At 41.1% G+C, this 288358-nt stretch overlaps 17 protein-coding genes and 1 long non-coding RNA gene across 20 annotated transcripts in view; 6 read left to right on the top strand and 12 right to left on the bottom strand.

Moving 5' to 3' along the window:
- The window catches only part of LOC146504466 (coatomer subunit beta'-like), a 13216-nt gene extending 4910 nt beyond the window's left edge, over positions 1-8306 (top strand). The window contains exons 9-22 of the mRNA XM_085131084.1: positions 1-70; positions 323-433; positions 1589-1677; positions 1780-1886; positions 1993-2136; positions 2266-2396; positions 2583-2790; positions 3117-3227; positions 3598-3812; positions 3925-4017; positions 5440-5620; positions 5778-5849; positions 6335-7312; positions 7392-8306. The exon at positions 1-70 is cut by the window's left edge and continues 130 nt beyond it. Coding sequence (XP_084987210.1) covers positions 1-70; positions 323-433; positions 1589-1677; positions 1780-1886; positions 1993-2136; positions 2266-2396; positions 2583-2790; positions 3117-3227; positions 3598-3812; positions 3925-4017; positions 5440-5620; positions 5778-5849; positions 6335-7312; positions 7392-7475 — 2594 coding nt within the window. The 3' untranslated portion in view covers positions 7476-8306. The remainder of the gene's footprint in view (positions 71-322; positions 434-1588; positions 1678-1779; positions 1887-1992; positions 2137-2265; positions 2397-2582; positions 2791-3116; positions 3228-3597; positions 3813-3924; positions 4018-5439; positions 5621-5777; positions 5850-6334; positions 7313-7391) is intronic.
- A 72-nt stretch (positions 8307-8378) lies between these two features.
- On the bottom strand, positions 8379-14242 carry mrps22 (mitochondrial ribosomal protein S22). Its single transcript, XM_085131086.1, has 8 exons — positions 14092-14242; positions 13580-13737; positions 13308-13472; positions 11778-11921; positions 9874-9957; positions 9502-9647; positions 9280-9388; positions 8379-8755 (listed from the first exon to the last, which is right to left on the bottom strand). The coding sequence occupies exons 1-8, from the start codon at positions 14216-14218 to the stop codon at positions 8663-8665; spliced, it is 1026 nt and encodes a 341-aa protein (XP_084987212.1). The 5' UTR covers positions 14219-14242; the 3' UTR covers positions 8379-8662.
- Positions 14243-55971: 41729 nt separating this feature from the next.
- Positions 55972-90757, bottom strand: LOC146504463 (uncharacterized). Of its 2 annotated transcripts, XR_014868652.1 has the most exons (3): positions 89377-90740; positions 77260-77377; positions 55972-74388 (listed from the first exon to the last, which is right to left on the bottom strand). It is a non-coding gene; the product is annotated as an uncharacterized LOC146504463 (long non-coding RNA). The 2 variants fall into 2 exon arrangements; XR_014868651.1 differs by having other exon boundaries at positions 55972-77377; positions 89377-90757.
- Positions 83659-85745, top strand: foxl2a (forkhead box L2a). The gene has a single exon (XM_085131325.1). The coding sequence runs from the start codon at positions 84076-84078 to the stop codon at positions 84985-84987; it is 912 nt and encodes a 303-aa protein (XP_084987451.1). The 5' UTR covers positions 83659-84075; the 3' UTR covers positions 84988-85745.
- A 6197-nt stretch (positions 90758-96954) lies between the features above and the next one.
- On the top strand, positions 96955-145102 carry pik3cb (phosphatidylinositol-4,5-bisphosphate 3-kinase, catalytic subunit beta). Its single transcript, XM_085130364.1, has 24 exons — positions 96955-97244; positions 107916-107992; positions 119661-119856; positions 121694-121922; positions 123784-124013; positions 126462-126641; positions 127846-128013; positions 131970-132059; positions 132264-132518; positions 132600-132696; positions 132784-132914; positions 133247-133294; positions 134188-134376; positions 135519-135640; positions 135870-136013; positions 136188-136287; positions 136904-137100; positions 137191-137300; positions 137465-137543; positions 139065-139232; positions 139317-139440; positions 139547-139692; positions 143078-143210; positions 143757-145102. The coding sequence occupies exons 3-24, from the start codon at positions 119698-119700 to the stop codon at positions 143892-143894; spliced, it is 3237 nt and encodes a 1078-aa protein (XP_084986490.1). The 5' UTR covers positions 96955-97244; positions 107916-107992; positions 119661-119697; the 3' UTR covers positions 143895-145102.
- A 6751-nt stretch (positions 145103-151853) lies between these two features.
- Positions 151854-167980, top strand: LOC146504461 (period circadian protein homolog 2-like). The gene is made up of 22 exons (XM_085130510.1): positions 151854-152028; positions 155817-156367; positions 157989-158081; positions 158289-158443; positions 158573-158694; positions 159071-159272; positions 160059-160110; positions 160728-160870; positions 161463-161541; positions 161643-161749; positions 161843-161996; positions 162107-162215; positions 162292-162571; positions 162724-162871; positions 162992-163128; positions 163209-163415; positions 163511-163756; positions 164062-165131; positions 165289-165508; positions 165603-165834; positions 165948-166098; positions 166459-167980. Exons 2-22 carry the CDS (start codon positions 155925-155927, stop codon positions 166612-166614), a joined length of 4506 nt encoding a protein of 1501 aa, XP_084986636.1. The 5' UTR covers positions 151854-152028; positions 155817-155924; the 3' UTR covers positions 166615-167980.
- Positions 167981-172344: 4364 nt separating this feature from the next.
- On the bottom strand, positions 172345-175673 carry her13 (hairy-related 13). The gene is made up of 4 exons (XM_085130429.1): positions 175274-175673; positions 174917-175003; positions 174725-174806; positions 172345-174137 (listed from the first exon to the last, which is right to left on the bottom strand). The coding sequence occupies exons 1-4, from the start codon at positions 175361-175363 to the stop codon at positions 173683-173685; spliced, it is 714 nt and encodes a 237-aa protein (XP_084986555.1). The 5' UTR covers positions 175364-175673; the 3' UTR covers positions 172345-173682.
- Positions 175674-179714: 4041 nt separating this feature from the next.
- On the bottom strand, positions 179715-182062 carry her8.2 (hairy-related 8.2). Its single transcript, XM_085130430.1, has 4 exons — positions 181210-182062; positions 180998-181093; positions 180840-180918; positions 179715-180419 (listed from the first exon to the last, which is right to left on the bottom strand). Exons 1-4 carry the CDS (start codon positions 181270-181272, stop codon positions 180085-180087), a joined length of 573 nt encoding a protein of 190 aa, XP_084986556.1. The 5' UTR covers positions 181273-182062; the 3' UTR covers positions 179715-180084.
- Positions 182063-184474: 2412 nt separating this feature from the next.
- cab39 (calcium binding protein 39) lies at positions 184475-199680 on the top strand. The gene is made up of 9 exons (XM_085130426.1): positions 184475-184690; positions 187353-187508; positions 187658-187822; positions 190192-190310; positions 192665-192833; positions 193964-194023; positions 194458-194523; positions 194934-195077; positions 197446-199680. The coding sequence occupies exons 2-9, from the start codon at positions 187395-187397 to the stop codon at positions 197632-197634; spliced, it is 1026 nt and encodes a 341-aa protein (XP_084986552.1). The 5' UTR covers positions 184475-184690; positions 187353-187394; the 3' UTR covers positions 197635-199680.
- A 1764-nt stretch (positions 199681-201444) lies between these two features.
- On the top strand, positions 201445-206951 carry itm2ca (integral membrane protein 2Ca). Its single transcript, XM_085130428.1, has 6 exons — positions 201445-201708; positions 203407-203550; positions 203766-203954; positions 204954-205064; positions 205564-205714; positions 205877-206951. The coding sequence occupies exons 1-6, from the start codon at positions 201616-201618 to the stop codon at positions 205966-205968; spliced, it is 780 nt and encodes a 259-aa protein (XP_084986554.1). The 5' UTR covers positions 201445-201615; the 3' UTR covers positions 205969-206951.
- Positions 206660-214151, bottom strand: LOC146504456 (lysophosphatidic acid receptor 6-like). The gene has a single exon (XM_085130427.1). The coding sequence runs from the start codon at positions 211096-211098 to the stop codon at positions 210250-210252; it is 849 nt and encodes a 282-aa protein (XP_084986553.1). The 5' UTR covers positions 211099-214151; the 3' UTR covers positions 206660-210249.
- Positions 214152-227784: 13633 nt separating this feature from the next.
- Positions 227785-234224, bottom strand: LOC146504455 (lysophosphatidic acid receptor 6-like). Of its 2 annotated transcripts, XM_085131469.1 has the most exons (3): positions 233909-234224; positions 233698-233851; positions 227785-233494 (listed from the first exon to the last, which is right to left on the bottom strand). In XM_085131469.1, the coding sequence occupies exon 3, from the start codon at positions 231356-231358 to the stop codon at positions 230510-230512; it is 849 nt and encodes a 282-aa protein (XP_084987595.1). In that variant the 5' UTR covers positions 231359-233494; positions 233698-233851; positions 233909-234224; the 3' UTR covers positions 227785-230509. The 2 variants fall into 2 exon arrangements, with proteins under 2 accessions (XP_084987595.1, XP_084987594.1); XM_085131468.1 differs by having other exon boundaries at positions 227785-233851.
- A 952-nt stretch (positions 234225-235176) lies between these two features.
- Positions 235177-239967, bottom strand: LOC146504454 (lysophosphatidic acid receptor 6-like). The gene has a single exon (XM_085131019.1). The coding sequence runs from the start codon at positions 239520-239522 to the stop codon at positions 238674-238676; it is 849 nt and encodes a 282-aa protein (XP_084987145.1). The 5' UTR covers positions 239523-239967; the 3' UTR covers positions 235177-238673.
- A 628-nt stretch (positions 239968-240595) lies between these two features.
- LOC146504453 (lysophosphatidic acid receptor 6-like) lies at positions 240596-251411 on the bottom strand. Its single transcript, XM_085131018.1, has 2 exons — positions 250989-251411; positions 240596-243608 (listed from the first exon to the last, which is right to left on the bottom strand). Exon 2 carries the CDS (start codon positions 243527-243529, stop codon positions 242672-242674), a length of 858 nt encoding a protein of 285 aa, XP_084987144.1. The 5' UTR covers positions 243530-243608; positions 250989-251411; the 3' UTR covers positions 240596-242671.
- Positions 251412-274945: 23534 nt separating this feature from the next.
- Positions 274946-277411, bottom strand: LOC146504452 (lysophosphatidic acid receptor 6-like). Its single transcript, XM_085130668.1, has one exon. It carries the CDS (start codon positions 276785-276787, stop codon positions 275861-275863), a length of 927 nt encoding a protein of 308 aa, XP_084986794.1. The 5' UTR covers positions 276788-277411; the 3' UTR covers positions 274946-275860.
- Positions 277412-277470: 59 nt separating this feature from the next.
- Positions 277471-279379, bottom strand: LOC146504451 (lysophosphatidic acid receptor 6-like). Its single transcript, XM_085130665.1, has 2 exons — positions 279122-279379; positions 277471-278471 (listed from the first exon to the last, which is right to left on the bottom strand). Exon 2 carries the CDS (start codon positions 278398-278400, stop codon positions 277552-277554), a length of 849 nt encoding a protein of 282 aa, XP_084986791.1. The 5' UTR covers positions 278401-278471; positions 279122-279379; the 3' UTR covers positions 277471-277551.
- Positions 279380-279440: 61 nt separating this feature from the next.
- LOC146504450 (lysophosphatidic acid receptor 6-like) lies at positions 279441-282085 on the bottom strand. The gene is made up of 2 exons (XM_085130666.1): positions 281559-282085; positions 279441-280928 (listed from the first exon to the last, which is right to left on the bottom strand). Exon 2 carries the CDS (start codon positions 280855-280857, stop codon positions 280009-280011), a length of 849 nt encoding a protein of 282 aa, XP_084986792.1. The 5' UTR covers positions 280858-280928; positions 281559-282085; the 3' UTR covers positions 279441-280008.
- A 35-nt stretch (positions 282086-282120) lies between these two features.
- LOC146504449 (lysophosphatidic acid receptor 6-like) lies at positions 282121-284273 on the bottom strand. The gene has a single exon (XM_085130667.1). The coding sequence runs from the start codon at positions 283289-283291 to the stop codon at positions 282446-282448; it is 846 nt and encodes a 281-aa protein (XP_084986793.1). The 5' UTR covers positions 283292-284273; the 3' UTR covers positions 282121-282445.
- Positions 284274-288358: the final 4085 nt, after the last annotated feature.

Here is a 288358-nt window from a genome sequence, read left to right as displayed (position 1 = left end):
CTCTGAGTGTGAAAGACCTGGGAAGCTGTGAGATTTACCCCCAGATAATCAGACACAGCCCTAATGGGAGGTAAAGCGCCAGGCTTTGGGTGGAAACAGCATGAGGTTCTGACTAATCTTTCTTTTTCCTCTAACCAAAATATGACCGTTATTAAAGTGTAAATTAGACTTGAACTAGATTTATGTCTAACTGCAGTGTAATTGTGTAATGCCTATGATTGTTTCAGTGCAGGTAAGATAGTGGCAGCCTGTCTTTGGGGTAAAAATCTTAAGGTATAATTTGATAATCGTGTGTGTAATTTGTATATTTGCACACTGACAGATTTGTAGTGGTGTGTGGGGATGGGGAGTATATCATCTATACTGCCATGGCTTTGAGGAACAAGAGCTTCGGCTCTGCTCTGGAGTTTATCTGGGCACACGACTCTTCACAGTAAGTCTTTACCTTTACATTAAGGCTCAGCATTTTAGAAAATATACTTTGTGCTGACTTAGATAAGAAAACCAATATCACACGTATGCTAAATATGAAGAGGCTGATTAGCTCAGAGTAAATACTGGAAACAGTAAACACTGTAAAAAGTTGCAGTTTTATAGGGTGAATGGTACAGCCCAATTTCCAAAAAAGGTCTGAGGACTGAGTTCCTTTTTAGGGAAGACCTAGCTTATTTCAGCAATGCAAAACCAAATCAAATTCTTAATCTATTTACAGAAGTGTTGCTCGATAGTAAAAGAGTCTAGGTGTGTAAATGGGCCTGTTTGCAAGATAGAACTATCGCCCATTAAAACCATTTGGCTCATTTTGAAATAAGAAATATGAAAAAGGAGGCTCTGTTGAGCAGCTAAATATCTATATTTTACATCAAGAATTGAAATATATTTGGCTTTCAAAAATCTACATCATCAGTTCCCCCCCCCCAAAAAAATCACAGAATATTCTTAATGTGATGTAACTCAGGGGTAATAGTAACATCAAATGAATTTAACCTTAAGATAAAATCAGACTTCCTTTATTCAAACTCTGATATGTTGTCTTTGTACTTTTTGCAAATGAACATAGCATTCATAGTGTTGTGTTCTTGCTCTCTTTTTATTTTTTACATTTTACACATCGTCCAATTTCAAATCAGTTCAATTTAGTTTTATTTGCTAAATCGCAGTAGCCTTAAGGCTCTTTTGTTATTGTAAGGCCCTACAGCAATACAGCAAAAAGTCCAGTTATCAGACAACCCCCCAGTGAGTAAAGCACTTGGCAACAATCGTAAGGAAAAACTCCCTTTTAACAGGAAGAAACCCGGACAACCAGGGAGCGGCAGCCATCTGCTCAGACTGTTTGGGGATAAAGAGAGAGAGAGAGGACAAAAACATGCTGTGAAGAAGAGCCAGAGATTAATAATAACTAATGATTAAATGGAGAGTGATTTTTTTAAAAACAGGATTTCAACTTGCTCATCGAACTGTCAACATAAACCCAAAATATGTACTCCTGAAAATGGTCAAAGGGCTGATTAGCCTTACTGTAAGTCCCCTGTGGTCTGGTACATTATTATTATTATTATTATTGTTATTATTATAAATATTGTTATAGGTATGCAGTCAGAGAAGGCAACAGTGTGGTCAAAATATTTAAGAACTTCAAAGAGAAGAAGACATTCAAACCTGAATTTGGAGCTGAAGGTGAGTTTCATGTCACGTTTTTGTTTGAATTTGTTGAATATATTTTTGAGAGCATATGTGTGAGTATCTGTGCCTATGTATTACTATCCTGCATCCCTACAGGCATCTTTGGTGGCTTCCTACTAGGAGTGAGGTCAAACAGCGGCCTGGCCTTTTATGACTGGGAGAGCTCTGAATTGATCCGGCGTATTGAGATCCAGCCTAAACATGTCAGCTGTAATCCAATGAGCACTTTATCAGCTTAAATCGATACTAAATTTACTACTGTGGCTTTCTGATAGGAGTTGTTTTTTTTTTTTTAAATTGTGTCTTTAGGTCTTGTGGTCTGACTCTGGGGAGCTCATCTGTATCGCTACAGATGAGTCTTTTTTTGTGCTGCGCTACCTACCAGAGCGAGTGGCCACAGCCCAGGAGTCTAAAGAAGGGGTGACAGAAGATGGGATAGAGGCTGCCTTTGAGGTCAGAGACTCACATGGTTAATTGTTTAGACTATTTAAGTAAAAATTTGACGTCTTAGAAGAATTCTGTTACTTTTTTAGATCATTTTTCAATCTCTTTTCTGTCTGTCCTCTTTTTCCTGCTGGTCAGGTGCTGGGGGAGGTCCAAGAGGTGGTAAAGACAGGGGTTTGGGTGGGAGACTGCTTCATCTACACCAGCTCTGTTAACAGACTCAGCTATTATGTAGGAGGAGAGATAATCACCATTGCTCACATGGACAAGTAAACTCACAAATATGTATCTGCAAATCCATTTAGTTGTTTTTTCCTTGGCATACTCATAAATGTTCCTGTAATGCTGCAAAATCTGTTGTATGGCTATGAATCCATTTAGTGTCTTATTTCACGTTTTATTTCCACTTGCTATCCAGTAAATTCAAAACTACAGACAGTCTTTCTTTGGTGTAGGACGATGTATCTGCTGGGCTACATCCCGAAGGATGACCGTCTCTACCTCGGAGACAAGGAGCTGAACGTTATCAGCTATTCGCTGCTGCTTTCTGTGCTAGAATATCAGACAGCTGTCATGAGGAAGGACTTCAGCACTGCTGACAAGGTTCTACCCACGATTCCAAAGGAGCAGCAGACCCGTGTAGCCCGTTTCTTGGAGAAACAGGTATGTTTGCATGCCAGCTTTTACCTCGAAAATCCATCTTTGTGCTTCTCTTGCTCCTTTGGCTGAGTAAAAATTCAGGACTTGGACGAATGCATAATTTACAGAACATGAGGCAGCCAGATGGTGTGATACCTCTGGGCAGAATTTCTGTGTGTTTCTTATAAAACATATTTATCATGCAAGGGCTTTGGCTTCTCACGCAGTCACTTTTCCCCTATTCATATTGCTTCATATATCTAGCCTCTACTGCTGGCCATCACAACAAGTGAGAAAGGATAATATACAGAATATAGACTGATATGAGAATGTTATTTTGTGCTGTGTAGGGCTTTAGGCAGCAGGCCCTCGCTGTGTCCAATGACCCAGAGCATAAGTTTGAACTTGCTCTGCAGCTGGGAGAGCTCAAGACAGCCTATCAACTGGCCCTGAAAGCAGAGGTGAGAGCCTGGACAATTTCTATAGCTACTAAATGTTAGCGGCTAGATGTCTTTAGACACTGTGCTACTCTGAGCTAAATGCTAAAGTTAGCTAAAGCTACAGAGTGGAATAGTTGTGTGGTGTATATTCACATAAATAAATCAATGATTATTGGTTTTGTTTTTTAATCAACAGCTGTGTAATTTGATGCATAATGTGCGCAGAATCAGTTATTTCCCCTATACAAGCCTGACAGTGTGAGTCACAGACCTGGTGTCCCTTATTTAGTAACCGCTTTACAGTGTTTTGTTGTCGAGGTTCATGCCTTTCGTCCTGAGATAATCCGCTCTCCTGTCTCTTTGGCACCTCTGCTCGCGGGGGCCGAGTCAGTCAGAACAAAAATGGAAGCAGCTGGCAGAGCTTGCAACTACAAAGTGCCAGTTTAGCTTGGCTCAGGAGTGTCTCCACCAAGCTCAGGATTATGGGGGATTATTGCTTCTGGCCACCACTTCAGGCAACGTTGACATGGTGGGCCAAGTGGCTGAGGGGGCAGAGAGAGATGGGAAGACCAACGTGGCCTTCCTCACCTACTTCCTGCAGGGGAGGTTAGTGCATCAGGGGTAAAGAGCACAAAGGAGGTTTTTAAACTGACTTATGAGTTTAAACTTTATTCTTTTTTTCTGTCACCACCATCTTTGTTTTTTTGTATTTGCTCAGAGTGGACAAATGTCTGGACCTTTTGATCAAAACAGATCGACTGCCAGAAGCTGCATTCCTGGCAAGAACATATGTGCCCAGCCATGTCTCAAGGTAATGCTGCTTCTAATGAATACCTAACGTCCAAGTGTAACACTCTTTGCCTGTGGGCTTACATTAGCCCAGACCTTCCCAAAGTGTGGGGCCCGCCCCCTAGGGGGGGCGCAGAGCCATTGCAGGGAGGGCGCGGCATGAAAAGGGGAAAAAAAAACAAAAAACCATGGGGCTCCCACACAAACGCAAAGCAGGAGATGAAGCGTCGCTGAATATGTTTCCAAACCAACTTCATTCTAAGCCAAAGACTAGAAAATCTGGTGAAGCATATCTGCCCTTTGGTTTCACCTGCACAAGTGCCGAGGTAGGTCTTCCCTGCAGAATTGGTTTTGCCTTCGTCGGGAGCAGCGCTGGGCTCTTCAAATCACGGACAAACAGTATCATACATTCTTGATCTTTAGTTCACAAACACTTGTTGTAATGACTAACTACTCCTGACATGTTGGAGATGTTAGCTCTTTATACAGTAAAGTTACAGTGGGATACAAATAATATCAGGCTGATCCTGCCACGATTTGTTCCCCCTGTCTAAATCACGGACAAACAGCCCAAACAACAACAAACAACCCATTTTGCACAGAGAGGCATTTTTTTTTTTGAAAAATGTATTGATAGCAATGTTGAATATTATTACACAGGAAAAAAACAACTATATGTAAAATAATTATACCATGACACCTCTGCCTTTGTAAATAGAGGGACAGAAACTGCGTGTTTATATGTAAGCACGTAAAACCTGAAGATAGAGACAAAATACTGTTAATCTGACTATCTGCCATTCTGCAATTCATCTCATGTAAACAATAATGTGGCGCACAGCTGACGTGAAAAAAGGCACATACCTTTGATGTTGAGTGACAAACTCTGTATTACTCATCCACACGTAAACGCAAAAAATGAGTTTTAAAAAATCTCAGCTTTCGGTGATTCGAAACGCCGTTTACATGTGGACGAAACAGCTGCGTTTTCAAAAATACCCGTGTAGGTGCGGACGTAGCGTAAAAGAGTTAGTAGTTTATTTGCTTACTACCTGTAATTTATTGCAGATTACTTGTATTTGCTTAATTGTTTACTAAATGTTTGAGGTGTGAAATAAACCGCAATTGAGCAAAATATGGGTGTGTGTGGTTGGAGGATGTGTGCGTGTGTGTGCGCGCGCGAGGGGTGGGGGGGCGCGAACATTTTTCTGTAAAACAAAGGGGGGCGCAGCGAAAAAAGTTTGGGAACCACTGCATTCGCCTATCTGTGTGTGTCCTGAAGAACCTCTGCATGTATCACTTGGTGTGCCTGTTTTCCTCACAGCTGTTGAAATAATTACTAGTCTGAATCAGAGTTTTTAGAAAAATGTTCTTTCTTATTAATTAGAATTTCTATAATATATTATGCATCACTGTGGCGATGCGTGTGCCTCTCTTCCTTCAGGGTGGTGAAACTCTGGAAGGAGAGTCTTTCCAAGGTCAACCAGAAGGCAGCAGATGCTCTGGCTGACCCCAGCCAGTACACCAACCTGTTCCCTGGGTTCCAGCAAGCCCTGCTGGCTGAGCAGTACCTGAAGGAGACTCATGTCGGGGTCAGACCTGCTTCAGAATACCCTCTCATTACGGTCAGTGCGAGAGTCAGTCAAACTGTATTTTCAAAGTTAAATCAGCATCTACGATTTTTTGCATTTTCTGCAAAGCTTGTTGGACTATAGCTGTTCATACTTTGAACATAAGTTAAGAGTCTGAGATCCCACTTTTCCCATTTCTTTGGTTCTTTAGCCAAATGAAGAGCGCAGTCTTCTGGAGGAATCAGCAGGTTTTACACCTAAAGGAGAAATCACTGACTCGGAGGTGAGAGCACAGTCTTCAACTCTACACATGCTCATTCAGTCAGTGCAGTCAAACAGGCTGCTCTTGTGTGTCAATAAGTGCCTAAGCTACTATAAATGTCACAGCAGCATACCAGTCTTTTTTAATTTCCTTCCATGGTATCTTGACTACAGTGTAATATCCTAACCTAATATGTGTTTTTAGGGTAACAATATAAGCTAATGGATGATAACAAAAATGAAAAAGATTTGTAAAGATTTGTAATGGTTCACTGTGAGAAGCGAAAAAAAAAAAAAAACATTCAAATTTACCACTGATTCAGCTCCTTTCACACTTGACTGTTCTCTTTCATGCACCATGTCTGGCACATGGTGCATGAAGGAGAACAGTGTTGCTCCTTCTGTAAAACTTAAACAGTTATAACTTAAACAGATGATTAAAGCCAGCGGTTGAGCAAACACTGCAACTCCTTTTCTGAGTTTGATCGTTCTGTGTTTTCTTTAAAGCAAGGAGCGGAGAGCATTAGTGAGGCCACCATTGTGCCAGCAGTAACAGAAAGTGAATATTCAAAAGTTGCAGTAGTGGAGGAGGACACTTCAGTAAAACAAGAGTCGACTGATCCCGTTTCAGCAAGTGAAGAAGAATCTGTCCTGAGAGGAGCAGACCCTTTTCCTACTGCTGCTACAGAAGAACAAGCAGTGTCAGAATCAGGCGAGTTTAAAGCAGCGAAGGTGGGCACTAAAGCAGACACTCTAGTCTCTGTGGAGGAAATCACCAGGATGCCTGATGAGGAGGCTGAGATGGTACAGCTCAGTCCTGTGGAAGATGTCAGGTCATGCGTGAAGAAAGACGTTCAGGAATTATCTCCAGAAACTGAAGCTCCACCTGCTGTCTGTGCTTTGGAAACAGAAACCACTCTAACAACACAAGAAGCACCAAATGAGGCTTTAGCAGCTGGGGATGTCCTGGTTAGCGCTGGTCTGACGGTCGATAATGAAGTTACGTCCGAGCCTATAGCACCTGGGGAAATGATCATTCATCAAGATCTGGAAAAAGATGGGATCGCCTCAGAAGTTCCAGGTTCAATGGGTGGAGCAGCAGAAACAGAAGAGACTCCTGTTACGTGCGAACTTGTTGCAGAAACAGCACCTTCACACACGGCAGTGGAGGAGCTCATCTCTTTTGAAACCGCAGATGTTCCAGCGCTGGACGCAGCTGTCCAGATTTTACCGGAGCTGACCCTGGATCCTCTGCTAGACTTGCTTGAAGATGCAGTGCCAGTACTGAAGCCAGTCCCAGCACAAGAACGAGAACAAGAGAAACAAACTGGAGAACTTCCAGTAAAGCCTCCTGTTATTCACAAGGCTGAGCCAGAGGTTTTAGCCCTCATTGTAGCTCATGCAGAAGGCCATGCAGCAGAAGAGGAAGAGGAAGGTCCTGAAAGACCTGAAGTACTGCCAGAGGACCTCGAGGCGAATGATGAGGTAAACAAAGGTTTATAAGCCTGTTACACTAATATTGCTATGATTGTTAAATCCAGAATTGTTTGCCTTACACCTGTAGGCCCTGGATGATCTGGACAACTTTGACCTGGAGGATATTGACACCACAGATGTCAACCTAGATGAAGAGTTCCTGGGTGAATAGAAACTAGCCTTTCACAAGCCATTTTTTTCTGTTCAGTGATGCGAGTTTCATAAATCAAAACAATTAAGACTGAAGTGAATATTATAAGGCGTTTGCATTCTTAGTTCTGGCCTAAACCCTTATCCAAACACGACAAAAACCAGCCTCCCAACGGCCCAGATCCCAGACTAATCAAACACAATGGAATAAGCCCAACCCACCTACCTTGCAGCCCACAAATCCCAAAGTATCTGCTCTCGAGGCATGATGCCAGACCCCGTGAAAACCCTTAGGAAGCCTGTCCATGCCTCAGTGGGACAGAGCTGTTTTGCTGGTTTCCAGCCACGACTCTGATGAGACCAGGCTGTATTTTAATACTATCTGCATATGCAGTGTATTAAAGCCAAAAATGTACTGACAGATAGGCATTTCTTCATTGTTGCTAGCGTGCCTTTATGATTTTATTTTAAATGGTTCGTATCTTTAAAGAAATGCTTTGGGGTTTGCTGTGTCTCAAATCTAAGTGCTTCACGCTTTACTTGCTGACAGAAACATAGCCTTCATAGGAAAGAATCGCAATACCTCTCCTACAAGCATCACAGCATTTTATCAGACTCCAAATGACCATTTCACCGGTTCAATGTGAGTTAAATGTTCCGCATGCCATTCCACTTTATGTATACACCATGTCATGCAAACCCTCCATTTGGTTCTTCTCATTGTCTTAAATGATAAAGTCCTAATTTTATTTTTAAGCTTATTAAATGATCAAAAACATACAGTATGTTGCTGTTGCTGTGTGTTTAACATGGTTTTCTGCTTCCTTTGTTTGAAATAAAAACTGCATGCTACTGTGACTGTTTTCTTGGCGAGTAAATTAAAGGAGCTTCCACAGTCTCTAATATAATTCCAATAACATGACACTCAAGTACAAAGGCTGTATTTATTTTATGTACATGATATAAGCAGACATGAAGCTCGATTCAAAGAACTACACTGACAATTTCTTCGCATAAGAAATAAACATCTTAAAGTATCTCACAAGACGTTGCAGCCGACTCTTCAAATTGTTGGTTGTGATGTGAAAAGGTGAGAAGCATATTTTACTCTTGGCCCAACACAAAAACAACAAACTGTCATATTTTATACACGAGAGGCAGGATTTCCAGACGTTCTGTATAGCATTTCTCTATTGAGGTATAGACCAATCATGAAGCAGAGCCCTCAACAGCAGACTGTTCATAGGCCTGCAGAGCCAGCTCGATGTAGCCCGACCTTTGGGAGTCCCTCTGGGCATAGATCTGCAGGGGCACACGTGAGTAAATGGAAAAAGAAAAGAGATCAATTACACTAAAGTGCAGTCAAAGTTCAATCACAGTATTAATAGCATTATTACTGGACGTAGTAAACACAGCTAAGATTGGGTTTCGAAATCAACTGTGACTAAATGAGAGGCCTTGAATGTAGAAGACAGACACACACCCACACCTCCTGCCGCTAACCTTTCACATTAAATGGTTGTCATTCTCAGTGTCTCTCCCCCTTACTTCAATGCTGAAGGCCTGTGAGAACAAATAAGACCTGATGTATCCTGGACCTGGTCCCTCTATTCCCACTTTAGAGTAAAAACCCAAACGTCTAATGCAGGAAACAGCCTAGATTTGACCTCTTAACAGCTATACTGACTCCTGATTTGCCTCGAACATCCAGGAATACCATTTATGTAAACTAGCTCAAATAGCAATACGTTAAACAGACTTCAAATGAACTCAAGTGCCAAACAGAGATACAAATTGGCACATACTGTTTGTCACAGTTCAACTACCTTAAGCAGGTCGGTGCCTGTGGCCTGTTGGCTGGCAGCTTCCCCGGCTGACTCACTGTGGGGGTGGACCATGTGGAACAGAGACACGAGGCTTACAGCATCCTGGAGCCTGGAAACACCAACACACACACTGAAGGCTCAGATCAGAGCTTTTGCCAGCAGGTACAGCGTACTCAATGTAACTCAATTCTAAAATAATGCAAATGCTTAAAAAAAACTCACAGCTCTCTTTTTAGCATGTCCACTATGAGCCCATCCACCCTGCGAACACTGACTAAGTACCAGGCCATGCCTCCGAAGTGTCTGGTGGACCGCAGCAGATCGTATTTGCCATGCTTGTCCAAGTCCTCATATGTGGTCGTGTGTACCTAGACACAAAACACATTAAATGAATACAGACCTTGATGATTTAGCTCATTTGTAATTAATCAGCACAACACTCATTATGCACCTTTTTTCACTTCATACCAAATGAAGCAGAGAACATATAAAAAGACAGAAAATTTCACAGCATAACAAGTTCTAGGTAGAGTTTCCAGATCTCAGTGCAGCCAACGATGAGGTCAAAATACCACAAGGTCACTGGTATTTTACCTTGATGTATTCTGAAGAGTCTGGTTCAAACTGGACGAGGCACAAGTCCAACACATCCTCATGGCGGTCCTGGGAAAACACCAACTAATGAAGAGAAAGAGGTTTAAGTGGGTAACAGTGTACTGAGGAAAACCCTCCAGACACAATGACAATGAACAACATGAGGTGATGATCAGTTGTCAGTCATGGTTAATAGCAGTTTTTTTTAAAATGGACAGAATAATGTGTAGATTATGATATTATCACAACACGTCACTCGTGATATTTTATTGTGATTTTAAACATTTTGTGATATGCTGAGTTCTGCAATAACATATACTGCAATTTATCTGCAAATTATGGCCTCTGTTTTAATTATCTTATTAATTAAAACAAATGTTGACACGGTTTTCAGTCTCTTCCACTTGAATGACTTTTATTGTTAGGCACACAGGTGGACCGACATTGTCATTAAAACCTGTCGTAAATGCAGCACCCACCTGTCAAACTGTTTGTATCACATTCTAGTCAAACAACTGAATGCAAATGTGTGAACTGCTGTACCATTACATACATTTAGAATATGAGACAGCAGTCACCGGTCCTCTGAGACAAAATGAGCCATATTAATCACATATGAATCCACAGCCTGCGAGTTAATGTAACCCTTTGTGTTCTACACTAACTTTCCTCGGCCTTACAGTTCACTCCTCTGTACAGCCTAGACAGGGCTGTGTCTGTGATAAAACACTGACAGTGTCACATATCTCATTCCAGTGGCTTCAGCATGTACCCTATTCTCTTAGCTCACCGTTAACTGTGAGGTAGGTTTCTCATTTCATTCCGGGCCAACTTTCGGGGTGAATAAAGTTTTATTGAACTGAATCGAATCATGATAAGTAGGTCAAGTGTTAGTTGTTTTTTTGACTGATCTGATTTAACATGAGGTATTTCAGGATAGCGGTGCATGAGACAACTCCTCACGTTTGTGACATTCTCAGAGTATTTCACTTGCATACTGCACCTTTATCCCGGGCTTGTTACAAAAGGAAAAAACAAACATATTTTTCATCTTAATGCAGATGGTGCTTTTCTCATTTCTTTCTCTGATGCCCATTTGTTTAATGAACGTTCCTCCTGCATGCTGACAATCATCATAGCTGACCTGGCTAGGAAAACACCACAGCGCCCTCTGGTGGACTACAAAAGGAACTGATTTTAATATTCTGGTACTTAAAAGTTTAATTTGTATCTGCAATTTAAATAATAAACTAAAATTTGGTGCCCATGTATGGATACAATGTATCCACGGCAATGCTATACAAGCAGCAATATTCTGAAATACATGAAGTTTGGAAAATTGGGTCCAAACAAGAGTTTTCCCTTGTTAGCCCTGTTAATAGAACATCAGTGTAAACAAGGATTATGCTGACTATGTGTAAATAAAAAAACAATTTTAAAAAGTAGAGTAGATTACATCAACACATTTTATATCAGAGCAAACATGAGCTACATACTGGAGAAAAAAAAAACTCACAGATCCAACAAATCACAATAATGGCTAATAGTGTTCAGCAAACTGTGACGATGAGCCCAGCAAGCAGAATAAAACGACGCTGGAACAGGCAGACATAAATGGAAGGCAACCATTATTAAACGTATTAACTACAGCAGTTCAAGGCCAAGTATCTGCTGTTGGCCAGCACCACACTCTAGTGTAACACTTTCAGCACATGATGTTTTCACTGCGACCAATAAAAAATAAAAGGGAACAACTCATGGGCACAAAATGAAGCCTTTATCTGCAGAAGGCTGGTGCCGCTTATAAAACCTGAGCTCTGTAAAAGATGCATCGAAGGAGTTTTATGGAATATCATTTAAAAAGAAGAAGAAGAAAGAGAGGTAGGAGAATTCTTAGGTCCTACCTTGAGGTTCTCCTCTTTGAACAGAAGTGGTGCAGTGAGCTTGCGTCCCTCCTTAGGGAAGTAGACCTGGATAAGTCGGTCTCTCTCTTCCCAAGTGGCCTTCCTAAGGATTCCATTAGGTTCCCGTACAACTATAAATCTCTCCTGTTGAAAAGACATACAGAATATATATATATATATATATATGGTATATTTTATTAACATTCTTGAATCCAAAGCTATATCAAATTGGTGAGTTTTAGGCAATTAGGGGTAGGGCTGGGCCATATCATAGCATTCACGGTAATACTGGTATAATGTTGGGCAACGATAAGAAAATGAAGTATCGCGATAGAATATGGGTAAAACGCGCATGCGCAGTGCCTTTGTTTTCATACGCACGTGGCGGAAAAAGCATGGCTGCGACAGAGAATAAGAAGGGCAAAAGCGGGTTGTTGAATGAAACGGATGAACCCGAATTGGTTTGTAAAAATGCAGCAACTTCAGTGGTGTGGAACTGGTTTAGCTTTCGTCCGTCAGATACACAACAAAGCACTATTTTTGGTAGCGCATGCTAGCGGGCCGTCGTTATTACCGTGTTGTTTGGAAAATACGGCACACTTAAAACCAATCCTTTGATTTTTCTGAAAGTCGACAGTGCCCCTTATAATCCCGTGTGCCTTATGTATGAACTCTGGTTGTGTTTACTGACCTCGAAACGATTTTATGTCGTATACGGCGCTCGAAAATCTGTCGAATGTTTTAGTACGACTTTGCTAAGCTACGAAGCCGCACCGTTGGATGGATTGTCAGACCATTACGGCTATCGTAGGCAGGAGCCTCGCGGAGTGATACGTACTGTGCTTCAACATAATATTACCGTATTGTGTGTGTATAACCTCTTTTTACGTTTTGTGGATATTATACATGGTTATGCTGAGGATATGTCGGCCAATTTCCACTGGAAATGCCTTTTGGTTAAACTGTCAGCAAGGAATTTGCATTTGCACTGTTAAACTTTAATGCACATAAAAAACAGCTGCTTGTTTTAGTGAAAATACATTGATGTTTTTTTTATTTGCACTAATAAAGTTGTGGAGTTGTAAAGTATTTTGTCTAGTGTCAATTATATCGTCAGTTATGTCGTTATTGCACATTTTCAAATGTATATTGTGATAAATACTTTTGGTCATATCGCCCTGCTCTAATTAGGGGCATAGAAATGTATATATTATGGAAGCTCACGTCAGTCAGGACCCCTATAATAAAAAGTCTGTATTTCATATATGGCAGTCTGGCACAGAGCAGGTACCAATAAAAGCAATAAAATGAAAAGATGAGCTGGGGTGGAAGTGGATTGCAAAGTCACTTGCAGATATGACGCAAATGTAGCTTAAAGCAAATAAAACGGAGCATCCTATACAAGAGCCGCGCGTTGGATATGTGGAAGGGTAACTACTGCTCTGCCAGGACTGCGGCTGATCGACTTGTGGAAGCCAACTAATACCCACTTAAACACACACACACACACAGAAAGCAAGATGTGTGTACCCTGTGTGGAATATTATAGGTGATGTCTGTAAAGGCGTATTTAGCTGTGTCCATGCCGTCCAGGATCTTATCCTCACAGAGCACATCGCTGATGGGCTTCCTCTCTTGCAACACAAGGGGCATCTGCAGCAGCTTTTTAGCTTGCTCTTTGGCTAACTCGACTGCCTAGAATCACAAAAAAAGAATTGGATGAAACAAAAGCAACACCAACATATGTAAGAATGTATGCGATCAAAAGGGGTGGACTCTGTAACACTTCATCAACAGGGCACCTGTTCCAGCTGTTCATCTGTCATGAGTTTATACGTGGGTGGCTTCAGCTCCTGCTTAATTGGTCGGTACACTTTCTGCAGGTCCAGGCCTGTAATCCTGGTGAGGATGTCCTGTACAGCTGAATCGGTGAATTGGGGCTTTGCATGGTCTGTGGCAGCTGCAGAGAAAGACATACTAGTTAATGAGCTAAATAATTTACAAAGTCTGGCTTGGTGACAGTTATGTTTAACTGTAGATTGTTTACTTTCCAGACGAACTTAGCTTGTATAGCATCATTCATTGGGATTAGCAAGCATCGACTATATCGGCCAACACCTCCAAATACAGCGGCTTGTAAAAGAAGCTAAGCCTTTACATGCTGCACATAGGTGCCGAAAGGCAGAGCGACAATAAAGCGTCAGTGATCGTTTGTCACCGGCACCCCAACTGCTGAGCCCAACGAGCTACAAGGTCAGCGTTACAGCGAAGAAAAAGCCTGAGCTGCAGTCATGTTACCAGCAATAAAACGCACCTTTATCTTCTGTTTCACTACAAAAAGTCCTCGCGCAAGACCTCATCAGTATCTGTTTGCTCCTTTGCACAGTTTTCACCCCAGAGCAGCTCCGCAACAAGCACCGTGCTGTACCGAGGGCCGCCATCTTTGTTATTACCTCATCTGTGCGACAGGACCTTTCAACCCCCGCCCCCAAGTGATCATGGGATATGTAGTATGTTTACACAACGCTACGAAAAATAAAATAAAATCACCTTTATTTGTTTGTTGCTTTCTCATAGCTTGCGCAGTTTAAATGAATAATAATTAAGCAATTTAAAACTATTTTTTCTTTCGAGTGTTAAACTGTGGCTGTTTAAAAAAAAAAGCTTTTTTAATTTGTTGTTTTTGGGTACTTCATTTTTTTTGGTAATGTATTGATATTTAGAACTTGTCTACAATAAAACGTCATTGTAGAACAGCGGTCCCCAACCCCCGGGCCTCGGACCGGTACCGGTCCGTGAGTCGTTTGGAACTGGGCCGCGAGAGTTGAGGCTCAGGTGTGAAATGTATAGTTTTCAGGGTTTTTATCGGTTTTCAGCGTTATTTTGTTATCGTTTTTATCGTTTACTCGGTTTTCCTTGGTCTTTTCACGTGTGTTATGAATAAAAAAAAAATTCGGTACCGGTACTAGTTTTATTTTGTTGTATTTATCCGTGACACCTTAAAGGCCGGTCCATGAAAATATTGTCGGGCATAAACCGGTCCGTGGCGCAAAAAAGGTTGGGGACCGCTGTTGTAGAATATTAAAAAAGTTAATTCTATTAAAAGATAATCTCAGTGAAAATATCCACTAGGTGGCACTGTGCTACCACATGCGGTTAGCCCCACTAGTAAAGCGTTCACTTGTGACCTTAGTGTGGGCACTGGAAAATAATTCATTTTCAAAAATGTCATACCATTGTATCAGATTTTCAAAGACCTTTTTTTTCTTATTTGTTTGTTCCTCTTGTGCGGCTTAACTTTGGGTAGCCCACACACATTCCTAACTTGCCATTACAGGGTGTTCTTGAATTGTCTGATAACTGGATAATCTGTCTGGATGATAAATTACACACTATTCTTCCAGCGAAAAACATATGCTACATTTTTTTCTATGTAAAGATAGGTCTGTCTCAAAAATACCCATTGGTTGTTTTGAACTTTGTCCTATTTAACACCAAGTTTGTGCAGTGTGGGACTAAAAGAATCAAGTGTAGCTATAAGACGCTAGACGGTCAAGACTGTGTTTTTTTCTCTTTCCCACTTTTTGAAACTTTTTGAAAGAATATAAAAGTTTTAAGAAATTCTGTTATTTTAACAGACTTTAACAGTGGAAAAAATAGTGTAATATGTTTAAACAAAAAAAAAGTTGTCGATGACTTTATAGCTTCAAGAAAATGCATGCTTTCAAATATTTGCAATATTAGGAACGAACAAAAACTGTACAGTGGTGTTTTACACTTTTTTCTGACTTCAGATTAACTGAGACAGTGTGGGGAAAATGTGGGAAAGTGTTGCGAGTAAAAAGGATGAAAGTTTTGCTTAATGCGGTTGAAAATGCCCTTGAACGGTGGAGCATTTTAGTCACTTGCCCTCTCGAGTCTGAGAGGGCAATTAAGGGCAAGTGAGTCAGTTGCTGACACACAAAAAAAATCGAACCACATGTTATCAGCGCTGTATAGACGCTCCAGCCTTGACTTAAAAATAAGCAGTGTCTATTGGTCAAACGGAAAAATTAAAAGAAAATATTTTTTAAAAAGAAAAACTATTATTAAAAACCACTATTATTAAATATATAATAGATAGTAAAAACTAACAAATAATTAAAAAAAAAAATGAACACCTCTGAATTATCTTGGGGGGTGCAATTAACGTCTAGTGCTGATTTGAACTAGTTCAGCAGGCCTACCACAAGCTTTCTTTTAATGTTTTTATATATGTTTTTAATGTAATGCATGGTAAAATAGGATTAAAGGGTAATTCTGGCACGGTTTTTTATACTGTAATATAGTTCTCAGACTGACACTCAATTGTTTCCAAGCTTAAAAAAACTTTAAAAAAAAACCCCCTAAAAGTATTTCTTTTTTTAAAAAAAAGCAAAAGCAAAACTTTATTTTTAGAAAATGTCACTAGAGTATGAGGGAGCACTATTATTCCACATTTGGTGCTCTATATTAAAGCCATTAATACCAGAGTAATAGCATTCGATAGTGATAATTCAACAGGGAACGTGAGATCCAGTCCAGTATTTAACCATCAGTGTGACTCTGTGGCACAGAGGAAAAGGATAAATTAGACTTTGTCTACACAGGCGATACATATGCACAAAGACAGGCATTGAAAAGAAAGCTGTCATGCAGCTGACCTTCACTATGTGAAGACCAGAAACTTTAGAAATAAGTCTTTTCTAGATTTTATATGATGGCATTTCTCACAGTTTCTCTCTTTCTCTATTTGTCCTTCAACACTCGTGTGCACAAACGACAGTAGCCACAAGCCCCCCACATGCTACCACAATCCGCAAACCCAAAATGCAGCCGCTTTACCCTCCACCCGAACACCACCACCATCACCACCGCCACCACATAGCCATGGGGATCATTAATATAACTTCATGCGCCATGCACAAACTCTTCCGCCAGGATCTTAGTTGCCTTCTCCCCCTCGACCCCCTTCCTCCTCCTCCGGGCCCCGGCTCCCCCACTAATCTGCAGTGGGATTTAGATATTAGACGGACAGATGGAGGTGTGGCTCAGTTGGTAATGAGGTGAGCAGTGGCAGTGAATCCGGAGGCCCAGACACCGGCGAAACGACGTGTGGATTGAGATGTAAGAGGCCCCTACGCAACCAGATGTACACAGCTGTCACACTGCTGACAGAAAGTAATCCTGCCACCGAAGCACAGAGCCAGAGAGAGACAGAGACAGAATTAGCGTCTATCCCGTGGAGGTTTAAATGACCGCAAGTACTTTTACTTCCAATGCAATTCATCTATCTATCTATCTATCTATCTATCTATCTATCTATCTATCTATCTATCTATCTATCTATCTATCTATCTATCAAAATTCTTACTGTTGAGTCATAGTACACGTGCAACACTCACACACACAAATTTAAGGGTTTTACTGTAAGATTCTGACATATCTTTGAAAAACTCCAGAAAAATCACGCTGAAATGATTTAACTCCTAGATGCATGATCATCTTTGAAAATATGATGGATAATATTAAATAAAAAGGCCATATAGCCATTAAAACAATCTCATCCTCCAGCAGCTGTAACAAATACTATTTGTTCATTCATTCATAACTATAAAAATATGATAGAATAAACTTCGAATTTAAGTGATTTTAAAAAAAATATATTTTAAATATATTTTGCTGCCAATCTCTGCTTTTTCTTACATGAAAGTGTCATTTCATCATGAGCCTTTATCTATAGTGGAAGACTTCTTAATAAAGGTTTGCTACTTCTGCTCTATTAATGAAAAGGACTTTTCTACTGCTGCTCCGGCTACAGTGAATAGGTTGAGTGTAAGAGTGTGTGTCAGCGTGACTGGGAGCAGCAGGAAGCTGAGAGGTGAAACCTGAGTGTAGAAGAGAGGCTGGATGTGGAGGGGGGTGGATGGGATGAATCGGGGAGAGGGGATGCAGGGTTGAGGAGTGCGGTGAGCCGGTGGGTGGGTGGGTGAGTGGTGATGGTGGTAGGGGCACTCTGGGAATGACTTGCCGCACATGTTTATTTAGCTTTCTGCACGGTCAACGGAGAACGAGTTCAGAGCGAGGTGAAACGGAAAGGTGTGTGGGGGTGTGTGTGTGTGTGTGTGTGTGTGTGTGTGTGTGTGGAAAGAGAGAGAGAATGTGAAGAGGATGTCTGTGCTCAAACAACTGGAGTGTAAAAAACGCAGGGCTGTGAGAGGAGATGCTGGAACAAATAAGTTCAACTTTTTCAGCTCGCCATTGTCAGTTTGGCCCCGATACAGTCTGCCCCCCCTCGCCCACACACACACACACACACACACACACACACACACACACACACACACACACACACACACACACTCACACACACACACACACACACTACCATCTGTGTGTGACACTTTTAAGAAAGAGTTCAATGTTGAAAATGATGTGCAGTTATATGGCATTATCATTTTTTATGTTGTTGATTTTTTCATGTAAAAATGCAAAGATAGATACAAAAGCTGTTATTTCCCCCTCTTTTTAACCTTTATTTAACCATGAAAAAAATTAGCTCTTGAGATCAAAAATCTCTTTTACAAGAGTGTCCTGGCCAAAGAAGGACAGCAGTGTCAGGTGTTCACTCTCCTCTGTCACTTTGTGCTTCTTTATCGTGCTTCTTTTCATTGTTGTCATATTGTGACTGTGCCAGAGTGCAGAAATGATTCTGAATGAATGTTTTCACACCACAGTGTGAGTACGTCAAATGACAGCATATTTCATCATTTTTATTATTGCACAAAGGTAATTGCTGAATGCTAAATATCAAAGAATTGGGCAACATCTACATTATTAACATTATTAACCTTTATTAACAACCTTTATTACTTTTTTTCCCACTATGAGATGAAGAAACAATTCGAGATTAGAAAAAATATTTATAATGTGAACATGTGTACTTGTGGCTTCTATTAGCCATGACGTTTTGTATCCTACTGCTGTGCGCTGTATACTGCATGAGCCTTGTGCCTTGTGAGTTTTACTTTGACTGCTTCTTCTATTCTGAGCAGCTTTCTTATAAAAGAGGTATTTTATCTCCAGAGGCTTCCTGTTGAAAGATAAAGGCCATGTATGAATGATTTACTTTTAAATTGATTCATGTAAGTTAAAAATATGAAGAATGTTGCTCTGTGTGTGTGTGTGTGTGTGTGTGTGTGTGTGTGTGTGTGTGTGTGTGTGTGTGTGTGTGTGTGTGTGTGTGTGTGTGTGTGTGTGTGATATGCACCTGTGCATGAGTGCATGAGCTGTTGTGGCTTGGCAGTGGGCACTCAAGGCCAGTGTTATTCTCCTCTGCCTCCTCCATCCCGTCTTTGAAGAGGAATGTGGATGGGAGAAAGAGGGCAGATGGAAGGTCAGAGGAGACGTAGTGATAGCAGGAGTGAGAGGGAGAGAAGGAAAAGATTCGGGTGGGGGTATCACAGTGACACTGGCTTCAGCAGCCTCCCTCTCAAACTCTGTAATCCAAAGGCCGAGACAAAAAAAATTACTTCTATAGACATTATTGTTGATTTATTTGACTTTTTTAAAAAAAAAATTAAATTGAGCAGCAAGGTATGTGTTTAGTGTTTTTAATCTAATACCGTAAAAGACAATTTTTGCAATTTTGCCTCTGTACACCACCACAGTGGGTTTAAAAAAAAATCAAACAATCACTAATTGGTTCTATTCTCCTATCATTTATTGCAAATAATTTTCATCCAAGTATTTAAAACAATCCTTGTATATAAATTATGTTCGTTTTTCCAGTTACATTTGAGCCTCTGAAAATAAGGTATAAATAAAAATTACTGTAATCCCTAAAACTTCATAAATTCAAGCTGAAAATCTGCACTTTGATCTTGATTGCCCCGTCCATTCACTCCTTTTCTTAACCACTTATATAATCCAAACTGGGTGGGGGAGCTGAAGTGAAGCGGTGCCCCTTGGACAGGTCTCCTGTCTCTCACAGGCTAACACGCAGACACAGACAACCATTAATGCCCACATCCACAGCTACACCCAGTTTAGAAACCCCAGTTTACCAGTTTAACCAGCATGACATTGGACGCCGGAGCGAAGAACTTCCTGCTGTGAGGGTAAGAGTTCCAACCGCAACTTGACTGTTTGATTTAAAACTTACTGTAGTGGTGTACAAGGAGACAAAATTACACACCTGTGTCACTTTCCAGGCTAAAGCAGTATCTTGTCCCAGCAACTTTGTGCATTCCAAACTAGACTGGGAGGTGTCTGGTATCGCCGAAGGCAACACTTCAAGGGCACACAACCATAATATTGCTATCTCACGGGAGTTAAGAGATGCAGTTCTGCAAGAGCAAAGATACAGACCGGGAACTAGGAGAGGTACCTCATTAAAACCAGTTTAAAGACACTTCTGCTAATTCTTATTTGCAGGAACAGTTTCCTACAAGTGGAATCATTTTTAATAGACAACAACAAAAAAGGCTTCTGACTTTGCCGACATTTACCGCCGTTTGAGAGAAGAGAAGCTGGAGGAGAGGGTCATATGGAGTTTGGCGTGTGTGCTTTAGAAAGTGGGGGCTGTGAGAAGGGTCAAAATAGGGGAATGTAGAAGGTATGAACAGTAATGGCAGCGCAGTTCACCTGCCCCTCATGACCTTCACTAACCTCCATCCATCTGTTTATATTCACTGATTCGTGCCTCCCAGAGAAGACCACCGCACACTCACAAGCACATATGGATACACGCATGCCTTACAGAAAATTTATTCATGTATATTTTTAGTAGGTTTAAAAATAAAATCTTTAGACTTACATTTATGTTACTTAGAATTTGACACTATGACATGTTATAGTCAGATAAGGAAACATATAAACGCAGGAAATAGTACTGTCTTCAGAAACTGGAGTGAATCAGGGATATTCTGATCAGTAGCGGGTTTAACATGGTACTTATCAAGTCAAGTGTTGAGAGAAGGGAATAGCATTAAACAATGTCAGGATAAAATTCCTAACCAGTTGTAAGTAACACATAAGACTGGGACTGGTAACCAGTGTGCAGTAATACAGCATGTAGTTTCGCTGTTGCATTAACTCTAGGGAAGACTTTAAAAGAGTTTAGAAGGATGGTAATGGAGGAAAAGAAGACTTTTCCTTGTGTTGTTTTAATGAATCCTACATTACTAACAGCCATGTACAAAAACAAGTAGAAAGTGTATTTATACTTTTTTTTCAACCAAACCAAGTTACGCTTTGGTGCCATTTAACAATCAGCCCATATTTTAACAGGTTATGTAACATTACTAGCAGAAGTTGGGGTATTTCCCGTGGAAGAAAATTGTGGCGGACATAATCGTGGCCAATCATTGGTGACTCATTGGCTTTTACATCAGTGGTTCCATTATCGTGTCCAACAATTTTGTGATTTCATTTCATTTCTTCTCACTTCTCTCTCTTTTCACTCACCATGTGTTTACACCCTATGAATTAAAGTATTAGTTATTACTGATCTTTGACTCTCTTCTGGAGTGTCTCTTTTTCGTCCTGTCTTCCTCCCCAGCTGTTTTCCTTCTGTTAAATGGGAGTTCTTTCTTCCCACCATTGGCAAATGCTTGCAAATAGGAGGTCTTATGATTTGGGGGGTTTTCTCACCATTATTGTAGGGTCTTTACCTTACAATAAAAAACACCTTGAGCTAATTGCTGTTGTAAATTGGTGCTATAGAAATCAAATTGAATTTAACCAAACCAAAGCTTTTCATATCATCAAAGCAACTTGAAATATCCTGATCAAAGACTGGTTTTCTTGGTTTCAGTGTGAGCTGTTTTCTGCAGCAGTGAAAAATCATGTGCAAAAAAAATGTGCAATTAACATAAATTAGGGCCTTGATGGAACCTTGGGGTATACCACACAAGCCTGGGGTTGAAGAGGATTAAAAACATTAAAATTGTGTTATAGAGACAACTTCAAAGTCTCTTCTTTAATGCCACACACAGCAATCAACTATATCACAAATGGAAAGGATCCAACCAACTGGAAGTTGGTGTCCCCTGTGTAAGGAATTCTTTATGACTAAATGTTGAAAAATGTCATATTTGCCCCAAATAATTTGTGCTTCAAGTTCTGAGGGATCGCAATAGCTTAAGTTTAATAATAGTAATAGATCAGATCATCAAAAAGCTTTCCACTCACAAATGTTCTTTTTCAAATAAAAGCATTCATATGCACACAATAACCTGACTTCGGCCTCACCGTTATTCCCCCGCCTCTAATGCATTTGTTTCCAACTAAACCCACAGTCAGCTTGGTTTACGGGGTTTACATGCAATGTGAGAAGCAACACACACATACTTCTCCATGTTCCCTCCACCTCCTCTTTCGCCCTCACATTGTTATTTTTATAATTCAAGACTGGGGAGGGTAAGAGATGAGGTGACAGGGGGAGCGTGGCACTGATAAGGTAGCTAATACCCAGCTTTTTAAAATGTCAAAGGTCACCTCTGCTTGACTGCTGGTGATTGGGTGTGGGTGTGTGTGTGTGTTTGGGGGTGGGGGGGGGGGGGAGTGAATGGGTATTGTGTGGTATTATTATTCATCACATAATATTCAGGGGTGAAAAATTTCAACCAAAACACTGCAGCAGGAAAATGAAGGTGCTTTGCCTAAGTGACAGCAAGCAGAATCAGTGGCTCAGAGGAACAGGAAATCCACTGGGATCAGTCTTCTGATCTGCCCTAGCACTCAGACAACAAACACACACAGTTTACCACACACACATGCTAGCACTAAATCAGCCTGTTGATTGAGCAGGCCTCTAATTTTAGCCGTCGGCCCCTGGCTCCCAAATAGCAGCTCTTTACGAACAGGCGGAAGAAAAGGTGATTAATAACTGTCATGTCTTTCACGGCAAAGTCGCGCACGAGAGGGGAGGGTCTGCAGCGCTGATGCTGTCGGGGAAATGGAGTTACACGCGAGATGCTAACAGCTGTTGTTGTTATTGTTGTCTAGGGAGGGGGACAGCTGGAGCATATGCACTGTATTTCATTTGTTAGCGCTACGCACAGACTCTTGACTCAGACAGTTTTGTGTGACTTTAAGTGTATAGATTACATTTCATTTAGCCACAAAAAGAAAACAAATGAGGACAAAATAAAAGATTCTGATAATTTTGTGAGGGAACTTTGTCAGTATTTACAGATTCTGAGAATATGATTTTGAATCTGTGTTTTTTTCCAACCAAATAAAATAGAGTGGTGCACATAGCTGAAGGCACATTTGTGAACGTCAGGCACGTTCAGGAGCTGCACGTTCATTTCATTTCTTTCTTTTTTTAAAAAACCTGGATTTATATTTTAGCTACAGGTGTCAGGGATTCACTGCTATGTAATAACCTGCTTGAAAACCTCTGATTTGCAAAATAAGAGTAGGATTTAAATTTGTAGCTGTTTTACCTCGTGGCTCTGCTTTTTATCGTTATTTCATAATTAAGCAAGGACATACATGTGATAGAGGTGTGTGTGCACACTGTTGTCCCTGAATGTCTGCATGCACAGTATCTCAGTGTGTTCTGAGATAGGAGTTATTATTTAATGGAAGATGAACCACTAGAGGGCATCAGGCCAGAGCTCTGTTTGGAATAACTGAACTAACGCTACCTGACTTTCACAGATTTTCCACATGGGTTGAAAAGTATTGCATGGATTATGGTTGTACTATATGGGCTTGCATGGCCTACATGATTTATTTTTATAGCTACATACATAATTCTCTCATGTATCTTACATTATGGCGTGTTGTCACTTTCATTTGGAGCAAATCTTGTTCTTTAACATTTGGGTAGGAAATACGGTGAAATGGATCTGCCTTCTTCCCCTTCTTTGTTGTTGCATATATCATAGCGGATGTCATTTTTTAATGAGAGTTTTTAAAATTTCAGGGGAAAAGGATGAATCAAAGTTGCATCCGAAATAATTAGATGATCTTAGTTGAGTAGAAATTCCGCTGTCGGTCATTATACCATCTTAAATTGAGACTGCAAGCATTTTTTTTTTTTTTTTTTTTTTTGGTGTCATACACAAAATAAAAATTTAGCTCAAGAAAAAATATTAAGATTTTAATCTAGCCAGTGAAATGAAAGCAGAAAAACTGTCAATGGGAATAAACAGACATAAGAAAGAGTGTTTTTAAACTAGGTAGAGAGCGTGCTCGGAGGTTTTAGTTCAAAATAATACATGTTTAATGTTCACCTCGGCTGAAGCTGGATGTTTAAATGTAATGTCACGAGACGTTACACACTTACTTTGTATTACACTTCTCCTATCACTCAGGCACTCTTCACAAATACACCCAGACACCCTACACCCATGTATTATATTGCTTGTCAGTGCCGTGTAGAAGGGTTTAATTTTAATTAGCAGACAACATTAGAGATGTTTAGACGTGTCTGTCAGCACTAATCACTCTGAGCTGTGCTGGCAAATCAGCCACACTTGACTTTGTTCCTCTAACAATTGCCCTTTTAGCACCTGTTCGATCTGCCACAGGTAAATGTTCCTGTCATAGCTGCTTCTTGTATAAAGCGATAGAAGTACGGAAAACGTGCTTCAAAGCTCGATGACACTGCAATAGATACAAGGGACCTCTACTGGTAAGCTGAACCTCAGTGCACAGTGTGCATGCACTGAAGCATGCACGTGGGGGTGTGCGTCCATCTGTGTGAGTGATCTCAGTCTGTCCACCATACTGTATCTCCGGCTCTTCTGACTTTGTACCCTTGAGAGTGGGAGGTTGCAGGCTTTTGATGTGGCTGACAGTCGCCTCCTCTCTCCCTCTGGCTTCAGATCAGTGGCCAGGGCCCTCGTGGGCCAGCCCGGTTAAGATGACCGCAACGGCAATGGTCAGCTGCCAAACCCACTAGTCAGGTTCTCCTCGGTCACATGACCCTGGTCACGTGACTCAGTGGGGGCAGCCAATAGTGCTGCTGCCCTCGCTTCTTCGTGCGGTGGGAAAACATTCCAACAGCTGGCCTCGGACAGTTCCAGAAACATCTGCAACGTCCGCCAGTGGTGAGAATCTCCCCCCTGCAGCTTTAGAACTCAACCTTACGATAATAGAGTTGGTGGATTAAGGATGATATTGAAGGGCCACGCTTGTTCTTTGATATGCACTGCGGTTGTCTCCCATGATACAAAGGTTGTGGGAGAGCAAGTTTTTAGAGCTCCCTTGTCATATCAGTGTGACACACACACACACACACTCACCGTGCACTGCTCTGAAGAGGTGCTGGGGTTATTTCTTATCTTCAAGCAGATCTGTGTGTGCCGGAGAGCGCTCCATAGCCTTTGACATATCTTTAATTTGAAGAATGTTTGAAGTATGATGCAACATCAGCTGCTCTCACTTAGCTCTGAGCCGCTTTCCTCTGAAAAGTCCCCCTTACTTACTCAAATTACCAGAGCGACAGCACAAGTACCACACTGTGTGTCCGTTATGGGGGCGAAAAATGCTTTAAATGCCTCGTTAGTGCACTTTCATTGAGAGTCATATTTATTTTTACGGTGTTCATTTAAAGCATAATGATAAAAAAAAAATGGGGGGGGGGGGGGGGGGGGGGGAAGAGAGATTCCAAATAACCAGATCCAAAATGTGGAATTGATAAGATCCGTATTTGTTTTGGAAATTTGTGCATGGTTAGTGCACCACTGAGACACAGTCTCCAGTTTGGGGGTTGTTATGAATAATATTCGGTTTAGCGCATGGCTTCTTTGTTGTGATGTGGTTGTTAGCATATAAAGAGGGTGGAATTAAACAGTGTTTCCCCAATTTTCCATAATGTGTTTGTGGAAGTGTGCGGCAGAGATCGTTTTGTTTTCCGCTGCGTTTAATTTGTTTCTGTTCTTTTTAACCTGGAGGAAGGCGTTTTCACTAAACCTCTTCATCCTCTTGTCATGATGTCATATGAAAGGTTTTTGTTATCTGGAATTGCAACCAAAGCCCCTCGTGTCCTATTGTTAAGGTGAAGTTATGACATGCCGAGTATCCAGTGCTAGGCAGTCACAGAAAAGTGTTTGTGTGTGTGTGTGTGTGTGCTATAGCTTTGACTTTACCCCTGACTCATGGAAGACTCTGTTTCCTCACTTGCACTCGCTTCCTTTCACATGCTACTTCTTTCATTCTTGCCATCTTCCTTATTGCATGAGCTCATTTCGTTCATTTACCTTTCCAGCTCGGCCACTATCTGTCTACATCGTCCCCGGTGCTTCCTGGTGGTGCTTTGCCAGCTCAGAAGTCTCTATCTTTGGTACTTTACTGTCCATTGGCGTTTTACATGAGCATCACGGTTACTGGAATTTGATAAACAAGGAAAGACAGGATTGGCGGCGCCTAACCTGGCTACAGTTAGTTTCTGCTCAAATTTACATAGTACTTGGCTTTATTTATTGTAAATGCATCAGTTCTGCTTGTGCAGAAGTTATGTGGCACGTGGCTGATCAAGCATTTAAAGTACATATGTATGTAAGGTTAAAGTCATCCTTTCACTCCATAAGCATTAAGTTGCTGCAATCATTACATCCACATACTTTGTAAAAGTATCACGTTTTTTGCTGCTAGTTTTAGTTAATGTGTATAAAAGAATAACTAATATTTTTCATTTTTAAAAGTAAGAATAAAAATAACTAAATAATTGACTTGTGTATCCCAAGCTTATAATGTAGGCCACGGTAATATAATATAATGTGATAAGACACAAAATAATATAATAGAATGTAATCTAATATAATGGTGGGAATCAAACTGGATCTTATTTTGACCCGATGTCAGAAATGTTGTTAAGCACATACGTCATGTACGGAGTTAAAGATTAAAGAGGAAACTGAAAAAATGAAAATGACAGTAAAATAAATAAGACAGCTCTTGATGCTATCTGAAATAATGGATAGCATCAAGTAATTACAAAAGAATAGCAAATGCAAAATGTAATTTCATGACACAGATGGTTTAACTACAGAAAAATACAAATAACCTTTCTGTCCATATTTCCATCCATGTTTAGCAGATGTATTAAATCTTCAACAGACTGGCATCTGTGTAGCATTTTTATCTTACTGTCCACTCACAGCATTTTTGTCTTCGCGACAGTTAAATGAAACAGCGGGTTTCTCACTGGTCCTCTGTATACAAGATGAACAGGGGTTACAATTTGTGATGGTATTGTCTTTGACCTCTCACCTACATGCAGTGACCTCAGTGTCTGACCTCGTCTTTCAACTCCGACTGCAGACACGGGCCCTCTAGTTGCTAGCCCTTGGGTCGACTTGGATAAAAAGCTCTCCATTATAGGAAAAGGAAGCAGCACATGTTGAGTTTGTTTTACATGCAGCTTAATGGATTCCCGCTTATGCGTGCATGTGTGAACGTCCGCTTCCCTTCGCCACTGGCCCGGCGGCACAGAAACGCGTGACCACCACGCACCATGCCTGGGGACAGGATGGGCACCCGCACATATGCCTTTAGTGGTGGGGGCTCAGGAGACGCGATGCAAGGGCAGACAGTTGCCGAGGCGGGCACAGCAGGCACAATAGAAGGATGTGATATATTGTTTTAGCCCATGGGGCAACAGGGCGAGGGCTACCAGGGTGCGAACGTCATGATTTGACACATGTGACAGAGCCGATGACTGATAGTAGTAAGAACTGAACGTGGTACTGCACGTGGTACTGAGCCCAAATCTAAAAGTTGAACTTTTGACTGTGGCCCATATAAAAGCGTGCTATCAGTGACACGAGAAGGTCAGGAATGGAAGGCGAAAAAAAATACTAATACAGAGCAGGTGCTGCCAAAGTAGCTTCAACTGAGGCTATTTGCTAATTATACAGCAAAGCAGCCACAGCTTATTCACCGAAGTCTCCCGAGCTTACATTTAGACCAGATTTAGCACATTTCAGCTTTTTTTTTATCAGCCGCGTATAATTTGATAAGGCGACAGCAGTGTGAATGCAAGTTGGAGTGGGTTACAATGTGGAATGTGCCACAGCCAATCAGGCGTCTCAGTCTCAGGCTGACAGCCAATCAGGTCATGGTACTTCGGGTTCCCAGGAGAGCCCTGAACTCCACGCAGAGGACATTTCTGAGGAGATCATGAACTTTTCACTCCAGGAGATCTCTGCTTCCTTTTCTCTTTGCATAAATTCCTTTTACTCTCTCTGTTAGAGAAGTATGTCTGTCTGGTAATTGTATTTCACTTCATGCCAAAGAAATGTTTCCTCTCTCTCTCTGCCCCTGATCTCTCTGTCATATTCTGTCTCTGTCCATCCCCCCCCCCCCCCCCCCCCCCCCCAAGCCACTGCTTCACTTCAGTGATGGGAAAGGAGCCGGAGCAGGAATTTCTGTGTCTGCAAGTGCTGTTTGGTTAGACAGAGTCATATAACACGGCGATGGTGCGCTCACATGTGCCTGAGCGTAGAGGCAGCAACAGCTATTTACATTAAAGAGCCCAGAGTGGGCAGCGCTGGGGCTCCCAGCCCTCCATGGTTACATTAAGTGAAATAGAATCAGCCTAAACCTCACCACTCAACACTCTCTCTTTCTCTATCCCAACACTTTTGTGTGTCTGCCTGCTTTTCTCACACTCTTTCCATGGTCAGTCACCATCATGCTCTCCAACATCTCTGAGTTAACTTAGTTACTTCTGCACCATTTCCATTCCCTCCCTTTCTACTCCCCCATGCTGTTATTTTTCTTTTCTTTTTTGGGGGGTGCTGGCAATGTTCTCACCCTCAAAACCCAGGCAGCCCAGCAGCATCAAGCCACTACTCAGACTTTTGAGGCCATGCAGAGCAGGCTTTCAAAACAACGGAAGTGTTTTCACATCCACACAGGCAACGTCACATCTGTCACTGGTAAAATCGGCGCTTTGCTCTGGCTCGCTGCCACCCTCCCTCACAGTGTGTGTCCTGTACTGCAACATCTGGCAGGAGTGTGGAGGTGTGCCTCACCTCCACCTTTACCTCTTCACCTCTGCTATCCAGCTGCTTTGGGGAAAAAGTAAAAATGGCCTCCTTTTTACTGTCACTCTCCCAGGCATGTGGAGAAACATGCCTCTTCTGAAATAAACAATTACTATTTATAGGTTTGCATCATATAGAAGGACAAAACAGCTAAGATTGGCTTTGGGTTGTTAATATCATTGTTTTCAGTCATCCTAGGGTACCACAGCTCACAGATAAATTCTCAAAGCTGGAAGCATGCACTCAAAAATACAAAGAACTTTTTTACTTTGCCGTCATAAACATGAAGCAATAATTGTGAGTAAAATGCAAACCAAATATATATAATCAATCTACGAGTGAGAGTAAAGTAAGAGCTCATCACTGTATTGAGTGTCTGTTTCAGCTTCACCTGTCAAACAGTGATCACATCTTCTGTTTCCTTTCAGTTGCCATGACGTTTTGTGTCTCCCTTCTTCAATTGCTAGTTTGTGGTCTCTGAGCCTACACTTGGTTAGAATCCATCTTTACTTTCTGTCTGAAAGTTAAGAGATATTTTGACAGTTCATAATCTCTCTAGGGCCAGATAACATTGTAAATTGCTGTAGTTTTTTATTTCCCGTGTTTCAGATAGATTTCCTTGCATTTGTCTTACTTTGGTTGATGCTGGCTGGTCACATCACCAGCTCACACAAGGGACTATTTTCTGGGCTCAATTCTTTGGTTTGGGTTTATGCTAACTATTCGGTTAAGAGGTGAGGCATTACTCAGTAACTTCAACTCCTCAGCGCTTTGCAGGGCTGAGGTACTTGTTATCCTGGCATTGGGACTGGAAGAGCAAGAAACATATAAGAACAACCATTACTTAAAAGTGAAAACAAAATTATCTTTAAGTGCAGAACTATTGAGGTTTGCTAGACATGGTACTTCAAAGAATCTCTGGCTTCAAAAGTATCTACCCCCTGAAAAACAAACTTGTTAATTGGTTGTACTGAATTCATCATGACTGGTGTTCTTGAGGTAATTTTAAAAAAACAATTCCATGATTAAGAAGACAAACCTGTGTGCAATATGTTTGGTGTGCAACTAGCTTGCTTGATCTGACTGAGTAATTGATAAGCCAAAATGCTCTATCACTAAAATACTGCAGCATGTTTCCAAACCTCACATGGAAGCTTTGAAACTTTTACAGAAGTAAAATAAAATGTGATGACACCTTTGCTCCTTGGTAATTATACATAAATATATGTAACATTGCCACAATGCTCTTTTTTGTATAAAGACCCTACCTAGCCTATGGTACCTATATTAAAGTAGTTCCTGATTGCATTTTTATATTTACACATTTCATATTTATTTGCAGATATTAGAGAGTTATCAATGTTGTTATAAACTTTGAATTTTAGTGTCTCCCCCTCCTGCTGACCCACTCTGGTGTTTTTTTGTTTTATTTTGCGTGTCTTTAGACTTCATCATCTGGAGTACATGGCCCACACACACACACACACACACACACACACACACACACACACACACACACACACACACACACAGAGAGACACACAAACACACTACTACTCCTCACATACCCTTTCTCCTACACATAGAGTTACCATGACTAATAGAGCGCCCCTTGGCAGGCGCAGGCTGAGTTCAAAGGTTAGATCAGTGTCAATAAACAGGGGAGCATGTGATTGGTTAACAGTGACTCAAAGCATTACTGTAGCCTTCTATGACTTCTTTAATCCTGGGCTATCAACTCTGAAATTTTAGGAACTTATATAAATACATATATATATATATATATATATATATATATATATATATGTATATATATATATAGAGAGAGAGAGAGAGAGAGAGAGAGAGAGAGAGAGAGAGAAAGAGAGAGAGAGAAAGAGAGATGTGTTATTTATTCATTGATTCATTTATTTGTTCATTTCAGGCACAACAAAAATGCTACTATACTGTTTAGATTTATGCTAATCTCACTCAATTACTTGGGTGTGTATGACATACCAATGAATAAAAAGACTGATTAAATGAAACCTTGTCTGAAGCAGATAATAACAGTTTCAAGACTGATAAAGATCTGGTTATTTTCTGGCATTATGTGGTTTGGTCCCCTGACGTGAGCTGCTGTGAGTCCTGACTTTGACCCGACTGATATCAAATCCTTTCCTTTTTAACCTGTTGGTGGGTTCCTCCAATAGACTCCTCAAGAAGACAGGTATAGTGTTTCTCCCTGAGCTTTATACTTGCGCTTGACCCCAGCACACAGAAAACATGTTAGATAATGGGCACGGGCCAACTAGTGGGGCCATGTAACAGCGTTTGATGGGAAAATCGCATATGTGGCTGCAATGGACGGAAATCTGATTAGTAACCTTGGTGACAAAGCGATAGGATCCATGAGGCTTTGCTTCAATCAGATGTGACGGGCTGAGTATTTGTCCTCAGCTCCGGCACACAAGGATCACCTCAGACTGGAAGGGCTGAGTTGGAGCATTAGATAAAGTGCTGCAGAGCCTAATTGAATGCATGAGGCGAGAGTGGTAAACAGACATCTGATTGTGCACCGATAACCTGTACCATTTACCTGATTTAACTGTTCCCAGTGTCCTAGGTGCCATGTAACACCTCATTTTTTCCAACAAACTGGATAATTTATGGTATCTACCTAAATATCAAGAATTTTTATAGATTTTTAAAAAATGTTTGTACTCTTTAAACCTTTGCAGGAAGCAGAGCTGAGTCAAAGCAGCGGCCAGGAAAATCAGCAACCTGAAGGGTGAAAGCAGATTCCAGTAGTCAGGAATTTCAAACCATAACAAACATGTCAGACCTATTTAAAAGGCAAAGGCAGGCTGTGTGGAGGAGCCATGCGGTGTATATTGTTTCTGATTAAGCTTTTCTCCCCTCATGTTGCTACATTTTCTAACAATTTACTTTCAATTCATTAAAGCTTCAAACATTATGGTTTGCCATCACTATAAAAAATAAATCAGCCCTGTGAGAGGAGTGAAGCAGAATGATTGATTAGCCACTCTGCTCTGGGATGCTTAGTAACTGCCTCTATTAACTGCACCAGAAATGGATTTTGAAAGCATGCGCGTTAAATTAATTTACAATCTTTTTACTTTTGCCAAAATTATGTGCTCTGTAAGGCATCCATTCAGATTCCTATCTGTTTCTTAACCCTTAAAATTAACCGTCTCCTGGAGTTCTCAATCTACTTCTCTTCCCTAAGGTCGTGGATATTGATATCAAACGGTAACATTTCACACCGAAACACCTCATCCGCTTTCTCTCTCTGCGTCTCCCCAGGGGGACAGTGTACAAAAGGGGTGAAGTGACGCACCAGACATCTGCAAAAAATGTAACCTTTCCGTCGCTCTCATGATGTCAGCGAGCTGTTGTGTTCAGCGGGGGATTGGGCTAAAACACTTGTGGCGGAGCCAAGGTAAACCGTTCCAAATGGAGCACGGCGCGGGAAAAGGGACACCATCGCAACAAAAGGAGTTAGATATGGATCGTTGGGTCTGCGCACCGGCCCCAGCTTGAGCCAATTATTGGTGTCATCTTGATCCAATTTAATCAATCTGAGGGGGGACTCGTGGAGAAGAAGGGGAGAAGTGGACGGGTGCAAACGTTGGTCAAATATCCTGAGCTGAACGTAGTGCTGTCACCCCCCTCCACTAACCACCCAACCTCTAGCACACACACCTCTATTCATCGCAGACATTTCTCCAATGAGCTTTTGATCAATTTCTTACTGCAATTTTCAGTTTGGGCAAATCTTGAGTTTGCAACCTCCTCAACAAATGTTACTCTCAGATCCTCAAAGAGTATTACTGGGAAACACAAACAATGAAGGAACATTTCATAATATTCAAATTTTAGGTAAATGTGTCTGAGCCCATTTTTTTCCCCCTGTGCCAGGACACCTAAACCATTTTTTCCTCTGAAAATGTAATAGAAGATACAGCCAAGCTGTCATTGCCTACAGGCATTGGATCCCACTGCTTAGCAGGGCTTCGAGTTTGGACCTCGATAATGATTTTTTTCCCCTTGTTTTCTAAGGTGGTCCAGCTCCACTGCTGTAACACTCTCCCCCCCCCCCCCTTTTTTTTTTGAACTTTTATTCATCCTAAGTAGAGCATGAGCGTTTAACAGGACTGCTCCACTTTCACAGTTAACACACTATTAGTGTTTCAATATAAAAATATAAGCCCTTCTCACAGCAGGAACCTTCCAGGCAACTAGACACCGTTTCAGGAATTTAAGAACCTCACCTTTGTTTTGACCAGAGGATTCAAGGTTTTTATTTAGTTCCTTTGCCGTAGTTCTTTGTGACTGAAAAGGATTCGCTCTGTTGACTTTTTTGCATTACTGAATAATGATCATCACCACCCAGCAAACATTTTGACCTTGAATGGCCATTGGCTAGCGACCTTTTCTCAACACGTACTCATGACTGAAAATAGTTCCAAAATAAAAGCTGAACTGTCACGGATGTTAGCTTGATCTTTGTGCTATTTTAATTATTGTATACCTATTTCTATATTGTTACTTACTTGTTTGACTTAGGACAATTTTTAAATTCAACAATTATTTTCTACTATGTCTATTGACTGGAATATAGTGGAAAAAACAATTTTTTTTTTTTTAAAACCCTGTCTTCCTAGAATGGAAAAGAAAGGGGGAAAAAAGCAGTCCACCTTAAAAGCCATTACACACCACACGATCCAAAAATATGACACGAAATTCTGAATATTTTGAGTGCAAACTTGTTGTGTAATGTATATACTGTATATACTACATACGCACACATACGTGAATTTGTGAAAAATACCTCCTCAGAAAATGCGCTGTAAAAAAAACCCCAGAAAGTCGACATCAAGCGATGATGATCTGGTTCTGATGTCTGTGAACAACAAAAGGAAGAAACTGAGATTTAGATTTCACCCAATTCTCATAAGAAGGAACCACATCTGAATAGTCAGAGGAATTGTTTCAGAGAGCCGACTGACCCGGAGCAAGTCTATCTGTATGTCTGAGGCAAAAGAGTATTATTTTATGATTTATGTGTGCGTTTTGAGCTACGAGAGGACTTGTTGCCAAATGCAGTCGACTGATTGGTTGATTGGTTAAATGTGGCTGCAGTAAGAATAGGTGAGGTTGAAAAACATTTTTAACACACAAAATATTTGCATGAATTTTATGTTTTTAGTGCGTAAAGGCCTTAAGGGTTACCCTATTTCATTCCTACCATACTGGAAGTCAAGTCCACCACACTGATGCCGATGCTAAAGCTAAATGCAGAGTGGCATTCATTTTTGGTAACACAAAAGGACACTAACATTTTACTTTTCTAAGAAAGCCACTTACCGTTTTATTACTCCATCATGCAATAATATTCCATAATACAATACAATACTTGTAAAATACTGATTTTACAATTCACCTTTCCCAGGACTGCTCATCATCAGTCAAATACACATCTCAAGATTGCTACAGTTCGCTGCTTTGCCATGCAGGAGACTCTTATGGGTTGTCTGTGCAACCATTTGGAAATGTTCCACAGAGTTTTTAAGGCGGGGATATTGTGTCCTATTCCGTTGTTAACTCAGATAGTCAGCCATGACATTTCATATTCATTTTAAATAACTCATTTGCCTCGTGAGCAAAACCAGATTAGCATCTGTGTGAAAAGGCAGCGTGTTTTCCGTGGAATCCTGGCGTCGGTGTTTTTTTTCACAGACTTAGCTTGTATTTGATTTGAATTATTTAATTAATGCTATACACACCACTGGTGTAGTTTTTCACAAAGAGGCAAACAAATCATGAAGCAGGGTCACTCAACAGCCATTAAAAGAGAATATCTGTGTTCAGAAAAAGGCAGTTGTGCAAAGGAGGTGTAGCATGAGTGCGCTTGCAGCACATTAGCAGCAGCGGCTTTAGCAGGACCAAGTGCAAACATCAGAGGTGTACACAGAACCAGTGCTGTAAGAAAAGCACCACTGACTTCAGAAGCAGTACAGCTTGGCTCAGAGATGGACAAATGAAAACTTGCACGTAGCTCAAAACAGCGCTGGACTGTCGCAACATGAAACATGAAAGCTGAACAGGGGGGCCGCCTGTAACAGAAACAGGTTATCTTTAGTTATCTTTAATTCACTCAAAAGACAGTCTGTAGGTTCTATCTTTCAGTGACCTTTTCTCACCTCTGCTCTTCTCCTTTGCATTATTTCAGTTGTTTAAAGAGGAGCATAATGACTCCATGTTTATAACCTCTCATGTGTGAAAACAACAGCTCATATAATACAGGTGGTTTTTTTCTGTTATCTGGCTAATTTGCCTAGCTCGCACAGTTCTTCAGATGTCACTGCAAATGCAAAAGGGAATGAATAAATGGGACTTTTATTTCCTAGGAGCCGCGTTTCCATGGCACCTAGGATATTTGGTTGGAAAAAGAGGGCCTGCAGTGTATGTGCTGACCACTGAGCAGTTCTACTGAAGTGCATCTAGCACATACCTGCGCTCAGACACTCAGCGCATAGCAACTGACATCTAATCAGCGTTTCGATCTCCAGAAGTCTGTTCAAATAATTAAGGCTCTGGAAAAACAATAGACATGACCGGTTATTATTTTTCATCTAAAGCCAGGTCGCGTTCCCAATTACTCTAAAATGTTGTGATGACATGCTCTCTGTTTTCACTGATAATATTTATATTATTCCAGGTAATGGGTCCCTGCAGGGGAAGCGAAGAAGATGGTCACTCTTAAAAGGAGCTGAGTAAAGCTGTGTTGCAGCAGAACATCCGCAGAAAAGTGTTTGGATTCACTCAACTCCCCTTTTATTTTGCTTATACTAAATGTATGTGATCGAATGAGCTTTGAAGGGTTTTTTCTTGTATATTTCCCTTTTCAACCCTGGTTTCATCTCCACACACTGTACACAGTTCACACAAACACGTTTTATGTTTTTTCTACTTGCATTTCTACTACTTTTCATAGTTGTTGCAGTAATTTTTTTAATCTCCCGCCAGCCCTGTGATGTTGTGGCCGTCCTGGAAGCCAGTGTGTGCATCCACAGGATGGTAGCCAATTATTTGGAGCCCACTCCAGTTTTCTAAATTAAAAATGGCCTCCTTCCACTGTTGACCTTGGATCAGCTTTCCATTTCTTATTATTATTAGGTTATTAACGCAAACCCCTGAAAGTATCTTTTTAAAGTCTAAAACAAATTTGATTAGGCCTCTTTACTCGCACCGCTGCAGACATACCTATCGCTGTCTAACTCCTGTCTGCTCTCTATTACCTTCGACACTGAAGTCAGTGAGAGAGGCCGAACCTGAAAGCTTATATCCCTCTGCACGCCGCACGAGGCAGAGGGGGGTGCCGGGTTTGCAGCACATTACCGCTTTATTGAATTAATTACGATAAGGATCATAACTTTAAACGCGGGGTGAGGCGTGGGGCGTTCTCCGGCACAGATTGCTTGGAGCAATTTCTCTTCTGAACGACGGTGGAGGGGTTATTGGATCTGTCAGGCCTGAACTCTGTGGCATGGTAACGAGGTCCATAAGGTAAGTCAAGGTTGGGCACAGTTCGCCGTGTTGATCCCTATATGCCTGCAACACAGGGAAATTTGTACTACATACTGAACAAATAACAAGAGAAGAGAGGGAAAAAGAGGCGACTGGTGGGGCCTTGCTTTTCATGGCGCCTCCGTCCGAAAGCCCGGAGGGTCACGCGGGGTTATCCCCAGGTCTATTTACAGTTCCAGTAGACGCAATGAAGTGTGTCATTATATTATGATGCTGTTTCGATGTTGCAAAAATTCACTTTTTTTCCAGCTGTCCCAACTCTCTCAAAGAACCGTGTGCTTGTGGTTTACAGAAGATCCTTCCGTGGGGTCCAAATAGCCTCAGAACCCAGTAAGTGGCCAATTATGGTGACACTGGCGAGACCACATGACACGACAAAGCTATTTTTGTCTAATGCAGCTGAATTAAGGTTAAAATGAGGTAAAGCACGGGGTTAGGCAGAGTGCTGGCATGCTGTCATGTCAAGCCAAGAGGTTATAGAGGCAATATAAGTCGACAGAATGCTTAACAATGCAAGGATATGCGCGTGCATGTTGGAGTAGAAACGCTGACCTCCTAGTGAGCGTACTTCAAAGACTTGCACGCTCATTGAGAGTCCTTTCTTTTTTCCACCAGCAACACTGAAAGTGGTACTGAGTGGTAGTGAGAAACATTTGTGGATTTCTTTGGGCACTACAAAGGTAAAACTTCAGCCGAGCCGAGGAAGGAAGGAAATCGTCGTGGATTAGTCGGTTTCAGGTTAGCGGCTGCATTGATCAATAGACCTCCCCGGGCTGTTGATGATGTGCAGATATTGTTTTTATTGTTTTGAGCGCCCACCAACATTTTAGCACATTTGACAGCTCTCCAAGGCTCCTCTCTTTGACTTCTCAGACATGTGAGCTGTGTTTTTTTGATGTGCGCGCCGCTACAGGCATGTGTGTGTGAGTACGGCCCGAGAGTTAAATATGTGCAGATGTATCATAATATTTTCACTGTAAGAAAGTGTCTTTGAGGCACAATAACCTGCAGCTGAATCAGCGTGCTGCCCTGCCACGTGAGGGGCTTTCATAGGAGCACTCCAACTATCTGGAGAATGCGAAGGCTCGCTCCGGGTGAACACTCCAGTCCTATTTCTCTTTCTGCTCGTCACTATTGCCGGCTTTATGTCTTTTCACACACACATGTTGTTGTAAAAAAATATCTGCACTGTTCTGCACACATTTTAATTAATAAAAAGTTTTTTTTTTTGGCACAAACATATTCAAGCAATGACAATAATTTGTCATCTTTTATGCAAATCCAAAAACATGCAGAGTTTTATGGTACTGCAGTTTTGCCCCTATTTACTAACAAAGGGGGCAAAAGGCCTGCTAACGGGAACCGCGCTGGGAGATAAGATGCAGTTGCGGGCTTGTACAGCTGGCTCTTGTTTCGGGTGGGTGGGTGGGTGAGGGGGGAGGGGGGGGGGCACTAATTCCCAATGAAAATACATCAGCATCAAAGAGCCTCTAATGAATCTCTGAAGACTGAAGGCAGGATTCACTTTCTAGATGTCTGTGTGGTCTGTAAATGCTTTCATGTTTTCTTGCAGCTATGATTGACAGTGACGTCAGGATGAGTGTGAGTGGAGCGTGTTGTATCTGAAAATACAGCAGCCTGTTTAGCTGTGCTATTTTTGAGGGATGATCTCACTGCTGTTGCAGCACTGCATTGCTAACTCCTTTTTAACCCCTCCATCAGCCCCAGCATCCACCTTTAAACCCTGTTTACATATAAACAATTTCTTTGATTGCCCATTGTTTCATAGCTACCGGACATTTCAGGCTCTGTTGCCTGGGTGAACTGATTTATTTACAGCCCCTCATGTCCCTGGATTTGGTAATTGTTTAAGTTTCTCAGCTCAAAGTTGTCAAAATATAAGGTCACTGCTCACTTAGCATCACTTGAAGGTGCTGAAGGCTGTTTGCTTCTTCGTGTTTCTGTCACACTGGAGAAAACAGTGGTGGGAGACCATGGCCCAGCCAAAGTGATTAGTGTAACTGTGTGATTCTACAAGTTGGCAATTACATGCAATTTTTGTGTGATAATATGGTGATTAACAGTGGAAATCAAAAAGCTGTTGAAGTGACTTGACCTCATGCCAACTGTAAAAATATGGATGGCTCACAAGAGTCTTGTTACTCTCCACCGTCTGTTAGAACTGGTAATTAGAAAAACTGTTATTCACATGTGATGACTTGTGTCAGTGTGCTTTTGAAGAAATTAGATTAACTTGATTAAACAGATTAGCTTGTTAACTTGACTGGCAGATTGATAGATTTTTCACTTAGCTTTGTCAGGGATGACGCAGTTGTCCACATTTTCCAGTGCTCTCCTGGGTCTCCAAAAATGAGGCAATCCTTGTAGAAACAACCAAAAAGTTTGAATTGTGCCTTTAGGGCATTTTAATGGAATTAACTGACAAAAAAATACAGCCTGTTGTGTGTTACAGTTATGGTGAATGACATCTTATTGTTTTGTATTATTTGCATTCTTATAAGTTGTTAACAGAGGGTCGTAAACACACTTTTCATTACTGCAGTTTGGTAATCAAGCCTTAGCTAACCTAGGCTGAATTTTCAGCAGGCCACCTTCTGACCTTCTGAAGAAGAAAAAACAATCACAGTGTCCACTAAACACAGAGGCTCCAATTTGTGGAAACCTGTGCATGATGCCATGCTGCAATCCATATCCAAATATTGCACACTGTAAACACCAATATGTATATATGACAAAAATGTAAATGTGGGCTAAGGGATATGATTTAACCTCCTAGGACCTGGCGTCCACATATGTGGACATCACGTTTTGGGATCTAGACCAAAATAATAAGTTTTGCTCCACAAGGGCCTGATATCCACTCACGAGGACTTTATGCCACCACTGTTCTATTGAAATTTAAAACCAATGTCATCATATGTGGATCTCATTTTTCTCTGAAACAAAAATCAAGTACATGCCCAACATGCCCAAATATCAAAGAGAAATTAAAAACGCGTGCCGTGGAGGAGTTCACGTCTTAGGAGGTTAAACACTATTAAACACAAACAAGCTGTTGGTCCACCCAGCCCTCATTCCCTCCCTCGTTTGATGCTATTTGCATCAAAGAAATTGCACTTCTGCTGAAGTGTGGACTCTCTTGAAATGAAAGTCTGTCTGAACTCCACAGAAAAGCCTCTTTCTTTCACACTCTGGGCCTTATTGGCTCTGCTATCTCTTCATCTCTGGCCTGGCTTCACCTCTCCATTTTTCTGGCCTGCTCTCTATCTTCATATCTCTGTCTCCTTGCCTCTCTCAGTCATCCATCGGCATGTTTTATTTAATCCTCATCCATCCATCCTCTAATTTTTCCCCCCACTCATTTTATCATCTTTTCTTTCATTTCTCTTTTAGCCAAAACACTTTTTTTGGTGACTTATTTTACTTAAGATGATCTCTTTATTTCTGGCTTTATGTCACTCCCCCCACCGCCCACCCTCCTCCTTTCCTTTCCTCTCTTTATCCATGTGAGTCCACAGCAGTGGTAGTTTTGTTTTTCTCACTTGTCACCTAGTTATTTGTTGTGCCACGGTACAGTAAATGTTTCTGATAGAGATAGGAGCTGCTCCAGGAGCGCTCCTTCAATTGTTTTATGTTTGTTTTGTTATCCTTCCCTCACTCTTTTTCTCTTCATCTCTGCGATGCGAGCGGGACAGAGTCTTTATCTGGTAGCCAAGTTTACAAACTGGAATGAGAGCGAGGCTTAAAAGAAAAAAACAGCTTTGCTACTCTTTAACGTAAACACCAGCACGTTAACTAGACCAAATATTTACCTTTCGCCCCTCTTCATCCCTCTATTCAGCTTGCCTTTCACCTGGCAGTGCCACACGCCGGCAGATGGCTATCACGTACCGGCTATATCAATAAGTTGGTTGAATATAAGGAGCCCACAGTGTTTTGGATTGCGCTTTAATGGGTGTGTGTGCGTGAGTGAATAGCTGTCTACAGGTGTCTCACACTTAAAATACACAAAAGACACACTCATGAACACCTATCTTGTTTTCATATTAATTTTCAAAATAATAAAGCCGACACACACACACCATCTCACACACACACTTGCACCTTGCACACAAAAGCATTTTAGAGCTTTTTACTCACATTCAAGTGCACACACTCACACACACGCACACATATGTGCACACACATTTTGAACGCAGGAGGAAGGATATGCTTTGGTTTAAATAGCCACAGATTTACACTTAAAGCCAGCTGCTGATAAGCCGGCTGTATACAGAACTACTTATAGTGTTTTTACGTGTGTGTGTGTGTGTGTGTGTGTGTGGTGTGTGTGTGTGTGTGTGGTGTGTGTGTGTGTGTGTGTTTGTGTGTGTGGTGTGTGTGTGTGTATTGAGCTCTCTCAGTGCTCATTGTGTTTGCGTGTTTGTCTAGGGGCACAGCTTTTGTTTGTGCCTATCAGTCACCTCGTCATTCTCTTCCTGCGCCGTGTGCGTAATGTTTGCGTGTGTGTGTGCGTGTGCATGTGCAAGTCCTGGGATTTGTGTGAATGACTGTGATTTTTTCCTTTCTTGTCTGGGTCAATAAATGTGTGCAATTTTTGTCAGTGACCAGATTTGAGCAGTTCCAACATGTAGTGACGCAGCAGTGACGCATTTTTGTGCGAGTCAACAAAATGCTCAGCAGATCAGTTTAATTGTTTAATGATTCTTTGCCTCTGTGCTTTCTTTGCTGTATGAGTTTGGTCATTGAGAACATGCAGAGGTTTCGGAATATTCTGCTTGCGTGTGTACTGTTGACGAACAGCTGCAAGTAACAGCAGTTAAGTTGGGACTATTAGTAGTTAGTGTCATTTCACACTTTAGCTCTGAGCCAAAGTCTGCTCAGACATTCTCCCTCCTGGCGCTACGGGCACCTGCTCATTCACACAAACACACACAAACACACACACACATACACACACACACACACACACACACACACACACATGTAGTAGTGTGTAGTGACAACTAGTCTAGAGAGGGAACTCTTCACCATCGTCAGTACTACAAAAAGCATCTTAGTATAAAGAAATTATGTATTGTTTAAGATATTTAAGTAAGATATTCAGTACATGTTTGAAAGAAAATAGGGAAAAATAAGGAAGGAAGACAAAAGGAACTGTTAATAATTAATTTCACCTGGATGATCAGCTAATCCTGTGGATATTGGACTTTTTGACCAACAGGACTCAGAAAGTTCAGGTCAATAACTCTCTTTCCGGTCTCCGTTCCACCTCCACTTGCTCCCCCCAGGGTTGTGTGCTCTCCCCCCTGCTCTTCATTCTCTACACCGATGACTGCACAGCCCAACTGTCACCTGGTGAAATATGCTGACGACGCAGTTCTCCTGTCACTGCTGTCAGGCCCCTCACAACACCACGGCCCGCTCTGCAAGAGTTTGCAGACTGGTGTGACAGCTCCAAACTTGAACTGAACGTGAGCAAAACCAAAGAGATGGTGGTGACCTTCTCCAGTAGGCAGAGGGATCTGGCTGCTTCAGTCACCACCACCATCCATGGGAAGCCAGTGGTGGTAGTTGAGGAGTACAAATACTTGGGAACCATCTTTGACAACCACCTGAAATTCTCTGCCAACACAGAGGAGATTCTCATGAGGTGCCACCAACGGCTATGCCTCCTTAGGAAACTCAACTCCTTTGGAGTCAGCACACCGATCATGATGACTTTTTGCTTTAAGGAGGGCATAGCCGGACATATGAAACAGGAAAAGGCCACCGTGTAATCCCTTTATTTCAACAAAGTAACTGTATTCTGAATACCACCCTTTTAAACGGTAACTGTAACGGAATACAGTTACTCATATTTTGTATTTTAAATACGTAACAGCGGTACATGTATTCCGTTACTCCCCAACACTGATCATCAATGACCCCTCTCACATTCTTCACCCTGCATTTCAATGTCTCCCCTCTGGGCGACACCTCTGCTGCATTTCCTGCAGGAGTGAGAGGAGGAGAGCCACCTTTGTCCCCAAAGCCACTTTGCTTTTTAAGACCATTTCCCACACCCATAAACATAAACTATTCTACACTCTTTTCATACTGCCGACACTTTATTCACTTTTACTCACTTTTATTATCTCAGTCTTATTGCCTGTTTATGCCCTGTCCTTATCTTCAACGTCATGCTGCTCTGTTGTATCTAAATTGCCCCTTGTGGAGAAATAAAGTCTTTCTGATTCTGATTCTAATTCTGATTAATATGCACTTTAACTGGAGCTCTGCAAAAATACAACCACCCCCTCTTTACCTTTTTGTAACTTTGCCATACATCATAGGCTTTGTTAGTTGGGGCTCAATTCAGTTCAGTTCACTTCAGTTTTGTTTATATATCAAAGCAAGAATAATTCAAATAATGGGGAAAAAAAAATCTACCTATACTTACTTACTTTCCTTTTACTTACATCTACTTCTCATTTATTTATCTTGACTTTGTATTTACTCATACTTACATGGTATTTACTTATACTTACTGTGTATTTACTCTGGATGAAATAAAATAGGGAACAAGTTCCAACAGGTTTCTCTTGTTAACCGTCACTTGATGCGCTGGGTACCTTCCACCCTCCATAATTTCATGCATGATGTTCAGCAAAGAATTATGCCATGAGAGGATGTGCATTGTTAGTTTGAATAATGTCGTTTTTAACTCTTCCTCTCAGAAATCAGCATCAGTTGAGCAGAAAGGGGCACTAGTGTTTCCAATGACTTTTAAAATCATACAGTATCTTTAGATATTTAGTCGAGGATTTGAGAACTCAGATTTATGCACATTTAAAAACAACAGAAGTGAGAAATGCCATGTTCTGCTCTTGATGCATGTAAAGGTAATATTCTTGGATTGTTTTGCACCACCGTTCTTCATTTATGCTTAGAGATAAGTACCAGGATTTGGGCAACCTCCCCACCTCTACCCTACCATCTCCTTCCTCCAATCCCGCCCTGGTATTTGGGAGCCTCTCACGAATACCAGCATGGATGAACATGTCCTACCACTGAACCCCGTCCCACCTCCCTGACAACACACACACACACACACACACATATGCACAGACACACAGATGCACCACCCTTATCGCCAGCATCGCAGTTCACAAGACTTTGCTTCCTGCTTTGCTCAGACACATATACGTACTACTGTATGTACTTGCAGACCGAGTGTGCACAGAACTTCCACAACGCAGTTTTCTCACAAACATCATTATCGTAGCACCAACCTTATCTCATTTGCCCAGATTCAATCACACATAACTTTATGTGTACCCACACAATCTAACACACATGCCTCAGACAGAGGCATACACTCACTTGCTCTGTGGTATTTGATGGTGGTGGTGCTCTGTGTGTGGGTCCTGTCTCAGATTTTGGGGAGATGCCTATCTGGACTCTTTGGGACAAGTTCAGCAGACAGCAGATGGGAGTGGGGGTAGAGAGACAAACATGGGCACTGAGGTGTTTTATCATCCGCTTCCAATTTTACCTGCTTATCATGCCGACGTGGTGACAAAACACAGAAGACAACAAAAACAGGGCTTCAACTTACAGAGTTACATAACAAGATGTAATTAAAGAACCTTTCATTTGAGTAAGATTTCTTTTCGGTCATTTTTATATAGCCCCCTATTTTATGTTTACTCCTCCTACCATTATGACCACTGGCCTAGATGTCATAATAATAAGAAACATTTACCTTTTAAAAGAAAACCAACTGTTATAGCAAAACCCTGTTCACTTTTGAAGCCAAGTGAATAATTAGAAGATATGAGTGGGGTTCTGGTGGAGGATCACCAGCAGCTGTTAGGCTCATAGAGAGTAAGCAAATTGCAGACATAAGCAGGAGCCAGAGCATTCATTGCTTTAAAAACAAGCAGGAAAATCTTAAAAATCAGTTCTTAAACTCATAGGATACCTGGGAGTTTTACCTGGATAAAACAGAGTAAAGTGTACCGCAACCATCTGGAAGATACAAAAACATTCAAAAACTTAAAAAAAAAATGACCTGAGCTTGCTTAACTTGTTTGTTTGTGTCATTTGGGCCAAGCAGGATTATATCATTTTAGTTAGCTCAAAGGAGAATTTTAAGTCAGTAATGTCTAAGTCACTAATTTCTTTTACAAATATTATTAGGTGGAGCACACTGACTGGAGACTGGAAAAATGGCCCTTGTGCTTAGGGCTGTGCGATATGACCAAAATCTCATATCCCGATATTAAGACATCTATCGTCCGATAACGATATAAATCACAAAAATGTAACATTTTCTGTAAATTCTGTGAATCTTGGGCAGCTCGACTTGCGTGAAGTGTTTCCAGCTGGGCGTCATGTAGCTGGAGTCCAGTGTTTTAACTGATGCATGAAACAATACATTTTTAGACATAGGTCGTAACGGCCGCCGTTTTCTTTGTGAGTATTTATTACACGGCGTGCTGCGGGGAAAAAGCCTGTTCTAACGTTTGAGTCTTATTTTTTAGCACCTGACGGCTCTTTTTGCTTCTCATCCGTAAATACTCTGCATCTTTCGCGTGATTCTGTTTATTTTGAAAAGTATCAACAGGATCTTGAGCTTTATTGTGAAAGGCTTATGTGGATAAACAAGCAGACACGCGTGGTTTTACCATAGTTGTTGCTAACGACAACGCATAAAAACAAGCGCTTGATGTCTGTAGTGTGGTTATATTAAATATAAGAGAAAGTGAGAACTTTAAGAAATTAATATAGTCACTACAGTGACCATCAAAATAATGAAAAAATATTGCCGTAAACAGCTTATTTTGCGACACCACAAAACAAACGATAGACGTTTTTATATCGTCATCCGATATATATCATTATATCGAACAGCCCTACTTGTGCTAAGGCCACAGGTGTTGTCATGATAACCATATAGTTTTTATTTATTTTTTAAAAATTATTAAGCCAAATTCACACTGCACACTGTTAAAAAATATTCCGTAGAAAAACGGAAAATGTCCTGGTAATTTTCTGCCAGTACATTTTCTGTTTTTTTACGGAAGTTTGACGGCCTTTTCTGTAAATGATAAAACGGAAAATTCTGTAGATTTACAGTATACTCTCTGTATTATTTACGGACATTTCCTTCAGCTATAAAACGGAAAATTCCGTTTATTCACAGTATATTTTCTGTATCATTAACTGATATTTTCCGTTAATAGAAAAATTGAAATTTCTGTTTATATTATTATTTCCAAGCACTTCTTTCCACTGTAACTCACTAAATATAGTTCTTTATATCCTTAAACGTACATTTTTATGCAATTACAACCTAGTACACCATGTACTCATAATCATAACTCATAAATTAAAACTTAAATTAATTTGTGCTTCGTACACAACAACATTGGTACAATTAATGTTAAATATTCTTTTATTCTCCTTAACTCAAACACTATACTAAAATATAATGACAGCATCCATCTTGTCATAAAACTACTAAACAGCTGATACATGAACAAAATAACTCACAAGCTTTCAAACTTGAGCATTTTTATTTCCTTGAAATCAGGTTGCCCTCAATGTGTAAATGTGTTCATGTGTACATTCATTCAAGTGGCTACCAAGTGTTTTCTTCAAACAGGACACCTGACAAACAAAAAATGTCATATTTAACGATATGTTCACATTTAATAATATCCAGAGTACCTTTTAGTTAGAATCACTGCCTTGTAGTAGTTTTGCCTCAGCCAAATGGTTAAGGTGTGGTTTACATCCATGTCTGTCCACTTATGATACAGTATACACATGTAGTCAGTTATAGCCAAACACCTTTGATTACAATTCACATTTGTGTGAACATTTGTCTGAGATTAACTCTTTGGAGTCTTTACCTTACAATATAACATACTTGAGTCAAAATTTGTTGACTGTTTAAGTGGTGCCACATGAATAAAACTGAACAGATCTAAAGAAGATGTTCCTGAACTTTGGGTTTATTCAAACAGGACGGATGGATAACCACAGGACTTTTCCCCATATGATAACTAAAACACAAAATAAATTAAGACAGATTACTGTCCCAAACTTAAAGATAAAAGTGTATTTACTGGACTTGTTTTGTCAGTGAGGAGCAAAGTACAATTAGAAGTGCTTGTTCTGATGAAGAGTTAAACTGTAAACAGCAGCGTAGTGAATAAGGATCTGTGTCCACGAATCCTCAGCAGTGACAACACTTAAACATCATAGTTCAAAATCCTTAATGCACACCTTTCTCTCCACGGTGTTCAAATGCTCTTAGCTGTTTAAGTAGAGGAAAAAGTCTGACATATTTTTATGACCATTAAATGTTAGACAAGGCTCTGAAAACAAGGTTATGGTTACAAACAAAAACCTCTGCTTGTGTGCACAGACCCTAAATCACAACAAATAAGACAATAGTAAGACATATTACTACAAAGTCTTGTTACCACTCTTCATATACCAGTGTGACAAAGTCCTGAATGCAGCCTGCATGTTAGTACATCAAGGTACATCTGAGCTTTAAATAAAATACACTCAGCTTTTCCTTGGATTTTGAGAGTTGCTCAGTTCATACAAGAACTGCAGCAGTCGGGGTTAACGTGTCGCTGTGTTGCTCCTCCATCTCAGCCATTGAGACTAGTCGCAATTTATTCTGAGGAAAAAAAGAGAAACAACAAGACATTTTTAAAAAGTTTGTATTTTTATCATTTTTTTTACCTAGAGCATAAACAACATAAACAAAAAAAGGATTAGGGCTGTGCGATATGACGATATATATCAGATGACGATATAAAAATTAGAGATGGACCGATCCGATATTACGTATCGGTATCGGTCCGATACTGACCTAAATTATTGGATCGGATATCGGAGAGAAATAAAAAATGTAATCCGATCCATTAAATATCAAAAAAGCACCTCACAAAACTTGCGACACGGCGTAACTCGGCTCATAATGTAGCACGTCGGAGCAGTGTGGTCACGTGATAGAGCGGCTGTGTGTATTTGTAGCCTGCTAGCAAACATTTCATCTCCGAGGAAGTTATCTCAGAGAGAAGTAAAGCAAGTGTGTAAGTTCATCTCTGAATGTCTGTAAAGCATTCCCGCGTTAAGCTTAACAACCGATATATAGAGCAACTGCCTCTCTCTCTCTCTCTCCTGCTGCTACTTCAATCGTGAAACTGCTTAATGATCAGCTGATCGGCTTTTCTGTTGTGAGTCCGTCTCTCTTCTTTGTTTTTGGCCCACTTTGCACCAGAAAGAGGAAACCACCGGCTGAACAACAGCAGCACGTTTAAACTTGATCAGCTGTTGTTAGAATTTATTTAATATTACTTTCTACAGCAGGATCCTTTTCTAAGCAGCTGACAGCTGGTAACTGTGCAGGGGCGGATCTAGCAAAGTTTAGCCAGGGGGGCCGATAGGGCATGAACAGGGAAAAGGGGGCACAAAGACATACTTTTCTTTCTTATTTTTATTTAAAATGTCTAGCTTTTAATAAATAATTATCTGACCCCTACACCCAAAGTTTTAATCTGATGTAAAATGTATAGAAGTCCATTACTGTATATAGTAACTGTTAAGTCTAATATACCCTAGTAAGCTATAGTACTTTTTCCTTTGGGAAAATACCATCTATGCAGTCTGCAATTCTGTTGAAGAAAGATGTTGAATCTATTTAATTATTCTTGAAAAATAATTTATTTCTGTGAATTTTTTTTCACCCTGCATCAAATTAAAGTTGATTACATTGATTAAGCATCATGAGGAAGAAGGTGGTTCCCTATTTTCTTTTGCTGGGAGTTTGCAACCCTATTAGTTAGGTTGCTTAATATTTCTGCTAAGTACTCTTTAAAATACCAGAATAGGGAGGATGGAGTAGGTTTAACTTTATTAGATTGATCAGCGTTGCTGATCTATGAAATATTTTGGGTGCAGTGTGTTTTTTTTACATACAGGTATAACAGAATAGCTTTAGTGTTGTTGTTGTTTTTTAACTTGAGTATGAACTTATACAAAAGCAAGATATTAAAAAACAGTTTTATTGATTAAAAAACACACTATATCGGATTCATATCGGTATCGGCAGATATCCACATTTATGATATCGGTATCGGTATCGGACATAAAAAAGTGGTATCGTGCCATCTCTAATAAAAATGTCGTATCGTTTCACATTATACACTATTGTTTGTTTTGTGGTGTTGCAAAATAAACTGTTTACGGCAATATTTTTTTCATGATTTTGATGGTCACTGTAGTTGCTATATTATTTCTTAAAGTTCTCTCTTTCTCTTATACTTACAATAACCACACTATTGGCGGACAAGTGACTGTTTTTACACGTACTTTCGTTACCAACAATGATGGTAAAACCATTGTGTGGCTCCGCCGTCCGCTTGTTTATTTTCCACATAAACCTTTCACAATAAAGCTCAAGTTTCTGTTGAGACTTTTCAAAATAAACTGAAATGATATACATTATTCTCAAACATAAAATTTCAGAATATGCATCAAACAAATGACCTCAAATAAAAACATCAAGTTACTATAAATGGCGCTTACAGTCACCACGCAGATGAAGGCACAGAGAATACCAGCATGGCCAGCAAGGATGAGGCAGAACCAGCTAGCTCCAAACAGAAGGACCAGTCAAAAGAAATCGAGGACCTTATTGTTAAACGAGGGGCTACCTCTGTAGCATAGACATGGTTTGGTTATGAAAAGTCTGACACGCCCCAGAAAACTGTACTATGCAAATTATGCCACTCAAACACAACAAACCTCTTTAACCACCTACACAAGAATCACATGAAAGAGTTTCAAGAGAGTTTACGAATGAAAAGCAAAAAAGAGCCGTCAGGTGCTCAAAATAATCCTTAGACTCAAACATTAGAACAGGCTTTTCCTTGCAGCACGCCATGTAATAAATACTCAGAAAGAAAATGGCGGCCGTTTAAACTCATGTCTAAAAATGTATAGTTTCATGCATCGGTCGAAACACTCAACTCCAGGTACACGACGCCCAACTGAAAACATTTCACATAAGTCGAGTTGCCTGAGAATCACAGAATTTACAGAAAATGCACTATTTTGTGATATATATCGTTATCAGGAGAGATATGTCTTATATTGGGATATGAGATTTTGGTCATATCACACAGCCCTACAAAGGATTATAATTCACGTAGAGTTGCATACATATAACACCATTCTGTTGCAACAAAAGCAGTTTATAATCAAAGTGACATACATACCTTGAAAAACTAAATCAACCACAACATTAAGCTCACCTTGTGTTTGTAGAGAAGGTGATCAGGGTTTTTCTTCATTTCCTGAGACCAGCTGCTCTGGATCATCACCAGCTTGTATCTTCATCTTTTTTTTCACTCAGGGAAGTCTTTCCTTTTCTTGGCCATTGCTCTGCACTGGAAAACCAAAGTGTGTGATCAAAGGTGAAATAAGGGATATTTTTCCACTGCAGGACTTAGAGTGCTTCAAGTAGTGATAGCTGTTGATACATTTCTCAAATAATCTGTAAGATCTGGATTTTTAAGAAAGATACAAATATCTCTGCTTATATTTGGCTAAAAGCTTGATATAGACACAACAGTTTATAATATGTCAGCATCCCCCACAAGGCATATAAAGCCCCTGCACACCAGCACTGCGCTTACATTATAGTTCAATCAAGAAATAGTTATTATTGATTTATTATTGAATTTAGTAATAATTATCAGTATTTAATCACATTAGCACAGTGGGGTGACAAAAATATTCCACATACTAGAAATGCTGCTCAGCATTTCATAAATTACATTTTCAACAAATGTTGGAGTAAAAACAGTTACAGGGAAAATGTGTCTGTCTGTAAATATTAACTAAACATTTCTATGTGCTACAAAATAGACAGAATTCTAAATGTGCTGAGGTGAAACTATACTTTCAATAATATTACCACTACAGTCTGTTAACCACCAAAATAATCTATGCTGGTCAGCTAGCTAAAAGTATTTACTTTAGCAGCCCAAATCAGAGGCTAACATTAGCATTTGCTAGCGTCAGCCGGGAAGGTCTGAGGCTTTAAAGTGTACAGTAGAGCCAACTGTAAAACAAAGGTATTGATACAGTACTTATTAGAGTCCTAGAATAATTTCTAGGACCATGAAGTTCTCACTTTTCCCAGTTATCCTTTCCTTTCGCTAATTAGCTAGTTAGCGGTCACAGCTGTGTAATACCCAGAGAGACACAGACAGCTAACTATAATATTTATGAAAACTGGTTCAGCCACTGAAAGGCAAAACTGGTGGTATCACAGTAAAAATTATTTTAACATTAACTAAAATAAAGCTTAAGTCATGTTAAACCTAAATAACAATTATTTTAAAAAATGAGTCAGCAAAATATTCCTGACTTGTCTGGAGACAGCCGAAACCAGTTAACAAATAAATTAACAATTCTTTCTAAATAAAAACGCGGAGTCTTTTGAAAAACATTATTTAAATAAAAGGAAACATGAGTTTTAATACTTACCACAGAAATATGAAGTCAGTTTCTCCAACTTCAGAGTCCAAAATCCAGATGAAGCCTGAAAGAAGCCTAATGGCTGCTCTTGCGCTTACTTTTCCCTCCTTTTTGGGTTCTTTTTCCCACAATGCATTGCAGTAGTTGAGAAATACAGAAAAATAACTGTAAATGACTAATACGGAAAATTCCTTCACGTTTATACAGTAGATTGTACTGTATTTTTACGGATTTTTTTTACAGTGCAAGTGATTTGCAGGAATATAGCAATGAGACACTATAACAGGTGAGACTGTGACACTGGAGTGATTACCAGTGAGAGTGATCAATGCAAATGATTGACTTGAGACCTGGATTTAGATACATTAGTTGATCGCCAAGGCAACCAGAACCTGGGAGCAACCAGCCATTAATTTCAAAACAATGCCTGATGAGGGAATTGCTTCCAATTTGTATGCAGCATTACTGTCAATTACATGGAAGTTTCTACAGGATGTACTGTGATACCGGGATCTATGGAGACGTACAACTGCACATAGCAATAGCAAAGGAATTTAGAATCTCCCTACTTCTAATTTTGATCAGGGCTAACATGTGGGGTATGCCAGGAAATAAAGGAGCATCAGATGAAAAGACAACGCCAAGCATAAAAGAGAAAGAGCTGTTTGAAAGATAAGAAATCATAGATCTCAGAGCTCCATCACAACTACCATGAATGCTTCTTTCAGCTGATTATGATATCAAGGGCTGCTGTTAGCAAAGGCGGATCCAAGGTCAGTGAGAATTAAAATGCATTAAGGGCTTCAAGCTGTAGCTCTTTGATAACCTTGATCAGGACTGCGTACATGCTGTGTAAAGAGTGGAAATTAGACTGAAAATTTTTGAAAACAATTAAACAATATCCACCTCAGTGTGGAGCTCAGTGTTGAAGCACTGCTGCATTGCAACTTGGGCCTGTTGGGCAATGTGATGAGGAAAATAGGTGGATCCTTGCTAGTAAATGTTAATAAAAATGTCATTCAAACATTTATGAAGATCAAAAGTCCAACATGGAAGAAAGAAAACATGCTTCTACTCAGAGATTGTATTGCTCTTTTACAGTCTGTCATTTTGACCTGTTGTCATTAATTTTGAAAGAGAGGCAGTCAACTAATGAAACTGTAAATGGTGAGTGGCAAGGGTCCTGTTATGTCATGCATCAAGCAGGGATTGTGCCACTTCTCCAGAAGATCATCATGCAGGTTGTTTTTTTTTTTTTTAGATGATTTCTACATTGTAGTGATATTGGATTGGAGCCCTTGGTGCTCCAATGTGCCAAAAACACTACAGGCTGTTGCAAAACAGTGAATCTTTCTCCAGCTAGTTATTCACTTTCAATGCAATTTTTCAACATGGAGTTATTTTTCACAGAAATTTCTAAGAAATATCATTAAAGACAAATCAATGATCAAGATGTCAGTTTTTTTTAATAACACAAACATTGGTTTGGCTTCCAAGTCAGGACAGAGTGCTCCTCTATTATCCACTATTGTTAAGTGAGCTATTTACACATTCTCTCTCATACACACACACAGACACACACACACAGACACACACACACACACACACACAAAATACAATTAGCAGTGGCTTTGCCCGGAGGCAGTGAGTCTTGGTAATAAGTGATTGTTGATGTTTTCCAAATCTTGCTAATAGAAAGAATAAACAGAGCCTAACCTTTTAATTGAGTGATGACATGATGATGATGGAGAGATTGCTAAGCACTCGATGTGGAGCCAGAGAGGAGAGTTCTTGTGTTCCCTTCTTTAATTTCATTCCTCCATGCCTCTCCATCCGTCTGCCTGGTTCCTGTTTGTGTTCATCAGAGCTGCTTGCATTGCGTATGGCAGACGGTTGTTTTATTTCTTCCTCTGTCTGAAAAGTCTGTGTCAGTATCTCTACCGGATCTCTGGACTGGAAGTGCATTATGTAAAGACTCCTGTCCTAAAGGCTTCTCTCTGACCCTTTTCTCTTTTATGATAGGACTAGCAGTCCCCAAGTTAACGTAGTTTTGCTGTAGCTATCATTCCTATGATAGACTTTAGAATATAGTACTGAGAAAAAACACACCACTCATAATAGCTTCTCAGTGATTGAAGTAAATCCTCCATGTCTGAAACATAGACAAAAGTCACAGATACTAGACTTACTGTTTGCTCAGTCTTTAATTAAAATAAAAGTTACTTAACTCCAAATGTATAGCGTATGTCGCTGTCTAGGTTCAAGTAACGTTCATTTTGACATGCATGATTTTGGGATAATCTAGATATTATATTTAAAGCTAAGCTTTTATTGATTTAAACTATGCTAGATTTCAAAGGTAATTGAAGCCAAATTGCTCTAAGAAAAAAAAGTCACAGAAAAAGAAAAGAAACTCTGCTATAAAAGCTGAGGGTTTGGCAGGTTGCTGGTCTGAAACATTCCTGTGTATATTAACATAATGCAATAACCTTCACAGGAGTGGACAGAAAAAAAAAATCCAAGTGTTGCATCTCAACATGTAAAATATTAAAGTTCAGGACAGTAAAATTTAAAAAAAAGACTACACAAGTGTGACTTGTTTGAAAGAGTAGCCAAACTATAGCCTCTTGTCTGCCTCTTCTCTCTAAAAAGAACATGGAAGTATTGGTTAGATCTGCAAAGCTGCATGTGAACCAGTAATACTTCTGGAACAATGTCCTCTCGACCGACAAGACCAAAGTAGAGATGTTTGTCCATAATACACAGCTCCACATTTGGAGAAAATCAAACGGAGCACAGGGGGGTAGAGAAGTGATGATTTGGGCTTGGAGGTGATGATAGGACCTGGGCACCTTGCAGTTATTGAGCTGACCATGAACCAAAGTATTCTGTAGTCATATGTGAGGCCATCTGTCTGCTAAAACTTTGATGAAATTTGGTCATGCAACAATGGCCAAGTCATAGTCTAAACCTCAGCAAGATTGAAATGGTTTGACTGGACCTTATGAGAGCTGTGCACAAACGAATGCCTGCCAATCTCAATGCACTGTAAAGACGAGTGTGCCAAAATTCCTCCACAATGTGAGAGACTGATAAAGTCTGTATTGTTCAGGCAACAAAGTAAACAGCTACTTCAGGTTGTTGCTAAACAAACGTTGTAAGGACATAAGGACATTTTCTGGCCCAGTATTGTTGGACTCTATGTGGAGACTCTGGCTCTTACGACCCATCTGTTGCAAAGGTTCCCTGAGTCGCTGTGTTAGCTGTTGGTTACTGTCTCATATCAATCTGTATCAAACCAAGGTTCACATATTGTGACACAAAACAAGGCTCCATTCATCCCCTTAAATGTTCTCGCTCAGAGAAGCCAGGAAAAAAAATGTGTGTACATAAACTTAAAAGGTAGGTGGTGTACCAACCAATCAGGAACACCTGTAAGTGTTTTTGTCATGTTTATTTTGTAATTTTGTTATAGTGTTTACTTGCTAAAGGACAGTTTTAAAAAATCGAAATAACATCTTACATAAATGTGTACGGCTAATAAATGAGATGAGCCATCATATTTATCTATACCAATATGTAAAGCTATAATATTAGATGCTTTACGACATCTTTATTTTATTTTTATTATATTTTTCTTTCTTTATATTATTATTCATTAAAACTCAATTATATAATCTATGAATGCAATGGATGGATTAATACAACATTTATAGATTTGTTACTAATGATTTATCATAAGTAAATAATCTTATGAATATATCAAATATTTACTCATTTAATTGTAGTATTTAATTCAATAATAATAATTAGTGGTAGTACTAATAATAATGGAATAAAGTGAATGAAAACATCTATAATTAATCCTTATTTAATTTATAAGCCACAAAGTAAATATCAGAGAGGTTATTATGAAGTCATAGCCAGTGTGTTAACAGAAATATTTCAAATAGCCCATATAAAGAATACCGGCAACCTTGGTTTTTTAGAGTACTGCAGCATTGGACCCAAACCCGAGTGTTCAAAAACTGTCCCTGAAGCATCAGCCAAAAACTTCAATTACATCATGATCATTGTTTGCATACATAATCATGTCCAATCTTTTGCTGTATAAAGATGCAGATTCCCACTGGATGTGACCACAGCATAAAATACCACCCCTACAATTCTCCACTTCAGGGGCCTGGTACTTTTTCTTGTTCATTTTGGTCTCCGAACTTCAGCCTGACTTCCACACTCGTGCGACTCGTTGTGTTGAACAGCTGTTCAAAAGACATTCCTTTTATGCACCATATTTTTTTGACCAGTGCAGCGACACGAAGACAGGTGTACACTGACACTGTCTCTACTGTTGCCCCCGCACACATCTATACACACTCTTAAGTGCAGTGTCTGTATTTGTCTGGGTGCAGGGAGGTCCGGGGGCCTCTGGGGAACCAATAGGAGATCAGCTTTGTGTGACTAAGGGAGGGCTTTCCTCCTGTTAGAAAGCCGCAGAGGAATTCTATGTGAAACAGAGACCAGCCGAGTGACAGAGATACCACACAGCTGCACTGCTGCGGCACTGCTGACAAGCTGTGCTTGCTGCCTTTTTAGACTCACTTTCCGTGTCTTCGATTTATTTTTCTTTGTTGTCAATCTTGTGCACTTCCTCCTACTTAATGCACTTGCTCAAGTGAAGACAGCAAGAGGAACGGATGCTATTGCAGATAATTGCTCAGAGGAAACAGTAAGAATTAGATGTGTTAGAAGAGTTGGTTGGGGAGGGGGGGTTGAAGTTCAGTTGGTATGATCTGATAAACACCACTCCTGAGACACACCACCTACCTTTAAGTTGCAGAACATCTGGAGAATTGGCAAGGGGGGGAAGAAGTGTGTTGAGATATGAGTGTATCACACACACACCGAGTGTTTGCCTTGGCCTCAGAGGTGCAGACACAGTCAGAGAGAGAAGAGAGGGGAGTGAAGAACCGTGCCCTGCAGTGTTTAGATAATGAACTGTTTGTGTGTGTGTGTGTGTGTGTGTGTGTGTGTGTGTGTGTGTGTGTGTGTGTGTGTGTGTGTGTGTGTGTGTGTGTGTGCGTGCGTGCGTGCGTGCGTGCGGCTTCTCTTCCCAGCAGCTAAATGATTTTCATTCTTTCAGCGTGTGAATTGAGAGTAGACATTATCACACATGCCACTCAGCACTACAACAAGGAGAAATGCCACAGTAGGCCTACGAGCAACAGGTTTTTGCAGCCGCAGTGTTTTGTTATCACATTCTCCTTTCACATGTTTCGCTCCTTATTCATCCCACAGACTTTAACTGGCAGGATTTCTGGTGAAGTTTTTTTTTTAAAAAAGAAAACCTCTTGTTATTGTTGTGTTTCCTTCACTTTGAATCCATAGAAACTACACACTTGCACATGCACGCAGGTGCGGTTTTGCACTGCGGCATTTTGATTGGCAGGCAACAGAAAGGAGAGGAAGTGAGGCTGACAGGACTCTCAGGTGGTGTTAACTCCTGACTGACAGGAGGGCCGCACCCTCACTGACAGATCAAGTTAACCCTTTCCTGCCCAGTGTACTTATGATGTGATTTAAAGTGATGATATTAATTACCATTAAATGGGGAAAACTTTTCGAAAAGAAAATTAATGTCATACAGAAGGTCACGATGTTAACCATGATATTGAGCATAAATGACTTGCTGTAATGTGTAATGATTATTATTTTCTACGTTTTATGTGTAGCTTGTCTGTGAATTTTAGGATCCATTTCACTGTTTGTCAAGCTGACCTTTGCCCTTTGCCTTTGTCTCGGTCTCACTTTTTTTTCCTCCACCTCTCTCTCCTTCTTGTTGAGTACTATCTTGCATCTGGTGTCCTCTGCCTTCTCCTGTTTCTCTAGAGTGTTTCTGCTGATCCCCGACTTTCCCTGAAGTTCCCCAGGGTGTGTGTGTGTGTTTGTGCGTGTGTGTACGTGCGTGTATGTGTGTGCGCAAAGCCAGGTGTCTGCTCTTTGGGCTGTGTCTGTCAGTGGTGTCGGGGTTAAGGGAGAGGCGGAAGAGATGTATGTGTGTTCGTGTGTATGTGTGTGCATGTGTATGTGTGTGTATCTGTGGGTGTGAGTAGGAGCTGCCGGGGCACTGTGACCAGGAGCGTCTGGGAGAAATTCTCTGCATTCCCAGGGATCGGCTTGGGATAAAAGCTCCAAAGCACTGCCATGCACCTGGCTAAGAACGGGGGATGGAGATACAGGCATGATCCAAACCCTGACACACAAACACATATGCACACAAGCAGAGGCGTCGTCTCTGCACCAATTAACCTGAAACGTAAAACTACACCATCAAGTACAAAGGTCAGAAAGAAAAGTTGAACTCGAGGACCTTGCTTTTTCTCCTTTCCTGACACAACAAAACTGATATTTTTCAGTGTCGTTATGTTTCTCTGCATGTAAAAAGCCATTTAAAAAAGGTCCTTTGAATCCTTTTAGCAGAAGTAGAAATGGGAGAAGAAAGAGGATTCCTTCTTAACAAAACTGCCTTCCTACATTTTACATGCCAGTCAAGCTGCATAAAAAAAGAAAAGTCAGTGAAAAGTCAGTGAAAGTGCGCTGGGGAAGTTGTTTGTGTGATCAGAGGCTCTTGACAGTCTGTCATCTGTCAGCACTAGTCATCAAGAGCTCTGAGAAAACAACCACAGATGGAGACGGGCTTGGTGTGAGGAGCGAGGGCTGCTGCAGCAGACATAACTCTGGTTAAACACTGTGTTTGTGATTACTAAATATGTGGTTATATACAGTATGTGGACACAGCAAGCCTGAACCAACCAACTTCATGAAATGCATGTCAAGTTAGGCCTGAGACAACACTGTGAGGGTATTTTTGTACTTTTCCTTTTTTTCTTTTTTTTTCTTTTTTTTTTTAGCATTTTTCACAGTTGAATTTTAAGAAATACCACAAGAAGACATTTTGGAGACTGTAGTCTAATTCTTGCCTTCTTAGCAGCATATAAATGAGAACATTTATGTTTTTGACGACAACAGAAGTTTGTTTTGAGGTTTTTTTTCTTTCCATCAGGGCAAGAATTGAGGCAAAGGTGAGCCAGATTACAGAAAAATCACAAATACTGAGTTTCACCCAACCTGGCAGACAGGTAGAGCAACAGCAACGGAAAAACCCATTACAAACTGCCCATAGTACCGTGTTTAGTTTTTAGCTTTAACACAAGTAAATGCAATATGAGCTTGCTTTTTCCTGCGGTAACGACAATGAAAATTTAAGGAAAAGAATTGTCAAAAAAAAATCAACATCTTGTACTGCTAATCCTTTCCATTTTCCTTTTCGACAAAGCTTATAGTTAGGGCTGGATCAAGTGACCCTGAATCCTACCTTAGTTATGGTGTAATAAGCCTAGGCCTCCCGTGGGGTTCCCATGATGCACTGTGTGTGTCTTCTTCACTCACCTTTTTTAAATTGTGCCTTTGTCACTTGTGTCTTTAGTCCTATCTCTATTGCCTTACCCCCAACCGGTCTCAGCACATGGCCGCCCCTCCCCAAGCCTGGTTTTTCTTCCTTCCTGTTAAGAGGAAGTTTTTTGTTCCCACTGTCACCATGTTCTTGCTGACAGAGAGTTGTATGATTGTTGGGGTTTTCATTCATTGTCATTTTTCTTTCGCCTACTAAATATGCTGCTACATTAAAATGCTCTCAGGATCACTTTTGTTCAATTTCTCACTCCTTACTGAAGAGCTTCGTTGACACCCAGCAGGACAAAACATATAGCTAACGAAGTTTCAAATTATAAAAAAACATGCCTTGTGATTCACAGCTATCTTCTGTGTAATTATATACAAGACTCTATCATTTCAGTAATCATGTGATGGATCCTTGTCTGCATCTGACTTGCTCAGGTTTAAGTCCATCTCTACAGATAGAGAACAAGTGTTTACTTGTACTTCACTCCCCTTCTGTTCCTTTGTTATTCCTCCCTTCCCCTCTCCCTCTTTCTCCTCATCCCGGCCTCTCTTCTATGTGTTTGTGTGTCTTTAAGTCTGTGTGTGTACGTGCAGGTGTGCTTTTGTATGCACGTGTACTTCTGTGTCTGTGTGTTGCTGGAATGTTGACCCCAAAAGGAAAGGGGGTGAAAGACTTCCCAGACATCAAAGGGCAGGTAGCTGACAGGGAGAAGAGGGGTGATAAGTCCAGTCAGATGACAATAGACCACAATGCACACCTGGACTGTAAGGAAAGGCAGCAACGTGGAGAGAACTACACACACACACACACACGCAGCACACGCTCCGCAACACATTCTCATTCATTTCACTCTCTTAGCTATGCTTCAAACACACACACACACACACACACAGACACATCCTCTTAAATGCCTTTGAGCACTTAGCTCAGTTACCGTGTATGTCACCGTAACATTCATACGCTCCTCTCAACCTCCCTCCAATCCACCTTTACACACCCCCACCCCACCTTATCCCCAACCTCTGCACTCACAGGTGTTGGGGTCTTTGTCCTAAGACATGTGTGAGCAGCCCGATGTTGTGACGAGCCCTCAGACCCTTAACCACCCCAACCTCTCTTCTCTCAGGTGCAACGGGGTTCTCAGGTGAACTTGGTTGGGAAGGAAGACAAAGATTAAGGATTACTTCACACCTGAGAGGTCAAAGCATTTAACTTGGACTCAAGAAATATATCAGTGCCAGAGATTTCAGTGTGACAGTAAAGCTTAGGGTCATACGTTTTGGTAGAATAATCATTCAAACGACATTCAAGCAGCAGCTAATGCCACATTGTTTTTGAGTGTCTTATTTGTGCCATTTGATGGCATTTGTTTCTGCCAATCAAACACCAACAGGTACTTTTCTGGATTACAGATTACCCCAAAACCACAAACCTTTCTTTATATACCTTTGTGGCTGGCTGCAGGGTGCCAGATCATTATGATTAAAAGCCAAACTGGTTAAATTTCTCTCTATATATTTATTTTTTGTTCTTTTTCTGAAATACCTCACCTACAAAATAGTAGACCTTAACTAAATACCTCTAATTCCATGCAACTTTGTAAATTCAGTGTTTTTCCCTCTAAATTTAATATCTGGAAAACAAGACATTTTCTAGAATTTCACCAACTGGGTGTCACTAACCAAAATAATAACAATGTAAATTTGATGAAAATTGCCCTGAAGCACACACTTTTTTCTAAAGCTGTAAAAATGCTAGACCCTGTTGATCAATAGCACAAATTTATCTAAATACAGCATCTCGTGTTATGTGCAGCCTGCTAGTACAGTATGCGTCTTTAAAAGTCTTGTTATTGTATTAATAGACATCGTTTGGTTTTTTGGGAACCTGTATGACTTCTTCCAGGAAGGAGTACACAGTGTCCTTTATATACACATCAGACGATGATTTCAGAGGAGTGTTGAGACCAGTGACGAAGGTTCTGAGAAAAATAATTTGACATTTATCTACCTAAAAACTTACAGAAGGTCAAGCTGGGTTACAATGATCTCAAAGAGGCTGAAAGGTCCACAAGTCAAAGTGGTTCACATAGTTTTTGTTTGAGCAAAAAGACACTGAGACATGACTTAATAACTAAATATTAAGACTTTGAATAAGATTAAGAAAAATACTTACCAATACCATTTTGTGCGTCCAGCCCCTGCATTGTTTGGATTCTCAAAGCCTTGTGAACTTATAAAAGTTGTCTTTGGAGTAGACAAGCAGGTGTTTTGTCTGATACAGCCCAAGGACTTGGAAGGGAGGCAAAGTGGGGGGATAGCACAGAGAATATGGAGAGTTTGGATCATCCACAGCCTTCACCCAATCATTTATTGTTACATTGTGGGGTCAGAAGGTGGCAAAATGTCACTGAATACTGGCCTAGACAAACATGATAAAGAAAGGTGAATTTCTTTCCTATTTTCACACCAGTTTGTAAATCTTCAGGGATGTCTTAAGACATAAACACCTGGAAGACCTCTAATTTTCTGCTGAATTGAATTGAACTGAATTCACGCTGAATTCAAAATTTGAAAGCGATTGTTAATCGAGTTAAATGTCTGTGAGTCTGCACGGTAACGTTTTTGCATTCTTGCTCTTATTAACGTTCATACCACAAAAAACGAAGGAAAAGAGGCTGGGCCCCCACCAGCCTCTCAATGCCTCCTTATCGGACTGCACGCCAACAAGGAGGGGTCCAATCAGAGTCACTCTTTAGCCTCATTTCCTGTTTTTCCTGCCAGGATGTCCCGTCACCTTGGTGACCCAGTGACACGCAGCCTCTTAGCAGCCTCTTAGCATCCAAGTTCATCAAAGGAGTAGGCCTCAGGAAATTTGTTTTAAGGTTCTGAGAGGGAATCAGTTTATTTCCTAATGGGCACTCATTAGAACAGCAGTCATCTGCCAACTCCACAATTGCTTCAGTTTAACATTTTCTTTTCCTTCATCTTGTTAATTGTGATTGATTTCCGACTTTTTCCTTGCTTCCTTTTTGTTTTGCTTTTTTGGTTCTAACCAACATGCTAATTGTGGCTAATTTCTTTACAAATCACTTGATATGAGAAAAAGTTCGGTCTAGAAATCTTTATAAACAATCTTCATTCAAGTTTCAACATACTGAACTTACATTATTTGAAAGCTTTGTTCATATTTTTTGGCCACAAAAAAGAGGGGATTGTAAGTGAATACAGACAGCCAGGAATAGCATACATAAGGAACAACCAAATGAGAAATTGTGAGTATATACAGCTTTGGGCAGGCCTGAGGGCATGACATGTATTAGTCAGCCAATGTCTGTTGTGCTTAAAGCAAGATAAATTTTGTTAACCAGTGCTTAAAAGGTCTTTAACCCTGTTTAGTCTGGTGGTCACTGCTTTTAAGTTACTGGCAGTGTGTTCCTTAAACTTGAGCGAGCACGTGCAGAAAATAACAAGAACTTTCCCAAAAACACTAAGAACTCTTTCTAGTTGGAGTATTAGGTGATTAGGGGACAGTTAGGAAAAATAAAGGAGGAAAAACTTGTTATGCTATTCCTGAGGTTCTAATCTTTAACACTTATTGATGAGGAATATTAAACACATGGCCTGAGCTCATCTGCCAAATGGAAAGTCCAAATACTATTTGATGGTGTTTTTTGTTTTTTTACTTTATTTTGCACCACCAAATATAGTGTTCCAAGTCATTATAAATTTCTGTGGCTGCCCAAACTTTTCATTTCATCCATGCCAAAGGTCAGAATTACCACAACAAATGATACTTTTTATAAAAAGATAAGGAAAATCCTGGAAGTATTTTTTCCCAATTATTACATTCAGGATCACTTTTGGTCTGTAGCCTATCCCAGCTGTCATAATGTGAGGGCTGAGTGCACCCTGGTCAGGTCATCAGTCTATTGTAGGACTCATGTTTTGTTTTGTTTTTACTTAATATTACTTACTTTTTACTTTTTTACTTAATATTTACGTAATAATGCAGCAGTTTTACTAGTCTTTCTAACTTAGTTGAGAACCAATTGGTTTGTATGCATCCCATGATATAAAATGGGTTGTGCACTCCTGGTGCAAACCATTTTAAGATCTAACTAAGACACCAACAACAGATGAAGCTAGAACCAATCAGTCGAGGTGGGCGGATTGATCAAAATCCTAAACACTGGTATTGGTGTCAAATTGATACTAGTGTGATAGGACTGATACTTTGTTTCTATCTTTTGAGTTCAGTATGTAGCCCACTGAATTGTTTTGAATTTTGGGGGGAAATAAAAAAATATAATTCAAACATGAACTATGAAAAATGTCTGAACCTTTTTGTGTGACAGTCACATCTGTTAATTACAGTCTTTACCACAGAACAGAGGTTGACCGAGGTTGTGCTTTAGATATAGGTCTCCAAAGAGCTCAGTTTAAAAAAATACATGAAAAGCTGAAAGGTGTGTTTTCTTGTGGTAATTATTGCAATTAACTATTATTAAGTAATAACTTTTTTTAAACTAATTATTGTGGAAAGTAAAAATTACAGTGTTTGTTCAGAATTTGCGAACTGATGATGATTTATCCCATAAGTCATGACACACTGCTCTTCTCTACATAAGCTGCCTTTATAGGTTAAAAGTATTTTTAACCTTAATTATTTTAATTACTCATAAATCACTTTTATGAGTTCATGACTGCTGAAGTGCTGAAAATGTTACATAAATAGACAATAGACTCAGGCTACGTCCACACGTACCTGGGTATTTTTGAAAACGCAGATTTTTCTATGCGTTTGCACCTTTCGTCCACGCGTAAACGGCGTTTTTGATCACTGAAAACGGAGATATTTAAAAACTTCGGCCAGGGTGGAGATTTTTGAAAACTCCGTTTTTGCATTTACGTGTGGACGAGAAAAACTGAGAATTTCTACAATACTGTTACTGTTAATTGTAGTCTCTGCAGTGTTTAAATGCTTACATATACACACACAGTTACTGTCCCTCCACACATACCACTTGGTTCTGCTTCTATGCCCCAACCTCGTTTACTATTTCCCACCGAGGCTTCTAGACTTCTGATTGGCCAACATTTCTGCACGGTTAGGAATATATCGCCACCTGTTGCTTTGGCATGTTCCTAGCAGCGTTTTCCTTCATTTCTGCCTTTACGTGTGGATGGGATTGTTTTTTAAAACGAAAACAGAAAATCTCCGTTTTCAAAAATACCCGTGTACATGTGGACGTAGCCTCAGTCTTTTGTCAAATGTCTCCATATGCTCTTTGTCCTTTTGCAAGAATCAGTTGTGATCATCACACCTCTCTCAGTGAGTCCACACTAATGCATTTTTGTTTGAAAACGCATAGTTTTTTCTCCGTTTTGGACTCCCGTCCACACTGAGACGGCGTTTTCCCCCGAAGGAAAACAAAGCGTTTTGAAAATGCTCTCAAAAACAAATACATTTGAAGACCCGTCACTGTGTCCCGTCACAGTGTGGACAGCGAAAACTGAGACTTTCGAAAACGATGACACATTTTAGTCATGTGATGCAGTCATGTGACCAATTAAACAAAGATAGCTGAGGGCATTATACAGCAGTTGTTTTGTTTGCTCTCAATTTTGACAGCCCTACATGCTTCAGATAGTTTCTCTTCAAATTAATTCTCAATCGCTTTTGCAACTTTGTACTTTTGTGTTACTCGCAGCAACAACTCCACCTCATTGTTAGTCCATTTAAAAAAACTCGGTTAGCCGTTTCAATGTGGACGCACAACTTTGTGAAAACGACTGAAAAATTTCAAATCTATCTAGTGTGGACGTAGCCTAAGGTTACTGCTGATGTAGCTGCAGTGCATTGGGCTGAACTGATACTTGTTGGCTACCAGACTTCAGTGCTAACACTATGTGGTCAATTATGCATTTTCAGGTTTATTTAAATATATTACCACACATGTGATTAAAGCAACTTCAAAAGTCAAAGCAAAAGATTACACGTGTACTCTTGCTGGAACATTCTCCATGTGTGTGTTCCTCTGTGGGTTATGCTAAAGGTCAGCGTGAAGCTCAGGGATACATCTAGGCACACGTTCACCCTTCCGCACCCCTGTACCCATTTCCCCCTTTCATTCATAATAAGGTTAACGAGATCTGTCACCACCTCGGCCCTGCGTTTATTATGAGTGGACTCTTTCCTGTGTCAGGTAAAAATAATCGAGAAGTTCCACATACGCTTTTAACCACCAGGGTCCATTGGGGTCCTGGATGGCTGACTTGTTTTTATTGCAGCTTCTCTGGGGGGCCAACAAGTTGGATGGAGAGGAGGACAAAAAGGAAGTGACTTTAGGTTTTAGGTTGAGAGTAGAGAATGTTGTCAACACCTCTTAAGGATTCTAATTTTACCTGCTAAAGGCAGCTATTTAAATATTTGAACAGCAGAAAAAAAGTATGAGATTCTAGCAAGCTGTACACAGTAAGCTAGCTAGTGTGTTATGCTAAATGCTAATTTCTTGCATACGCGTCAATACAAGTGAATTGAAAGTTGCTCTGTTAGCAGTAACGGTGTTTCTATGACTCTAATTGCTCCACCACCCAAACTGTTAATATTTTAACACAAACTATTGTGTGATGAAGAGCTACTTAAAGGATGTTTTCTAGAATGTTCTGTTTCTGAAAGACAAGGGTCACAAATAAAACTCTGTTCTTGATCAGTGTTGCGTGTACTGAAACACTGATGAAAATTGAGTAAATTGCAGAAAAAACATTGGGGAAAAGGTCTTAATTATGAAGGATTAAATAATTGCATGACCTCCTGTAAGTGACTATTGTTAAAGTGCCTTGTCTACTTCATGACAACAGATAGCAACCTCCACCTTTAAACCTATGCCCCTATTTTACACACTCAACTGACATCCACTTTACCTTATTGCCATAAACAAACGCGCCACTGGCTGTGATAGCAATAATCCCGAGTTGAAATTTTAATGCACCTGTCAGCAAATGCGGACACCCACAAGAATTTGCACCCACCCACACATTCTCGCTACACAGGGAGCCGTCTATCCCAATGGGGGTAGAGATGTAGGTCCATGTAGGCCAATGTCAGTGTTCGAAGAAGCAAAATATTTTCATTGCCAGGGTATCTGTTCGTGTCAACAATCTGATGTGTGCACCAGGTTGAGATATGTGGTTCCCATGAGGCCCGTGGCCTCGGCTGCGGGGCGTTGGGGGTGAGGAGGGGGTTACGGGATTGGTTGTTCCCAGATATCAGGAACATGGTGAGTGTCAACACATCCAGAGGGACAGATAGAGTGAGGTCAGGATGTGACAGACGTGTGATAGACGGTGATGATTCCACAATGGAGCCATTCATGTAACTTTTTTTTAATGTAGTGAAACAGATTAATTATGATACATTGACCTAAGTCATTTTTTTTCTCTGAAACAAAAACTTTTAAAAGTCCAGTTGACCAAAATTACACCTGGCAAAACCTTTCAATATTTAATTGGTAGCTATTATAGCAACAATCGTGTTTTAACTAGTTTCCAGTCCAAAGCATTACAATGTTAATAGTTACATAGCTACATCATAGCAACATAGCTATAATTGATTCTCTTGTCAAAATATTAATTCTTCATATCAGCGATTCATTTACTACTAGGGAGATTATCAGTGGTAGTAATAGATATTTATAAATATAATTTATAGATATAGACTGTCCTGTTATAATTTGGTTATAATTCAAGTCAAAATATCAATGATTTATTTTTGATTATATGTCAATCTAATTTTCAACAAATCAGCGCTCACTAGTCAAAAAAATCCCACTAAAAACAATACTCAGTGCAGATATCTGCATTGTCAATTTCATAAATAACAGTTTATCAGTGTTGGGTAGCACAGTGTTTGGTGGTTAGCCCTGCTGCTTCACAACGAGAAGCTCCTGAGTTCAAGTCTACTAGCCAACTGAGGCCTTTCTGGAGGTTTCCCTGTGCTTGCATGGTCCTCCAGCTTCCTGCCACAACCCACAGACATGCAGAGGGGATTGGCTAATTCCAATTTAGCCATCAGGGTGAATTGTCTCTCCTAGTCCTACAAAAGACTGGTAACCTGACCAGGTTTATTTATTATTCTGAAAGCTCGAGACAGTGCCAATAGTTCAGTGATATTTTGTTAAATTACAATGTGGAGACTCTGCAATAATTTAACAGAAGTGCTTATTTTTCACTTGAAATTTTTTTGTGGTCATTTTTTATTTTATTTTTTATCGGCAGGGAATATAATAAAACCTGTCTACCAATTCATTGTATTTGTGTGTGTGTGTGTGTGTGTGTGTGTGTGTGTGTGTGTGTGTGTGTGTGTGTGTGTGGTAGAAGTATCGGTTTTTGTACTCTGTATCAGCAAGTACTCAGATCCAAGTATCGGTATCGTATCGGTTTGAAAAAATTGGTATCGTTGCATCCCTAATTATAAATAAGATATCTACAGTTCCATGTACAACTACATATTTAAAAATGAATTTCCACTAATAAAAATATCTATTATAGATACTGCTTCATCACTGATTACATGTGAAATGTTTTGTTGACATGGCAAACATATCAGGACAGGCAGAGCATAGCACAGTTTTGTAATATTAGTAGATTTCTTGAAGCAAAAGGGTTTGGTGAAATGTTTATTTTAAGGACTTAATTAGGACCCACGTCTCATTTTTGCCCCAGGGTCCAATAGCAGCTTAATCTAGCCCTGGTGCGAAAACATTCTGGGAACCCTTTAAGCTCTTGAAATAACACTAAAATCACAAGTGGCAAACAAACCTAAGCAAAAGAGAACTCGCCTGTAGTTTTACTTAATTCAGGCTGTGAAATCTAAGTGTGGAATATGCTTGCATTACATTCTGTTTGTCTGTTTTCCAAACATGCTCTTATTTTTATCACATTGCCTTCCTTCACTCCTGATATGCCCGCTATCATTGTTGCTTGTTTTTCCACCCCTTCTTTGCTATTTATGTATTATTATTCAGCATAGCAATCTAGTTTGAACTGTTCATTTTTATTGTTACTTCTACCCAAATCCTGGCACAGACATTCAAAAGTTCCACTTCCAGCTGTCATCTTTGTAAAAAATGTTTTAAAGGAGAAGAGTACAATTAACTCTTTCCCATACATGTCAGAAGTTTAGCATTTCATCTCTATAATACCAGGCCAGTTTCCAGCGTTTGGAAATACATTCCCAAAGCATTTGTCATGCACTAATAAATTTCTGTGGATATTCTTTTTTTAAATGTCGTCTCTACTCATCCGTACATGAAGGCCGACACATTGCAAATTGATTGGAACGGCAGATTTATCTTCTCTATCCTATTACTCCTTTTAAACCACTCCATAGTGCTGTCATAATATTAGTGTTACAACTGTCACAACAAGCAGGGGTATATTATCCCTACTGTGCTTTTTTTTAAATGCACAGATTTACCTGGCAATCATTTCATCAACTTAGTACATTTGTAAAATAGCAACAAACCCTCTTGTTCTCTGGGCTCAGTGAGTTCTGGTAAAAGTACAGTACATGTTATAAATGGCATATTACTGCACAGATATCTGTTATTGACTGTTATGTTAAGCTTTACTCCATTGGTTTAAACTTCCAACAGCATCATTTGTTTAATACTAATAAAAACTAAGAAGAACAATAAATTACACCCTTGAAATGTTCTTATATTTTTTAAAAGTCTGTGCTGTAGAAAAGAGTCAGTGAACTTAGCCATGATCATTAATGATATTTGGACTATAAAATAATGATTTAAGTTGAATTAGAACAGACAGAAGAAGCAGACCAAGGCTTTACCCTTGAGGGGCATTTGGGGAACATTCGGTTCCTCTTTGACCTGACATCTGCGCCAATCTCAGTCACACCACTGCTGCGCCACTTGTCCCTTGGAGACGCCGACAAGGCCGAAAATGGCCTTCACTGGAGAATGTTTAGCTTTATCTCATGAGGAACATCTTGGGAAAATATTTGTGCATTTAAAAATAATTGTCCCATACATAACAATGAATTAGAGCAAGGGCTAAATGGGATAAAAGACTGATATTGTGAGATAAGGACAACCACCAGGTATAAGTGGTAATTATTCATAAAAACCTTTTAATGTACCTCAGTAAGCTTTCCTGAGCAGGAGTAGGCCTGTCTGGTATCATGAAAAGACATAAAAAACACAAAAATTGCCAGAAATCTTTTTGTAAATTGTGTGTTATCATAACACACCTTTTGTTTTTAATGTCCCCTTTTACAATGTAACTCTGATCACCTAGTGTGTCGTGTCAGTAAGTATACTGACATGTGAAAAGTCAAAAATGCATAAACATGTGACACATGCATGAAGCAGTGTCCCCATCTCTGGGTTCTACAATCATGCGGACTTTAGGAAAAGCAGATTTAGATTTTTCCCTCAAATTATAATTTTTTTGAAAAGTTAAAGGAGCGTGTGTTAGCTATCCTCCAGTAACCGGATGGTGGGACTGCTACTTACATGTGCTAGTTGTAAAATTGTGACCGTCTGTGCAAAAATAAACCTCACAAGAAGTTGTGAAGCTAGCTGAACAGGACTCCAGCAGATGTTCTGTGTCACTGAGGCTTTTGTGCACTCAAACACCAAATGGTAGGCTACTCCCCTAAAGGCCAATCTTTTTCCATAGAATTTCTGAGATAAGGTATCAGAGTTGCCATGAATGTGCACCTCCTTGTCCGTAGTAATCAGTGTCCATGTTTACATGAGTATGTATCTTCTCCCTCTAGGACTGGATTGCTAACACTTGTTTTGCTAACACAAATTTGTTGATGCACAGATATTTATGTGTAGCTATAACCTTTTACTTTTCTTTCGGTTATGTTTTCATTTTCATGATACCCTGAACTGCAATACAGAAAGAGGGGTGTATCAAGTGGAGAAGAAAAAAAGAGACAGATGAAGAGAAAAAGAAAAGAAGGGTAAAGGAGAGGTTAGCTGGGAGGCAGACATAGGAAGGAGGAAGTTCATCCACCTGTGTCTGATTTACAGCAGTCGGATATAATCTCCCTGACCAGGGAGAGATACAACTCTTTTTTTAGATCGATCTGCTCAAATGGGACTACATAGGATGAGGCCTGTTCTTGATATCCGACTACAGATATGAAACAAAGGAGGTAATGGCATCGCACTATAGGAAACGTACGCCTGTGCAGTTCAGAGATCAAAGACGAAGAAATTTCAAATGTTTCAGATTTGTTTTGTTGGTTTTAAAGATAAAGCGTATTGCCGGGTAAAGGAAGTGAAAAACTATTTGCACTGTTAATCTGTTCAGCCGACGTGGCCCAAAATTGCAACTTCAAAAATTAACATTAAAAGTCCAATAATGTGAAAGATAGATAAATTCAATCACTGTCAGAGCATTCTGTTGACACGTGTACCTGCAATTAAAACCTTAAAGGTCAACAATGCAATACAATTGACCATCTTGCTCTTGGAACCACTCATGGAAACACAGATCCAGAGATTTGTTTGCAAGAATAAGGTCTCAGCATGTTGTTTGATTCCCCACACCACCCTCCACCCTTGAAAAGGAAGTATACTTTTATATTATATATATGTGTGTCATATTTATATTTGCATATTTAATATGTATATTATACATATAAAATATAGATAGATGTGCATGACTCCATTACTTGTTTCAAAGTTCACCATTGCAGTTTTTCCCCCAAGGACAGCTGCAGACTTTATTTGTTATTAAAAATATAGAAACCAGTAAAATATTAAAATAATATTAAAGGTAAAACTGACTTTATACTAAACATCAATAATGAATAAGTAATGAAGTAAAGGATAGATTTGCAGCAGACAAACAACAGGCTTAAAATTATGTTTCTTGTTTATATATAATGGTATACACTCTGTTTACTTATTCCATTAATTTGTGCAGTGCAAAAATATTTGTAACAATTACATTTTATATAATCTGTTTTATTTATTTTTATTTTTATTATCATTATCAAATTGTTTTTAAGATAAAATATATTTTATTGTTGTTTCATTACTGTTCAGCGAGCCTCATTCACATCTGTCCTGTTTTTAGCCGAAAAAATGAGATTCTCTCTCGACTTGTCACATTTTAATCCGAACCACATTTTTTTCTTGTCCAAAGCAAGTAATGCTGGGGCCTAAACCTGACCAAAAAGGCAAAAGTTTAAACTACGGGTGGAGATGAATCTAAACGGTGAGAGACCAGTTTTTCAAGTTTCAATCTTGTTGATTTCCCACGCTGCTGACTTCTGTATTCTAAGTATCAGTTTCCACTGTGCGATAGCCATCAAAGTAATGTTTATAAATGTTAACAATTTACAGTGTTGTGTCATTTCATAAATGTACATGCCACCTTCAGTTCACACACTTATTAACAATAATTATAAAGTGTTGCCAAGTTCCATTGTGGTTAGCATGTAGCTGGTAGCTACAAACACAGAAGCTAAGAACTGCTTTCCAATTGAAACAAACACAAACAAACCACCAAAGCAGACAGACAATCATTAACAAAAGTGAAAGAAAAATATTTTCATGAGTAGACAGACAGAAAATCTTGCTCACTTGTATTTCTAAAGACCTTCTTACTCAAGCGCCCGCTCTACAACTATGCACGGAAGGGCTAATCAGCAATTAGTGATTAGCTATGTCGTGCCACCGTCACAACCCCGCCACAGTGTCATTTCCTGACTACTGGGGCCCTGCTGACTGACACCCTCCGCTTCTTTCACTCTTTCAGATCCCTCTCAAAGAATCTGATGAAGCCGCTGTGGCCACTCACTACGTCGTCCACACACCCGCGGCCTCCTCTTCCCTCCCTCTTTTCTCTAATCACAGGCGAAACAGGCCTCTGCTCTCAGAACAAAGGGCGCTGTTTGTTTTTTGTGCAGGCCTTTTATTTCAGGCGTGTTCCTTCGTGTGCGTGTGCTGGCCTTTGATGTATACCACACCGACGTTCGCCGACTGTACGATCCGCGCCCCTCGGCAGCAGCACGCAGAGAGGAAGAAGACGGGAGGACTTACAAAGGAGAGGAGAAGTGTTTTCCTTCCCTCTCAATCACTGATGAACTCTTTCTACAATTGAATGTCTTAGTCTTTCATTTAGCTCAACTCAGATCTGAGCTCTGTGCAATCAGCTCATTGAACTTTTCAACCTCAACAAGGCAGTGCTGATGTGGGCCTTTCCTAAGTTTAGCTCAAACTAGTTAGGCTTGTAATGCCCATATGATTTTTTCCTCCCTACTCCAGCTGCTGATCACAAGGAAACTTTTAAGCGTTCTTTTTTCCTTTTTGTGCTATTTGTCTAGACAGACTCTGAATCACATAAAGGTACACGAGCATTGTCAGAACGTACAAAACTAGCCAAGGCAAAGAAAGCTACAACCCGATCACCTGATAGGAGGGAGTCCCCTCTCTGAGATACAGAGACAGACAGCTGATGAAGAAAACGACGCCGATAAGACGGCGTTGCATGATGAGTCCCTCGCTTCCCCGCCTCTACAAAGTGAGGAGCTCATACACACATTTCTCCATCGTCTACTGGATATCACGCTTCAGGTCACATAGAGAATGCCAGAGTTTTGTGTGTGTATGTGTGTGTGTGTGTGTGCGTGTAGATGTGTGTGAACAGAGCAGAAAAGGTGTGAAAAGTCTGACTTCTAATTCACCTCTTTCTTCATAGGGGTTAATTGTTCCTTCCTATCCGGCTTACTTGAGATTTAACAAAAGGGGGGTCTGAAGTGCCTTCCTCAGATCTTCAGTGCCAAACATCTCCCTAAAGACTGACTCATCCTCCACGTCCAACATAATCTTTTATTTTTGTCATTATTTAGTCATCTGAACTTAAAAATGAACGCTGATTTCAAACAGAAGGACCCCTTCTCCCCTCTGTTTCATAAGCTCTCTGTGTTCACACTGGTCTCTATGACCAGGCGGGAGCTGTTTGGAATAACACATCGACAAAACAAACAAAACAGGCCGTTATCAGGCTGGGATCAGTCACTCCATTAGACAGTCACTAATGCTGTTTGTTCTCTGCAGCAGTCCACAAGAGGGCAACGTTTGTAGGCTGCACATGTGACCTGACCTGCACTGTGTACAGTATCCATTCTGATCTGAGCATGTCACTTGTAGGTGAAAAGCGCTCAAATACTCCTAATGCAAGCTGAAAAACAGAGAGAGAGAGAGGAATGCTGATGTGCTCCACTGTCCCATAATGCACCAAGGAATAGGAGGGGCCACTCACAGCAGCGCAAATTTAATAAAGTGAGGGTGTTGGTGAGATCGCTGCAGAGAGATTGAGGGAAAAAAACAAGTATTAAATGTTTGAAAAACATCGTACTAGCTCTTTTTGAAGTCTAGTTGATGGTAGCACTAGAAAGTTGCTGCAGTACATCACTCTCTCTCTCGTCCTTTTCTTTATGAAGAAGAATGCCCACAAGCTCAACAAGCCACAGGCGATCTGGGAACAGATATCAACACAAATAAACACAAGTTTCAGTAAACAAGATGCTCTGCAAAGTAAAATTTATATTTTAAAAATGTTACACACCTTTGGAGAAAGTTCACTTGCAATTTTCAGTAATAAAGCATCACAGAAGAAGACAAGAGAGTGAATAGTGGTCTTGTCAGACTTTGAAAATTTACAGTCAAATGCTTTATTTTGATAATTTAAGATGGTTTATTAACATGTCAGATCAGATGTATCTTCTGAATCTCCATCCCGAATTCAAATTAAATTCCCTCCTTCCCTGCACACACTGGTAGCCCGACCTGGTAATACCATACATGCCCCGCAAAGACTCATAATTGCCAAGTGCTATTTGATGGCCAAACGGGATTATGTCTTCAAAAGAAACATTAGCTGTCTTTAGGAAGGAGTGTGAGGGATTGGGGCACTCGTGCACCCCCCGCCAACCCACTCACCCCCTAATCTGGCAGGAGACCCCTTCAGTCACACTCCTCCACCTGGCTTCCATTACCTCTCCACAAATCCCTAATCCCTCCGTTTGTTTTCCCGGATAGAGACCAAGAGGAGAGGAGGCGAGAGCTGGCTGAGGAGGAAAGGGAAGGCAAGGATTTGGCGTCAGGGGTTGATGGCGAGTGTGGGGAGCGGCTATTTAGAAATGCTGATTTAGCGCAGTTAAAGCTTTTTGTTAACGTAACATAGGTTTGCCTTTCATTTCTATCTAGTGGGAAGAAATGTGTGTGTGTGTGTGTGTGTGTGTGTGTGTGTGTGTGTGTGTGTGTGTGTGTGTGTGTGTGTGTGTGTGTGTGTGTGTGTGTGTGTGTGGCTGGCCTCGGCGGTCTCCTTTCTTTAATAAAAGTATTGTTTGTGTTTCTCCTGATTGGGAACACATTGGGCCTGGGTCGGGCCCTGACGGGTCTGGGGTCCGGGGTCTGGGAGGCAGACCGGGGGTCCTGTTCTCTGGGGGTCTCTCCTCTGGTCCTTCCTCTCCTCTCCTCAGAAGTCCCGTCTGCTCGGGGGGCCACAAGGGGCGGCGGGGTCGCCCCTGAGAAGTGTCCCGCCGCGGGATGACCCCTCGCTGCCTCTGTCAGGGGGTAACCTTAGTCCCCCTCCTAATGCACCCCCTCCCCTCCCCCGCAGGGATGTAATATACACACACTGACACAAGCCAGTCACCAAACAGCCACACACATACCCAGGCCATTGTTCTCTATGCGCACACGCACGTTCACACCCTTTTGCTCACCCTTCCCCTTACCAGACACACACACATACACATTACCAAAAGAGACTGTCATGCTGGTTGAGCCCGGCTCTGCCTGTGTGGCTTCAGCTTTGTTGTCTTGACGACGCCCCGTGTTTGAGATCTCCACATCTGATAGTGTTAACATGATCAGATTCAAGCTGTTTCGGCCTTGTAGCTGATCCGGAGACACAAGCAGAGCACAACATAGAAAAGAACGAAAAAGAAAAAAAAATAAGCGGTGGGATGGGAAATAGGAAAATCATAGGATGTGAAAACGATAGGAAATTGAAGTCAGGGATGGAGACAGAAAAAGCCACACCACACCTCCACTCAGCATGACCAGCGAACACATGGACCCTATATTAGCTCATGGAGTTAACAGGCAGCAGCGGCGCTCTGACATGAGCTCATGTGTTTGGACAGATCTGCTGAAGGTTTAAGACCAGTACCGAAGCCTTATCTGATCCCCAGATAAAGTCTCACACTAAGAATGAGAGGAAAACACATGCACGGAGGCAGCCAGTGCGAATGAATGGTGAGAGGCGAGCAGGGCAGAAGGAGAAACGGGGCTTTTACGTATGAAGGGGAGAAAGAGAACGACTCGCCCTGGCTACGCATAGAGACGCAAAGATCACATGTGGGTCCTGAGAGACCCCCTGAGCATAGAGTCGACACTGGGTGTGTGTGGGTGATGATGTCAGTGTGAATTACAACAGTGCGGACAGACATGTGAACAAAAGTCACTGTGGGCCTCAGTATGTGTTATTTTATATCTTCAGGTTTTATGAATGATTGGGACATCTGTGCGAACATGTGTGGCACACGTACATGCAAACTGGAAAACCGCGCGTTATTATTGCTGTTTTAATGGAAGACGTTATGGGTTGAATTCTGCTAACGGTGTGAAATTCTTTTCTTTTTGCTTGTGCTTTTCTGCATTTTGTGGTTGCATATCACCTTACATTTTAGCTGCTTTGTAATTCTCACTCCTCAGTTTGACAGCTCAGTTGATTTCGGCCCTGGAAAGTCACTTCACATCACTTATTTTAAATGATGATAATCCTGCTGACACTTGCTTATCTAACACTAAGATTTTAGTTTGTGTTCGGCTTTTCATTTTAGCTGTCACTTGAACATTTTTCAGTAGTAGTAATTCAACTTTTCTCAAGACTTAAAATTTTAAACACACTAAGCACTTATAATATAAACTTTGTTTCATTGCCTATACTGAGACTTCACTTCACTTGATCAATTAAACTCAAAAGTATTAGCCTTGAACAGTCTTGTTTCCTCTGTTTTTAAATGTATATGATTTAAAGCTTTTTTGGGATTCGTTCATTCTTATTTAAAAATATGCTACATGGCAGCTTTTCTCTGTGGTCCTCAGTGTTTTATTAGTAGCCACAGAGTCTTCAGAGAGTTGCAGTCGTAATAAAAAAATTAAAGTACATTCTCCCAAAGCCTTGAATCCAGCCCGTTCACTTGCAGTCAAGTTTCGGGTTTTGCGTTCATCACATTAAACTTTGCACATCTGTATGCCTTTCCATTCTTGCATCATCAAATCTGTACACGGCACACATCAGTAGACACGAACAACCGCAGATCGCCGAGGCTTTGGTGCCCAGCATGATGTTGCTTCCTGCAGGAAGAGGGAGAGCAGAGGAAAAGCAAAACAGGACATCTTCAGATCTGTCAGGGGAGCAGCCCCTCTCCTCCTCCTCTGCCCTCGGGGGGAAAACTCACCAAAGGAAGCGCTCTTGCCCTCTCCTTTTATCCCCCCTGTTCTGCCCTGGCCCTGCTCTGCTCTCTCTGGGACATGTTCTCCTTTTCGCTAGTACTCCTCCTTTCCTCCACCACTCTGAATTAAACAGTGATGGATGTCACCTTGCACAAGGGGATATTCTGATGGCCGCCTGTTTTCCATTGACTTAATGTAATTATTTTGATAACGCTTTGTTTATTAATTTTAGTGTGATACTGACTGCAAGTTCATTAGTGAATAGTAGCAAAGTATCTACCTTAGATAACTTCATATCAGTAGTTACCATACACTGTAGCAGATCTTATCTAATGCCAGTATATTAGTATATTTGTTATATTTATTGAAGATTCTTAATTATCATAATTATACTCACACACGCCTGTTATTGCAAAGTGGATATTCCTGCTATACATTTTCCGCTCTATGTAAAGTTACATGAATAATGGGTTGTAATGGGAGCCAGAAAGGATTCTTCTGTGTTCCATTTGGAAAGACTAAACTTAAACTCTCATCTCATTCTCCGCTCCCAAGTAGCCGACCCCTTAACCATCCTTGAGGTTACCACAGCCACAGTATCTGCTGCTTATGCGTGTGTGTCACGGTGTTTTTCAAATCTGTGAGATTTCGCCTCTCCGTGTGTGTGTCCCATTGCGTGATTTTCCTGTTTGTTATTTTGGTCAGGACGGAGGCTGAGGAGCTGGAATCGGAGAGGTTTGTGCGGCGTGCCATATGCAGAGAGTGACACGCCGTTGGCCAAGCGAAGTGTGTTTTAGTGGTGTGTGTGGTTTCGAGATCCCATCATCAGACTCTGTTTACTGGACATGTTTGAAGTCGGCAGTGGTGGCCTCGAGAATCATCTCCTAGCATCTATTCAGTGTAAAATATGCAGAAAGAAAATAAGAGTCAAAGCCAAAATGAAGCGTTTCTTTTTGTATTCTTTTGTGATTTTTGCTTTCATTTCAGACCATAACTCAACGCTTGTGTCCCCCCCCCCCCCCCCCCCAAAAAAAAAACCTCTGTAAATGCATGGGTGGCATCTGACCCAGCAGTGCCTGTTGGACTAATAGTAAAATTGCCAATAATTAGCAAAGCATGCTATATCACTCCATTTATGAATAATCAAGAGATGCTGCGATAGAGAAGAAACTAGAGAATACAAAAAGGTAATGAGAGAGAGGGAGAGAAAGCAGGTAAATAGACCATAGTGGACAGCTGGTGTTCAGACGAGGCTGCCTGGCTTCCCACTGCTGTCTTTCCATTTGGAGATTAGATAACATCGCTTACCTTATTCACTCCAGCCCACATAGTCTCTTCTCCATTGTACACGGGTAGAGTGGCATGTTGAGGAAAGGAAGAACAACCTTGCCTGGTTGCCCTAACAACACTGCGGTTCAAAGAGAGGCTGTGAGGTGGGAAAGAAAGAGAAAGAGAGAGTATGGGCTATTTATGCAGGGCTTGAGCTTTTTGCAGAAAATTGTATGCAATATTTTTTAGCATTCCTTAAAGAGGTGCTAAGGTGTTTTTGCAAACAAAATGTGACACTGTGTTCCTCAAAGCAATTCCCAAGATTTAAGAAAAAAAGGCCTATAGGATTACAAAAAGCAAGCATTAAGCAGAAAGAGGCATAAAAGTGGGAATTACGACAGACTTCTCCTTCCAGAAGTGTCAGATTAGAAGGCTGCACACCTGCCGTGTCCTCTGTCCTTCTTCACCAAGCTTACACAGAGACCACCAAAAGCGGGGTGCCACCAGCACAGCACATGAAGTATAGCTCTGCCGTTCTGCACCATTAACTCGCACTGTTCTCACACGCAGCTCTACTGTAAAGGTCATTCCGTTCACCTCTGATTCTTCGCCATCTTTCAGCTGCAGAACCCTCCAACCCCCCACCCCTACCCCAGTCTGTATGAAGGAAGTGGGTGAAGAAGTCTCAAAACATTGCTCACACAGCTCTTCGTGCACAAGGAAGAAAAGAAAAAAAACTAGAGTGGTTAACAAGCCGCCGTTTGAGCGTTCTCCTCCCGTTCCTTGTCACCCCCAGGCTTTGATCTGTCTTCGGGGTGTCAGCTGGCAGCCATGTTTGTTTGCCCAGCGAGGTAGGCTACCTGTGTAATTACCTCTAACGAAGTGACTTGTTTTGATTTGGAATGAAATCTAATCCCCTCAGCTGGGATGAAGATGTGGAAATGGGTTTGAGGTTACTTGGGAATGAAGTGGGAGTCTGGCTGTGACTAGCTGGATTGTTTCGGGGAGGGTGAAGAGGTACAGCCGGTGAGTATTAAAAGGAATGCTGTATTGTGAGGATGGCAATATTGGCTTGATGTGAGTTTGGTCATTTAAGGTGTGGCAACAGACCAGGAAAACCTCAAAGAGAATCTTGCTGGCAGGAGGCTGCAGCACTTCACCTCTCATTGAAGGTTAGCGAGAACACAATGAGGCTCTCCTCTGCCCTGGACTCTACTTTTACCTCTCTCCACATTTCCCTCTACGCTTTAACTCATCATTGGAGTTTAGTAGTCTCCTTCTCCTCCGCCTTTTTATCATGCATCAATCTTCATGCTCTTTTGCATTACTGAGTCGTTCCATTTATCAGTATACCCACATACACGGCTTTAAGGGGCCCGAGTGCAAAGGTTTGCCATGGCTCCCCACTGACCCTCTCACCTGAGGCGGGTGAGTGGAAGCACATTTTATGTTCCTGGTCTAATCCAGCCCAGCCCACATATATGCACTGTTTTCACGTCATTTTTAATCATGGTACATTCAGAAGTATGCAATAACACAAAGTATGCAAATTAAGTAGTTTTACAAATGTTATTCCTCCTTTCTTTTTATTGTGTCGTTGCAAAACTTTTTTTAGAGTAACTTCTTCTGCAAAACCAAACTCACTGCTTCTTCCCTTTTTGGTAAATGTCCATTACACAGGACTTAGTAAAGTGGAAGACCATGCAGTTTCCCACAGACTTATGTTTAGAAAAGAACTGCTGACTGAGTCTGATGAAGGGCAATGTACGGTCATGAGTGGGGATGCGGGATGCTCTCGTATAATTGTCTGAATGTTTCAAAGTGAGGGGATGGATTGTACAAAGAGGGGAAGTGTCTCTCAAACCTTCTGCGGAGTGACACCCACAATAAGTCGTTTCCATTTTGTGCAAACTCATTTTTACTCTTTTGTACACATCTGCCACCTCAAAAATAAGAGTATGGTGCATGCATATATCTGCACGCAGCCTCTCTGCATTCCTCACTCAAACATTAACCCATGCGGGCAGGGATGCAAAAGGAGATGCAGGAGGAGATTCTGGTGGTCAGTGTTTATTTGCTCTATCTCACGCTCTTCTTTCTGAGAGGAACAAGAGCCATGTTGGGGACGCCACATGAGGGCTGAGGGTACATCCTTCTCCTTCCTCTTCATCTCTTCCCTCTGTCCCTCAACCCACCCCCACCCCTCCCCTCTCTTTCCTGCACCTCATAAGGATTCCATTCAAGAGCGGCGGCGTGTTGTTGATGTTTAATAATGCAGGTGAGCCAGATGCAAATGAACCAGAAACCAGCCCAGTAAGATCAAACTAGGACAAGCAGTGAGAGCTGTCTCTCCCAACAGCTGTCCAGGACAGATGCACCGCTGCTTATGGAAGACAAGAACCTTTGACCTCAGATAAGATTATTGACCACATTTTAATTATAATAACTGCAAATAACACATTAAGTCAAATATTATCATGTGTATTTCACTTGTTTTTTTCTTCCCATAGATATAAAGAGTCCCTGACAGTGTTGAGCAAGATTAAAAAAACCCTTCATAAGCTTTGTTTTGGCGATTTTTCACCTTAAATTCTCAACTTTATGAAACAGAATAACATGCTTTCATTTGCTAGAATGCTGTGTTGTTGTTTTTTTCATTCACCCATATCAAAATACATATGCACACAAAGGGCACAGAGCACAGCTTAATCTGTCACTGCGCTATTATTTTTAAAAAGCAGAGGCTCCCTTGGGGAAAAAAGGGAATGTAGGATGGTTTAAGACTATATTGGAGAGAGGGATAGTACAAAAAAAAAGTGGGACATTTTAAAAACGCTTAATAAATAAGAATAGACCATTTTTAACAATAAGAGTCATGGTTCAAAATAATTCAAAATAAAACTAAGATCATAATAATAATAATAATAATAATAATAATAATGTATTCATTTAATCATAACTGTGATAATAACGTTATCAACAACAACAAATATTATATAATTATTATTGTTATTGATGATGATGACGCTATCACAGTTAAGATTAAATTAATAAATTAGAAGAAATTACTTTTATCCTACTACTACTACTACTAATAATAATAATAATAATAATAATAATAATAATAATAATAATAATAATAATAATGTTGTGGAAACGCACTGCTTTTGCTCCTGCCTGTTGTCAGAAGCCGGCTGGTCGCCTCCAGTCCGGTCGGTTGCTCTCCGGTCCCGACCTGACCTGGTGGTTCCGTTCGCCACATTCCACCCGCATGCGCAATTATAAACATCCTAGTCCCAGACCTGCGAGTGCAGGAAGTGCGAGAGAACAGGAATTCCACTCTTTCAAATTAGATTGAGGCCTGTTACAATAATGGCTCCTCAGCTCACTGGAGGCCTGCCTCACGCTCACACTATAGGAAAACTATGGCTTAGGTGTTGTACATATGTGGAAAATAAGTTGTGGCTGCGAGTCTATCATAAGAAGTAAACTAAAGTAAAAGTAACTTAAAAGAGCAAAACATTTAAACACTGATTGCGTTACAATTATTGTGCTTTGGATCATGTCTGTAGTCATCACGAAGATGGACTAAATTGCTATGGACTAAAATCTATATCGCGGGCTTGTAATACACATACTAAACATTCTCCTAACTTTAGGTGCATTTACATGAATATAAATGAAATATTTTTTAGAAGTATTGGAAGTCTATCGGACTATGTGTGGGTGGTGGGCCGGGAGGTGGAGGCTTTTTTTATTGGGAAGTTTTTCCACGAGGTGTCTGGGATCAAGCGATAACTTGAGAAGACTTTTGGAGGATGTGTATTTATCTAGGAAGAAGACACGGACTACTCTTGTCTCTCTATGACAGCCTTTTGAGTCTCAGGAGTGCACGCCGCTATCTCGCCCATCGGATCCAGAAAATGTGCAGGGATAGTACTCATATCTGGTATTATTAAGAACAGGCAGAAATAATCCGAAACAACAACAACAAAAAAAAACGTTTTTGAGGTGGATTTTTATTCGTGGGTTTTTTCAAAGCACAGTTTTTGATAATTGCTAAGGTCCAGAGAAGAAAACTTCCAATAAGTGGAAGACATTTAAAAAAAAATCATTGTTACTCTTCAGGTATACACCCTTTTATTATTTTTTATTAATTATATTATATTAGTAGTAGACAGTCTACAGGGAGGTTATTTATAGTCTATTTGTTTTTATTGTATGTCAAAGTTGCCTTAAAAACAGGCTGTGCTCTCACATTAACATTCCTCAGGGCTGTCCTGAAGCCTGTAACTACTACAACCAGTTCAGGTTTCAGGGTCCTTATTTTGTTTACGGATTGTCGACATGCTGTTTACAGCTTTGTTATGTGACGTGAAGCGCGTGCGTGTCGCGCAACAAACCATTCCTCTATTAGGTTACAGGTAGGCTAATGGAGAGAGACGGAGCATAATAATAAAATTGCCCTAAGACCAGCGGCTTGAACCTGGAGAGACAAGTGTCAAGTAAGTCCTCTTACAACACAGAGAGAGAAGAAGAAAAAAACATTTAGAGCTAGACTACCTGAACCGGAACCTAACGGGGTTACGTGGGGTCGTTTAGGTGACACAAATAAAGCAGGCTAATTATTTTGAGACAGCAGGTGACCTTTATTATTATTTTCAAGACGTCATAGATTACAAAGATTACAGACTCAGGAATTACTTTATCAAAAGGCTATATTTAAATAAGCACACCCGTTTTGAAAGAAATTGCTGATTAAGTTTTGCTATTTAGCATTTTAGCCTAAAAGCGGTGAGATACAGGGTTTTACGGGTGCTGCACACGGGCCACCGGGGACGTTTGAAAGGGTTAGAAGGGATAACAATGGGCTATATTTTGTAATGCTTCTACTATATATATATTTCATATATATATTTCATATATATATATATATATATATATATATATATATATATATATATATATATATATATATATATATGAACGTTCCCCCCCTCCCCGTCTATTTTTTTGGGGTTTTTTTTTTTTTTTTTTTTTGTGAGTGCAGAAGCAGAAAACAGAAGAACAATGTGGAACAATAAAGGAAGACTAAACAAGTCATGGAATCGCGAGGTAAACCTAAACATTTAACGGCCGGGACAAAAGGTTTATTTTTGTGATTTCTACTTTATTTGCACAAACGCAAACCACTCCACATATAGATGCCCTGTATAAATGAGCACAGGCAACACCTTCAAGTGCAATGGGAATAAACCTATAATTTTTAAAAATGTAACTTAACGTCCATTTATAAGCATTTAGCCTTTGATATTTCAAATTCAAAAGTGATTTCTCTGAGACAGGGTTGATTTTTATCATTTACGGTCGTTTCTTTGCATAAGTATCTTTTTTAATGATTTTACAGTTTTACGGACAGGTAAGTAGGAATAGGAATTCTTAGTGTATTCTCTTAAATAATATTTGTATTAATTAACATGATGATGTCATGTTTTAACCAAACCACATACTTGCAAAATAAACCTGTAATGGCGGTGCAGAGATTATCGGGAAGTGCTGTCCGTCGTAAACACGTGAAAAAGACATTGGAACAAGAAATAACAACGCGTCGTAACGCTCGAAAGTGTGAGTCGGCGGTAATTGCATGTTGAGAGATGGTTGGCTCTCAGCGCGGTTCAGCTGCTGCAGACTGGCTGCAGACTGGGTGCAGGGTGATGACACACATGGCAATGCTGCTCCACCTGCAAAGACTCCCAAAGCACGGAAATACACTCCCAGAGAAAGCCGAGGGGACCCTCATGGGTGGCCAGAGAAATGTATACTTCACCACGCACTTCCCTCTCCGCGGTGAGCTAATTAAGCACCACTAGCTATCCGGGTTTTGTAAGAATTATGTGGACTCTACAGCCGTTTACAAATATGCATGGCTCTGGTGAGAATGTGTGGACTAGATTATATATTTTGGACTATATATTGAATTTACTAGAAAAAGTGAAATTTTATATTTCACATTCAAACGTGGAAAAATATAGATATATTAAACATAATTACTTTGAAAATTCGAATACGTTTGTTCCAAATATTTAATTTTGGGGTTGTTTTGCGCAAAGACATACTTCGGGACATTTCTTTATCTGTTTTTGTTATTGTTATTATTAATATTTTCCACCCCTTTTTCTGAAAATCTTGCTTCCTTTCTGACTCAAACAGCAGAGTCAGTCATGTTAATATAATATTTTGAGCAACGAATTCACTAGCTATAAGCATAATTGCATTCTTTCAACGAATACCTGTATTTTTATTTTCATTACGCACTAACAACTTCAGGTTTCCTACAGTGTTTTATGCCTACATTTTACTGTCAATATGTGTTTATCGCGCATATTATTAGTAGTATTTTGAACCATTTCTGATTAATACAATTTTCAACAAGTGAAGAAGAGCTCGTTTTTTCATTGACTGGAACCACGGAAGGCGGAACTAAAATACGCACAAATCACAAAGCACTACGTCGCTGGTGTAGAGCGCTAGAGCGAAAGCAGCCTGTCAGCGGCCCTGAAAAAAAGGGAAAAGGGCTGGCCTTACTGACTCACAGTCCAAAACTTGGGTTGCGCGTCCATCAGAAAACAGCTTAGAAAAATCTCAGCTGAAGAGAGAGGAAGGTCTGGTGCATGTCACGTACTGATCCGCAAAATTACAATTAAGATTTCTCCGTGCGCAATTTGGAGGACAGTTTTCGACTCACTGGTGCATCCGGAGATTCTGCAGCGCAGCATTTCGCCGATCGAGACAGAAGCGTTAGAAAGGTGTTCTTTCAAAGTTTAGACTGGACTTGTTTGTTTTGGTGTGTGCGCAATGATGGCCACTTACCAAAACCCAGAGGATGACGCAATGGCCCTAATGATCCACGACACCAACACGACCAAGGAGAAAGAGCGCCCAAAAGAGGAGCCGGTTCAGGACAAAGTCTCTGAGAAGCCGGATCCGTCCCAGAAACCGCCGTACTCCTATGTCGCTCTCATTGCCATGGCTATCCGGGAGAGCTCCGAGAAGCGCCTCACGCTGTCCGGCATATACCAGTATATAATCACCAAATTCCCCTTCTACGAGAAGAACAAGAAAGGTTGGCAGAACAGCATCAGACACAACCTGAGTCTTAACGAATGCTTCATAAAGGTGCCGCGGGAGGGCGGCGGCGAGAGAAAGGGGAATTACTGGACCCTCGACCCAGCCTGTGAGGACATGTTCGAGAAGGGGAACTACAGGCGACGCCGCAGGATGAAACGGCCTTTCAGACCCCCACCAACGCACTTCCAGCCGGGGAAGGCCTTGTTCGGAGGGGACAGCTATGGCTACCTTTCTCCACCCAAGTACCTGCAGTCTAGCTTTATGAACAACTCCTGGTCGTTGGGCCAGCCGCCCACTCCGATGCCCTACACGTCCTGTCAGATGGCCAGCGGCAACGTGAGTCCGGTGAACGTCAAGGGGCTGTCAGCCCCCTCATCATATAACCCTTACTCCCGGGTGCAGAGCATGGCGCTCCCCAGCATGGTGAACTCTTACAACGGCATGAGTCACCATCACCATCCCCATCATACCCAGCAGCTGAGCCCTGCCACCGCGGCACCACCTCCGGTCTCCTCCAGTAACGGAGCCGGCCTTCAGTTCGCGTGCTCCCGCCAGCCCGCGGAGCTCTCCATGATGCACTGCTCATACTGGGAACACGAGACCAAACACTCGGCGTTACACACGAGGATTGATATTTGAAGTTTACCAACTGGTCCGTGCAAAAATGAAGACTCTGGGAGAGAGAGACAGAGAGGTAATTCCTGTGATTTCAAAACAGAGCCGACAGTATTTTGAAGAGACCACTCTGACTCAGATCTCTTCGGTTCCAAGCTGACATCTAAATGCCGACGGGGAGCTATATGCACGAGGTGATGCTGAGAAAGTTTTATGAAATGGAAACAGGAGGTAAAGGAGTCATCGGCTGCTCATTCATCAGGTAGCACAACCTCTGGGAGCCATTTCGTGCGCCTGTTTTACACTTGGACTGATGGCCATAACTCGGTATTGTAAAATCAAAATTGTGAAATGAAAAATTGATTATTTTGAATGGATAGACATTGCTGACATCGGTCCAGCTGTATTTTTGGTGTGCGTAATTTGTCTCAGCTTTCCTTCGGCTGACTGCCGAAAGACGTCCTAATGAAGTCAGAGTTTTAATGTGTGATTAAATCAGAGCTAATTTTGGCTTTCTTAGTAAGCTGCACCGAGAAAGGCCTGCACGGTGATACTTCACCTCCTGCTATAGTTGGATACTTTGTTAGGTTTAAAAGGTGTGGGTAGAGATCCAGCAAACTACCAAAAGAAAAAAAACAATTCAGGGCTTTTCATACTTTTTGATTACATGATGTAAATTCCAAAATGACGCCAGCCAGTGTCAGATTTTGTTCTTTCTAAATATCGTTTTTATATATATATATATAAATGTGATTAGTTATGTTTCATTAATGTTGGGGCCATGTTTCATTTTAATTAGCACTTTCCCTTTTTTTTTAGGTTTGTCAATTTCTTAATAAAGTTGTATTTCTTAAATAATTAAGTGGTCATGAAGTAATCTGTTGTATGCTTTAGGCTATTATAGCAACCACTGCTGGCAGTAGGCGAGCAATCAGCAATAAACAAATCTGTGAACCTAACACGACATGAAAGTGCCACATTGGTTATGATGCAGGAGTTTTTTCACAGCTTGTTCAAGAAAGAAAATAACGCTATTAAGAGCGGCGCGTGGTCGGCTGAGGATAGGCTTACATAAAAAAGGCTGATAGGCGCACTCAGTATCACTTTAAAAAATTAAATATGTATTCTATTGAACTGTTTGGCTCAAATTATGCACATTTTAAAAAAAAATCGATCGATTTATTATATTAGTGTGACCAGGTAAAAGCTTTCTCTTTCAACTAAGGATCAGTGTCTGCGTTGTGTGCAATACAATAAAAACACATTTAGACTTATTCATTAGTATTTATGCCCGCTAAGAACAATTAATGTCATATGTTTAATATTTTATATTTTTCCCATCTCCAGCGGCGTTGCGTGTAGGTAACAGTCCTCCTTTTTACTAGTTAATTTCAAACAGACAAAGAAACAAAATACACACATAAACTGGAAAATTTCCGCTTGTAATTTATGATCATAAATATCTAAATATACATATACATCTAAATAGTCTTTCTCTAAGTGCAGCAACACTACTAATGCCTTCTACCGCTAGAAATAATAATAATAATAATAATAATAATAATAATAATAATAATAATAATAATAATAATCGATAATATGGTGGAATTGATTTATGGCATTTGTTTGCGTTTTTTAGTATTTTTTTTTTTTAGCTATAACTCTAGCTATAACTATTGGTAATAAACAAATAAAATCAGTTAAGGTATATATATATATATATATATATATATATATATATATATATATATATATATATATATATATATATATATATATATACCAGTAATAGTAACACGTTACACGACAAAAAAAAAAAAAAGATAAAGTCATTCATCCCAAATGTAGTTTACAAAATATTGACATCTGCTGACAGTCTTCTCTGAAGGGTGAAAGTGGGGCATATTCAGACAGCTCCTCCTTCTTCCCTTCTTTTTGTTTTACTGAGAGATTGCAGAACTAAAGAAAATAAAATTCCATGAAGCCCAGAGGAACATCCATAAATAAAATTGAAATAGCCTCTTGGTAAAACTTGATCTCAACCTCTTCCCTGCTATTATCACAAAGCATCGACATTATCTGCTGTCTGCGTTTACATCTGAGTGATCGATCACTCCAAATAAAGTGTCTCTTTCGAATAGGTTATAGCTTTCACGCACAGTGAATTACTAAGGGATCGTAAGGTCATTTAAAAATATTATTTCCTAAATTAATTATTGGGCTATCATTTAAAGATGACACACTCCCAACACATGACTTCAGGGCACCACAGGAGGCGCATCCAAGCATTCACCTCGCTCCAACTTTCACTCGTCACAGGGACGGTCAAACAGGGTTATCGTCCAGGTGCGCCAAAATAGGACGCGAAAATCGTTTTTCTTTTTTTTTCTTTTTTTTTGTCCCTAGGCGGGACTAGTAAAAGCGCTATACAAATACAGGCCATTTACCATTTCTTTTTTTTTCTTTTTTTTTGTCTACTGAAGAGACCATCGGTGTCCGAACGAAAGCCACACATACGGCGCCACGGACACGCACATTACATGAGGTTTTGCTAAAGTAAGCTAACCGTAGGCAATTATTTTATTGCATATGTACAAAATGCACGTGGGTCATGGATAATTTTTTAATTTAAGTAATTTATTGACAGAAAACGTCACATAGACTTTTTGCATGTATATAAACGAAATTCAAACGATAGCTTTTTCTTCTTTTTTTCTTCTTCTTTTTTTTTGAGGACTGCATAAACAATGAATTCTCACCCATGGCTATTGGCTGCTGATAAAGCGCATAATTCACTTATAATCCTCAGACACAAAAGTCAGCGCATGTCGCATGATGACTGTTTTTCATTTATTATCCAAGCGCATAAAGAATCCAGCGAGAAAACAGCACTTCATTTCATCATAACAGACAGACTCTGCACAAAGTCATAATCACAGATAAATTGACTTGACACTCGGCCCAACTGTAAACAGCGTGTCTTCTTCTTCTTCTTGCTCAGCAGCAGGCAGCTGTCGGGGATCAGTGAGCTCAGACAACCTCTTAACATTGTTGCCCAAAGCTCGTATAAAAACTGCGGGAACAGAAACACAGAATGAAAATGCCATCAGCCGGGTCTCACTCAGACTAACACTGACACTTCTCCATCCTCCTGTGTGCAGAGGGAGCGTCGAGGCAAGCCTGAAATGTAGCTGTGTACGTTCTCAGCTTCCTCACATTAATGTTTTGTAAACAATAAGGAGATAAGGGCGCTTTTGAAAGGCAACTGTATTCTAAACAAGCTTCCAGAAATAATAAATACAGGGGTTTAACAAGAAATAATGTTTCGACCAGTGCAACCCTTTACATAAACTGTCCAACCAGAGGTGGAGTTTATTTTATTTCTTTCTCCTCCTGATTTAAAGTTGGAATCCATCAATCAGCACAGCAGCTTTTGTCATATATTTATTGATTTATTTGTGCGTTTGTTTGTTAGTTGTTTTTTTAAATGGGAAATTTGAACTTTTAGTTTATTAACAAAGTTTATTATTATTATTATTATTATTATTATTATTATTATTATTATTATAGGTCTATTTTATATGACAATTGCTTTTTACACTTTATATTGGCGAAAGCTTTTCTGCACCAAAGGCTTCCATATGTAAACATACATCGCTGTCTCTGCGTCTCTCTCTCTCTCTATCTCACACACACACACACACACACACACACACACACACACACACACACACCTTTCTAATTAAACTTGAGGACCAAAAAGCTCGTCTATAAAAGGCGCGAATATACAAAGACGTGTGCGGACTCGGGCGCGGCAGGTGTGCAGTTGCGCAGAAAGGTTGTCAGTTCAGCGGGGCGGCAGGGAACAATGGGCCTGCATACAGGATGTCTCGGGGCTCTGAGACAGATAAGGCCAGCCGAGGTTCAGCCCAGGCGACACAGGCCTGCTTTAATATAGTCTTCTTTTACGCTGACCTCGGGAGTTTATAATATATCGAATTCATTACGAATGAATTGGTGGAATTTCTTTTAGACATATAAGAGCAGCTTCCTTTTTAGTGACTAAACGGGAATAACAACAGCAACCGTGCAGTCAGAATTAAAATAACACTGGCTAATTATTATTAAATGTGAGTCGAGCGCATTTCTGAATATTTCTGTCAATCATAATTATTTCTCCACAAGGTGAAAAGGTTTAGCGCAATGTGCGGTTTGTTTTCACGCGTCTTTTCCGCAGAGCGCGTTCTGAATAACCATGATTGTATCCTTTGTTGTGCTCTCGGAGATGACAGATTATAATCAACAAGACGAATGAGGTCAACTCATTGTGGAGGCAACGCATTTGACCCTCGCTTCTTCTCCGGCACACACACACACACACACACACACACACACACACAAGCTGGAGCGTACCTGGAGTCGTTCCGCGTATGACAGCCTGCATGCTCCACGGGGCATCGGCGATGCGACCCGGCAGGTCGAGTCACACGCAGGTTGCAGGTTTCCCAATGCCTGCACACAATTGAATTCCTGGCATTCTGGTCAATGTTTGAGATTGAAGAGCAACAGTTTCCACTTAGACGCGGCGCACATCACCCCGAACCCATTGAAAAGGAGAGTGGGGGTCACCACTGTTTGGTATACATCTGCTCCAAACAGGAAAATATGCAGAGATTTGATTCGCAGAAAATCCGGCAATTGTTCCAATCAGCATGCGTTTTTTCGTCTTCTCCTGTCAGAGTAGAAAAACTCAAAGTTTCAGCCTTTCTGCCACGTACTGTGCTATGTCCACGCCATTACTGCATTTGGAGTTGTTTATTTTCTGAGCGCGTCCTCTGGTGAATCTCCAGCTTGTCACGGTGATCTACGTGATGTTTTCAGTGACTGCTGATCCCTATCTTAATGACAACTCGACGAAACAATGGATGACATATAATAATTCTTTTATTAAGCCAAAAATATTGCAATGGTGTGTGTTGATACACCGCCACAGTTTATAAATAGGAACCGCGCGTTTGTTAACTGGACCTTTGGGCAACAAAGGTCCACAAAATGTCTAGAAATACCATATCTATAAATACACAGGAGTGTCATCTATTCAAGGAAAAGACAGTCATCCATCTGCAGAGCAAAATCATCACGCAATGACCTCTGAGTACCCTCCAGCCACCACGGGGCCACTCAGATGTCACACACACGCCATCCTTTGAGTCTGACAGCCTTTGAGAGGAGAGGTGGTGAGATGCTGACAAAGAGCGACTGAAAATAAGCAGTCACCGGGCTAAATATTATCTCATCTCACTTTGGAGGCTCTAAAAATATACCTGTTTAATTTGTCATTTCATGTATGATAATCTCTGTCCAACGTGATAATCACGAGCTCTTATCAAATAACCGTGTTTTCGTGACGGAATATCATCTCTCAGCAACGAGTGGAGGTTATGCTCCAGCAGACCTGTTAAAGCAAACAAACAAACGTGCACACAAGGTCAAGATTTACCAGCGTTTGGCTCACGCTAACTTCTGCTGTGGATGTGGCGGAACTGACCAGCTTATACTGTAAAGGGAAATGCGATAAAAAACGGTTTCCGTTCCCTTGATTATGAGCTGCAAATTGCTTTGTCGGGATTTAAATGGCAGGTCTTTTCCCAGCGTGCTCTGATGGAGTCTATTTTTAAAGCGCTTTCCTTTCTCGCCCCTCTAAAAACTTCCGCAGGGTTGGCAACAAGAAGCTATTAGGATAACTCTTCTTCTGTTAACATTCCAATTAATCAAAGACGAAAGCAAATTCCCACTGGGATCATTAAGGGCCAGCACCTGTTCTTTTAATACTGTAGGCTGTATAATAAATCAGTCCAACTTCATGGTCAGACTTAGGCCGACCTCTGGGGATGGTGTGAGACACATAATCACTGAAAGCCAGTTATACATCAGCCCGCTATCAGTAATAGAAACCCCACGCGGATATGAATGCCAAACACTGAGCTTATTTAAAGCAAAACATCTTCTGGACGCTCTCAAATTTATACTCTCAGGAAGTCTGTTAGGATACAAATTGCATGAGATTAACGACACATCCTACGTTTAAATGGATTCAGTCAGTTATTGTAATGCTCTTCAACAACTGTGTTTTGCATTGTCACATTCTAATATTCTCCGAATTTCCTCTAAATAATGAGATTTGTGAATATTTGGTTTAAATATACGTATACAAAACAGGAAGTTGGCCCCGCCTCTATGTGGATGCCAAACAATCCCAGGTCACATCTCAAAACAATCCAATTTCAGCCATATTTCTTTCAAGCAATTACATACCTCTTGGCAAGGCTTCACAATTAAACGAATGATCATACTTGGAAATCCATAATTGTACACATTCGCATAAGGTGCCCTTTCAACTTAAATGTGTGTTTTATTACATGCTTATCATCCGCGATGAGATTACGCACAGTGTGGGTTTGGACTGAGTTAGAGTACATTTAATCAAATAAGAGGAGACGTAATGGAAGCATGCTGGACCCAAAGCTTCACTGCCTAAGATGCTGTCTTTGAGCCCAGCTTATGTTTAGCAAATTTCAGACAATGAGAACATTATGAGGGGAACTCTGAGGGAGAGCCTTTTACCCCTGCCCACCAGAGGTCATACGCATGGCACATAACTAACCTCTACATCTCTAATGAGGCCCATCAAACATAAAGGTACAGAGAGATGTTTAAGATTACACAAACAGGAAGAAATGCTTTTGATTCATAGCAGGTCCGATCATCATGTGGTGACAATGGATATCGTCAGCTTTCACTGAATTTGATAAATCCTCACGAGTTTTTTTTTTGTTTTTTGTTTTTTCCTTTTGGCTCTTCTTGGGAACTGTCATGGTTCAGGTCAAGTTTGCTGTGTGGCTCTTTGCTGCTCCCTTGTGGCTCAATGACGCCATTACAAAGAAACGCACCATAGCAGACGCTCTCCCTCTCTCTCTCTGTCTCTCTCTCTGTGTGTGTGTCAAGTTTGTTGGTTTTTCACATTTTACATTGATTTTTGAAATCAGTTAAGGGATCATGTCCAAAAGTTGAATCTGTTCATCTGGACGTAGCGTTTTTGTGGAAAAAAACGTTTCGTCACTCATCCAAGTGACTTCTTCAGACTTAGCTGACTGCAGGTTTCCTCAGTTTTATAAACAGTACATTTGCATAATGACTGAAACCAGCCCACTGAAGGAACAATGGACTGTGAGGTCAGTTCCTTAATCTTAATTATGCAAATTCTCATGACCATTGATCAACAGTGTGAATAGACTGCAGAGTCCTGGCTTGACGAGGTAGCTCTTCTGTGTTGTGCCATCCGCTTCGCCAGAGGTTGTGTGGTTTCCCCGATGTATAAATCCTGGCAATCCTCCTGACATTTAACAGTGTACACTATGTTACTCTGTTTGTGTCGGGGGACCCCAAGGGGGATCCTTGGGGCGGACCAGTTTTTGGCGCAGCGTGTTTTGGGCTTTAAAAGCCACAGAGACCGGGTGTTTAGAAAAAATGCGTCTCAACTGCTCCGATACTCCTGACACATATGGGATCACTACAGGTTTCTGCTTAGGCAGCGGTTGTCCTTCTCTCCTGGATCGGCTGGAGCTTTCTTTTGGCGCCTTCCCAGCCTTGACAAATGTCCAGCTGGGATAACCACATTTATTCAGGGCCTTCTTGATGTGATGTTCTTCTGCCTCCCTGGCCGCTGTGTCAGTGGGGATGGTGTTCGCTCTGTGTTGTAGCGTCCTGATGACACCCAGTTTATGCTCCAGTGGATGATGAGAGTCAAACCTTAGATACTGATCCGTATGCGTAGGTTTACGGTACACGTCAGCTTTTAGATGTCCCCCATTACTGATGGAAATCTCACAGTCTAAGAAGGCTAACCTGACACTTTTCATATCCTCCCTTGTGAATTTGATGTGTTGGTCCACTGAGTTAATGTGATCCGTGAAATGTGGTATGTCCTCAGATTTGATTTTCACCCAGGTGTCATTCACATATCTGAACCAATGGCTTGGTGGTGTTCCAGGGTAGAATGGCAAAGCCCTTTTTTCCACTTCTTCCATGTACAAATTGGCCACGATGGGTGAAACTGGGGAGCCCATAGCACACCCATGTTTCTGCCTGTAGAACTGACCCTTGTATGTGAAGTAAGTGGAATGACGACACAGTTTCAAAAGCAAACACACTTGGTCTATGTTGAGAGTGGTCCTGTTGCTGAGGTTGGTGTCATCCTGTAATCTCTTACGGACTACCTCCAACGCTTCTGTGACTGGGATGCAAGTGAAGAGAGATGTAACCATGGTTTCATCTGCCTCCATAATGACATCTCTCACCTTCTCAACAAAATCCAGGGTGTTCTGAATGTGGTGTTCAGAGCTTCCCACCAACGGGTTGAGGATTGAAGCCAGAAACTTGGAGATGTTATAGGTGACCGAGTTGATCATACAGACAATCGGTCTTAAAGGTGCACCCTGTTTATGTATCTTTGGTAATGGTATGAGGTCCGGTCAATAGCCTTGTCTTGTTCTAAATGCTTCAGATAGTCTATCACCCTCTTCCTGTAGCCACTTCCTGGGTCTCATTTCAGGAGCTCATAAGTAGTTTCATCACTGAGCAGTGGCAAAATCTTCTCATGATAGTCTTTCTGGTTTAGCAAAACTGTGCACCTACCCTTGTCTGCTGGAATGTTGTTATCATTACTAAGTGATGTGAGTGCCTTCCTCTCCTCCATGGTGATGTTGGATGCTGGGGGCTTTGCATTGCTGAGACAGGCCGAAACTTTCGTCCGTAGTTGCTCTGCTTCCACTTCTGCAATATTGTTGTTTCGAATTGCTGTTTCTGTGGCTGTGATCAGTTCCACTAGCGGATTTGTCTCGGTGTGACAGCAAAATTCAGCCCTTTAGAAAGGATGTTTTTTATGCTAAATTGATTTCATTTGTTTTATTAATCCCTGTGATCTGAGAGTTGAGGAGAAAATGTCCTCCACTATCAGTATAAAAATAACTCACTGCATCCTTTCAGATTAACCGAAGAGATAAAGTGTAAATCGAGAAAAACAAAAAAAAATCCTCTAAGTTTTATAAAGCAATAGAAGATATAAATGTAATAATAGCGCTATCAGTAACCAAAACAGAAAATGACCTTATATGGTTGTGTTGATGCGTGCTCAAACATCCAGGTAAGGATGTTTGAGCACGCAAAAAGTTGATCAATTTCATCTGGAAAACACTACGTCCACAATGTCGTCTGGAAACATCATGGAGACGCCCGCCTTAACTCATCTATTCAACCCTCCATCACCACTGCAAACGAGAAGCAGCTCAGAGCAGATTCCTGACGTAACTCACCACTATCTTCATACATGCCCTCCTGCACTACCAGAGTTCCTCTCTTGGCATCCCATCATGTGCCTTCTCTAAATCCAAAAGACACAAGTGAAACTCTCTCATTTTCTTCATTCATCAGTTTATCAAAAGTGCTGTAGTCCTTCCATCTACACTCTCACACATCCTCTCTTCACTTGTTACTACATTTCCATCTCCACCCTATATGACTCTAATCTGCTGCACATCCTTTCCAGCTCGATCTCTCTGCTTAGTCTTTTGATGCAAGCCTCACATGCTATCATTAAAATTCTTGCCATCTTGCTGTACACCTAACCTCATGCCCTCTTTATCTCCCAAACTAACCCACTTTTTCTTGCTAACCTCTTCCTTTGAATACTTTCCTGCCTCCTTGTCTTTCTTCCTCTGTCCAGAGGACACACAAACACCTTCTTGGCAGTTTCCTTCAACACTTCAGCTGTACTCTTCCGGTCTACTCCTCCCTAAACTCTGCACTTCCTTCTTTAGCTTCAACCATTTAATCATTGCCTTTGCCTCCACCCAGTACCTCTTATTGGTTTTCAGAATCATCCTTTAACTAACATTTGAAACTCACAACATATCCAGTATAAAATAATTGACAGGATGCACATGACCAAAAAGCAGGTTTAAAATGGGTTTAGGTGAGGCACAAAAATCTTCACAATGCACCTTTAGTAGTGCTGATGTTTAAAACAAACAAACAACAACAATACTTAAAATCTACATATTGAACAAATGCATTTTCTATAATCATACAATCACAAGCTTGCTGGGTGACCTGACCAAAACAGAGACATTTGGAATGATTATTTGGAAGAGATAATTATTTTTGTGTGTGAGATACTCAGCAGTCAACTCCTTTGGCACCAGGTTTGTCGTCTACACCTGGACCTACAATACAGAGCAGCTGTGCCTTCATATTTATAAGAAAGGAGATTTTTTAAAACATCTTTTTTCATTTGTGTTTCTCAAAATAACAAACTTTTATATTGACAGACCTCTGGATCAATGGCACTCATTTTTCTTTCTTTCTTTCTCTTTAGGAATTCAAAATATGCCTCACATGATATCTTTGAAAATGTATCTATGTATATAATATTTTGTTTGTTTTTATTTGGGTTTACCAGTCAATGAGAATATAAAATAATTCAGGTTGAACTTTTGTTAAATGCATAACTTAAATCACGCATAGCCTATGTGTGATTTCTAAGTTAGCTATAACTTACAGTGGTCTATCAGCGTTAGTAAGGTCACAAGCTGTCTCGGGTAAAACAAGCTCTTTATCTAACGTTTAGTTACAATCTGGCCCACGTTTTGGTTTATTGGTTGACGCATTAACCATAGATAATGATAGATTTGTTCGCCAGATGGCAGCAAAGTTCAATATTTCACTGACACTGTAGAGTTGTGCAGGTTTTGTGAAGATTATAGCGATGAAAAGGGACACTGTTTAATGACGCTTCATGGCCTAAGTGAATGATTTGGGGGCTACATAAAAATAAATGGCGACTAAAGAGTCGCATGGATCCTGTCCATGATCCGTTGTGGTATGCGCAATTTGAATGCGGAGCTTGCCTAATAGGCTGCACTCACTCTGGCAAGCTATTTCTCAACAAGGATGTTAAGAAATGTTGTGACATTACTTCGGCGTTTTGTACATGCTGTGAGCGGCTGTTGGTGAAAAGCCCGGTATCCTTCACAGCTCATCCGGAGAGCTGCATCACACAAGCCCCAGAGCAAATCGCCAAGTTGTCGCCTTCAAAATAAAAGCCTCGACGTGTCGCCACATGTGCTTGTTTTTTTAATTATATTAAAAAAAACAGCACTGAATGCAGAATTTTGTACCCATATTTTGCCACAAACTAAGAAAATACTGTACAAGCAACAGTTTCCAAAAGAGCGAACCAACAAAACTCATCGGATGACCTACTGAATATTTGTGTTTTGTTTTACATGTGAAATAGTTGAGACTGACCAGCTGCTGCAGTGACCCTGTAGGCCTAGTCTGCATCATCGGGATGAATTTACTGTAAAGCCCACATTCAAACATGATTTGGATTTCATAGGCCCCATAAGGAGGGCAACAGGCAGTCGTCAGGTTACACGTGGTGGTCCTCGTTATAAGCAACGCTCATTTATTGCATACAACAGGATGTTTCTGAAAAAAATGCAGTCTACAACATTAACATATATAATCTTTATGTTGCAAGAATTTGTATTTAAATGCAAGACCGTGTGTTTCAAGTAAATCAAGATAAGAGCAGTTTTGTGTTGCCTTTAGATCAGACGCACACTGTGTTAATTTACGTATCAGTGGGTGCTGCTGCACTGAATGCTCTCAGGGAGGCGTTGGGTGTCAACATATGAGTTCCTTTTCTGTCTCTTTATCATATTTTAAACTAAACTGCAATTCCCACTCCAAATAATAGCTTATCACATCTAAAACAAACACACAAACAGAAAGTTATCGGAGACATTTACTCTCCATATAGACAACGTCATGTCTTATTTGTATGGCTTAAATTTGTATTTCACTGCGGATTCATGAAAATGATTTTTTATTCTTGAACATTTACCGGATGTCCTGTTCTTGTTTTACTGATCGGGCTTAATAGAGCCGGTGGCGGAGGGAAATGCAGCAACGAAGGTGGTGTTGGTGGTGGCTGTTCACCTTCTGAAACAAACAGGAAGCACACAGCTCTCCTGTCCACCTGCGGGATCTGTGCTATTCGTGGAGAGGCTGTCGAGCGGTGTTGTCAGATACGCGGACTCGCTGTGCGTGAAAGTAGCCTGGCCCACTCCGTCGTGAAGATAAAGCAGCACTTTTAACTTTCAGCTCTTCTGGCGTGTCCTCTGCGTTTTTAACGACATCCCAGGAGAAAATTAATAAAGGTAAGTCCCACTTATATATATATATATAAAAAAATCACTTCTTTTTAGCTGTGGGCTTTTCGCTCGGGGAGTGAGGACGTCATCACGCCAAACTCAGTTCATCGATTCGTCTAATGTTGCATTTATTGCTGTTTATATTAGGCATTAAAATCCCAGCCCTGCTGTGGAGGACGGTCACAACTTCAGCTAATCGTAGCAGTCTAGTCTGTCATATTTTAATTAACCCCGATGAAGAGGTTATCGATTTTAACCCCCTCTTAAAGCTAACTAATCAGCCTACCCGGTGTGGTGGGCGGCGGAAAAACAACCATAGTTTTAAGTTGAAATGTTATTCTGATGTTCACAGAAAACCTTGTCGGCGTGTTAAACGTTTAGATGTTGTTTGAGGGGTAGTGGATTTCATTATCTAAGCAAAACAAGTAACACATTCCCTTTATCATGAGCTCTCTCCATACGAGAAAGGGACGAAGCATTCCGGAGTGATTACTCCTCAGCTGAGGGGGACTTTGACGCTCGCTCACCGTGTTGTTAGTTTTAAAGTCGGAAACCTGCCCGCACCTTTAACGGATCTGTAGTCTCTGTGCAACTGTCAGCTGTGTGTATTTCATTGTTGAGAAATGGACCGACAACAGAGAGGATGTGAAACTTAAGGGAGCAATTCGCACAGTCAGCTTTTCTGCAATAAGCATGATGACCTTTTTGGTTTTATTTCATTAAGAATCTTACAACAACAACAAAAAAACCCCCAGTAATTTGGTAAACTTGAGTGGGGGTAAAGCTGCTACGTCAGTCTAAATCAGGGGTGGGTAACTCCGGGCTTTAAGGGCGGGTGTCCTGCAGGTTTTAGATGTGTCCTTGATCCAACACAGCTGATTTAAATGGCTAAATTACCTCCTCAGCAAGTGTTGAAGTTCTCCAGAGGCCTGATAGTGAACTAATCATTTGATTCAGGTGTGTTGACCCAGGGTGATATCTAAAACCTGCAGGACACAGACCCTTGAGGCCCCACCCCTGGTCTAAATGGTAATCTGACACCTGTGGGGTTTTTGTGTTTTGTTTTTTTTATTTTAAGTCTTGTTTGACTGTCCACCCAACATAATGTCTGTTCCAACTAGTCAGATGTGCCTTAGAGGTTGTATGAGACCGTGCATGATGTCTACCTGAAAGATGCACAAACCCACTGGATTCATCTATAATAAAATGTAAACAGTCTTGATAAAAGTCACAATTGGCGACAATCGCAATCAGACTAAATTAACAAACAAAAACGGCTGTGTTCTCTATCACTTATAGTACACACTGGGAAACATAAGTAATCCCCTGGAGTGTTGCTACTTAGAGTCAAGTATTTGTGTTAAAGACAGAAGATTAGAGGTGTCTGTCCCTGTAAATAAAGCCTTACAAAATATGGGTCTGATCTTAAAGTTTGTTTGGAGTGAACCAGACTTTGATCACCTTCACGGGACCTTAGAAGAATCTTAATAGAGATGCGTGATATACAAAAGTATTTTTAAAGACCTTTGTGCTTGTCAGTCCGCAATACGATTAACACTTTTGAACAAATTTAAGACTACTGCTATTTTCTGTAGCTGTGAGTGTCTGAACAGAAGTACAGTACCTAAAGGTTTGTAGAGACAGGGTAGTACGACAAGACAATCACCCAAAGCACAAAAGTACATAACCTATAGGAGAAAGTGCATGCTTTGGGATGGCCAAGGCAGACCTGACCTTAACACAACTGACATGGTGTGTTGTGACTAGAAAATGCTGTTCAACAAAGACATTCCAGAAATATTAACTCCCATCCGACATGATGTTGACGGATGGGAGTTATTGCTGTTAAAGGAAATTCTGTGAGTTACTGAATTAAAGATGTGCGTTACTTTTTCCACCCTGTACTGATTTCCCCAAGAGCCAACTACTTAAAAAAAAAACAAACCCAAAAAACCAAAGTTTTCTTTTTTTAAGAAATCAGTGCAGAAATCGTGGTGTTTCCAAAGGGTGCAGGAAATTGCCGCAAAACCTACTGATCATGTAATGTACGACTCAACGGTTGGGCTACTTCCTTAGACCTATTTTCATTCAGGTTTTGGCATTTCTAGTAAACCAATAGCTTTCTTTCCAACTAACCTGAGATCTGTGTTTGTGTGTGTGTGCACCTTAGCGTTAGTAAAGGCATTACATATCCTTTAGCTCAGTCTTAAATTTTTATTGTGAGTTTAATTTATGTGCATCTAGTTAATCAGCAGCTCAGTGGTGATATATTGCAGGCAGCACAACAGATGATACAAACATGATGACACAAATACAAACTTTGCTAGCAGGCATGCAGCCATGGCCACCAGTCACTTTGTTCTTTTGGCCATTGTAAGCAAAGGACTTGGTTTTTCAGATTATCTAGAAATTTAAGAAGCAGTGTCCATGTTTGAGTCCCCCAAAAATGTAAACACAATATTCATAGCAAGCAAAAGCATTGCAAATGCTGCCTTACTGTGTCCTATTTTATGTATCGCACACAGTTACACCTGCAGTGTATAACTCGCAGCTGAATCTTTGCAGGCAGTAAATCTTGGACCTACACAACATTTTTTTAAAAGGGGAAAAATAATTTCCCAGGGGAGCTGGGCAGTATCTGCTGCTTCTGTGGCACTTTGGGAAATATTGATACCCAGTTCATGCATTTTGATATTATTTAAAATGGGCAATGCTCCTGCCTACTGTGTGTTGAGCAAGGTCTGCTGTCAGGTTCTCTCTGAGGTAAAGTTGGAGAACACTGATAAGGCTAACTGACGTCACTCCAAAGACATGAGCCAACAATGCAGCTATTTATTCCAAGCCAGATTTGGTCCCAAAGCAGGCCCCTGAGAAACGGGGGCACAAATGAAGGCAGAATTCTAAGCAAGTGTTTTCACAAAAAGAAAAAGTTTTTACAACTGTGGTGGTGCCTGTGTCACACATCATTTTACTTACAAGAATGAACACTATTGTACACCGAGGCTGTTTTCTGTGAGGATTTAGCTAGCTGGTTAATAAATGATGAATACTAATGTGTACAGCTAAAGTGGAGACAAAGCCAGGTGGAGTACAAATGGAAGGAAGAGTGTATTAGAGGTCCCAGTGTCAAATGGTGTGGTGTAGCTAAGGCCCAGTTTAAGGGAAGAATGTGACTAATATAGTCAGATACTTTACATAAAAGCAGAATGGGTTTGTTTTCAAATCTTTTTGTCATAGCTTCTTCATAGTGATCAGTGGCACTTGGACACACCATAACATCAAGGTTTTATTGGCATATAGCAGCATGGTGGAACTGAGGACACAGTGCAGTCTTAGTATTTAGACAGTGGTGTTTTTCATTGCTTTGGCTTTACTCCACCAACTTGGATTTCAAGCAAAACAATGACTCTGAGGTGAACATGCTGACTTTCAGCTATCAGGATGTTCACATCCACTGTGTGAGCAGTGTGAGAAATCTCCCAAGTCATAGTTCAATTTGAAATGCATCATACTTTTTTTGTGTTTGTTTGTTTGTTCCCAGTATGGTCCCCTTCTGGAAGGTGACAAGTATGGCCCACATTAATGCACAGTTAAGAGTAATCATTGTTAGCCTTAAGCAAAACTGACGACCAGGATCACGAAGCCCCATTCAACAGAGTACAAGGGTTCACTGACTAGTTTGAGGATGAAAGGATAACCCATTTGTGAACTTTATTATTGAACACCTCTACAAGATATGACATCATTTTTGACTTTGCAGATGCTGCGCTTCGTTATCAACAAAACAAAATGAGGGACTATCACCACTTTAAGATACCTTGCCTTTTTTTGGTATTTTTGTTTTTTACCTTTTAGTTTGCCAATTTGTACTAGACTGTAAATATTGTGATTCCAAAAACAATAGAAAATATTCAAACTTTCCTTTCTTCAACTGTCTAAATACCCATTTTAGCTGTTCAGCAAGGATGATGCTCTTTAAATGGAACATGTTAAAGAGAATAATATGTTGTTTGATAGCACAGTATGCTCATAAGAAGTGTGTGTGTGTGTGTGTGTGTGTGTGTGTGTGTGTGTGCATGTGTCCTGCTTTTGAAACCAGAATTGTGTTCTATTGGTGGTTTCTTCAAATGGAGCACATAGTTGTGGTTTGCAGTTTTTGGGTTGTTTATTTTGTAAATTTTCTTTTTGTCATCCCCCATTATATCTCTCTCTCTCTCTCACTCACGCACACCCACCACCACAATCTCTTTGACACTTCCTGCTGCTGTACTTTTAAAGTAATGGCTTGCATAACATCCTCTCAAAGAGCAGCGTGTAAGATAGCCAGTAAAAGTAGTCTTCTTTCATTTATGTGTGAGTAGGTGTGTTTGGTGTGGCACGCCAGTTTGTCTGCTAGCTTTCAGGATCACACTTGCATTAGATAAGCCCTATTTAAGCCATTATGGTCAATGAAAATGTTCAAATCCGCTAGCTGGTCCCAACTATACATAGAAAAGAAACTGCCACAGCTAGAAATGTGACTGACTGTGAGGTGAGAGTGGCCTGTTGGAATTCTCCACTCTGCTGCACAGCAGGCCAGGACCTGCCAAGGAATGCAAGGAAGACAGCAGGAGAGGGTTAGAGGGGGAAGAAATGAGCAGATTGAAATATGAGAGAGAAATCTGTCTGTACCCAAGCCAGATGTGGTCACTGACATATGTGGTTAGACACATCCATCCAGTTTCTTCCACTTATCCAATTCAGGGTCATAGTTGGGGTGGATGGAGACATATTTACCCTTGTTAAATCTAATGGTTAAGTGCCATAAATCAGCATAGGTTTGACATAATCCTTTGAATCATCAATAAATCTTGTTCTAAGCCAACATGTTTACATCGTGTCAGCTGAGCAAAGGAAGTCTTTGACTTGAAGTTTTATGTTTAGAATCTAATTTAGATGCTCACTTGTCAGAAAGCCACAGATGTAAAAAGCTTTGAGAAAGCAGGAGTTTAAATCTGTTTTCATGCATTTAAAGTTGTTAGTCAGGTGTTGAAAAGCGGTCCGTAAGCCAATTTGATGGCAAGACAAAGAGTAGAATTCAGTTGATCTGCATTACAGGTCATCAAATATGAGAAGTGTGTTATGCACCATTGCTTATCCAGTCCTGCGTGCATGCATGCAGGAGCATAAACCTGTCACCTGATTGCATTTAGGCAAGTTATGTATATAAAGACAGTCCCAAAAGGTTAAAGCTGGGTATAAAATAATAATTTTTGATGTAACATGTTTTTAGTTTTTATAACAAGAGTTTTCAATGAAGTGCTCACTCGTCCGACATCACTGTAAAGAAAACGTTTGATGTTGAGTGGATGTGAAAAGCTAATCTGAGATAAGCTCTGGAGCGCATTCCTAACTACACACTGTCCATATGAAAACATGGCAATGTCTAAGCTATGATTCAGTTAATTTTGTTTTCAGGTGAACACTGTAGTGGTGGAACATTCAAACGGGAATTAACTCTGCTTATTTTCTTACTGTCTGCCCACATAGCACATCCAGTAAGGGGAGCATCTATGCAGAAAATTATATTATCGGTTATGACATTACTACACTACATATAAATAGCTGAGACATTGATGACAAATTGAATTTGTGATATCAGACTGAGGATTGTTATTGCAGTATGTTTCATAGAAGAGGTTTAGATTGTCCGTCTGTGTGTTTTGTCTTGTTTTTGTTAGATTATAGTGACGTTCTAACATTTCACTGACTGGAAGACACTGACAGGTTTCTAGTGGTTGTTTACCCAGTATTTAAATTGTTATATTGCCCAGGACAGGCCTGGGATCAGCTTAGGCTTAATTAAAAAAATAAACCTTCTGCCCAATAAGCACAAATAAAATCATTATTTATTTATTTTTACTAGTATTCAGATTTATTTCACATTGACAGCCTCCATTCTGTAACCTCTGAGGTCAAAACCTTAACCTGACGTCTCTATAGCAACACTTTCTCACAGCGCTGGTTCATGTCTGCCAAAGCTGATGACACGTGCACCGATGATGGCATTTGTTTTTCGCAAGGCTCGGTGTGTGCACACATATCTGCATATGGCGCGTTCACATGTTACCAACGTTCCCTCACCCACACATCCATGCAAATGCTGAAAACTGGTTAGAGTTGTAATGATTAGAACGGCAGCTTGAATAAGTTGCTGTTTATCGGCTCTTTAATATGTGTATGCTAATCTGTAAAACAATCACATCGGTCTTAACTGCCTTTTGTTGCAAAGGGATGTCTTCCAACTTCCTGTTGTCTTCCTGTTGTCCCTGCGTCCTTAAATTCCAGACTATGTCAAGACTTTTGGTCGTCTATCTCTTGAGGTCTGTTTCTTGCTTCTGTTGTCCTTTTTCTCCAGTGAACTAAGTGATCTCAGTCAGAGGTCACAGAGTATCTGTTTTGTTTTGGCTTGTGCCAGTGTGTGAGCTGCAGGGAAGGGACCTTTTCTCTGTCAGCCCTGACAGAAGGTAACTGATTTACAGTGTCCGAGAGAGCTTTTTTGAGAGTCAATGCACAGATACGCGTTCACACCACCCACCTGAGGGCAGCCTCACAAACAGCCACTATAAATAGAGATTGAAGCAAGCAGCTAAAAAGGGGGAAGGTGTGGGTAAAGGCTAAGACATCGACTGAATGGGATTTTATCAAACACTTTAATAAAACAACAACAACAAAAAAACAACTTTGACTGTAAAAAATCAGCCTGTGTGTGAGTCTCCCATATTTGTTGGTGATTGAGGGTTATAAACATCCCTCTGTGCTAATGAGTGGGTGTGTATTGTTTTTAGAAGGCGACAGACAGTGGTCTGTTGTTTACGGTGAGGCAGTGATGACGCATGGTCAAATGTAAGGCCCCTTCAGACCACACTTGGTTTGGGGAGTGCTAAAAATGTGCATACTAGTGCATTCCTTCTGCATGTTTTAGCTGTTGCTCTTTACCTGGCACTATTTCAGCCCGTATCTCAAAGCAACAGTTTGTAGTTGTCGTTAACAGTGAACATTTGTTTTTAGCAGTCCGCTGACATCATACATCATGCACTATGTTTATGTGTTGGCTCTGGGGTTAAGTCAATGCAAGGCACAATAAAAACACAGTCGTGTAGTCAGACAGGAAGTGCCCTCTAGGCCATTTGTTGGGTAGGAGGGTGCCTTGAGGGTTGCATAATAAAGTAAAACACCTGATTAAAATCTGAGCTCTCACTGGTCTCTGTGGGCTGGAGGTTACAAGGAGGATACTAAGGAGAATAGCAACAGGATGGCAGCTATCCTGGCTCTCGAATAACTTCACAGTGTAATCAGTGTGGTCAGAGTACATCTGGGCAGATAAGATGCTCCTTACCGAGGACGGTGAGAAACTCTGCTGGTGATGAAGCCCCCCGGCCGTTTTAAGACTCCGCATTCCTCGCATTCCCGGACCAGAGGATGGGTGGAGGAGAGGAAGGGTGTGTGGTTATACGAGGAGAAAGAAACTTAGTCAGACTCCCACTGTGTTGTTTCTGTCACTCTTATCATTCTGCAGGGAGTCTCCGAAGATGTGAAAATCCTGCATTAGGAATCTGTGTGTACCATAGCCTAATCCCTTTTGCGCAAGACGTACACATTACACTTGAGGTTAACGTCACTCGCTACTGGGAATTGTTTTCCCAGTGCAGTTATCTTACAAAAATAACTTGACGCTCAGGTACTTATTTGCTTAAACAAATGAAGTCTGCTTACATGACTAGTTGGTATCCTGATAATGTAGCTGGAAACTCGTAGCTTCTAGTAAAGAGGCCATTTCAATCACAATTGCCAGTCTGGAATTTTTATTATTAACTGACTTAATTTTATTAATCTTGAGTGTTCTGCTTTCTCTTATCATTTTCAGACATGGTTCTGTTTACGCGCCATTGCTTCATGTGCAATGCCACAATAGCAAGAATTTGATGATGGCCGTCTTACTTCTGTGCTTGTAATTTAATCATATTTTTAGTTTTCTCTTCCAGCGTTAAACAGAATAAAACGATCATTGTTCTGCATTCCATTTCAGTCATACCCTTGTTTTTGTCTTGTTATAAATCCCTTTACAGCTTTCAGCACTCTTCCTCCATCAGGCTCTGCACTGTGTGCAGGGCTTACAGCACCTTTGTTGCCTTCAACACCAGAGGGGAAAACAAACGCCATTAATGTTACAGATTTGATGCTCAAATATCAGTTCTCATGAAATCAGTGATTTGACGAGGCTAGTATGGGCTCCTTTACTCAGTTAAAGTGGATGTTTAAGGGGCAAAATCTGGTGCCAAATCTGTTTATGTGTCAGAATAGTTGCTTGGTTATTTAGTTAGTAGTTATTTGTCAGGTGTAGTTGTAATCTTAGCGTTCTCACTGCAGTTGTTTTAAAGTGGTCTTGTTTACGTGTGCAAGAGGATGGCAGAATGTCAAAATGATATAAGCTTTTTAGTCATTTGAGTCATTTGTCCTTTTTGTCATTTGAGAGAAGAAAATGCCTGAATGCGTGTTACAGATTAAACGCATAACATTAGTTGTCTGAATTTTCTAGTTCCTGGAAACCAGAGATCTGTGCTGAGTGATATCTCTGGAGTCTGCGATTAAACACGTTATTTTCGACTCTGTCCCAAAAACAAACTGGCAGCCACTGGCATTACAGTGAAGTTGTTTTGCGCAGAACAATGAAAAGGCTAAGTTTAGGGTTTGCCCTTCAGCATAAACGTCATCCCTGAATCACTCCATAGTGAACCCTCTGTGCTGGTTTGGAGCTTTCTCCTAAAATCTCAAACACACGCTTGCTGTGAATCATGTGATACTTTGAGTCAAATCCAGTCAAGGAGTTAAACATTGACCATCTCTGGCCTGAGATTTTATCACTGTTAAACAGCACACTTCCTGGAACTGGTCACCCCACGTGCCTTTCTCCTGTATCTGTGTGCGGCGAGTACACACAACATTTTGTGGTGAAAAGCCAAGTCTTACCTCTTTCTATGAATTTATTCTCTGCACTTTCATAAGTGTACTCATTCTTACTTGAAACGTCAGAGTCTCACACACGCTCACTGCAGTTGTTCTTTTCCTAGTAAACAGGAGAGTGTCTTAACCACAGGGGGAAAAAACGGAAGTTTACCAGCTTCAGTCATTGTGTGCACTGTGTGTCATCAGTGTGGGTTTTTTTAGATGCTGTATATTTGTTTGCCATATTGCCTGGTTCACATCTTGGCTTCCATAGTTACAGCTCTTTGAACTGTAGACGGTGTACAGATACAGAGACCCATGCATATCACTGCTTTGGGTGTTGTATACAGTACAAACAGAGGTCAGGTCAGGAAGTCTTGTTTGAAGGTTTTGAGGTACCACAGAGTTTTCTATATTTTGCCATTTAAAAAGTGGGAAAGAATTCATAAGTCTGCTTTTTATTTATTTTATTTTACTGAATTTATTTTTTATTTTGTAACACTCAGGATTACGTCTTGAAGGCTTATGCTTACTGACTCTGTTAATTTACCATCTTATCATATTGACCAATATTTTGTTTAAGCATCAAACCTTATCCTTCCACTCACAGTAATTTCCCCTGTTTAAACAGATAAAACATATTTAGAATGAGGTGAGTCATCCACTGCTGTTTTTCAGTCATAGTGTTCAAAAGATGACACATGTGCTTGTTGCTCCAGAAGTTAAAGATGCCTGCTGGATGACTGTTCTTGACAGGCAGTGTGCCTTGTCGGTCAGACCGTCTCCTCCAGGACCTGGGAGCATGAGGTGTGTTCAGTCGTCATAGAACAGGGGTGTCAAACATAAGGACTAGGGACCAGAATCAGCCCAGAAAAGACTCCAACCCAGCCCACAAATGTTTTCATAGGTTTTACAGCTTTTCCCAGTTATAAATTCCTCCTCATGGCTATTTATAGAAATCGTTAAATGACAAATGTTTTTTACTGATATAGAAAATCTGTTTGTGCAGTGGATTGGCAGTAAAATTAAATAATAATAATAATAATAATAATATGGGAATGATATGCCAGAAATCTATTATAATTTAAGCCCAAAGAGTCGTGCTTACAGACTTTTTTCACTTTCTTTCTTTGTCACGTACAGAAACCGACACACACTGTTGAAACTAACCTTCTTTTTCTTAAACTACACTTTTACTCTGTGAAATAACTTCCTCACACTGACTGATGGAGAGTTTCACCTGTCTGGCACTTCAGCTCAAAGTAGGCTGTATGTGGACCAGGGTGTTAAATGAGTTTGACATTCCTGTCATAGATGGAGGCAGCAGAGGAAAAGATTGTAAGAAAAGGACAGTTAAGAGGGTCAATAAGGACGTTTTGGTTTCAGCGCTCAGCCTTTTCTGTTTTATATTAAGTTGCAGGTCAGCTGGGCCATGGAGGTAACACCAGGTTGACAGACTTGTTTATGGTATAATTTCTCACCTACAGAACCCGTCTCATTCTGTTTCCGTTTTTCTGTATTAAATCCCTTTTTTTTTATATATTTCCTGTTTATCTACCATCACCTAAACATTTATTTATTTATTTATTTTTTAATTTTTACTTTCTCGGTCCACAAAAACAACGACAGAAATGAGTAACAACATTCAGTGCTTTCCGCTCACCCTGACACTTTGTTCTTTTGCTTTATCAGATGCAGTGTCCCAGAAGCTATCCAGATCCCCCCAGCCAGGAGCTGAGCCACAGGAAATAAGTGACTTCAGGAAACTGGTAATACATGTGCATGTAAACATGCTGTATCTTGTAATTCCTTGACCTATTTTACCTGTGATGCTGCTGTGTGCATGTGGAAGAGGAGGAATAGCGCTTTGTCTTAGCTGGAATCTGGGCGAGTAGGCCTCGTCCTGACAGGCGGGGAATGTGTGGAAGCCAGCCAGCATACCTTACTTCCCTGTTAGAGATCAGTGTTACACCATCTTGGTACACTCACTGCTTTTGGTTTATGATCCTTTATATCCTCCTTTCTGGGCTTTATTACCGTGGATCTTGTCTGGACAGTACAACAAAATCGAAGTCGTACGTTGTTTATTTTCATGTCGCTACAGCTAGGTGTGGTGTTACCCCCCCCCCCCCCCCCCTTTGCCTCTCACTTGACTTTAGTTAATGTTGTAAAATCATTTAAGGTGCCGCTGGCCTTGGCAGTCATTTCCTTGCTGTACAACCTTCAGCCAGGCTTGAGACTGTTTATGTAATATTGTCCTCAGAGCAGGAAGTGGTGGCTCTGTGAGCTGATCTGTAAGTCTTTATTTTAAGAACACACATGATGATTTGATGAACAACATATAAAATTAACAGTTGCTGACATGCAGTGCACTCAGCATTAGTGGTTTAATTTTATCAGTCCAGCCCTGACTGTTTTGTTTCTGTCCTCGCTCATGCCTTCATTTCCTTTTACAAGTAGACTGAGATGAAGCAGTTTGACAAATTTCTTTCAAAAAGTCGAAAATAATTGCACAGAAATTAGTCTTAAAGTGAGCCTTCTCAAAAGTTCTCCACTGAGAATCAGCAGATTTGTGATGGTGCTTGCTAGTCCAGGTGACAAATGGGAATAAAATGCAGTGTTTCTCACACACAGGCAGGTTGCCTACGTTTGCTAACGACCTGATAAGTAGCTGTGGCAGATAGTTTCAGCATTTTTAATCTAATTTCAATCTGTCAGAACAATTCTATCAGTTTACTAGTGAATCTCTCAAGTCCTCTTGGTCTTATTTTGGCTCTTCCCATCTTGTCTGCCCCCTACTGCCTGGTTCCCTGGCTGTTATAGTGGCCCTGGAAATTGTGCAGCTTCTTCTTCAGATACAATCTTATTCCAGGGTCAGACATCCTTCTGCTCTGGAGATCCACTGTGAACTGGCAGGCCACTCTAAGCAGGAGAATAACTGGCTCACGTGCCTCTACCAGGCTGCACTTGAACACAGCTCCCAGCTGTAGTTCAAGTGGTGGTGGGGTTCATCCACAGGGTTGGACTCCCCGGAGAAGCATCTGACTTTTTCGCAGGGATTTGTTTGCTCTAAGTATGTGGTAAATGAAACATTTGCAGAAGAGCAATTCAAAAACAGTTTTAATTAGTAATTCACTTCATGAAGCCTGCTTATGTCCCCTTTCGCAGCGCACATGTTGTACATACACACGTATGGATATGAACATAGCCCAGGTACAAACACAGCCTAAATCTGCAGGTGTGCAATGATGTTTGCTAGCTGCAAATGCTGACAGAGTAAACACTGGGTTAACTTCCTTGTCCTCTCAATCACAGCACTGCATAACTAGGGTTTTACAGGTGCAGTTTTGACATCTGTCTGCTTAATAACCACATTTCATACTGTTGGTGTCTGTGGCCAGTAATCACCAGTAATTGGTACGGTCGCCTCCTACCTGCACTCCGTTTCTCCCCTCCCCCTCATCCTTCACTCCCACTCAAATGTGGAAAATAGCTCAATCCAATTACTCATGCTGTGTTCCTTCTCCATATCTTTCCACTAACACGACTGTATTAGAGGGTTTCCATGTTTCATCAGAAGTCAGTTGAGGGTCAGTCTGTGCTGACCTTTTTGTTTTTCACAGAAATGACCTCAAGTGTTCTCATTCTTGCTTCATATATTAACATCAGTGTGGCTATAACCCTATAACACACAATCCTAGGAAGCCCAGCCCTTAAGCTTATTCTTAGGAGTGTGTTTGCTTGGCATTATCGTTATGGCATTGACCTTTCTCCCCGTGGTATTACAGAGGTTGCATATAATTAGACTTGTGTGTGTGATTTTTATCTGGACAATAGGACGAGAACTTCTGTATTTATCTAATTATAGATGGGTGGAAAGACACAGTGCCCTCGCATGCTACATGATGTTTTCTGTCACCGCAATGCGTGTGTGTGTGTGTGTGTGTGTGTGTGTGTGTGTGTGTGTGTGTGTGTGTGTGTGTGTGTGTGTGTGTGTGTGTGTGTGTGTGTATGTGTGTGTGTGTGTGTGTGGTTAGCATTAGCTTTAGTTCTGTATTAATAGACGCCAAAAAGGATGCAGATGAGCGAGTGTAGAGTCGAGCCGCCCAGACAAACAGATGGATGCATAAACTGAAGAGGCGGGCATCAGCGTGTCATTTACCGGATCTAAGTGTTCCCAGCAACCCAGTCACCTCTACAGTGAAATGATAGCTGGAGCCAAGAAATGTCTTCCATTTCCAGGCTTGTGTGCGTTTCATTCATTGCCAGTGTGTGGCTCTTTGTTTATGAGGGAGATAAATGGCTGCGAGACGAGTGCTGAAAACTCAGCTCTGTTTGTGTGTGCCATCCCTGCTACATTTCACAGCAGCTTAGTGTTATATTTGTCCATTTCTTTCCACTGTTTTCACAAAATAATCAGTTGCTGCAGTCCTGTGGAGGCTATGTGACAGGCTGGGGTTTTCTTCAAGTCTATTTTCAGGCTTTTCCCTGTGAAAGGATCTTGTTGCAGTCAATTGTTCTTCTGACAGTCACCTGAACCGCAGTAAGCTGTGTTGTTTTGTCGATAAATTTGTTGTTTCATTGAATTCTGTGAGACAAAGTGACCCGACGATTGTACATTTGGCCTGTCATAAATAGAGCTGAAGCAAATGGCCTTCCCAGGGGGCTGTGGTGGAGCTGTCTGTGGGTGGAGGGAGACGCAAAACAAGAATCCAGGGTAAGATAAGAGAAAGCCACATGCAGGTGCTGTAAAAGCAGTGGGAGGTTAGTTTTTGTAGGTTTGTCTGTTTATTTGCCACATTTATTAACACAGGCGGCGATTACAGCATCGACACCTTAATGCTTAAGTTTGGAGCGTTTCATTCTGTGTGAGGCAGCACTTGTCTTATATTTTCTACAGCTAGTCCAGAAGATGCATAGCAGCATAACGACTTATAAATAAATCTCGGGTATACGGCTACAACTAAATCCAAGCCCTTATTGGATGAAGTGGAGACATGACCATGTGAATTTCATTTACAGTGGCAACTGTGAGAAGATGTGCTTTCAAGGAAGGTAAGTGTTGTAATCAGTAGGAATAAATTGATCCCAAGTGATATAAATAAGGTGCCCAACATGCTCACTCCCTCATATCATAGCTGTTCATTGTTTCCTCTTTGTCAGAGTTTCCGAGGAAAGCTTTCTCTGTTCTTTTCAAAAACAGAAGCTGTTGTGTCAAATCGAACAAAGGCTAATCCTTATGTCACCCTCACAGAGCAGCTTGTAGAACAGCTAACCACAAAATGGGAAGAATTAGCCGGGCCACCTCCAGTCGGCGTGTATGTCGTCTATGATTTAATGGATGGTGATTCCAAAGAAAGTCAGACTTTCAGGCTTCTGTTATGCAAATTGGTTTAAAGAAAGGAAATAAGGAAGTAGCTTGCTATAAAGTATTCAAAAGATACTTGATTCCTGTTTTAATGACATTGTGTGTATTTAAGAAGAGAACCTAAACATTTTCCATGAGTATGCTTTGTCTGTGTCAAGTTTTCTGTAAGAGAAGGGGACAAGAGGTGTAGTAGTTTGTCTAGATATGCTTGCGATTAATTTTTTTTCCATTTCCTCTTTCACAGAATTAGATGGGCAAGGCTAACTCTGTATATAGGGGTTTATTTCCCCTCCGGGGCTTCCTTTTGCCTTTGCGTTAGTATCAGAGCTTGCTTTGAATAGTCGTATGTGGTCGTGTTCAGAGTTTGCATAGATCTTTAGCTTTTCAACAAAGGTATGGTTAGCACCAGCTATGTTTGGGTATGTTGTTTGCATGTCTCGTATGAAAGCTGGATTTCCGGTGTTGTATTTAAAGTATCTCTTACAAAGCAATTTATTTACATATGCTGATGACCCCGGTGTGCGTGTGTGAAAGCTACTGAAGGTGTGAGAAAGCCGCCTGAGGCTGCACATCCCACACAGCAAAATATGGCTAGCGCTGTGTGACGACGATGCCCCCCCCCCCCCCCCCCCCCCCCAGCCTGTGTTTTTTACTGCTCAGTATGTGTTTGTTGGTCTGCGAGGCCAAGCTGGCAGGGCAAGGGCAACACAAGGGCAGTGTTTGTGCAGGGCACGGGACTGGCCTTGGTGGCACACACGTACACATACAAACATGCGCGCACACACTTGGCAAAAACAGAGGCTTATTGTGGACTTCAGGCCCAGTTTGGTCCACCCACTACAGTCACACATTGTGTCACATTTTGCATTTTATCTCTGCCTTTTATCTCTTTCTATCTTTTTATCTCATTGTCTATCACGGATTAGTCTGTTCTTTTGTTTTTGTCTTCCCCCCCCCCCCCCCTTTTTTTTGAGTCTTTTAGTGAACTCATGAACTTAACATTCCCATTTATTTTCTACTGCACCTGTTTCCCTTTTTAATTCATCATCTTTTCTCCTCTTTTCCAGCCATCTCAGAACTGACTGCTTCTCAGACCCTCCTGAATAGTCTTTAACATTCCCTCTTTTTTGCTCTCAGCCCTGAAGTCTGACAGTATAGTCACAGAGATCTGTGCTGGCGCTGCTTGTATTTATATCTGTACGTAACTTGTGTCCGTCCTTATTTGTCTCATGTCTGAGAAGTGAATCAGGCTCTGTGGAACATCACACTTGCGCATCAGACGAGCTCACCCGCTATTCTGTCTCCTGCCTCCTCACAGACACAGACTGTGATGGAAGCTAAAAAGGTGAACACCTATTCAGAGTTTCAAAATCTTCACTATGCTGGTTTCATTTGTAGTAATTATTGCTTAATGCTTAATATTACTTAACACAGTTGGTATTTTGCAAGGATCAAAGCGTTACAAGACTAACTGTTGGATCTGCACCACGTATTTGTTCCTTTATTCATTGCTCCCTCCACACTTTGTTGCTTCTGCTACTTTATCTTCTCGTGGAAAACATGCTCAGTGATTCACCACTGTCCCAATATGATGGCTTGTACCACTGAAGCATGATTATGTTAATAATTACAAGTATTTTCATTGTTCTCTGGCAGTTGGGCACCTACCAATTTGTATACTGCTGAAAACCAACTGGTGGAATGGGGGTGGACATTTTGCTATGTGGACTCAAGAAACTGGGTGTGTACCACAGACCATGTGATAATGAGACAACCACTCTCCCCCTGGCATAGTTAGCCCATAGGCTTGTTGCATCTTTACATGTATGCGAGTTATAACATAGTTACATCTTGCATACATGAATATTCAAATGTTCAAATATTACACTCAGACATGCTGAACGTGACAAACCTAACCTAAGAGAACCAGCTGTACTTTCATTGAACATATTTGTTCTAGTTGGGATCAAATGTGTCCTCTTTTAAAAGGTACCAGTTGATGAAGGGGATGAGATTGGAAGGGTTTTGGCTAGATCATCTCTACAACCCATACTTCCACTCAAAATCGGGTTACTGATAAAGTCTCATTGGTTAGAGCAAGCAAAACTGTGACTTTCACAGGTCTCATTAATAATGATGCACCAACCAAAGCAAGGTTAAAAACACTTATAAAGACCTGAGTGTTCATGAACTCAGAGATGACCTTCTCCTAAGGAATGGTCATTCTGCAAAATCAATCTAAAAGTCTTAATGGAAAGATGTAAGGGTACCACAAAAGTCTCAGAAAAAGTATTCAAGCATGTTTCTATGAGCGCACTTCCCAGACATTGTGTGGTGGACACATGGGATACAAAAATGCACTCTAAAAGAAATTCATCACTGCACACCAAAACCTTATAACTGTGAAACATGGTGGAGGGAGCATCATGCTTTGTGCCTGCTTTGCTACCTCAGGACCTAGAGCCTACCATGCAGTTACTTAAACGGTGATTTCAATATTGTTTGTAAATCTTGGAAATCCCTTCAAAGCCCTTAAGGCTTGAGCATTTTTTTGAGCTTGGTTAAGTCATACATCAGAAGGCAAATCTTCATTCCGTTCTTTCTGCTATATTCTGAACATGGAGTTAAATTCCCTGGGGTCTTACTCATTCCCTTTGGGAGAGGAATATGAGAAGAATTATGCATTGATCTAAAAGCAATCTGCGGTGCACAGGAAAAGGATGTTTCCATTGCTCTGTCTGTCATGCTTCATTTCTCCTCCACTCAGCTAATGACCCGGTCTTCCTGATACACAAATAGAATGCAAGGAGAGCATATTAGACCTTTTGCTGTCATTCAAACTTGATACCATCTGAACGCAGTCTTGCACGGTCACAATTTATCTGGCGGAGTGGCACGTCATGATGTCACAGATAGATGTAGTTTGATGTGGTTGTGCACAGTTGTCACAAGAGATTTCTCAGACGTGGATATTAAAGAAGATGGAGCTTTGCATGTTTCTTGTCTTGTTTGTGATGTAACAGTGTCATAATGGCTTGGATATGATTAGTGTCAAGGTGGATGAATGGTGATGCAGCATCTGTCACGTTGATTCCAGGTTTACTAGTAATTGTCTTTATTGTAATGCATCAGAAAGTTTGGCATAAAGTGGCTCAGTGGAGATGTAATTACGTGTTATACAAGATGATGGTGTGATCGCGATGTGATGCTCATTTTCTGGCTTCTCTACTGTTTGTCTCTAATATTTATTCATATAGCCTTGAATAAGGCATTGCAAGTGATGCTATGTTCAACAGCGATGTTTTGGCCTCATTGGTGGCCAAGATATCACTCTTGAACATACTGTGGAAGTAGAGCTCTGCGCTAGTTAATTTGGATTGGCGGCTGTTTGTTTTTTTTTTCGTTTTTTTTTTTTTAAAGGACAAGAGAGATGAGGTCTATCGCAATAGTTTAACTTTTCTATCGAGGAAAAAGTTATTTCGCAATACATATCGTTATCGTTCTATCGCCCAGCTCTATGTGGAAGGATTTGCTTAATTTACTTTCTATGGAGCCGCATGTGGACAGAGTGGACACTCTTGTCATGTGTTTGACAGATTTTCTATGCACAAGCATGCATTATTGTGCATATTGTATAGTACATTGCATATACTAGGTACTGTATATTGGGTAGTCTACTACACAGCAAATGCCTCTTTAAAAACTGGCTCTGTAGTGACTTTCAAACAACAACAAAAAACCTGTCCAGTCTGTGATTCAGCGTCCATCAGCTTTTATGAATGACTAGTTGGGACTTTTTTTCCCTGGTTTGTTTTTTTTTTTTTTTTTTTGTCACTCACTTCCTGTCTGGTGTCATTATTTCCTCTTTAAGAAGCGGGTGTATACCATTGTGTCACAGGAGCCAGTGACACATGGCGCACTCTTGGCTGACCGGATGTGGTTTGTTCATGTCAACCCTAAAGATACGTTCACTTCATTCATGTTTTCTCCCGGCTACAGTATGGATGTCGTCTTGTGACTGAGAATATTGTTTTGCTGGTGAGTTGGTTTCATCTCTGGTCCCTGCTCGTTTCCTATGTTGTGAAGATGATTTGGTTTTATATCATCAGATGAGTCATGTGGACAATGAACAAGAAGGTGTTCGTTACAAAAGAAAGGAAGATGATTTTGTTAGAAATTGAATGCTTTAAAGATGAAGTGTTTATAAGTAAGTCTCATACTTGGCACGATACCTAAAAATATTACACCGCTGCATTGCTCGGCAGTCACTTCTGTGGAAATATTTCTGAAAAGTTGTGCACACAAACATGTCTAATCACCAACACAGTCACAGTGTGTCACAGTTGAAGTGACCGTTATGCCTGAATGTGTATTTACCGTCTACAGCCACCACCTATGTCCACTCCTAATGACAGTAAGCAGTAGTACTACTTCTACTACTACTACTTCATGGGTGAATCACAGCCAGGGCTACACACCTCAGCTGACCACTTATGCACACAGCCGCCAGATAAACTCCTACTACAGATCTTAACAGCTTTTCAACCAACCTACACACAGACTAGACTGTGTAGCTGATTCAAAGCAAGTGTTAAAGTTATGAAAAACTGTTAATTCATGCCTGGCTCTGTGGTAGCATACCAGTCTGTAATACCTGAGGTAGTCATTTCCTGTTGTTTTTTTGGCCTTTTAAGTAAACATAAAGGCATTCCTTTTTAATAAATGGGTTATCTCCCACTGCTGATTCAAATTTCAGGTTTTTTTTTTTTTGCTTTCTGTGATATGAATGTTTTGTCTGTGGTTTGTGTGGAGGGAATAATCTTTGTTATATTCTACAGCTTCTCAAGCTGAGAGTTTCATTCTGTGCCATTGTGGTTTGTGGCTGAAACTGAAACAAGAAATGTGGTGCAGGTGCTAATATGCAAAGTAGTACCGGTATACCAAGAAGTACACTGCTGGCATCAGTGCTGAAGCTGTTTGCTTACTATAACTATATATAGACTCTCATTTAAATAGCACCAAATCACTTTTTCAATGTATCAATGTGCCCTTTAGTTTATAAAATATATGAAATCTATAGAAAATTGCCAAGCCTAAAGTGATGTTTAAATGTTTTTAACCATGTTGGGGTTTTTTGTTTTAGTTTTTAAAGAAGCTTGTTTTTAATCTTGTGCACAGTCATGCCCACATCCAGACAAATGTACGCACATGGACACACGCGTACACACTGCATGCCCAGAAGTGGAAACGCTGACTCAGGCAGCGTCTGTCTTGCATATATTTGTCTGTATAGTCATTTACGGGAGCACAGTGGTTTGGAGTGGAGAGGTGAAGAGGTCCTAGATCCTCTTTGTGAATCTTTATTTTTAGCACAGTGTGAAGGAAAATGTGTCACAGGACCCTTAATCACCAGGCGTGACCTTTTACACATACACCATTTATTTAAGCCCTGCTCCCCTTTTCTTTTTTGTAATTACTTGTACACAGAGATGCACAGACACACTCACTCCATTGTAGAGAGCCTCACAGGCTTCTTACTGTTAAACAGAGAGAGCTTTAGAAAGGGAGTGCTGAGTAATACCAGTGTTACTGTTAAATGCATCTGGGCATGAAAGCCATCACAACATTCAGACTAGTTCAGAGGAAGCAAAGGTTCACTTTGTTTCTTCTGTGGTGTGAACTCAGCGTTTGGTTGTGGCGTCTGCTAAATATCAAAAGTTGTTAGTCAGGATTCTCCGTTACCTTTTTGTTAATTAAATTTAAAAAAAAATCGTAACAAAGGAATTACTTCTCTTCTTTTACTGGTCTCCTTTGATTTACCCACAAACCATGTTCCCAGTGCATTGGCAGCTGTCTGATCAAAAGACTAAAGGATTCTGGGATGTGAATAGACTGTAGCTGTGTTCTTCCCAGGCAATTTCTTTTGTTTTCTTTTTTGTTTTGTTACATTTGTGAGAGGTTAATTCCGAAATAAAGAAATGTTAGACAAGAAATATCCATTTGTGCTTTGTTTTTTGAAAGTGTCGCCTAATAATCGTCCTCATATTGCACAGAAAACGAAGGACATCCAAGTAGGATCATATTTCTGCACCTCCAACCATCAGGAGTCATCAGAGTTTGCCTGTGGAGTTTGGGAATGGAGGCTAACATCGTGATGCATTGTTTACTTGGCCAACTTTAGGCCAACTGGATGTGCCCCTTCAGGCTTCTCTGTTTGTTGCCACATGAAACGCTCTTTCTTTAACTGAGCTTGCAAAGCCTCTTGTTTTTCTCTGATCCTCCCACTGAAACCTGACCTGGCAGCAGACCTCTGGCTGACTGCCACCACATCCTCAATAACCCTGCTCGTGTGTGTGTGTGTGTGTGTGTGTGTGTGTGTGTGTGTGTGTGTGTGTGGTATGTGAGAGCGAAAGCGGCTGAGTGTGTCTGCATCACAGCAGGATGAGACTGTATTCAAGCTGTCTGCTGTGAAAGTGTCATTTTTGAAGCATATAATTGGAGAGAGGGGTGTTACATGCGTAGATGAGCTTGCACATGCACTCGTTCATCCATCCCTGATAACATGGTGCTGTGCTGTCAGTGTTTCAGACAGACATGGTGTCAAGTTACTCGTGTTTGTAACTGCGCACCTTTGTGGCATAACAAGTTTGCCATTGTCTGACCTGTGACTGTTAGTCTCAGTGGCTACTTGTGGTTTTCTGTTTGTCGTGTGAGAACACGACAAGGCAATGGTCTATAGTTCCAGAGCATACAGAAACACGCACGAGGCTGATGCCATTTGCATGGTTGATCATGTTAAATGGCTGGGATCGTGGCTCCAAATGCACCGCAGATATTGCACCACACTCATATATGGCTTGCATGAGCACTTAACATAGAGGAGAAAGGCCATTAGAGGCAATCAGAGCTGTTGTTTTTAATGGGCTGATCGAGCTGGAATGGAGATGGCCCTGTGGCCTGGAGGAAGAGTTAATGTCCCGGGCCACTCGAGGACAACGTAATGAGAATGCAGGTGGAAGTGGTGCAATGGTGCAGCTGTGGTAGAGGCAAAGGCCCAAATGGAAACCAGATTGTGGATTTTTTTTTTTTTTCTGTTTTGTTTTTTTAACACTAGAAGATGGAAACTCACTTATGCCATCTGTATGGAACTTTACGAGGTAAACGGGGAGGGTGCATGAGTTCGTCCGCCTGTCTTTGAATTGACTATATACATAGTATGTGCCGATTACATGGCTTGGAGACTTTTTGCATCTGCCAGTAATGAACTGTTACAAAAATAGCCTCACCATGCTCACTTTCACTTTGGCACCAGCCTCTGAGTCTCCTGACATATTCAGTAAATGTCTGTATACATGATTCATATTTGTGTGCATTCCTATGCACGCAGAACCCCGTTGCGAGTGTTTTCATTGTATGTGTGGTTTGTTCCGGAGGCACCAGATTGTCAGATGAGGGGAAGGCAGGCTGAACTTTTGTTCTGTTTGCTTAGTGGGCATTCTTCTGCACTCTGGCCCTCTTCCAAATTAAAGCAGCGGCCTCCCACTGGACTCGGCGCAGCGCTTCCGTCACAGGGACACAGTGACACTGAATCATCTGCGCCTGTCAACTTCTCGCTAATGAATGTATGAGCGTAAAAACAGCACAATAGTGGGGCGTGTTTGTGTGTGTATAACTGGAACTCTGATTAAAAAGTTGGTGTTGTTGTTTGGTGAGGCTGGATTGTGTTTGGAGTCTAAGAAGCAGTTTTTTTTGGGGGGGGGGGGGTTGTTTTTTGTACAAATGCCAGTTTAAACTTGTGACAGCTGTTTGCTGGGTTGTTGAAATGCAGTACAAGTTTAATACGTGTACATCTTTTATTCTTGAAAAGCCTTAAACATCTCCTTTTGACCATATTCAAATCTCTTACATCAGTTTGAAAATGCTGTCAGCTTGTCTCTTAAGTTAGTCGAGCTTATTCTGGGTTAGGTGAGGAATTACTCATTATTTGGCATCTGTTAGTTGTTTTTGTTTGCTTTTTACAGTAGAATAGCAACAATGAACTTAAGTGTACAATTTGTTTGTCTCTCCAGGTCCTTATGGTTGAGGTGGTGTTAACTGCCTCTTGCCATGCCTCCCGCCATGACAGACCTCCTGGACATATGGGCGGCACACTCACCTCTGGCCGGACACGCTCCGGACCAGATCACTGTGGACTTTTTGCTTCCCACTGGTATTTATATCCAGATGGATGTTCCACGCGAGGCTACAATTCAGCACATCAAACTGGTGAGTGTCACTGGGTTGGTGACTGCACAGGTTTGCTAAGCAACAAGGTTATTTAAAGTTTTTGTTTTGACCAGTGTTAATATTACACATCAACTATTTAAACATCTTTCAGTATCCTGCTCTGTTTGCATACTATCTGTACTCTAATTTTAACTGTACTGTACTCTGCTTTGGTAACTATTGTCCATGATGTAAATATGTAAAAATTGTTTCTTTTCTGTTTGTATATATTTTTTGTTTTTTTGCTGCGGATACAACCAAATTTCCCCTTGTGGGAAAATTAAAGGATTATTCTATTCTAAATACTTAATCAGTTCATATAAAAATCAACTGGGAACCCACTTTGAGGATTTCGTTTGCTTATTGTGTAGTTGTTCCTGCATGCCTGTAGGCGTGCTGTCACATTAAGGGAAAACAGAGGCTGCAGCCCAACATTCAGACAGCTGGTCAGTCAGTCAGACATTATCCAATGCCTGTTTTGACAGAGGTGATTGTTGTGGCTGGCAGAGTGTTTTTCTGTTTGCAAATGGCTCGTGATGTCAGCTTATAGGTGTTGAGGCCATATGTGAGTGGAGGTCAGAAGTCACAGACGTGATGAGGTTCAAAACTCTAAGAAAATAACTTTGAGGCATGTGTTGTCAGCGTAGGTGTTTGTGTGCGTGTGGCCCTCATTCACAGCACAATCAGATTCCTTCTGTAATGACTGACTGTATGAGAACACAGATGCTCAGCCCTAAGCTGTACCAGCTTCTGCAAAGGTAGCATTTATTGCTCTCAGTACAGGGCTGTTTATTGGATTGCGCAGAATTTTTCTTTTTATAATTCTGGTGTAAAACAAACATGTGCTGCACTGAAACACAAAGTCATTATTTCCCCAAAAAGGGCACCATTTAAAGCCCGAGGAGGTGGGTTGTTGCTGTGTGTACAGAGTGTCTGCTATTCATTGACCGCAAGTCCTGATTTCTCTCTGAAATTCACGGGTCTTTGAAATATTTTTTTTTTCACTGAGGTCTGCGTCCTTGCACACTGGTATAAACCCATACACGGACGTGTTTGCATTTAAAAAGTACATAAACCTGTGAATCAAACAGAGGCCGTATGTGTGAAAGGCCAGAGGCTGTTAGTTTAGCTAAAGGGTAGAATATTCTTTAACTATTTGCAGGCTTTCAGACTCTCTGTACAAAACTCTTTATTCGTGATCATACCAGCAGCGGGCTTGTGAATGACTGTTTCTTTCATTCACAAGCCTCCATTCATGTTTCAGACTACAGCCGAGCTCCCCAAAATGTTTTACAGCGATTCTGGGAAATGACAGTTATCATTTGAAACTCTTTATTTTCCATTTGTCACATGTTGAGATCACTTGCTCACAAAAGCAGTTCAGAGAAAGTAACTGTGGGAAATGTTTTGAGTGTTTGTGTAGAGGAGAGAGGAGGCTTGTTCTGTTTTGCCAGATTGCATCTCTTTTTCCTCACAAAAAGACTCGCTCTTTGACACCCATCCTGTGATCATGCTGTGGGGGGCAAAGGGGCATGAAGTGTACCACCAGGGGCTGGCAGGCAGGGGAGTTGTACTCTGCCTCACCCAGAAACTGTTTTGTAAAGATATGAGTCACGTCTGTTCCTTATTCTTGAAAATGCACTCAGCCTTGTTTTATGAAACTGTCAAATAAAATATGTTGTTTATTACAGTTGCTCATTTTATGTAAGATTTATTTAATATGGGCTAATGGCTACAATAAAACTCACCGTGTGATTTTTTTTTTTTTTTTTTTTTTTTTTTTTTTTGGTGGGGTAAAAATACCTTAGTGGAACATATTTGTTCTTCTCCCTTCTAGCTCTTATGGAAGCAGGCTCAGAGCTTCCCACTGTTTCCTGCACTCGGCGAAATGGAGAGCCACATGTTCGAGTGTGTCAACCAGGCAGCCGTACACGAAGAGCTGGAGGACGAAACACGTCGGTTGTGCGACGTTCGCCCCTTCCTGCCCGTTCTCAAGCTGGTGATACGCAACTGTGGTCGAGCAGAGCGCCTGTTGGACTCCAAGATCGGCGTGCTCATCGGCAAGGGTAATGCAGCATTGCGTTTAAGACTCTACCTCGGTTTGAAGCAGTACATTATCACAGATCTCTCACATGCGTTCCTCCGCTCCGGATAGATTCCTTTATTCTCCGTGTTTGACACTTCCAATAAAGAAAAGCACTTAAGAGCTGGTAAATGGGAATGTAAATCTTTCCTACCGCACAACAAGCCGTTAGCACCTCCTCCAGTATGCTAAGCAGCTCTCCCACTCAGCACGCTCTCCCATGCATTCAGACCCAAGGCTCCTGTGCAGATGGCTTCTATCACTAACTGATAGAGAAGCGTGATGTTTGACTGGACGTGTTCCTGACGTGCCTTCCATCACATGTCACTTTGCATTTTCTCTGAAGATTGGGCCTTTTAAAAGACCACAGGGGCTCTGTCACTACTGTATAACAGCCCAGTCCTCTGAGGTGATTAACTATTTGGAGGAAAAGCGGTGTTAAGTCTTTCACCTTGCTTCATGATCAACACTCAGTTTGTTTATCATACATAAAAGAAGGCACAGTAACGTTGAGTTTCGGGAGTGATTCCTGGAAGCAGGCGTAAACGCATTACAGCGGGCTGCAGGTAAAGTATAGTGGAAAGTCTTTTCAGAGATTTTAAAGGCATAATGATGCCGTGACTAGTGAAGAGAATAACAGAGAGGTTAATCAGTAATGAAAGAGAAGTAGTGTAGCCCTGTTGGATTATTAAACAGACAGACGCACTCAGCCTTCTTCCAACCAAGAGATTAAGGATTGGAAGTCCTTTGTTCTTCAAAGAAGAAGAGAAGAGGCTCTGAGTGTAATTGATCAAGACTCAGGTGATATTGATATTCTTCCCCCCTGACTCCACTTTGGTCTGACCTGATCTCTTAAAGGCTTTTGAAAGAGTAAAGCGGTGTTTCAAAGGGAACCCCACAGGCTTGTCTAGAAGGTCAACACACACACGCACACATACACGTGTCAACCATGTTTTCCCCCTCCAGTAATGCAGCCACACAAACTTGGTCTACACAGCTAATGTGCTTGAGAGCCTTCTTGAATGCTGAGGGTCATATGAATGTTAAATGCCTTTAAATGTCAACATGTTTTCATTACTCAAGAGTGAATGAAAAGTACCCTTTAAAAAAAAAAAAATAATAATAATAATCCAGTGATAAAAGCAGAGGGTGGACTGTGATCAGCCCAACAGCAACTTATACCTCTGTGTGTGAATATTAAGGGGCTCTGCTGTAATCCAACATGGAGACAGTCATCATTTTAGGCACATTCATTACTGCTGGTGTCTGGCACTGAACATCCCACAGGTGGTTGTGCATTTTCTATTAATTTTAAAGCCTCTGTGTTCAAGTGTGTTCACCATCTTTCTACTCATTTCTCTTATTTCAGAAGTTTCATACTGACTTTGGGTAAAAATGCTAATTAATTTTGTTCCATACTAAGAGTCCACATTGCCATTTTCAATAAAAACTCAACTTGACCATTATCAGTCTTTAAATTGAACCTGTTATGCTTTGTATGATGTAAAAGAGAGGGAATATCTTTACTGTGTTCCTCTCAAGCAGATGGCCTCCCACAATGTGCTGTTCAAACCTTCTGTTTGTGAGTCAGAAGAAAGAAATAAACGGGCATACAGGGAACAGCTGGAACAGCTTGTTTCAGTAGATGAACTGAAGGGCTGCAAAGTTGTTGATGAATTGGTTTAAGTCAGTTATTTTTTTTACGCTGATTTCTTGTAACATTAAGAATCATCAATTTAGATCTGTAGACAAATTACTGATATCCCAGTTCCCCTCTTTCTTAAAGTGGTTGCACAGCTTTCTTTTGCAATGTTGTAACGGTGTCCTTTACTCGTGTTCTCTAGGTCTCCATGAACTTGATGCCTTAAATGACCAGGAGGTGAAGGATTTTCGGAGTAAGATGTTTCGGATCAGTGAAGAGAGGATGCAACAAATACAAATGATGGCATTCTCGGAGTGGGTGCAAGCCTGCTACTCCCCACAGCTGGAGCCTGCGGCAGTGACCGCGATCACAGCCGGAGTCAACGATGCACCGGTGGACCTGAAAGTCATTATCCACTTTGACCAGTCCCAGGTGAGGGTCTGTAATGCAGAACAGTGCAGGGTAGCTTAATCAGTGGCAGTTTATGTAGGATAAATAAAAAGGATACACTGAACTATAGATGCAGGAGGTAGAGCAGGTCTGCTAATCAGAAGGTTGGTGGTTCGAGCCCTGGCTGCTCCAGTATGGATGCCAAAGTATCTTTAGCAAGATACTGAACCTCAAGTTAGTCCTTTGGAGTGTGAATGTTACATAGAAAATTTGGGTATAAAAAGCATTTAAAAAATGCCTGTAAAGTAGAACAGAAAACTAGTCTTTACTAGTTTAGTCTTTGTGTTTTTTTTATTATCAAAGAAGGCTACTTTTTCATTTCATTCAGATGCATAAACATGGGTTGGAATAAATGAGTCCTGCACAGCTTTATAGCCATTCTGTTTCAAAGTGGGCCTAAACAGGATAATAGATGTTTTTACCCTCACTTCAAAATCATTCTGTAAAAAAGTGTTTTCTTTATTATAGTCCTGTAATTTCATAAATGCAAGGTTTGTGATGAAAAACTCAATCATGTAGTTCACAGGTTGCAGCTTTCTTTAGAACGCCTCATCCAGTCTGGTCTTTCTACCACAATTGCTGAACCTCTTACGGCTGTCCTCTTTTCAAAACATCAGCTTTAATCATTTACAGCATCAATAAAACCTGTTATACTTCCTCTCAGCAGGCTTTGCACTAGCGGTGTAGGAATAAGTCAAAAAGAGAACTTATTTTGGATGATCTTAGACCTTTCCTGAGGGTTTTGACAGCTCTGACATTAATTCTTAATTTCTATTTTTAAAACAGTTCATATAATGTATCCTCGTGTTGCTTCATTTTGTGCTTATATTGCACGATGCTGAGAAGGATCCTCAGTGAATTGTGGCTAATTTCTATATCTATTCTATCATTTTTCTACTGCAATCGGCAAGAGTAGACAAAGATACACTTAAAGCAATATACGTGTAAAGTTTTGTCTGTTCAACGTCTCTGCATACATAATGAATTGAGAATAACCGTGTGACTTACTGCTCCACTACAGAAGACAAAACCACCTTGTTTTAGAAGCAAAAGTAACCATGTGACTCTACCAGCGCAGGCACATGTACTGTAGCTCAGCCTCTCTTTCTTTCTTTTTTTTTCCCTGCTCTCACAGTTGGCAGCTTCACAAGTCACGTGATTGAGCCCAACTAGCAAGACATGTGACGACACTAAGTGGGTCAAAACCATCAGTGAAATTATGCCATTCTCTCAGATGCGCGCGCACACGCACACATTAGCATGGCAGCTCAAGGGACCAAAATGCTGATTTAAAATGAGCTCCCTTCTTTTCTCTGAACTCACTTGACTATGTCCCTCCATCTGTCTCGGCCTTTCTCTTTGCCTCTGTAATAGAAATAATATTATTTAATAATAAAACAGATGGTCACATCCCTCCAGACTCCTGTATATCAGCTTTGATCAACATCACAGGCACACACATGCACATAATACAAAGACTGACCATCTGTGCCACCGCACTCAGGTGAGCATTGGCAGGAAGTCTTATTTTGAGAGATCAGACACAATAAGCTACATTATAGACAGGAAGTGCGGTGGTGTCGTTTATTGTTCAGAAATAACCAGGGTCTGGTGTGGACTGTCTAAATCATTGACCGACTTCCTCCTCCTCGTTCACATAGATTATTACGTCAGTATCCAAATCAAGTCTCATTTTAGCGTTTAAAATATGGCTTTTATAGTTACCAGCGTGTAATCGGAAAAAACTTTTAATATCTCTGCTGTGTGTAGATCCTCAATAATGCAGCTAAGGTTGCCTTTTTTAATTACTAATGAAGGACGTTTTTATTAAATCGCCAGGAAATTAAAAGCAATTCCATCTCTGGTATCGGGTCAGTGCTGTGCTATAAATGGCATGACGCAGTGAGCCTCGCGGTCACACAGCAAACCTGGTAGATTCCCTGTGATAAGGCGATGGAGGCTAACACGTATTTGAACACATATCAGTGGAAATCCTGAATGAATTCAGCCATCAGTGTACCAAGTGATTACGTGTATATGAACTCACTCTGTGTATCAGTTACTTATACACATGAAAATTGAAAGAAACTTTTATTATGGTCTTATAGATCTTATATTATTGTTTCTCAGTGTTTTACTGTGCTCTTCCTGTTTAAGATGCACAAGCAAATGCAGCTTCTAGGTTTATATATACAAATATGAAATGTCTGTATTTAAATCATAGAGGGTACCAAATGTGGAGTCTAGTGATCAAATAGCAGTAAAACATTTAACTATAAGCCATTTGCAGCTCATTTCCGTGTCTTACCCTTCTGGCATTTTGTCATCTAGATATGATTAAAAAAAAAAACAGCTATTTTATTCTCAGATGGTCCCAAATACATTTTGACCAGTAATAAACACTCGACTGTCTATTTTCCCTTCTTGCAGGACTCTGCCAGTCTGAAGGTGTCATTGTCTTGCACCCCCAATGAGCTGATGGAGCAGGCTTTGAAAAAGTGGCTGACCACCCACGGATCTGAGGACGCGGTATGGAGGGGTCAGTATATACTGAGGGTCAGCCAATGTCTGGAATTCCTTGGTGGAGACCATCCACTGATTCAATACAAGGTCAGTGGCTGCACATCAAAGCTGTGTTTAAGTGTCTGTGAGTGGCTGATGAACTTCAACATCAACTTGCATGTCTCACTTTCAGGTTCATGCACAGATATAGCAGATACAGTGTTCTTAAAATGTTGTTGCTGCTGTATAGTAATACCAATAGGGAGAGCACCGCAACTGAAGGTCAAAAAGGTGACAGCAACACACCAAAGCCTGTTTTCTGATCGCAAAGAAAGATGCTTACAAGTTCAACTAGTATGAGGTTATACTCGAACCATCAGCATCAAACTGGTTTGTAAGAAATATTTTCAGTAGAGGTTTATGTGTGGGTTCTATTTCCTAAAAAAAAAATCAAAATAAAGTGTGTGTTTATGTACAACTCATTTCAACTGTTTCGGAGACAATTTGGAGCACGATTACAGCTATTTGCTGAAATGTATGCTCGCTAGTTACTCTTTATTCCCCTTAAGAATTATACATTGTGTTTTGTGGGTTTTTTTGCACATTAATTTTTCAGAGTAATCAATTGCAAGCTTATGTTTTCTTGTTAGTTCATTCTGAATATGAAACAACTAAGCATGATAAAGTTTAAGTGATATTGAGCAGTATGATGGATGACTCAAAACTGCCAAAGTATTAGCTTGCAGGTAGCTGTTATAAACTGAGAAAAAATATATACATGTTATGCTTTGTGAAAGCTTTTGTCTCATAAGTTCTTGTTTTTCTGTTAAGTATAATGAAGTGGTTGCTTGGTCTGTGATATTATTTTAAAAAATGTTTTTAATTTACGTCTGAAATTCCTTTGGGAAAAACTGCCAGGTAGAAATCATGAAATATTTAGTTTTATAGATTTCTTAGGTCTGTTTTTATTAGTCCAGCAGTGTAAAGTGTGTGTGTAAAGATGTAGTCACATTTTTATGCATCTGAATCTTGTTTGGATCCATGTGGGCAGGCTGCATGAAACATTTTTACATTTTTAAACATTAAAAATATGATCAAGATAATAATGAAATACCTGAAATTGTTTGTGCGCAGTCTTCCGTGTTACATTGAAGTCTGCTGACAAGTTGTACAGAGATTAAATTTCACTTCTCATTTATTCTGTCTCTAGCTCATTAGCTTAAGTGACTTTAGCACTTTTTCTGCTCCAGAGACTGCTTTAACATGACATGGCTACAACCTCCTAAAATCTCCTGTCCTGTCTTGTGTGCAGTACATTCGCTCATGCCTGCAGGCCAAGGAGGCTCCCCACCTCACCCTGGTCCACACCAGCACCGTAAAGACCATGTTCGACAAGGAAATCTCAGCCATTGGAGCTGTGGTTAGCCGCAAATCCTCCAACCCACCTTTACCACTACCTCCCAAGAGAAGGGCTCCCACGGTTAGTCCAAATATTATGCATGACTCTGTGAACAATATAATTTTTATTTTTTTGAGTGTGTCTGCTAATCGGCTGATGTTGTTTTCGAAGACACTGTGCTTTGCTAACGGCTGTACATCATCTGATTTGCTGGTGATTTGTTTGACGTGATCAGGCCTAAACAGAGGGGGTTGAAAATGTAAGAAAACGTTCTTATGTGCACTAGATTACAGTGACTCTATCCACCAGCCTTTGCTGCTTTCGCATCAATATAAGAAAAGTTGCACAATTTAGTTGATTCACCTGCACAGGTGTGGAGGTTTCGTAAGTGAACAAGTACTTTTGGCAGGTGTCTCAGTGTGTCCGCCCATACTGCACTACCAGCATTTGCCACGTTGTCAGGAAATCATTGCCAGCGTCTTGGCACTGCTTGCAGGTGCACAGTGACATCACAGCTCAATGTGTGCATCCACATTTTAAATGTCAGGTTGAATTTCATTGGCCTTCATTAGCTAGTCTCCTAGGGGTTTTAATTGCCTGATACTGTTGAAGCCCCAGTGATGTCTGGTTTCAAAAGTTGATTAAATATTTCAACCATGAGTCATCTGAAAAAGGATTGAAACGTTAAATTTATTATGTAACGCTGCAGGAACAGCTACGGCTTCATAACCTTTCCTTATACTTTGTACCTGCTTGATTTAAGATCTCTGTTCCTCTGCAGTACTAACAGCCAGTCATTTCACCGCCCTTCCATTTCTCACTTTGACTGCATGTAGCATACACTCCCTGCACTGAAACTATCACAATCATTTTGTGTCATGATTTGTGTCCTATCATGAAGTGACATTTATTCCAAGAACACAATTCCCTGTGATATCTTGTACCTGTAATTTAATTTCACTTGAATTGGTTTTAATTGCCTCAGCAAGTTGGTATATTTTTTCCTTTTTGTAACGCCTCTTGCTCAACATTGGAAATGTCTGTTAAACAAAACAAACTTTGCACTTTTTTTCTTTCTCTCAACATCACAACAAGAGAATTCCTACCTCAGTTATCACCCTCACACTAAACAGCTGTAACACCTTGCTTGTTATCTGTGAAGCCTTGATTGTGATTAAATGTATGTCACTTGGCCCTGGGCTGATATGGAAAGTGTAATCAAGGTTTTCTATTTACTGATGGCGCAGTTTTTACCTGGCAGGGTTTTAACTTCAGTTAAGAAGCATTATGATTTTTCAGTAGTTGTTGTGGTTCTCAATGACGATGTGTACTAACAGTATTGTGAAGATTAGGGGTTTTTTTTGTTTTTCTTGATGGCAGGGTTACCTGCCATCAACAATGCACAAAATGCTGCTCTGTTTAAGGGCTAATAGTAGAGCACAGAGTATGAAACTGGATCTGAAGCACAGCGTATGATGCGACCACGCATCTCCAAACTACAAACAAAATATAAGTGGCTAAATCTCACTGTTCATCACAGGTAATGGAAACTCATGGATGTAACTCTTTCCACCGTATTAAATGCAGACAGATATACAGTGGGGCAAAAAAGTATTTAGTCAGCCACCGATTGTGCAAGTTCCCCCACTTAAAATGATGACAGAGGTCAGTAATTTGCACCAGAGGTACACTTCAACTCTGAGAGACAGAATGTGAAAAAAAAATCCATGAATTCACATGGTAGGATTTGTAAAGAATTTATTCGTAAATCAGGGTGGAAAATAAGCATTTGGTCACCTCAAACAAGGAAAATCCCTGGCTCTCACAGACCTGTAACGTCTTCTGTAAGAAGCTTTTCTGTCCCCCACTCGTTACCTGTATGAATGGCACCTGTTTGACCTCATCATCTGTATAAAAGACACCTGTCCACAGCCTCAACCAGTCAGACTCCAAACTCCGCCATGGCCAAGACCAAAGAGCTTTCGAAGGACACCAGGAAAAGAATTGTAGACCTGCACCAGACTGGGAAGAGTGAATCTACAATAGGCAAGCAGCTTGGTGTGAAAAAATCAACTGTGGGAGCAATCATCAGAAAATGGAAGACATACAAGACCACTGATAATCTCCCTCGATCTGGGGCTCCACGCAAGATCTCATCCCGTGGGGTCAAAATGATCATGAGAACGGTGAGCAAAGATCCCAGAACCACACGGGGGGACCTGGTGAATGACCTGCAGAGAGCTGGGACCAAAGTAACAAAGGTCACCATCAGTAACACACTACAACGGCAGGGAATCAAATCCCGCAGTGCCAGACGTGTTCCGCTGCTGAAGCCAGTGCATGTCCTGGCCCGTCTGAAGTTTGCCAGAGAGCACATGGATGATACAGCAGAGGATTGGGAGAATGTCATGTGGTCAGATGAAACCAAAGTAGAACTTTTTGGTATAAACTCAACTCGTCGTGTTTGGAGGAAGAAGAATACTGAGTTGCATCCCAAGAACACCATACCTACTGTGAAGCATGGGGGTGGAAACATCATGCTATGGGGCTGTTTTTCTGCCAAGGGGACAGGACGACTGATCCGTGTTAAGGACAGAATGAATGGGGCCAAGTATGGTGAGATTTTGAGCCAAAACCTCCTTCCATCAGTGAGAACTTTGAAGATGAAACGAGGCTGGGTCTTCCAACATGACAATGATCCAAAACACACCGCCCGGGCAACAAAGGAGTGGCTCCGTAAGAAGCATTTGAAAGTCCTGGAGTGGCCTAGCCAGTCTCCAGACCTCAACCCCATAGAAAATCTGTGGCGGGAGTTGAAAGTCCGTGTTGCTCGGCGACAGCCCCAAAACATCACTGCTCTTGAGAAGATCTGCATGGAGGAATGGGCCAAAATACCAGCTACTGTGTGTGCAAACCTGGTAAAGACCTATAGTAAACGTTTGACCTCTGTTATTGCCAACAAAGGTTATGTTACAAAGTATTGAGTTGTATTTTTGTTATTGACCAAATACTTATTTTCCACCCTGATTTACGAATAAATTCTTTACAAATCCTACCATGTGAATTCATGGATTTTTTTTTTTCCACATTCTGTCTCTCACAGTTGAAGTGTACCTCTGGTGCAAATTACTGACCTCTGTCATCATTTTAAGTGGGGGAACTTGCACAATCGGTGGCTGACTAAATACTTTTTTGCCCCACTGTAGATCCAAAAAGTTCTTTGTCCACTGAGTTAAGATATAAATCATTTTGAGTGAGTGCATGGCACGTGTAAATAAATGTGTTCATGGTCTATGATGATTACATCTCCTATCACTTCCTCTTGTTGTTGTTCTAATTAGTCTAAAAAAAAAAGCTTGCATTTTAAAGTGTCTTTCTTTTGTTTTGTGGACTTTTGAATATTTTCTGTGCTTTTTCTTTATATCGGTCTTGTCAGTGTTCTTTAAAGTACCATAGAAAAGAATGGTGCAATAGAGGAAGCAGACAGAAACGGACACTGGGCACTTTAATAAGGTTGCTGTAGAATTGTGGCTATTTGAGACAGGAAGTGAGATTTTATTTTCTTGCAAGGAAGTGGTTATTGGATGCTCTGCTGTTGGAAAGCTGACTGATAATTAGAAAAGAAAACAGAAGTATGGAGTGTTTTTTGTTTGTTTTTGTTTTTTTTATGATTATGCTTTACTTGTCATGGAGCTGTTTCTGCCTGCAACAGTAGAATCAAACAAACGTACTTTCATCTTTTCTGATAAGGGAAAGAGACGGGCAGGAAGTGTGCTGCGTTGTTCATAGTTTGTAGGTGTCATGTGACCCTGTTTGTTCTGCTGACTTGCTGACCCTCACAAATCCACTTGGCTTGACATCAGACTGACCTGCCTGACCTTTCCTGTTGTTTGTGCCTGTGTCTGGAACTGTTGCTGTTTTTGTTTTGTTTTTTTATTTAGTTTTTAAGCATTTGATTGTGTATATCTTCACAGTACATTATGCCAGTCCCTCAGTTTTTTTTTGTTTTTTTTCCTCCTCTCACTCTTCCTCTGCAGCAAGTACAGACGTGTGTGTGGGACGTGCCTAAGCCTTTTAGGATAGTTCTTGTGAAAGGCAGCAAGGTGAACGCAGAGGAAACTGCCAAGGTAAACTCTTCTTGTTTGCATCTATTTAAAAAGTCATGTGTGTACCTATTAGTTTGTCACTGCACAAACCCTGCAAACACACCTCTGCCATCTGTCTTTCCAGTTTCACACAAACTAGCAAAGATATTTTGTCTAAGTTTGCATCTATGGCCATTGGCAGGTTGGCTTGTAATTGTAAAATTCAACCCTTCCTGCCGTACACAGGTCCAGGTTAGGGCGGGGCTCTTTCACGGTACAGAGCTTCTGTGCAAGCCGGCAGTTAGCAACGAGAGTAGCGGGCGCTCAGAGCACACGTGGAAAGACAACACAGTGGAGTTTGAAATCTCCGTTTGTGACCTGCCCCGCATGACCCGCCTTTGTTTTGCTATCTATGCCGTGATGGACAAGGTTAAGAAGCAAAAGTCCACCAAAAATCCACACATCAACAAGTATCAGACCATCCGCAAGGCGGGGAAAGTGGTGAGTGGGACGCACTTTATCAGACAAGTGCCTTTTTTCCAAACTATCTTATATTGACTAGCATTTAATTGTATGGTCCAGCACTACCCCATAGCTTGGGTCAACACCATGGTGTTTGACTATAAAGGGCAGCTGAAGACTGGAGACATCATCCTGCACTGCTGGTCATCATTTCCTGGTATAGACACACACAAAGTCATGGTATAATTTAATAATTAATAAAGGGCAAATTCATATCACCTATGCATGTGTCTCTCCTGCCCAGATGAACTTGAAGAGATGCTGAACCCCATAGGAACCATTCAGACCAACCCATACACTGAGAACGCTACAGCACTGCACATCCACTTCCCAGAGTACTCTTCACACCCCATCGTCTTCCCTCCTTTTGACAAGGTCACACAGCAGTCAATCGTCAAATTAATAAGATGAAACCCATTTGCCCTTTTAAAACATACCAATTAGCTTAGATTTGTGATGTATGGATAAACACTATTCATCTGCGAATGGAAAACTGAGTATGGGCTTTTTTGATAGCATGAGTTCAGCTGAAATTGTCAGCAGAGTGGCTTAGTGCTCTTCAGAATGGTACCTAGTGATTATGATGAAGTGGTAGCTGTTAGCATGAGAGGATCAGGACGTGCTCGGCCTGCTTAATGCACTCTAATGCATCAGTGTGCGTTCACTCATGCATTTTATTTTTTTTTCTCATTCGAATTTTTTTGCAGATACTGGAAAAAGCTGCAGAGATGGTCAGCGCTGACTGTGTGTCCATTGTGAGTTCATATACAAAAAAGGAGTTGACTGTGTGTGAATGTGTTTAGATGATTGAATTCATTCAGAATACATAAAAGTGCAGCGAAGCTGAAAGCACAGTAGTGATTGCTACATGATGGCTTACACGAAATGTGAGAAACGATGCAGCATGCCCATCTCTCTCCTCACACACTCTTAGAGTCACACAATACAAATATAACCTCAACATGCACCCGTTTGCTAGTTTCCTTGGAAACCCATTGTTATTACTTTGGCAGGGTGTAGCTGCAAAAATATTCAAATCCTCTTCAAAAGTACAAAACTACGCACGCTAATCAGATTACATGTACGTTTTCCTCTTACCGCCCCTCAACTGAAAACCCACTCATGGGTGTGTTACAGCTAGTTACGTAATCTGCTGTTACTTAGAGGGCATGCCTGAACACGGTCTCTTTTTTCCTTTTTCTTTTTTTAAATATGCAGTCTGTGCATGAGAGAAACTAGATTATCGCTGACTAAAAGTTGTAATTTCATTGTTACAGCGTGTCATGTTACATATTAGCATAGAGCGCTGTACAGCTCAGTTGTTATTTACCTGTAAAGAACGTGAATGTCAGGACTCGGGTTACGTTTTGTAGCTACTAAAATCTCGCCTCTCTTTGTTGAATCAGACACTTTACTAGTGTTCCTATGTGTTACTATGCTAGTTCTTGGCACACTCATGCACATTGCAAAGATGGTGAGAATGTTACTACTTTAATGCTCTCCTGCCCTCATGTGGTTATTTACAGTAAATGCGGTTGCTCATCTACACGCTCTGAGTTCCTTACATCCACCTTTCTGCTCCTTTTGTATCTCAAAATCCCAAACCCAGCTGACCGTTTCTCTCTTTTCTGAACCGTTTTGCTCTCAGGGTCGTGGTGTTAAGAAATTCTACATGGAGCTGAAGGAGATCATGGAGCGTGACCCAGTCTCTCAGCTCTGTGAAAATGAAAAGGATCTGATCTGGACACTACGACAAGATTGTCGTGAGACTTTCCCCCAGTCGCTGCCCAAGCTGCTACTCTCTGTCAAGTGGAGCAAACATGAGGACATGGCCCAGGTTAGGAAGCATATCCATTGTTATGGGGTGTTACTGAGGATATAATGATATTAAGTCAGCACTTGTTTCAAGGTTTTAAAAAATTGATTCTTTAAAAAGCAAACTATGTTTGATTCAGTGCAATCCTATACAATTCAGAAAAGGTCATATTTCATATATTGAGCTTATGCACAAATGTCAGTCTCATATTTTTACTACTTTTGACATAAAATGTGTGATAGTATCTCTCAATGTATAGTAGTTTGAGCTCTACAAATGTTATAGGTTGGTGTCAAAAATGCACAGCACGGATATGATGTGCAATGTTAAGAGGGTCCTATGAAACTTGGTCACACCTTCATCTACATCTGAGTGCAGACAAGTTGCACTGAATTTAAACTGTCCTTGAAACTAAAATCTCACTTTATAATAAACCCACAGCTGCCAGCACTGTTGTGAGAAGCAGAGAGCCGTCTGTCACGGCACAGATGAAGCAAAAAGCCTGTGATAGAGTCTCTACTTGGGGGCGAGATCATCACTGTTGAAATGATTAACTGCATCATAATAAAGTCACTCACACTCAACTGTATTTACAGGAAAGAAATTGCAACTGTTGCAACTGTCCTAACTGTTGTTACTATAGAATTTATTAGCATCTTTATTATGTGTGACCCAATGGGTCACTCATAAGCATTTGATTCACAGGTCCATTTAAAAACTAAAAGCATTACCTGATGTAAACTGTATCAGGCTCTATCTCTCAATAGTATCTGTACTATTGCTATGTGTAGCGTAAATTAGTCCTCCGGGGTGAGGCTGTCGGCTCTAACATTCAGACGAAATGATCACAACTGTAGTGTGTGCTAAGGAAACATGGGAGTTTTTTGGCCAGTCTTGCTCACCACCTAGGCCACTTGCCAGATTTGGCTTCCTCAAACTTGGTCAACTTCCCTGAAATGGATAACGAGTTTTGCACTTCAGAAGTTCTACAGTGTATATAACAGGAGTGATCTAAAAATAAGAGAAGGTACATGAGAAGATGGCTCTAAACAGGAGAATGATTTTGATGCTTTAGGATCTGTTTTTGACCTTTTTGGTCACACATTATAGCTAACTGATTAAATGTCAGCATATCTGTTTCTAAAGTTGGTTGTCTCTCTCAGCTCCAGGCACTGCTCCAGATTTGGCCCAAACTGAGTCCTAGAGATGCTCTGGAGCTGCTGGACTTCAACTATCCTGACCAGTATGTCAGAGAGTATGCTGTGTGCTGTCTAAAGGACATGAGGTAAATCCTTGTACACTTTTATGACATGCAGTAGACTTCACTGCCATATATTACATTTATTATACGCTCCAATAAAGTATGCTTTTTTCTTTGTTCCATATACATCAACTGACCACAAACACACTTGGTCTGCTTTAAATGCTGTTAATCATACACTGGATTACATTACTGTTTAGAAAAATGGTCTTTCTAAGTTTCTGTCTTCCTGTTTCTTCTTTCCCCTCATCAGTGATGAGGAACTGTCACAGTACCTGCTACAGTTGGTGCAGGTGTTGCGTTACGAGCCCTATTATGATTGCGCCCTCACTCATTTCCTGTTAGAGCGTGCTCAAAGAAACCGCCAGATTGGACACTTCCTCTTCTGGCATCTACGGTGGGTGTGGTTGTGTGTGCGCGCGTGTGTGTGTGGAGGCAATTGAGTGTTGTGGAAATAAACATGCAGGCTTTGAACAGTTACATATTCAAATTAAGGGAGAAGGAGAGGGAATGTTTGAAATCTCTAGATGTTTCTCGTTTGTCCATTCCTCCTCTGTGCTGCCCTCTACAGGTCAGAGATCCACATGCCAGCTGTTTCAGTCCAGTTTGCGCTAATCCTAGAAGCCTATTGTAGAAGCAACATCCCTCATATTGAGGTTCTAAAGAAACAGGCAAGCTGAACGCACCCACACACACCTATTCTCTCACACTATTAAAAAAAATGGTAAAAGTGATGACGGCTTTGTTTTAGACTCCCACGTTTCATTTGCAAATCTTAAAACTTAAAAAGTATTGCAACTGTTATTTCAGGCAGTCAGGACATGATGTACATATGTCATTATTAAGATTTAATTAATAAATCATCAAGAGCTTTCTGTTACTCAAATATGCTGAAATGTTTTATTGCTAGAAACGGCAATTTTACTTTGAAAAATCTGCACACACCTGACAGATTAGTGCTGATCTATTATTAAGTTCAGCTGGGGTAGCTCTATGGTATTTTTAGCCTCTCCAGTGTCAGCATTGTCACCCATCCTGCCTGCTGACCTTTGGCCCCTACACTGTTGGTTTTGACAGTCTCTTCTCAAATCATCCTGTGACTTCCTTATCATTTATCTGGCCAAATTTCCTGTTTGGTAGCGTATACACAGTGCTGACACAATGCAGACACAATGCTGACGTTGTCTGAATGATATCAGTTCTTAGTAACAGGAGAACTTTGTTCACTGGGTTAAATCAAACCTGTATGTTTGGTTCTGTTACATTGTTGTTCTCTTGATACTCCAGGTGGAAGCCCTGAGTAAGCTAAAGTCAGTCAATGAGCTGATTAAATTAGGGACCATCAAGAACACTCGTAGTAAAACCAAGGAAGCAATGTTGACCAAGGAGGCCATGATGACATGTTTAAGACAGAGTGGATACTCGGAGACTCTTTCAGACCTTCACTCCCCTCTAAACCCCAGTGTCCTGCTGTCTGACATCAAGTAAGATTACACAAGTTTTTATGTATTTATACCGGAGTGTGAGAATCTTTGCTCTTACAGGAAGCTGATGGGTCTTTTTTCTCTCTACAGTGTGGAGAAGTGTCGGTATATGGACTCAAAGATGAAGCCCCTCTGGATTGTTTACAACAACAAGCTGCTGAGTGGAGACACCCTGGGAATCATCTTTAAGAATGGAGACGGTAGGGATCAGAGAAGGGGGGAGGGGGGTTTGGAAAGGTGGAGATTAAAAGAAGCAGGAAGTGGCAAAGGAATGGAAGGAGAAAAGTCGTCCTTCTAGCTTAATATTGCCCTTTGTTTCAAACTGAGGCACTTTCCCAGTATTCATCTTGACTTTTACTCCTAGACCTAAGACAAGACATGTTGACCCTCCAGATTTTGAGGTTAATGGACCTTCTCTGGAAGGAGGCAAATCTGGACCTCAGGTGAGTTTTTGTGTGTGCGTGTTAGACTGACAGATTTTTGCCAAGATTGTTTTTCTTCTTCCTGTGCTCTGTGGGGAGGGAGGATCTCTCAAGAGCGTTATCTCCCCATGCTAGTTAGACCTCTGGCCTCATTTTCTAAACATGTATACAGAGTTGTGTACAAGCACGCATGTACTACACCCTGATCCATATATTCCATTGCTAATAGATAAATATTTAAAAAATGACCCCATCATTTTTCTTTAGGATTACTTGAACATGCTGTGTACATATGTTACACAGGGTTGCTCTCTAAAAGCTGCATCAACCCCAGAAATGCAATTTTCTGTGCAATTCTGAAAGGCAAAAACCTTTTAATCAAATCCACACTTCACACTTTGCAAAAACCCTCTCTATACATAGTATAATGTCCTCTGCCTCTAACGCCTTGCTAGAGTCGACATTCAGACTAAACTCCTCTTCAAAATGACCACACAGACAAGAGGGTTTGACTTCACTCCCTTTACTTAGGCCAGTTGAAGTAGGGTAAAACTGAGAAATAACATAAAATGCTCTTAGAAATCATAGGTGAGGACAAATACACAAAAACAGTACGAATGACTTGTCTAGCCAAAAGCGTTAGCGAATCCTCTCTTTACAAACGTTTCTATTAAGTAAACACTGCAATCACATTTCTACAAGTAGATTTGTTCATTAGTAAGGATGGAACAGAATTACATACCGACAATGCCCTTAAAGGCCATCTTAAGGGAGACAATTGCCACTACAGCAGAGAACAGGAGAAGTCTTTCCCCAAACAATAGCATGCACTTTCTGATGACATCATAGAACAGACAGATTTGTGCATGTTACACCAGGTCATGCCAGAAGGGGGCACTAAAGAGTAACTTTCTCAGGGAAAATCTATTTAAAGCAAAACACGGTTACATGGTGACAGAACACATAGACCTACACATCTGGAGCTAAACAGTGGAGGGGGTGTTTTGACAGTTGAGCCTGTGGCCAGTGCTTCAGATTACAGGGACACGGGTTCACAGTTCAAAAGCAGTGGGACACTGGGAATAAAAACAGGGACGATATAATAAAAATACTGAGATATTTTATCACATGCAATCTTCCTTGTCAGTTGTCTCTAGTATATTTTACTTTGCTTTTTAATTTACGAGTTAGACTGAGAAAGAATTCTCCTTTAAGGCATTTGGTCTCCATTAAAGTCTGTCAGTTAAAGTGAAAACATTGGCGATAACATGACCAGCCGCATAACAAAGTATTGTTCCACACTGGGAGTGCAAAAAGAGAGTTGGGGGGGGGGAAACCCCTCACGGTTACATTTATCTACTTACCCAGAAATCTGTCACACATGTATTACTGAGCAAGATCTGAGAATTCCTTCATTTGTATGTTAAAGGACAAAAGTCACTACATCAGATATTTCAAGTGTCTAAGTGTCTATCCATGTATAAATCAAAAATAATAATAAGAAATGTTCTGATATTGTTACGCTCTCCTCCGTCTATACAGAATTGTACCCTATGGTTGCTTGGCAACAGGCGACCGCACCGGGCTGATTGAGGTAGTCTCATCTGCAGAAACAATCGCCAACATCCAGCTGACCAGCAGCAATGTAGCAGCAGCTGCGGCATTCAACAAGGATGCTTTGCTTAACTGGCTCAAAGAGAGGAACTCTGGGTAAGCTGGAGCCCGGTGATCAGATAAAAGACTGCAGCCTCAGAAATGATCTTAAAAGTGTTGTTTGTGGTTGTGCATTTACAGTGATGCTCTTGACCGGGCCATCGAGGAGTTCACTCTGTCATGTGCAGGCTACTGTGTAGCCACTTATGTCCTGGGTATTGGAGATCGGCACAGTGACAACATCATGGTCCGCAGCAATGGACAGGTTAGACAATCTGAGTTTTCTTTTTCCATTCTCCACCTGGTTTTTCCTGATTCCACAGGCTTCACTGATTGGCCTTGTGTGTTTTGGGTTTTTTCTCTTTTTTTAGCTCTTTCACATAGACTTCGGTCACATCCTGGGCAACTTCAAGTCCAAGTTTGGCATCAAAAGGGAGCGTGTTCCATTTATCCTCACACACGACTTCATCCACGTCATACAACAGGGCAAGACTGGAAACACAGAAAAGTTTGGCAGGTTTGTTTCACTTTGCTGTTTACCTTCAGCCCCAGCACCTCTGTTCACACGAACCACTGTAAGTGATTCAAACTGTAACTTCAACCATTTATTGCAATTCAGTCAAGTTTTTGTATCATTAAGATTAATTTGATATTCATTTAGATTTGATAGCTTACTCTGTTTGGACTAATAATAAACCAGCAAGTACAGTTTAAGGCCCTAATTCTGGTTTTCCTGTCTGATGCTAAGTTTGTGTGGCACACTTTAACAAGACGGCTACCAGAAGTGCCTATTTGTAAACTACGTCATGGTGAAATGTATTATTATTATTATTATCACTCATACAGGAAAATGTAACTATTTTAATACAAGACAAAAATAAAAAGCTTTACAACTGAAGAGAGTAAATGTTGCAGTATAGTGTGGACCATCAGGGGGCAGCCAGAACAAGGGGTGCAGCAACAGAAGGAGTTTGCTGTCTTAAATGCATGCTGCCATTCTTCATTTAATTTAAATGGCGCAGACTGGCTACACAATCTGGTCAAACTTAAACTATTACTGAGAATTTTCTACAGAAACATAGTGTCCACTCATACCCAGAAACCTCCTAGATTGACGTCTAGTGGGTGGAAGTAGGTAGCTCAATACTTGATAAAACATAGTTTCAAAAGAACTACAGGAGTTCAGCTTTTACACTTCATGTATCTGAACACTGGTTCTCCAGTTTTGTTTTAACTTTGGGGACGTACACAAACTTTATTCATACGAGCAGATCAGAAATGCATTTTCTCTCAAAGCTATTCAGTGCTTTGAAATCAGTTCTTTGACAGAAGTCTGTGTAAAGATCAGAGAACCGGAGTGATCTGATATGCTTTCCTGTTCTTGTTGAGGATTCAAGAGTCAGCATTTTAGAGAGACCTAGAAACAGCCCCTTACTATAATGGAGCTGAGTAAAAGGTTTTAGCAGCTCACAAGTGTATGATTGGTAAGTTGATAGTAGACTAAAATGTTAAGTTGTTTCTTGGTTGATTTTTTTTTTTTTTTTTCTTGATTTACCATCCCGAAAATTGCAACTGACTTCATCATGCTATGAAAAAGCTACATACATTTCATGACAGAAAATGCTCAATTTCCATTTGTATTTCTAAATGAGTAACTCTGAAGTGATATTCTGCAAACTTAAAAAAAAAAAAAAAAAAAAAAAAAAAAAAAATGGTTACAGCCACATAGGAATGACATCACAGCTTCTTCAGCTGTGTCGGTGCAGTACCTTCTCCCTCCAGCAGTTGGCAGTAGAGACTCGGTGAACAGCATGTGTCACTGAGCAAAAATGCGCTCAGTGAAGGATACAGCTTTCTACTTTTATTCTTCCTTTATATGAAATTTGGACAATCCAAATATAATAGAAAACATCCATGTAAGGCATTATGTTCTCTAGTAATCTAAAAGCTGCTCTGGTAACGGTTGTTGCTGGTTCTTTTTCTTTTGCTAAAGGAAAGAAAAAAGTTTCAAAAAAGAAAAACCTGTGCAGAGCTGCTGCTGCCAAGTCAAGAAAAATATGGGTTTGATACTACATTAAGTTATTGCTCAGCGATAATGATACCTAAGCTCAGACATGTCGGTCACGTGGAATGGTGCATGTATTGTGTTTGCAGAATGAGGTGCACGTTGGCGGTGGTGTGCAAAGGCATTACGAGGCAATTGCTCTCTGTTGTTTACAAAGTTCTGATCTGTTGTGGAACAAGTAGATGATTCATTTTGTGAAGTGGAAATACCCGTGTGGTACAGTAATCTGTTATTGTGGCCTATATGCATATCTGCATTTGTAACTGTCTCACAAGAAGGTAGATGCCTAGAAGCAAGTCCTGTGAAACATCAAATGTTTCTGCAGCTGAAGTTACTATAATTGAGCAATAAATGAACCAATCATATAAATGATGTCTTCATTACTACTGAAGAGCTTAAAGACCAGCCCAAGGCATTAAATGTTTAATTACAATTACTACATGTCTGCATGCATAAGTCCCAGTATGCTGAAGCGACATTTGAAGTTATCCAACAACTTATCTGCACAGCAGTGCGCTGGTGAAGAGCAGTGCAGAGATGCACATCCTGCATGACATGAGCATGAGCTTGAAAATAACCTTTATCACTCAGCAAAGCGTACTGTAAAAAGAAAAGTGGAGTAGCGGAGCATTGCTGCGTCAGTTGTGGTTTAATATCTGGCACATTGTGCACAAAATGTGACAGTTGGCAAGCAGATCATCATTTCCCTCTGGATCACAAGAAGTATTTATCAGAGGTGTCTTTTTGTGGTCTTTGCGTGCTTAAAAAAATTATGCAGCAAGCTCTTACTAAAGCTAGAAGAGCAACTGTGATTGTGTCCTTCAGAAGTCTGCAAGGAAAAAGGTGGATTCAAAATGCTTCTTACAAGCAGAGACAAAGTCATGAGTGCAGCGAGTTACTGCATGGTGAAAAGGAAGCGTGTCACGTTACGAAGAGCGTGTTGGTCCATCCTTTAACTCAGACACATTTGTGTTGCTAGCAACAAACAGTGTAAACAAAAACCCTGAATCACAATCACTGACTTGTGTACTTTTTAGCGTGGGTGGTTGTAGCTCAGGAGGTAGAGCATGAATGCATGTGAATGTTGGATAGAAAGCTCTTATATTGAAAAAAGCATAGAAAAAAGTGCTGGTGTGAATGAGGCAAGTTGTGTGAAGCACTTTGAGTCCTCAGGTTGAGTAGAAAAGCTTTGTATTATACATCAAATAACTCAAATACAGTTATGAAGTGAACTGCAATAAAAAAACATGCATACAAACTGAGTTTTTGTTCTTTTTGTTTTGTTTTTTTTGCTCAGTTATAGTCTGTATTTACAGTTTCCTGGAAAAAACAAAACTTGAATCAAATGGGCACAGCAGTTATTTTTGTAATGGGTTCAGTGGCCAGCAGTCTGTGCTGCACTAAGAAATTCTGTGCATAAGGTTTTGTTAGAAAACTGAAATGTATTTTGGAACATTGTATTGGTTTTAGGAATGGGGGAAAAAAAACCTTTTATAATAAAGTTCAAGAAAGGTGGGGTTTGATTGACGAGTGAATCATCCCCTAAAGCCCCATCTCACAATTTTAAAAGGGAGCGATTTAGAGCCACAGCAGAGCAGTTTTTCTCAAGCCTTTTTCCACCTCTCTTAACAACTCCATTGAGTTTCAATGGATGGTACTTTTCGCATGTTCTCTTTTAGCTTTTGCTTTCACATTGGTGCAGATAAAATCTGACTGATTTATGGTTTTTGTATTTTATTTGTTTTTAAGAAAATACAATAGACTTCATTAGAAAGCAAAAAATTGAAACCATGTTCCAAAATGACTAACATGTGTTTGTCTCTGTGTGCTCCGGTAGTTTCCGACAGTACTGTGAGGAGGCCTATCTAATCTTGAGGAAGAATGGCAACCTCTTCATTACACTGTTTGCCCTCATGCTGACTGCTGGACTACCTGAGCTCACTTCAGTTAAAGACATCCAGTACTTAAAGGTACGACAGTCACAAGTGGAGATGCAAGGAGAGCACAAAAACTGTAGTTCTGTTACAGTGTGCATGTATAGATAGCGTTGTACTGGTGGAATGCACAAACATAACAGTATTTTATAAAGATTAACCAAGTATTTTGGCTTAGCTTTGCATCCATATCATCCCGTTTTCTTTTTAGACCCCTACCTTTAATTTTAATTTCCATAAATCATCTTAAAAAAAGAGCTTCTTATAGCTTCAGGACCTTCGTAAGAATCTTGATACTAACATATTTCTTCAGTGTCAGTAATTCAGTCATTGTTCCTAAACCTTGCTATTTTTCGACCATTATGTCATCATGAAGTTAATTCATATGGGGGTGATTTGTCTTCCAGATTTCAGCGTAGAACCTTTTTATAAAAATATTAATATTCTCCAAATTGGTACTTTACAGATACACGTATCTATAACATTTTAAATAACTGAGTGTCTGCATGTATGCAGGGAGATTACATCTTCATCCTCCTGCCCCCATGACTTATCCTGTCTTACTTTCCGCTCCCTTTTCAGGACTCCCTGGCTCTGGGTAAAACTGATGAGGAGGCCCTCAAGCAGTTCCGCCAGAAGTTTGATGAAGCCCTGAGAGAGAGCTGGACAACTAAAGTGAACTGGATGGCCCACAATGTGGCCAAAGACAACCGGTCTTAGGGCAGCTGTAACCTTTCAAAGGCTAGGGGAGAGGTGCCAAGAGGACGCAGTGAGGGAACGTGAGAGTGTGAGGGAAGGGGCAGGATGTGCCAAGGAGACAGGGTGACAGAGACCCTAATTTAAAGAAGGGAATCTAGCAGAATATCCAAAACTTGAGCAGAGTCGCCCCCCTCCTGTACTATACAGAATAAAATCTGCCCCCTCATTCTTCAGTTAAGCTACTCTGCATCCTTACTTGCTGTATCCCTCCTCACCTTGCATCACACTGGCACGGTGCCCCGTGAGCCATCTTCATTCACGGTCAAGTGACATTTCAGTGGAATCACGGTGGGTAATGTCATTGCAGATTTTGCACAGGCACGAAAGCCCATGGAGCACGCAGCCAAAGGAAGGGAACTGAAGCACCCACTGTGCTCACGCTAAACCTTCTCAGACAAAACTCCACACAGAACAGGCTGAACTACTGGCTAACAAGATAAAATTTAGGAGTGGCTGAGTTATGTCAGATGGACTTGAAACTCTGCCTGAACAGACCCTGATGGAGTGCATGTTGTGCCCACACCCCTGAACTTGTTTAAGTAGAGCTAAGAGATGGGTGTAGAAAGGACAGAATGAAATAGACAAGGAAAAAAAAAACATCTGACTCTGTGTCTTAAAATGGTGTGCACCACAGCCACAGGAAGTGCATCTTAACACTCGCTTCCCGTCTCAGTGTGCCTAAAAGAAAATTCAGGAAGATTGTATCGTTTCGGACATTTCTTTTTCCTCTGCCATTTAAGAATGTATCCCAGGATGTGGATGTGCAAGAGTACAAGTCCACAAAGTCAACTTGTGAGGGAAATGACGAAAGAGAAGGACTGATGCGAGAGATGCTCTGAGCCTACTGGTCCACTGTCTGAATCTCACTTCACTTGGACCGTTGAACACTGGAATGTTTATAGAGAGGCATATATAAGAAATTTTAAATAGTCTTTTAATAAACTAAACAGTTCATTCTAGTTTATTTTATTCTGAATTTGACAATGTGCGTCGTCTCTTTGTCAAATCAAAAGCATTGTTGGCCAGAGTGTTATTGCCTGCCAGTTACCACTACCCCAGACTGTCCTCCTTTTTAAAGAATTCAACGCATTACAGCCACCAAGTACACTGAGAAATAACTGATGCTTTTAACATGGTAGGACCAAAACAGAAAAAATGTTTAGCAGTTTCTTTTCTTTTCTTTTTTCTACTGTATTTTTAACGGTCTGTTTCCATCGAATGTGCAGATATGTGCCGCTCTATTTAAGTGTATTTAGCCCCTTTCAGACATGGGATGAGTAACATTACTGACTTCCTTGTCAGTGAGACAAGCTGCATGGTACTGCTGAGTGAGCTGCCCCCACCCCTCCCACACAGGCTCCAGTGAGGAAGATGTGTCTTCTGGACCGGCAAAGATGAAAATCATCATTTAAGGGCATTCTCTACTGACGGAGCAACTCACAAGGATGCTTAAAAGACGGGCCCAGTCATGTCATGTGACCTGAAGTGTTAAAAATGATACAAAAATGCTTCTGGTGAGACTGATAGCTCAACTTTTTCATTAAAGTGAGCAGACATGACGGTGGCCTGTTCAGGTGCCCACAGGTTAATTGGAAGGAGTGCATTTCTGAAAGGGCTTTTTGTCCTCATACAAGCAGATGTGGGCGGAGTCTGAAGTCTGGACCTGTGTGGGTGGGATTTATCAGTAGGGACATTACACTGCAATGTAAAGCTATTTACTTGTTTCAACATATGGTGCTCTACCAGCATCTGCGTCTGTTTGGAATTTTTCTTTTTTTTTTTTTTTTTCTTTTTTTTTTTTTTGGTGCAATATCCCAGTATATGAACCATATCTAATCATATGAAAAATTGGTCCCGGGCCCAAGCCTGTAATGGTTTTGCCTGCTGGTTTATGTGTGATGCAGCTGCATTTTGCACTACCTGCCTTCAGAAGTCTCAGACACTGGATATTGTCAAATGTACAGGCTTTTAATGTTTTGCTGGTTTCTGTTTTCATAGGAGTTTTATTAAATTTATTTTCCACTGTGCTGCATTTCTAAGAGCCTAAGAGTCTGTGGTCTTTTTCTATTCTGCTGCTTGATGTGGGCTGAGTGACTTCTGCGCCTACATAGGTCTATGGATATTTTTCTCCCTCTTCTAAGAGGCAAGAGGACTTTTTGATTCTAGACCAGAAATATACACAGGCCTATTTTCGACAGCTATTTTTGCTAAAAAATATAAAAGTCAGACCAGTTTGTATACATCCAGAAATGAGCGAGTCTAGTTATAAGAGAAGTTTTCCTCATTTCTGAGAGTTGCATGTACATAAATGGTAAGCCCCCCTTGCTATTTAATATTCTCCTATTTTAATTTAAATGAAAAATATCAAAAGGGCAGAAGGTTTCAAACCCTCTGAAATTTTACAAAAATGTGATGGCCTCTAGCAAAAACTGCAGGCAACTTTTTGTAGACCAGTTTGTGTATTAAATCATCCCATGTTCCCATGCTGGTACGTGTCCACTGCAGAAACATGTTTTAGTAGGAAAATGGCCCTTATTGCACTGAATAAAACGTTCAAAAACAGCTATAGGAACATGACTGTTAATGCTGCTTTAGTTTCCAAATTCCCCAGCTCTCAATTAGATTGAACTGCTAATCTGCAGAACTGTCTCAATGGCATATAAGTTGAAAGGTGCAGTAACTTCTTGGTGACTCACCCAACAGATGAACTCAGAGGTCTTTAACACATACCTTGAAAAGTCAGAGCTTTTCTGGCAGGGTGGGGTCGAGCTGAATTTAGGTATAGGTGGCTTTAATGATCTGGCTGCATGCATAAATTTGCACGTAGTTTAAAAAATTAATATTTCCACCAGTGAAATTAGCTGGTAAGTGTAGAGTTGAAAAACAAAAGCAGCTAAATAAAATTCAGTCATCAAACTTGCACATGTCAGTAGCGCTGTTTTTCACCTCCTATCTCTACAGTTAGAGGACCATAGGGGATTTTTATAAATGCCACCCTGCTCATCATGAAGCTCCTTTTGTGTCCGAGCGGTACAAAAATGGTCTTTATTGCTGTTTGGATGACTCAGGGACTGATTTTTATTTTTCTCTGTGGACAATGCTAACAAAGTCACTACCTCCAGAGATCATCAATTATTGATTCTCTTTCACTCGGGCTACAATCAGTGCTCTGTGTGACTCATCTGCTGTACGTGTGTTGTTCTTCAGTGCAGTTACATAATACAGTAACCTGTAGAAGCTTTGGTCATAGGGAGTGTAGGCACAGTGTCAGATATTGTGTATACTGGGTGAAAACAATTTTTTTTTTCAAATTTTCAACAAATTTGACACTGGGGATTTATTCAAAATAGTTGGAAAACAACGTCAGGTGACTACATAATAATAGACAGACTGCAAGACCAGACTGACCAACCTGTGCACTGCCTGGATTGATTACAAGAAGGCCTATGACTCAATGCCCCACAGCTGGATACTGGAATGCCTAGAATTGTACAAGATCAACGGGACCCTAAGAGCCTTCATCAGGAACTCAATGGGGATGTGGCGTACAACACTAGAGGCCAACTCCAAGCCCATAGCACAAGTCACCATCAAGTGCGGGATCTACCAAGGAGATGCTCTGTCCCCACTGCTGTTCTGCATAGGCCTGAACCCCCTCAGTGAGATCATTAACAAGACTGGCTACGGATACCGACTACGGAACGGAGCAGTTGTCAGCCACCTCCTGTACATGGATGACATCAAGCTGTATGCCAAGAGTGAACGAGACATCGATTCACTGATCCACACTACCAGGCTATACAGCGATGACATTGGAATGTCGTTCGGACTGGAGAAGTGTAGTCGGATGGTAACAAAGAGAGGGAAGGTAGTCAGAACTGAGGGGATTGAACTACCAGAAGGCAACATTGCAGACATAGAGGACAGTTACAAGTACCTGGGGATCCCGCAGGCGAATGGGAACCATGAAGAGGCCGCTAGAAAAGCTGCAACCACCAAGTACCTGCAGAGGGTCAGGCAAGTCCTGAGGAGTCTTGGAGGAGAACAAGATCCGGGCCATCAACACCTACGCCCTGCCCGTGATCAGGTACCCTGCTGGGGTAATAGGCTGGCCAAAGGAGGAGATAGAAGCCACTGACATAAAGACAAGAAAGCTCCTTACCATGCATGGAGGGTTTCACCCCAAGTCCAGCACCCTGAGGCTGTACGCTAAGCGGAAGGAAGGGGGCCGGGGACTGGTGAGTGTCAGCACCACAGTCCAGGATGAGACAAGGAACATCCAAGAACACATTGGGAAGATGGCCCCAACTGACCGAGTGCTCAGTGAATACCTCAGGCAGCAGAAACCCAAGAAAGAGGATGGAGACGAGGAACCATCATGGAAGGACAGGCCCCTGCACGGTATGTACCACCGGCAGATAGAGGAGGTGGCTGATATCCAGAAATCCTACCAGTGGCTGGACAAAGCTGGACTGAAAGACAGCACAGAGGCATTAATCATGGCAGCACAAGAACAAGCGCTGAGCACAAGATCCATAGAGGCTGGGGTCTATCACACCAGGCAAGACCCCAGGTGCAGGCTGTGTAAAGATGCCCCAGAGACAATCCAGCACATAACAGCAGGGTGTAAGATGCTAGCAGGCAAGGCATACATGGAACGCCATAACCAAGTGGCTGACATAGTGTACAGGAACATCTGTGCCGAGTATAACCTGGAAGTCCCGAGGTCAAAATGGGAGATGCCCCCAAGGGTGGTGGAGAATGACCGAGCTAAGATCCTGTGGGACTTTCAGATACAGACGGACCTTATGGTGGTGGCTAACCAACCGGACATAGTGGTGGTAGACAAACAGAAGAAGACGGCCGTAGTGATCGATGTAGCGGTTCCGAATGACAACAATATCAGGAAGAAGGAACACGAGAAGCTGGAGAAATACCAAGGGCTCAGAGAAGAGCTCGAGAGGATGTGGAGGGTGAAGGTAACGGTGGTCCCCGTGGTAATCGGAGCACTAGGTGCGGTGACTCCCAAGCTAGGCGAGTGGCTCCAGCAGATCCTGGGAATAACATTGGAGATCTCGGTCCAGAAGAGCGCAGTCCTGGGAACAGCTAGGATACTGCGCAGGACCCTCAAGCTCCCAGGCCTCTGGGGACCCAAGCTTGAAGGATAAACCCGCCCGCAGGGGCGTGCTGGGTGTTTTTATATATAATGCAAATAAAATGAAGCTCAAAATTTCAACTATTAAAATGTGAAAAAGTTAGGAACAAATCTGTAATAGCAGCTGCATATTAATATAATTAGTATTACATCACTGATGACGTCACACTAAACCACAGACTGTATATTACAGATAGATGTAGCTACTTCGATGTGACTGTTTGTGGGCATTTACAAGACTCAACATTAGCATTTTGCCTGCCACCATGGTAGGTTTTTTTGGAGACAAATGTGACCATATTTATATGGGATGCTGGCTTGCTATGTTATCAGCTAAGGCTGGCTAGCCATGTTAGCAAGCTGCATTAATAAACTATAAAAGTTCAATACACAGACTAATTGGTGCCAAGTATCAGACTAATAAAACAGTAGATTTTCTTACTGGAATTTAAAGCACAAACCTTTTAGACAGGTTTCACCACACAGTTTATCATATACTTCCATTAGAAATGCTCCAAAAAGCACACAGACACAGTGAAGAGGTCATGTTCAGGACACTGAACTACTTAAGTCCAGAACTGATGGCAACACTTCTGAAGAGACTTATGGGCTAGAGTCGCAATACAATAAGAACTAGAAATTTTGAAAGGACTTCATCCTCCCTAGTTTTTAGAAGTAACTGTATATATAAAGATATACATAATTATTCCTTCATTTGGCATTAAAATAGTACAAGGGGGAAAAGTTACTGGTTCTGACCCCACTGTGCCTTTGAGTCACACCTTCCAAAACAATTGCTTATGATGTATGCATCAGCTTAGCCCCCTAAACCCAGTAACAGGGACTCTAGTCCAAGCCATCATTTTTTAGGAATACCATAAACTTTAAGTAAAGTAAAAGCCATAGAAAGTGTCACCCACTGATTTATGCCATTTTTTTCCTGCCTTTCCTGTCTTGTTTCGAAAAGGGTCCAAAATTCAGACCTCTGTGACTTCATAGCTTGTGTCAGGTACAATGGCCTAGCTGTAAACTAATGCTGAATGCTTTTAAATTCTGTAAAACTGGACATTTTCACGTGAAATTATATGACTAGTGATTTGCTTTTGGAGCCAGCCCGTGTGGCGGTTAGGGGTACTGCAGTTTTTAGAAATGTTTCCGTGGTTTCATTTTCCAGCATCCAGAGGTTGCTGTGTCATCCTTTACACCCTGATAACACTGTATACAAATTATGTTTGCATCCAAACAGATATTCCAGGGCAAAACAGTTACGTTCTACACTTTTTACGCCTCACTTCATTTTCTTATTCATTAGCCATATCTTTAAGAATCCAAATATATACATCTTAAAAAAATTTAAAGCAGACAAATGGCTAATATGAACTGTGTAGTTTCACATGTGGGGCAATTAATGAAGAGGATTTCTGGTTAGATAATCATGAACAACAGTCAAAGCAGATGAAGCTATACACAGCATGATTCACTCTTGTTTATGGACTTCCACCCACCTCCAGGATCTCCAAGCCTGCTCCCACTGCCAGCAAATGCGCATAGTTTAGGAAGGAGTTAAAGGAGGGGTGATTCATGAATCAGTCTAATTATACAGAGAGTCAGATCCACCTACACTTATAACCAAAGATGTCCTGAGAAAAACACAAAGCAAACATGCCAGCAGGAGAGCCTGTTGCTGGGCTCTGGGTGATATCATAAAAGTGGCTTTACAAAGTGTAGACTGAGAAGGAGGGTGTTCGTTCTCACATGTTCTAAGGAGTGCAGGCTTTTGGATGCTGTGTTGCTACCTGAGCCAGGGTGGGTGGCTGCCACTTGACAAGCAGTTACAAAGCTTAGAGTCCTGCTTATGCAGTTAAACTGCTCTGTGGAGGATCTTGGCTAGAAAAGAGAAAATATTGTTTTGTGGCTATCACGCCAGCTTGTGGGAAAAAATATCCAGCAGGTGCTGTCCAGTCCCAGAAAAACAGTGATGAATAAGCTTGGCACATAGCAGCCCATTAAAAAAATGTTAGGAGTAATAAATGACTGCAAACCTTTTATTTCAAAGCATAATGACGCAATCAAGAAGGCCGTTTTTAAAATGTAGTTTGGTTTGGTTTGTTTGCATGGCATATGATACACATCTGTACGTTAACTAACAAATGTATGTGGGCATGGTTTATCTGTGGTCTCTGAATGAAAAAACAACAACTCGCCACAACTGAAGGGTAGAAATAGATGTGACGCAAGTAAAAATGTGTCAAGCTGCCCCTCCACAGACCTGTCACTTTGCTTCGATAAACACTTTCACTGCATTATCGATGCTTGCGCTTCTGTTGAAAAGGTCACACAGATGAAACATTTCAAGGCTTCCAACAGCAATCACGCAATAACTCGCACTTGCCTTCCCGAAATGAGTTTCTAACTTTTAGACTGACTGTCATTTTCTGTGACACTTTTTACTCTCTGTCATCATCAGTTTCTGTTCGTTTCCTCCTTGCATTTTTTTCATTTATGTAATTTTAACATTTGATAGGTTGTTGTGGATTCTGCTACTCACGCACTCGTAACTGCCCCACTCTCACACAACATGAGATTCCACGTGCAGTCAAACCCTTGTTTATATAAAACGACGGACAGCGCTTTAGGCCAATGAGCTTCCGATATCGCATTTCCGTCACGTTCTCCATGGAAACCCCTTGCTTCCAGCCAATCGGAAAAAGCACAGGGAGGAGTCTAAATTGAGGTCGCGAGCCGGGCTCGGCGATTCGCTGATAGGCCTGTGCTGGAGAGAACCGGGGAGGATCCATTCACTACTGTGTCAAGCCGTCTGACGCTCTGCTCCCATTGAGGAATACTGAACGGTATAACTGGATAGTTTTTACGTGTCGCTTTTGATTTTACATCTCGCTGGAGACCACCGGAGAGAGGATTTTTCCAACTACTGCACAGGTTGGTCAGCTTTCATTTGCGCCCTTTTGTTTTAGCAAAAAAGATTGACGAGCGAAAAAATAAGTTGCATAACAAAAATGCGGTCTGCGCATGCGTGAACCCCGAGTTGCTCTACTTATTGTACTTTTAAAACCAAAAAATGCCGGTTATATTTTTTCTGTTCAGTCAGACAGCTAGATAAATGTTAGCTTTTATGAAATATGTCCTCCGCGGGTATTTCGCCGTGGATTTGTGGCTGCTTTTTAACGATTCGGTTACTTTTACATAACTGTGTCAGTGTACCGTGCACTGGATTGCAGGTCAACGTGTGTGTGGATTTTGAATAGCAGGTCAATGGGAGTTAGATGGGGGAAGGGGGGTCATTTTTAAAGCTTTTTCCCTTTAATATAAACGTTATCTAATACGAGAGTATCTATATGAGGAATTTCATATGCACGGAAGTGTAGTATTATACGTATAAAAAGGCTCTTCGTCAGGTTTAACTTTTTAGCTGCTCGCACTCGAAACACTTTTACAAAATGGCTTTGAATTGTTGGCACAATTATGAGGAAGTGGTTTAATTTCTTTATATAAGATTTTCAAAAGTGTTTGTTAAACGTTTGGATTGACAAACCTGGGGAAGAAGAATAATCAGGTTAAGATGATTTCTACCTAAAACTACTACTTTTGCCAGATTAAAAAAAAAAGTAGATACCGCGCATGTTATTCAAAAGCATTTATTTGAAGCCTAAAAATGGCACTTGAGCTGTCTTTTATTTTTCACCCCAAACGTGTGGCTTTCATATTACAAAGCAGTTTCCCACAAGGCCAAAACAGTGATTATACCATGGCAACATGCAGCTCCTGTTAAAAGAAGATCCGTGTCTTCTTTTAACAATTTTTACAACTTGTATGTCATCGATAAAGTCAGCAGTCATCATTAATAAGTAACATCTTAAGTTGGTGGCATACACTGTGATGTAACTCACTCGGTCTGATGCTATTTCTATTGCATATTGAGATGGGCCATAACAGGAGGGGGTTAAGTAAAAAATATAGATTTTGCCACCGTATGTGCAGCATCTTTCTACATCTATATTGATGTTGTCTTCCACTGATATTTGTTAAGCCACGTTTTAACTTTGTGTGGATTGTCAGATGACTTTATTTTTGTCAAAAATATAACAGTATGCCTTTATTGGTCTTCATGTGATTTCATTTTGGCATGTCAGTTAAAAGTGCACTTCAGGGGGAGCTGCTTACAAGACAAACCATGTGGTTTTATGAAACAAGGCTACCATAGCTTTGTGCTGCGCTATGGCCAAATCCATGTGACTGGAGCAGGGTTGTATAATGCCTGAGATCTGTGCTAGTGTGCTGGCTGTATAAGCCCTCTAGTTGAGGGCTGAGCTGGAAGCAGAGGGAGTTCAGTTTCATTATGTCATTATACTGCTCAGTGACGTGTTTGGCAGTGTTGCAGAGAGTTTGGGAAGACTCTCTGGTGGTTGGAGTTGTAATTTTGCGCTTGGATGTTGTTGGATGCTGGTGTTTCTTGTTATGTTGATGGAGGAAGGGGGGTCACTGGTAAGCCACCGTCTGCACTGCATGGTCTTTCATTGAAGTACACGTTAAAGTACAGGATAGTTAGTAGTCAGATTTTTTTCAGCAGTTTCATGTATCGTTTGTTCTGTGTTATGTCCACAGGCAAGCCGGTGTTATGACAGTTTGCACGAGTTTCAGGGATCAGTGCTTAACATATGGTCGTGTTTGTGTGTGATTTACAGTTTAGTAAAGCTTCAGTTTATCCATAGTGGACCGCTCCCACATAAGCACATGTGGGGAATGATTTACATAAACATACTTCAACTACTTAAAGTTTTTTGTCTGTTAACCTAATGTTTTTTCTCTTTTTGTGCATTTATTATTAGCTCTTCAGGCTCCCTATATGAAATAATCTAAGCAATAAAATTAACTTTAGCTCATATACTGTAAACAAAATTTACCCGTGTGATTTTATGAGATATGTGCTGACATGTATAGAAAGTAACTAGAGCACACAATTCTAGGAAATGCTGGTCTTATTTCCTTAAAGAGAATGTAAATAATAATAATAGGAATAAATAGTTTGTTGCCATGATTACAAGCTGTGGTCTCTCTTTTGTTTGGGTGACATTATTCTAACCAGTTGTAACTCCTTGCTCTCTGCCGATTGGTTGTTTCCAGCAGCCAATAAAACATCTCTTCACAGCGCCTGGCTGCTGCTTCCTTTTAAACAAGAGTGGGTCATTTTCTAAGTGGAGTGGGTGGTTTGGAAAGTCTGCTGGGTTGTGTTTTTATATATATATATTCTAGTTTTAAAAAAATATGGAGAGCCTACTCTTAAAACTTTGAGAAGTTATGTAAAAGTGCTTATGTAAAGAGAGAAGAATAGACAGGCTGCTGAATGTGCGCGCTTACATAAATAGCTGCAACCTGACACTGGAGAGCAGCAAAACAGTAAAATAGTTTGGATTTGGCCTCAAAACCTGTTGCCGGTATTTCCTGTTCAGCTTTGAAAGACACGAATAGCTCCAACTACTGCTGAGGTAATTGTAGGAGGATAAAAACTGATAAAACTGTATCTTGTATTTGTCTTTTGGAGACCAGCTTTTACTCCCCAAGATCTTCTAAAGGCTCTTATTTAATTGCGGCTTTCCAGAAGCAAGTGAAAAAAGGTCTCTATTTACAGCATGGCTGAACTTCTAACACAGAAGTGGAGAATTAGTTTTCTCAAGGGGCCACTGTTTTGGAGGGTCACACCGATAAGCTGAACTTAGTTCTGTTCAATATTATATAGTATAAAGTGCTATTGGTGGCTAAAATGGGAAGCATTGGGAAGTCCTAATTTCCCATTAAACTCATGAGGGCTACTCAGGGACAATTAAAGGGCCTAATGTGGTCTAGGGGCCACACAATGACCAGGTCAGTTCTAACACTGACTTGAATGAGAACACAGGCCGTATATATTCACAATTTTTTAAAAGGTAATTGCTAAAAGGACTGTGCATCCACGGTCACTGTACTGTGTTACATAAGGCTATCTTTGATTTTTTAATATGGACAGTTAATGTGTATGTGTGGGAGCTGTATCTGTAACATTAATGATACGACTGTTTCTCTTAAAGACTGCTTGTCAGGTTTTCCTCCTACTGCTTCATCATGTAATTTGTGATGCAGCCATCAATACAGGAAACTACTTAAACAATAAAACACAATTTTCATGCTTTTGTTTTGTTTCTGCTTCTCACATCCAAGTTGGTCCTGATTATGTGCAGGCGACGGTGGTTTTTGTTTGTACTGTGTCAGCAGACCTGTGTTTCATCTCTGGAGACTCACTTTTTATTTGAAAAACTGAACCAGATTAAGCTGGTCTGGGACTGATGTCTACCTAGAAAGGGCAAACGACTGGCCTATTTACTGTGCAAACCTTTTGAAAGATGTATGGCAGCTCCTTTGGTGTGACTGTGTGTTAGTGTTTGTGTAACAGCAAGATCATTTTATGTGTGCTGCGGTGCCCTTTTTATTTATGGTTGACTTTTGAAAATGTGGAGATGTGAGGCCACACAGGTTGATCAGATCAAAGATCTGATCATGGCTACTGTACTTTGATAGATGGGTTGATTTAAGCCACATTGATTGCTTCTAATATTAGAGTTGTGTTCCTTCTGCTATTGATCTTCTATCATTAGAAGTGTACTGTGCTGTAAAGTGTTGTTATGAGTAATTTCACCTGTTTTTGTTTTGTTTTTTGTCTTGTTTGTTTATTTCAGACTGCATTTCCACTCCTGAGACAACAACCCCATTTATGCTACAGTGCCATCAACTTTGTGGCATTGCCATGTGGAAGGTAACTTAATCCTCCATCACTAACCTGTCCCATGTCTGAGGATAGCGATCCAAAGCACTACCTGTACTCAACCCTGGACGGGCGTGAACGGAACCGGGAAAGGGCAGTCTTGCACGTGGAGGAAGCGCAGGGCACTCCCTGCAGCTCCATTAGCCAGCTTCACCACATGGCCAGCTACAGTGAGGGTTGTGGCGGGCAAGATGGGGTCGAACTTGAACCAGAGTTAGGATTGGCCTCCGAGGGGAGCGACAGCAGCCATGAGCACCCGGGGTCCCCCCATGATGACAGGAAGAGACCGCGCCCACCTTTGCACGAGGATGTGGAGATGGGTGGCAGTGGCTCAAGCGGGAGCGGGACAGAATCCCATGGCAACGAGTCACATGGCAATGAGTCCCACGGCAACGAGTCGGTGGGCAGCTCAAACGGCAATGGCAAGGATTCCGCTCTCATGGAGTCCTCGGGGAGCAACAAGAGGTGAGAACTCATCGAAACCACTGAATCGTGGTAAATGAAGTTTTTTTTGTTTTCTTTTTCTTTTTCCCACCACGGTGGGGGAGCGGACCAACTAGGTCACGGAAGTAAGGTTCATTAAAGTCATTGAAGGGCTGTTTGCTGGGCTGAGTCATTGCTATAGTCCAGTAGACTGCTTAAGCTGGAGGAAAGCAAGTTGGGAATTGGTGTTTATTTCTAATCATGACTAATCAAAAATGACAATAAGTGTCGGTATAGGTTCATATCAAAATGTTTTGTTTTGGGGTTTTTTTAGAAGAGAAACTGCAGGAAAAGTGAATATTATTGAGACTCTTTCTAGTTTATTGACATTTCACTATTTCCCATACTCATTAGTGTGTGAAATACTCAGCTCACACTCATATTATTGGACCTGATAATTACATGTCATTAAATTTGATTTCAATTCGGTTCCCACTTATAGTTTTCTGGCCTCATCTTTTTTTGATTAACCATATGAGATTCTGAGATGTAATCCTTGTTTAATAATCTTGTTTGAAGAAAATGGCACACTTGGTGAAGATTGTTGTTACATATCCAATGCTGATGCTTTCTCCATCTCCATTTACATCCACAAGGGGGGAGAAAATACTGGAAACGCATGTCAGCTATACATGCAACAGTGACGCCTCATCTTGATTAGACTTACCACCTAATACTGTGTTTCCTTCATTCCACTGGCTCTGATAGATTGAACATGGGATTTATAATAGGGCTTGCTTAAAAGCCCTATTCCCTAGAAGTATATGAGAAAATGTCTTTCTAACTTAATGTCCTTCTTAATAAGTTTATTGCTTTAGTGACTAATTTCATGTCATCTAAAATTTAAAAAGGGAAAAGAAGATGAAAGAAAGGTGAAAGTGCTAATCTCGAGACTTAAGAGACTAAATGGTACATCAGAAACCAGTGGATGACATCACGGTAGCTGCATCCATCTTTTATACTGTCTGTGCATCGACTGTACAGTGTCCACAGAACCGCATCAGTTAGGACTTTATCACATTTAAGAACAAACTTTGTGAACCTTTGTGTCACGATTTAAATTTGAGGCAAACATCCAAGAGAAATAAAAGTGACCACAATGCATGTTTGTAAAAAGTCTATGTCTAAAGTCAGTTTATAACTTGTTCAAAAAAAGCTTTTTGTGGGTGGCTTGACCTGGTTGTTTAACTGCCCACAGAATTTTCCATTGCACTTTGCGTTTCTTGAATGCTCCTTTTTTTTTCTTTCTTTTTTTTCCACTACACATTATCATAGTAGTCTTCTTTTCAAGGTTTAGTATTTGGCTCTGAGGTAACTAAATGAATTAATGGCTTGAAATTTTCTTTTTAAATATAAGTTTTCATGTGACTTGAAAAGCACACGTGGATATAATTGGTTAATTACACTTAGCACTTGTTCACTTTCTTTATTTGTCCTTCCAATATTTAAAAAAAAAAGAGCAGCTCATATGACGGTGCAATTCTAAGAACAGCCTATAGCATCAAATTCCTGAATCATTTAAAATGTTTGCTCTTCATTTTTGTTATGCGTTTTCTGGTTTTCCTGCACACCTCATAACATGACATTGTCCTTGTGATTACAGCTCAAACTCTCATAGCCCCTCCCCGCCAAGCAGCTCCAATGCTTTCAGTCTGGTGAGCTCCGAGCAGGACAACCCATCAACCAGTGGCTGCAGGTTAGTACACTTCTGAAAAAAAGCCCAGCCCAGATCTAGTGGTATTTAATGCAACAACAATTGGAAATGAGAACAGAAAGGTCTAGAACCCCTTGTCAGTACGTTCCCCTCCTGTTCTGCTTCCTTTGCTGGAAAGCCGAGTGTGACATCAGTGGTGAGATCTTGTCATTTTGACACATGTGTCTCTGTCTCATTTGGGTCCTGCAGCAGCGAACAGTCAGCCAAAGCTAAGACACAGAAGGAGCTCTTCAAGACGCTCAAGGAGCTGAAGATGCACTTGCCGTCAGAAAAAAGGAGCAAGGGCAAGTCGAGCACTGTCAACACTCTGAAGTATGCACTGCGCTGTATCAAACAGGTGAAAGGTAAGACTTGCCTTGTGTGCATTGTTTTCATCTGTGTGTTCATGTTGTATGACTGATGTTATACTTACTTACATACTGAAAATAAACTTTTATCTCATGTGTTCACTTATCTTATTGTCTTGGTTGCAGCCAATGAGGAGTACTACCAGATGCTGATGATTAACGACAGTCAGCCACCAGGGTTTGATGTAACATCTTACACCATTGAGGAAATCAACAGCATCACCTCAGAATACACCCTTAAAAACAACGTAAGTACCACTGCTCTTTACCTCATCTTAAAGGATAAACAGCTAAACCAGTCTTATGCCTGAATGGTGAAAACCAACGTTATTAATGATAACAAAGTTATGGAGATGAGCAAACTACCAATATCAGATACATGCTGTATAGCTAAGTTGGCTAGCTATTAGCTGTTACTATAGAAAACAACCGTTAGTTATTTTCTTTCTTTGAGACATTTTATGATTTACTGTTGAGTATCGTCAGTGTTTTTCAACATTATTCAGAAGTTTGTATCATGAGTCATATTAGCTGGTGAAGTAACTTTTTAAATCTTCTGAGAGGGCTACAAGTACCTAATTTGGTAATCCTAAATGATTAATATCTTTTTGTTTTTGCCTTTAGGATATATTTGCTGTAGCAGTGTCTCTCATCACGGGGAAGATTGTTTACATCTCTGACCAGGCAGCATCCATCTTGAATTGCAAGCGGGAAGTGTTTGACAACGCCAAGTTTGTGGAGTTCTTGACTCCTCAGGATGTCAGCGTGTTCTACAGCTTCACCACACCATACCGCCTGCCCTCATGGAGCATGTGCACAGGAGCAGGTAAGGATGACGAATATGTATAAATATAAATGAGATCAATTTTTGTCTCCTTGACATAATTGGTCGTACAGTATGGTAAGGGGCACTGAAGACACGGATGGTAAAGTTCCCAAAATAGGGTGACGCGGTAAACCCACATGAAGCACATGCACCACCTGCACATGGACGTATTTCCTCCACATACTCATGTTCATACATGCATAGCACATATTTCATTAGCATTCTCTATCACACATTAATAAATGTATGACACTAACAAATGTGGCATGTTTGGCAGTCAGAAGGTCTGTGTTAACTGATGATGTGTACACCTTCAGCTTGTATTGCATTTGGATTCTTCTTATCACAGAGTTGGTGAATTATTGGGCTGTAATGTTAATTTTCTGTCCAGTGGTCATACAAATTCCACTAAAACTCATTTCACAGATTAAAAATTTGTGCATTATCTTTCAAACATTTTCTCCAAAGGGACTTATGTTCTATAGTTGATTGCACTCCCACTTTAACAACTGGTAGCTGGTATCAGTCCAGCATTTCCACTCATAAGAGTCTACAATTTTTTTTTTTTTGTAAATTGTCTCAAAAATGACTTTTTTTTTTTTATTTTATAAACTTTTGTAGTATAATTGCATCTCTTGCATTCGTATCTATGATACATGAGAGGCAAACTTCTCGGGTCTGCTGAAGAGTATTTTGAATATTGATGAATGACAGATGGCTGAGTGGGAAGTACTCATGCTAATTCAATTATTCATCCCACCTTTTTCCCCTCTTCTTTTTATTCAGAGTCATCTCCCACGGAGTGCATGCAGGAGAAATCCTTCTTTTGCCGCATCAGGTGAGTGGCAGCAGTCGGCAGCTGATTTGATCCAGTTTCCTGTCCAAGCAAGCTCTGAGTCAGAGGCGGGATGGTGGGTAGGAGAGGGGAAAAGTGAGAGGAGGGAGGAAGTCAGCAGCTTTGAGCTTTTGAACTTCATCTCCATCTAGTGGTCAGATGGGGTACCTGCTATTGCTCATTTAAACTTTAAAGTTGTATATTTATATAATCTAGGTTGAGCTGGTTTGGACAGGTATAGAGGAGGAATATGCCTGAACATGGATAACAGGAGGATCAAAAGAAAGGTTCATGGATGTAGAAAGAGGATTGTTGGTGTGACAGAAGAGGGTTAGGTTGAGCATTGTAAGTTTGAGTTAATTTTTCTACAAGATGCAATATTTTCTACCACAAATGTTGTTTTTATGAAAGAAATAATGAGCTTAGGACTAAAGCCACAGTTAACTAAATAATTACAGTAATTTCACTACATGATTAGTAGATAAACTGGTAAAAGGATCTCTTAATGCTTTTAGCTCATTTTTCTTTCTTTTTTTTAAATTTTTTTTATTTTGAAAGCCAAAATAAAATCATCATTCATTATTATGAAAGGGTCTTGACATTGTGTGTTTGCATTCTAGTGGTGGCAAGGACCGCAAAGGAGACCTCCAATACTATCCTTTCCGGATGACTCCGTACCTGATGAAGGTCCAGGACGCTGAGCTGGCTGAGGAGCAGTTCTGCTGCCTCCTGCTGGCTGAGAGGGTGCACTCTGGATATGAAGGTGAGAACTGTGCACCGTTTTAATAAAGCACTCAAGCGTATCACCCAATAATGAATGCAGTTTTATCTTGTTTACCAGTTACTTCTGACATGTATCAGATGGAAAATAAAGTCATTTGTTTCACACGTTCAGAATTTGAACCATAGATAGCACCATATGTCTAAAACTATTACACTAGTTATACTAGTTAGACTATGCAACAAAATGTATAACTAAGGCCATTAGTTATACATTTTAATCTGATTAACTTTTTTTTATGTGTCACATTTTTAAATGAGGTTTTAATTAAACTGATTAGTTGGACAAGGGTCCAGGTCTCCTTTAATAACAAAAGCCTTCAGAAAGGGCTTAAGATTCAATAATAGATTCATTGTTTCATAGTTTGTTTTTTTTTTTGTTTTTTTTATCCAACTGATCAGTTTATTTCCGATCAATCCCCTTGCTCGTGTTTTGAAAGTTCAAAACCAGCTCGTGTGAGTTTAATCCTTTTAATGTGAACCAAGAGATGCTATCATCCCTTTCATGTTTCAGGGGATTACTGTACAATCATTTTGTTTACTGACATTTTTTTCCCTTCCCTTCTCGCACCTAGCTCCCAGAATACCTCCTGACAAGCGTATCTTCACCACAACACACACCCCTAACTGTGTGTTCCAGGATGTGGATGAGAGGTGAGTGGACTGAATCCTTCTATAATCCTTACAGTGGTGCCTTGTGTGAAGTCATCCTGCTGCCCTGTTTTCTACTAAAGTAATTACTGTTTTCCCCATAGGGCTGTGCCTTTATTGGGGTACCTCCCTCAGGACCTGATAGGGACCCCCGTGCTGCTCAACCTACACCCGAGCGACCGACCCTTGATGCTGGCTATACATCGCAAAAGTACGAACATTTGCATGCATACCTGGACTGTCTCACTGCGTTCTTATACTCTGAGCTCTTCCGCTCACACTTTACCTTTACTGTTACCAACAGTTCTGCAGTACGCTGGTCAGCCGTTCGATCATTCTTCAATACGTTTCTGTGCAAGAAACGGAGAGTACATCACAATCGACACCAGCTGGTCCAGCTTTGTCAATCCCTGGAGCCGCAAGGTCTCCTTCGTCATTGGCAGGCACAAAGTGCGCATGTAAGTATTCCCACTGTGGTGTTTTTTTTTGTTTTTTTTTTTGTTTTTGTTTTTTGGACATCTGTATTTATGAGGACATTAAGTGACAGCTCTATGCCTGCATGTTTCAGGGGTCCTGTGAACGAAGATGTTTTCGCAGCACCGGCTTTCCATGGAGGGAAGATCATAGATTCAGACATCCAGGAAATCAGTGAACAGATTCACCGGCTGCTGCTTCAAGTATGCATGCACACGGTTCACTTTTACACACACAAGAGGCATTTGACAGCTCCTCTAACAGCCACTCTCTCTGCAGCCGGTCCACAACATGGGCTCCAGTGGTTATGGTAGCCATGGCAGCAATGGATCCCATGAGCAGGTGGTGAGCATCAGCTCATCCAGTGAAAGCAATGGGAACATTACAGCAGGGAACACAGCAGAGGACACAAGCAAGACCAAGCCCACCAGGACTTTCCAGGAGGTCTGTAAAGGTGTCCACATGCTCAGGAATCAGGACCCTCAGATCGGTCTGCATTCCCCATCTCCCACGCCGTCACCTTCTCTCCCCAAACATGAGCAGAAGAAGACCCATGAGAGTGAGTCCAGTTGACAACTATTAAGTTCAAAATAAACAAAGCGATTATTAATTTAAGTACATCAGAAACACATGCAGAGTGTCTTTTGGTTCTCCTGCCTGTCGTCTCGTGTGTGTTTCTCATATTATCTCCTCTTCTCTTTGCATTGGCAGCTCAAAGATATTCAACTGTGCGTCCAAAAGACTCAGCGCCCCCTCTGCAGGCCAGAGACGGTACTGCAGCCAGCATGGAAGACTTCACCTACAAAGACCAGACTGTGTGCTCCTACCAGCAGATTAGCTGCCTGGATAGTGTCATCAGGTCAGGCATAGATTTGGTGGATGAAGTCATTTGCACAGTAATCCCTGTGCAAAGGCAGAGAGATCATGCTCTGTTTGCACAATATCAAAGCTCTCTCATTTAAAACTCCTTGTTTCTTAGGTATCTGGAGAGTTGTAATATACCCATCACAGTGAAAAGAAAATACCAGTTCTCCTCAAACACCACCTCCTCCAACTCAGATGATGACAAGAAGGGCTCAGAGGATGGCATGCAAGTGCCTCAGGATACAAATGCAGGTATGTAGTAATCATGCATCTGTGCACACAAACTCAGTCTAAGGTACTGGCTCAGCACTAACAGAATCTTTCTCATTTAGATCCCTTGATGTTGGATTCTCAGTCAGGCCTGTCAAACATAAAAGCACTAAAGAAGCCTCCATCTGGGGCAGCTGCTGTGGTGGGAGGCCCCCTGGCACCCCTCACTCTGCTCAGTAAGGCGGAGAGTGTGGTGTCCATCACTTCTCAGTGCAGCTATAGCAGCACCATCGTACATGTGGGGGACAAGAAGCCTCAGCCAGAGTCTGGTGAGTTTCTGTGTCCGCGGAAACATAGCAGGACTGTCATTAGCCGTGTTTTAATGAGTTTATTTGACTGATGTTTATGGCACTGCTTTGTACAGAGATAATCGAGGATGTTGCAGAGAGCCCAGCACCCCCTGCGCTGCCTGTCAGTATGGTGTCTCCACCCAGCCAAGAAAAGGAGGCCTACAAGAGGCTGGGCCTGACCAAGCAGGTGCTGGCAGCACATACCCAGAAAGAGGAGCAGGCCTTCCTCAACCGATGCAGAGAGCTCCGTAATTCCAGGAGCTTCCAGAGGGACTGTTCCACATACCTGTACAAGCACAGAGGTCCACCCAATGTTGAAGGTACTGTAAGCTTCAAATTTAGCTTTTCTGCTTTGTTGGGAGAAGATATAGTTTAGCTAGAAGCTTAACAACTGAGGCTACCAAACACAATAAAAGTCCTACAAAGAGGAAATAAGGCTCACCTTTAGATTGACTTTATCTTTTTTTTAATCTTATGCTTTTTAATCTTATGATTTTACCAAATTCCCAGTTCATGTGGGGAGTATATTCCTGGTCTCCAGTTAGTGCACATCTACATGCATTTTTTTATTCTCCAACTCAACAAAAATGACATTCTGACCTCTGCGTCTATATCCTCATTTCAGAATCACCTGGACCACGAGGCACTGCTAAACAGGGCACCGTTAGGCCAGAAACTACTGCCAAGAAGGGTAACCGCAACAGGAAGTCTAAGAAGCCACGGATGAAGCATCCCGATTCATCAGACAGCGCTGTGTCAAACCGTAAACCACGCCCCCCTCTCCAGGGCCTCAACCAGACCTCTTGGTCCCCATCAGAAGCATCGCAGTCAGCTTTTAATGTGTCCTACCCCACCATGGTCCCTGCATATCCGCTCTACCCACCAACACCTGCTGCTCCAGCTCAGGCTCCCCGACCGGACCCCTCTCTCTCTACAGGATTTGGAGAAGGGCAGAGCACCCAAGCCCCGCCTACTGCCACTCCATTTCCTGCACCCATTGTTACACCTATGGTAGCTCTGGTGCTACCCAATTACATCTTCCCCCAAATAGGACAAATAGGAGCAGCTCCGAGACCACCATTTTTCCCTGAGCAGGCCCAGCCGCAGCCTGCATTCGCTACCCAGCAGCCCTTTCAGCCCCCTCAGCCAGCCTACACCATACAGACGCAACCCGCCTTCACCAGCCAACAGCCATTTCCTGTGCAGACTGCCTTCACCCCCCAGCAGCCATTCCAAGCTGCCCAGACCCCTTATACTACCCAGCAGCCTTTCCAGGCTGCTCAGTCCACATTCGCTACTCAGCAGCCGTTCACCGCCCAGCCGTCTTTCCCAATGCAGGCCCAGTTTGTGGCTCAAGCCCCCTTTCCACCTCAACCTTTCCCCTACAGTCTCTCCAGCGAGCCTCCCAAAACCCCTGCAGCGGAGCCTCGAGAGGGTGCGGCGTCACGATCTTCCACCCCTGCTTCTGGGGCGAGAGAGCCCACCACATCACCGCCGCTGTTTGAGTCCCGCTGCAGCTCGCCCCTGCAGCTCAATCTGCTGAGCATGGAGGAGGGGCAGCGCTCGGTGGAGCGTCAGGACACTACAGTAGCCTCTGCTGGAGGACAGGGCGGCAATGTGGCAACAGCGTCTGTAGGAGTGGGAACAACAGGGGATAAGAACGGAGGCGCCTCCAAGCCTGATAGCCAACAGCAGGTAGGGGCCACAGGACATTTACAAATACTAACACAGTGAATCGAAACAAAGTTACCAACTTGTACAGGTGCCAGCACTTAAACACACTGTGTCACAGCGTGCCAGTGGAGAGTGAGTGTGGAATTATCTCTGATGTGTGCACCACCTTGTGTCTTAGGTGGAGTCTCCAGGAGACGGGGCTCACAGTGACGGGAACTCATCATCCTGCGACCTGCTGGACATCTTGCTGCAGGAGCAGGAAGACTCTCACTCTGGTACCGGATCAGCCACGTCTGGATCCATGGGCTCAGGGTCAGGCTCTGGACTGGGCTCGGGATTAGGCTCAGGCTGCATTGGCTGTGGTACCTCAGCTAGCGGCGGTTCTGGCAGCAGAACAGGTCAGTAGTTGAACATTGAGGTCTGACAAGAGTTTCCACAAAATTGAAGTTTTTTTTGAGTTTTTTTGTGACTCTGTGTTTGTCTCCCCCACAGGGAGCAGCAACACCAGCAAATACTTTGGCAGTGTCGACTCTATTGAGCACGACCCCAAGTCTAAAAACAAGATGAGGGGAGAGGGCGGGTCTGAAGGCGGCAAGCCGCAGGACAAAGTCTCATCTCGAGGGGAGGGAGAGCATTTCATCAAGTATGTCCTACAGGAGCCCCTCTGGCTGCTGATGGCCAACGTTGACGACAAGGTCATGATGACATATCAAATGCCATCCAGGTGAGTCACTAAGTGGCATTAAATATTATAAGCTTCACCACTTGTATGAAGTATTAACCTTTTAACGCCATTAAATACCGTTCACACAAATGTATTTGTTTTCTGACCATCAGAGATATTCAGAGGGTTTTGAGGGAAGACAAGGAGAGGCTGAGGCAGATGCAGAAGAGCCAGCCTCACTTCACCTCAGACCAGCGACGAGAGCTAGTGGAGGAACACCCCTGGATGAGGAGGGGAGGCCTGCCTGCTGCCATCAACGTTAAGGTGGGGGACAGACACAGTTTGTCAACACGCTTTGAGCATAGTTTAAAAAACAAACAAACACAGCACTCCCATTGCAAATAATTTGAAAACGTATACCTGACACATGGAAAATAACGTGACTTGTGTTCTGCAAAAAACACAATAGTTGTACACTACTTTCTGCAAATGAACTTTATAGGGAAGATGGCAGTTTTCATGCAGGTTAGTGCTGCTCAAAGTCATCACAGATAACTGACAAGCCAATAATGACACAAAGCAAATGTAATGAAGCAAAACAATTTAAAAATATAACCGTAAAATGGATTCAAATGAACTAAATGTATATCTATAAATGTAACGATGGCATGTGTTTGTGTTCAGGAGTGCGTGTACTGCGAGGATGTGGCAGCGGCACCCATCGAGGAGGATCTGCCTGACGTAGACATGAGCGAGCTGGGCGAGGAGCTGAGCAGAGACAGTCAGAACACCCAGAGTCAGTCTGGGGAGCCTCAGCCTCAAATGGAATCGGGCTCCTAAACAGCCAGCAGAGGGCATGTGCATAAATAGACACTATGGATGTGACAAACAGCTGTGTGCCTGACCATCCTGAAGAACACATACATGCACACTACAAGCAGAACTCTGTGTTGTGAGTGTGATGGTTAGGAGGGTGTACACTGCTTGTGTGTGGGTGTAGGACTGCTACTGTGGTGCAGTTCCCAATGCACCCCAACAGGGGGCAGTAGTGCTGTACAGCAAGTCACTTTTTCCATCTCTAACACACACATTCTTTGAAAAGGCCTGTCTCTATTTTTTTATTTATTTCTCTTTTAAAGGCAGAGCACGTTATAAATCTAAAGTAGACTGAGAGATACTACTTTTAAATATGTAAGATTATGAAATGTTTTTTTTTATTATTCTAAGTGTCAAGCTGTCAGAAGCAGCCAGGCTTTGCTGTTAGAAGTTTCTCCTGCCCTATTTTGTTTGTTTATTCCTCTCACCACATGATCCCATTTAATAACAAAAATAAACAAAAATGGAAAAACGACAAAAAAAACCAAAAAACTTCACAGCCCAGGATCCACGTCATTTTCTTGTTAGGAATAGTAGAATAGTGGGGATTCTCATTGGATGATGAAGGTCAGTGGGTGGAGATTGGCACTTTTTGTATTTTGAATGAGTTTTTATGTCACTGCTCGTCCTGGACCTGAGTACGCAGCAGTGTTAGCAGCAGTGTTAGCACCAGACATCAGCCAGCAGAGCGACATGCGGAGGCTGGCCGGAACTTTCCTCAACTCTGACAATCTTATACCTAATGATAAAAGCTATCCGTTTATGGGTGTTATTTATTTTCTAGCAAACGATCTGCCCAGAATATTTTTAAGCCAAATCTGTTCATCTGAAAGAGTAATGTATTGCATTTCAAGCTTGGAAACGCTACAGGAATTTTAAAGTCGCTTAAGCAGCAGAGCTAGCCTCTCCTTTTTTCACAGCACAGTCTGTAAGTGTCGCAGGCCTCTGCAGACCTTACAGAGCAGCTCAGGTGCTATGACAAAAAGTAGGCATCATCAAAGATCAAGAAGCTGCCAAAATATTTTTGTAAAACGAAGAAAATTACAGAGGAGCGATGCACTAAGAGCGAGGACTTGTAGAAACATCAAACTCCAAATCAAGCTCAGTTTCTTCATTTTTTTGTTTCTTTTTAAAGAGAAACTTGCAGCCATACATTTGCTAGAAAGATGAGTAATATCTTTTCTGTCAGTGTGGTGCAGCTCCACTACATAATTTCTCTTAGAACAAATAACTACATTTTTAGGGATTTTTGTTTTTAATGCAGTCCTTTTTCCTTCTTTTCTGGATCTATTTTTGCATCAAAAATTAGAACCCAATGCCTACTTTTTTTTTTTAAAAAAAAATGCTTGTCTTGCGTGTTGAAAGGACTAAATCATGAGTCTCTGCAGGTGCAGCAATACAGATCCTGGAGTACTGTGAAACCTATTGGCCAGAGCAGATGCGCGATGCTGACGTCATTGCTCAGCATCGGCACTGACGTCTGCATGAAGGTGGGAAAGCAGTATTACATGTGTAGCAAATACGAGGGATGATATTTCCCTGCTATTTTTTCCTCTTTTTTTTTTTTTTTTTTTGGGTGAAAGTGGGGTTTTTTACACTTTGGCCCGAGAAACATCAGCTCCTGAAGTATTAAGTAAACGGGTCCACCCTGCCTCTGCTTAATTGACACAAACCGTACAAGAAGTAGAGACCACTCTGGTGCTAAGGCAGAGAAACTGTTGGGCAGGGCTTGCAAGTGTACCTGGACCAAGAGCATCTCACCAACTTAGTTTTTCTTCATGGTTTTTGGTTAACTTGGCAGTCCTTTTTTTTTTTTTTTTTTTTTAAATATTCTGTTTTTCTATTTCTTTTATTTGTGTGTCTTTATTTTGTTTGTTTGACTTTGGGGAATAGCTTTTTTTTGAGTGTCATTGGGGACGAACCCTACCTCTTATAAATCCCAGGTTCATGTTACTGTAAGCAGAACGTATGTGGAATGTGTGCACCTGTGGGCAAAGAGCAATGGACAGAGTGATGAGATACTTTGAGTGATTCCAGTGACTGAGGGCTCGTACGGAGACTCTTTGCCTCGGACTGGCAAAGGTTTATGGACTCCTCCTGAGGAGAGTACCGGCGCCTCTCACCACCTTTAGTAACTGCAACTTTTTCTGTCATTAATTTCTTTTTCTGTGCAAAATATCTCCAAGGAGCCTGCAACGCTCACCTGTGTATAAAAGACCGGATATGTCTCAAGTCATGTTTAAAACTGACTGTGTTTCATAAGTCTCCATAAAGAGAGAGACGGATTTTAAACACTGGTGATCTGTTGGACGTTCCTTGACCTGTAAATGCGTACACACAGTATCGGCACGTGATGTCGTGTATGGTTATATAAACCTGTCTCATTACCACTGTGAGTCTGTGGTATAAGAATCTGGCACATTTCTGTTTTTTAATTTTGAGGTGAGATGTCTCGTTTGACAATGTTGAACATCCCCATTTCCAAAAACGTTGGGATGTGGCATAACTTTTAAAATGAAAACTTAAAGCATGGACCTGCAAATCCTAGAGACAAATTCAAAATGCTGCATTTTCTTTTCTGAACTATGAAATCTGTCCGTTTTAACATTAAATATGTTGTCTTTGTACTCTTTTATATATATATATCTATATATCTAGAGAGAGAGAGAGTTTAAATGTGTAGCTTTTGTTTTTATTTTGTTTTATGCAGTGTTCGAACATTTTTGGAAAGTGGGATTGTCTAATAAAGCTGCAAAAATAGAACCACTCTGATTTCTGTCTTCTTTTATTATACAGGAAGCTAAACACTAAAGAGGGCATATGGAGTCCAGTTAAATGGCTTTTTGTGTTTGGCATTCACACAAATCACATTTAAATTCTAGAAAAAAATATTGCTTGACTCCTTTTTAATGTTTCCGCAAACACTTGAAACAAACGTGCATCAAAATTCAGTGACTGACTAAAAATCCTTTTTTTTTAATTTTTTTTTTTATTTTAAGTAGAGGGAAGTTAAAACTTTTATCTTTGCATCGTGTTGCCACGCTGACAGCTGAAACAGGCTCCAATGCTCCAGAGGTTGGATAAATATATATATGCACTGTTTTCATCATGACACACTACGATTATTCAAAAATATCTTGAGCCTGTAAAAGTTCATTAATTTGAAGGGGACCTATGTGTTTCCTTATTTCCTGTCATAAACATGCTGTTACGGTGGTGGATGCTCATATTAAGCATGTCCAAAATGTTCAGTAATGAGGTCAGTGTATGTACGAGTAACACCTGTAAATCAAAAGATGAGACTTAAGAGTTTCGATTGCTCTTAACACAAAGGTTTTTTTCTCCTGGCTCTGTATGATGTCAGGGAGAGTGGATACCCTAATACGTTCATCTCAGCTTCAGAGCTCCAACCACTTGCTGTTCAAACCTTTAACTTGCAAAGGGCAGCCAAGGAAACTGGCTTAAATGGAGAGAAGCTGAAATGCATCATTTCAGACAAGCAGGTGAATTTGGGGGGGAAGGGAGGGGGTCTGTAACAATCCTCTATTGGAGCTGGAAATCTGAATAATTAGGTTTGATCGTAGCAGCATAAGGGCTCCAAGTACATTTTGACATTTATTTTAAAAAGCAAATACTTAATGTGATAAATTTGTGTCTTACATGGGACACAGAGGCATCCCCCCCACCGGCTCATAAGAGGCGATTGTTCTCTCAAACAGTCAAAAACAGTTGAGAGTCCTGAGGGTGTTTTTCAGGGTCCCCTGGGGATCTGTTTCAGCACCATATGCTCTCTTCTGCTGTTGAACCTCTCTCACACCAACTGTTGCACTGCACCGACCTTTAACCTCAGAATTCATAAGCATAGTCGCAAACCCACAGCTGATGTATTTGGTCAGATAAGTCTTCCTCATGACTGATCGCCTTCCCTCCCCTCAATGTTGTCGGCCTGTCAGCTGTCATTTTCCGTTAGCAGATTGAGGCAGTGTGCAGGGGTTAACTCTGTCAGCATAAAATCCGACCACACATTCACGATGTGTAATATCTGAATGGTACATGGACTGGTTCTTTTTTTTTCCTACTGTAATTCAGCACTCAAAAGTGCTTTATGCAACTTTCCTCTTACACCCACTCACACCTGTTCATGCAAGAACTTTTTCTTTCTTTTTTTCCCCTGTACAAGTGCTTCCAATATTCACACACATTCATACTCTGATGGATGCATTGGAGAGAAACATGTTGTTAGTATCTTGCCCAAGGACAAAGTCTCATTACTGGAAATATCTGACTAAAAATTTACATTTCCTATGATGCTGTGAGTTTGCATCAGGTACGTTTTGGTTAAATGAAAGCTTTGGGGATTTCTGTGGAGTCTTGTGGTAGACAGGATGGGTGTGTGGGTGTAATTGAATGTGTCTAAGTACCTTTGATAACATCTTAAAGGTGTGTTTGGGTAAGAAGCATACATTTATGGACTTAACTGTCTGAAACCAGATATGACTGGCTAACAGTCCTACATTAGACAGGCACTGGATTTATCATAACATCCCAGGCTTTGAGCTATTGAACATAAGTCACAAGCACAGAAACATTTTCTGTATATTGACTATCTTAAAGCCATTTTTGTGCTAGCTAGCTGATGAAACAGCCCACTCCACATTTTCCTTATTTTAAAAATAATTTGACCTCCCTCATCATGTTTTCGTTGAATCTGTTAGTTCATTCAAAATAATGCTGAGAGGAACAGAAATACCAGACAAAGGGGAGTGAAACTAGCACAAGTGCAGTTGTCTGAGTTTGATTCTAGTGGGATTCATTTGTTTCATTTCAACCTTTAGATCATAACATTGTTAGATCATTTTCCTGTTCCACACCTCCTCTTTCAGAGTTTGGAGGTTTTAGGGTTAGAATGTGTGTGTGTGTGTGTGTGTGTGTGTGTGTGTGTGTGTGTGTGTGTGTGTGCTGACTGAGCCCTGGTGAAGAATCTGAGCATGCACTTGGACCATTTTAGTACCCCCCCCCCCCCCCCCCCCTAAACCTCCACATACTTTGACGCTCCGCTGTCAAACAGTGGCTCAAAGCTTTGATCGGCTCCTCTTCGCATATGTTTCCTCCGACGCTCACACCCAGAGCCTCCAAGCCCCCTCCACCTACTCCACCGGGGGTTGATAATTAGCCCGCCTCCTCCTCCAGTAATCCAGGATCATCAGACAGTGAACAACGTGCTCACCGTGCGGTTCCCCCACCTAGGTTATTAGCTGTAACCTAATGGTTGTGAAATATAACATGTTATTTACTTTTACGAGTAGAAACAGGTGCAAGTATCTTTATGGCTCTGCGTAAGTATACCTATACTATAATCATTCCAGTCGAAAATATCTTTATAGAAGTCTTGTGTTATATTTGTTGCAATTTCTGCTGCCCTTTTGGCCAGACCACTCGTTTAAAAAAAAAAAAGGCGTTTTAATGTCAACGAGACTTTTTAGCTGCATAAATAAAGGATATATAAACATCACTTTGCCAAAAATGGATTTCAGCTTCTGGCTGGTGACAGAAACGTTGATTGTGGCTCAGAATGACTTGTTGTTGGTGTGATGACAGATATGTTTGACAGATTATGCGCCAGTAAGTCATTTATAGCTGTTTAAATTGGGGAAATCTTTTTTTTTTTTTTTTTTTTTTTTGGGGGGGGGGGGGGGGGGGGGCAAATACCGGAAATCACTATCTGGCACAACACCCGGCTCTTACTGCGATTATAGGAGGGATGATGGGAGTTGCCCCTTTGTGAGGACCTCCAACGGTGCGTCTGGGTGACTGGTCCAGACAGGATCTAACACGCATTTGTTAACGCGGTCATTGTGACAGAGGTGAGAGCGAAGACACTTTCGGAGAGGTGCGAGTGCTTTACGCGCGCGCATGCACGCACTGTAAGAATCAACGAAAGTTTAAGCGGAGGACATACTTTTCCTTTTGAATGCACTGGGCTACTTATTCAAGTGTTTGGGTTGCTGTTGCTTTCAGAAACGGTTTGCTTTATCAGTATTTTCAGACACAAACACGTTGACCCAGTTTCTATTCCAAAGCTGGAGTCACGTCAGACAAAGAAGTTTTCAGTTACGTTATTTTATTTAGAAAAATTCAGACATTTTATTCGCAAGACATTTCTAAACACCGTTACAACATAAAATGGTCATCCTTAAAGGAACTACTGGTCCGATAAACTAAAGGAACCTCTGAAATGCAATAGAAATATTTATATTAATTGGGGCATCGCCGACTTCTCAGTTTCTAGAAAGAGCTTTTCTCCTTGTACAAATCCTATTTACACTGAAGTATAGACCAAACAAGAGGGAGAGTCCTGCACTGTTGCCTTTTCTGTGCTTTGTTGGGTGTTGAGAGGGATTGCTTTTTGTTTCTCCAGGTGTAAAGATAAGTCACAAGAGGACTCAAAGCCAGGGTGTTACTACTGAAAAGAACAGGAGGGCTATTTTTCTGAGCCTCCAGCTGAAAGGGTAGCAGAGTGTAGCAGATCCCCCTGATGGCATAAAGGAGAATCCACTTTTAATTTTATATATATATAAATGTCCAAAGTACTCCAGGAATGACTTCTGATGAAATGTTCTCTTACATTTTCTGATTCCAAACATTTCCCAGAATTGGGGGAAATCTCTAAACTTGTATTCAGTAGTGACTGTGAAGAAAATCCATCTGCACGCCGGTATTCAGAATCACTGCAGAGTGATCAGCTGAGGCTTTTGTTGGTGCCTAAATTGGTCTCTTATAGAACAGACTTTAATTATTGGACATCAGTGCCATGAGTTCAGGAGGCCTAAGAAAAAAATCCATGCATGTAGTCAGCCTTCTTAACCGGTCTTACAGGAGGCCAAAACTGGTACAGCCACAAAATCCTCTTGTATTGTAGGGTGGAATTTTCTCTTTCAGTGGGACGCGCTGTGTCACACCATAAAAATGAAAGCCCATAATCCCCCTTTCAACACATCCCAACTGTATTCCATCCAAACTCCCACCACTACTCTACCAAGGTCTCCACATAGACCAGGGGTAGGTCATGGTGGGCATACTGGGAGGCTCCCTGTTCTCCATGCCCTCTGTAGAGCTCTGGTTGTGATCACTGTCAGTCTCATCCAGGTCAGAGCACAAGTCTTCACTGGACATGGAGGAAGGGGCTGGGGAGAGGGCAGAAGATGACCCGCAGGAGAAACTCCGTTCACCAGGAGAAGCGAGAGAAGCGCAGAGCGCCTCGCTGCCTCTGCTGTTGCCCTCAGAAGTGTCCGTGATTAGATCCGTCAGCATGTCCTGGAGATGGTTCTCATTCAGGGGCATGCACTCCAGGAGATGGTTGAGGAGCTCAGCCGCCACCGTCGCATCTATCCCAGGACAGCTGGATACAAACATGTGGACCTCGTGCATGCACTGGATGTAACCAGCTGCAAACCGCTCGTTGGCTTCTCGGTTTAGTGTCTCTGCCTCTGTGAGAGGAGAGACACGACTGCTCAGCATCCAAAGCATTGATAATACAAGACTGAAGAACTCCTACCTTATTGACTGCAGACACGTGACAGCTAAATGTTTCTCCTTCACTACACTACAATTACTTAACAGCTAAAAATGTTACTTTTCAGCCTTTTATGTGATAAAATATCACTTCCTCTTATAAGATAATTGCAAATTGCTCTAGCTCTACATATAAGCATGTTGATACAAACCTCCGATGGTGACCATTCTGTGGAAAAAGTGCTTTTTCTTGTAAAATACTGTATAAGATATTTAGGTGAGAGTTAATGGTATAAAACACACGGAAATTTTAATTTAAAAGACCCAACTGAGCTCTTGTTTGCTCATCACTGTCTATATTTTTAAATCAAGCATTTCCTGACTCTTCACATGCTCTTTTATTAGAGCAGGGTGAAAATGTACGCCTGTCTTGCCATAATAATGAGAGTAATTCTATCAATAATGCAATACTCAAGCATTTTATTATTTGGCACTCTGAGCGCTCCACAAAACAGATCTTTACTCTTTTATAGTTACACGGGCTGGATAAATTTGGGCACACCTTGTTTCCGGTTCTTCAGTATGCCCTCCACCTTTTTCACGGTCAACTCCAGCACCTCTGCGTTCTCCATCTTGGAATGAAACTGAGGAAAGAAACCAGATGAGCACCACCAAGACCACAGTTTACGCCTTCATTGTGGCGCAGAGCAAAAGTGAAACTCCAGTGCAGGAGCTGTGTGCGCTCCGTACTCACGTCTGTGTCTGCCAGCAAAGTCCGCAGCTCCTGCAAACTCTCGTTGATGCGAGCTCGCCTCTTCTTCTCCACCAGAGGTTTCCTCGTCTGCGGGAGCACAGAAAGAAAACACTTCAGTGACATGAGGAAAGATGCACTATTCAAAGTCATAAGCGTCCACCTGTCCGCGGTTAGTGCGCAAAGGCAACCCAGCGTCATTCTTCTCTCACTAAAGCATGTAACTAATTTTGAATCATTGAGGGTTTCCTCTCAAACTAACCATCCCTGTCTCATAACTGTGCACACTCAGCATTAAAGCGGCGTGACAAGTGCGTCACTGCCAAGTGTCTCCGGACAGTGTCTCCACCGGTCCCCCACCTTTCTATCCGCTTTCTGTATCCCGCAGTAGGACTCATCTTCATCTTTCACATCAAGTCCGAGGCCGTTTGGCCGAGCCGAGGGGGCCATGTTGGTTGGATCGCCGTTACTGTGGCTTCTCCCACCGCTGCTCGTACCTCCTCAGTGGTCCTCGAGGGGCAGCTGGCAAACGGAACCGGTTGGAGGCAGAAAAAAAATCGACAAACTCGTAGGCGAGGCGAGGCGCCCTCTGTTTATTGTGTAATCCTAGTCAGACGTGCTGCTGGCGCTGAGTGGCTGTTGTTAGTATTTATAGGGGCTTATTAACATGTGAATAGGGGCTGTGCTGCTCTCGCTGGGGAACAACAGAGCGCACACGGTCGGAGCCAATGAGCGCTTTCCCCCTTTGTCTGCGGTCAGCCCAGGTCTGCGCCCCGAGGAGCTGGACTGGCTTTAATCAGACAATTTGTTGGGTTAGGGGAGCGAACGCTCGTTTTTTTTGTCCCCCTTTCAGTTAGTTTCAGTGAACTGCTCGCACTTATCATTCATCTGCACAAAACGAATCAGCACAGAGACACAAAGTACAGTGTTAGAATAGTGCTGTTTGTTTTTATTTTCGTTTTTGTTTGACTGTTCATATGTTAGAAGAAGCCTCAAATATACGTTTAACTCAAGACAAAAATGAAATTCTTCAGGCTATCAAATATAAACCAGTCAGTTACTTATTCAAACCAGCCCAAGCAAAATGACTGGAGCACGACGCTATTCTACACCACATCGAGGCATTTAAACCCTGCCCCCGTCTCTTTTTTGCCCGACCTCTTTTCCTCTATGCTGGCTTTTGTGTCCGAGCCTCAGCAGATTTACCCGTCTGTTTGGCGGATGTAACGCGATGCCTTCAGTTGGCAGCTGCTGCTGCTGGCGGCCCCTCGGCCAAAACTAAATCAGTTCGGGGAATTAAGGGTCCTTCTCCAAAGAAAGCGACAGGTGTTGGCCTGCGCCTCGTTTGTTCTCCCCGTTGTTGTTGTGACTTCTGATTTGTGCGCAACTGCATTCTCACATTGGCTGCTGTGCAACGTGGACGACTTTTTTCCCCTCTTTTTTATGTGTGTTCAAACACACTGCAATATACACATTTGCACAACTGTGAATAAGTCAAAAGCTGTTCTCATAATACCAATTTTGATGATTTAATTCGCCTGGAATTCGTTGGGGTGCTTTGCTGGTGAGCGTGCATATGGCGCATTGAGAGAACCCTCTGGCCTGGTTATTACATGTTTTGTTTACGTCATTTTTATTCAGATCACCCTCACAGCAGAGCAGAGTGGCTGGGTCAGCGTGCATCTGTGAAAGCTTCCAGGTAAATGCAGGGCTGCGTGTTAAGTTCGTGTTTTACGCGCTGTTTCCATAATTGCGCATCAGCATTTCCGCTAAGACGCGCCACTGAAGCCCCGTGCCCCGAATGAATGAAGCCCTTCAGACCTTTGAAGTGAAGGTTTTTTTTTTTTTTGGCACCTCGCCACCCCCAGATCTCTTGTTCCAGAGAGCTTTAATGGTGTGGACTGTGGAGAGAGCAGCTGTCTCGGCTCGCTTTTGTTGGCGAGCTTCGCCGAGGGACCAGGCGTCCCCCTTTCTGTCTCCCTCTCTCCCTCTCTCTTCAGACCAGCCGCCTGGCTCCATGTGGCGGCCAATCACAGGGACTATAATAGCTGGGGAATGGGACACTCGCACGTTTGCACTTCTCAGAAGCTTATAATGAATTGCATCTTTATTAAAACGTGAATGTATGAGCCATCTCTGACACGTTTGTTTTGCTTCCAGATGGCTATGTACCCCCCCCCCCCCCCCACACACACACACACAAGTCGTTTAGATCCTCATTGGATTTATCTGCTTCTCTTATTGTAATGTAACGAACTCGGAACGAAGCTAATCAAGCTTGGCGACATAGCGTGAAGCATAAATAAGCTTGTCCTCTCATCTCACATACACACTATACAATGCTGGCATAATTTCTAATTACAAATCGTGCTAGCCAGGCAAACCTGCACATAAGTGATAAGTGTTGGTGGGTACTTATCTATATGTCATATCCTCCCAAATCATCAAATCATAAAGAAACAATCATTATGACTGAGTTGTTTTCCACAAACATACAGAGTTCAGGTGTATCTGGATAAAGTCAAATGGAACAAATATGTCGAGCAGCTTCCTCCATCTCAGAATAATCCACAGACCTTCTGCAAAGAGGTTTCATTGGAAGCAGTTCTAATAAAGAAACATTAAAAATGACTCTTTTCACACTTCTTTTATTGCCATGACCTATTAGAAATGTCTTATATGAGGGGGTGGGGGGGATACCTCAGCAGAATTTGAGTTGCATACTGAAATCTGCTTTGCACAATTAGAGGTGAGACAGGAAACGGTTGTGTTATGATTTGGGTGCAGTGACTGTAGTTATAGTCAGTGCAAATATATATATTAGGGTTGAGCAAAAGAAGCTCAACTCTAATATATATTACTCACAAAGTTATTTTAGCTCATGTTAGCTCATGTTGTCTATTGGCATGCTGTGTAAAATGTAAATAAAAATAGCATGCAATGATTTGTGAATCTCATAAACTCACATTTGATTCACAAAATAATCTAAAAATCATATCTAATATTTAAACTGAGAAAATGTACAATTTTAAGAGAAAAAAAAGAAGAAGCTTGTTTTCAATTTGATGCAACATTATGTAGAAATGTTGGGACAGAATCATGTTTACTACTGTGTAGCATCTCTCTTCTTTTAACAACAGTCTGTAAGCATCTGGGAACTGAGGAAAGGCAGCTGTGGGACTTTTGGGAGATGAATATCTCATTCTTGTCTGATAGAAGATTCTAACTGCAGTCCAGGGTCTTATTTGTCATCATTTTTTCCCTTTTATCATGCTTCAAATGTCTGCTCATCACCTGGACTTGCTGTTGTAATAAGTGCAGTTGCGGTTTAGTGTTCTCTTGCTGAAAAATGAAAACGCCTACCAGGAAAAAGAGGGTAGCTGGATGAGAGCATGTGTTGCTCTAAAATCTGTATATAACTTTTAGCATTGATGGTGCCTTTTGAGATGTGCAAGTTTGTCATCCCCCTAATGCACTTCCATACCATCAGAGATTTTGAATTGAAAACTGATAATAAGCTGGATGGTCCGTCTCCTCTTTAGTCCAGATGACACAAGAATTTGAGATTTTTATTTGTTTGATCACAGAACAGTTTTCTACTTTACCTCGATGGATTTTAGATAAACCTTGGCTCAGAGAAGATGGCAGAGTTTTCTGATCATGATCAGGAATGGCTTCTCTTTTGCACGATAGAGCTTTAACTTGAATTTGTGGATGGCACTGTGAATTGTACTCATAGACAGTAATTCCTGGAAGTTTTCTTAGGCCCTTGCACTTGTTTCCGTGATTTAATGCTATGCTTTATGAGGGCCTGAAGATCCAGTATTGATTTTGGGCCTTGTCTAATGCGTACATTTCTACACATTCTCTTCATGACATGATGTAGATGTAGATCATTACATATTTGAAATTTTATATTCAAGAACTCTGAAATTTCCCCCCGATATGCAGAGGCAGTTTTTACAGATTGGTGAAACTCTGCCTCTCAAAGATGCTCTTTTTCTACCCAGTCATGTTACTGACCCACTAACCTAATGATTTCACATGTTTTTCCAGCTCTTTAGTGTTAGTGCCACTTACTTTTCTTTTTTACTTTATCCTTTTTTTAAGATGTATGATGTATATGTAAGTCATAAAGTTCAAAACAAGTTAATATTTGTCGATAAAATTTCTCTGTTTAAGCATTTGATGTATTTTCTAAGCTCTATTGTGAATAAGATTAGGGGGCAGATCACTGCATTCTATTTTTATTTACATTTTATACAGCATGCCAGATTTTATGATATCCGGTTTGTAGATTTGTTGATCCCAGTGTGTTCATGTTAGACATATTAGCTTACTGGGACAGTGGAAATGAAAGTCCAGACTCATCTTCTATGTTATTTTTGACATCTGTTCTCACCCCTTTATGAAAAGTCCAAATATTAGCTGCTTCTCTGTTCTGTTTAATCAGCTAAACTACAACTGAGCATAAGGATATGAGTCTATGTAGTACTTAAGTGTTTTCTTTCTGACTCTGACACGTTTCCATTAGGCAGTTGAGTTTAGCACTAATTTGACTTGTTTCATGTCCATTACATGACAATAGTCCATCCATGAATCCATTTTCCTAGTTTATCGCATCCAGGGCCACAAGAGGGCTGGAACCTGTCACAGTCGAATGCTGTGTAATCCCTAAAAATCTTCATCCATATTACTGTAACATCATATTACAATAAACACTTGTAGGCCTCTTAGACCTTAAAGTACTCCTGTCAAGATCCAACAGAAAAGAGCACCTGCAAAGATCATACAATCTGAGTGAGTGCAAAATAAGTTTTATTATTAATAATTTTTAGGTTAATAGTACAGCAAAGGAGGAATCTATGCAAAGGCCAAGCAGGTGGTCTAAGAAGCAAAGTCATGCCTTATAATAACAATAAATAAAGCTGTTAATACAATAAATAGACGAAAGATTAATAAGAGCCTTCTATAATGCAGGCTACAAGAGGTCAACTTCTGAAGGGAAGTACTGAGAAAAGGTCTGTATAGAATCATTATAGCACACCTACAATAATAATCACTGGAACAAAAACCGCCCCACATGTTTGTCTTCTGAGCAGCATATCTATAAGATACATAACAGAGGATGGTCTAACGGAATGGACAACCAAGATCATCAATCCAGCAGTTCACCAGGGCCTCCACATCTCAAGCGTCCCCAGGTGGGAACTGTGGAGTGCTGGCCTTTCCTGAGGTCCAGCCTCTCTCTGGAACTGCTCTACTCTGAGGGGGGACCCTGGGACGGCTTGGGTGGCTGGAAGAGCAGCATCGAGTCTGGGTGTGGGCAGGGTGAGGGGGCGCTCATCGGTGGACCTAGGCAGAGACTTGAGGAGGTGGTTGAGCAGACGGGAGCCCAGAGTTTTGTCCATCCAATCACAGGTCAGGAGCATGTTGTGAACCTCGTGCATGCACTGGATGTAGCCCGTGCTGTATCTCTGCTGGGCCTCGAGGCCTAACGTGGGGTCTGAATGAAGAGAGAAAAAGATACACGTGTCACAGCGAACCCTGGTGGTAACAGGAAACAGCACAACCAGCATAACCGGTTGGCTACAATGACATTTCCATCCATGGCTCAGCACCTCAGACAGCCATCATTTTCTAATTTTTCCACGTTCGCCCATCCAGCAGCTCCACATACCACACTGCTCTAACCACCACCCAGTGAAAACGTTGTCAGACCTCCAACATATGCCATGATATGTGCTGATGCTGCCCCCTGCTGCCTAATGCCAAATAGGTCAGTGGATTTTCATTCTCACGCGTTATCGGTTTATTACGCCTAACCAAATTAAAAAAACGGAGATATAAATCTCTTTTATTACGATGAATAACAGCAGTAACAAAGCTCGTAATATCGTAATCAATCAAGTGCCCGGCTCCTTACCGTTAACTTTGTTGTTCTGGATGTTCTGCAGATGTTTCACCGTCATCTCCAAAATATCCGCTTTCTCCAGTTTGGATTGCTGTCGAGAGAGGAGAAACCTCAGTTATTATTGAGCCCTCGCTGTTTGCTCAGAGGAGACACGTGAGGACAATACTCACGTCCAGCCTGAACGCTCCGATCACGGTTTCTTTGAGCTGATCCAAACAGTTGTTTATCCTCTCCCGCCGCTTTCTCTCAATGAGCGGCTTTCTGAGCTGTAAAAAAGTAACCAAATCAGGTAAGAGCAGCAAAAACAAGATGGAGAGGCACCATGCTGGATTCGTTTAAAAAAATTGGTCAAAAAGAAACCCGTCTTCAGTATGTCCAGTACCTTTCTTTCCTCCTTTGCGCTAGGATGTTTCCCCAGGTTGTGCGCCATGGATGAAGCAGTCATGTTTTAACCTGTGGTGTGTGATGGTGTGTGTATGTGTATATGTGTGTGTTTGTGTGCGCGCTTTTTTGTCCCTTCTCCTCTGAATCTCAGTTCGTCTCTAGGGTACTCGGCGCGGCGCGACCCTCTTATTTATAGGGCGCAATTAGCATGTGAATGCGCCAACTCTTTGGCTGCGGGATTTTCCCACACACGGGGTCCCATCAGTCAAGACTGACAGGTCACTGGCTCCATTGAATAACTGAGAGACCCGGCCTAGAAAAAAAAAAAAAAGCTCACAAGCGACAGATGTCCAGCCTGAAACCATTGCGCTACACCCCCCTTCCCACCCTCTTCACCCGACAACAACACCAAAAAAACTGCAGTTTCCTCTTCTCCCAGGCATGAACAAGAGTGTGCAATTACCGTGCTTTACTCCCGGGACCCCCACGTCTATTCTATTCAAGGGCAACATTACACCTGCAAAAAAAGACCAAACCTATTTCCTCAGAGCTCACGGGACGAAACAAAAAGGCTGACAAATCACCTGAGAATATATTTCTGTCACCTGTTATAGTTCATAATCATATCCTTTAAAACGTCTGAATTACTTTAACAGAAGCTGGTTGCACTGGGAGAGGCTGTACCTTTGTGGAAGCGCAGAAGAGGGGGGGGGGCACGCTGTGTATTTAGCCTGCTTTGATCACATTCGGTGTTTTTTAAATGTGAGACATCTGCTGTTAACTGTTTACGAGCAGATGTCAGATTGACCAGATACCCCCTCCCCCTTCAACCCTCTCTCGCTCCCTCCCCGTCCTCCTACCTTTTGGGTCCCCTAAAGTGGGAGCCCTTGTTCCAGAGCCACGCGACTGCCAGGCGAATGCCGGGTCGTGGGAATCGAGGTCGGACAAAGAGCGCTATTCACCCAAACTTAATCAGCATGAAGTGAGTAATAACCTTCACACAGGGCCCGACCAGAGGAGGACGAGGAGGACGCTCGGCCTTTGGCAAGTGACCAGTAGATAGCCGGTGACGAGGCCAGGTGTAACACATGGCAACCAATCCAAATACATCATAACCTCAGAGAAGCGTTAAGTAGGCGTCTGTATTTTTTAAAGGGAGTGGGTTTTTGAAGCCACTGTGGGGCTGTTGTCGCACTACTATAACAAAAGTGTTTGTAATAGAGTTTTGATTTTACTGATCCATCTTTTTCCAGTGTTCAGTGGCAGATAGTGGCAAAAACAAAGGCAAAATAAGCCCCGAAACAGCTCATGAGCTACCGAGAGAGACAAGTCAGAGTATCTTAGAAACTGCTGATCTACTGGGATTTCCTCGTACATCCATCTCTACGGTTTGCAGAGAATAAAGGAAGTTTTCTGAAAAAAGAAAACTTTCAGTGAGTTGCAGTTCTCTCTGAGAAAATTATTTTTTGGTGCCAGAGGCCAGAGGAAAATGGCCAGATAGCTTTGAGTAGTACCGAGGCAACAATAATTCCAATAACCAGTTGTTTAAAAAATTATGTGAAAGTGAATCTCTGAGATCTCAATCCACTAGTGCACCTCTGGGTTGTGGTGGATTGGAAACTCTGCAGATTTAAAGCAGTTCTGAAGTCTGACCCTGCCCCAGCATGGTCAGCGAGTGTAATGTCAGTACTACTGAATTCTGAATTCTAATGGAATCAATAACACAGAGGATCTGAATTGTTACAGTATAACAGACTGCACAAATACACCAGGTATGTTACCTGTATGCAAGGGCTTGACATGCAGGACTGCCAATCCCATCAGTGTTCGCTTTGGTGAGTGGGTATCTCAAAACATCTGGGTGATGTAGTTGCAATTGACTTTACTCAGTTAACTGTTTACGGGTTAAGATCAAATCTGATGATGATGAACATTTGATGAAATGATGAAACAAGCTTTCATTTTTCGTTAGAAGTTTGCCAGCAAAAGCAGATGATGCTTTATGAGGGGGCGATATTTGCTGTATTTACTTTTTGATAGTCAGCCATATCCCACCAATATCCTCCACCCGAGCCTTCTCTTGTTTAGAAACCAGCCTTCTCCTTCGGTCTCAGCCCCCAACATGTAACTTTCAGCTCTAGATGAACCCTTACTACACCTTTAGATGAAAAACAGAGATTGGCGCTAACAGCTGCTAAACCCCACTTCATGCAGCTAAACAGACAGCTGTAAAATTAAAGCCTCTTCCTGCTTCTGTTGGCTCTCACCTGAGGCTTTGGTTATTAAAGTGAATCACAGCTGTCTGTTTCCCAAGCCACTGCCTGCACATTCTTAACTTAGTATCTAAGGAATTAATGGTTTTGTGCATTGTACATTAACAAAACATTTTTCCTATACAAGAGGCCTTAAAATACTCTGGCTGTTGGCAATACTATGCATCATTACTTAGAAAACAACTTAAAGTACAACTAATTAATTTAGAAATTTGGAAGGATGCAATGCATCCAATATTTGTTTTGTTTAGAGTTAAGGAAGAGTTTGTGCTAATCGAGAGAGCATACCACACAACTTAAAAAAAACCCATTTCAAACAAAGTTCAGTTTTATTTCAAGCAAAATGTAGACTTATTTCAAATGTGTTAATGTAGATCATTTCATTTGTCAAAACTGGATGAAATAATAATGCTTTGAGTTCAAATCATAACCTGTAAGTACAATATTTCCTTCAGGTGACATTTGATACAGTCACCTGGGGTGCTAAGGTTTCGTTCCACATATGCTCTCTGTACACTGAAATAGTTATAAAAGGAAGACAAATATTTCAAATTTCCTGATTTTAAGTCAATAATCCTAAAGTTTGTAATAAAGTAAAATATCTTGAACGTTTTATTACTGATCAGAGGACATGAAGATATTTATAGACAAGAAGACATATTTCTATTGAAGTTTAGTGCATGTACAGATTGTGACCTATGTTCGTATTCATATTGCACACTGAACTGTTGCAGGGAAACTGTAGAAGTGGGATCATATGGTTCAGTGCAAGTGAAATGTTGTTGTTGCTAAAGGAAGTGCTTTTAAGCTTTTAAGACACCTCATACGTACATTTATTTGCAGCAGATTGTCGCTTGGGGATCTACCTAATTCATCTTATAGGTCCCATGATCTGTCTATGGAGTAAGCGCGCCCTCATGCGGTGATCTCGCATGTCCCTGCAGTGTAACCCCCACTGTTGTTGCACGAGGCGACCACCGGAGGCGCTAGACGACACTGCAGTGACAGCCGTTCTCTGCTAACGTTACCAGTCGGGCTCAGAGAAAGCACTAGGAGTAAACAGGGGCTGTACAATTAACAACAGTACAAACAAGGGGAGGCGACACGAGCAAGGAAAACAAAGCGGTTTTTGTTCGGAGGAGCACCTGGATTGCCTTTTACTGTCTTGACAAACCGGGAGAAACGAGTGAAAACGCCGTTTGCAAGGTATTGTGTTGTGAATATTATCCTATGTGGTTTGCAGGCATAGCTTTCTGAGCAAGTGGAAACGGTTTAGCTGAACCTAGCCTGCTGCTGATAGTTGCTAAAGCCAGGCATGGTTTTCAAAGCTCTAACGCGAGCAGCCTCAGTCAGGCCTGGCTAACGTTAGGCCGAGTTAGCTAATTAACGTAGCCACTTTTGCCTTATGATAGCTGGTGAGTTGGTAATATATTGCCACAACTCCTAGCAGCTTTAAATGAAGGTTTAGCAGCTGGAAAATGCTTGTAAGCAGTGGGCCTGCCGAGGCCTCCCGTGTGTCGACAGCACACAACAGTCATATACACACTTCCACAAGCCAGCCAACAGTAGCACGGTTGTTTGGTGGACTGTGATTGAAAAACTATAGGCCACGCTACCTTGCAAACAAATAAAGTTCGCTGTCCTGCAGAAAAGAAAGAAACCTAAGTGGCATATTGTTCCAGCTTTGCGGTAAACGCTCTTTTGTTTGCTAGACTCCATGTTATTCAGTATCCATTTTGTTAACATTGCGCAAAGTTGGCAGACTTCACACCATCACAAACCAGGCATGGATAACAGATGGGCGGTGCTCACTGTCAGGTTTATGTTGCACAGCTTATTGGGCCGTAGGTTTGCAATTAGCTTTTAAGTTGTACGAGTGGTAATACTTTCATTAAATAGATGTGTTGGTGTGTATAATATATTTTTTAATATATCGCTTGGAAAATGTGTAAATAAATCAGGGGACTAGCACTCGCTAGCAGCGAGTAGCGGTTGCTAGCTTACCTTCAGATGGTAGCAGGGCACCCGCTGCTGTCTGGACTGAGAGAGATGGTGAGGTTAACGTTGAGCTATGGCACCGTATTGTTTGAGTTCTGGTAGGACAGGATTCACTGTCACTTGCCACGACAAGTATTTCTAGGCTAATTTACCCAAAGAGAGGTCGAGCGGGTTTGGATTTTCTTTCTTTCTTTCTCTCTTTTTTTTTGTCTGTGTTAGGACAGGTTGTACAGACGTCGGGTTGGCACAATTTTACTCGGACTCCTGATTAGTACCGGAGTTATTGTAGGTTGGATGTGATCTACCGATTTTGAACGCACCATATGTATTTCCCTCCTATTTGCGTCACTGGTACTGTATCAGGTCAGGAGCAGAGAGGCGCTTCTGCTGCCTACATTAACGAGCATTAGCCTGCGCGAAAGACGCATGTGGCCACCTGGCGAAGCTGAAGCCTGTGTACGTTAACGAAGCTGTGAGCAAGCAAAAACCATCCGCTTGGGAACATAAGACTCTCCTGTTTCAGCTCTGTCACACATGACACATCATATATGAATGGTGGGCAACAGCAGCAGCCTGCCACCCCACTTTGGTTGCTGCTCGGTTTTATATTCCTGGCTCCAGCATTGCTTTCTAAATGTGGACTCCCTGCCAAGATATAAGAGGGAGTGTGTGACAGCTCCATGGTTTGTGTGCACAGTTTAGAGGATCCTGGCTGGAAAACAGGTTGGTGGCAGTGCCAGATTTGTACCTTTAGGTCACTAAATTCACCAAACATCAAGTGGAAATATGTCCTAAAAGGGCAGCACGCTTTCTATTTTTCCTCCTGCTAACCTGATCATGAGAATGGGATTACAGTTTACTGGCCTGGTGTTGCCTCTTCGTGACTGTTCATGAAACTTTGACTTTTGCCCTGCCCTGTGAACTTAGAGTTGTTGGGTGGGTCGGAGAATTTCTTAGAAAGGGGTCCTTGTTAAGTCACACAGTTAAACAGGAGCAGCAGTGAGATATGAGATGGTGACATCAGTCGATTGCATCACCCGTGGCCTTGCTAGGGTCTTTAGTGTTTGTTTTTTGGTATCGTTTGAGGATTTAGTTTTATAGATTTGTGACTCAAAGGGTGTGTTTACAAACCTAAATTTGAACTGATAAAGTATATTTGGCAATGTGTCATCTGTTTAGGTATGCTATTGAAGTGAAGGAGTCGGGCATACAAAGGTCTGAGGTGGTGTCTTCATTTATGTGGGCCTGTGTCATAGTAAGCTCATTTCACAGTTAATCATTTACTAATAGTGACCAAAAAACTTCACAAGCTTTTACAGCTGCTAAATGAAGCTTTAAAGGTCAGATCTAGATATGTGCAAATCATTAAAAAAACATAATATTTCCACAAATTTATTTCTATAACTAACACGAGCTTGACTTTTATTAGTATTGAGAGCTTCTTTGGGACTTACGACGTAGGTTAGTTTTTGTTACAGGATATATGGAGTGCACCACTTCCCTGCCCCCACCCAACTTCTACTTCTCAGCTCAAAGTTGCATACAATACAACTTCATCAAAGGCTCAATCCAGAGTAACGACATGAGCAGCATTTCCGCGTATCCAATGAACATTTGCCAAAAACGCTAATTCATAAGATGAAAAAAAATCTCTCTTCTTGTCTTGAATACAGTAACAAGTAGAGGGATACATTTACTGCTACCATGCACACCTGTAAGTGCAGCAGCAGTCAATACATTTCCTGTTTCTGCGGTATTTAACCTTTCAAACTTCTCCTGTTCAGGGTTTTGTGTCTGCTCGTTATACCATTTCTGTGATTGTACTTGATCTTATCTGAAAGGTGGATTTGTTTTACATTTCTTTCCTCAGGTGGACAGTCGGCTGCCTGGTCACTCGTGGTAACTCTCCGCCATGCCTTTCCCCTTTGGCAAGTCCCACAAGTCGCCGGCGGACATCGTCAAGAATCTTAAGGACAGCATGACGGTGCTCGAGAAGCACGACATCTCGGACAAAAAGGCAGAGAAGGTAGGGTGAATCTCTTCATCTGTCAGGTGCAGTGTCCGTCACCTAAGAGATTTCACTGTCCTTAGTGACACAAGCTTGAAGGAATTTGTTTGAACTTTGAAATAATCTGATATATTGATGTTGTGCCCTGGATTAATTTGTGTATTCAGGCTACAGAGGAGGTGTCAAAGAGTCTTGTGGCCATGAAGGAGATCTTGTATGGGACTAATGAAAAAGAGCCCCAGACAGAAGCAGTGGCCCAGCTCGCCCAGGAACTCTACAACAGTGGATTACTCAGCACCCTGATAGCAGACCTGCAGCTCATCGACTTTGAGGTGAGACTTTTGATATGAAGTTGAAAGAACAGGAAGTAGTGGTAGATATTGAACAGTGGTCTCAATTTATCCAAGGTATGCAAGCATTGGAAGAATGCGTCTTACAGGGGCACTAACCTAATAAAATATCTGCAGTTAGAAGCCATTAGCAGCTTTACAGTGACATGTAAGGTCTAGCACTTAGCACACATGATGTAGAGGATTCAGAGTGTGGTGAGAACATTTGAAAAGGTGTGGATACATTTTATTTCTCACTGCAAACATAAAGGGAACGCACAATAAAACCAACTAGAGAGCACTAACGTTTACCCTGTTCACTAACAGCAAGGAATTAAGCCTACATTAATCAGTCAGTATAAGTGGATGGATATTGATGATCTGAAAGCAAAACAGGGTTAAGTCATAATGTTTGTCCCATTCTTGCTATTTATTTTAGGAACTTTGTTGATCCACTAATTGTTTCAGGTGTTTTTAATTTGTTTAAAATCACTTCACATTAATATTAGCTGTAGAATCACTTTATGTCGTCATATGTGCCTTACTTTGATTCACAAAGCGGAAACGGTAGATGAAAATAAAAAATATTTCTTGCGTTTGTGGTCTGCTTGCACTCTGGGATGTCCAATCTGCCTGCAAAGAGCTCTGATGTACAGTCGTTGTGTGGACCACTCTTGCTTATGCTTTTGTCCATCTGCCAGCTGTGGAGAAGAGTGAAGTTCCAATAAACAAAGAGCTGAAGTGAAACAGAGTGTTAAGAACTATGAAAAGTGTCACTTCAGCACTGTCTGTGCTTTTCATGCTATTTCTTTTCTTTTCTTTTTCTTTCTTTTTTTTTTATCTTTGAATTTCTTTTTGCGGTTCTGCAGTTCCCGGTTAACTCCGCTGTTGCTCCCTTGCCTATTCCAGTCTACTTGTCAACCAATTGGCATTTGGCAGAAACATGTGTCATCTGCTTCCAGCAACATGCAGTCAGGATTTAGGAGGACTGCACAGGAGTGCATCTGCCAGGGGTGAAAACCCCTCCCCTCCCAACCAAACACAAAAGTGTACGCAGACAGACACATGTGCAAGATCATAAATGATGTTTAACATGTCAGTGTTCTGTTGGTCATCATTGTGTGTTGGCAGTGGACCTGCAGTAACTTTACACTCACTGATGATTTGTTTTTGTTTTTTCCCCAGTAATTCACAGTAGCAAATGCAATATAGCAAATGATATAACTAAATATAAAATGCCCTCTGTGTTAGTGTCAAAGGACAACCTGTCTAGGGTTTAATCCGCCTCTTTCCCTATAATACCTGAGGTAGGGTCCAGCCCTCTGATGACCCTGATAAGGATAAGAGGAGAGAGAATGGATGCATGGATAAAATGACTTGATAGCAATATTCGGGTCTGCAAATTAAATTAGGTTCCTGAACTTGGGTAAAAAAATTAAGTATGCATCTTGTAAATATCTAATTGATTGCTTAAAAATAAAAGCTAAAAATATAAAATTCCTTGATATGGAACAGACTGGTAGGGCCCTGCACCATTAAATGGTTCAAACCACATTTCAAAGTGATGTTTTTAAAGCTCTTGTTCTGTTTGACCAGCAGTGCAAAATCTGCAGAAATGTACTCGCTTTTAACTGTGTTTTTTTTTTTAAAAAGTACTGTTGTTTTGTCTTTAAAGGTTTTTAAAAGCATTTTGTTTTTAAAACAATGGTGCAGGAACTGAACTATGTATGAGAAGGAAAAAGCAGGATGTTTCGAAAAAGTGCACGTGGATTGACAGCTTGCTATTAATGACAAACCTGCCTGTTTTGATATGTGAGCAAACTCATGTCTCGCTGCAATATGTCATGGTGCATGTGGTAACTGCTGCAGGCTTCCCTGACTCACCCCATCGCAGTGTGACTCACTGTGCTGTGTGATCCTTCTTCCTCTTTTACCCTCGCTCATACTGCCTCCTTGCTCAAAAGAAAAGCCTGGTGAACAGTTGCAAAGCACAAGAGTCCAATATCAAAGTGTGACAGTAATTTGATATTTCTGATAACTTTACACACTTTTATTATATGTTCAGTTTTGCCAGTATATGTCTCTCTTTTTGGCTTCTCTGTTTAGTGCTGTTTCCTGTCAATATGTTTAAACCTCAAGAGAACGGATCTTTCATCAAGGTTTTATTGCCACACTGCAGAAAATTAAAATGCAGCAGATTCCTAGCCGTTCATTAGCTGTTATGTAATAAAGCACCACACCTTACATTTACAACTGCCTCTTGGCTTTCCACCCAGAGAGCTTGCTGTAAAATGACTTCATGTATAAATTCTCTATTGTGTGCATTTCTGTTCTGTCTAAGCCTTCATGTGGTATTTTTCTGTCACCGTCAGGGTAAAAAAGATGTGGCTCAGATTTTCAACAACATCCTGAGGCGTCAGATTGGTACTCGGACACCCACGGTGGAGTATCTTTGCACCCAGCAGAATATTCTCTTCATGCTGCTTAAAGGGTAAGAGCATATACACGGAGTAATACTGCCCCCCCCCCTCCCCCCCAATGATTATTTCATTATAATTGTTGTTGTTAACAGTACTTGGTATTGAAAAGACCAAGGAACCAAGTAACTTCTTCCTAGCATAAAGGGAAATGAGAAAAGTAAAAATAGAACAAGCAGTCCAGTTCACTACAGATTATAAAAACACCAGTATAAAGCATCCTAGAGTGCTACACCTTGTGGAAGGTGGCTCGTTTCTGTGCACCTCATCCACGCTTACAGATATCCCCTGGTCTACCCTTCACCTTGTCTAATTTTGCAGTAATGGAGCAGCTACTAGTAACATAAACAGTTACACTTTTCTTGTTTTTTAGAGTACAACAAGCTACATGCAAGTCCAGGCTGGAATAAGTTTGTGAATCACTGTGCTCATAATGTCAGGTGTTTCCGTTAGATCGAATTGGAAGTCTGCGCTTCTCAGATTCAATAGTTCAGTGAAGGTTTGAAAGGGTAAGTGGAGAGGTTATACAACACATGAGAAGCACAACTGGTTTTGTGTTGTCAGTTTAGTCAGATTGTTTCTGTCTTTCTGACTTGGATGAAGATATGAGAATATTTGGAGTCACCTGTGCAGAAATCCTAGTGACTCCAAAGGATTTAAAAATCTCTTCTTAAAGCTTGTGAAAACCAAGCACATGACACGAGGATCAGTCATTTTGTGTCAGGGGCACGGTGAATAGATGCACTACTGTACTGCACAGCTTGACGTGACTGAAGCTTTCTGTTCTTTGTTTGTTCAGTTAATCCCAAGGGAAACGATTTAAATGTCTGCAGTAAAGTGGTGCTCTGAAAGAACATACATCTTGTGCGCATACTCCCACTAATGAGGATTTCCCTTGTTGTGTGTCGCACAGTGGAATTGATCCTCATTATCAGTAGTGTAAACATCATAAGCTTTCACCCGGCTCAGTCACTATCCCTGCTTTGTCTTTCCTGAAAACTGAAGGATCTTTGGCTAGCTGCTACAGATTACACTGGAAGTCTGTTTTATGTGAAATTGCTGACATGAATATAAGATGGTTTCATTTAAATAAAGCAATTGCACATCTTTAGATGATGTTACCCCCATGTTTGTTGATATAAAATGGTTGTTTTAAGTGCCATAAAATAGAATTGAAACATCAAAAAAGCTGTGCACCCGGTGTGCAGGAACATTTTTGCAGAAATGCCATATTTACTAAATAATTGTTACCTTTATTAATTACTTAATAATATGTACTTTGTAGTACTGTATAGGGCTGGGCCATATCATACCATTCACGGTAATACCGGTATAATGTTGGGCAACGATAAGAAAATGAAATATCGCCATAGAATATGGGTAAAACACGCATGCGCAGTGCCTTTGTTTTCATATGCACATGGCGGAAAAAGCATGGCGGCGACGGAGAATGAGAAGGGCGAAAGCGGATTTTTGAATGAAACGGATGAACCAGAATTGGTTTGTAAAAATGCTGCAACTTCAGGGGTGTGGAACTGGTTTAGCTTTCGTCCGTCAGATACACAACAAAGCACTATTTTTGGTAGAGCATGCTAGCGGGCCGTCGTTATTACCGTGTTTTTTGGAAAATATGGCACACTTAAAATCAATCCTTTGATTTTTCTGAAAATCGACAGTGCCCCTTATAATCCCATGTGCCTTATGTATGAATTCTGGTTGTGTTTACTGACCTCGAAACTATTTTATGTACACGGCGCTCGAAAATCTGTCAAATGATTTAGTACGACTTTGCTAAGCTTCGAAACTGCACCGCTTGATGGATTGTCGGAGTATTACGGCTATCGTAGGCAGGAGCCTCGCGGAGTGATACGTACTGTGCTTCAACATAATATTACTGTATTGTGTGTATAACCTCTCTTTAGGTTTTGTGGATATTATACATGGTTATGCTGAGGATATGTCGGCCAATTTCCACTGGAAATGCCTTTTTGTTAAACTGTCAGCAAGGAATTTGCATTTACACTGTAAACTTTAATGCACATAAAAAAACAGCTGCTTGTTTAAGTGAAAATACATTGGTTTTTTTTGCACTAATAAAGTTGTGGAGTTGTAAAGTATTTTGTCTAGTGTCAATTATATCGTTAGTTCTATCGTTATTGCAAATTTTCAATGCATATCATGATATATATTTGTAGTCCTATCGCCCTGCTCTAGTTCCGTACACCATTATTATGCCAAACATTTTGCAGCTCACTGTGTTCTTGTTTTCAGTTTTTCAGGAAACCATCCATCCTTCTGCCGCTTGCGTTTGCGTGCATGTGAAACACAAAATGAGAAATAATTTTCCATGTGTTGATGTTATATGCAGGTATGAGTCTCCAGAGATTGCACTGAACTGCGGTATCATGCTGAGGGAGTGCATCAGACATGAGCCACTGGCCAAAATCACACTGTGGTCAGAACAATTCTACGACTTCTTCAGATACGTGGAGATGTCCACATTCGACATCGCCTCAGACGCATTTGCCACTTTCAAAGTAAGTCAGCAAAGTTGTTAATCTATTGAAGTAATGCTCTAAAACATCTGTGGTTCCTCATAGCTGTAACTGCCTAAACAGCTTAAAGAAAACAGACTTGACAAAGCACAGTCACCAAACATGCGTCGGCTGCTGCTGTTTTAACAGAAACGATGAAAGCAATGCCTTGAATTAAAAACCAGATCTCAACACTTCAGCTCTCATGATCTGCCTCTTAGATCCAAAAGGGAAAACCTGGTCATGCTTTTATGACAGTTTAAATAGCTGTTTATATTATTATGTAAGCCCTTACTTGTAGTTTGCTACTTCAGTGTCCCATTGGAGCAGCTCATGTTTAAGATGGTATTTTTTCAGGATGGGGACGACAGGCCAGTGCCAGCTTTGAGCATGCAAATCGAGGGCCAAGTTGTAGTACATGTAAAATAATCACTCAAAGAGAGTGTAAGAAGCAACAGAAAGTTTATTACTTTATTCCCCTGGCATGACACACAGCGGATACCCTTTAGTGGGAGAATCCCCCCACTAAAGGGTATCCGAAAATGGCTAAATTGGGCAACAAAGTCACTAAGTACAAGACAGCGATGTGAACTGAAGCGGGATGATTACTGCTGTGAGTGAGAGGGGTTTTCTTCTAGACGCATCTAAAAAATGAAAAGGAAAAAAAAAACCTCTGATAAATCCAAGTAGTCAAGTGTTTTAAGTGCACGGCCCTTTGTTAGCTTTGATAGAAACCAAACAAGCTGTGTAGTTACTGTGGAGGTCTTTGACCATTTTAAATCTTGTGCTATTCAAAAAGACTTTCACACTTATACTTATTGAATACAGGTACTGGCATGTTAGTGTTGACAGTAAACGTGTTCATTCCATCCAGCAAGAGATAACTTTGATAAACCATTGTAATAAAGCATTTGTCTGCTGTCTTGGAACAGTTTCAGTCATCAGACAGTGAGCTGACCTGTCTTTTCTCGCTATTTTTTTAGCTTCAGAGTGGTTCATTCAGTGACAAAACGTAAATGGATTTCTTTGGGTTGTGGTTTGTATCTGTGCTGTACAAATAGGAGACAGATGGGACCTAGTCATAGCTGTCAGGTCTGAATGTGTCGCTGATAGTTGGCTTTGTCTGTTTCCAGGACCTCCTTACAAGACACAAGCTACTCAGCGCAGAGTTTCTGGAACAACATTATGACAGAGTAAGTTCACATTTAACTAAAAATATCTAGATTAGATTGGAAAATGTGTAAAAAAATTTACTCTTAAATAAACCATATAGCCTCAAGGATAGTGTTTGAGACAACTATAAGCTTTAGATTAAAAAACAAAAGCAGTTTCTTTTGACCAGTTACGTGTGAATTAGGTCTGTCTCTGTCAGTCAGGCGGTTTAAGATGCTGGCAATCTCTTTTTCTAACAACATCAAACCAGCCATTTGGGAGATAATTTGCAGGCTGGGAGCACAACATAGCTGTCAGTCCGTGAGAGGAAAAGCTCTCATTTTCCTGTCACAGTGTTTTGATACAAGATACAGATGTAATTGTGAAAACACCGCTTGAAGCATTTAGATGACTGCCTCTCTCGCTGACCACTTGTATTTTGTCTGCCTCACTGCCTCTTTCTCTGCTGCTCTAGTTCTTTAGTGAATATGAGAAGCTGCTCCACTCAGAAAACTACGTGACTAAAAGGCAGTCCCTCAAGGTAAGAGCCCAGGATTGTGCCAGTAAATAGGTTTCAAGTAGTGGTGCAACTCTATTCAGAGAGCTATTTAAAAATGGTTTCTAGTGTTGGGTTTCTTTGAATCACTCTTAACATGACTGCCATCTAGTGGTTAGACCACAAACTTACGTGGTTATTTAAAGAGCTTTAATGGCTCCTTCACTGGCCTCATGTTTGGAGTGTTTAATTTGATTTCAGTCTGAAGACTGAGTACTTGATGACTAAATCTGTAATCCAGATGTTTGACCACTGGTGATTCTCAAACACATTTTTATTGCCTTATTCATGATCACTAATGATTATATACAAACGAGTAAAGCATGACTACTTATTTAAATATAGTAGAAGAAATACACTGATGGAATACATTTTTATTTCTTTTCTCACTCTAGTTGTTGGGGGAGTTGCTCCTCGACCGGCACAACTTCACCATTATGACAAAATACATCAGCAAGCCAGAGAATCTCAAACTCATGATGAACCTGCTACGGGACAAGAGCCGCAACATCCAGTTTGAGGCTTTCCACGTTTTTAAGGTAGAATCAAAGCACTGTATGCTAGTCCTTTCTACAGAAGAGGCAAGGCTTGAGGGGGAAGGGGGGGGGTAAAGAAAATATTAAGGTGCTTAATGCACTTCCTGATTTAATAGTGTTGTGTAAATTATTCAAGACATCAGACAGACTTTCTTCTAATTTCATCTACTTTTCATGTGGATCATTTCTAGTTCTGTTCTGCTTTCTTTTGCTTAGTGGAAGAAGCAGCAGGTAGAGAACTGATTCATGTGCCAATACGCTGAATTCACTGAGCCTGCAATGCAGAGCACAGACTACTGTCACTGCCTGCAGTTCAAGACAGTGGGGTTTGGAGTTCCTCCACTGGATGAGGAACTTGCTGATTACTATTTATTGTCACAAAACTGTGTATATATATTAGAGCTGCACCAGTTCATGGAGTAATTCAATTATAAAACATTCCTGACACAAATGTTTTGCTTCAGTGCTTCATTTAACACACAGCTGTGCAGCGCATCGATGTGTTAAACAATGTAAACATGAGCATTTCAACTACATTTGTGACTAAAAACAGACCTGCAGTACAAACGTATTTAGGAGCAACGTGTGAATAAAGAAATCTGACAACATTAAGCCCACAGAGTTTTAAACAAACACTGACAACACAACAGCAGCAGTGATGATGACACAGGCACAGTTTAACGTACATGCAGCAAACGGGGTGAGTCTCATGGCGGACATGGGTTGCACTAGATCATATTTATTTCAAACATTTTTCAGATTGAAAATGAAACATAAATTATAGTGTTCACTAAATTACATTAATATTTTAAAATAAGAAAAAATAGCTTTAAAAAAAATAAATAAATAAAAATGTATATGGGCCAGTAAAACTCTGAGCCACTGACCTGAGGGTTGTTAGGTTGGACACATTGGTATTATTATCATCCATACATACATCGATTGTGGGGCAGCAGCCCAAGCAGAAAAGCCCTGAACTCCCTCTCCCCAGCCACCTCCTCCAGCTTGTCCGTTGGAACGCCAAGGCGTTCCCAGGCCAGGCTAGAGATATGATCTCTACAGTATGTCCTGGGTCTGTCCCGGGGCCTCCTCCCGGTGGGACATGCCCGGAAAACCTTGCCCAGATGCCCAAACCACCTCAAAAGGCTCCTTTCGATGTGAAGGAGCAGTGGCTCTACTCTGAGCCCCTCCTGGATGACTGAGCCTCTCATCCTATGTCTAAGGGAGAGACTTAGATTCCCTCTGCGAATCGTTACCTTATCGTGGTTGAAGGGTTTGTTTAGGTTTTTTTTTTTTTTTTTTGGGCCCCTGGTAGGGTCTCCCATGGAAAATTGGTTCTGGGTGAGGGACCAGACAAAGAGCGATTCAGAAGACCCCTATGAGAAGACCATCGAGGGAACAGTTCACCCTGTCCGGGATAGGGTTGTTGATATTAATGTTATTATTATCATTAATGTTTTCATAGCAGCAGTACAAAAATTTGGCATCAAAGCACAGAGCAAACTTCAAAATGCTGGCATGCTCGCGTTTCTTGCGGCCACCACATTCTCCTTTAACCTCCTAGGACCTGCCGTCCACATATGTGGACATCACATTTTGGGTTATTTAGACCAAAATAATAAATTTTGCTCAACAATGGCCTGACATCCACTTACGAGGACATTGTACTGCTACTGTTCTATCGAAATTTTAAACGAATATCCTCATATGTGGCTCTGTTTTTGTCTTAGAAACAAAAATCAGTTAAAAAAAAAAAAATTCTGGTAATTCTTTGTTTTTACATTCATCAGGTCCCAATATGCCCAGATATCAAAGGGAAATTAAAAATGCATGCCGTGGAAGAGTTCGGGTCTTAGGAGGTTAAAGGCTTACAATGAAAACACATGAACATGAACACACACCTGTTCTACCTCGTTGTATATGTATCTAATTTTATTCAACTTTGACATATGACTCTACTTGAGATATTTATGTTTTTGCATTTAAGAAAATGTTTTCTTTAAAGAATACATTTTTAATATGACCTCTACATACAGTCAAAGGGATTAGTTGTTGTTTTTGTTTGTTTGTTTTTTGGCAAATCTGAGCTTTTTATTCTGACAGATCTTCTTTTCTCTTTGAAATATTTATTATTGCTCATTAATAAGACAAAAGTATTTCTTATCAGATTTTTCATTAATCGATGGAATGACTGATAGAGTACTTGGTTACTAATATAATCAATAGTGCAATATATATTGTTACTATTTAGTGAGTTATTTGGTGGTGTTGGTGAGCCTCTTGTGAGCACATGTGGTCCTGCGAGCACCACAGATACAGATTCTGTAGAAAACAAAATCATGAAAAATTCCCTCTTTGTCTCTCTCCACAGGTGTTTGTGGCCAACCCGAACAAGACACAGCCCATCCTCGACATCCTGCTGAAGAACCAGACCAAACTCATCGAGTTTCTGAGCAAGTTCCAAAACGACAGAACAGAAGACGAACAGTTCAACGATGAAAAGACTTACCTGGTCAAACAGATCAGGGATCTTAAGAGGCCTGCACCCCAGGAGGCCTGAGGCAACGAGCGTGCAGAAGTTTAGGGGGGGAGCCACCAGGACCATGTCTGGACAACATCCAGGCGACATTTGCTTAATGGACCCCATCTGCAGCTGCTCTGGTTTCTGAACAAAATTTAAGAAACAAATTAAAAAAAAAAAAAAGGAAAAGAAGAAGAAGAACAAATCTACTCGTATCAACTCGTCAGGAAGTTGCCAGCTCCTCTGCACCCCAGAACTTTTTTTTCTTTTTGTTCCTTTCAGTCTTTTTCCTTCAAAAGAGAAAATAATAGTTGCTGCTGCTTTCTTGCACATCGAGACATTTACGGTATATTATATTGACACAACCCACAACCCATCAAACATAGTGGCAGAAAATATCCGTGCATTTAAAGTAAGGCAGACTTCCTGCAACAAAAATGGACCCGTTTACACAAACATGCATATTACAAAAAACATGCATACACACATGCTGCAAGAATGTCACCTAACATCTTGGAAATGGTACGAGCAAGTTGAACATTGGTGTGTGTGTGTGTGTGTGGTCGTTGCATGCCTCGAAATGTGACAGATCCATTGCTGTGCCCGGCGTCGGCTCTGTGATGGCCTGCCGAGCCCGGCACCCACGTTCAGTGCCACAAACTGAAATTTGTGCGCATCACAGCAACATGTATGCCTTCATCCAACAAAGCAACAGCGGCTCGTTTTACAGGGGCGAACTCTCAGACGCCATCACACCGTTTACCTCCCGTGTGCTTCGTCACCACAGGGCACACGAAGCACAGGCACAAAGCAGGGAGGGAGGAAAGGTATAATTCTGGTGAAGCCCAAGACATGGGCATTTTTATTGTTTTCTGGGACAGGATGAACATGTACATATGCCTTTTTTGTTTCTTTTCTTTTGCTTTGTAGATTTTTGTTTAACCTTGACATATGAATATATATTATATATATTACCTTAAACATAATGTTTTCGGTTAATTGTAATCAAATTGCTTTCTAAACCATAAAAAAACAACACAAGTTAAGTGACATTGTTTTTGCATTTCATTTTACTGCTGATTGCTGGTGGGTTTCTTTGTACATACTTTGAAGGGCCAGCTCACATTTAGCTAACCTTATAGGATATTAACAATTTGTCCAGCAGAGGAATGTCATTGTATTATCTCTGGATCTCTTAATCTTCTTTTTATTCTCCATCTACATTTTTGAGTATTTCAGACTCAGACTGCTGAATATGTATTGGGGGAGGTGATGTAGGCGCAGAGCATTTACTGAAACATTAAAGCCTGTGTGTTTGTGCACTTTGTGAAGTACTGGATGATCAGCATCACTTAACTGGAGTTAGGGTGATGAAGATTTCCCCAGTTTCTTCATTAACTTGTTTTTTTTTTTTTTTTTTTCCTTTCTCATTCAACCCCTTTCTCACTGTTTGGCATGAGGCCCCGGAGTGCTGTGCAGCCCCACAGTGAGTGTACTTCTGGGGTGACCTCCTTAGGACTTTGGAAACTCAGCACATCTTTCCACATTCTTACCCCACCCCCTACACCCTTTTTTTCCCCTTGTCTCTTCAGAGGGTTGATATAATTCCAGTACAATTGTGAGCGTAAAGCATTGTGGGTAGCAGAGTACTTTGGGCATCTTGGATTGTCCTCATGGTGCTGAGCAAAACTGATGAAACCACAGATTTTTCTGCATTTACACTGAACTCGGGCAACGTGTTATGGTAAACACATTTAAGCAATTTAGACAGAAACCAGAAGCCCATAGTTCCTCCATGAGCATTGAACAAGCATGTTGCTCCACTGGCTGTGCATGATGCTGTACTAAAGATGTTGTACTGGAATTGGTTTTTCCAGCTATTTAACAACATTGAAATGTCCAGTTGAACTCTTGGCTACATGGCTGTACACTGGCTTTGACTCCAGTTTCAGCAACGAGCGTGTGGGTGCTTTCAGAAGTGTCAAAGGCTTGGGCCCTACAATTGAAATAAAGGAATAAAAACAAAACAAAAAAAATATTTGGAATAAAACAAAGCCTGTTGTTGCTTTCCTTCTGACTATCAAAGTCTCGGCTGTTGATTGTATGTGTACTGTGTGGTTCTAAGGTTCATGCGGGTACTTGGTAAAAGCATTACAAAGTCAAGTGTCTTGACATATCATTTTAAAAACATAGCCAGTTTTTGTAAATAGCCTTTTCTAATTTTTCCACTCATTTTCAGTCCAGTCCTTATACCTGACCATTAACACTGACCGATGAATCATTCTAACATAAAGAAGGGAATCGCTCAGTCTACGCAGAACAGACAACTTACAAAAAGCAAAATTTGTAATTGAATCTTTAGGAACTTTGTTATCTTTAGTTGAACCTATGGAAACTGCCAAAGATAAAATGGTGACGGACACAAAATAGTATTTCTGAAACACCAAGGTGTTTCCTAAGGAGCTGTTAGCTCAAAACGTATAATATCCCAGCATGGTGTGAAGGGTGTCCTTAAATAAGGAAGTTAGAAAAGTGGAGGTTGAAAGAAGTTTCAGGCCTTAACGCTACAACAGATAAACAGTGTCTGAGTCCATGTTTATGGAGGACTTCAGGCGAGAGGTAGAACAGTGAATGTAGTGTCGTCTGTAAAACACGGTGGAGGGTCTGTCATGGTTTGTGATTTTACCAAAATTGATGGAATTACGAACACACAACTGTCAGATTTTGATCCACTGTGAAAGATCATCTAGAAAGCATCTGATTGGCAGTTATTTAATTTTTCTGCCAGTGCAGAAAACCCATATCTAGATAGTGTTCCACTGTGTGTTTTTCTACAAGTCACGGATTGGTGTCCCTAGAACCCGGACCTCAACATTACGAAAGCAGTGTGGGGTCATCTTAACAGAGAACAGACCAAAAGGCAGAAACATGCAAAGAAGCGCTTTGAATGTCCTTCAAGGAGCCTGGAGAACTATTCCTGAAGAAACAGAACCCTGGTTTCTCGCTTACTCGTATAGGCAGGACCTATACCACACCACGTAGCAATATTCCAGTGTAGAAATACTGTTGTTGGAAAACTGACCTATCACTACTTAAGTATCAAAAGTTAAGTGTCAAACCATAAAGTGCTCTTCAAGATCATGTATGTGCATGAAATCAGAGCCAGTCTGAGAAAAAGTTTGAGACGCTGAGAAATGAACACATTAAGCTGTGTGTGAATGCAGACCGATGACCGTTTCATACAGTCACTGATGAAGACAACCAGATCAGGGTCAGAAGTGTGAGAAAAGGCTAATAATTACTCACTACATCATCTTGTGGTACAAAGTGGTAGTACAGCGGCCACTCCATACTTCTTTAACACAGTGCATACATAGACATTTTACACGTAGCACGGTTACCACTCTGCCTCACAGAAAGAAGGTCGTGGTTTTGAATCCACCATCTGGCCTTTCTATGTGGAGTTTGCATGTTCTCCCCGTGTCTGCGTGGGTTATCGCTGGGTACTCTGGCTCCCGCAGTCTAAAGACATGTGGGGTTAGGTTAATTATGAATAGATGGATATTTTGCACACAGACTTTAGCCGTTTCTTCATATTCTGTTGATAGGTTTAGTTAATTTTAAAAGATTTTAATAATTTTAAGCAGAAATTTACATTGAGCACCATTTAAGCTGAGGGGTAGGTAAGTTTGAATATATCAGCATATATTATTATAAAATATCATTATAGCTACAGCCTTAGTTTTATGTGGAAACTGTTTTGTCTCGTTAATAAAGCTGTTCCTCAGTAAAGAGACAGATTGGTCCTTTAAAGGGCGATTAAAAAAAGCACACTTCCGGTGGGTAGAGACAAAAACAGAGAGGCACCCCGGTGGTGACAGCAGAGAAGAGGGCGGCCCGTTAGCGAGAGTAAGGGATCTGTCTGAGAAAGGTGGTCAGCTATCGTCAACACAGCCCGAGAGTGAAGTCACCTGCAGCGGATAGACAGGCGAGCAGTGACCGCCCCACTACCCCGGAGCCATGGTGAAGATCAGTTTCCAGGCTGTCTCGGGACAGAAAGTGGAAAAAGAGAGCGATGGCGACAAGACCGAGATCCTCATTCCTCATCCGATGGTGAGCAAAAGAGTCGCCTGTTCACATTTAACCCATTATAATCGAGCATGATATCGACTCTTGTGTGGAGATGGTCTTTATGTAACGCGATGCCTGCTGTGTGTCCAGCAGGCTCACCTGCCTGCTCGGTCCGCAGGGCAGCCTGCACCTGCTCGGTCATGAGCAGCAGCAGGGGGATTATTTTTCCCTTTTTTGACAGCATCTATCGACATTTGGTTGGGAACAAAAGCATGTCATTGCTGTGATGCTTTCCTGTGCGCCAGCGCGCTTTGTGCACGTTTGATGCAAGTTATTCCAATGTGCAAAAATGCTTGCTCTTTAATCAGGGCTGCTTTGGGGGGATTACCCCCCCCCCCCCCCCCAAAAAAAGCCACAATGTACCAATTTAAAGGCTTTGTACTTGGTTTATCTGTCGATTTCCCCTGCAGTGCTGATGTATTCAACGAAAACAAAACCCCCATGCTTTCAAAAAAAAGGTAGGGGGGGGGGGGGTAAAAAAAAAAAAGGGGGGGGGGTAGAATGCAAGAAATGCAGAGCTTTGGGATGACAAAATGGCAGATGGGTTGCCGAGGCTTGCAGCGCATGCAGGATTATTTGTCACAGCTCTAAAGGGAGGCAGAGCTGCGGAGTCCTGAAGTTTGCTGTGCTGCGGAATCCCCCTGCATCGCTCTTATTAAAAAATACATGGCTGAGCAGCAGAGACGACAAACACCGACAGAATACAGAGGAGGCGTCTGGCATTGCATAGGAAGTGAATATCGCAGGAGTGCAGAGCTGCGGCCCCTGAGTGACTTGCGCTCCTGCAAATGTACTGAACAGGAGACAGACAGACAGACAAGGCCTCATGGTGTGACACGCACTCAGCTGCTGCCACGATCCCATCTCAGTGGGACGGAGGAACACAAAGAACTTGCAAAAGTCTGCCTTCACACATACACTGCTGTCTCCTTGTCCTCGTGAACCCTCCAAATGCTCCCTCCAAAGAACAAAGGCTTGAAGAATCAAATTCAGCTCAAATAGCAAAAGCAGTGTCCTGAAATTAGGCACTCGGGCCATACCACGCAATGTTGGTGGGGTGAGGGGGGGTGGTTGGTGAAAGCTTTCAAGCATTTTGAAGTCATCTCCCTTTTAAAAAATAATAATAATAGGAACACACGCAAACACAGTTGCCATCATTTTTCTTTGAGGTATCCTCAAAGAGTCTTTTTTTCACATGCACACAGTTATTTTTCCCCTTCATAGCTCCAGCTAAGAATAGCAGCCCTTTGTTTCCTTACAGTCTGCTTTTCACAAGATAATTTCTCCTGCTGTAGTTACTCTGCAGCACATCTACAGTAATTCGCTGAGCCAGTTCTCAGATAGTAGCCGCTCGCTGTGTGTGTGTGCTTCCTTTTACAACAATAATGACTAACAGTGTGTAGTGCCACCCTCCAAACACTGGCTGGGCGCGTGGCATCAGCAGATGGGCTGCGAGACTGGAGGCGTCTGGGAAGATTACTCACTATCTAAGTCAAGTTTTCATTACCCGCCGTCTCCGTCAGCCTTTCCTCCTGGCCGAGCTCCGTGCTGCTAATTCCTGCAGTTAGTTAAATTCAGATTTCTTTTCAGCCAGCCGTCACACGATTGAATGAATCGGCTAGAAATGCTGCTCTGTGCACTTCTCGAAGTTTTAATGTGTGCATTTGTGGTGTCCTCCAGGATGAGGAGGAGCTGGTCCTACCCCTGCGGCCCAAGAAGTCTCCTCTCAATGGCCTGTGCTGCCTGACGTTTGGTCTGGTGGTCTTCATGGCTGGTCTGGTTTTAGCCTCCATCTTTGTCTACCGCTACTACTTCATACCTCATGTAAGACCCGATTATGCTCTACAGTGTGCCATATGTGTGCCCTTGTTGGCCTTGCAATGAAACACTGCACTAAAAAAAATGGGGGGGAAAATGTCCTTCTTTTTAAAAACAATAAATAATTGTAATCACTGCCATCTGAGACGGATAATGTTGCTGCAGTCGTGTTTCTTGGCTGCTCTGTTGCATTAAAAGCTGATCTGGGTGCATGTGTGTAGATCCCAGAGGAGAACTTGTTCCACTGCAGGGTGCTGTATGAAGACTCTGTGTACGCTCCGCTGCGTGGCCGTCAGGAGTTGGAGGAGAATGTCGGCATCTACCTGGCCGACAACTACGAGAAGATCACTGTGCCCGTGCCTCACTTTGGAGGAAGTGACCCTGCTGATATAATCCATGATTTCCACAGAGTGAGGACAAATATACACGTTACATATAATCCTGATATTCTACCCCTTAAAGACACATTAACGCCACACTCACATGTCTCCAGAATGTGTATTTCAAGTTTCAGCCTCAAATACAACACATATAGATGCAGATCTGAGCCGAAATGTGGGTTGTAACATTTTTTCAGTATGATAACATCTTTTTTTTTTTTCTTCTAGTAAATGTGAACATGGAGTTTGTCTGAGTTCATGAAAATCTGCAGTCCAGGAGTATAGAACAGCTAGAGTTTTTCCACACAGCTCATAGGCTGCTTTAAAAAGAAGACTTCATATTCGTTGTCTTTGTCAGGTGACAAGAATGGAAAAATATGAACATGAGGCAGATTTCATTGCTCATTCGGCTGCATCAGAGGAGTGAGTGCAGAGCATAGGAAAGAAGCATACAGCTAGCAGAAAGTGGACTCTAACTATACTGTATACTCATTGCTCATTTGGCAAAAGTGCAAAGCTGTCATCTAATGCTAACTAGCTTTGTTAGCAAAGTGCATCCATAGACTACATGGGCTTATTGCACTGCAGACACAGACACCTGCTACTTGGTGCTGAGAAAATAAGTAAATAAATGCTGGAATTTCAGCCCCATGCACTTATACAGTGAGCCTGATAATCATTCATATTTAAGGCTTTTTACAATTTTTAACAGGCGAATTACAAAACTGTGTTTTGTAAACAAGTGGCCATTTGAGGAACTGCGGTCTTCACCGATTCCACGTTGGCTTTCTTTCAACCACAAAAGTTGCAAAATACACAAAGCTAACATTACTGACTTACTTTAAATATCAAAGTTCAGTCAGTGAAATACTGACCTACTTTTGTTTTTAAATGAGAATGAGAGTTTAATTTTATTGGTAAAGCACCAAATGAAATTCTAGTCGGCTAAAGGTGCTTTACATTGTACGGTAAAGACTCTACAGTAATGGAGAACTGGCCGTAATTAGATTGCTTTGTTGTTGTTTCCAGGGACTGACTGCATACCATGACATTGCTCTGGACAAGTGCTACGTTATCGAGCTCAACACCACCATTGTGATGCCTCCGCGCAACCTCTGGGAGCTGCTTATCAATGTCAAGGTAACACAGCCGCAATCTTAGGCGACATCTCCGGCTGTTACCAAATGCTGGAAGCTAATATATTTAGCAGTGTAAGAAATTAATAAGAAGAAAATCACCCCACTTTTTTTCTTCCTTTATTTGTAATATCGTTGGTGTACTCTGTGATGTATTGATACACTGCTTATGTGGACACACTAACAACTAGCATGGCTTAGTAAGTCTGTCACAGCTTCCCAAGGTTTTTAATTTAAAGAAAAAATTTTTTAACCTACTTTGCTGATGTTCGAAGGAGTTGATACTTTTGGCAAAGTTTAAATTAATTTGAGTTAATACACCATTTTGGTGTATTAGCACCAGTTTGGTGTTGTTCAACTGGAAATATTCCTCTGCTACAATTTGCCAGCATTAAAAGTCACTTGGGAAAATTTCCACAGATGTCAGTCCCCTCAAGAATTAGTATTGCAGCATCATCAGCCCCTTTGTGTTCCCACCGAGCTTGTTACTGTGTCTCTTGCAGAAGGGTACATACTTGCCTCAGACCTACATCATCCATGAAGAGATGGTGGTGACCGGCAAAGTGCACAACATGCGTCAGCTGGGACCTTTCATCTATCGCCTGTGCAACGGGAAGGACACGTACCGCCTGAACCGCCGCGTCACCCGCAGGCGTACGTTGGGGTTAATGGGGCCGTTAAAAAGAGCTGATACATGCCTGTGTTTTTGTTTTCTTTTGGGGGATTAAGAGGTTTATCGTTTAAGCTGTGACGGTATCTGAAGTTCAGCGACTCGGCTGATCGCCTCTCTGTGTCTCGCCCCATTTTCCCTCATAGGCATCAACAAGCGTGACACGAAGGACTGCCACCACATCCGCCACTTTGAGAATACATTTGTGGTGGAGACGGTTATCTGCGATGAAGCGTAAACGCGACTGTCGTCTGTGAGATTCCCGCCCACACAAAGGCACATCACCAGTCATGTCTCCAGCCACTGTAGCACCCTCCTGTGGATCTGATCATGTCTGAGTTGCACTTTACTTGTTTTTGTTTTGTTTTTAATTTTATTTCAGTACCTCCCCTTTTTATTCTGTTTCAAATTAGGTAATATTTACCCTAAAGTGTGATGCAATACTAAGCTGCTGGTTATGTCACAGGATTTTCCATGTAGCAAAGGCCTTAAGCCAATAATAATGATTTCAAGACATCTCCTCTTCCTCTTTGGGGATTTGTATGATGGTTACCGTTGCCGGGGGAGACAACTTTCTCCCCGTGTTGTTTTGTTGTGCTCCCCTTGAGGTTACGTTGTTTTCCTTAGTTATCTACACAAAGCATGAGGTATTGCCTTCCTGAGCAAACATGGATTCATTTATTTATATTTTCTCATGTTCAGTGTAATGTAACTGTTGATGACTAGTAGCTTGCTTGCATCTTTAGCCTTTTGCTAGCCTGTTGCTTCCTCGCTTCTGCCTTCATCCTGTTAAAAAGCACTATCACACAGTAGACTTTAGACCAAGCTGCATCGGGCATTACACTTACTATTTTTCTTCTTTGGGAATAATATTCCGCCCCTGAAACACATGGACCCATATTTCTTTTTGACCTCTAATTTGTCACACCTTTTCTTCCTTTTTTTTTTTTTTTTTTTTTTTCCCCCTCGTCCCCACTACTTTTCTGAATCGTTTTAGACTAACCTTTGTTTTCCCTTGCATGTGTTTATGTATAAGAGAAACAGCACTCTTAGAATGTTTTGTAAAACCACGTTTAAAGCCTTAGTCCAGAGTCAGAGACTGGACTAAAGTCAAAACAAGTGAAAGGGAGCATATTATATGTTAGATGAACAAAACCAACTGTGATCTGTATATTTTGTCTGCCAATGAAATCTGTCTGTGAATAAAGTAGTAAAAAATGACTGAGTTGAGGCATATGTTACTTTATTTCAAACGTTACTAGGCTTCAGTCAGTATTTTATCAATGTAAAAAGGCTAATGGGGTTTTCTTGTCACCATACGGGTGGGTGGGCAAGCAATGTGGACACCCAAATTTGTGAATACGATGACTCAAGAAAGAAGCGATGCAGGAGTTTCAGCATAGGTGTATCTTCGACAAGTTTTAATCTCAGTGACCTAGACTTCGAGGTTGGAAGTCAGAGATCAAGTTTTTTGAAAATTCTGTGAATGCAATAACTGGAGAAACAGCTGACAAAGGATTTTGAATTCGATACCATGGGAGCATCCAGTAGGAGGCTGAGGGTTGACGCTGGCTGCTGCCAGTATTTTTCATTTTACGGTTTCTATTTTGTATTCTGTACCGATTTAAACATTTCCATAGTAAAATCCTCGTGTGAACCTGCAGCTCTGCCAGCAACTACATTTCCAGTCACCATTAATCAAAAACATAAAATCTCCCTAGATTTTTTTTAAAGAAATGTCTTAAAGTAGAAGAGGTGACTTTGATGTGTTGGATATTTGTTTTGCATAATGAAATCGCGCTTAACTACTATTTGTATTTGACATATGCGCCTTATAGTTGCTTTTTACATCTTCCAGTCTTTGTCAGTGATTTGAACTTAATGTAGGGTAATATTAGAAGAAATGATGACTGTATTACACAGACGGGATAAAACATGGATGTAGCCACTGTGATTCAACCACTGCTTTTGGTCTCAGGATTCTCTTTTCTGTTTATATTGGAAGTAGAGCTTGTACATTGTTATCTGATGCCATCATGTCATCAGATAACCTTTAATGAATTCTGTCTTTAATGACTTTAAAAAAGCCTCAAGAACTGACTGCAGACATTTGACTTTTTGGGGGGATTTTCTCCAATCCACACAGGGTCAAAGCTATACGTAAACGCTCATACAGGCTCTATTAATGTCCTTAGCAAGCATCTTGCGCTTTGGCAAGATGCTTTTGGTAATCATGAAAAAGCTTCTATTGTAATTCTAGCAGATTGATAGAGTTCATTTTAAGCATAGTCCACAAATGTTCTATAGTGCTGGTAATTCCAGAACCTTAATGATAGACTGCTTTATCGATTAACCAGTTTTAATGTGTCTTTGAGATCATTGTCCAACTGGAACACCCAACTGTGTCCAAGTTTTAAACAGCTAGGTGTTGATTTGAGGTGAAGCTGAAGAATTTGAATGTCATTCACGGCTGTGTGGCAGGAAGACTAGGACCCAAATGCAGGACTCTGAGTCGAGGATATGACTTGAAAAAAAAAAGCAACTTTAATGCTGTGACTTAAAAGTTTCAAAAATGGTATAAAAAAAATACAAGAAATCAGGTAAAAAGCTAAACTTGGAAACTCAGAACCGGCAGACTTGAAAACACACAACAAAAAACAAGAGAGGAGATACTGAGACAAGGACACAAAAGCTTGACATTAGGACGGGGATAAACATGGAAACACACGACAGACTGGAGAGGCAAAACACAGAACAGACAGCAGCAGGAGATGCTGAAGACAGAACAGACATGAGAGCAGGCAAAAATAAAAAATAGAAATATTAAACACAGATGCACTAGGAAATACAAAACTACAGACTAACTAATACAGGACAAGAAGATAAAAAAAATCTGTTAAATCCAAAAGAAAGATTCACAAAACCATCATAAACTCACAAACTGGGTCAAAGACACAGGACAATGACACTATTGGTATTTGTCCTTCATTACTCCATTGACAACAAAACTGCTCCGACCACCGTGCTTGATGTCTGATACAGTGTTCTTAGGTTTGAAAGCCTCAGGTTTAAACATACTTAAACAAGCATAACTCTTGCCATTGTGGCCAAATAGCTCAATCATTTTTTCTTTGGATGGTAAAACTCCAGAAGTCGTTTGTCCTGTTTGTGTGGGCAGGTGTAAATTTCAGCTTGAAAGTGTTGATTTTGTAACAGGGGCTTTTTTCTGAAACCTTCTCAGTTCACCGTGAAGTAAAACTCACTGGACATCGGCCCTAGTATTACAGCACTTTCCTGTTCATGCCACAGTTGAACTTTTGTGGTTTCTGGGTTGTTCCTCAACATTGAAACCAATTTCATCTCAGCAGCATGTAACGGTTTGGGCCTTCTTCCAAGACTTGGCAAAGTGGTGACACATCCAGATAACTTGGTCCTTATATCCTGGCAAGTAGAAACTACCAGTTGTAGTCAATTATGATCACTAGGTCTTGGCAAATGATGACTATGTTGAATTTGACACAATCAACTTGTACAATAGTGAACATAGTGAACATTAACAACAGTAAAATGTGATGGCCAGTCTAGGAAATTTAACCAATCTTCAGTGTCTAATAGCATTTTCAGTGATAACCTTTGGATAATTTTAAATCTGCAGATGAGATAATCAGTCGTCTTACAGTCTGTTGTAGGCTTACACCAACACCCTTCCATCTGGTGGGACTTAATTAGGCCTTGAGCCGTTGGCTCCACTAGTGAGGCACTCGCAAATAAAACAAAGGCCTGAGTCTTATGAAAGGACTTAAAATATACAGAAGAGATGGGCTTAAACAGTGCTGTATGTAATGTTAAAAAAAATTAAAAAAATATTTACAAAATATTGTGATTAGTCAATTTTAAACCAGCTTTTCTGTTGAATGCTTAATTATTCTTAATCTATCCTCAACATTATTCATTCATGTGGTACTTTACATGCATACACACACCCAGCCAAAACAACAACGGTATGAGAAAAGGTTGTTTGTTTCATGTCCCTGACAGTATGTAGTATCACACATGGTGACTTCCTGAACACTCTGTTTTTTCTGGGGGGAGGGGACATCTTCTCATGTCAGAGTGTTAAATCTGACAAACTTATTACATGATACTGATCAGGATATTGACTGAATGTAAACTGAAGACAAGTAAGGATGCAGTTTTGCAAACACAAAAAAGTGTTGCAGGTGACTTTTTTCACAGTTTCTAGTAAGTCAGCCACCGATCTGTGGTTGAGGCTTTCATGTTGCAGTGAAAATAGAACATGAAACAACTAGGCCAAGCCTCTTTCACTCTTTCACTTTCTGGGCTTGACACAAATATTACTGAAGAAATGAGTATTGTTGGTTAACTGCTGAAAACTGTGCATGTGGTTGAACTACTTAAGAATCTTGTGCACAAACGGGCTACTTTGTAAAAAAACCACACACAAAAAAACAGGCATGTATCATGGGACATCTGATAACAACTCTAGCAGGTCACTAATCTATAGTTCTCTTCCCACGTCCTCTTTTTTCTTCCAGAAGGAGTCAAAAGAAAAATAATACATCAGTGGATCCAGACAGCAGCTCAAAACAATCAGACATGCCAGTGGAGTTATACTGGTATTGCTTTTTGTAAGTATGTGTAGTGGCATGGGCAGAAAACATGTGCAGAATATAACCAAGTTGATGGCAAAAATCAGCATTACGTTCACCTTGTTTCTGACCTTTGCACAGTCACTGAGATGTTTGTGTAGAGTCCAGGAAACCATAACGGTGCACACAATGTTGACTGCTAGCATTGTGACCAGTAACACAATCTGAAGGTAAATAATTGCTGATCGTGTTACACTTTTATATTCATGAAGTTCAAAACAAATGTGATCTGTGTGGTTCTGTAAGTGTTCTAAAAATCCTTTGGCCTCTGGGATATTTACCACCAGCAAAACCCCCCAGACAAGCGCTGCTCCTTTCCAGGCATTGCACGAGGTCCGAAGATGGCGAGACCTCAGAGGATAAACCACAGCCAGCAGTCGGTCCACGCTTATGAAGGTGATGAAGGAGGCGCTGGAGCGGAGGTTGTTGCGAAAGATTATTACGCTGAAGAGGCATGTGATAATTCCCAGCGAGGTGCCTGTTGCATGATAGTAGATCCTCATGGGCAAAGAGATGATGGCGAGCAGGTCTGAGAGTGCCAGGTTCACCATGAAGACAGCGTTGGGTGATTTGAGGCTGTGGCGGCGAAGAAGAATCCACAGTGAGACTGCGTTGAGTGGCAGACCTATCACCATAATGCAGCCAAAGATCCCAGCATAAACCCGGTCATCTTCTGTGATGCTGTTTGATGTGTTCATGATGAGAAAAGAAATGTCTGAATGTCCTTTTTAAAGAACTGAAGCAGAGCAGCAAAGGTTCCTCTTTGTGTGCTTTTTCTTTGTGAGTGAGGTGTGACTAGTTTGTGACTGTAACTAGTCACACTACAGGAAACTCAAACTCATCTCATCTAGTCTCATTTCATAAGCGCTTCCTCTACATTTGTGCTTTGAAGATAGGATCTCTGATTATGATTCCTCTAATACACATTTTTAATACGCTCTGACTGTAATGAGTATATTTTTAGATTCTTGATTCTTTCCTTTGCAATATGGTTTAGTCTTGCGTTTAGTTCTTTTAATGTCTCTGAGTTCATTTATTTGGGGGATGTTTTTTTTGTAATATCAACTTTACTTCTATAAAGTATTTTCCCAGTTCAGGTTCCCTGTTGCATTTAGGTTTGTCTTGTTTTTTGTGTCAGCCAAAATACAAAATAAACGTCTTGTTTTCTTTTACCAATTTCTCCTGTGTCGCCTTCATTCTGGTCCTCACCAGTGTTGGGTAAGTTACTTTAAAATAGTAACTTAGTTACATTACTAGTTACATCTATCAAAAGTAACTCAGTTACTTCAAGTTACTCGTTACTTTCAAAGTAACTAGTTACTAGGGAAAGTAACTTTGGTTTTACTTAGAATTCTCTTATTAATGTGTTGCTTCCATAACTTTTACAGTCTTCTAGCTTGCTTACTTGCCACAAGTGCACTGTGCCACCTACCAATAGAAAGGAAAAGATAATGTGCATATTTCCACGAGAGAAATCCCACGCCTGGACCATCATTGACCGCTGCCATGATTCTAGCCTACATCACAGCGTCATGTGCGCCTTTTACATCCAACACAAAAACTGCAGTCGTGGTGATTTTGATTGTACTCAGAACTCGGAAATTCTGCCTTCTGAATAGGAAGATGTAGGTAACACCAGACTGCAGATGAGCTGCATACAGGGCTGGACTGGGACAAAAAATCTGCCCGGGCGTTTTGACTAGAGACCGGCCCACCATTATAGGAAAAATCATAAAGCCTTTGAATGAAAACAAACACTGTTGTGACAGTGATGTACACTGTCTTGATGGTATATATGCATCAATCTATCAATCGTTTGTTGTAAGATTCAGATAATTATTTTTTAAAAGTTAGACATTTTAAATGAGAATAAGAAAGAAAAGTATTTCTTTGTGCCCACCTCTCCCTGTTAATGCCCTACCTGGCCCCCCTGGCAAAACTTTGCTAGATCCGCACCTGCACAGTTACCAGCTGTCAGCTACCTAAAAAAGGATCCTGGGGTTATCTGTCTCTCAGAAACAGTTCATAACTTCCCTTCAACTCATTCATGTCACCTAAAAGGTAAACCTGTTTCTCCATCACCTGTTCAGCTCTGATGATTCAGTAAGAACATTTCCTGGGTTCATCATCATGTTTCCCTCTCACCAGATAACCAAACCGACATCATGACCAGCAGCTTTTTTGCAGCTGTGGCTCCAGCAAACATCAGCTGATACTAGAAATTAATATTAAATAAATTCTAACAACTGCTGATCAAGCTTAAACGTGCTGCTGTTGTTTAACGTGACATCGGCTGGTTTCCTCTTTCTGGCGCAAAGTGGGCGATAAACAAACAAGAGAGCCGATCAGCTGATCATTGATCAGTTTTCATGATTGAAGTAGAAACAGGAGAGAGAGGGGAGAGAATGAGAGAAGAAGAGGCAGCTGTGCAGCAAAGACACAGAATAACTCCAGCTTTGTGTCTTTTTCATTGTAGCTGAATTACGGGACAAACTGTTCCTTTTCACCTCAATAAGAAACGCGTAATATTTTATCTGAATACCAGACGGGACAGTTGGCAACTCTAATAACTTATGAACAGTGTTGGGACTAACGCGTTATTAAGTAACGCGTTACAGTAACTACGTTATTATTGTGGTAACGAGCACGGTAACTAGTTATTATGCCAAAATCAGGAACGCGTTAGTCGTTACTGGGATTTAGATAGGGTCGTTACTCGTTACTTCGTGTGGTGGCTATCGCGGAGCTTCCACAGATTCAATAACATTAGCAAGTGTTGGAGGCCAGCAGGTGGAAGAGAAGGAAAAGAGACCCAAGGTGGCCGCCGGTCCAAGTGTGAACTGAACTTCAGGTAAGAAGTTATGACCTGCAGTCTATCTGGGTCAGATATAAACCAAGTTTAGGTGGAGTTTATTTTCGTTATTCTGACTTTTTCCGTACTGCGTACTAGCTAGCATGACGGAGTTTCTATACAGCTGGGTGGGTGCTATGAAGTTAATGATGTTGAACTTTATTTTGTTCATAAGTTATTAGAGTTGCCAACCGTCCCGTCTGGTATTCAGAGAAAATATTACGCATTTCTTATTGAGGTGAAAAGGAACAATTTGTCCCGTAATTCGGCTACATTGAAAAAGGCACAAAGCTGGAGTTATTCTGTGTCTTTGCTGCACAGCTGCCTCTTCTTCTTTCATTCTCCCCCCTCCCTCTCCCGTTTCTACTTCAATCATGAAAACTGATCAATGATCAGGTTATCGGCTCTCTTGTTTGCTTATCGCCCACTTTGCGCCAGAAAGAGGAAACCAGCCGATGTCGCGTTAAACAACAGCAGCACGTTTAAGCTTGATCAGCTGTTGTTAGAATTTATTTAATATTAATTCCTAGTATCAGCTGATGTTTGCTGGAGCCACAGCTGCAAAAAAGCTGCTGGTCATGATATCGGTTTGTTTATCTGGTGAGAGGGAAACATGAAACCAGGAGATGTCCTTACTGAATCATCAAAGCTGAACAGGTGATGGAGAAACAGGTTTACCTTTTAGGTGACATGAATGAGTTGAAGGGAAGTTATGAACTGTTTCTGAGAGACAGATAACCCCAGGATCCTTTTTAGGTAGCTGACAGCTGGTAACTGTGCAGGAGCAGAGCTAGCAAAGTTTTGCCAGGGGTGCCAGGTGGGGCATTAACAGGGAGAGGTGGGCACAAAGAAATACTTTTGTTTCTTATTCTCATTTAAAATGTCTAGCTTTTAAAAAATAATTATCTGAATCTTACAACAAACGATTGATGCATATATACCATCAAAACAGTAGACTTGTAGTCAAGACCGCCTAATCCGAGACCAAGACAAGACCAAGACCAGAGGGTATCGAGACCAAGACAAGACCAAGACCAGAGGGTATCGAGACCAAGACAAGACCAAGACCAAGACCAAGACCGAGACGAAGACAAGACCAAGACCAAGACCGAGACCGAGACGAGACGAGACCAAGACCAAGACCAAGACCGAGACAAAAAAAGTCTTTAAACTGCAGCCAGATGCTGCTTCGTTTACGGGTCTCGGGCATATTTATGTGTTTTTGCTTTCGCACAGCCCTCCTCACCGCTGTCTACTGTCTCACTCACTCACTGAAAGGACTGACGCATGCTCCACTTGACTGTTGCGTCTCTCACCCTCTCTGTTTTTCACATAATGATATTATCCTATATCCTCGCATGTGATTGGCCACAATATGGAGGGATTGGAGCGTAGCTGAGCCACTGTGTGAGAGCTGAGCAGCCAAAGGAAATTAAGTGGGGGTAGAAATGACTGAAAGATTATTAGGCTCTGTTTTGAGCTTTGTTCAAAAAAGAATGACTTCATATGTATATATACAGTATATATATATATATATAGTTTTTTAATTAAGCAGCAAGGCAGAACAAAGTCGGGCCTGTATCAAGACACAGGGACTAAACCCCAATTCAACCAGACCCAGAACTGATCCAGAATTAAAACAGGACTACAACAGTAACCAAGACAGAACCAGAATCAGAACTAGATGATAGCAGCACTAAAAATCATCTTAGACCTGCACTACACTTATTTTTTAATTCTACCAAAGTACACTATTTAGATTCTGAAAAGTTTATATAATTATTCAGCCTTGTTGAGCAAACAAGCCTGCATAACTTAATAAATATAGAATTTTAAAAGTAACAAACGCTATCTAAAAAGATACAATAGGTACGAGATACATGTTCTGATGAGTTTTTGGCAAACAACCATTTGACTAACTTGTGTGTCTTACCTGCTCTTGTTCCATCTCTGTTCTGTCGTCATTTTCGTCGTCTCTCTCCCTCTCTCTCCCTCTTTGTGCTGACAATCAAGCCAAACACAAATATACAGTGGAAACCAGATATTTACATACTCTTCAGATAAAAACACAAACACTTTTTAATTGTAACATCAAATCAGACTAAATGTTTCTTTTTTTAGATTGATAAATATAAAAAACATATTTGTTAACTTTAAGAGTAAAGAGAGAAACTGTCTGTATTTCTTAATTGTAAATGGCACCAAATTGTATTCAAAATTGAGCCACACTTATGGAGCTCCACAATTCTTTTCCAGAATTCTTTTCCAGGTGTTTTGGTTGACAGCTCTTGATTTTTCAAAGAAACTTTCCCATTTCAAAGAAACAGGCTCTGTGTTTTGCCTTATATGCATCCACAGCTGTGCCACCAATTTACCCACATGGACTCTACTAACCAATCAGAAGCTTCTTAAGCTCAGAATGGAATCATCTGGAGTTTTCTTAATTAATCTTAATTAACAATAAACTTAGTGTATATGTACTCCTACATTTGATGAAAGTGATTAAAATAGACAGCTCCCTCTTTTTATTCTGACATTTAACTAATTCAAAAGACATTACAACATTTATTTATCTAAAACAAAAGTTTACTCTAAATTGATGTTTAACAGTAAAAAAAAAGGTTTTATGTTTTCTCCCTAAAGTGTATGTAAATATCTGGTTTCAACTGTGAATATACTGCTGTGTATTGAAATTCCTCTTGTTTTGCATAGATATACTGAACATACAACAACAACATACAAAGCATAATATATAAAATAACATCTACCTGAGATTTTTCTTTGAAAGAAGCTCCTTATGTCCATTGTTGTGTTCATCAGTACACAACTGAAACCGATTTAGAGAGTTTGTTTAGCCGTGGAGGGTAACAACTGAAAATATGAGATGTAAGCTAAGACTCTCTAAACAAAATCAGCATTGTCGTTCGGCTTTTTATTTATCCATTTGTTGATTCACTTGAAGAGTAAGTAACGCAACCAAGTGATCAGTTTGATATCAATCTTTTGTGATACACCGTCATATTTACATTATTAGTTCAGTACGAATGATTTCCGTTGGTACCTGGTCAAACTTAAGCTCTCCTCTGCAGCAAACTCGCAGGCAGCAGCTTCTCCCCCCTCGCTCACATGGGTGCTGTGCTCAGTCGCCTAGTGCCAAAGCTCGGATCATACCAAAATCAGGGGGAATTTAGGACGGTGCGCTCTGTGCTTCGTGTGTTGTTTTTGTTTTATACAGTTGTCAGTCAGGCATCTAACAAACAAATTACACTCCAAAAAACCCCATGCTTCAGAAAAAATGACCCGGGCTTAAGCCCAGTAAGACACCCCCCGCTCCGCTGATGGTTGACTCCAAATCTCCCGAACACTATGTCGATTTGAGAGCGCAAGACCGAGACAGCGAGACCAAGACCGAGACCAAGACAAAAGTCCGTCGAGACCAAGACCGAGACCAAGACAAAAGTCCGTCGAGACCAAGACCGAGACCAAGACAAAAGTCTGTCGAGACCAAGACCACGTAAAAGTGGTCTCGAGACCGGTCTCGAGACCAAGACCGGTCTCGAGACATCCAACTCTACAAAACAGTGAACATTACTGTCACAACAGCATTTGTTTTCATTCAAAGGCTTTATGATTTTTCCTATAATGGTGGGCTGGTCTCTAGTCAAAATGCCCGGGCCGATTTTTTGTCCCCGTCCAGCCCTGTATGCAGCTCATCTGCAGTCTGGTGTTACCTACATCTTCCTATTCAGAAGGCAGAATTTCTGAGTTCTGAGTACAATCAAAGCACCACGACTGCAGTTTTTTGTGTTGGATGTAAAAGGCGCACATGACGCTGTGACGTAGGCTAGAATCATGGCAGCAGTCAATGACGGTCCAGGCGTGGGATTTCTCTCGTGGAAATATGTAATATCTTTTCCTTTCTATTGGTAGGTGGCACAGTGCACTTGTGGCAAGTAAGCAAGCTAAAAGACTGCCAAAGTTATGGAAGCAACACATTAACAAGAGAATTCTGAGTAAAACCAAAGTTACTTTCCCTAGTAACTCGTTACTTTGGAAGTAACGAGTAACTTGAAGTAACTGAGTTACTTTTGATAGAAGTAACTAGTAATGTAACTAAGTTACTATTTTAAAGTAACTTACCCAACACTGCTTATGAACAAAATAAAGTTCAACATCATTAACTTCATAGCACCCACCCAGCTGTATAGAAACTCCGTCATGCTAGCTAGTACGCAGTACGGAAAAAGTCAGAATAACGAAAATAAACTACACCTAAACTTGGTTTATATCTGACTCGGATAGCCTGCAGGTCATAACTTCTTACCTGAAGTTCAGTTCACACTTGGACCGGCGGCCGCCTCGGGTCTCTTTTCCTTCTGCGTCCCCTTTCCCTCATCCACCTGCTGCCTCCACCACTTGCTAATGTTACAGAATCTGTGGAAGCTCCGCGATAGCCACCACACGAAGTAACGAGTAACGACCCTATCTAAATCCCAGTAACGACTAACGCGTTCCTGATTTTGGCATAATAACTAGTTACCGTGCTCGTTACCACAATAATAACGTAGTTACTGTAACGCGTTACTTAATAACGCGTTAGTCCCAACACTGGTCCTCACTGATTGGTCTCACACAACCTGCAGCCTCAGATCATGATGGTTTAGACATAGAGGAAATGACAGTATTATTTTTGAGTCTTTAATCTAGGCCATTGTAACCACTGTGACTCCACTGCGGGCAGGACCATGATGAAGTTCACACATGAACGGCTTCCAAACTGAAGTTCACTAATCTGCAGTCAGCTTGCCTTATTTCCTTCCCTCGCTTTTTTTTTTTTAACTTTCAAGAACATTGAAAATAAAACAAATAAAAAATAATAGTCAATTAAATTTTTAGAGTTTTGTTATTTTAAGTATTGTGAAATTTAGGGATTTTCCCCATCTTATACTAAAATAAGACATTTTTCGTCAATGTTCAGCTGTACACATACAGGTCCTTCTCAAAAAATTAGCATATTGTGATAAAGTTCATTATTTTCTGTAATGTACTGATAAACATTAGACTTTCATATGTTTTAGATTCATTAATTCAATTCAATTCAATTTTATTTATATAGCGCCAAATCACAACAAAAGTCGCCTCAAGGCGCTTCATAGATACAGAGAAAAACCCAACAATCATATGACCCCCTATGAGCAAGCACTTTGGCGACAGTGGGAAGGAAAAACTCCCTTTTAACAGGAAGAAACCTCCGGCAGAACCAGGCTCAGGGAGGGGCGGCCATCTGCTGCGACCGGTTGGGGTGAGAGAAGGAAGACAGGATAAAAGACATGCTGTGGAAGAGAGACAGAGGTTAATAACAGATATGATTCAACACAGAGAGGTCTGTTAATACATAGAGAGCGAGAAAGGTGACTGGAAAGGAAAAACTCAATGCATCATGGGAATCCCCCGGCAGCCTACATCTATTGCAGCATAACTAAGGGAGGATTCAGGGTCACCTGGTCCAGCCCTAACTATATGCTTTAGCAAAAAGGAAAGTTTTAAGCCTAATCTTAAAAGTAGAGATAGTGTCTGTCTCCCGAATCCAAACTGGAAGCTGGTTCCACAGAAGAGGGGCCTGAAAACTGAAGGCTCTCCCTCCCATTCTACTTTTAAATACTCTAGGAACAAGAAGTAGGCCTGCAGAGCGGGAGCGAAGTGCTCTAATAGGGTGATATGGTACTACAAGGTCATTAAGATAAGATGGGGCCTGATTATTTAAGACCTTGTATGTGAAGAGCAGGGTTTTGAATTCGATTCTGGATTTAACAGGAAGCCAATGAAGGGAAGCCAAAACAGGAGAAATATGCTCTCTCTTTCTAGTCCCTGTCAGTACTCTTGCTGCAGCATTTTGGATTAGCTGAAGGCTTTTCAGTGAGTTTTTTGGACATCCTGATAATAATGAATTGCAGTAGTCCAGCCTGGAAGTAATAAATGCATGAACTAGTTTTTCAGCATCACTCTGAGACAGGATATTTCTAATTTTAGAGATGTTGCGCAAATGGAAGAACGCAGTCTTACATATTTGTTTAATATGTGCGTTGAAGGACATATCCTGGTCAAAAATGACTCCAAGGTTCCTCACAGTGTTACTGGAGGCCAAGGTAATGCCATCCAGAGTAAGAATCTGGTTAGATACCATATTTCTAAGCTTTTCAGCGCCGAGTACAATGACCTCAGTTTTATCTGAGTTAAGAAGCAAAAAGTTAGTGGCCATCCAAGACTTTATGTCTTTAAGACATTCCTGCAGTTTAACTAATTGGTGTGTGTTATCTGGCTTCATGGACAGATAGAGCTGGGTGTCATCTGCATAGCAGTGAAAATGTATGCTATGTCTTCTAATGATGCTGCCTAGGGGAAGCATGTATAATGTAAACAGAATTGGTCCTAGCACTGAACCCTGTGGAACTCCATAATTAACCTCAGTGTTTGAAGAGGACTCTCCATTTACATGCACAAATTGGAGTCTATTAGATAGATATGATACAAACCACTGCAGGGCAATACCTGTAATACCTACAGCATGTTCTAATCGCTCTAATAGGATATTATGGTCAACAGTATTGAATGCTGCAGTATTGTCTTCATTAGGGATGGGTATCGAAAACCGGTTCTTGTTGAGAACCGGTTCCCACTGTTTCAATTCCTTGGAATCGTTTGCCATTTTTGCAAACGATTCCCTTATCGATTCCAGTCGCCCCGAATGACGTCACCACGTTGCGGAGCGTCGCTTACCTGGCAGGAAACATGGCGGCTCAAACGCTAAAAAGTTTGGTTATACTTTACGAGAACGGATGACAACAGGGCAACTTGCAATACTTGCAAAGTAGATATTTAATTTAAGGGAGGAAACACTACGAATATGCAAAAGCATTTGCTCACAAAACACGCGATAACCTTAAATGAATGTCGTGTTTTTAATTCCGCTCCGGACTCGTGAATCTCAACCCAGCAGCGGCGGTAACGTTTGCACGTCCTCTCCCGTTAATACGGCAGGTAAATAATCAACTAACAGTGCATATTATGTTAGCGCGATCTGCCTTATTACAAAACCTGCCATTACTGTGCATTTAGGTGACCATGATGAGACAGACAGACAGAGTCTGGCTCAGATGCTGGCAGTTCTCGCTGCAGTCTACCGGTAGCGTCTCCTTTCAGGCCAGGATAGACGAATGTCACCGAGCTGTGACTAAGTTTGTGGTCAAAGGCTTGCACCCATTTGCCACAGCAGATGCCCCCGATTTTCGGTAAGTGAATGTGTTTAATTGTAGGCAGGGACATTATTGGATATTCTTGTGTAATTGCTACTGAATAATTTATGTTATACTTTGTTATTGCTACAGAAGAATATTTATTTTATTATTTTACATTCACAATTTTTTTTCCTGGGGACCCTGTGACACCCCATTGAAGAGCCGTAGGTTGGATCTGTTAAGATCTCACTGTTGGGTTTGTAAGGCCATGTTACTCCTAAATTTCTATCTTGTTCAAAGAGAAGATATAAAACAAAGATCTAAGCTAATTGACCTTAGTGTTCTCCTTTTTAAAAAAAAAAAAAAATCGATAAGAGAATCAATAAAGAATCGAATCGTTAAACAGAATCGAAAATGGAATCGGAATCGTGAAAATCTTATCAATACCCATCCCTAGTCTTCATACATTCTAGAAAGACTTTCTAGAATCTTACTCATTCTAGAGATAAAAATGAAGATTTAAATAACAAAACAAAAAAAAATTATTCAAAAACAAGAAGGACAAGCACAGAGATGAGTCCACTGTCAGAGGCCATAAGAAGATCATTTGTAACCTTCACTAAAGCTGTTTCTGTGCTGTGATGAACTCTGAAACCTGACTGAAACTCTTCAAATAAACCATTCCTCTGCAGATGATCTGTTAGCTGTTTGACAACTACTCTTTCAAGGATTTTTGATATGAAAGGAAGGTTGGAGATTGGCCTATAATTAGCTAAGACTGCTGGGTCTAGAGATGGCTTTTTGAGTAAAGGTTTAACTGCAGCCACCTTGAAGGCCTGTGGTACATAGCCGATTATTAGAGATAGGTTGATCATATATAAGATCGAAGAATTAATCAATGGCAGGACTTCTTTGAGCAGTTTTGTAGGAATGGGGTCTAAAAGACACGTTGATGGTTTGGAGGAAGTAATTATTGAAGATAACTCAGAAAGATCGATTGGAGAAAAAGAGTCTAACTTAACATCAATAGTACTAAGAGTAGCTGTAGATAATATTACATCTGTGGGATGATTATTGGTAATTTTTTCTCTAATGATAAAAATTTTATTTGTGAAGAAGTTCATGAAGTCATCACTAGTTAACGTTAAAGGGATGGTTGGCTCAAAAGAGCTCTGACTTTTTGTCAACCTGGCTACAGTGCTGAAGAGAAACCTGGGGTTGTTCTTATTTTCTTCAATCAGTGATGAGTAGTAAGCTGTTCTGGCTTTGCACAGATTTAACAGATTTACACACTTTACTGAAGTGTCCTCTTTTACCACATGAGTGACATAATGCATCTTTTGCTGGGCATTGTCCTTTACCATGCGCAGGGGTTTTCCCACACCTGTAGCATGATCTCCCATTTGGTGTTTTGTCCTTTGTTGTGCATTTATGTTCTCTTCGGGGTTTGAATGTTGAATGCTTTTGTTCCCTGTGCTTTGCTGTAATCTGTGTATAACCTGTGCATGTGATAGAAACAGACAAAAGCGATGATACACCCGTGTTCCTTGGTTCTGTAGACGCAGGTTCAGATCCTTGGTATGCAGACCTTACTATCAGAAACCACGACATGCCATATGTTAAAACAAGATCTAGAGTGTGATTAAAGTGGTGGGTGGGTTCTTTTACATTTTGAGAGAAACCAATTGAGTCTAACAACAGATTAAATGCCATGTTGAGGCTGTCATTTTTAGCATCAACATGGATGTTAAAATCACCCACAATAATTATTACACACAACTGAAGTAGTTCAAGCCTTTCATTGTTTTAATATTGATAATTTTGGCATACAGCTCATGAAAACCCAAAATTCCTATCTCAAAAAATTAGCATATCATGAAAAGGTTCTCTAAACGAGCTATTAACCTAATCATCTTGTCAAGCGTTGTGTGGAGGCGAGGAAGAAGGAACCCAAACGCAGGACTCACAGGTAGGTGAAGACTGGTGAAGGTTTATTATAGGGAGTGGAGGAACAGAGGGTGAACGGACACTGACTGGCTGGAACACTGAATGGCTGGAACACTGAATGGCTGACTGAACTGAGAGAACACGGGGAGGACAACATCACACGAACATCAATGACACGACAAAGAACGAGTAGAAACAGAAGACTTAAATACACAGACTGATGAGGATGATAATGAGAGACCGGTGAGTACACAGCTGAACATAATCTGGCTAATGGCACGAGACGAGCTGACACAGGAACAAACAGGAAGTGAAACAGGCAGTGGCAAAATAAACTGAACATGAACAAAACTGAAAGCACTGGGTCGATGACCCAGGAACCCTGACAGTACCCCCCCCCCTCCAAAGGCCGGCACCCGACGGCCAAAAAGAAAGAAAAACCAGAACAGGGCGGGCGGAGGGGGCCCAGGACGGAGGGACGGCGGCCGAGACGAGACAGTTCAGGTGGGCGGCCGCGAGGAAGGCGGTCGAGACAAGACAGTTCAGGTGGGCGGCCGCGAGGCCGGCGGCCGAGACGAGACAGTTCAGGTGGGCGGCCGCGAGGAAGACGGCGGCGGCCGCTGAGCTGGTCCGGTGGGCGGCCGCGAGGAAGGCGGCGGCCGCCGCGAGGAAGACGGCGGCGGCCGCGAGGAAGACGGCGGCGGCCGCTGAGCTGGTCTGGTGGGCGACCACGAGGAAGGCGGCGGCCGCTGAGCAGGTCCGGTGGGCGGCCACGCCGGCGATGACATCCAGAACGTGGCTGGGGCGACGGTGCGGCAGCCGCAGGACCAGGCGAAGCAGAGGCTGACGCCGAAGCTGAGGCTGGACCAGGCGAAGCGGAAGCTGAAGCTGAGGCTGGACCAGGCGAAGCTGAAGCTGAGGCTGGACCAGGCGAAGCTGAAGCTGAGGCTGGACCAGGCGAAGCTGAAGCTGAGGCTGGACCAGGCGAAGCTGAAGCTGAAGCTGAGGCTGGACCAGGCGAAGCTGAAGCTGAGGCTGGACCAGGCGAAGCTGAAGCTGAAGCTGGACCAGGCGAAGCTGAAGCTGAGGCTGGACCAGGCGAAGCTGAAGCTGAGGCTGAGTCTGGACCAGGCGAAGCTGAAGCTGAGGCTGAGGCTGGCCCAGGCGAAGCTGAAGCTGAGGCTGAGGCTGAGGCTGGCCCAGGCGAAGCTGAAGCTGAGGCTGAGGCTGAGGCTGAGTCTGGACCAGGCGAAGCAGAAGCTGAGGCTGAGTCTGAGGCTGGCCCAGGCGAAGCAGACGCTGAAGCTGAGGCTGAGGCTGGCCCAGGCGAAGCTGAAGCTGAAGCTGAGGCTGAGGCTGAGTCTGGACCAGGCGAAGCAGAAGCTGAGGCTGGACCAGGCGAAGCAGAAGCTGAGGCTGAGTCTGAGGCTGGCCCAGGCGAAGCAGACGCTGAAGCTGAGGCTGAGGCTGGCCCAGGCGAAGCTGAAGCTGAAGCTGAGGCTGAGGCTGAGTCTGGACCAGGCGAAGCAGAAGCTGAGGCTGGACCAGGCGAAGCAGAAGCTGAGGCTGAGTCTGAGGCTGGCCCAGGCGAAGCAGACGCTGAAGCTGAGTCTGAGTCTGGACCAGGCGACGGCACGGGAGCTGGGGTTGACGGAGCCACAGCTTTAGGGCCAGCGGGCGCGGAAGCCCCTGGCTGGAGACAGGCAGGGCCAGCGGGCGCGGAGGCCCCTGGCTGGAGACAGGCAGGGCCAGCGGGCGCGGAGGCCCCTGGCTGGAGACAGGCAGGGCCAGCGGGCGCGGCGGTCCCTGGCTGGAGACAGGCAGGGCCAGCGGGCGCGGCGGCCCCTGGCTGGAGACAGGCAGGGCCAGCGGGCGCGGCGGCCCCTGGCTGGAGAGCGGCCGGGCCAGCGGGCGCGGCGGCCCCTGGCTGGAGAGCGGCCGGGCCAGCGGGCGCGGCGGCCCCTGGCTGGAGAGCGGCCGGGCCAGCGGGCGCGGCGGCCCCTGGCTGGAGAGCGGCCGGGCCAGCGGGCGCGGCGGCCCCTGGCTGGAGAGCAGCCGGGCCAGCGGGCGCGGAGGCCCCTGGCTGGAGAGCGGCCGAGCCAGCGGGCGCGGAGGCCCCTGGCTGGAGAGCGGCCGGGCCAGCGGGTGCGGAAACCCCTGGCTGAAGAGCGGGAGAGCTCACAGCTGGCTCTGGGTGCTGTGGCTGCAGGTCCGGGAACTGAACAGGGTGGTGGATGAGTGATGGAACTACAGAAGTCTGGACAACAGACTGGACAGACTGGACAGGAGGCAACTGGACAGACTAGACGGGAGGCGACTGGACTGACTGGAGGACTGGAGACTGGAGGGCAGGGGGAGACTGGACGACAGGGGACTGGAGGGCAGGGGGAGACTGGACGACAGGGGACTGGAGGGCAGGGGGAGACTGGACGACAGGGGACTGGAGTGAAGGCTGAAGAGCAGGTGAGTGAACTGGCTGGAGTGAAAGCTGAACAGCAGGTGAGGGAACTGACTGGAGTGGAAGCTGAACAGCAGGTGAGGGAACTGACTGGAGTGGAAGCTGAACAGCAGGTGAGGGAACTGACTGGAGTGGAAGCTGAACAGCAGGTGAGGGAACTGACTGGAGTGGAAGCTGAACAGCAGGTGGGACTGGAGCAGACTGGACTGTAGGCTGGACTGGAGCAGGAGTGTGAACTGATTGGACTGAGGAGGCTAATGGATGAGCTACAGACTGAGCTAGCGAAGGAGATAGAGCTACAGCCTGGGCTAGTAAAGCTGGTGCTTGAGCAGGGGACAGGTCAGCTAATCTAATTAGGGATAATGCAAGGGCGTGAAAAGCTGGATCAGGAGGTGGATGAAGAGGTGAAGTAGCAGGTGGACCGGTTAGCTCTTCCAAGCCTCTAGGAAGGCCAGGCTGGATTGAGGCTGCCCTCCGCCTGGGCGCTGGGACAGGCACGGGAGGTGGCTGGACACCAGTCACCCCCACCCGGGAAACAAGAGCGGATGTGGAGGTAGGCTGCGTCACAGCTCCCCTCCTCCTGGGAGCTGGTACTGGTGTGGGTGTAGGCCGGGCCCTAGTCCTCTGAGGTGATGAAATGGCTGAGGAGGAAGACCGAATCTGGGCTGCCGTGCTGGTGGGAAATGGCTGAGTGACGGGTGTGGAAATAGTGACCGGGTGTGTGATACTGGCAGGTTTATCAGGGTTTGGTCTGTTTTTTCTGCCACCACGATTTACAGTCTTTGCGGGAGCAGCGCAGAAAAAATCTTCCCAGTCTACATCCTCCAGGAGGGAAACTCCCCATGAGTCGGCGGTGAATCTGTTAGTTAACCTGGGTGAAGAGTCAAATGAGGAGGGTGGAAAACAGTTACCGGAACTCACCACCGGGAGTTGTTGAAAATAGTCCGTGTTATGGCGGCGTGTGCCCCGCTTTCTCCGGGAAGAGGAAGCGGGCGGGGTACACAGCCGAGCCTCTGGTGCGGGAGCCTCTGTTGAGCCGAGGTGGGAGGCATAGCCGCTGTGCCGTGGTGAAGTGGAGGGTCCGGCGAATGAGGCAGGTGACGTGCGAGCGAGGAGCGGATCCGCGAGAGGGGGAGCCGCCGAAGCGCGGCGCGAAACGTCCACTCTCCGCGGCAGATGCTCCGGTGCATGGGAGGCAGCAGGTGGGTGAATGCGGCGTCTTCGAGGCCCGCCCAGAGCCAAGCGAGTGCCCTCGAAGACGTGCTCTCGCTCCGCGAAGAGCCGCTGTCTCTCCTTGAGCTTTTCCGCCCACAAGGAGAGCGCTGCCTCCTGCCGCTCAAAAAGGTCCGAGTCCGCTGGGTTCCAGTCGTGTCTTCGCGGCACGGGTCGTGTCATTCTGTCGGGCGTTGTGTGGAGGCGAGGAAGAAGGAACCCAAACGCAGGACTCACAGGTAGGTGAAGACTGGTGAAGGTTTATTATAGGGAGTGGAGGAACAGAGGGTGAACGGACACTGACTGGCTGGAACACTGAATGGCTGGAACACTGAATGGCTGACTGAACTGAGAGAACACGGGGAGGACAACATCACACGAACATCAATGACACGACAAAGAACGAGTAGAAACAGAAGACTTAAATACACAGACTGATGAGGATGATAATGAGAGACCGGTGAGTACACAGCTGAACATAATCTGGCTAATGGCACGAGACGAGCTGACACAGGAACAAACAGGAAGTGAAACAGGCAGTGGCAAAATAAACTGAACATGAACAAAACTGAAAGCACTGGGTCGATGACCCAGGAACCCTGACACATCTGAATCAATGAATTAACTCTAAACACCTGCAAAAGATTCCTGAGGCTTTTAAAAACTCCCAGCCTGGTTCATTACTCAAAACCGCAATCATGGGTAAGACTGCCGACCTGACTGCTGTCCAGAAGGCCATCATTGACACCCTCAAGCAAGAGGGTAAGACACATAAAGAAATTTCTGAACGAATAGGCTGTTCCCAGAGTGCTGTATCAAGGCACCTCAGTGTCTGTGGGAAGGAAAAAGTGCTGCAGAAAACGCTGCACAACGAGAAGAGTTGACCGGACCCTGAGGAAGATTGTGGAGAAGGACCGATTCCAGACCTTGGGGGACCTGCGGAAGCAGTGGACTGAGTCTGGAGTAGAAACATCCAGAGCCACCGTGTACAGGCGTCTGCAGGAAATGGGCTACAGGTGCCGCATTCCCCAGGTCAAGCCACTTTTGAACCAGAAACAGCGGCAGAAGCGCCTGACCTGGGCTTCAGAGAAGCAGCACTGGACTGTTGCTCAGTGGTCCAAAGTACTTTTTTTGGATGAAAGCAACTTTTGCATGTCATTCGGAAATCAAGGTGCCAGAGTCTGGAGGAAGACTGGGGAGAGGGAAATGCCAAAATGCCTGAAGTCCAGTTTCAAGTACCCACAGTCAGTGATGGTCTGGGTTGCCATGATAGCTGCTGGTGTTGGTCCACTGCGTTTTATCAAGGGCAGGGTCAATGCAGCTAGCTATCACGAGATTTTGGAGCACTTCATGCTTCCATCTGCTGAAAAGCTTTATGGAGATGAAGATTTCATTTTTCAGCACGACCTGGCACCTGCTCACAGTGCCAAAACCACTGGTAAATGGTTTACTGACCATGGTATTACTGTGCTCAATTGGCCTGCCAACTCTCCTGACCTGAACCCCATAGAGAATCTGTGGGATATTGTGAACAGAAAGTTGCGAGAAGCAAGACCCAACACTCTGGATGAGCTTAAGGCTGCTATCGAAGCATCCTGGGCCTCCATAACACCTCAGCAGTGCCACAGGCTGATTGCCTCCATGCCATGCCGCATTGAAACAGTCATTTCTGCAAAAGGATTCCCGACCAACTATTGAGTGCATAACTGAACATAATTATTTGAAGGTTGACTTTTTTTGTATTAACAACACTTTTCTTTTATTGGTCGGATGGAATATGCAAATTTTTTGAGATAGGAATTTTGGGTTTTCATGAGCTGTATGCCAAAATCATCAATATTAAAACAATAAAAGGCTTGAACTACTTCAATCGTGTGTAATGAATCTAAAATATATGAAAGTCTAATGTTTATCAGTACATTACAGAAAATAATGCACTTTATCACAATATGCTAATTTTTTTAGAAGGACCTGTAAAACTGAGATATGACCTGTCTAAAAAAAAGGGGGGAAAAAAAAAAAACAAAGCGTAATTTTACATGAAATAAATAAAAAGTATGAAACAATACAGGGCCTAGGCTCATGTGAATTTACAATGATGGATGCAAGATGGTTTGTTTTCAGTTACCTTTAATACGTTTGTAAGTTTTGAACAGACATGATCCGTTTGAATAAACAGATAAAGACATGTTATTACAGTAGATAACCTGTGCTAAAACTAAACAGAAGAACAGGAAACAATTTCTTAAATGTGGCAGCGTGATGATAAATGATTAGACCGGACACAGTGAATGTGCCTCGTTTGGAGTCTTTTTCTGGAAAACATTTAAATATGTGGCGCTTGTGCGCTATCATCACATATGGTGATGATAAATAAAAGTGGCAACAGGTGCACTGGAGAGCCATCAACAAGACATTCCCCCCAAAAGGGAATATTTTGTAGGTGGTGCCCACAGACCATTTCTCTACTTATCCCTCTTGACTGATTTTTCTTTTGTTTGGTTTTTAGCTATTGTCCTTGTCACAGCTGGTAGCCCAGATGCTTACAGCCAATTCTGGTTGCACAAGTAGTCCAGCTTCTCCAGGATGGCACATCCATGCAAGAGGGTTTGCTGTGTCTCCGAGCTCAGTCTTGAGTATATGGAGGAGATACCAGGAGATGGGAGGTTGCACAAAGAGAGTTGGACAGGGCCATTGAAAGACCTCAATCTAAAGGGCAAGATCAGTGTCTGCTCATTTCTACTAGGAGGAGCAGGATGAGCACTGCCAGACTCCCACAGAATGACCTCCAGCAGGCTATTCCTGTGCATGTTAGTTATCAAACTGTGAGGAAAAGGCTTTGTGAAGGTGGCACAAGGTTCCAACATCCTTTAGTTGGCCCCGTGCTCACAGTGCAGTACCATGTATCTGCATCTTCATCTGCAGCTATGTCAGCTGAGTTAAACCTTCTTCTACTGACCACTGTGCATGGTCACATGTTAACCAAGTTAAACAGCAAATGTATTCAGCACAAAATTAAAATATAAACCTAAATTGTTCCATGCCACCATTTTTTAAAACTCTGACATCACAGAAAACTGCATAATGCAGAATCTAAAGCAAACACCAGTCAAACATTGGTGAACTTTACTGGTATTTCTGGAAGTTGTTATGAATTTTCAACCTTAACTGTAAAAAAATAATTCTTCATCCTTTTATAATCTTTTCCTCCAGGAAACACCACATCAGCTACAGGACAGTTAAGTAATGTACATTTTGCTGTTACACAAAAGAAAACAAACAAAACAAAAAAGCATCTGTGTAAACAACAAATATTTGTTTTATTTAAAATCTTTATACACTTTGACATATATTGAGATATTAGCCCAACATTACTGTGACATACACAAGCGAACATTTGTTTAACTATACCAATAGAAACGGATCTACTGGAGATTTAACCTAACTAAATGAAATCAGTTTCACTGCACATGGATGAAACTGGACTCCAATATTGATTTTGGGCTTTGATGATGTTATGTATTGCAGATTATGAGATATTCAAAGCCTTTACAATTTTACATTGAGGAATATTACTCAGATTTTTTTTCACATTTTGGAGATGCAGTTTTTATAGATTGATGAAACTCTTCCTTTCTAAGATGCTCTTTTTATACCACATTACTGACCTCTCTTTCATGCACAAAAACAAAGCAGCTAGTCTGACTAAAGAACACATTTTTTTCTATTTTTCTTATCTGTTTGTTAAAAAGTGGTTTGTTTCATTTCCTGACAGTATTTAGTTCAACAAGCGGTGACTTCCGGGAGCTTTTTTTAAAAAAAAGTCTCTAACTGATTTAGACAAGCTGCTTCCTCAGTTGTGAATTGAACAAATATAAAGTAGATTTAATGAATTATGTGATTTTTCTTCACTGTTTTTCTCAACTGCATGAGAAATACTTCAGGAGAAGGCTTTAAGAAAAACACTTCAGTGCGTCTGAATACATCTTCTCATGTCAGATTGTTAATTCTGACAAACGAATTACATGATACTGATCGGGATATTAACTGAACTTGACAAAAAGAACATCTTAGTTGCATAAACTCAAAGTGTTGCAGGTGACTTTTTTCACAGTTTCTAGCAAAGCAGATGAGCCACTGGTCTTCCTGTGGTTGAGGTTTTCATGTTGCAGTAAAAATAAAACATGAAACAACTAGGCCAAGCCTTTGCTTTTGTTCTTTTACTTTCTGGCGTTTACACAAATGTTACTGAATAAATGAATATTGATGGTTAACTGCTGAAAACAGTGCATGTGGTTGAAGTACTTAAGAATCTTGTGCACAAACGGGCTACTTTGTGAAAAACAAAAACAAAAAACAGGCATGTATCATGGGACATCTGATAACAACTCTAGCAGGTCACTAATCTATAGTTCTCTTCCCACGTCCTCTTTTTTCTTCCAGAAGGAGTCAAAAGAAAAATAATACATCAGTGGATCCAGACAGCAGTTCAAAACAGTCAGACATGCCAGTGGAGTTATACTGGTTTTGCTTTTTGTAACTGCGTGTAGTGGCATGGGCAGAAAACATGTGCCGAATATAACCAAGTTGATGGCAAAAATCAGCATTACGTTCACCTTGTTTCTGACCTTTGCACAGTCACTGAGATGTTTGTGTAGAGTCCAGGAAACCATAACGGTGCACACAATGTTGACTGCTAGCATTGTGACCAGTAACACAATCTGAAGGTAAATAATTGCTGATCGTGTTACACTTTTATATTCATGAAGTTCAAAACAAATGTGTTCTGTGTGGTTCTGTAAGTGTTTAAAAAATCCTATGCCTTCTGGGATATTTACCACCAGCAAAACCCCCCAGACGAGCGCTGCTCCTTTCCAGGCATTGGACGAGGTCCGAAGATGGCGAGACCTCAGAGGATAAACCACAGCCAGCAGTCGGTCCACGCTTATGAAGGTGATGAAGGAGGCGCTGGAGCGGAGGTTTTTGCGAAAGATTATTACGCTGAAGAGGCATGTGATAATTCCCAGCGGGGTGCCTGTTGCATGATAGTAGATCCTCATGGGCAAAGAGATGATGGCTAGCAGGTCTGATACTGCCAGGTTCACCATGAAGACAGCGTTGGGTGATTTGAGGCTGTGGCGGCGAAGAAGAATCCACAGTGAGACTGCGTTGAGTGGCAGACCTATCACCATAATGCAGCCAAAGATCCCAGCATAAACCCGGTCAACTTCTGTGATGCTGTTTGATGTGTTCATGATGAGAAAAGAAATGTCTGAATGTCCTTTTTAAAGTACTGAAGCCGAGCAGCAAAGGTTCCTCTTTGTGTGCTTTTTCTTTGTGAGTGAGGCGTGACTAGTTTGTGACTGTAACTAGTCACACTACAGGAAACTCAAGCTCATCTCACCTCATAAGCTCTGCCTCTATATTTGTGCATTGTGTATTTTTAGATTCTTGATTCTTTCCTTTTCAGTGGTTTAGTGTAGCACCCTCAAGGACTGACGTACGCACGATGTAGTTATAGAACAGGGTTTATTCTGTTCTTGGCAACCCGTGAGAACTGCTCACGGACAAACAATAAACAAAACATCACATTAAAATGCGCTCTTGTACTTAGTGCCAATCAATCAAAAGTCCTTAATTACAGAAAACAAAACATTTAAAACACACAAACCTCATGAGCTGACATCCAGGAGGTGCTAAATAGTCCTTTATGGCCTTATCGCCTCATCCTCCATCTTCTTTCTCAATTATTTCTACTCTTTGAATGATATTTTCTCCATGTGTGGAGCTAACTGTGAGCTGCAGCATGCAGACACCATGTGCGCTAGCAAAAAAGGAGACTGGGAGGAGGCCAAGCTGTACCCTACGCAATTCACCACCAGAGGGCGCAAAGAACAAAATCCAGACATACAGCTTAACAAACATCAAATACAAAAGACCGTTACATTTAGTCTTGAGTTTAGTTCTTTTAATGTCTCTGAGTTTATTTATATGGGGGAGGGTTTTTTTGTAATATAAACTTTACTTCTATACAGGGGCGATTCTAGGATCAGAGCTTTGGGGGTGCTGAGCACCCAGAGAGCTGCCCATCCAGGCAAGGTAAACTTTACTCATCACGATGAGACTTCTTCCCTGTCTCTGTTAGTCCCTGCATCCCTAAATGTCTCCAGTTGTCTCAAGTTCCCTCTGACTGTCTCTTTGGTGCATTTAAACCCCTGTTCCTCCCTGTCCTCATCGTCTGTTGTCTTCATCTCCATTATCAGTCATCATAATTTTAACCTCTCTGTGCAAGTCTGCAAATTTCTTTATTAAATCATAAGATTCTTAAATTCATCAAGTCTCTCTGTGCCTGGGTCCTCGTCACAAAACATGACATCACTGTTTTGTACATTTTAACACAATTTAATCCCCACAGTTGTGAAAGAAAAGCAAAACACTTTTTTGACAAGTCTGTAACAAAACCATCAAATCTGATAAAGGTTATTTAAATGCTGCTAAAGCAGAATGGATTGGAATTAAAACAAAAAACGAAAACTGATGATGAAAATGATGCTCATAGTGAGTAAAAAGTAAACTGAATGCATTTTTTGGACAGAGATTCACTTTTAAAGTGTATGTATAATATAATACGGATACATAAAAAAAAATACACGCCAAAAATAGAAGAGTCCTTGAAATGTACAAAATATTATTAAAAAATTAGAAAACAGACACCTTGGCCTATGGTACAATGTATACAATGTATGAAAACATCTTTACTGCAGATACTACTATGGCTCTGCAGATTTTGTCTTTTCTTTTAACCTATGTCGCCTCACCTTGAGGTTGGTAAATCTGTCTATCACATTTTGGTGGTCAAGTCTCTCAAGCATCTCTTTCTCAACTGACATCACAGTCAGGTGCTGGAGTCTGCTTTGACCCATGGTCCTTCTCAGCCAGGTATGGAGCTGACTCAAGACACTAAAAGACCTCTTACAGCTACAGCTGCTAACTGGGTTTGTTAGGGCAACCGGAATAACAGTTTTCAGTGTGGGGAAGATCCGATTATCCAGAAGATTGTACAATGTTAACATATCTGGAATGGCACCAGCCTCACTCTTGAGCTTCAAAAAGTCTTTGGCAAACGTGACTTCCTCTGACTGAAGCTCAATATGGTAATGCAGTGCCAGGGCTGACAACCCAGTTTGTTTTGCAGATTCTGTATAGCAGCTTTAATATAGGGAGAACACAACTTCCAGATTGTATGAGTAAAATTAGTTGTTGTTTTTTCCTTTGCCAGTTTAACAGTTTCTGTTTTGCCTGTTAGTATTCCCTGTCTGTTTTCTTACCTGGTTCTTCCTGACCTTGTACTTTCTCCTCATGTTCCCCTCTTTCCTCTCTCCCTCTTTGGACTGACATTCATACACAAATAGATTGTATTCAATTAGATTAAAAAATACTATTAAGATCACGAATAAAAAGGTCATCTCTCAGTGTACTTTCAACCAAAAGGCAAAGAACCAAACCACATGTACATCTAATAAAGGATATAAATATTGAAACACTGATCCAACATTATCCTTTATTGATGGATCATTTGATCTTACACTTTTACCTGAATGTGGCTCCTTCTTTTGAAAAAACTTCCTCATATCCATTATGAACCTGGCTGTCTCTCTGTACACACACACACACACACACACACACACACACACACACAACAGGAGTTATAAGGTTAATGGGCATCCAGTCAGTTAGCTAGTTAGCACCTTGGGTTCAATATCGGTACATGCACATATGACAAAATAACCAGTTTCTCTCATTACATTTCAAACAGGACAGTGGTAACAACAGCAGGCTACGGACAATGTTAAGTTTTAGATTTTAAATAGGCTGTATACATTTCAATGAGATCAACAGGACGGTCAAATATCGCTGAATTTACTACAGAGCAGGACGGATTGTAGGGCAGCAAACATCGTCAGAAAACAAGTTTTCAACACAGCAGGTTACCTGGTGTAATGTTTTTCATCTAAAAAGAAACATGGCCTGACTCCTACCTAACTATATAAAGAGTAACTGAAAGTTAAATGCAGCTAATATGTCCTGTTTTAATCCAAGCACTTCCACCTCCAATCCCCCGCGTCTCAGCCACTATCGCTCTGGCAGCAAGTTGCTGCCAGCAACGGCTCTAGAGCCAGAGCAGGAGAGAGGGGAGCTGGAACAAACCATTTTTGGAGGGCGGAGGGGTTATCTATACTTTTGTTGTTAAAATGTTCCATCTCAATTAAGTACTGTATGCTTTTTATATTTTTAGTAGTGTGTCCCACAAACAGCAAATATTTTCAAAAAAAGTAAGAAATCTTTGGGGGTGCTTTGATTCAAGCACCCCCCAAAATGGGCTAAAGTCGCCCCTGCTTCTATAAAGTATTTTCCCAGTTCAGGTTCCCTGTTGCATTTAGGTTTGTCTTGTTTTTTGTGTCAGCCAAAATACAAAATAAACGTCTTGTTTTCTTTTACCAATTTCTCCTGTGTCGTCTTCATTCTGGTCCTCACTGATTGGTCTCACACAATCTGCAGCCTCAGATCATGATGGTTTAGAAATAGAGGAAATGACAGTTTTATTTTTGAGTCTTTAATCTAGGCCATTGTAACCACTGTGACTCCACTGCAGGCAGGACCATGATGAAGTTCACACATGAACGGCTTCCAAACTGAAGTTCACTAATCTGCAGTCAGCTTGCCTTATTTCCTTCCCTCACTTTTTTTTTAACTTTCAAGAACATTGAAAATAAAACAAATAACAAGTCAATTCAATTTTTAGAGTTTTGTTATTTTAAGTATTGTGTAATTTAGGGATTTTCCCCATCTTATACTAAAATAAGACATTTTTCGTCACTGTTCAGCTGTACACATAAAAATGAGATATGGCCTGTCTAGAAAAAAAAGAAAGCGTAATTTTACATGAAATAAATAAAAAGTATGAAACATTACAGGGCCTAGGCTCATGCGAATTTACAATGATGGATGCAAGATGGTTTGTTTTCAGTTACCTTTAATACGTTTGTAAGTTTTGAACAGACATGATCCGTTTGAATAAACAGATAAAAACATGTTATTACAGTAGATAACCTGTGCTAAAACTAAACAGAAGAACAGGAAACAATTTCTTAAATGTGGCAGCGTGATGATAAATGATTAGACTGGACACAGTGAATGTGCCTCGTTTGGAGTCTTTTTCTGGAAAACATTTAAATATGTGGCGCTTGTGCGCTATCATCATATATGGTGATGATAAATAAAAGTGGCAACAGGTGCACTGGAGAGCCACAGTGCCCACAGACCATTTCTCTACTTATCCCTCCTGACTGATTTTCCTTTTGTTTGGTTTTTAGCTACCGTCCTTGTCACAGCTGGTAGCCCAGATGCTTACAGCCAATTCTGGTTGCACAGGTAGTCCAGCTTCTCCAGGATGGCACATCCATGCAAGAGGGTTTGCTGTGTCTCCGAGCTCAGTCTTGAGTATATGGAGGAGATACCAGGAGATGGGAGGTTGCACAAAGAGAGTTGGACAGGGCCATTGAAAGACCTCAATCTAAAGGGCAAGATCAGTGTCTGCTCATTTCTACTAGGAGGAGCAGGATGAGCACTGCCAGACTCCCACAGAATGACCTCCAGCAGGCTATTCCTGTGCATGTTAGTTATCAAACTGTGAGGAAAAGGCTTTGTGAAGGTGGCACAAGTTCCAACATCCTTTAGTTGGCCCCGTGCTCACAGTGCAGTACCATGTATCTGCATCTTCATCTGCAGCTATGTCAGCTGAGTTAAACCTTCTTCTACTGACCACTGTGCATGGTCACATGTTAACCAAGTTAAACAGCAAATGTATTCAGCACAAAATTAAAATATAAACCTAAATTGTTCCATGCCACCATTTTTATAAACTCTGACATCACAGAAAACTGCATAATGCAGAATCTATAGCAAACACCAGTCAAACATTGGTGAACTTTACTGGTATTTCTGGAAGTTGTCATGAATCTTCAGCTTTAACTGTAGAAAAAGAATTCTTCATCCTTTTACAATCTTTTCCTCCAGGAAACACCACATCAGCTACAGGACAGTTAAGTAATGTACATTTTGCTGTTACACAAAAGAAAACAAACAAAACAAAAAAGCATCTGTATAAACAACAAATATTTGTTTTATTTAAAATCTTTATACACTTTGACATATATTAGCCCAACATTACTGCGACATACACAAGCTAACATTTGTTTAACTATATCAATAGAAACGGATCTACTGGAGATTTAACCTAACTAAATGAAATCAATTTCACTGCACATGGATAAAACAAATCAAAGCAAAATCAAAGAATCAAAACAAAACAAGGGGGAGAAAAGGCAGCAAGTAAGGGAAATTCATTCTTCACAAATTTCTTTCAAAAGAAAGGCGAGCACAGCATAACTAACATGCTAAGATTGATTTAGCTGTCAACAGTTGTAACAGGCAGTGGGAGAGTTTTATATGTGACACTATATCTATCACAATTAGACAGCACAAATTACCACAATGAAACACATAGGCTTAATTTTAGAAAGAGCCATACAGAGCAAAGCAGCAGCAGCTCCCTCTCTAAATGATGTGCCATAAGGTGGGCTGATATAGTGGCAACTAAAATCTCCATCCATTCACCTCTATTTATCCAATTCAGGGTTGAAGGGGTGCTGGAGCCTATTCTAGCTACCATAGGGTGACAGGCGGGGTATACCTTGGACAGGTCGCTAGTCCATCACAGGGCTGCAACTAAAATTCATTTTGAGCAATCACTTGTATTGACAGAAGTTTCAACTGAAACCTTAGCAACCCTAATATCAAGCAGAATTAAACATTATTGTATATTGGACTAAAGCAGCCGTAAGGTTAGAGAGGCTTTTTGTGGAAGAAAGTGTTTCAGGCAGATGAAAAACAGCCCCAAATGAAAAGCTCATAAACTCATAAACAATTCACAAAAAAACATAGAAAACATATCAAGTGTTAACTGAGAAAATGTACCTTTTAAAGACAAATATTAGCCCATTTTAAATTTGATGGCAGCAAGTGATATAAAAAAAGACTCCTCTACTATGAAGCCACACTGTTGTATTAGAGCCAGTATGTCCTTTATCGCTGTCTTATGTAACAAATTCCCTGAAAAAATGTCATCAACATGGGAGCATATGTTGCTCTAAAATCTGTATATAACTTTCAGCATTGATGGTGCCTTTCCAGATGTGCAAGATGCCAATTCCATGGTCAGTAATGCACACCCATACTATCAGAAGTGTAACCTTTTGAAGGCCCATCTCTTCTTTAGTCCAGAGAATTGATCTGACCATAGAAACGTTTTTCAATTTGTGCATTTTAAATGCATTTTGCCCAGAGAAGATGGTGGTGTTCCTGGACCATGTTTACATAGGGCTTTGTTTTCTTTAACTTGGATTTGTCATTGGAACAGTAAATTATGATTATGATTCACATACAGCAATTTCTGCAAGTGTTCCCATGTGGTGATTTCCATGACACAGGCATACTTTTTTGTAATGCAGTGCTGTATTAAGGCCTGAAAATCACAGGACTCCAATATTGATTTTGGGCTTTGATGATGTTATGTATTGTAGATTATGAGATATTCAAGCCTTTACAATTTTACATTGAGGGATGTTATTCTGATTTTTTTTTTCACAATTTGGAGATGCAGTTTTTATAGATTGATGAAACTCTTCCTTTCTAAGATGCTCTTTTTATACCACATTACTGACCTCTCTTTCATGCAACTGAAAAATGTACAACAAGGAGACAACTTATCACAAAAACAAAGCAGCTAGTCTGACTAAAAAGACTAAAAAACACAATTTTTCTTCTGTTTTTCTTATCTGTTTGTTAAAAAGTGGTTTGTTTCATTTCCTGACAGTATTTAGTTTAACAAGCGGTGACTTCCGGAAGATTTTTTTTTTTTTTTAAAAGTCTCTAACTGATTTAGACAAGCTGCTTCCTCAGTTGTGAAGTGAACAAATATAAAGTAGATTTAATGAATTATGTGAGTTTTGTTCACTGTTTTTCTCAACTGCATGAGAAATACTTCAGGAGAAGGCTTTAAGAAAAACACTTCAGTGCGTCTGAATACATCTTCTCATGTCAGATTGTTAATTCTGACAAATGAATTACATGATACTGATCGGGATATTAACTGAACTTGACAAAAATAACATCTTAGTTGCATAAACTCAAAGTGTTGAAACTGCCTTTTTTCACAGTTTCTAGTAAAGCAGATGAGCCACTGGTCTTCCTGTGGTTGAGGTTTTCATGTTGCAGTAAAAATAAAACATGAAACCACTAAGCCAAGCCTTTGCTTTTGTTCTTTTACTTTCTGGCTTTTACACAAATGTTACTGAATAAATGAATGTTGATGGTTAACTGCTGAAAACAGTGCATGTGGTTGAAGTACTTAAGAATCTTGTGCACAAACGGGCTACTTTGTGAAAAACAAAAACAAAAAACAGGCATGTATCATGGGACATCTGATAACAACTCTAGCAGGTCACTAATCTATAGTTCTCTTCCCACATCCTCTTTTTTCTTCCAGAAGGAGTCAAAAGAAAAATAATACATCAGTGGATCCAGACAGCAGTTCAAAACAGTCAGACATGCCAGTGGAGTTATACTGGTATTGCTTTTTGTAACTGCGTGTAGTGGCATGGGCAGAAAACATGTGCAGAATATAACCAAGTTGATGGCAAAAATCAGCATTACGTTCACCTTGTTTCTGACCTTTGCACAGTCACTGAGATGTTTGTGTAGAGTCCAGGAAACCATAACGGTGCACACAATGTTGACTGCTAGCATTGTGACCAGTAACACAATCTGAAGGTAAATAATTGCTGATCGTGTTACACTTTTATAATAATGAGATTGAAAACAAATGTGATCTGTGTGGTTCTGTAAGTGTTCTAAAAATCCTTTGGCCTCTGGGATATTTACCACCAGGAAAAACCCCCAGACGAGCGCTGCTCCTTTCCAGGCATTGCACGAGGTCCGAAGATGGCGAGACCTCAGAGGATAAACCACAGCCAGCAGTCGGTCCACGCTTATGAAGGTGATGAAGGAGGCGCTGGAGCGGAGGTTTTTGCGAAAGATTATTACGCTGAAGAGGCATGTGATAATTCCCAGCGGGGTGCCTGTTGCATGATAGTAGATCCTCATGGGCAAAGAGATGATGGCGAGCAGGTCTGAGAGTGCCAGGTTCACCATGAAGACAGCGTTGGGTGATTTGAGGCTGTGGCGGCGAAGAAGAATCCATAGTGAGACTGCGTTGAGTGGCAGACCTATCACCATAATGCAGCCAAAGATCCCAGCATAAACCCGGTCATGTTCTGTGATGCTGTTTGATGTGTTCATGATGAGAAAAGAAATGTCTGAATGTCCTTTTTAAAGAACGGAAGCAGAGCAGCAAAGGTTCCTCTTTGTGTGCTTTTTCTTTGTGAGTGAGGGTTGACTAATTTGTGACTGTAACTAGTCACACTACAGGAAACTCAAACTCATCTCGTCTCATAAGCTCTCCCTCTACATTTGTGCTTTGACGGTATGGTGATCTTGGATGGCAGAGCCACTTTCATCATGCAGCTCTCTTTACTACACAGAAACTATTGCCTCTCTAAGATGCTGCTTTAACACCAACTCATGTTACTGATCTGTTGCCTATTAACCCAATAAGCTGCAAAATATTGCTCTCACTATTTCTGTTTTCTAGCTTTTGTTTCCTCTGTCTCCTATGATATATTGCTGCAATCAGATTCCAACTTTCTCACTGTAAATATTTTACATGTCTTATTGACATTTGGGACAGTGTCCCAACTTTTTGGATGTGACATTGTAGGATTTTTAAACAAATTGTTAACACAATATGGCTATGTCTAATGTAGGGGACGGCAACCTTTAACATAAAAAAAGCCATTTTAGCCTCTCCTATAACGTGTATAACAGGACATGAATGACTTGAGCTGATTCTATAATATTATACTACAGTTTACAGTAGCATTGCTATCACTTCAGATCAGTCTCTGGACCTTGAAGGAGACGTCAGGGATCAGATGTGACATGATATTTTAAATCTTTATGCAATGCTTTCTATTTGCTGACCATACACACCATACTTGTAAGAACCGTAGTTTAAGTTATAAGGCTTTCTTCACCCACTAAATCATTAAAGTTGACCTTGAAGACCTTGGTGGATGTAAGCCAAATTTTAATGAAGCATTAATATGATCCCACTCTACACACCTACAAAGTTTTATCAGAATTCATGCAAAACTTTTTTAAGTGGAAACCAGAGAAAAAGAGGACAGGACTAAAAACCTGTCTAACCACAACTGTTAAAACACAGAAAAAACACTACTATAAATGGAATGTTCTGCCTGTGAACAAAGTGTTACCACTTTGCTTTAAATTAAATAAATACATGGTTGGTATGATATAGTAAACATACTTCATAGGGCTCTACCAGTTAACCATGTCTTATTTTTATGCGTAGAGTAAACGCTATAGTTTATCAGTGAATTAGCAAATGATAATGTGTCAATACAGAAAAAAACAAGCTATTACAGTAACTAAATGTTGCCCATTTAACTTTCCAAATAAGATATCAGTCAGCCACATGGGAAACACATAGCACAGTATTGGACGACTGCCAGAAGCGGGCTCTTTATCTGCCAGCAATCACCCATTTACCACTTTGTGCCCAATGTGTGGTTGAAAATTCCCCTGATATCACTACAAGAGACTCTTATTTGTACTAAGCGGATACTAGATGGTCTATATTTACAAAGCAGTATTATGTAGATCTGTACAATTATTGTTTTACAGACTAACAAGACTGTCAGAATACATGAATACCTAACGTTAACTTTCCACCAGTTGCTCTGCTCACACAGATCTTTCTTGACAATGCCCAAAACATGATGCTGACACATTATTTGCAGCCATAGAAGTGAGCAGAGGGCCATGAGGCTGCTGTCATTCATTTGACCACACACACACAGTGCCTGTGGCGTGAAAGGGGACCCTCATGTGCAAAGTGAGGATGAGCAGCAGGCTGAGATGACCAGGTTGACCATGAAGACGACATTGGGTGATTTGAGGCGTGACAGCGAAGACGAATCAACGGTGAGCCACTTTGAGAGGCAAGACCTATCACCATAATGAAGCCATATATCCGGTCTTCTGTGGTGATGTTTGGTGTGTGCATGATGGAAAATAAGATATTTCTCTATCCTTTATGAAGTATTACAGCAAAAGTTCTTCTTTTTTCTGTTTATCTGTGTGAAGTGAGGCAAGGTTGGTGCGTGACGCAGCAGCTAGTCTAAAATGTAAGAGGAAACTCAGCTTTTGTGGTTGGTGAAGTTTGCTTTCCATGACATTACAGACGCAATGAAATTATGAAACTCTGCTGCCAACCCTCCAACACTACAGCACTTAACTTTTTTGTTTTGCTTCTCAAGTGGAGATACTATAGGGCCACATATACACATGTGAACACACACACACACACACACACACAATGAAGAGTTGTAAAAACTTCTGTAGCTACCATGTCTGTCACGACTGGGGCAGCAGCCGTGTGATGTGTGGAAGGAGGACTCAAATGCAGCACTTATTCAGATGTGAGGGTCATTTATTAAGAATACCGAACATAAAGTGGGGATGGCAAAACAGAACTAAGGATGAACTAAACTGGGAGAAAGTCAATCAAAGAGTAGCAAACCTGAACATGAAGGGAGGACAGCAGGGAGAGCACGCAGGGGATTCACAGAGAAATGCAGAGTACGCAGGGTGACACAGAGGATGAACACAGATAACGCGACGAGGAACAGAGGCAAACACACACTATAAATACACAGCTGGACCTGATTAACCTGACGAGACAGGGGAACACTAACACCAGGGACCAACAGAGGGAGCACAAACCCAGAAACCCAGTATCTAAAACACAAACCATCCCAAAACAGCCCACAAATAATAATGAAAATAATAACAATAAATACACCAAACACAAAATCACTGAGTCACGGACTCAGGATCATGACAATGTCGATATTTACATTAAGCTTACGATGGCAAGTAGTTGGGGATTTTTTTTAAAATTCAATATGAAAATACTTGACTAGACATAAAAGTGGTTTACACTAATTTCTACATAAATCATCAGCAGTACTTTTACTACAGAAAAGCTGTTCCCCATATTGATCATATGAATGCTGTTATATTGATCAGTATTACTGCTGCTGCTGATGTTTAGGGTTGACCTCATTTGAACTGCTTCATATGGTGTTTAATTTTTGGTAATGCCTCATATTCTATAAAACCATATGTTTGCGGTGGCAGGTGCATCTCTCAATAAACAACTGGCAGTGAGCTTAAAAAAACAAGTTTACAGCTTGATTTTAAAAACAAAATATATTACATTTATTTATAAAATAACACACACACAGCTGAAGTAAAAGGCCTGAGCAGTGTGTGACACAGATTGCGGTATCCCCATTTATTTACATTTACACAACATCTTCTTTTTTCTTCCAGAAAGCATCAAAAGAGAAGTAATACAACAGAGGATCCAGACAGCAGTTTAAAACAGTAAGACATATCAATGGCTTGACATGGGCACAATCCATAGCCATAGTTATAGGCACAGGTAAGAATATAGCATATAAAATCAAGTTTATGGCAAAAATCAGCATTACATTCATCTTGTTGTTGATTTTTGGAGAGTCACCACTGAGATGTCTGTGTAGAGTCCTAAACACCATAGTGGTGCACACAATATTGACTAACAGCATTGTGACCAATATTACAATCATAAACTGAATAACTCTTAATCGGATTCCTTCCAAAGGACATTTTTCAGATTCGTAAGACTCAAAACAAGTAGGGCGAGTGTGGTTATTCAACTGCTTTAGAAAGTCCACACTCTCTAGGATATTCATCAACAGCAAAATCACCCAGACGAGTACAGAAGCCTTCCAGGCATTGCACGACGTCCGAAGATTGCGAGACCTCAGAGGATAAACCACAGCCAGCATTCGGTCCACGCTTATGAAGGTGATGAAGGAGGAGCTGGAGCGGATGTTGGTGCGAAAGAACATGGTGATGATGAGGCACACCCCATTGGGCAGAGTCCATTCCCCTGTGGCGTGAAAGTGGATCCTCATGGGCAAAGTGAAGACCAGCAGCAGGTCTGAGAGTGCCAGGTTAACCATGAAAACAGCGTTGGGTGATTTGAGGCTGTGCCGGCGAAGAAGAATCCACAGTGAGATCGCATTGAGAGGCAGACCTATCACCATAATTAAGCTAAAGATCCCAGCATAAACCCGGTCTTCTGTTGTCACGTCAGTGATGTTTGATGTGTTCATGATGAGAAAAGAAATCCTTCTGCGTCCTTTACAGAAATATTGTAGCCAAGCAGCAAAGGTTCCTCTCTGTGCTGGTTATCTGTGTGGAATCAGAATCAGAATACTTTATTAATCCCGAAGGAAATTAGGGTTACAGCGGCAGCACGCTAATGGCGCATGTGCACTTACAAAGAAACCTTCTGACCAACTTTACACAAACATCACATTGGGGAGAAATGTCAGAAAGGTAGGCTGATAGGAAAAAAACAACGAAAATACATAACATGAGGTAAGAGGAGGAGAAAAAAAACTCCACTCAGACTGAGCTCCTAGTGGGAGAACAGTTTGATAACAGAAAAAACACCTCAGCACAAAAAGCACATGACTATCAATACACCAAAGAAACACAAGACAAGCAACAGGGGCGAGTAAAGGGTAAGAGAGAGCCGGTGTAGACAGCACATCCGGTCCTGCAGCATGTCTGCGCTGGTCCAGTCGACTGCCATCTTCCCCGGTAGGGCACAAGCATCGAAGGCGTTTGGAAAGGGAGGGGGAATCAGTGTGTGCATATCAGTGTATGTGTGTGTGTGCGTCCAGAGTTCAGCTGAGACAGTGTCCTTCGCCCTGCCAGGCTAACTAAATGAGGTGAGGTTAGTCTGCGAGGGCACAGGAAGCTTTGTGACTTCACTCAACATTTGTGGTAACTGACAGAAGTGACACTGCATTATAACACAGTTAAGCTAAGCGTAAACCCCGCATCTTGTGTTTACTGTTAGCCCAGAGTGGCTAACTGTTTACAGCTAGCCACTCAAGGCTAAAGGCTATTACACACTGAACGCGAAAAAGGGACACGAAATTAACAATTAATTAGGTGCCAGTTGTGTAAACGCCTTACGTGTAAACAATTAACTTTAGTTAGTATAGATTAACCACTGTAACTCTACAGTTAGAGTGGGAGAAAAGACGGGGAGTTCTTTTTAAGAATGAATCAGAGATCACAGTATAAAAGTGAAGATAAATATTTCACTTAAGGCCCCGTGGACCACAAAGAAGAGAAAAAACTAAAAATAGGTTCTTAATAATCCTAAAGGATTCTTGCAGCTTTATTGAAATCTCCAAGAGGGCAGCAGGTCTCTCTACATCTGTGCATATCTGTGTGTTTGTTAACTGAGAGATTCTATTGTTCCTGAAAATAACCCGTGTTCCAGTTTAGCTCGTTTTCATTTTACACTGGTTAAGTTTTTTTGTTATATCACACACTCCACTCTAACTGCTTCAGATAATAAATGTGCAGATTTCTTATTTTAAACAAGTAGGGGCTTCTACCTGCTAGTATGTCATACCTGACAAAAGACCTCACTGACAAAAAAATGTTGCTCTCTAGATCATACAAATGCATATACATGTCAACATTGTCTTCAGATAACAAAGTAAATTATACTGATTAAAAGCATTTGCAATGAATTTGAATTTTTTTGAATTTTGAAATAAAAACAGGCCTTTAACTGGACTTGTACCTATGTGTTTCTGTGACATAAAGCTAAGCACAAGCTACAGTTTTCCTCACGACTCCACCGCAATAGAGTTGAGTTCACCTGCATTCATCTTGTTCACACTGTCAGCTGTTTTAACACCTGCTGCTGATTTAGGTGTCAGCTGGAAGCTTGTTTTTATCCCTGGAGTAACTTAAAATTGATAGATCTGATTTTTTTTTTTTTTTAAAAAAGGACTGACTGATGGAACATGTCAAATTTTTATTAAGGAACCAGGCTGGTGTAATTAATTCCAGCAGGCTCTTAAGTATAAGAACTATTTGTTTCAGAAGATAAAATTAAAGCACTTGGAGTTGAGTAACTGAAGTTGCAGTGCAAGTGTAATGAACCTTATGGAAATAATGAATTCAGAATCAGAATCAGAAATACTTTATTAATCCCGAAGGAAATTATAGGTTGCATCTGGTATTAAGGTGCACATAACAAATACATTTTTACCTGACAGAAACATACTTTGTGTTTCCAGAGTATCGTCAGCCCTGCCTTTGGTTTTGGTTTGGTTTGGCCTTCTTTGCATTAACTAGCTTGACAACATTTAAAACCCTAATTGTAGATAACAGGTATAACAAGGGTTGTTATCAACTTGTAGATCATATCAATCTTCTTCTACGCAAAACGATCCCTATGAGTCATGCCTACGCCAAACCGAGATGTTGTCAGATGATGATGATAAAATCACGATTAAAAACGTGAAAAGAACATAAGAAATGTATCAGTAAAATGCAGCATTGTTGCAAATTGAGAGTTAAATATGTTGGCGTGAGAGCTTGCAGAGAATTGAGAATGTGTAGAAAACATGTGAACTTATATTTTGAAACTTTCACTTTTTAAGTTAAAACTTAACTCAAAAGATTGATATTCTCATTGATATTTTCACAAATATACTGAGAGCAGCAAACTTGTTATTTAAATTATACTCATATTAATTTATTTTTTAACTAAATGGTAAATGGTAAATGGACTGATTCTTATATAGCGCTTTTCTACTCTCCCGGAGTACTCAAAGCGCTCTATACAACATGCCTCATTCACCCAATCACACCCATTCTCACAAGCACTTTATCTATACTTAGTGCTTTCTAACGACATTCATACACATTCATACTCATTCATTCAACTACTACTACTTAGAACCACAACTCTGACTACAAGTTCTAAAATCAGTGAATATGAGTGCTCTACTGCGCTTCCTCAAGTCACAAAATGACAAATTTGTGTGCTTTCACTTCTGCACCTATTGCATTAAACATTTTCCCCTTCCACACCCTGACCTACTTTCCCTGCAGACGTGCTGATTTTTGGTTTTAGTTTCATTATTTTCCTCTGAGGTATCTATTCTGTCACTAGTTAGCTAGCATAACTAATATAAGTCTAATAGCCCAAAACCAACCACATGACATTATGTTCTGTACTGACAGAAAAACACTAACATGTTTTTAAAACATGAACTTTAAGTGTCTCAGAGTGACGCTGTGAAACTAGTTCATGCATTTATTACTTCTGAGTTAGACTACTGTAATTCATTATTATCAGGATGTCCTAAAAACTCCCTGAAAAGCCTTCAATTAGTCTAAAATGCTGCAGTTAGAGTCCTGACAGGGACTAGATAGAGAGAGCATATTTCTCCTGTATTGGCTTCCCTTCATTGGCTTCCTGTTAAATCCAGAATTGAATTCAAAATCCTGCTCCTCACATACAAGGTCTTAAATAATCAGGCCCCATCTTATCTTAATGACCTTGTAGTACCATATCACCCCATTAGAGCACTTTGCTCCCGCTCTGCAGGCCTACTTGTTGTTCCTAGAGTATTTAAAAGTAGAATGGGAGGGAGAGCCTTCAGGCCCCTCTTCTGTGGAACCAGCTTCCAGTTTGGATTCGGGAGACAGACACTATCTCTACTTTTAAGATTAGGCTTAAAACTTTCCTTTTTTGGTAAAGCATATAGTTAGGGCTGGACCAGGTGACCCTGAATCCTCCCTTAGTTATGCTGCAATAGGTTTAGCCTGCTGGGGGATTCCCATGGTGCATTGAATGTTTCCTTTTCAGTCACCTTTCTCACTCCACATGTGTTAATAGACTTCTCCTCTGAATCACACTTGTTATTAATCTCTGTCTCTCTTCCACAGCATGTCTTTCATCCTGTCTTGCTTCTCTCACCCCAACTGATCGCAGCAGATGGCCCCGCCCCTCCCTGAGCCTGGTTCTGTCGGAGGTTTCTTCCTGTTAAAAGGGAGTTTTTCCTTCCCACTGTCGCCAAAGTGCTGATCAAAGGGGGTCATATGATTGTTGGATTTTTTTCTCTGTACGTATTATCGTAGGGTCTACCTTACAATATAAAGTGCCTTGAGGTGACTGTTGTTTTGATTTACCGTTTACCATCAGCTAGAACTTACCCTGGAGTCAAGAGAGATCACTACATTTGCAGTGCACAATGCAGTTTATCGATACAAAAGGCTAATATTTGGAGTCTCATCTGCTAGTGAGCAATATAAGCATGATATCACCAATACTGAACATTTCAGATAACGTACAGAATGTATAGAAGGGGTCTACCTTACAATATAAAGTGTTTGAGGCAACTGTTGTTTTGATTCGGCGCTATGTATAAAATTGAATTGAAAATTTAATTGAATTGCTCGAGTTGCTTAACAGTGCATTTTTGACAGAAATGAAGGAGAAATTTTTAATCTTATGTATGTTAGGTATCTGAGGCTGAGCAACCAACGGACTGTAAAAACATTATAATAATAGCTAGAAAATAATAGCTAATGCTCATGTGACTAGAGATGGCACGATACCACTTTTTTATGTCCGATACCGATATTATAAATTTGGATATCTGCCGATACCGATATGAATCCGATATAGTGTGTTTTTTAATCAATAAAACTGTTTTTGTTAATATATTGCTGCTTTTTGTATAAGTTCATACTCAAGTTTAAATAAACAACAACACTAAAGCTATTCTGTTATACCTGTATGTAAAAAATACACTGCACCCAACCTACTCCATCCTCCCTATTCTGGTATTTTAAAGAGTACTTAGCAGAAATATTAAGCAACCTAACTAATAGGGTTGCAAACTCCCAGCAAAAAAATAGGGAACCACCCAGTATCCCCCCCCCCCCCCCCCCCCCCCCCCCCCCAAAAGAGGGACAAGTGATAAGGTGGGGCCAGGTTTCACAAAGAGCTCACCGAAACCCTGGCTGATTGGGACCCACACCCAGTTTCACACCTTGGCTCAGGCGATTAGAAGATCATCAGATGGTCCTTTTGTCCCTCTTTGGGGGGGGATACTCCCACTAGGTTTAAATCTGGGACTCCCCACCATTTGACCTTAGAACTGAAGAAGCTTCTCGGATGAGAGGTGAAACGTCTTCAAGCAACTTAAAGAAGTCCAGATGCTTTTCTTTGCAAGCTCCTTTGACTACAATGACCTGGAGGACTGAGAACCTTCACAGACATTAGACTTAACAGTTACTATATACAGTAATGGACTTCTTTATGTTTTACATCAGATTAAAACTTTGGGTGTAAGAGTCGGATAATTATTTATTAAAAGCTAGACGTTTTAAATGAGAATAAGAAAGAAAAGCATGTCTTTGTGCCCCCTTTTCCCTGTTAATGCCCTATCGGCCCCCCTGGCTAAACTTTGCTAGATCCGCCCCTGCACGGTTACCAGCCGTCAGCTATGTAGAAAAAGATCCTGGTGTAGAAAGTAATATTAAATAAATTCTAATAACAGCTTATCAAGGTTAAACGTGCTGCTGTTGTTCAGCCGCTGGTTTCCTCTTTCTGGTGCGAAGTGGGCCAAAAACAAACAAGAGAGACGGACTCGATCAGCTGATCATTAAGCAGTTTCACGATTGAAGCAGCAGCAAGAAGAGGCACTTGCTCCGTTGTTAAGCTTAACGTGGGAATGCTTTACAAACATTCAGAGACGAACTTACACACTTGCTTTACTTCTCTCTGGGAAAACTTCATCGGAGATGAAATGCTGGTTTGAGGCTAAATACACACAGCCTCTCTATCATGTGAGCACACTGCTCCGACATGCCACGGTTATGAGCCGAGTTATGCCGTGTCACAAGTTTTTTTAGGTGCCTTTTTGATATTTAATGTATCGGATTACATTTTTTATTTCTCTCCAATATCCGATCCAGTAATTTACGTTAGTATCAGACCGATACCGATACGTAATATCGGATCGGTCCATACATGTGACTAGTGTCATCTCACTTGTGTAATGAAAATATGATATGTCCAATATTACATTTCTTTTATTACTAAATTACATTTAAAAATTACAGCAGTAAAATTGAAGTTTCAAATACAGAGCTTCAGTAAATACTCCAACATGCATTTATTTCTGTTTCATATCACAGACAATGGATCATGGTAAGATTAGATAATCATATAAATAACTACAAAATAGCACAAGAGAAGGAGCATTTCCACATTTACTGTTTGTCTTATTACCAGTACCAAATTAGATGCAATCCCAGTTGGCACACTGGCCAATAAACCACCTTTCTTTCGGACAAATGGTCATTAAAACAAATGTTTAACTCGTTTTTTTTCAACACCACCAAACAAGCAGAAAAAAGGCTTTAAAAGCAAGCGGAACCTGAGCTGCATTAAGTACTAACATCTCCAATGTCATGTAATTTTGCTAACATTCAGCTAAAATTTATGTTTTTATGTTCTTCAAAACTGGAATATTTGTATTACTACATAAATAAATGGGATAAAACTGAATACTTACCTCAATACTACCAAGCTTTCTCCTAGGCCGTCACCAGTCTGATGCTCTTTTGTCTGAGACCTTTTAGTCTAACCAAGTTTTGGCTGAAACCTTTTAGTCTGAGTTAGTCAGATGTCTGATGGGTCTTTTAATGAAACGTGACGCTTTTTTTGTTTATCGCCTATTTCTGAGACACATTTAAAAGAACTTAATGAATGCAGCTATTAGTTTGAGTTTTGCAAAACTTTCCTTGCAAGAAGTGTTGCCAAAGTCAAAAGTCAATGTGTGAATTTGTGATTTGGGAGGTGGTTGTAAGTAGTAAAAAGGGAAATAAAAATGATTAATATTCAAATCACAAGTTTGCAGCTCCCAGTATATTTGTGAAAGTATCAACCTAGACATTTATGAATATTTTTTTTTCAGTAACTGCAAATTAAAAACAAACAAACAAACACACAAGCATGTAAAATATGTTTAAAAGTAAAAGTTTCAAAATAAAAGTTCGCATTTCTTTCTTTCTTTTTTTGATTCTGCAAGCTCCCACATTTAACAAACGTATTTCCCTTCATAGAAACAAGACAAGAGATTACTGCTGCCGTTAGTCTTGGGACTTCTCCTACAGACCGGTAAAATAAATATTTTAATTCCAGTTAATTACTTTATCGCTGGATGTGCTACTGTGCTGCGCTTAAAACATGCTATTACCACACATAGTAAATAAATAAATCAGTAAAACTGGCGCTTCTGGTCGATTTTAAACCGCAAGTCTGAACATAATCTGCTCCTGAGGTATGTACTCAGCGTGCTGACAGTTTGCGTTTTAACCTAATAGCTATAGTTATTTTTCTTCTTCTTTATTATTATTATTATTATTATTATTATTTGTTTTGGAAACTTACTCAAATCGTCTAAATGTAGGCTTAATGAAACAACGTCATTTTAAACGCCAAAACGCCAATTTTCGCTTTTCATAATTGTGCCCAGTCAGAAGCGTCTGGAGTTTGATAAGACGGATTACAAGCTACAAGAGGGGTTTAAACTAAAGTTTCTGTGCCTGACTGCAGCTTGGACTGTGCTCAGTCAGATAAGCTCTTCAAATATACTCTGTAATCTACTCTGCGTATCTTTATTCAGGAAGCCTTCCTTTTTCCCGATCTCCCATACGTAAAAGTGGACCAACTACCTGCGGGTCCGCAACTCTTCTGCTGTCGCTTTCCAACGATGGAGCGCCCACATCTGTCGGTGTGTTAGACTTACAGGGAAACAGTTGTGTTTGGGGCGTGGCTTTTAGGACATTCCTTTAGACAACATAAACACCAAAAAGTTTTCCAGTTTGACAGGTTGCATTTCCATGCGTAAGACCGCCGCTGGAATTTAAATTGTGAGACGTTTCCGCCAAACTCCGCATAATAAGGAAAATTGCGCTCCTTTTGCTCCCACTGGACTCTTTAATAATTTTTCTTTGTATCTGACATCAGACATGCCCCAGATTTGTACTGCTTTTCTTCTTTTCTTTACAGAACCGGGCGAATTTGTATACTTGCAGTGCCATTCAAAACGGCAAAACCGAAAATATGGTCAGGACTTTAACGCACTTAGATTTGCTTGGTTGATCTCAGCAAGCATAACACGTTCTGAGTGGAAGAAACAATACAAAAAATACCGTGACGACTTCTGCTTTGCTGTTTGTTTTTTGTTTGTTTTTTAAATTTCACATAGTTCTACAAGTAAACTAATCAACTAATTCTTATAGTGTGGTAGCGAGGATAAAAATTAAAAACACTGTTGGTGAACTGCAAGAGTAGAATGGATACTTAAATGTGATGCCCCATCTTCTCTTTAACTGCATTTCGTTGCCCTGTACCTGTGACATGTGCAATGACAATAAAGTTGAATTCTATTCTATTCTATTCTAATGATGGTGCCCAGAGACAAATTATATTTCATTTAAACTTGCTTTAAATGGTTAGAGGCAAGACTTTGTTTATTTCATTTTGAACTTAATTATGTCAAACTTTGAGAAGTGTTGTTTTATTCTAATTTCATTTTTATTTTCTGCTCGTTAATTCCAGAGTTAATTCCTGACATAAAATGTCGGTTTCATTGTGTTAGATGTAATTTTAAGCTTAAGAAAAACAAATAACTTTATGAAGAAAAACACAATATTGTGCAGTAATATAACAGTTGATTTATTGAATTGGAAAACTCACAATTGAGCCATGTAAGAAACAGATTAAAAAAACCTTAGTGAGACAGTTGAAAGCTATTGTTGTGGCGCTGCTCCCACCCTAGCAACAGGGAGGAAGTGGACCCCAGCCACAGAGGCCAAATCTGCTCTTTACCAATGTCACGTGATGGGTCACATCCAACAGGGGAGAGGAGGATTTGGTCTTGGTGCATTAACACCTCTCTGGCAACAGGCATCTATAGCCAAGCGTCGAAAAATTGTGGTGGAGGCGGTGCGTCGATTGGAGGAAACAGCCAGACATGCCATAGCTGTAGCGCTGGCCAAGCAGGGTTGCTGGATGAATTGGGAGAGTGCTGAAAAGAGGAAACTCTCATGGAGTGAAATCTGTGGAATGGAGGCTCATAGACTAAGTTTCATCATTCCAGCCACATATGATGTGCTGCCTTCCCCGATACATCTGCAGCTGTGGTTTGGAAAGGGCCCATCTTGACTCCAGCAACACTCAAGCACATCTTGGTTGGTTGTAGGACAAGCCTTACTCAAGGCAGATACACATGGAGACACAACCAGGTCCTCAGGTGTCTAGCTGAGAAAGCTGAGTGCAAGAGGAAATCCATCAAATGGCCTGTGTTTGTGTAGCACTTTTCTTAGTCCCTAAGGACCCCAAAGTGCTTTACACTACATTCAGTCATTCACACACTGGTGATGGTAAGCTACACTGTAGCCACAGCTGCCCTGGGGCGCACTGACAGAGGTGAGGCTGCTGAACACTGGCGCCACCTGGCCCTCTGACCACCACCAGTAGGCAAGGGGTGAAGTGTCTTGCCCAAGGACACAACAACCAAGACTGTTGGAGCCGGGGCTCGAACCGGCAACCTTCCGATTACAAGACGAACTGTCAAATCTTGAGCCACGATTGCCCAACCTTTCATGAACCAAGAGGAGCGTTAGTATCCATCAACATTTGTCTGGGAGGTATACAAGCCGAGGACTAGCCCTTCAACCCTGGACCTGAGCCTCCTGAAGGTTGCCGGGGATTGGCAGATGCAAGTGAACTGACATCACTTGGGCACCTAAGGCAGTCAGCTCTGCGACCTGTGGTCTAACTCCCAAAAACTTGCGTATGTCATTGAGCTGACGGTACCGTGGGAGGATGCACTTGAGGAAGTGTTTGCGGTATGCCAATTTGGCAGCTGAGGCAGAGGACAGAGGCTGGAAGATCAAGGTGCACCTGGTGGAAGTGGGGTGCATGGGGTTTATTGCCAGTACAACAGCAAAACTGCTTAGAGATTCTGGAGTCAGAGGACGGGCGCAACAGCAGGCTATAAGAGAATTAGCTAACACTGCTGAGAGGACCAGTCACTGGCTATGGCTAAATAGGGCTGTCCTAAGGCAGTCAGCTAACCGAGAGACACAAGAAGTAAGGCTCTTTAAATATTCAAGAGTTAAGTATTACTTTTCGTTTTGCAGTGAATTGATAGAAGAAATCAAATTGTAGAAAATTAAAAAGAAGAAAGTAGAAGAGAAAAAACAATTTAACATTAATCAGTGACACACTCCGGGGCCTGATCAACCCTGACAGGGCGTTCTTTGATGAGGGTATCTAGTGATAATGGCTGAAACACCCAATAAATTCAAGGTCCACTACTGATGATTTTAATATAACCAAGATCAGATTTTGAATCCCTAAACCTAACCAAGGAAAGTAAAAAGAAACTAAAAAATGGCAGAATAGGTTGTGATAAAAGACCGAAACACCCTGTGAAGTGGAGGCACACAACGATGTATCTCACAGGTAAAGTTTCCGGGCTTTCTCCACTTGAAGCAATGCATTATCAAGGATTGTAACATCTTGCCCTTTTATTGAATTCTGCTTAACCACTGAAAAATGCAATCTTTTAAATCATGAAAATGAATATTTATAAGCAATTGAGGATAACAATGCTAATAACATTGATCTAAAAAAAATTGTGGTGTGATGGAAATGAATGTGAACGTTAAATTAAATAAAATTAAACAATTAAATAAATAAAGATCTTTAAATAAAGATGTTTTATGCATAATAAAATATTTGTGGGGCTTAAACTGCTATTTTCTGCAATTGATATCTGATGATTTTAAAGCTATAACTCTTTAAATCTCTTTCAAATTGTTGACAGCCCAGTACAATTCAAATTGTCCAGAAAAAATAGCCTAATTGTCATGGTTTGCGAGACAATGATGCAGGAGAGAGCGTTTCAAACTAAGAATGAGCCTTTATTGCAGCTGTAAGAATTACCAAAACCCCAAACTGGGGTCAGCTAAACATGAAACTAGAAACTAGAAACTCTCGAGGCCTGGAGTTCCCTACCCCTGCTCTAAAGTAAAACAGGAAATACAAGACAGAAAACCACAATTCCCAGAACAAAACCAAAAACACAAAACACTGGGTCGCAGACCCAGGACTGTGACACCAATAGACTTAACAGGTACTAAAATGTGATAGCATATTGTCAGACTGCATGCCACTGATTGGCTGGACAGTGGTGTTATTTGATGGCTCACGAGAGTGTCTCTTTCACAAAAAATTGAAAGACCATTTTTGAAACCTGGCAACGAGGGAAATGGACACAAAAACACCGCTGTGGTCTGTTGTGACTGAAAGCCACAGACCGAGCAGCAGGTATATTCTTTTCTCAACGTCCACCTTTGTTGTAACGTTCATGTCATATACTAATCATGTCACGGGATGTTCTGCAGTGTTGCTATGACAATGACCACACACATTAGGTGGTACTTGATTGTAATGGAAAACCTGTTGATCCGAGTCAATTCGCAGCAATCTGTGGCAAGTCGATCTGAGTGGGTACTAATGGAAATGTGCTTAAAGAGCTGTGAAGAGGATGTGTGTCTGCTTGTCCAGAGGCAGAAGACCAGAATGTTTCCAGGACCTGATGGTGTGTCCCCCTTGTGCTTGAATGTCTCTGAAGTTGTCTCTGAAGTTCCTCTGCTGATTCAAATGCTCCAATATCATTTCTGTCCCAAAGAAGTCCACCATTACATAATTAAATAACTACAGGACTGCTGCCATGATGTTTGTGGTCATGAAGTCTTTTGAAAGACTGTAGTTGAGCCACATGAAGGACATCACAAAGCCGGACTGTATGCTGAAAGTGAAATAAAGAAGGCCAAAGACTGGTGAGTGTCAGAACCGCTGTCCAGGATGAGAAAACAAACATCCATGAGTAGGGCTGGGCCACATCATACAGTTCACGGTAATACCGGTATAATGAAAATGAAATGTTGCGATAGAATATGGGTAAAACGCGCATGCGCAGTTCCTTTGTTTTAAAGGTGACAGAGAATGAGAAGGGCGAAAACGGATCGTTAAATGAAACAGATGAACCAGAGTTGGTTTGTAAAAATGCTGCAACCTCAGTGGTGTGGAACTGGTTTGGCTTTTGTCCCTCAGATACACACCAACACACAATTTTTGGTAGAGCAAGCGGGCCGTCAGTATTACCGTGTTTTTTGGAAAATAAGGCACACTTAAAATCAATTCTTTGATTTTCTGAAAATCGACAGTGCCCCTTATAATCCGATGCGCCTTATGTATCAATTCTGGTTGTGTTTACTGACCTCGAATTGATTTTATGTGGTGCACGGCGCTCAAAATCTGTCAAAAATGTTTTAGTACAAGTTTCGTAAGCTATGAAGGCGGACTGCTTGATGGATTGTCATTACGGCTATCGTAGGCAGGAGCCTCGCGGAGTGATATGTACTGTGCTTCAACATAATATTACCGTATTGTGTGTGTGTATAACCTCTTTTTAAGTTTTGTGGATATTATACATGGTTATGCTGAGGATATGTCGGCCAATTTCCACTGGAAATGCCGTTTGGTTAAACTGTCAGCAAGGAATTTGCATTTGCACTGTTAAATTTTTATATAGCTTTAATGCACATTTTACTAGCTGGGCCCACGTCCTCATTTTAGGAGTGACAGCCTTTTAGTAGGTAAAGGTGAATGCTTGGACATAAATTGAGTTGCGGTTTGGGGAAGGCCTCGAAGGGGACTGGCGACGGCTCCCGGGCCTGGCAGATCGTGTACTAAATAGAAGTGAAGAAGTTAAAGAATTGAGAACAAGGAGGGAGGGAGGGTGGGGCACGTAAACGAGAATGAACAGTTGCAGAACTGGGGGGAACCTATATAGGTGGCAACCGGAAGGAGCGTGTTTGGAGGCGTGGCCCCGCTCCTGAAATTCAGATACATAATCTCCAAAAAAAAAAACCCAGCTGCTTGTTTAAGTGAAAATACATTGATGAGGTTTTTTGCACTAATAAAGTTGTGGAGTTGTAAAGTATTTTGTCTCGCATCAACTATATCATCAGTTATATCGTTATTGCAAATTTTCCAATATATATATAAAGAATATTTTTGGCCATATTGCCCTGCCCTATCCATGAGTTCATCATTAAGATGGCCACAAATGACCATGTGCTTGGTGAATACCTCAGACAGAAACCCATGATAAAAGAGGAACAAAGAGAAGAACCATTATGTAAGGACAGGTCCCTGCACAGTATGTACCACTGGCAGATAGAGGAAGTGGCTGATATCCAAACATCGTACCCATGGCTGGGCAAAGCAAGACTAAAAGACACAACAGAGGCACTAATCATGGCAGACAAGGACAAGCTTTTAGCACAAGATCAATAGAGGCTGGGGTTTACCATACTACGCAAGACCCCAGGTGCAGGCTGTGTAAAGATTCTCCTGAGACAAGCCAGAACATAACAGGAGGCAGGGCATACATGGATTTTTTTGGCATGAAGAGAGCAAAGTAAACCAGAGTCAAATTCTTTACTTCTGTGCACAAACTTGGCATAATAAAGATAACTCTGGTTCTGTTCAAAAATTCCTAGACCTTGTAGAAAGGGTCCCAGAAGATTTTAAGCTCTTATAACTGGATGGGTGAAGCGGTATCATGTTAAACCCTTTGGATTCAGAATGAGGTGTCACTCAAGTTCATATGAGTGTGAAGGCAGTTGAGCAAATAATTTTGGCAATATACTGTCCTTCATGAGCACAGTGTGGCATGGGCCACAGCCAGTGGAACAAACCTCCCCTCAGACTATCTGCTTTTCACAAGGAAAAACATTTTCATACTGACATTTTAATTCAGAACAGTGTTTTTATCACAGCCCAGAATAGCTTTTTTCTGCATACTCTTAAAAAAAGGGCAGGTCGCTGCACGTCTGGAAAAACCTGTTTGTACAGTAACTGAGCCTTTATGAGAGTGAAACAGAACTCTCTCGCTTTCTCTTTCTTTGCTATTGTTTCTTTGTTTTGGTGTGTGAACATCTGTTAAGTTATTTTAATAATTTGGCTAGATGCTTTATTGTAAATAAATCAAGTGAAAACTTGTCTCGTCTTGTCTTTCAATAAACCGGTTTGCTTTCATGAAAATGCCATTGCTAAGTTTCTAGTGTAGGAATGTTTAGCTGATTTAGAGTTTAGAAATGTGTTAACATAGAATGTAGAATTATTGTAGAGACACTGACACTGTCCTCAATGTAATAAAGGCCTGACTGTGTCATGAACTTAGGAGTAGATTGTAGGAGACCCCTCCCCCAGTTGAACTGTGAAAGGTCTCAACATTTGTAACTGGATAACTGTGGTCTGGAAGGTAGATGGGTTCTTATGACCTCTAGGGAGTCACCTACACCCACAGTGTTTTAACTGTCACGCACACACATCCACATGCACATTCACTCACGTGCACTCACACATACATACAGGTACGCACATACAGTCACTCACGTGCACTCACATAGGCATTCACGTGCTCGTGCACATAGACACAGACACAGAGTTTGCAGCACACTGTGGGGGGGTTTTATGATGGGGACGCCTCTATAAAGCTGGCTGCAACTAACAAAGGGGTGAAGATTTTGCAGAGGGACATCGGCCTTGTCTTCCCTTCTAGAAGTGCATGCTTAAATAAAGATAAATAAAGGTTTTGTGAAATAACTACTGAGTTCCGGTGCCGTCTCTGGATGCCTCGACGAATAAAAGAACAGGGGTGAAACTGATTTCGCAACACTAGTCAAAACAAAACTTCTATAACTAAAAAATGAAATAAAAACAATAAGCATTTGACTCTCCTACCGATTTTAATAAGAAAAACAAAACTGTTTAACAAGCAAGGCTTATCATTTCAAAAAAACTGCTACTACATGTTCTATGTTTACAGTTCTGTATTATACACAGAGATGTCAACAATCAGAAATTTACAAACTAACAAGAACATCAGATTCAGAATATCTGAATTATTACACTAACTTTCCACTTCCACAGATATTTCAAATGAAAATGGTCTTGGATTAATTAATTTGGCTGGTTTTTCCAGGGAAGGTCCATCATTGTTCCAAATTCTCCATTTGTGGAAAAATGCTCTCAGTGTGGTTTACCAGATTTGGACTTTTGGCTTACTTAACAATTAAATTAATTAACTGATTTAAGAAGTTGGGATTACCTTTCTACACAAGATCAGGTAGGTTTGGATAGTGTTTTTCCCCCTTATTAAATGAGATCAAAATTTAAAAACTGTATTTTATATTTACTTGAGTTATCTTTGTCTAATATTAAAATGAGTCTGATGAGCTGAAACATGTAATAGAGATGAATTTGGAAAAAAAAAAGAGAAACATCAGAAAAGGGCAAAGGGGCTTTTTTAGAGCACTGCATTAGGTCATATTAATATGTGTAACTCTTTTGATTTTCTTTACTCATTTCAGTTATTACCAGCAAAATAGTTGCATGTTTAATCATCTGGGAATTTACCCAGATGTATTTATTTATTTAGATGGAGATCTTGACCCCCCAAATTTTCAGCACAAAGTTACGCCCATGTAGGTTGGGCAGCTTTGATAAAATATTGTGTCAAAATTTTACCCAATTGTTAGGGTTGAAGATGAGCCTCAGAAGAAGCCACATCATTCTTCACAAACTGCCTTTTTCAACTAGACTTTGACCTGATCAGATATCACTGGACTTCTCCACTACTATGAACTAAAACATGGTAAGTAAAAAGTGAATTTGTTGTTTTTTGTTTGAAAATCCCAGGGTTGATAATGCAATTTATTGGTTTATTCTAGAACTTTACTTACTCATTAAAGGTCTTTTAACAGATAACACCAGCTAGCTTGTGATGAAGAAAGTTATTTCTACTTAAAAATGCTTGATATCATCTTTTAAAGTTATTATTTGAAATGAGGCTGAGGTTACTCTGTTTGACAAACTATTTAGAGACCACTGTATATAGAACAAAGAAAGTATCAGATTGGGTGTTGCATTTGTGGGAAAAGGGTAAAAAAAAGAAAAAGGAGCACAGTCTATCTAAACTATTTAACTTAATTCAATTATTTAATTTAACCTAAATGACCCCTATGTCGATAACAACATCTTTTTATTTTAAAATTTAAAGGAAATGATCCTTTGTCCAATTTAGATTTTTTAAAGATAGATTGCGCCAATACTCCGACCTCCTCTGACCAACTAGACCGCGCAAAGGGCACGCGCATCCCTGTGCTTAGCTGGCTTGCTACTAGTGGTGCAACGGATCAAAAATCTCACGGTTCGGATCGGATCACGGTTTTAAGTCACGGATCGGATCAATTTTCGGATCAGCACAAATAGAAAAAAAAGACAAAAATTCGACTCTTATTGAAGTATTTGCCTATTAAAAAACATTCAACTGAAGACTCATTCCACGCAGTTATATAAAAACAAATTAAGGTGCAACATGGACCTTATGGACCATGCTAGTCATCCTCTGCACACGGCCATAAACAACCAGAGGAGTCTGTTCAGTGACAGGTTGCTTCTCCCAAAGTCAAGGACCAGCAGACTTAAAAACTCCTTTGTCCCACACGCCATCAAACTGTTTAACTCGTCGCTGGAAGGGAGAGGGAGGGGAAACGGGGATAAAGGAGGGGGGAACAAGTAAGCTGTAGTGCCTTTTCACTGTGCAATAATTTTTGTTAATATCCAACGGTGTAATAGACTCACAATACTTGAAATGTGCCGTTCCCTTGTATTCTTATTCCTATTTATTCTATTTATCCCTTTTGTATACTCTGTATTTATATATGTGTATATATGGTATATTTCTGCTCACATTCTGCAACTTCTGTCGGTGCTGTGCTACTGGAAACTGAATTTCCCAGAGGAACCCACCCGAGGGATAAATAAAGTTTCATCTAATCTAATGTAATCTATGGGGCAGTACAGGGCTTTGCATCTACCACTCCACTGTGATATAATGAGCGGTCACGGTCACGTGGCTTTCCGTTGTCTTGGAGGTCCACCCATTTGTAGTTAGGGCAACAGAAGTTGCCTGGGACAGTTCAGCCATAACTTTAAACTTTTCCTGCTCATACATGCTTGGAACGATCTTGTCACACTGAAGTGGACGCACAACGAGATATCATAGCGTGGCTCAAGCACGTTCATCACAGTTTAAATCCCTTGTTTTGCACAACAGAATACGGCCTCCCGTCTGCAGCTAAACACCCCAATGGCTTCTGTAATAGCTTTAGGCCAGTCGGACTGGGCAGCAAAGGGCTGCTTAAATACCGCAAACTTCTCTGCTCCGCCACACGGATCACTAGCGCTGGCCATAACTACCGCTTGACAGACCCACCACGCGCACCATACACATACTTTTTTTCCTTTTTCGAATCTTCGGATCACGTGCGTGCTGAACGGGATCGGTTTGGATTTCGGATCAACCATGATCTGTTGCACCACTACTTGCTACTAATGAAAACGTGATGGTAACAGCAACATACCTGAGTATTTATACTGCCCCCACCCAATATTTAGCCACCATCTTTGATCCTCACTCTACGTATAATCAAAGTAAAATAAAAATTTAAATAAAAATAATTTAATGCCTTATAAATATTTTTTGTATTAAGCCTTTTGGTTCTTAGTCAACACACAAGGCTAAGTTAAAGGGTTAACCTGGCAGCAGGGCTGGACTGGGACAAAAAAATCAGCCCAGGCATTTTCACTAGAGACCGGCCCACCAGGTATTATAGGAAAAGCCCTAAAGCCTTTGAATGAAAACAAAAACTGTTGTGACAGTGATGTTGTTGGGATTAGAGCTCTCCCTATCCCTACATTCCCACAATGTACAGTCTTGTTGGTATATAGTCTTGTTCTGTCTTGTCCTGTCAGTCTGCCCCAGGGCAGCTGTGGCTAACACTATAGCTGCCTCCACCAGTGTGTGAATGTGTGTGTGAATGGGTGGATGACTGGTTGTGTAAAGCACTTTGGGGTCCTTAGGTGGGACTAGTAAAAGCGCTATACAAATATAGGCCATATATATGTATCAATCTAGTCAACTTAAACCTACACTATCCTCCTTATTATGTTATTCTAAACAGTACTTAGCCGAAAACAAAAGACTGCTTGGTCGAGTTAACCCCCTGAACTATCTACAACACATGGTAGAAACCTGAAATTAAGACAGAGAAGACTTTACTGTATACAAAAATGGATTTCTATACAATTTACATCAGATGAAAACTTTGGTTGTAAGATTCGGGTAATTATTTAATAAAAGATAGACATTTTAAATGAGAATGAGAAAGAAAAGTATTTCTTTGTGCCCCCCTTTGTTAATGCCCTACCTGGCCCCCCTGGCAAAACTTTGCTAGATCTGCCCCTGTTACCAGCTGTCAGCTACTTAGAAAAGGATCCTGGTGTTTTTTGTCTCTCAGAAACAGTTCATAACTTCAACTCATTCATGTCACCTAAAAGGTAAACCTGTTTCTCCATCACCTGTTCAGCTCTGATGATTCAGTAAGGACATCTCCTGGTTTCATCTTCATGTTTCCCTCTCACCAGATATCCAAACCGATATCATGACCAGCAGCTTTTACGGCTGTGGCTCCAGCAAACATCAGTTGATACTAGAAAGTAATATTAAATGAATTATAACAATAGCTGATCAAGCTTAAACGTGCTGCTGTTGTTTAGCATCTGCTGGTTTATTCTGGCACAAACTGGGCGATAAACAAACAAGAGAGACGGGACTTGCAACAGAAAAGCCGATCAGCTGATTATTGATCAGTTTCATGATTGAAGTAGCAACAGGAGAGGGAGGGGGGAGAATGAGAGAAGAAGCAGCTGACAGCGTAAAGACCCAGAATAACTTCAGTTTTGTTTCTTTTTTCCCATTGTAGCTGAAGTCAAACTGCATTGCTTTTCAGCTCAATACGAAACGTGATTTTCTCTGAATGCGGGACGATTCCGTTTTTTAGGGGACGGTTGGCAACTCTACTACTAATTAACCTTATGAATGGAATAAAGTTCACTATCAGTAACATCATAGCACCCACCCAGCTGTATAGAAACTCCATCATGCTAGCTAGTACGCAGTAGGAGTTATTGTAGCTGACTGTAAAAATGAAAATAAACTCCACCTAAACTTGGTTTATATCTGACCCAGATAGACTGCAATTCAGAACTTCATACCTGAAATTCAGTTCACCTGACACTTGGACCAGCGGCCACCTTGGGTCTCTCCTTCTCCAGCCTCCCCTTTCCCTCATCCACCTGCTGACCTCTGTGGCTATTTTTACACATCTGCCAGCATCTGGCCAATCCACCACCTTTCATTCTTTATACCGTTACAAAAACAGCAACAACAACAGTACACAAAACAAAAAAAAACATTGGCCCACTGGGCAAATGCCCGATGGCCAGTTCAGCTATGCCTGGCAGGGTGTTAGGTTGAAATTGTTAAATGTTGTCATTGTTGTACTTAAATTTGTAAACTGTGCCTTAAACTGCATGGTTAGATATTCGTCAGAATCTAACCATTTATGCGTCAAATAAAACAAACTTGGTTAAATTATACAGAGCATTCAAAATCGTGGGCCCATAAAAGAGGTTAAAGTAACAGAACTCTTTGTTGCCAGAAAAGCTGGCAACAAGCAATACTACTAACTCAAACAAACTAACCTACCTAAACGAGACAAAGGGGAAACGTGGCTAATCTGTCATGTGAAGGCTGTGTGCAGGCAGGAGTGGTGATATGAAGGACCCAAAGTGCAGACACTCGGAGGCAAAATGTGAACTCAAACTCAGATTAATTGCTAGATGGCAAACAGAGAACTAGAAAAACTGAGAATACAAATACTAAACAGAAAATAACAATAACCTGAACTAACTGGCTGGCAGGGAGACAGACAGAACACACAGCAAGATGAGGGTAGAGAAACACAGGGCTTAAATACACAGAGGGAGCAATCAGGGAATGGGTAACAGGAGGGAAACACAGCTGGGGCAAATCACGCCTAACGAAACAGGGGAAGCAAAATCAGATACATTAATATAAGACATGGACCTTCAAAGTAAAACAGGAAACATAACACAGAGACGCAGACTCACAGGCAGGCACAGCAACAGAGGGAACAGAGACTTGGGACCAGAGCAGAAACGGACACTGACTGGACACAGAATAGAGGGAGTAAGGAAACCAAAACTTGAGAACCACATAATCACACACCAAGAAGAACTAGGGAAAAAATAGAAATGCAAAACAGAAACCAAAACCTTCAAAAAAATAAACTAAGATAAGAACACCAATAAAAAGGTATGTGGTGTGGGTGTGGTCTCTGGCCAGCTGCAGAGGAGGGGTGACGCAGTGAGCTCCCGGGGCGGCGCAGGGGCAGGGTGAACAGGTGTGCTGGGATCTGACGGTGATTGTGTCTCTTTATATGTTGGCAGTGACAGTCGGAGGGGGAGCGGACGTGACAGCAGAGAGAGCGGGAGTGTCTGTGTCCCAGTGAACAATACAAAAACCACAGTGTCAAATAAAAAGTTCTGCTGTCATCATATTCGCTCCAGCGTATGTTTATCGGGTCCAACGTTACAAGGTACAAACCTGAAACCACTGGGTCAACGACCCAGGTACCCTAAGAGTATGGAAGCCCCGGAGGGCAACAGCAGAGGAGCCTAGAAAACAAACAAAAACAAACAAAAACAGGCTCACGACAGGTGCAGACGGCCAGGAAAACAGTCCCAAAAAAGTTCAAACCTGGGCAGTTCAGGGGGCCAGCCGGGAGGTTGATGGCCCGAGAGTCCAGAACCAGGCAGTTCAGGGGTCCAGCCTGGAGGTCGACAACACAAAAGTCCAAAAAACAGTTCAGGAGGCCAACCGCGAAGCCAGCGACCGTGACGGAGCAGGTCTGGAGGCCGGCCGCGAAGCCAGCGGCGGCGGCAGAGCAGGTCTGAAGGCCGGCCGCGACAGCGATGATGTCCAGCCAACGGCCTGGAAAGTGGCCGGACAGGACGAGGATGAGCAGGCCAGACAGGACGAGGACAAGCAGGCCGGACAGGACGAGGATGAGCAGGCCGGACAGGACGAGGACGTGCAGGCTGGACAGGATGAGGTGGCACCGAGACCTCTGGTGCAGACGAAGCGGAATCAGCTGGTGCGGAGGCCTCAGGCAGAGACGAATCAGGACCAGATGGCAGCACGGCAACCGCAGCCGACGGAATTGGTGGTGGCACTGCAGGCAGCAGTGTGGAAACTGCAGGAGGTGGTAAATGGTAAATGCTCTGTATTTGTATAGCGCTTTTTACTTGGTTCTAAGGACCCCAAAGCGCTTTACGCTATACACAATCATCCACCCATTCACACACACATTCACACACTGGTGGCACTGCAGGCGACGGCGTGGAAGCCGCAGGTTGTGGTGCTGCAGGCGACGAAGGCTGGATAGGCCTTCCGGACCTTCCAGCAGAGACAGAAGGCTGAACGGGCCCCTCAGACCCTTCAGCAGAGACGGAAGACGGCTGGAGCGGTTCTCCAGAACCCCCAGTGAGAACAACAGATGAAGGCCGGACGGGCCCCTCGGTCCCTCCAGCAGGAACAGGTGGCTGGACAGGCTCCTCAAGCCCTCCAGCGGAGACAGAAGGCTGAACGGGCCCCTCGGACCCTTCAGCGGAGACGGAAGACGGCTGGAGCGGTTCTCCAGAACCCCCAGCAGGAACAGACAGCTGGACAGACCCCTGGGTCCCTCCAGCAGAGACACACAAAGCCTGGTGCGGTTCTCCAGAACCCCCAGCGGGAACAACAGACAGGTGGCAGAACAGATGACTGAGGAGAGGAGTGGCAGTGGCTAGGGCACCGTTTACTGTGGGATGAGGGAACAGGAACCAGTGGAGGACAGAGACCGCCTTCTCATCCTCTGACCACATAGCTGCCAGGAAAGAGGCTGGTGAATGGACGTGTTTTGGAGTTTGTACATGTTTTGGAGTTTGTACGTGCTTCGGAATTTGTACGTGTTTTGGAGTTTGTACATGTTTTGGAGTTTGCACGTGCTTCGGAATTTGTACATACTTTGGAATTTGTACGTGTTTTGAAGTTTGTACGTGCTTTGGAATTTGTACATGCTTTGGAGTTTATACGTGTTTTGGAGTTTGTACGTGCTTTGTCTCTAGGGACAACCGTACAGAAAGGGATAGAACACACAAACCCAACTTAAACTAACATAAGAAATTCCATTTCCCCCCATGACCCAGAATTGTGGTATGACCCAATTTGCAGGTCTCCACATAGGCTTGCTCCGCCCTTTTCCCACCTTTTAGCTCATCAACCAAGGAACTGGGGCAGCTGCCACTGAGGTAACTCAGAAAACAAGGAAAGATTAAATCAGACATACATAACAGTAGTGATGGGCAGATGAAGCTTCATGAAGCACTGAAGCTTTTCATCCAATTGATTCACCCCAGTGCAAAGCGTCTTGAAGCTTCATTTGCTCTAGTAGGACATCTACTGGATGTAAAAATATTAGTTGGCATGAATTTGAAGAGTGTGGCCTTTTGCACACAGCCTGTAAATGTCAACAAAAGGAGTGTGTAAAACATGTATATTCTAGTGATAGCAGTATACTGTGTATATTTATACTGGCAGTATGGAAAATGATCATTTGGAAATGCTTAAAATGGAAATGATCATTTACTGTGAGGTGAGGTGTGGTTGGGGTGTGGGACAGTGGTTGTGCTTTTGTAACGTTGAGGTATGGACAGCTACACACTGAGGCTTTGAGCCTCAGTCCTGCCCACATTTTATTCTGTAAAAACTAAATTTTCACTGCTTTTATGACCTTTTTAGTGGGGAGAACATAGCTAGGATTTAATGATTTAACAAATCTTTTAAATCCTTTGTCCTTCACAATGCTAAATGGCTGGGAGTCCTCAATCACCATGCTAACCAGGTCTTCATCTATTTGAGATTGTTCTCCTGAGGAAAGACAACAAAAACAAAGCACAAATATAAATAACCCACACGTAACTTATTACAGTTGTATAATATTGTTATATCATTTAGTAACATTACTGCATGCTATATTATCATGGCATTTGATAGCTCACCTGGTCTTGCTCCACAATCTGTGTTCCCCTTATTCTCATGCAAAGCTCTGTAGTGCCTAAGCATGGATGAGGTGTTGTTGTTATATCCCAGTTCCCTGGCACATAGCAAACACTTCACCTTGTACAAAAGTAAAGCCGCTTAACATAAATTGTATTGCACCATCAGTATTATGAAAATACATCTTCTGTAGAAATTTACATACCTTGTTGGGAGGAATAAAATCAAAATGTTCCCACACAGGGGAGGACATCCTCCTCTTCTTAGCTGGCTCCATTCTCTCCTGACTTTCTCTCCTCACTCTCATAAACCTCCAAACTCTCTCCAAACTGTCTCCAAACTCTCACTAACCGCAACTCTCCATCAAACACGTACATTTTGAATGAAGTCTGAGGGGTTTATATTAGTGTTGGGTCGTTCGCGAACGAAATGGCTCTTAGAGCCGGCTCTTTGAAGTGAACGACGCGAGCCGGCTCCTTATTGGGAGCCGTGAGGTTTTTTTTTTTCTTTCTCTCACCCTCTCTCTCGCCCTTTTTTCCGCTGAACTCCGCACGCGCGGCCTGTACTTTGCGCTGGGCAGAGGGGGGAGGGGCGTTAGTTATACTGGCAGCAGCACAGGAACAGAGCCAGAGAGAAAGAGAGTGAGGGACAACAACGTCACATTAGAAAGGTATAGTAATCATCCACTATTTTCAGTTGCAGATGATAAAGGATTCAGAAATCATGCAGGCCCATATGACAGAGAATGTGCATCTTCTTTTTGTTTTAATATTTTAATTTATATTTAATTGTGTTGTGGTTTGCAGTGTTTTGTGTTGTTTCACGTTAAATTTGTTTATTTCATATTATAAATATACCATATTATATTTATGGTGGCCCTTAGAGACAAAGCACGTACAAACTCCAAAACGCGTAAAAACTCAGACGCACTTACAAACTCAGAAGCACGTACAAACTCCAAAACACGTAAAAACTCAGAAGCACGTACAAACTCCAAAACACGTAAAAACTCAGAAGCACGTACAAACTCAGAATCACGTACAAAAGACAACAGAAGTGCTCCAGGATGCTAGGGCGCAGTGTTGAGCTTTTGTTTCTTAGTGGTTACACAAGCCAGGAAGTATCAACAACCGGATTTGGTGTGTGGTAATAACAGGTAAATGATTTTTTTTTTTTAATTATTTGAATAAATATGAGTGCTTGTCTATAAATACACAAACAATACACACATGCTTTCAATTGTGTCATTTAAGTGATCTGGGTAGCTCTGTTTTGGAAGTTCAGTTAACGCTAGAAATGTGTTTTGGAGTTTGTACGTGCGTTTTGGAGTTTGTATATGCTTTAGAGTTTGTACGTGCTTTGTCTCTAGGGGCCATATATAAACATATATAAATAAAACTACTTTTTTTTACATTAGTAATTCCTTTTCTGCATAATTTTATATTATTGTTAATGATTAAATAATTAAAGCAACAAAACAACCTGAAGAGCCGGTTCGGAGCCGAAAGAGTCGGCTCTTTTTAGTGAGCCGAGCCGAAAGAGCCGGGTCTCTAAAAAGAGCCGGAAATCCCATCACTAGTTTATATCGCTGTCATAGCTCGCGGCAAAGTTCAAACCACCTCATGAACCAGTCACGTGGTACAGCCGGGCAGCGAGGCTTCGGACGTCATCATTTTCAGCTCCTCCCATAAATGAAGCAAGCCTCGATACGCGCATCGCGGAAACGCCCCCTCAATTACTCGACACAAGCTTTGAAGCCTCGATACGGAACGTCACATCACTACATAACAGCATAAACGACAATGTGTGCACTTATTTTAGAGTACAGTATTATGTGATTGTATAAGTAAATTAATTCTAAACCAAAATTAATTCTTTATTACCCTGTAAATTAAATCCTATATTTAAAGAAAGGAAAATGTAAGGGTAGTGTGTAAGCCTCTATTGTAACACTGATGTTCAGTAGATATTACCACTGTGTGGCTGTAACTGCAGCCATCACAAGTATATTAAATTATTCTAAAATTAACATTAAAAATCTTTTAACCTTAATTATTTCATTTTAGAACATCCGTAAGGTGCACCTGAGGGGATATCTTTAGTTGCCAGTCTTGAGGAACACCAGCACATATCCATTCATGAAAGATGGAGGATCTGGATACTTATTTTACACTTCATAGAGCACTATGGAGAGAAGTGAGTATTTCTTGTACATAAACTAAATCAGTTATAGGTTTTGTTATTGTTGTTGTTGTTGTTGTTGGTGGTGGTGGTGGTTTGTGTGGCATTTTCACTGTGGCTACATTTAGGCTTCTTGGCCAGAACGTCAGGGACACTGCCCTGTGCTGGCCCAAGTAAAATGATTCCAGTGGCAGTTCCTAAAGTGTGTGTGCTGTGTGATGAAAACAAAGAGGATCAGTCTAAATGTTGGATTTCTTTTTTTTTTCCCCCCCAAAGCTTCTGCTCTTGGTATTTGTTTATTTTACAAGAAATCTACAGAAAAGTAAAGTTTTTGTTTATCCAATTTTATGAAATGCAACTGTTTTTGCTTGCAGCCCAACTTCAGGAATAAAGGCAATTTTGGCATCATCAATAGTAGATCAGTGTCCATGTTTAAAGGACTGCCGTAGCACCGGATATGTAAGTATCTACACTTCAATGGATACAATACACACAACAACAATTACAAAACCTAAATATTGGGGGCTGAAAAAAAGTATCAATTTATCAATTTAAGAGTTTTTAAATGTAATTTGTTCTAAAAACAGAGCCGACTTCACAAAGCATGTCTTTATGTGTGTTAACATGTGTATGTGCTGTAACCAAAGACTGATTTGAAGTAATGGATATAATATAATGAATTAATTACTTTTTTGTTACTTGCTTTTTACTTTCAATTATATATTTTTGATGAATTTTGCTGTCTATGTTCTATGTATCATATGGCAATAAAAAGATTTTTTGAGAAAATCTGTTTTGAATCTTTGAATATGCTGAATTTTATACTAAGTAGGAATCTTAACCCAAACGTTAATGGTAATATAACCCTTGTGATGGGTTATATTATTATTATATTGAGTTTCGACTCAATTTTGGTAACCTCAACTTTAAACATTGGTCAATTTAATCCAATTTTTGGATAGTTATCCTAACCCAATGTGCTGGGTCACACCAGTAACCCAACCCTGTTAAGTTGAAACAACCCAGCGTTGGCTCGGTCCATATTTGATCCAGCGTTGGGTTACAAATTGGGTCATTTTTAACCCAGCATTTTTTAGTGTGGACTACTTACTGGTATTTGGATTGCCTGTAAAAATGACTGGTTTAAAACAAATCTCAGCGTATTGACATGTTTGATAGCAGGAGGGCTTCCATTTCCAGGCAAAATGAACCAGAAGCACTCGTGTTTCCACAGATCTTTCTTAGTTGCAGGGCACGACTAGGGTGTACTGCTGGAAGCAGTCTGAAGTAAAGCTTCCCACAGTTCTTGATCTCCTGCTTAACACAGAGTTAAAGCAGTGACAGTGACAGGTCAGACGAAGGAGTTAGTGTTATGTCACATGCAGACACTCTGGAAATGCTGCCTCTCAGAACTGCAATCCCAAGCTATCCCCCTGTCCGTCGTGTGTGTTTACAGGCAGGATGTCTAATACATGTTTTCGAGCATTCTCAGTGGACGCAGCCTATGAAGGGTGCCATTGATGCTAACAAAGAACCTCAGGCAAAAAAGATTTCCTCATCATGAACAGTAGTGATGGGATTTCTGGCTCTTTTTAGAGAACCGGCTCTTTCGGCTCGGCTCACTAAAACGAGCCGGCTCTTTCGGCTCCGAACCGGCTCTTCAGGTTGTTTTGTTGCTTTAATTAATTTATTATTAACAATAATATAAAATTATGCACAAAAGGAATTACTAATGTAAAAAAAAGTAGTTTTATTTATATATGTTTATATATAAATATATGCGGTGGCCCCTAGAGACAAAGCACGTACAAACTCTAAAGCATATACAAACTCCAAAACGCACGTACAAACTCCAAAACACATTTCTAGTGTTAACTGAACTTCCAAAACAGAGCTACCTAGATCACTTAAATTACACAATTGAAAGCATATGTGTATAGTTTGTGTATTTATACACAAGCACTCATATATATTCAAATAATTAAAAAAAAAAATGTTTACCTGTTACTACCACACACCAAATCTGGCCGTTGGTACTTCCTGGCTTGTGTAGCCACTAGGTAACAAAAGCTCAACACTGCGCCCTAGCATCCTGGCACACTTCTGTTGTCTTTTGTACGTGTTTTGGAGTTTGTATGTGCTATGCAGTTTTTACATGTTTTGGAGTTTGTACGTGCTTCGGGGTTTCTACGTGTTTTGGAGTTTGTACGTGCTTTGTCTCTAGGGGCCACCGTAAATATACTTTTATTTATTCACTCCACATAAAATGTAATAAATAAATGATATAATACAAAAACCAACTATTCACATTTCAACTTTTAACTATTTAAATTTTCAGCTTTTTCCTTTTAAACAAATTTAAAGTGAAACAACACAAAACACTGCAAACCACAACACCATTAAATATAAATTAAAATATGAAAACAAAAAGAAGATGCATATTCTCTGTCATATGGGCCTGCATGAATAAATTTCCTGAATCCTTTATCATCTGCAACTGAAAATAGTTGTGGATGATTACCATACCTTTCTAATGTGACGTTGTTGTTCCTGGCTCTCTTTCTCTGTCTCTCCCTCCCGCTCTGTTCCTGTGCTACTGAGTGTAACTACCGCCCCTCCCCCCTCTTCCCAGAGCAAAACACAAGGCTTGCCTGCGGAGTGAAGCGGGAAAAAAGTGCGAGAGAGAGAGAGAGTGAGAGAAAAAAAAAAAACACGGCTGTCATCGTTCACTTCAAAGAACCAGCTCCATTCGCGACCGACACATCACTAATGAACAGGCTGCCTCCAGGGATCCCAGTAGCCTCTTACACCCCATCAACAAAGGTCACATCTTGCACTGTGTAGAAGACTAACTTCTGAACACCAGTTCAGAGAAACTCTTGTAGACTCAGCATTTGTTTTTTTGTTTGTTTGTTTGTTTGTTTGTTTGTTTTGGGGGGGGGGGGGAAACAGAGGGGAAGAGGGACAGTGAGAAAGGGCACTTAAAAAGACAAAAATCTCCTGGATCACCTGTTAAGAGAGGAAAAAAGGAGAAAAAGAGGAAACAAGCAAAAATAGAGCAATATAATAAATGCAACACCATCGCATTAATCTAGCTAAGTGTAAACCCATATGGAAAATATATATATAAATCTTAAAAAGTTTATATCTGTCTTGCATGAAACTTGTATGAAAAGCATACAAGAGTGAAAACAGATATAAGATCCCTTGAACAATTATATAAATGAAACTTGTATGTTTTGGATACTTACTAAAACTATATATGAAAGTAATGAGAAAGTGGCCATTTTCATGAGTAAATCATATAAGCCTTATACGATTCACTATATGAAGTAGGCCACATCTTATGCAAGTCTTTTATAAGTTTTTTCTATTTCTTTTCCATATGGGAATAACAGTAAATACTAAATATTGAATGTTGTTGTGCAGCACGCAGGACCGATAGCGCACAATGTGCTTTGAGGTAGCAGCCAAGATAGGTGTAGTTTGTGTCTATGAACAGCGTATGCCCGTGTGCACACCTGTGTGGGTCAGTCTGTGGCTGGCTTATTGCAATAGGTTATCAATTATGGAAATTTTACTATGGTTATTTATGGTGATATAAGCTGATTAACAGTCAAGTTCATATTGCATATGAAAAATGTTTGTATATATTTTTTTACATTTAATACTAAATGGGTGTCTCTCCTATTCTAGTTTTTGTACCATATTTATGCTTCTGTATTTGTATTTGCCATAAAAAGTTGAACTTGAGACATCATGTTTGTCTCAAGTAAGCTTATTTCCTAAAATGTTTTAAATTATTAGTGAATGCACTAATTAGTGCATGAATACTGAATAAAACAGCCTGGATTGTTTGTTTTTTTGCGTTTGAAACTTTGTGTCAGGGTCCTTAGGTCCTGGATCCACGGTTTTGAGGGTTTTTTTTTGAGTTAATGATTTGTTTTGCTTTTAAGAAATGATCTATATTTAGGTCTTTAGTCTTCTGATGGTAGTTTTGGGTTAGGGTTTTTTTTTTTTTTGCCTCAGGCACAAACTTGAGTGTTTTTGTGCCTTTTCTAGCTTTTGTTTATTATAATTTTGTTAGTTTGTGATCTCTGTCTGTTCCCCAGTTGTGTCCTATGTCTCTTTGTCTATAATCTCTCTCTGTTGTTTTCTGGTCTCACTGTTTAGTCTTATCTCCCCAGTAAGTCGTGTCTCTGTGTCTGTTTATCTTTCCGTCTGTGTCTTTGTCTCTGTCTCAGTACTATGTTTCCTGTTCTGTTTTGACAGTCCCCCGTCTCATGTGTGTCATGTTTAGTTTTGCTTCCCCTTGTCACACTAGTTAGATTCTGCCAAGCTGTATTCCCCAGGTGAATCCACTCTGCTTTGTGACCTCGTGTGTATTTACACTCTAAATTTTCCTCAATTCTTTGTCATGTTGTCCCTTAATGCTGTTCGTCATTTGCCTTGTGTGTTCCCCATTTTCCTCGTAGTTCCTTAGTTTCTAAGTTTCCGATTTCTTACTTCCCTGAGTTAGTATCAGTTTAGGTTAGCATCAGCAATATGTCCTGCACGTGGGTCCACTCCATGCCCACTCCACAGCCAAATTATGACACTTTGATGTTGCAGCAAGAATCTGTTTATGATGCTTAGAGCCCTGAGAAAGTTCAAAATTGCTTAACCCTCCTCTTGTGTTAGCTTTCTGTTATCATCTCTTATGTTAACGGGTCAGTTTTGACCCGTGAATTAAATCAGTTATAAAATACACTAAAAACAATAAATGATCATCCAATTTGTTTCTCATCTCTTGGTTATCATGTTAGGCTTCCTTATCCATGAAAATGTTGGTTTTAATGCTTTTGGTGTGGGCCTGTGGGTCTTTTTTTGTCACTATACCCCTCGATTTCAATTGAAAAAAATTGTAAAATTAACCTCAAGAGAATCATATTAATAAATAAAAGGTTTTTGTGTTACCTGACTATTACTGAGGGGTATAGGACACATCTCTTAAATAAATCTGTTTTATTGATTTTTTTCATTTTAAGATTAATTACTAAAATGACATCTATGGTGTTACGGGTCAATTTCGACCCATAGATATTTACATCAAGAAAAGACAAAAAAAAATTGTTGTTTTTTAGCAGTAGACCTTTAATATAAACTGAAAAAAAGAAAAAGTCCACTCCTCCTTTCTTTTGGTTATAGTCGTGGGTAATTGTGGGCTTTTTATCACTTCCCAATGATACAGCTACATCTTTGTGAAGTTTCCTTTGTGAAGTTCTTGTCCGAGGTCATATCTGGTAAAAAATAAAATAAAATATTACAGCTGATATTGTGATCCTGCAGTCCAGTGGTCATATCGAGGACCACACATTTTCATTGTTTCTTCTCAGGGGTGCCACTCACAGCTTTGACTGTGAAAATCTGTACATTCCAGCCATAGTTGGTTTTTGCATCACAGGCTTCCCAGATTTTTCTGCCGTATTTTCCTGGCTTACTGGGTATGTATTGCCGGTAGGGGCATTTTCCTCGAAAAGTGGACAAGACGTTCATCCACTGTTACCTCTGGCCCTGGGATGAACATCAGGGGAAGAAGCTGCACCCATCTCTCCCAGACATCCCTGATGGGAGCAAGCTTGTCAGACCTCGGTCTGGTCTCTCTGTTGTCAAATCTGAGGACTCCTGAATCAAAATGATATCAAATGTGTGAAGTGACATCGTTGCCCAGAAAATGATCAGATGTGTCTGTGTCTTCTGGATGATAGTCCACATTGTCTTCCTCCTAGAAACCTGCCCATCTGAATCTCTATGCTGCTCTGTGTCCTCTCCTTCATTTTCACCAAAAATATGATGCAGAACTTGGCTCACTGTGAATCTTCTTCTCATTTTTGTATGCTGCAAATTGTAAATGTGCACTCTGGAAGTCAAATAGCCACTCAAATGAGTGAATTCTTGACATGTCCCGTCTTTATTTTGTTTTGTTTTTGTGCAGGTATACTGCAAAAAACACGCAAAATAAGAATCCCCTAAAGCTCATATGATTAGGAGAGGAGCTTGCTGTCAATGTTTTAGCTGACAGTGCACTTATGATTTCAATTTTGGCTTTAATTATTGCTTTATACTCATAATATTATACCTGGGTCAAAACCGACCCTAACAACACAAAGGTCATAATTTCAACTAGGGCATTTTATAATTTAGTGAAAATATTTTTTTTTTGTTTTTTTTTTGTAGAAATAGAGGTTCCTGACAAAGTCAAAAAGCCTTGATACAATAAACAAATGTTTGTGATTTTTTTTATGCATTTGAAATTTAAAATGGGTTGGTGCCAACCCTAACACGAGAGGAAGGTTAACTGCTTTCGAAACCTCACGCCCTCTGTGATTTTCCCCACCAGCAAGATCAGCCAGGTGTGTGCAGCTCCATTTCAGACACAGAAATAGGTTTGAAGTTGACCTCAGAGAATAAACCACAGCGAGCAGATGTTGCAAGCTGCTAAAGGCAGCATAGGAGACGATGTTGTATTGAACAAGCCTTGCAATGAAAAGTTGAAACATTTCTGTTAAAATGTGGTTTGTAACCTGTGCCCCACTGTATCTTGTACTCCAGCAGTGACTTCCGGAGGACAAACCATGAGGTTTTTTTTCTTTAGCTCTCCAGCAGATGAAAACAGTCTGCTTCCTCAACTGAACAATGAGCAAAATGTAAAATAGGCTCCCAATCAAAACCCTTTTCTCACACTGTCTTTTTCAACTATTTGAGAAAGACAAGCAGTTAGTTTTGGGGTTTTTTTGTTTTTTTTTAGAAAAATCATTCAGGAGAAGGCTTTAGGAGAAAAATAACAGAAGCGCACTAAACTTTGCACATGAATAGATCCAAATAGTCAAACTAAATGTGAAAAAATGAACAAAGGACACTGCTTGAAGTTCTTAAGCTGACAACAAGTAACCTCTTGAATGTGTAAACTAAAAAAAGCTTTGCAGCTGTCTTTTTTAAGCTTCAGTTTCTAGTACAGCAACCATTCTTTTGGTGGTTGACGCTGTCATGCTGCAGCATAGGTCTAAATAAAACACGAAACCACTACTTCAACTAGCCTTTTCACCATCTGTCTCACATGCAAAGCTTCACAAACATGTTAATGTTGGTTTATTGGTGAAGCCATACAAATTGTTGAACTACAGAAAAGTTTGTGAACAAACACGTTGTTCCTCTTAAAAAATATAGATCCCATTGTAAATATAATACCAACTTTTGGAAATAGCAGGTCTTTTATCTACAGTTCTCGTTTTTCTTCCAGAAGGAGTCAAAAGAAAAGTAATACAGCAGAGGATCCAGACAGCAGTTAGAAACAGTAAGACACACCAGCGGCATGATTTCTTTGCCATGTGCAGCCATTCCTATAGGCACAGGTAAGAACATGGAAAACAAAACCAAGTTCATGACAAAGATCAGCATAACTTTCATCTTGTTGTTGACCTTTGCAGAGTCACTGAGATGTCTGTGCAGAGTCCAAGACACCATAACGGTGCAAACAATGTTGACTGTTAGCATTGTGACCAGTAACACAATCTGAAGGTAAATAACTGCTAATCGAGTTTTACTCAATAAAAGCTCGTAAGAGTCATAAGATTTAAAACAGGTACGTTGAGTGTGGTTCTGCAAATGTTCTAGAAAGTCCAAACTCTCTGGGATATTCACCACCAGCATAAAACTCCAGACGAATGCTGCTCCTTTCCAGGCATTGGATGAGGTTCTTAAATGGCGTGACCTCAGAGGATAAACCACAGCCAGCAATCTGTCCACACTGATGAAGGTGATAAACATAGCGCTGGAACGGATGTTGTCACGAAAAAGCATCGTAATGATGAGGCACGCCATATTGCCCAGACGCAAGGTGCCTGTGGCATGAAAGTAGATCCTCATGGGCAAAGAGATGATGAGTAGCAGGTCTGAGAATGCCAGGTTGACCATGAATACAGCGTTTGGTGATTTGAGGCTGTGGCGGCGAAGAAGAATCCACAGTGCGACTGCATTGAGAGGTAGACCTATCACCATCACGCAGCCAAAGACCCCAGCGTAAACCTGTTCATCTTCTGTGGTGCTGTTTGATGTGTTCATGATGAGAAAAGACGTTCTTTTTGGTCCTTTATGAAGTATTGCAGCCAAGCAGCGAACATGTCCTTCTGTGCTGTTCATCTGTGCTACGTGAGGGGAGCTAGTATGGAAAAGGAAACTCTGGTTGTGGTTGCTGACGTAAATTAAGTTTGCTGTTTTCAAATGCAACACATGACACACCAGCTGTGATTAACAACTCTACTCATTAGGATATAAATTATGGCAAGATGAAAGTAAGAGAAGATAATGACCAACAGCAGGTCTAAAATAATCACATTGCCCCAGCATAAAACTGCAGCTGAGCACAACACTCACACATGTATCTTTGTGGTCTTTAGCTGTGTCAAGTGAGATGACTGAAGAGGTTAAAAAGTCAAGTATTGCAACAGGAAATGTAATGATACAATCTAACAGTCGTATCACTTACGTAAAAGAATAAAAAAAATTGTTTTTCACATGGTTTAGAATTTTTTTAAATTAATATCTTCTTATACAAAAAAAAACATAGTTTTATAAGATCTAACAAAGTTTAGAAATAATTGACACAAATTGTTATTAAGGAATAAAAAGCCAGGGATCAAATTTCATAGTAGAACTTGTAATAAATGCAATAATAAACTGTTTAATAAGTAGGTCTTATCAATTTTTGTTCACTGCTGCAAGATGCTTTATATTTATGGTTTATATATATATATATATATATATATATATATATATATATATATATATATATATATATATATATATATATATATATGCACACACACACACACAATCACTTTTTTTGGAAAATTGAAAAACCATAATATGACTTGAATTATAAGTTGAAATAGCATGTCCTAAGGTCACTGCTCTCTTGTCGGATCTGCATCTTCTTTTTTCTTCCAGAAGCCATCAAAGGAGAAGTAATATAAGAATGGATCTAGACAACAGTTCACAGCACTGAGACATATCAATGGCTTTAATTCAGTAGGTTTAACTGTAACTACACCTACTGACAAAGGTAGGAAACAGATAGTAAACAAAACCAAGTTCATGACAAATATCAGCATTACGTTCATCTTGTTTTTGATCTTTGCAGAGTCACTGAGATGTCTGTGCAGTACCCAAGACACCATAACGGTGCACACAATGTTGGCTGCTAGCATTATGACTATTAACACAAGATATACAAATGCTATACCTTTAGTTAAACCTGGTCCACTTTCAGGACTGAAATCAAAACACCAACTGTAGTTGGCACTTTTTGGAAAGTCCAAAGTCTCTGGAACATTCAATACCAGCATAAATAGCCAGACTACCGCTGCTCCTTTCCAGGCATTGGATGAAGTTCGAAGATGGCGTGACCTCAGAGGATAAACCACAGCCAGAAGTCTGTCCACGCTGATGAAAGTAATGAAGAAGGCGCTGGAGCGGAGGTTGTTGCGAAAGAGCATTGTGATGAATTGGCATGCCATATTGCTCAGAGGCCAGCTGCGGGTGGCGTGAAAGTAGATCCTCATGGGCAAAGAGATGATGACCAGCAGGTCTGATACTGCCAGGTTGACCATGAAGACAGCGTTGGGCGATTGGAGGCTGTGGTGGCGAAGAAGAATCCACAGTGCAACTGCGTTGAGAGGCAAACCTATCACCATAATGCAGCCAAAGACCCCAGCGTAAACCCTGTCCTCTGTAGTGACATTTGATGCGTTCATGATGAAGTTTCTGCCTCCTTTATTAACTGAATTGCAGCTGAGCAGCAAACCTTCCACTCTCTGATGATTATCTGTGTGAAGTGAGGGTGGATTAGACTAGGGTGTGTGAAATATTGCAACAGGAAATCTGGTGGTGCAATTCAATCGTGGCCACTGACGTTAATAGTTATAACATTTTTAAATGAAATATCTTGTTTGACAAATAACAAACATACTTTTTATACAATCTGACAAAATTTAGAACCAATACTATTAACATCCGTGGCCTAGGCTAACTTTAAAAGCTGTATTCTTCCCAACTCCCAATGAAAAACAGGTAGCATTAAAACCAGTTGCAAATTTTTACAATGTTTTTTACTATTTTACAGCTATAAACTAGTTTTACTGTGAAAAAGACAAACCAAACAGGCTGCAGGTCTAGACCAACGCACAAAAGTGTTTCCACAGTTACGGAGCCAGCTATTTCCTTTTTTTCCCAGTAGTTGTGTTATGAGCTCTGATTTGGATTTTGCATAGAGACATGTAAACTTGAGACTTCCTGTTTTTCACAAATAAGCTTATTTCATAAAATGTTAGAAATAATTAGCAAAAAGTGAATGAATTCTCATAAAACAGCCTAGATTCTTTTGCTATTTAAAGCTTTGATGATGCAGATTAAGATTTTTATGACTCTTAGAGCCTTGAGAAATTCAAGATTGTTCAAACGCTTTCAAAACCTCACATCGTCTGTAGTTTCTCCACCAGCAAAATGAGCCAGACGAGCGCAGATCCTTTTCAGGTACAGGATTAGGGGCTAAGATGGCATAGCGTCAAAGGAAAAACCACAGCCATCAGATGTTCCAAGCTGATGATGGGGATGAAGTTGCCACTGAGAGGATGTTGTTAAAGAGCACTGTGATGAACAGTGTGTGAAGAGTTAAAAAGTTTCAGTTAAAATGTGGTTTGTTTCACATGCTTGACAGTATCTTGTTCTGCGGTATGGAAACCCTCCAGCAGATAAAGACAGATTGTTTCCTCAGTCGTCAAGCGTACAAAATGTACAATAAATCAGCTACAGTCCTCAAGCTTTAAATTTAAAGAATAGTTTTATGAAACTGTGAAGCTAAGAAGTCTTTTCTCTATGTATCCCACTGCCTAAGCTTCACAAGTACATTTAACTGACAATTATTGTTGAGTTACTGGTGAAAATGTTCGATTTTATTTATATAGCACCAATTCACAACGACAATCACCCAAAGGTGCTTTATATTATAAAATAATATTAGAATGAAACCCCCAAAATTCCATGACTCTGAACAAACCTGTGGTAACAGTGGGTAGAAAAAAAGTCCCTTTTTAACAGGAAGAAACCTCTTACAAACCCAGGGTCAGGGAGGGCAGCCATCTGCCACAAATAATTTTGGGGTGAGTGGAAAGACAAGGAAGCAGAGAGAAGCAAGTCAAAAGACACACAATAGTACAATAAGCTCAGTTTCAGAATTTAGGAATTCAGAAAATATGCTTGAACTAAATGAGCATTTTGTGCAATAACAAGTTAGTTCACCAAAAAAAAGAGAGAAAATTTATGTCAAAAAGAAAATTTCACCTCAAAAATATCATGTCTAGCATCTACATTTCTCCTCCCTTCATTGCATCTTCCTTTTTCTTCCAAAAGGAGTCAAAAGAAAAGTAATACAGCAGAGGATCCAAACAGCAGTTCACAGCAACAAGACATACAAGTGGGTTTAAATGAGCAAAACTTTTTGTGGCTAAACCTATTTGCACAGGCAAGAAACAGATCGTGAATAAAACCAAATTCATGGCAAAAATCAGCATTACATTCACCTTGTTGTTGATCTTTGCAGTGTCACCTGGACGGTTGCATAAAGTCCAAGACACCATAACGGTGCAAATAATGTTGACTGCTAGCATTGTGACGAATAACACCATATACAGAGAAATAACTTCTGATCGTGTTGCACTCATAGAACCAGTTCCAAAACAACCGGTATTGTTTCTGTTTTTAAAATGTTTTAAGTCCATAAACCTTGGGACATTCATTAAGAGAACAAATAGCCAGACTACTGCTGCTCCTTTCCAGGCATTGGATGAAGTTCGAAGATGGCGTGACCTGAGAGGATAAACCACAGCCAGAAGTCTGTCCATGCTGATGAAAGTAATGAAGAAGGCGCTGGAGCGGAGGTTGTTGCGAAAGAGCATTGTGATGAATTGGCATGCCATATTGCTCAGAGGCCAGCTGCGGGTGGCGTGAAAGTAGATCCTCATGGGCAAAGAGATGATGACCAGCAGGTCTGATACTGCCAGGTTGACCATGAAGACAGCGTTGGGCGATTGAAGGCTGTGACGACGAAGAAGAATCCACAGTGCGACTACGTTGAGAGGCAGACCTATCACCATAATGCAGCCAAAGACCCCAGCGTAAACCCTGTCCTCTGTAGTGACATTTGATGCGTTCATGATGAAGTTTCTGCCTCCTTTATTAACTGAATTGCAGCTGAGCAGCAAACCTTCCACTCTCTGATGATTATCTGTGTGAAGTGAGGGTGGATTAGACTAGGGAGTGTGAAATATTGCAACAGGAAATCTGGTGGTGCAATTTGATCGTGGCCACTGACGTTAATAGTTATAACATTTTTAAATGAAACAAATAATAAACACACTTTTTTATACAATCTGACAACATTTAGAACCAATACTATTAACATCCGTGGCCTAGGTTAACTGTAAAAGCTGTATTTTTCCCAACTCCCAATGAAAAACAGGTAGCATTAAAACCAGTTTTTACCATTTTCTTTTTACTATTTTACAGCCATAAACTAGTTTTTGAAAAAGACAAACCAAACAGGCTGCAGGTCTAGACCAACGCACAAAAGTGTTTCCACAGTTACGGAGCCAGCTATTTCCTTTTTTTCCCAGTAGTTGTGTTATGAGCTCTGATTTGGATTTTGCATAGAGACATGTAAACTTGAGACTTCCTGTTTTTCACAAATAAGCTTATTTCATAAAATGTTAGAAATAATTAGCAAAAAGTGAATGAATTCTCATAAAACAGCCTAGATTCTTTTGCTATTTAAAGCTTTGATGATGCAGATTAAGATTTTTATGACTCTTAGAGCCTTGAGAAATTCAAGATTGTTCAAACGCTTTCAAAACCTCACATCGTCTGTAGTTTCTCCACCAGCAAAATGAGCCAGACGAGCGCAGATCCTTTTCAGGTACAGGGTTAGGGGCTAAGATGGCATAGCGTCAAAGGAAAAACCACAGCCATCAGATGTTCCAAGCTGATGACGGGGATGAAGTTGCCACTGAGAGGATGTTGTTAAAGAGCACTGTGATGAACAGTGTGTGAAGAGTTAAAATGTTTCAGTTAAAAAGTGGTTTGTTTCACGTGCTTGACAGTATCTTGTTCTGCGGTATGGAAACTCTCCAGCAGATAAAGACAGATTGTTTCCTCAGTCGTCAAGCGTACAAAATGTACAATAAATCAGCTACAGTCCTCAAGCTTTAAATTTAAAGAATAGTTTTATGAAACTGTGAAGCTAAGAAGTCTTTTCTCTATGTATCCCACTGCCTAAGCTTCACAAGTACATTTAACTGACAATTATTGTTGAGTTACTGGTGAAAATGTTCGATTTTATTTATATAGCACCAATTCACAACGACAATCACCCAAAGGTGCTTTATATTATAAAATAATATTAGAATGAAACCCCCAAAATTCTATGACTCTGAACAAACCTGTGGTAACAGTGGGTAGAAAAAAAGTCCCTTTTTAACAGGAAGAAACCTCTTACAAACCCAGGGTCAGGGAGGGCAGCCATCTGCCACAAATAATTTTGGGGTGAGTGGAAAGACAAGGAAGCAGAGAGAAGCAAGTCAAAAGACACACAATAGTACAATAAGCTCAGTTTCAGAATTTAGGAATTCAGAAAATATGCTTGAACTAAATGAGCATTTTGTGCAATAACAAGTTAGTTCACCAAAAAAAAGAGAGAAAATTTATGTCAAAAAGAAAATTTCACCTCAAAAATATCATGTCTAGCATCTACATTTCTCCTCCCTTCATTGCATCTTCCTTTTTCTTCCAAAAGGAGTCAAAAGAAAAGTAATACAGCAGAGGATCCAAACAGCAGTTCACAGCAGCAAGACATACAAGTGGGTTTAAATGAGCAAAACTTTTTGTGGCTAAACCTATTCGCACAGGCAAGAAACAGATCGTGAATAAAACCAAATTCATGGCAAAAATCAGCATTACATTCACCTTGTTGTTGATCTTTGCAGTGTCACTGGGACGGTTGCATAAAGTCCAAGACACCATAACGGTGCAAATAATGTTGACTGCTAGCATTGTGACGAATAACACCATATACAGAGAAATAACTTCTGATTGTGTTGCACTCATAGAACCAGTTCCAAAACAACCGGTATTGTTTCTGTTTTTAAAATGTTTTAAGTCCATAAACCTTGGGACATTCATTAAGAGAACAAATAGCCAGACTACTGCTGCTCCTTTCCAGGCATTGGATGAAGTTCGAAGATGGCGTGACCTGAGAGGATAAACCACAGCCAGAAGTCTGTCCATGCTGATGAAAGTAATGAAGAAGGCGCTGGAGTGGATGTTGTTGCGAAAGAGCATTGTGATGAATTGGCACGCCATATTGCTCAGAGGCCAGCTGCGGGTGGCGTGAAAGTAGATCCTCATGGGCAAAGAGATGATGACCAGCAGGTCTGATACTGCCAGGTTGACCATGAAGACAGCGTTGGGTGATTGGAGGCTGTGACGGCGAAGAAGAATCCACAGTGCGACTGCATTGAGAGGTAGACCTATCACCATAATGCAGCCAAAAACCCCAGCGTAAACCCTGTCCTCTGTAGTGACTGACGTGTTCATGATCACAGAAGAGATTTTTCTGTTCTTTATGAAGTATTATAGCTGAGCATTCAAAGTTCCTCTCAGTGCCGTTTATCTGTGTGAGGTGCGTTGAGGAAAGTCTTTAAGGGTAAATTATGAAGTGGCACAGGAAATTTGTAGACTCATCTCAAGAGTTGTGGTTGATGACGTAAATTGAGTTTTTCTGTGTGGTGTATGCTATAATTAAATCCAAATGTTGTTATACCTCAAATAAATATATCTTAACTATCTGAGATAGTTAAGATCTAGCTCACATTAATGGTTATTATGAATTAAATATATATGTTACATCTCCTGTCTAGGGCTAACTGTAAACATTGCTAGTTGTGTGATTCCTTCCACCCCACTTCCTCTAACAGAAATCGTTAATCAGTGTTCAGAGAAAAACTGTCATTACATTCAGATATAAACCAAGCTTGAAAAACCAAACACACGTTCACTTATCAACATTAAACTTCCTTAGCAAGAAACCTAAAATTCTATGGATTACAAATAAGAAACAAAAATATAACTGAGGGGAACTGTTTAACAAGAAAAGCTTTTCATTTAAACTAAACTGCTGCTAGATGCTCTTTATCCACAATGCAATATTATATGAATAGATATGTACAGTTGCAACTAATTCAATAAATGGACACGATGTTACAATCCCTGATAATGCATTGCTTCAAATCGAAGTCTTGAGGGATGGCTACTATGAGGAGTGTGTTTAATGAAAAATTGCACCCAAGCACAACATTCACAGTTTCCTCTAGTGCAGTTTGTGTAGGTGAAATAAGATAAGACTATGGAGGGTAGAAAGTAAAAGCTACAACAGGAAGTTTGCTGAGGTTCTTCAAGAGTTGTGCCGCAAATTAATCATGCAGTTTTATCTTATTACACATCAGCTTTTATAAGATCTCACGTAGTTTACAAAACCACTCACACAGTTATGACATGGTTGTAATAAAATAATATTATAAATAATTTGTTTGTGGTACATCCCGAATCTATGCAAAATATAGACATGTTGTGACATGTGACTCCCATGTTCTTTAAAAGTCCAAAGAGTGACCACAGAATGAACTGTGTAATATTTACACATTGTGAGTTATACTTATAGCCATTATTTAGTGGTCAACTAACATTTATACAACTTTCATATTTTTTTAAATAAAAATAGTGTTTTTTGGATCAGTGGCATAAATCTGTTTAATGTGCAAATAATGTATTTGCTAGAGGACCCTGCAAATATGAGGGTTTACCATCCAAAAGTGACCACATACAATATCAACTCATCAGAGAGTCTGTATTTAACTTTTCAATGTTATTATTGTAATTTTAGTGCTCTGTATTGGCTAGTAAGATTTCCTGTTTGTTCGTAATACTCAATGATGTTTTGTGTTCTTATGATGGTACAGTTTTACTTCAAGGACTGATGCTATTATGCATATTTTCTATGGATGATGAGGAATAGCAAATTCCAATCTTGTGTTTTCATGCTAGCTAAAAGTAAATTTCCAAATATTTGATAATACAAGATCTGAAAGTACAAGATTTTTTATTAATAGGTCTGCTAGTTTAGATTATGAGGAGAAATTATTATATTTGTTGGTAATATTGCTTACATCCTTTATGTATTCTTGTTTTAAGGGTGTCATATTAATTTAATATAGGCATTCAATTTGATTTACTGTTGTTCTGCTAATCATAGCAGGTTTCAGTGTTGCACTTGTGTTTTTCAGTAATAAACAGGCTCTGTTGACCACCAATATAATATTTATTTTTTCTTCATTCTTTTGGAAAGCACTGTACACCATTTACCATGCAACTGATCTGGTATTAAACTACAGTACACATTATTAAAATCTATGTGAGACTGAACTCTCCGTGCCCTACTCTCTGACCGGAGTCCCTGTCCGTAAAGGAGTTACCAAACCAGCTTCCCAGTAATATTTGCTCTGAAATCCCTAAGCATCTCTTGGGCACAGCAAAAATAAGTTGTAAACATATTGGCTTATTGTCCACTTTTAATGCAGTAAACTTGTTTCTAAACTTGCAGCTGGGGCTTTTTACATACTTTATAGCCTTAAATGTGCCTCTCTATTGTGTTCTACTCTCTTCTGGAACGCTGATAATGTAAAACAAGCCATGCAAATGTGTCCTCTGCATTGATCTGAATGGAAGATAACCTTAACCAGAGCAACAACTAGCACGGTGATAAAACCAGCCTGACATTATGAACCTGTGAAACATGCCACTGCTTGCCATGTACGTGGGTTTCATCAGCACTCACTTAGAGCAAATTGCAAGACATAGAGATGTCTGCAAGTGATACTGAAGATAATATTTGAACCAGAACCTCTCTGCTAAAGTTCATGCAACCAAAGTACAGTTGGCTAACATGACTAGCATTCAGCTCTGTGCTCATAATTTTATCACGTCTGCTGCCACACTGGCTGACTTGAACATTGCAATTGCTGTCACTGCTGCTGCTGTCTGCAATTGAAAAGTCAGTGAGACAGCTCTGCGAGGCAGACATGACAACCAAATAAAAAAGGTTTTACAGTTTTTCTCAGTTGCTTTGGTGCATTTCTCACAACAGAATTTATCTCTGCACCACTACTAAGGCTCTTCGCAAAACAATTAGTGCAAACTGCAAAACATAGTGGATAACTTGCAAAAGTGAGCCACTTCATCAAAAAGAAAAGTCAGTTGTTCAAAAGCAAGTCAGTTGCTCAAAATAAGTAGTCAATGCTTCAAAAGCAAGTCCTTTAATCAAAACAGATAATATAGTCATCAAAAGCAAGTACTTATATCAATCAAAGTGTCAGGGCTGTCACAATTACAAGTCATAACACCAGCTCCTTTGGTCACAAAATCAAATGGTTTGAACATGTTCTCATTGTGACGGATTTCTTTGTAGGTGCTTCCCAATGACATGTCAAGTCTGGACAGCATGCATGGCATGTTGAAAACCATAAATTGTAAAGGAAAATCAAGACACTTCATATGCACTCTTGATAATATTCAATTGAAACTGTTCACAGCATTGTGCAACTGGGGAAATACAGTAAATCAAACATTTTACAGCAAACATAAACTCACTTAGACAGTAAACCTTACTGCAGTAGCTATGAAACAAAAAAAACAACAACTGAAAAACAGACACTGCTGCATATCAATCATTGATATCTAGACGTCTGTCTAGATACAGATATTTGCATCAACATCACAGCAAATGTCAGCTCTATCGATGCATCGGGGAAAGTATCTTCTGGAGTGTCAAATCCACCCTCTGCAGGACTCTGCTGTGATGTCATCACAAGCTGCATCCATAGCTGCTAGCAGGGTCATTTGGGTATGTGGTTGCCTGTCATATACCTTCCACCTCCAGGAAGAGAAAAACTCCTCAATTGGATTTAGGAATGGAGTGTAAGGAGGAAGAAACTCCATAAGCATCCTGTCGTGTGCTGCAAACCACTGCCTGACTACAGCAGAGTGATGGAAGCTAACATTATCCCAAACCACTACATACATTGTCTGATTGTCACCAGGATCATCCCTTTCATTTTGTGGGATTAGGTCCCTACAAAGAGCGTCCAGAAAAGCCAACAGGTGTTGTGTATTGTATGCACCAATACGAGGAATATGGGTGTGAACGCCATTTTCTGAGATTGCTGCACACATTGTAATATTTCCTCCTCGTTGGCCTGGGACATCAATGGTGGCTCTTTCTCCAATGTGATTTCGTCCACACCGTCTGCCTTTTGCGAGATTGAATCCCGCTTCGTCAAGATATACAAACGTGTGCAGGGGCTCCCTGGCCTCCAATTCCAGGATACGCTATACAAAGGATGAGAATAAAAAAGTCTGTAATGGTGCATTTGGCACAACAGATTGTACAGTTTGAATTGTAAATAGGATTACAGTAACATGCATAAATGTAAGTGCAGTACATGGCCTAAACTTTTACAGTAAACAGAGGTGCATATGCAAACATGTTTTACCTGTACATACTGGTGACGGAGCTCCTTCACTCGATCACTGTTCTGTTCAAATGGTACTTTGTACAATTGCTTCATGGACATTTCATTCCGTCTGAGGACTCTGTCTATGGTGGAAATTGATATTGACTGAATATTTCCGAAGATGGTGTCATCTCCTACGACAGTTCTTTGTATTTCTCTCAGTCTCAAAGCGTTGTTTGCAGCCACCATTGCACAAATTCTTTCCTCTTGCTGCGGAGTCAAAAGTGGACCTCTTCCACCTCTTCTAGGTTGTCTGGCAGTCCTTTTTGAGATGCAGATGAAAAAAAAACACAAACATAAATAAGCGCAAACATGCTTACAGTAATTGTTACAGGACTATCATTCAAAACTCCTTTCTTTACAGCATTACTGCATAGTGTGCCGTACCACAGCACACTATGCCACACCTGGGCCAAGTCTGCGCTTCAGTTACAGTACGTCTATATGTAAAGATCTATAAGGTCATGTCCTAATGCAAGTCTCCTGTATGACTATGAAAGTGCAGAGCAAATTAGTTTGTGCTGAATAACTACATTACAGTATGCTCACCTGTTTTCCCGACGAAATGTGTGAATAATAGAACTTACAGTAGTTCTCCCAACATTTGGCTGCACCCTTCGACCTCGGCCATTGTGAGGCCATGGTTAACACATGATCCACAAGTGTTGCCCTGATTTCGTCAGGAACATGTCTATGTGGTTGGCCTCTTCTTACCCGGTTTTGTCCTCGTCCTCCACCGATCCTCACCCCTCTTCCACAAGGCTGACGTTCCATGTTCTGCAGTTTTGTAGATTCAGTATGCACCTCATGCCAATCCTGTCTGTTGGTTTACATTATATATATACTTGTAGAGTAGGGGATACTGTAACACGATTCACCTGTGACTGGGTAGAAGAGGCTTTTCATTGGTTGCAAGTAAGAGTACAAGTGCAAGTAAGTAACACACACCAATTTTCATTAGTGTGAGATAAGGTTCACCTGAGAAAAGTAATTTATGGAGATTTTCATGGAAACTCCTTAAAAATAGGGTTTTCAA

The sequence above is a fragment of the Neolamprologus multifasciatus genome, chromosome 14 (genome assembly GCF_963576455.1).
Source record: "Neolamprologus multifasciatus chromosome 14, fNeoMul1.2, whole genome shotgun sequence".
In the NCBI taxonomy this organism is placed as follows: domain Eukaryota; kingdom Metazoa; phylum Chordata; class Actinopteri; order Cichliformes; family Cichlidae; genus Neolamprologus; species Neolamprologus multifasciatus.
The sequence above is the reverse complement of the archived record's forward strand: the minus strand, read 5'-3'. Positions and strand labels throughout refer to the sequence as shown.

Bases quoted from the DNA above. Each gene is read 5' to 3' on its own strand.
- mrps22 (XM_085131086.1), bottom strand. From the start codon at position 14,218: ATGGCGGCCCTCGGTACAGCACGGTGCTTGTTGCGGAGCTGCTCTGGG. The intron at 13,738-14,091 runs GTGCGTTTTATT...CTTTCTCTGCAG, and splicing joins TAGTGAAACAGAAGATAAAG to CTGCCACAGACCATGCAAAG. The intron at 13,473-13,579 runs GTGCCCTGTTGA...TTGTGATTCTAG, and splicing joins CAGATGAACAGCTGGAACAG to GCAGTCGAGTTAGCCAAAGA.
- foxl2a (XM_085131325.1), top strand. From the start codon at position 84,076: ATGATGGCCACTTACCAAAACCCAGAGGATGACGCAATGGCCCTAATG.
- pik3cb (XM_085130364.1), top strand. From the start codon at position 119,698: ATGCCTCCCGCCATGACAGACCTCCTGGACATATGGGCGGCACACTCA. The intron at 136,288-136,903 runs GCAAGCTGAACG...TTGATACTCCAG, and splicing joins TTGAGGTTCTAAAGAAACAG to GTGGAAGCCCTGAGTAAGCT. The intron at 143,211-143,756 runs GTACGACAGTCA...CTCCCTTTTCAG, and splicing joins AAGACATCCAGTACTTAAAG to GACTCCCTGGCTCTGGGTAA.
- LOC146504461 (XM_085130510.1), top strand. From the start codon at position 155,925: ATGTCTGAGGATAGCGATCCAAAGCACTACCTGTACTCAACCCTGGAC. The intron at 160,111-160,727 runs GTGAGTGGCAGC...TTTGCATTCTAG, and splicing joins TCCTTCTTTTGCCGCATCAG to TGGTGGCAAGGACCGCAAAG. The intron at 162,872-162,991 runs GTCAGGCATAGA...CTTGTTTCTTAG, and splicing joins TGCCTGGATAGTGTCATCAG to GTATCTGGAGAGTTGTAATA.
- her13 (XM_085130429.1), bottom strand. From the start codon at position 175,363: ATGGCCCCCTCGGCTCGGCCAAACGGCCTCGGACTTGATGTGAAAGAT. The intron at 174,807-174,916 runs GTGAGTACGGAG...TTCTTTCCTCAG, and splicing joins CTTTGCTGGCAGACACAGAC to TTTCATTCCAAGATGGAGAA. The intron at 174,138-174,724 runs GTGTGCCCAAAT...CTCCTCTCACAG, and splicing joins ACTGAAGAACCGGAAACAAG to AGGCAGAGACACTAAACCGA.
- her8.2 (XM_085130430.1), bottom strand. From the start codon at position 181,272: ATGACTGCTTCATCCATGGCGCACAACCTGGGGAAACATCCTAGCGCA. The intron at 181,094-181,209 runs GTACTGGACATA...ACTTTTTTACAG, and splicing joins GCGCAAAGGAGGAAAGAAAG to CTCAGAAAGCCGCTCATTGA. The intron at 180,420-180,839 runs GTAAGGAGCCGG...CTCTTCATTCAG, and splicing joins CCAGAACAACAAAGTTAACG to ACCCCACGTTAGGCCTCGAG.
- cab39 (XM_085130426.1), top strand. From the start codon at position 187,395: ATGCCTTTCCCCTTTGGCAAGTCCCACAAGTCGCCGGCGGACATCGTC. The intron at 194,024-194,457 runs GTAAGTTCACAT...CTGCTGCTCTAG, and splicing joins TGGAACAACATTATGACAGA to TTCTTTAGTGAATATGAGAA. The intron at 194,524-194,933 runs GTAAGAGCCCAG...TTCTCACTCTAG, and splicing joins CTAAAAGGCAGTCCCTCAAG to TTGTTGGGGGAGTTGCTCCT.
- itm2ca (XM_085130428.1), top strand. From the start codon at position 201,616: ATGGTGAAGATCAGTTTCCAGGCTGTCTCGGGACAGAAAGTGGAAAAA. The intron at 201,709-203,406 runs GTGAGCAAAAGA...GGTGTCCTCCAG, and splicing joins TCCTCATTCCTCATCCGATG to GATGAGGAGGAGCTGGTCCT. The intron at 203,551-203,765 runs GTAAGACCCGAT...GCATGTGTGTAG, and splicing joins GCTACTACTTCATACCTCAT to ATCCCAGAGGAGAACTTGTT.
- LOC146504456 (XM_085130427.1), bottom strand. From the start codon at position 211,098: ATGAACACATCAAACAGCATCACAGAAGATGACCGGGTTTATGCTGGG.
- LOC146504455 (XM_085131468.1), bottom strand. From the start codon at position 231,358: ATGAACACATCAAACAGCATCACAGAAGTTGACCGGGTTTATGCTGGG.
- LOC146504454 (XM_085131019.1), bottom strand. From the start codon at position 239,522: ATGAACACATCAAACAGCATCACAGAACATGACCGGGTTTATGCTGGG.
- LOC146504453 (XM_085131018.1), bottom strand. From the start codon at position 243,529: ATGAACACATCAAACATCACTGACGTGACAACAGAAGACCGGGTTTAT.
- LOC146504452 (XM_085130668.1), bottom strand. From the start codon at position 276,787: ATGAACAGCACAGAAGGACATGTTCGCTGCTTGGCTGCAATACTTCAT.
- LOC146504451 (XM_085130665.1), bottom strand. From the start codon at position 278,400: ATGAACGCATCAAATGTCACTACAGAGGACAGGGTTTACGCTGGGGTC.
- LOC146504450 (XM_085130666.1), bottom strand. From the start codon at position 280,857: ATGAACGCATCAAATGTCACTACAGAGGACAGGGTTTACGCTGGGGTC.
- LOC146504449 (XM_085130667.1), bottom strand. From the start codon at position 283,291: ATGAACACGTCAGTCACTACAGAGGACAGGGTTTACGCTGGGGTTTTT.